Genomic DNA, 269,127 nt, shown 5'->3' with positions numbered 1-269,127 from the left:
CAAGCCCCTCCCGCTGCTCCTCTCCTTTGTTCAGTCTCCCGGGCAGAAGGTGTTAATTCTCCCCACCCCCGTTCCTGGCTCAGGTTACAGCTCAGGTAGCTTCCTTCAAGGGAAGTCCCACATCCCCACTGCAACCCCCCTGCAACATTCCCAGGTCAAATCTGCCCTGCTCCCTGCTCCGTCACAGAGGGCACGCTGGGCGTGTGCAGGGCTGGGAGCCCGAGGGCAGGGGCTGGAACAAGACCGGCAGATACAGCGACCGAGCAGCCAGATGATCCTGCCAGGCTGGGCGCCAGGTGGTACCGTGCCACAGGCAACTCTTTCGCCCTGCTCCAGCAGCACGCCAGGGCCCCGGGGACCTGCTGTCACCCTGGCCTTGGGCTGCAAAGGCCTCGGGCAGGCCCCCATGGGGTCCAGTTGTCTCAGTATCAGATCTGGGCAGCTCCAGGCAGGTTCCCAAAGTTCAGTGCAATGAGGGGGTCTCGTAGCCCTGCAAGGGGGCCGTGCCAGAGGGAAACTGAGGCATAGGGAGGTTGACACTTTGCTCAAGGTCACGTACGCAGGTGGATGCTGTGAAGGCCATAGGTGTGAGGCTGAGCGGCCCGACACCTGGACAATCACAGGCCCAGGCTGTGGTGCTGTCACAGACTCACAGATCGTGCCCACTCTTGGCCCCATGCGGTCCGTGGGGGGTGCCCCTTTTAGTGCGACAGCCCTTCTCGGGGGTCCACTCTCTCTCGGGGTCAGGCCCCTCCACCTCCTGGAGCCGCACCTCTCTGAGCCTCAGCACGTCTGTCTCTGCTGTGGGCCCCCTCAGGGAATCCCCTCGCTCTGGATCCCCTGGGCCTCCACCCCCGAAGGGGTTGATGCAACCCTGTTCTCTAGACCAGAGCGACTCTCAGCCAGCGTAACACAGGAGGTTTATTGAGAGTTGAACACAGCACAGGAAACTCTCAGGGCCTCAGGCCTGGCCTCCCTCAGCCCAGCACATCCCAGTCTCCCTGCATCCAGGTGGGCTCTGTCTGCTCCCCCTCTCCAGCCCAGAGCCCCCCTGCTCACAGCTGGGCATCTGATACCCCAGCCCCAGGCCCCGCCTCTGTTCATTGCCTTCTCTCCAGGTAAACAGGGTCGTAAACCGGGGCCTCCTCTCCTCGCTTCTGTCCTCTGGCTGGAACCGGCTTGTTAGGTCACCGGGTCCTCACTCTGCAGCCCATTGTCCTCCCACTGGCCAGAACCGGCTGCGTCTCCTCAGCTGGGCCTCCGGGTCACTGGTTGCTGGGGTGTCCATCCTCCAGGGCATTGGCTGGGGTCCCAAGTTCCCTCTTCGGTCCTCTGCAAAACACACTCCCTCTCCCCTCACCTCGTTAAACCAGTAACACCCAGGGAAACTGAGCCCCACCCCCTCCGCATGCAAACCATTGAAACTCCACAGAAAACAAGAAAATCCCCCACTTCGTCACAGATGCACACAGCTGGTCTGGGCATCTGGTCTCCCCGTACAACGGGGCAGAGACGGGCACCGAGTCCAGGATGCAGGGAGGTGTCTAGTGCCCCACACACGGGCACCGGTCAGCTGGAGCCGCTCTCGCCTGCTGGCCCAATGACCCCGCTCAAAGCCTCACCCCCCCCGAGCAGAGACGGGGGGTTGAACCTGGGACTCCCCCAGCACCTGCTCTAACTCCTGCCCTAGCATCACCCCCGCCTCCCGATCCCGCCTGGCCCTGCACCTGAGCCAGGGGGCCAAACACCATCTGTGGGGGGCCCGCGAGGCCTAGCACTGGGCACATGCTTGTGCTTCGCACCACTGCCCGCTCTCAGCTCCCGGTGCCCCACCCTCACCGTGCTGCCCCCCAGGCTTGTGCCCCGGCAGCGAGGGCAGCGAAGGGCTTTTCACACTCAGCACAGCCAACTGGCTCGCTGCCACCCCCCTCCACGGGCCCAGAGACTGGTGGGGAGGGTCCCACAGCCTCCGTCACAGCCTGGGTAACACCCCTTCCCCAGCACCCTTCTCCCCATCTGCAGCCCATCTCTCTGGCCCCAGCCCTTAGGACACACCGTCAGCCTCCTGGGACCCCCAGCCTGGCTCCGGTCAGCCGAACGCCCGTGTGCGCATGGGGCTGCAGCTCCCGTCACGTCAGGACCCAGGAGTGTCTGGCAGGGATCTGGGGGGGGGGGGGGGGGAGTGGGGCTGTCTCCAGAGAGGTGCCAGGCAGCAGCGGGGGCCCCAGAGTGGAGAGCAGGGAGGAACCAGCCCCTGGCATGCCCCAAACCCCAGGGAACCTGGGCTGGCCTGATGCAAAGGGCAGCAGCCCGACCCCCCGTGACAGGGGGCCCTGCATAGCCCTGCCACGCCGGCAAGGAGGGGGAGGGGGCCTGCCGGAGTGCGGTACTGGCCCCTGGGCGGGGGAGTCCAACCAGGGCTGCCAGAACCAGCCACTCACGCTGTGCCCCCGGCACTACATGGGCAGGGCCAGCTTGGGGTCCACGGCACACCAGGCATGCCAGCCCTGCCCACGCCAGCGCTGTGTGCCCCGGTCTCTGAGCAGGGCCCCTGGGGCTAATACCCCTCGTGATGGCAGCACGTGGCCGGGGCGGCGAAGGCACGTGCGTGCTCACCCTGTGATGCCACCTGCAGCACCCAAGGGCCCGCCTGTGGGGCCCCCCCAGCCCACTCGCCACTGGACAGATTTGACTGGGTGCCCGGCCCACAGCCTGGGGAGGCCCCGTCCCCCCCGCCCCTGAGCTGCAGCCATGGGCTCTCCAGCGCCTCCTGCAGGGGCTGCCCCAGGTACACCTGGTTTATAATGGCCTGGGCCAGGGCCAGTGGGGCCGCACTGCCCCCTGTGGCCCCCAGCCCCACCACTGTCCCCTCTTCCCCCAGGCCCAGCACCACGGGGCAGGCCCAGGAGAGCAGGCCAGGCCCCGCGGGCGCTCTCAGGTCACTCAGCAGGATGCCCGAGGCGGGCGCCAGGAATTTGGAGCCGAAGGAGCTGTTGAGAGAGGCCGAGAGCAGCAGCACGTTCCCCTGGCTGTCTGCCACTGCCAGGTGGCTGCCCACGGGCGAGGGGGCCCTGGCAGGGCGAGGGGGCCGGGGTGAGGGGCCCCCACCCAGGGCCCCCCCAAGTCCCCGGGAGTAGCCACGCCAGGCCGCACTCAGGGCCCTCAGGCAGGGATCAGGCGCGTCCCGGGGCTCGGCTGCCCGCACCTCCTTGAGGACGCTGGCCAGCAGGCTGCCGGCGGCGGGGGCCGGGGCTCCATACAGCCAGGTGTCGCCCAGCTGCATGGCCAGGGGGCTCTGCAGCTCCAGCCCCACGTCCCCCATGGCCTGCAGGAAGGGCTCCCGCTCGGCAGGGGGCAGGTCCGGGGCCAGGGCCTGGGGCAGGGCCTCGTCCCCTGACGCCACCGCCCGGAGCAGGGCCGCCAGCCGGGGGCGGGTGACCAGCGCGCCCTGGCCCTTCAGCTCGCCGGCCCCGTCGCAGAAGAGGCTGCAGAGGCCTGAGGCCTTTACCGCGCCCGCGCTCTCCTGCAGGGCCGCAGCCAGCTCCTGGTCCACGCGGACGCCTCTCTCCGCCAGCGCCGCCGGCCCCTCCAGCAGGCGCGGCCAGGCCAGGCGGCCGAAGTGCCGGTGCAGCAGGCGCAGGCCCGGCAGGGCCACGGGAAGCCCGTAGTGCGGGGAGAAGCCACGGCGCGGGACGGCGTTCAACGCCACGGTGCTGCCCGACGAGGCGTTGTGCAGCAGGGCTGAGAACACGCCGCCTGCAAGAGACAGACCCCGTCAGCGCCTCCGAGATACCCCCCACTGCACCCCCCCGCCAGCACCCCTACTGTACCCCCTGCCAGCACCCCGAGACACCCCCACTGCACCCCCGCCAGCACCTCCCACTGTACCCCCCGCCAGCGCCCCCTGAGACACCCCCCGCTGCACCCCGAGACACCCCCACTGCACCCCCTGCCAGCACCCACTACTGTACCCCCCGCCAGCGCCCCGAGACACCCCCCACTGCACCCCCCGCCAGCACCCCAAGACACCCTCACTGCACCCCCACCAGCACCTCCCACTGTACCCCCCCAGCACCCCGAGACACCCCCCACTGCACCCTTCATACACACCCCCCACTGCACCCCCTGCCAGTACCCCCTGAGACACCCCCACTGCACCCCCCGCCAGCACCCCCTGAGACACCCCCACTGCACCCCCCACTGCACCCTTCATTACACACCCCTACTGTACCCTGCCAGCACCCCCTGAGACACCCCCCCACCAGCGCCCCGACACCCCCCACTGTACCCTCCGCCAGCACCCCAAGACACCCCCCACTGCTCCCGTCAGCACCCCTGAGATACCCCCCCACTGCACCCCCTGCCAGCACCCCTCGATACACCCCCTTACTGTACCTCCCGCCAGCACTCCAAGACACCTCCCACTGCACACCTGAGACACCCCCTGAGACACCCCCCATTGCAGCCCCGCCAGCACCCCTCAATACACCCCCCTACTGTACTCCCTCACCAGCACCCCGACAGTCCTCCCCACTGTACCCCCGCCAGTGCCCCCAATACACCCTCCACTGTACCCCCGCCAGCGCCCCTGAGACACCCCACAGTGCAGCCCCTCAGCCCCTGCCAGGGTCCCGCTCTGAGAGCTCGCCCAGGCCATGCCCAGCCCCCGCACTCCCTGGCCTGACGACACATCCCGCAGCTCTGGCTACGGTGGGGTGAGGGGGACCCATGCGGGGAGCAGGAACCCTAGTTGCCCAGGCCGGGGGCAGCTCCACCCCTTCGCCCCGGCCCCGCACTCACCCAGCCCCCCGGCATGCGGGTGGACCAGCCCCAGACAGAGCGCAGCTGTGATCCCGGCATCCACCACGTTCCCGCCAGCCACCAGCAGGTCCTTGCCCAGGCGGGAGCAGGTCTCTGCAAGGCACCGACAGGCCCCGGCGTCAGGGACGGATGGGTGGCGCGGGCCCTGTGCAGAGCTTGTGCCGCCCCCAGCCCTGCACTCCCAGCATGGGGGCAGTGTGGGCCCATTGCCCCGGCTCCTCATGCCCCTCTGCAGCCCAGCCAGGAGCACAGGGCGCAGCGGTGACATTCTGTGCCCCAAAGCAACACCCTGGCACCCTGTCCTGTGGACGCTGCAGCCGGTGTCTGGATAATGGCTGCAGAGACTCACGGAAGCATGTGAGGGCAGCGGGATAGATCATGTGACACTGGACTCGTGCCTGGACCTTCCCACAAACTGTGCTGGGGGCTTATGTTTGGGACAAGGAAGTTCCCTCCACAGGGGAGAAGCTATAAAAGGGGGAAGTGATGTCATCACGTGGCCTCACTCCCCCACAACTCAACACCTGGAAACACGGCTCGAGGGAAACGCCTTGGGACGTGGGAGAGGGGCCCAGGCTGGAAAGGAGGATCTATGACAGGGGTCCCCAACATGATGCCCGTGGGCATCATGGCACCCACCGGGGCATCTATGTGCGCCCACCTACTGGCCACTGGACAAGCAGCTGCCGAAATGCCAGCGTGAAGCGGCAACGTCAAGAAGTGCTACCGCCGAATTTCGGTGGCATTTCAGCGGTGACACCTCTTGACATTGCTGCGTCACGGTGGCATTTCGGCGGCCGCCTGTCCGGCGGCCACGATCCTCGGCGGGCAGTCGTCCGGCGCCCGCCCCGTGGAAAAGGTAGGGGACCACTGCTCGAGGAAGTGCCTGTACCATCAGGGTGAGACCCTGCTGGAGTCAAAGCCTGTCTAGTGTATAGAACTCAGATTGCGATGTTGTTTTATTTCTTAGGTCACCAGCTCTGATCTGTTCGCTGTTACTAAGAATCTCTCTTGCTGTAATTCACAAATCTGTTTTATATTTTTTACCTAAGACAGTGAGTTGTTTGAAGTGCAAAGGGAAATCTGTTTAGGAACAGGGGCTGGTGCGTTGTCCTCTCCACACTGAGGGAGGGTAACTGGGTAACAACTTACACTGGTCAGGCTTCTGACCAGGGCAGGACGGGACAGCTCTGGGGTCCTAGGCTGGGGGGCTCGGGGGAACTGGCTGGAGCCTCTCTCTTGTTGGTTCATGAGTGGCTGGTGAAAGTATTCATGTAACTCAGCTGGTGTGTCCCTGTCTGTAAATAGCTGTGTGAGTGCAGGACCCGGAGGGGTCTGCAGCTTGTCACAGCATCCCAGTGCGAGCGGGAGCCCAGGTTTGGTAAGACAGAGGCTCAGTTGTACCCCAGTTCCAGGCTGTACCCCAGGGAGCCCATCACAGCGACCCGAGGGGTACCCAGCCTGAACACGGCAGGAGGAAGCGGTGCCCTCTGGGGGCCCGGGCTGGGGCTTGCACCCCATGCTGTGTGACGCTCACTTGAGCTGGTGATGAGGGTGGCATGATGGTAAACGCCCCGTGCATGCATGTGAGCCGCAGATGGGATGTCTCCAGGCTCCTCCTGCGCCCCCATCTGTCCGGCGCCACCGTCCTGCCTGGGAACCTGGGCGCCGCCCAGCCGCGAGGAGCCCCCGGAGGTCATCTGGTAAAAGGCCAAGGCCAAGGCCAGCGCCAGCAGCACCAGGGCCGAGGAGATGCGGGCGCAGGTCTCCCGGTGGTGCTGGTGAAGCAGCGCCTGCAGCGAGGATCTGCAGAGAGCCAGAGAGAACAGAGAGATCAGCCCACTGCAACCGCAGCCAGACAGGTGTCAGCCTCGGCTCCGGGTCGTGCCCGGGAGGGAGGCTCCCAGCAGACTGCGGGGGGCGCTGGGGAGCAGGAAGGGGGCAGCAGCAGAACTATGGGTGCACGGGCAGGAGTCCAGGGGTGAACAACCGGGGGGCTGTGGGTCGGGACTCAGGGGCATCAGCAGAGCTGTGGGGGGGAGCCCAGGGCTGGGATAGCAGGGTGGGGGTCAGGATGGAGGGGCACCAGCAGAGCTGGGGGGGGGGGGGGAGCCCAGGACTGGGATAGTGGGGGGGGGGGTCAGGGCACTGGCACAGCTGGGGGTATGGTCAGGCATAAGGTGCTGGCAGACTTCCTGGGGGCTACAGTACCCTCTGCCAGCCCCTCAGCCTGGGGCTCTGTCTGGGCACCGGAGCGACGTGGGTTGGCTCTGAGGCTCCGGGGTCTGTCGGAGTGAGGGTCCCGTCCCCGCTCGGCCCAAGCCAGGCCACGCGCCACGCCCCCAGGGCCCAGCGCTGGCCCCGCCTGAGCATGCTCTGCTCACGGTCATGTGCACGCAGCTGACCAGAGAAATGCCTTGGCTTGGCCTGGCAGGAGGCCTGTGTGACGAGCAGGGAGCAGGGCAGATTTGACCTGGGAATGTTGCAGGGGGGTTGCAGTGGGGATGTGGGACTTCCCTTGAAGGAAGCTACCTGAGCTGTAACCTGAGCCAGGAACGGGGGTGGGGAGAATTAACACCTTCTGCCCGGGAGACTGAACAAAGGAGAGGAGCAGCGGGAGGGGCTGGGAGTTTTAGTTTCAGTTGGGGCTGGGTGGTGCAACGCAGGGAACCCCAAGCTGGGGTCTAAGCTCCCTGAACCTCCCAGAGGGACCTAATTGAGGGGGTCTGGTCGTACCTACACGCTCTGCTTGAGACTGTGTTCCTGTCCTTAAATAAACCTTCTGCTATACTGGCTGGCTGAGAGTCGCAGTGAATCTCGGGAAGAGGGGTGCAGGGCCCTGACTCCCCCACAATCCGCAACAGCCTGCAGGTCCCCTCCCGACACGTCACTAGCGCTGGGGGACGCCCGTCCAGGGCACCGCAGCGGCCCCCAGCTCCCGAGGGCTCCCTGCAGCCAGCTCCAGACAGTAACCAGCCAAGCCGCCACTCGCCAGCCTGTTCCCCTGCCCCAGGAGGGCTGGAAGGAAGCGGGAGATCTGCTGCTGCCTAATGGGATTAGTGAGGCCCATTCAGCTCCTGTAATAGGATTACAGCCGAATTCACCAGCCCGCTGGGGTCTGGGCCCCCCGCCAGGAGCTGTGCGGCAGCCAAGGCCAGGGGCTTACAGAGCTCGCAGGGGCTGAGCGGGAGGGGGCTCCCGGTGCCAAGACGGGCAGGGAGGACGAGACAAGGGGTGGGGCAGGGGCTGGAGCAGGCCACTCGATCCGCACCCACGTAGGTGCCTCACGCCCGGTGCAGTCTGGGAAGGGGGGAGCTGGGCCTGGCAGCCACACGACCAGAATCCAGGCCCGGGGAGGGGCCAGCTGAGCCAATGTCCCCATGCCCCTCTGGCTAGGCCCCCCCGAGGCCAAGGGCCTGATCCTAATGGGGCCCGGGGTGTTGTGTGTTACACGTTCCCCTTCCCTGCCATTGGGCTGAGCGCTCCCACAGCACAGCCGGCACCTCGCTGGGGCAGACACAGGCCCTGGCCCAGGCCCTTCCCGCTGCAGCTCCCTCGGGCTGCCTGTCTGGTCCCTCCCAACAGTGCCCAGCGTCTGGCAAAGCCACGTAGCTTCCGGCAGGGCCAGCGCCCGTCTGGGACACGGGCCCGTCGGTGCCAGCTGCAAAGGGCTCGCTGTTCTTTACAAGCTCTCCGGCCTCAGGTCTGACACGCTCGCTGCAGCTCACACCCCACTGCCATGGTGCTTGTCACAAAGGGCAGCAGGCGAGGTGACGTGTCGACACTCGGGCCCTGGGAGACGTGCCCGCGGCGGGCGAGACTTAAGGGCTAAGGTAACTTTGTTGAGAATTATGCCCTTATGGTCTGGGAGCGAAAGCGAGATGCCAGGGAAACACGTGTCCTGGTGCTGTCACCCCTCCCCGGCTGGCCCGTGCTGTAACGTATTGCTCCATTGTCCACTGCTGCAACACCCCAGAAAGGTCTGGGATGTGGGATTTCTGGGGGACCTGGTGTGGGGCTGGATCCCACAGGGGACACTTTGCAGGGTCTTGGGGACTGGGTGGATCTGTGGGCAGCCTGCAGGGCAAAGGCAGGGCTGGTGCAGCCCAGAGAGAGGGCTGGAGGGCTGCCAGGCTGGGGGTGGCAGGGAACTGGCAGGACCCCCTCCCGCTGGAGGCAGGGGTAACAAGGTGACTGGGGTGCTCCGAGAAGCATCACACCGTCATCCAGCCTGGCACACGGCCCAAGCCCCCCAGCACCGTTCCCAGGCACTCCCCTGCAGGGCGACTGCCAGCCCTGCCTAGCTCGCCCCCTCCCGTACTCTGGGCAGCCCCCAGCCAGCCATGCTGATCCCCAGCGCTGTTGCTCGCAGTGCAGTGGGGTGACCCCTGTGCCCGGGCTCTGGGCCAAGTGGTTCCATTGCGGGTTCATGGCCCTGACCTGGCTCAGCCCATGGGCCGAGGGGCACCGGCGGGCAGAGCCAGCGCTGGCCGAGGGACGGGGTTTCAGACCTCTCCCCAGGCCAGGCCGGGGCTGCGCCGCACTCTCGCTGCCCCAGAGCTGCAGTCGGTGTCCGTGGCGCCAGGCCAGTCCCAGGCACTGACCTCTCCCTACCCCGGCCTCGTCTGTGTCGCCATCCCGAGGGAACAGCGCCCGTCCCTGGGCAGGGGGAGCTGGCCCCTTGGCCCCCAGCACTCAGGGGCGCAGCCCCTTCCCCTGCTGGCAGAGGAGCCCCCATGGGGCGCCAGCACAATCCTCGAGTGGGATTAATGTTTGATTAAAAACCCAGCTCGCTCCACTGAGCCAGGCGGCGTCTCCCAGGGCCCAGAGTCCGAGGCCAGCTCCTGGAGTCCACCCAGGTCTGACGCTCCCCACACGCCCGTGCTGCTGCGAGCGCCTCACCTGGGCGAAAGTCCCTGTGCTGGAGGGGAGCCCGACCCCGTGAGGGTCCTAGGAGCCTGTCGGCCCCTGGGGGCAATGCGGGCAAGCCGGGGCCGGGCATGGGGGATGGGCCGGGTGTGGGGGGCAGGGGGGATGGGCAGGGCATGGGGGGCAGGGCGGGATGGGTAGGGCATGGGGGGCAGGGCGGGATGGGCAGGGGGGACGGGCTAGGCGTGGGGGGCAGGGGGGACGGGCTGGGCAGGGGAGGCGGGGGGGATGGGCAGGGCATGGGGGGCAGGGCGGGCTGGGCAGGGGGGACGGGCTGGGTGTGGGGGGTATGGGAGATGGGCTGGGCAGGGGGGACAAGCCAGGGGCCGGGCATAGGGGGCCGGGGGGGATGGGCCGGGCATGGGGCATGGGGCGGGCGCAGGCTGTGCCCACTGGTGCCCCCGTCAGTGATTTGTCTTTGGCACCTGGTAACGGGCCGAGCACTGGGGTGGCAGCAGCCCCCCCCCCCGTAAGCCCCCCCCCTTGGCCAAGGGGGCCCGGACCCGGTCTCTGACAGGGGGACCCTGCCCCCCCAGCCGGTGTAGGGCGGCCGTAGGGCCGGGCAGGGCGCAGCCCCCCTGCAGCTGGCACGTGTGGGGCCGGGGGCGGCTCCGGGAACTGCGGGGCCCCGTGGGAGCAGGGGGCGGCTATGGGGCCAGGCGGGGGCTGGGGGGGGCAGGCGGGGGCGGCTATGGGGCCAGGCGGGGGCTGGGGGGGGCAGGAGGCACCTGCCGGGGACCTGCGGGCGGGGCTGATCTCTGCTCCGGTCCGGTCCGGTCCGCCCGCACTCACCGGTCCGGTCCGTCCCGCAGCTCCACCGCCTCCTCCCCGTCGCTGTCGCTGTCCCCCAGGCGCTGGTAGCGGACCTGGTACCGGGCCGGGGCCGCCTCCATGCCGGCCGGGCCCAGCACCTGCCGCGGCTTCCGGGTCCGCCCCGCCCGGCCTCCCCGCCCCCATCAGCCGCCCCGATGCCTCGGTGACGGGCGCAGCTGACACCCGGGCGGGCCGGGGCGTGGGGAGCCCGCGGGGAGCAGCAGCCGCCCCCCCAGGGCAGAGAGGGGATTTCCCGGGGGAGGGGTCAGGGTCGCAGCGCTGGGGGCTGGGGGGGCACAGCGGGGCTGGCAAAGGCCCCGTGGCTATTAGCCCAAAATCCTGCCTGCCGCCCTGCACTGGCCCTGCGGGCTCAGCGGGGCGCATGGGCCTGGAGGGGGCTGACACATCTTGGGGTACCGGGGTGTCCGGGTGAGTTGCTACCACCCGCTCAGGGCGGTGCCCACCAGGGAAACGCTGCCCAGAAGCCAGCGGCAGGCAGCACAGACGCGCTGCTCTCCGGGTCTGGGAGCCCTGCTAGGCTAGCGGTTTGCACACTCGTTTGTCACACCAGTGCCCCCTTGTATGTGTAGAACTTAGTCACAAAAGCACTGCTGTGGACACTGCAGGAAAACCCCTCTTTTCATGTCCCTTTTCCCAGTCAGCAGGCAGGATCCACTCAGACACGCTTTCCACCTTGTCATGAAGAGCTGTCAAAGAAGTGGGGTGCTACTGTCGCTCAGAATATGTCCCTGTCAGCAGTTAAGAGCAAGTCACCATTCTGGAAGCCACTGTGCTGTTTGACCCCGAGCACAAAGGTGTGGCCTCTACTGAGAACAATAAAGAAATTGTCTGAGTTAAAGAGAAATGGTCTGAGGTAAACAGGATGAAGTTTAACAAAGACAAATGCAAAGTGCTCCACTTAGGAAGGAACAATCAGTTTCACACATACAGAATGGGAAGAGACTGTCTAGGAAGGAGTACGGCAGAAAGGGATCTAGGGGTTATAGTGGACCACAAGCTAAATATGAGTCAACAGTGTGATGCTGTTGCAAAAAAAGCAAACGTGATTCTGGGATGTATTAACAGGTGTGTTGTGAGCAAGACACAAGAAGTCATTCTTCCGCTCTACTCTGCTCTGGTTAGGCCTCAGCTGGAGTATTGTGTCCAGTTCTGGGCACCACATTTCAAGAAAGATGTGGAGAAATAGGAGAGGGTCCAGAGAAGAGCAACAAGAATGATTAAAGGTCTTGAGTATCAGGTGGTAGCCGTATTAGTCTGTATCTACAAAAACAACAAGGAGTCTGGTGGCACCTTAAAGACTAACAGATTTATTTGGGCATAAGCTTTCGTGAGTAAAAACCTCACTTCTTCGGATGCATAGAGTGAAAGTTACAGATGCAGGCATTATATACTGACACATGTATAACTTTCACTGTAACTTTCACTCTATGCATCCGAAGAAGTGAGGTTTTTACTTGTTGCGGAGTGTGGGGGAGTCAGGGCCCTGCACCCCTCTTCCTGAGATTCACTGTGACTCTCAACCAGCCAGTAAAGCAGAAGGTTTATTTAAGGACAGGAACACAGTCTCAAGCAGAGCGTGTAGGTACGACCAGACCCCCTCAATTAGGTCCCTCTGGGAGGTTCAGGGAGCTTAGACCCCAGCTTGGGGTTCCCTGCGTTGCACCACCCAGCCCAAACTGAAACTAAACCAAAACTCCTCCTGCTGCTCCTCTCTTCCTCCTCCCCCCAGCTCCTCCTCTCCTTTGTTCAGTCTCCCGGGCAGAAGGTGTTAATTCTCCCCACCCCCGTTCCTGGCTCAGGTTACAGCTCAGGTAGCTTCCTTCAAGGGAAGTCCCACATCCCCACTGCAACCCCCCTGCAACATTCCCAGGTCAAATCTGCCCTGCTCCCTGCTCCGTCACATTACTCACGAAAGCTTATGCCCAAATAAATCTGTTAGTCTTTAAGGTGCCACCAGACTCCTAAAGGTCTTGAGAACATGACCTATGAAGGAAGGCTGAAAGAATTGGGTTTGTTTAGTTTGGAAAAGAGAAGACTGAGAGGGGACATGATAGCAGTTTTCAGGTATCTAAAAGGGTGTCATAAGGAGGAGGGAGAAAACTTGTTCACCTTAGCCTCTAAGGATAGAACAAGAAGCAATGGGCTTAAACTGCAGCAAGGGAGGTCTAGGTTGGACATTAGGAAAAAGTTCCTAACTGTCAGGGTGGTTAAACACTGGAACAAATTGCCTCGGGAGGTTGTGGAATCTCCGTCTCTGGAGATATTTAAGAGCAGGTTAGATAAATGTCTATCAGGGATGGTCTAGACAGTATTTGGTCCTGCCATGCGGGCAGGGGACTGGACTCGATGACCTCTCGAGGTCCCTTCCAGTCCTAGAGTCTATGAATCTATGAATAAGATTGTATTTTTGTGTAATTCCCCCTTTGTGGCTCCTGAGGAAGAAAGGGCTAACCTGGCAGGAAAAGTCCATGCGTACATGGCAATGGCTTCTCCAGACAACAGCGGCATCACCCCCTCTGGCTCGTGGAAATCCGCCGCACTGAGCTGTGCTGCTCGTCACATCCTCAGCGTCCCAGCCGGCGTGGAGAGAATATTTCCTAAATTCAGCGTCAGCCAAGACGGCTGGAGAACAAGCCTTGGAAGAACTGCTGTGAGCCTGTTAGCCGGACTTTCGGAATGTACCGTGAAGCCCCTCATACGAAGCGGAAGTCACCCACGGTCAACCGTTTATTACAAAGAAAAGAGTCATTGTTCACGGGGATTAGAGAGAATCGATTCACAAACCCAGAGGTTGGGCACAGTGTTCTGAGTTCAATTAACGTTTTACGTAAAATTCTGTTTGTTACAGGATCTGGGGCTCCACTAGGTGTGGGGACCATCTAGTGGTTCTACCTATTATGTAGCTAAATATGGTTCATGAAATAAACCACAGCATCCCACTGTTTTTACTTTCTCTTACTCTTCTCTATTTGTTGCTTTTTTCCCGTCCTCCCATCCCCCAATAGTAAGCCCAATATTTACCCAGCAATCTGTGATGTCCTCTTTTGTGCAGCGATTTCCCCCATTTAAATGTTTTTGTAATAAACACTCATGAATTTCTGGGAAATTTTAAACAAAATACAGACTGAGAACGAAGGGCCTCGTCTGTGTACCAATCCTTCAGGACAGGAGTTAAAACTACGGGGACGTTCACCCCCAGACAGGCAAGAAATGACCAGAGCAGGGGCATGGCCCACCCCTCAGTCACCCCGGGATGCCTTGTGCGAGAGCAGCAGGTGATGGAGCAGCTGTTCTACGGACGCTGCAGTTTGCCTTCATTTGGCTGGTTCTGCACCAGCGCTGCACATACCCAATGCTGCTTTTATTCCTCCACCGATGAACTTGGCACAAACATACTTGGAGACATTCGTCAAGTCTCCTGCACCAGCAATCTCACGATTCCAGGGACTTCAGAGCCAGTGTAAACACCCAATGCCAAGTCACGTGGCTATGTCGTTACCTGACACAGAAAGAGGCTGCCCTCCGGCACAAGCCCCATCTCCTCCCGGGAGCTGGGCCCAAGGCAGTGCCTGCACCCACCCTATTGGTTCCCCAATTAGCCTCCTCCCCCGCCCTGCTGAGCTGGGTGCAAACACCTGTGCTCTAAAAAAACAGCCGTTTAAAAATCCATTGCTCTAAGCCAGAGGTTCTCAAACTCCGGGGTGCACCTCCCTGGAGAGGTACAGGTATGTGTGCCTCGAGAGGTGCCCGTTGCCTGTCTTGGCTATCAGGTTTTTTTTTTTGCGGGGGAGGAGGGTTTAAAGAAAGATTTGGTGATACAAAAAAAAAAAAAAAAAGGCGGTTAGAACAATGTTGCCTAGTTCAAGGACTTTGCCGCTAGTGCAAATTTTTCAGCTTCCAGAGAACAATACAATTGTCAATATATCTCTCATGGGGAAAGCAGGTTCCGACTGCAAATAATTTTGTTTATCTTGCGTAGTGGTGTTAGCAACTGCTACATGTCAGACTTGCGCTTTCCCCTGAACAATCACACACATTATAAACTGCAAGAGAAAACGATCTGCAGTTCAGAACTGGAGCGCTCTGTGCCAAAGGGAGAGACCCAGACCCCGCCAGATGAAGTGATGCCAGCAGGGAAGATGCCAGTGAAACACAAGAGCCGACAATATGAAGTTTATTTAAACCTGGGATTTAAATGAAGTGGGCCCAGCGACGTGCCACAGCCTCAGTGTGTTGTATGTGAAGTTCTGGCAAATGACAGCCTGTGGCCCTGGCAGCATCTGGAAACAAGGCACCTGCTTTAGCACCTAAACCAGCGGTTTTCAACCTTTTGTCCTGGTGACCCATTTCGCACAGCAAGCCCCTGAGTGTGACCCCCCTTATACATTAAAAACATGTTTTTGTATTTAACCCCATTATAAATGCTGGTGGTGAAGTGGAGTCTGACAGCTCGAAACCCCACATAATAACCTTGCAACCCCCTTTATAATGGAGACATACCCATCTCATAGAACTGGAAGGGACCCTGAAGGGTCATCAAGTCCAGCCCCCTGCCTTCACTAACAGGACCAAGTACTGATTTTGCCCCAGATCCTTAAGTGACCCCCCTCAAGGATTGAACTCACAACCCTGGGTTTAGCAGGCCAAGGCTCAAACCACTGAGCTATCCCTCCCTCAGGCAGAACTCCTGACCAAAACCCACTGACTTTTTCCAGAGGAAGCCAAATGCGCTAACACAACAAGAGAGAAGAACAGGAGTACTTGTGGCACCTTAGAGACTAACAAATTTATTAGAGCATAAGCACACATACAGAGAGCATAAACAGGTGGGAGTTGTCTTACCAACTCTGAGAGGCCAATTAATTAAGAGAAAAAAAACTTTTGAAGTGATAATCAAGCTAGCCCAGTACAGACAGTTTGATGGGCTAGCTTGATTATCACTTCAAAAGTTTTTTTTCTCTTAATTAATTGGCCTCTCAGAGTTGGTAAGACAACTCCCACCTGTTCATGCTCTCTGTATGTGTGTATATATATCTCCTCAATATATGTTCCACTCTATATGCATCCAAAGAAGTGGGCTGTAGTCCACGAAAGCTTATGCTCTAATAAATTTGTTAGTCTCTAAGGTGCCACAAGTACTCCTGTTCTTTTTGCGGATACAGACTAACACGGCTGTTACTCTGAAACAACAAGAGAGATAATTTGGCAATTCCCTTGCGTCTCTGTGAATTGCCAAAGCTCATCAGGCACACAACGCAGGTGAGAAACGCCACCTGCCCCTGCACAGAACAGGTGAGCAGTGAGGCTAGGAGAGAAAGCAGCGGCCCAGCTAGATGCAATCCCGCTTTCTCAACACGGTTTCACACCGTACGGCTGACACAGCTACTAATATAAAAGAGCAACTCCTATATACTCATGTATAATAATGCCCGCAGCTGTCATTTTCACTCCATGCATCTGAAGAAAGTGAGGTTTTTACCCACGAAAGCTGATGCCCAAATAAATCTGTTAGTCTGTAAGGTGCCACCGGACTCCTCATTGTTTTTGTGGATACAGACTAACACGTCCACCCCCTGATACTCAACTCAGATCATGTGTTTGTCTGAGCCCATCCTATTCCATTCAGACTGACGAATACACCGATCTATTGGCTGTTGCACACCTAGTGGTGTATATTTGTTATGTTCCAGAGACACACTTGAAGGAAGAATTTCTGTTTTGCCATCCACTCCTGTAGAACTGATGAATGAAATTGTTTTTAATTGTTCACTTTATTAATGTAACTTCGTAAGTAAAGTTTTATGAATGAAACAATATTCATTCATAAAACCGGTTACCCCAATAACCGGCTAATTGACAATTAAGATGCTTGTTAAGAGCCATAGCTGTTCAGTCAGCTGCCTTTGTAAGTTTCAGCAAGCCCTTACAAAATGGAGTCAGCGTTTTAAAATGGGGTTTGAATTACAATATGGCAAACAGTGAACAGAAGTTACAATATAGACAAGTATAATGGATGGCAAACAGTGAACAGAAGTTACACTGTAGGCAAGTGTAATAAATGGTGAACAGAAGTTCCAGTACTGAAACAGGGCAAGTCTCAGTGATTTAAGCAGGAATTGGATTGATAGTGATACTTACAAAGGCAGCTGACTGACCAGCTATGGCTCTTAACAAGCATCTTGTCAATTAGCCGGTTATTGGGGTAACCGGTTTTATGAATGAATATTGTTTCATTCATAAAACTTTACTTATGAAGTTACATTAATAAAGTGAAGTTTCAGAGTAACAGCCGTGTTAGTCTGTATCCGCAAAAAGAAGAACAGGAGTACTTGTGGCACCTTAGAGACTAACAAATTTATTAGAGCATAAGCTTTCGTGGACTATAGCCCACTTCTAAAATTAATAAAGTGAACAATTAAAAACAATTTCATTCATCAGTTCTACACTCCCCAAGAGCTTTTTAAACTATTCCATCGTTTTGTCCAAGACACAGGCCTGGCCTGGGGACACTGTTTTGGAATTTGCAGCTACGGGATCAGTCTGAAATCATTGCATGATCCACAGAAAACACCAGAGTGGCTCAGCAATGAAAACGGTGAGCTTTATAAAGCTGCAGCCGGCTAATTCAAGGGGTTTCACCGTGTTATGCGAAGACCTGGGGGCACATTTTGCACAGCTGTTCTATGCCGAGGGTTCTTGCCGGTGCGGGGGAAGGTACGAATAAGGCTGTGAGCTGCACAGGGAAACCTGCTCGTAACGCGCCACTTGCACAGCATTTCAGTGACACTCGCTGGCTTGCCTTGTTGGCACATCTGGCTAACACGTTCCAGCAGCTGAATCTTCTCGGTGTGTCACTTCAGAGGTTTTCCTTGTTCACCACCGGACAGAAGCACCGATTAATACACTCAGGCTGTGCTCATCATGTGTGCAGCAGGGCTCTGGGTGCATGTTTTCAGCACTGGACGATGTAATAACTAAAGTCGCTTCTGCCCAGATTGAACATAACGTCTCCCTGGCCTGTAATCTCTCTCCTCAGGTTCAGGGCTGCACAGAGCTCTTTTCTTGGGGCCTGTGTTCCTGGGCTCTCCTAGAATCATAGAGCCATGGGGCTAGAGGAGACTGCAAGGATCATCTCGTCTAACGCCCTGACGAGGTGCAGGATTTGTTGTGTCTAAACCCTCCCAGACAAATGGCTCCAGCCTCCTTTTGAAAACCTCCAGTGAAGGGAAAAAAACGAGGAGTCCTTGTGGCACCTTACAGACCAACAAATTTATTTGGGCATAAGCTTTCGTGGGCTACAGCCCACTTCTTCGGATGCATGAAGTAAAAGATACAAGAGCAGGTATAAATACATGAAAGGATGGGGGTTGCTTTACCAAGTGTTAAGTCAGTATAACGAGATAGATCAATTAACAGCAGGATACCAAGCGGTAAGAGAGTGGCCCATTACAGACAGTTGACAAGAAGGTGTGAGTAACAGTAGGGAGAAATTAGTATTGGGGAAATTAAGTTTAGGTTTTGTAATGACCCAACCACTCCCAGTCTTTATTCAGGCCTAATCTGATGGTATCTAGTTTGCAAATTAATTCCAGTTCTGCAGCTTCACGTTGGAGTCTGGTTTTGAAGTTTTTTTGTTGAAGAATTGCCACTTTGGGGTTTGTTACTGAGTGGCCAGAGAGGCTGAAGTGTTCTCCTACTGGTTTTTGAATGCTAGGATTCCTGATGTCAGATTTCTGTCCATTTATTCTTTTGCAGAGAGACTGTCCAGTTTGGCCAATGTACATGGCAGAGGGGCATTGCTGGCACATATCACATGGGTAGATGTGCAGGTGAACGAGCCCCTGATGGCATGGCTGATGTGATTAGGTCCTATGATGGTGTCCCTTGAATAGATATGTGGACAGAGTCGGCATGGGGGTTTGTAGCAGGGTTTGGTTCCTGGGTTGGTGTTTTTGTTGTGTGTTGTGTGGTTGCTGGTGAGTTGGGGGGTTGTCTGTAAGCGAGGACTGGCCTGTCTGCCAAGGTCTGTGAGAGTGAGTGAAGGAGATTCCATGACTTCCCTAGGCAGTTTGTTCCATTGGCCTGCTGTTCTTACAGATAGGAGGTGTATCCTGTGATTTAATCTAAATTTGCTGTGCTGTAGTTTGAACCATTGCCTTTTGTCCTGCCCCCCATGGCAAGAGAGAACAACTTTTCTCCATCTTTCTTATGGCGGCCTTTCAAGTATTTGAAGATCCATATCATGTCCCTTCTTAATCCCCTCTTTTCCAAACTAAACATACCCAGTTCCTTCAGCCTTTGCTTGTATGGCTTGAATTCCATCCTGAAGATCATCCTTGTCACTCACCTCTCGATGCTTTCCAGTTTCTCTACATCCTTTCTATACAGTGATGACCAAAACTGGACACAGTACTCCAGCCTAGCAGCGCTGAATAGAGCGATACTGTCACTCCCTGTGACTTGCATGCTATGCCTCTGTTAATCCAATTGAAAACTGCATTTGCTTTTTTGCCGCAGCATCGCATTGCTGACTTGTGTGGAGGTTGTGATCCACCACAGCTCCCACATCCTTCTCCGCAGTGCTGCTGCCCAGCCAGTTGTCCCCCAGTCTGTATTTGCACACTTGGTTTCTCTTCCCTACATGAAGCACCTGTCACGGACTCAAAGATCGTGCCCACTCTTGGCCCCGGGAGGTCCATGGGGGGTGCCCCTTTTATTGAGACAGCCCTTCTCGGGGGTCCACTCTCTCTCGGGGTCAGGCCCCTCCACCTCCTGGATCCGCACCTCTCTGAGCCTTAGCACGTCTGTCTCTGCCGTGGGCCCCCTCAGGGAGTCCACTCGCTCTGGACCCCCGGGGCCTCCACCCCCAAAGGGGTTGATGCCAACCTGTTCTCTAGCCTGGAGTGACTCTCAGCCAGCATGAAACAGGAGGGTTTATTGAGAGCTGAACACAGCACAGGAAACTCTCTGACCCTCAGGTTTCAGGGTAGCAGCCGTGTTAGTCTGTATCCTCAAAAAGAACAGGAGTACTTGTGGCACCTTAGAGACTAACAAATTTATTAGAGCATAAGCTTTCGTGCACGAAAGCTTATGCTCTAATAAATTTGTTAGTCTCTAAGGTGCCACAAGTACTCCTGTTCTTTTCTCTGACCCTCAGGCCTGGCCTCCCTCAGCACAGCACATCCTAGTCTCCCTGCATCCAGATGGGCTCTGCCTGCTTCCCCTCTCCAGCCCAGAGCCCCCCTGCTCACAGCTGGGGATCTGAGATCACCGGCCCCAGGCCCCACCTCTGTCCATTGTCTTCTCTCCAGGTAAAGTGGGTCGTAAACCGGGGCCTCCTCTCCTGCTTCTGTCCTCTGGCTGGAACCGGCTGGTTAGGTCACTGGGTCCTCACTCTGCAGCCCACTGTCCGCCCACTGGCCAGAACCGGCTGAGTCTCCTCAGCTGGGCCTCCGGGTCGGGGTCTCAGGTCACCGGTCGCTGGGGTATCCATCCTCCCGGCCATCGGCTGGGTCCCCACGTCCTCTCTCCGGTCCTCTGCAAAACACACTCCCTCTCCCCTCACCTCGTTAAACCAGTAACACCCAGGGAAACTGAGTCCCACCCCCTCCGCATGCAAACCATTGAAACTCCACAGAAAACAAGAAAACCCCCCACTTCATCACATCACCTCACATTTGTCTTTATTGAGTTTCATTGTGTTGTCGATAGCCCATCTCCTCCCACAATTTCCCCAGCTGCTTCCACCAGGATCCCTTCCAGCAGCTCTCTGAGTAATTCTGTCCCTTACCTCCCTGGGCTGAGAGAGGCCCCCAGAGAGCAGCCCGTCCCCTGCTGCTATCTCCTGCCCTTAAGCCCAACAGGGAAACAGCTAATCAGGCAGAGGTGCACTGGACCCTGCTCCCCCTTACAAGGGCCAGTCGCCTGGTGACAGTGATGCTTCTGCACAAGTCAGAGCACCGACCTGCAGCGATGACCCCACGTGTCCAAGGCCAAGGCACGGGGAAATCCAGTGTACCAGCTCTTGGGAGCGTCCTGTGGCTGTGTGTCTAGCAGTTGAAGGTAAGAGCCACGATTTCGCTCACTCGGGACCAGATCACCCCCCGGCTCAGCTTAGCTGTGTTCAGCCCATTGTGCCTCCAGCCGCTTCGCCTGCACCATGGACTTCCCTGCCCCTGGGTGAAGCGGGAGAAACCCACGGGGTGGGGAAGGCAAAGCAGCTAGGTCCCAGGGGAGCACAGTGAACAGCTACATACCAATCCCGGCATCGAGGCCTGCCCACACAGACTCCACTTGTACCTTGGGCACTCACGGGTCAGATTCTCCGACCCACTATGGCACTTCCGGTTGCCCTGGTGGCACAAAAGTCTGTAAAACCAGTTTAACTGGCCGCCTGAGGATGCCGTTACTGTGGGGGTGGCATCCGTGGCACATGTGATGCAAGTGGCTCATCGGGCCTTCGGCACTGGCACGAAACACAATTATAAAATCACGTTGTTTGCGGCGTGCACAGAAGTCAAAACATCTAAGAATTGAAACAAAAATAATGAACAACCAACACGAGCAACTTTCAGTCAATAGGACCCGAGTGGGGTAAAACACAGGGGTGTCCCAGGTAGCCAGCTCTGCTGTTCCAGAAAGAAGACAAGGAGGGACAAGGAACAGCAGCAGAGCCCAGCCAGACCCTCACCCACCACACATTTTCTACTGACGCTGCAAGCTACTTCAGACGTGAATAAACTTTTTCAGAGTTGGTGTATTATCATCATCCATCATCATCAAAATGTCCTCGAGTAGGCCCAGCACATCAAAACAAAAATATGAAGATGATATCACAAAATTTAACATGAGGTGGGAAACCCAGTTGTTGTTTAGAGAAGAGAAAGATTTCAAACTGTCTGTTTGGCACATAATGCTAAAACCGGGTGGAAAAAGTTCAATTTAGAGCCGTATTTTACACAAACCCATGTCAAAATTAACCCAAAATATCCCGTCGGATCTGCTTTGCAATCTGATTTCATATTAAAAAGGAAGACCCCAGCACAGCAGTGGTTTTTAAGTAAACAAACCTGAGAAATTGAACTCCGTGGTAGAGGCGTCATATGAAATATCCCTAATATTAATTAGCTCAGAAGAAAAAGCCAGTAGAGAAGAAGAGTCCATCCGTTTTTGCTGCATGTAGCGGTGACCCAAACCACCAGACAACGGTTGATGGGACTCTGCGTTTTCACGTCAGACCATGGGTCGGCAACATGTCTGTACATGGACACAAAAGTCCAGGGTAAAAATGTTGAGGTCCGTGGTAATTTTCAAGAAACATTCATATTACAAGCTCTGTTGAAAAAAAAGTACATGATTTATCTATGTACATCTTACAATTACGGTGCGAATGGGCCAGATCTGGCATCTACTGCTCTCCGTAAAGTGACAGTGAAACCAAGATTCTATGGTCACTACAGTTACCGTAGAATCTTAATGACACTTCACAAAAGAGGCTTTGTTATCCAATCAGACAAAGCGTTAGCTACATTCAATGTTGTGTGCATTTCCCCCCTCATTCCAGGAGTGTGGGGGGAAAATGTGCACCACAAGGCGCTAAATTAAAAAAAAAAAAGATCGTTCAATCCAGCTTGGGAAAGAGAATATTTTATATTCAAAAGACCCACAGATTGTTTTATGGCGTGTGCAAGATGTGGCCAAGTAATGAAACAGCTCAAGTCAACTGTAGCTCACTACCATGCTGAGAAGTGGTGGAAAAAAATGTCCAAGACTTCTAACATGTCGAGTATAGAGAAGGACAAATTCATCAAGGAGGCCAAAGCAAAAAGAGGAAGCCAGGTAATGTCAATGACCGACTTTCTTAACCAGGATGTCAAAGATGCACAGAATGATCTTTGCCTTGCCTACAGTTTAGCAAAAGCCAAACTGCTATTTACAGCAGGTGTCGTCTTCAAAGAAATCACTGAAAAAATTGACCCAAAATCGCTGCTTCTTTTCAAAGACTGCACAGCAGTTCCAGAACTGTGGCAAGAAACACCGAGGATTCAGGTGACTATCTTTACAGTGAAACTGTAAAGCAGCAAAAACAATGAGGAGTCCTTGTGGCACCTTAGAGACTAACTCTGTTTGTTAACTTAATGTGTGACGAGAGGACTGACCGCAGTGACAAGAAACAGCTTATTGTTTACCATCGCTTTGTGAATGTTGACACAAGTGAAATTCATTCTGAGTGTTTGAGCTTAATTGAAATAGCTGAACGCTATAATGCTGAAAATCTGAATGCAGCTATCGTTGGTTGTTTGGAAAATGACCAGAACAACGACCCCGTGGAGAAAATTGTGGGATTTACTTCAGATGGGGCATCTGGTAATGCTAACCCAACATGAAAGCATTTCAGAGTGACTGAAAGATCGCTCGAGTGATTATTCATCCAGCACTGTATGACCCATTGTCAAGCCTTAATGGCTAGAGAGGCTGAATCAGTCCAATTTGACTTTGTGGAAGATAACGATCAAAGCAACACTTAGACATTTCAATGGGGCTGCAAGAAAAAAGGAGTTTAGACAAATCTGTGAGCTGAATGAAGAGGAATATTCAAATCTGGTTAGCTACAAAAAAATTCACTGGTTAAGTTTGGAAGCCTGCGTTGAGAGGTTCGAGCTACAGCTGGATTCTCTAGTGCAAAATCTTTGAGAGAGAGTCATTTGGGAATGGACCGCTAAATTATAGAACAAGTTGCCAGAATATCTATGACATGCTACAGTCTCCTAAATTCATTCTGTATCTCAGTTTCCTGAATTGGGTTTTGCCACTTCTCACAGCAATGAATTTGGCACTACACAATTTGATCGGTTTCTGTCACAACACTTGCAGCTGTATGGAAAAGTGGATAGCAGGCATGCTTTGTACTTCTCTAAAACTGTGTGCTAGGAATTTATTCAACTAATGAGTGATAAACTAACTACACAAATTCTGAATGAAGTTAAGTGTGCAAAATATTATGGAATAAGCATTGATTCGACTCCAGACATTTCACATGTGGACCAGTAATGTTCATAATAAGATATGTAAAAGAAGATGGCACAGCCATAGAACGATTTGTGGGCTTTATACCCAATGCAGAGCATAAATCTCAACAGCTCACAGAGACTGTACTGAATACTTTGGACAAATATGGCCTAGACATTAAGAACTGCTGTGGTCAGTCTTACGATAACGTAAGCAGTATGTCTGGTGCGTACTCAGGAGTACAAGCTAGAATAAGGGAAATGAATGGGTGGGCTCAGTACATCCCGTGTGCAGCTCATTCACTTCATCTCATGGGATCATATGCCGCCGAGTGGTGCAAGGAAACAATGTCTTATTTCTGTACTTTGCAATTACCGTATGACTTTTTCACTGCTTCCACCCATCGTTGGGACATATTAATGTCTTGTATCAAACCCAGTACATGTGTCGTTAAAAGCTTATCTCAAACACATTGGTCAGCGAGACAGGATGCATGTCGGCGGGCTCTTCAAGATGGTGGGACTGATATTATTAATGCCCTTAAACATATCTCAGCCAAATGCCACTGAAAAGGCAATGACACAAAATGAATCAAGGAATATTCTCGAGAAACTCGAAGGCCTGGAGGCTGCAATAATGACGAACGTCTGGGGAACCCTACTTCATCCATTCAAAGCAGTCAATGTAAAGCTGCAGTGTCCACATTGATTTGGGAACAATTGTTCAGCTGTACAGTTCTCTTTCCGAATTTGTGACAAGCATGAGAGACAATTTTGATCATTACGAACAACTCACTAAATCAGTATCCGGACTTAATGAATATGAGTATGACCATAAGCAGAAGAAGAAATATAACCCCAGGGCTTGATGATAACAAAGAAGACGAATTACTGAAAACAGGTTGAGACAACTATCGTATTAATACTTTGTCTGTAGTGATGGATAGACTACATGAAGAGTTGTGGTGACGAAGTGAGGCTTACAACATATTCTTTGAATGCTTCAGTTTTCTAGAAAAGTTAAAGACATTGATTATACCAGAAATCTCGACAGGTGTTGCTAATTTGTTAGCAGAGTTCAATTAGGACTTGGATGATTTGTTTACAGATGAATGCATCCACCTCAACAGGCAACTGAAGGAGACAGCCATCCCATTGACACAGTTGTGCAGTATGTCACGTGAGAAGGACTTGCAGGATACTTACCGAATGTTTACATTGCCCTTCGCATTTTTCTCCCAGCTCCAGCGACGACCTGTTCTGGGGAGCGATCCTTTTCCACTCAGAGAAGAGTTAAAAACTCCTCGACGGGATCTATGGTGCAAGAACGATTAAACACACTCTCCCTTCTAACTACCGAAGGAGAACTTTCAAAAGATATGGATGGCGAGGATCATTAGAGCGTTTACGGAGCAGAAGTCTAGTGGGAAACATGTGCACGTGCAGTAAAATAGCACCTACCTGATACTTATGTGATTGTTTTAATTACATGTATTTTTGTTATTGTATTGAATAAATATTTCAATTATTGTCTATATTTCTTTGCGTTTATTTTTTTATGGAAAACATGAAGGTGAGTGGTAGGTAGGGGGGCGCTGAAGGTGCTGTGCCTAGGGGCACGTAAGGTGTAAATCCAGCCCTGGGTGAGATCAAAGGGAAAGGCCCCCCAAAAGTTTTGGAAATTAACAGAACCAGGTGTTGACGTTTTTGGAAGATTGGACGTCAAGTTGATGATTGCAGGCTGCTAAAAGACAACGACTGGTTGAGCAACTGGCTTTCCTTACAAACCTTATGTTCCATCTCAATCTCAGCCTAGGGGCGCTGGAATGGGAGGGTGGGGGGTCAGGGGGCCACAGCCCCATCACTTTTAAAAGTGTGGGGAACAGGTGGTGCGGGAGCGGGACCTCGGGGGAAGGGGCAGTGTGACGGTGGGGGCTCAGGGGCGGCATGGGGGGCCAAGCCATGGTTCAGACACCAGCGGCCCCCATGCACACTTGTAGGGAGCTTCCACCGTTCCTGATCTCCAGTGGGAGGAATGCCTTTTTGCTACACTGTTTAATTGAGTTGCCTCTTTTATGTCAAAACTGAGATGCTTTCAAAACAGTTTGTCTCCGAATAGTTTGGAGAGAGGTGGCAGCTGTCAGATCGCAGGGCAGCATCACAGACAGTACTGGCGGCTGCCCCAAAGATGTGGACACTCGATAGCAGCACCTGCTGCCGTGTTTTGGGCCCTTTGGTGCCCCCCGTGGAGATGTCACGACATCAAGCTCTACAGAACCACAGTTATACCAACCCTCTTGTACGCAGTGAAACGCGGGTACTGCGGAAGGCTGAAGAGGAACAGATTGAGGTTTTAGATTCTCATTGTCTTCCTCAGCTGCTCCCTGTTAAGTGGCAGGTCAAATAAGTAATGACGATATTCGTAGCCAAACCCAGCAACTCCCCCCCATCAGCATGAGTTTGGCTTCAGAGGCTCTTTCGGTACGGACATATTGGGATGGAGGGCCACTGAATTACAAAGTGCATTTGCCAAGGAATGCCGCTACAAGGCCAGTGATCGCATGGTTGCCAAAAATTTACTGGCACAATAAAATTACCACTGACAGACCACCTTATGGACCAAGTATCAGAGGGGTAGCCGTGTTAGTCTGGATCTGTAAAAAGCAACAGAGTCCTGTTGCACCTTCAAGACTAACAGATGTATTGGAGCATAAGCTTTCGTGGGTGAATGCCCACTTCATCAGACACATGTGTCACCCACGAAAGCTTATGCTCCAATACATCTGTTAGTCTTGAAGGTGCCACAGGACTCTCTGTTGCTTCTTATGGACCTAGCTATAGATCAAGCCAGGGGCTGTTTGCTCTGCAAGGAGACAACATCTCTTTGGGATTTGCCATGATGATGTTGATTTATTTGCTACAGTTAAGAATTGATAATGATGAGGATATAAATGATGAGAAACACTGCCCTGCAGTTTCATCCCTATTAGACTCACGTTAGTTTAGATGGAAGATTTTAGAGCACTGTGGCTCTTTTACCAACCCTTCCCCTGTTACAGACACTGATGTTGACAATTACCCTCCGAATTCACAGTTACGAATTCTTGGACTAAAACATCATTCTGGACTCTAGAGTAAATTCACAGAAGTGCGTATCTCCAGTGAACCAGTGTCATGGATCCAGAGGATCAGTGCTACGCCCCCAGCTTTGAAACAGCCTCTTTGAGGAAATCGCTTTGAGCTGCCAGACCCCCAAGGCGTCTCTCTCTTCCTACAGGGCAGGCACGTGGCCTCAATGCCTCCTGAGACAGAACCTCTGGGGCTTCGGGTCTTCTCTTCACTGTTCAGCGAGTCCAACCGAGACGACTCTGGGTAGAGACTCATACGCTCTTCACAGGCACCTCACCAATATTTACAGTGACACTCACACAGCACTGCCAGAACAGTCGGTTTTATTAGTCATGGGGCACACAGCACAAGGAGCCCTTAGGGTAGCAGAGAGAACTGATGGTTAAAGCGTCGTCCATTCTGGTCAGCCCAGAGCCGAGCCAAGCTGCAGTGACTCCATTTTCAGTCTGACCTCCTTAGTTGGTTTCTAGGTGGCAGAGCAACCAGCATCCTCCAGAAACCAACGCTTACCCCCACCTCACACCTTCCAGCCTTTTGCTGCCAAGTGGGGGTCTCTGCTCCGCTTCCCCACGGAGAGCTGGTGAAATCCATGAGTCTGAGGGAAAGACAAGGGGGGACAGATTGTTAAGCATAAGGGGTTCACACAGGTTGTAGGAGACCACTTGAAAAGAGGGCAATTAAGGGTTAGCAGGCAGTGTTACAAATTGTTAATGAGCCATAAAACCGGTGTCTGTTTAGACCCTAGTTTTGTTGTGTCCAGCAGAGTTATGAATTTAAGTTCCCAGGCTCGTCTTTTGAAGCAGTTGTGCAGGTTTCCTTTGAGGATGAGGACTGAGTGGTCAGATATGGAGAGATCGCTGTGTGAAAAGTGTCCACCCACAGGTTATATAGTGTATTTGTCTTTTATCATTGCTCCATGTGAGTTCATTTGAGAGCATAGTGATTGTCTGGTTTCATCCACGTAGTTGTTGTTGGGGCATTTGGTGCACGGGATGAGGTACACCACGTGTTGTGACAGGCATGTGTAGGATCCATAAATCCGGTAAGTTGTGAGGTGGAGGGTGTTGATCACTGCAGCAGTGGAGGTACATTGGCAGATTTTGCATCTGTTGTTCTGGCCGGGTCTGCTGCTTCTTTGAGTTGGTGTGTCCACTTCATCCTCACCCGTAACTTCCCGATTTATAGTGAGTAAAGAATCAGGTGTCATTATCTTTTTAAGAGAGGCGAGGTCATATCTTTTATTGGACCACCGTCCGTTGATGGATGGGACAATCTTCTGATCATCTATTTATGATAGAGAATAAGCAGATAAGGCGGAACAAGTAGGGACCCAAGTTACCAAGCTCTGGGTACCGAGGAGCTCTCCTGCACTCCATGGTTGTCTCAGTCTCTGCTCCTTCAGTCTCGTTTCGTCAGTTTCTGAGCTGGTATTTCTCCGACTTGGGCCCTTATTCAGTTGGTTTCTTATACCTTTTCACATTACAAATTTATTAGCTTTCCTCCAATCAGCATTAAGTTTTGTATCTCATGTAACCTGTACAATACACACGTGCATGCGTCAATGTGCACAACTTTTGCTGACTACGCTATTTTCATGCCATTATGTCTTCATGTCACCTTATCCCTCCTTTTCCCAACATAGGGACTTTTAGCATAACATTTTGTGTATTTTATTATATTGATTAACTTCCCCCTATCTCAGTCCTCCCACGCAATAACAAAGTCACCTTTGTCCTGTGAGCTGTAAGCGTTATCTAAACAAGCCTACATAAAAGAAAGAGATCGGGGAGACAACACTCATAGAATCATCATAGAATCATAGAATATCAGAGTTGGAAGGGACCTCAGGAGGTATCTAGTCCAACCCCCTGCTCAAAGCAGGACCAATTCCCAGCTAAATCATCCCAGCCAGGGCTTTGTCAAGCCGGGCCTTAAAAACCTCCAAGGAAGGAGACTCCACCACCTCCCTAGGTAACGCATTCCAGTGTTTCACCACCCTCCTAGTGAAATAGTTTTTCCTGATATCCAACCTGGACCTCCCCCACTGCAACTTGAGACCATTGCTCCTTGTTCTGTCGTCTGCCACCACTGAGAACAGCCGAGCTCCATCCTCTTTGGAACCGCCCTTCAGGTAGTTGAAGGCTGCTATCAAATCCCCCCTCATTCTTCTCTTCTGGAGACTAAACAATCCCAGTTCCCTCAGCCTCTCCTCATAAGTCATGTGCTCCAGACCCCTAATCATTTTTGTTGCCCTCCGCTGGACTCTTTCCAATTTTTCCACATCCTTCTTGTAGTGTGGGGACCAAAACTGGACACAGTATTCCAGATGAGGCCTCACCAATGTCGAATAAAGGGGAACGATCATGTCCCTCGATCTGCTGGCAATGCCCCTACTTATACAGCCCAAAATGCCGTTAGCCTTCTTGGCAACAAGAGCACACTGTTGACTCATATCCAGCTTCTCGTCCACTGTGACCCCTAGGTCCTTTTCTGCAGAACTGCTACCTAGCCATTCGGTCCCTAGTCTGTAGCAGTGCATGGGATTCTTCCGTCCTAAGTGCAGGACTCTGCACTTGTCCTTGTTGAACCTCATCAGGTTTTTTTTGCCCAATCTTCTAATTTGTCTAGGTCCCTCTGTATCCGATCCCTACCCTCTAGTGTATCTACCACGCCTCCTAGTTTAGTGTCATCTGCAAACTTGCTGAGAGTGCAGTCCACACCATCCTCCAGATCATTAATAAAGATATTAAACAAAACCGGCCCCAGGACCGACCCTTGGGGCACTCCGCTTGAAACCGGCTGCCAACTAGACATGGAGCCATTGATCACTACCCGTTGAGCCCGACGATCTAGCCAGCTTTCTATCCACCTTACAGTCCATTCATCCAGCCCATACGTCTTTAACTTGGCGGCAAGAATACTGTGGGAGACCGTATCAAAAGCTTTGCTAAAGTCAAGGAATAACACATCCACTGCTTTCCCCTCATCCACAGAGCCAGTTATCTCATCATAGAAGGCAATTAGGTTAGTCAGGCACGACTTCCCCTTCGTGAATCATGTCAGGCAAAAGCTAGGCCAAGACGCTGGCATAAGTATTACCCCTGCCAAACTCATGCACTGTCCATAATTATAACCTAGTAAACTAACAAACCCTTATTTTTACCATTCAGCAATTTTTCATCCATTTAGTTCCATGTCGCAGTTCAGTATGTGTGTATCATGCACCAGCCTAAATGAGTCCGTAACCTTTCGGTTTTCTTGGAATAGAGAAGTTATGGGGTTCACTGGCCCCTTTAATAGAAACACTTCCTTATCTTTTCCAAACCTGGGTTGTCAGAGAACCTTTTTCTCCAAGTCCAGCATCATGTTTATAAATGATTAAAAGCCTTGGCCGTGGTTTTGACTCTGAAGTGCTTTTTAGTTTAGTTGAGGGTATTCAGTCATCCCCCAAGAGATACATAATCCCCTTCTCTGGCTGTTAACCTCAGCTGGCAGGCGTCTGCTCCTCTAAAAGACAGGTGGCCAGTGTCAGCAGTTTCAATGCTAATGTTTTAGGGCTTAGCAGTGTACAAGCTTCAGCTAGGCACATTTCTTAAATGTTTGCAAGCGCCGCGTGCGTACGGCTGCGTGAAAACGCCCACTCTAGCCTGCGCTGCCAGGCTTTTGTTCCCAGTTCGGGCTCTGGGGTGGATGGTGACGGGTGGTTGGCTCGGCTGGCAGGCGCAAGTCTCAGATCTGACCAAGTGTAGTGTCTTGAGAATCACAACCACCAGGTTTTACTACTCTTGGGGTGTCATTTGTAGTCCACAAAGTGCCGGGACATCACCCCTGATGCCTTCAAGCTACACAGACACTCTCACCAGATTGCTGCACTAAGGAGTCTCAACGCTCATGAAGAGAAAAATTTAAACTACTCTTACACCTGACAGGGTTCTAGATGAGCTGTATCGATCCAGGAACGAGATCTTGACGTCACTGTAGACCAGGGGTCGGCAACCTCTGGCACGCGGCTCACCAGGGTAAGCACCCTGGCGGGCCGGGCCAGTTTATTTACCTGCTGACGCGGCAGGTTCGGCTGATCGCGACCCCCACTAGCCACGGTTCACCGTCCCAGGCCAATGGGGGTGGCGGGAAGCCGCGGCCAGCACATCCCTCGGCCTGCGCCGCTTCCCGCCGCCCCCATTGGGCCGGGACAGCGAACCGTGGCCAGTGGGGGCTGCAATCGGCCGAACCTGCCACATCAGCACGTAAATAAACTGACCCAGCCCGCCAGGGTGCTTACCCTGGCGAGCCGCGTGACAGAGGTTGCCGACCCCTGCTGTAGACAGTTCAATGGAGACCTCTGCTCACTGCACGGCTGTGCTCAAAGCTAACATGATGTTAGGATGAATAAGGAATGAGATGGAGAACCATATCTAAAATACTCTAATGCTTTTATATAAATCAGTGGGGCAAACTCCCCTGGAAAACTGTGCAGCACACAGCACACCCCCTCCTCAAAAAGGATATTTCAGGACTGGAAGGGGGCTGAGAGACAAGCAACAAGAAAGATCAAAAGCCTGGAAAAACTCTCCGATGAACAGAGACTGAACGGACTGGGTTTATTACCTTAGGAACGAGGGGACACGATACAAATCTGTACCAGAGTTAACGGTGGTGTTCCCCTGTCTCATAGCACCAGTAAAAGGAAATACTTTTACACACATGTAGTGGAGCTGTGGAACTCATTGCCACAGGAAGCCGTTGAGGCCAAAAACTTAACAAGATTCAAAAAGGGATTAGCCATTTATAAAGCTATTATCAATATTCCAGAGTTGTTATAATTAATGTCAGTGAAGGATTTAAGCCAATCTCCATTAGAGCACAAGATGAGAGTTACGTAGGGAAGATTACACCATAATCTGCCTTCTGCGGGGCTCTTACACCATCTCATGCAGGCCACTGTCAGAGACAGGATGCTGGGCAGCTGTCTGACCCGCTATGGCAGTTCCCAGGTTAAATCCTCGGTGAGATACATACATATTCTACAACAGGGGAAACTGAGGCACAGAATGCTAATGATTCACCCAAGGTCATACCGTGAGTCATTACTAGAAACAGAATGGGAACCGAGGGCTCCACAGAACCCCGGCCTGTCATTCCTCCTTACCAGGCTATAGTGAAATAAAATCTTTGGCATCAGAGGCTTCTGTTCTCACACAGCTTCTCTCCCAGAAGGGCTCCCATTAGCGAGCACTGACAGCAGCTCAGTTCTGAAAGCTTTTTATTTTTGTCGCAATTAGAAGAAAGGGCTGGGTGGCAGGGGGAGGGGGCAGGGAGAAAGTCAATACCTCAGGCTCCTGCCAACTGAGAACAATATCCATGCCAGGAATTCACTGCGGGACAAGGAGAGACCGAGTCACGTGCAGTAACAGCCACCACAATGAACAGATACATCAACGATCCCACTATGCGCAGGCCAATACAGCAGCTGGAAGCCTGGACATTTCCCCCATTATGCCAGGCGCTATGGGCACGCAGGAAATTCATAGGCTATTGTAGCAGTAAGCAGGGTAGGTATCCGCGTCCCTGGCTCACTGGTGGGCTTCCTGTGCAATCTGGAACCTCTGGGGGCAATCAGTGCAAAGTCCCCCTGGGGGCCAGGCAGATACCCAGCCCCTTGAAGCGTCACCCCCTGGGGAAATGGCATCATGGTTTTACCTAGCTCAGGAGGCCTGGGAGACAACGGCCCCATAAACTGTATAAAGAGTCACCCTGATCTGACTCAGGGTCAGCCTCACCCTGGCACAAAGAACTGACAAGTCTGTGCACACACCTCCCAGGATGGATAGAACCTGGTCAGTCTGGCAGGGGTGCAGACGTACTGTCGTATTACCGGCTTTCTCTGTAAGGCTTGGGTTCTAAATCAATGCATTGTGCTCTGTGACAGCTGGCTGGTCACTGGCCCCAAGGGAGAGCAGAATTGCAGGTGCTGACCTAACCTTAGACCTGCTGGGATAAGCACAGTGCTTCGCAGGGGGCTGCAGCCCTACCCCTCTGGTCGGGAGGGAGAGGTTCCCACCCTGAGAGAGGTCACGGCCAAAGTCCTGAGAACAACTGTGGCACAGTGACAACACCCCCCAGAATTCAGGTGTAACCACCCGGGCTGACTGGTGTCGATTAGTTAATGTTCGAGTTAGTTTTATCAGTCATATAAAATAAGGAATCTATTTTTTAAAATATTATGAAGCAGGCAGCTGTTGTCCTTGCTCTCCCGGGGGGTGATTAGCAGTTTATACACCACTTTTTGCAGGCTAGGACGTTGATCTCAACGCATTCGCCCAGTACCTGTGTGTTCCTCCTCGGCTGTTCCAAGAAAGGAAGGGGGGAGAGCGAACATATCGCAGTCTGGAGGGTCTATGACAGAAATCTTCACTTTTGGCCTGGAGCGTCAGCCTGCATGAGGCTATAAAAGAGAAAGAACGCAAGAGCGGCATTAGGACAGCTGGGGCTACTGGCAAGTGACAAATGGACCCATTTCAGAAAGAGCAGGTGAAACCCGGCACAGAACGGCGGATAAGACTCTAAATCACCTCATCAAACGCCAGAGAGAACGGGGACCAAAGGAAGGAGGGAGGCAGCCATCTGTTACATAAGAAATTATAACCAGAGACGTATTGTTATCAGGGGAGCGCTTTGGGGACCCACACGCCTGCCTATAGACACCAACGACTGCTGCTGGCTTCCGTACACATCTCAAATGAGTGTGTGAGTATTTCTCCTCACTAACGAATGAAAGTCTCTCTTCTGCTGAAGGCAAACAGCATCCCCTGGGCTGGGATATCCTCTGCAGCCAGAGGGGCCTCTTGGGAGGAGCTGGGGGGATCCCCATGAGCTGGAACAAAGGCAGTGCCAGCATTTTCCAGCCTGTAGGTTGCAATCCCTGGGGGGGAGCATTGGAGGCCATGGGGGGGGCACAGAGGGGGGGGGACTGCCCAGAGGTAGGCAGAAAAGCTTCAAAGGGCCGTTATTTTACCACAGCAAACCTGCAAACACACCGACAGACCTTGCCTAGTGCAGCCTTCATGTTCTGACCTGGCCTTACCTTCCATTGCCATAGCCACCGTGTTTGCTATGGATAGCCCCTCCCCCACCTGCCCTTTGCAGCAAAGCTCGTGCACGTGGCACAGGTACGTGTCCGTGCAATGTCACCGAGCTTCGTGTCCCCGCGAAGACGCCGTGCTTTTCTTCAGCTTTGTTCAGTGACCCTGACGCTGCCAAAGGGATTTCATCACTGGAAACAGGGAACGGCTGCGCATGGTGCACACTTGTCGAATGCACTTTGCAGGCTAATTAAAAAGGAAGTAGGAGACACTCACTGAATATGCTTTTTGCCAGTGAAATGACAGTGAAAACCAGTGCAGCGTGCGGAGAGGAGATCTGACACAGAAAAACACTTGGAGACTCAGGGCCCGCCAAAGGAAAAGCCAGATGCTGTCCCACACCAGTGACCTGACGAAACGTGCACTTACTGCAAGGGGCCACCACCGTCACGGGGTGTCAGTGAGGCAGGTGTCACGGAGTATTGGGGGACTCAGGGCCCTGCACCCCCGGCTTCCTGCGATTCACCATGACTCTCAGCCAGCCAGTAAAGCAGAAGGTTTATTTGGATGACAGGAATACAGTCCAAGACAGGTCTTGCAGGCACAGACAACAGGGCCCCCCCTCAGTTAGGTCCATCTGGGGGTCCCAGGGCATCCCAGCCCCCCCTTGGGAGGTCAGAGCCATCTCTGCCTCCCAGCCATCTCACCACCCAGCTTCCAAAATACCCCCTTCAGCAACCCCTCCCACAGCCTTTGTTCAGTTTTCCGGGCTAAGGTGTCACCTGGCCTCCAACCCCTTCCTGGGTTCTCATGTTACACGCTCAGGTATTCTCCTCCGGGCAGTCTACCCTCCTCTAATGCAGACTATCCTAGCCACACTCCCCTGTCAGCATTCACAGACCACAGCAAGAACAGTCCCAGTTCGTCACAGCAGGTCAGACACACAGGTGCTGGGAGTCTGACCACCCCTTGCACTTTAACTGTGGGTACAACGGCGCTGAGACCTGAGTCACAGAGGCCCATCAATGCCGGCTGGCAAAGGGTTCACAACTCTTGTCAGCAACTCCTGGCAGGCCTGACAAACTCACCACCCCTAACATGCTGCTTTCGGGGTATTTGTCCATAAATAGTGTCTTGTAAGGTAACAACTGCAAGCCAGTGACACACTGGTCACCATCGGCACTGTGAGAAGTATGAACAGATGGTGGGTACGGAGTTATGGGAACCTGCAAAAAATGCTTTGAACTATGTAACCAGGCAGACAAAGCATGTCTATTCCCCTGTCCCTGATGCTAATTGTAAGCCAGACACGATGGGAGTGTGCTGGGGTGGGGAGACCCCGTCCAGTGCGGGATGAGTTCACCCAGTCCTTCAAGCTCCCTCTATCTTGAGGCCGTGAGACCTAAGGGCAGGAGTCCACAGAGGTGCCCTGATCCGCAGTACTTTAAGGCCCAATGGCCGGAGTCTATGGAATCGCTTTGCTCCACAGGGCAATAGGGTCACGTGACCCACATCTGGGGGGGTTGCCCTTCTCTGCTGGGCAGTAGGGCCTAGCGGCCAGAGTCTATGGGGTACCCCGGGGTTTGTAGGGCAGTAAGGCCCAACGGCCAAAGTCAATAGAGATACCCTGGATCTACAAGGCAGTAAGGCCTAGCGGTCAGAGTCATTAATGATGCTCTGGGTTTGCTGGTAGCGAGGTCTAGCGGCCAGTCGATGGAGATACCCCTCCGGGCGCTGCTGTATGGCCTAGTGGCTGAAGTCACTGAAGTCGCCCTCCGGGCAGGGCTATATGGCCTAGCGGCCAGACACAATAGGGTCACCTTCTAGGCGCGGTTGTATGGTCTAACAGCCAGAGTCAATAGGGTAGCCCTCTGGGTGGGGCTGTATGGCCTAGTGGCCGGAGTCACTAGAGTTGTCCTCCGAGCGGGGCTGTATAGTCAAGTGGCTGCTTGGGGAGGGGTACCACTTGGGGCGGGGAGGCAGCCAGGTTGGGGGACCTGGGCCCTCCCTGCTCCACTGGGTCCCAGCCCAGGGCCCTTGCAGTGGCAAGTCTGTCTGCCACTGGGTCAGTGCGGATCTGTCCGCAGCACACTGACCGGCCTCGGGACAATGGCTTGTGTCCCCTGGGGGCTACTTCCTACCTTGTCACTCCAGTCTGTGATCTGTGCGTCTGCGGGGTCTCTTGGTTCTTTGGCCGGTGCCACCCCCTGTAGCTCAGACCTTCCTGGGGGGTCCACAGGTAACTGCAGGGCTGTCCTTAGCCATAGGCAGAACAGGCAGCCGCCTAGGGCACCACGCTACCTGGGGGCACCGCTCTGCCCGGAGCCCGGACAGACGGGAAGCAGGGGAGCATTTAACAGCAGGGCTGCTGGGTCCTAGAGAGCCGAATATGCAGCACAGTCTGAGGGAGGGGATTGGCTGCTGGGGTCTCTGGGAAGGGAAGGGGAGGGGAGGGGTGGGGGAAGGAACTCACCTGGGAGTGTGACTCTTTCCCCCGGCGTGAGGTGAGGCAGGCTCGGCAGCTCTGGCACCAGTATCCTTTGTTGTCCCCAGGGCTGGCTCCAGTTTTCTGCCGCCCCAAGTGGCAAAAAAAAAAAAAAAAAAAAAAAAAAAAAAAAGCCGCGGCAGCACGATTGCGCCATTCCACTCTTCGGTGGCAATTGGGTGGCAGGTCCTTCGCTCCGAGAGGGACTGAGGGACCCACTACCGAATTACTGCGCTGCAGACCCAGACGTGCCGCCCCGATAGCGGCTGGAGTGCCGCCCTTTGGTATTGGCAGCCTCAAGGACCTGCTTCTTTAGCTGGTGCCTGGAGCCGGCCCTGTTTCCCACTTATTCTGTAGCTACATCTGTCATGCTTCCCCACTCCTTCACAATTCTGCAGTGCCATTTCCTTTGTTCCCCTTGCTTTTATCCATAATGGCTGTTCAGTAAAACCACTTTTCCCGGGCTGATGGAATTGATCTGCAAAGGGATTTATTAAATGCAGCATTTGTCAGAGCTGTTTTTTAAAAGATATTTAAACCCACTTGCTTTACTCAAAGGGAATATTTGTGCTTAGGCTTGTGCATCCAGTGTGCCTTCTTGGTGGCTAGTAAGAGGTAATAAGATCACAATTATTCCTTTGAGGTCATGGATTAGTCCAGGAAAGGAGAGACGAATTAGGTGGCCCATGCTAGGAGATTCCCTATGCATCTACCAGAGCGGGGGAAGAGAAGAGATGGAGGGCAGGGAATAAGTCAGTTCAGCCTGCTTATGGAGCTACAGCAATAACTGCAGTTGTGTATCCAGTTGTGTATCCCCACTCTATCACTGAATTGTTTTCTTCCTAACCAGGAGTCAGATTCTATTCTAGTCATGTTCTTAAAACAATGCCCCATCCCTGACTTATGTGAGCCCTGGGGCCTTGACAATTTGTCCCTTATATGGACTAACCTCATTCCTTGGATTTAAGCAAGTTATGTTAAATGATCACATTAATTTACATTTTGATAAAACAGCCAAAGTTTTATGGGTGGGGTAAAACATAGGAGTACTGTTAACTTTCTATAGCACTTTATGCTCTAAAAGAAGTTGGTGCCTAACTTCCCTTAGGCTACCACTTTTTCACAGAGGCTTACACATGCTTTATTTGGTTATGTTGACTGAATTGTAAAACCCAGCTCAGCCCTTTGCCCCCACACCAGTCAGCTGACTCCTGGGACAAGGGACCAGGCTGGATCAGAGGTGCTGGAACAATTTTTATAGTGGGGTGCTGAGAGTCAGTGACCCAATCTGTAAACATAGGATGGAAACCACTTCAAGCCAGGGGGTGCGCACTTCAGCCCCATGGGCTGGAATGGTGGTGGTGGAGGGTCTGGCTGGAGTCAGGGGACAAAGAGACTTGGCTGGGGCGGCGCATGACTACCATGATGGGGTGAGAGGCTGAAGATCCTCACTGGAGTGAGAGAAGATAGGAGCCCAAATGATTGGACAACAGTAATACGATTCACATCAAATAGAATAAAAAATAGAAAAAATAATACATTTATAAAAAGTGCAAAATAAATGTAAAATAGTAATAATGAATAAAATACAAAAATATTAACAGACTTAAAACAAGTAAAATAATAAAAACTGAAAAATAAAAGAATTGTAAAATACATAAAAACCATAAAAGGGGAAATAAAATTAAAAGAAACTTAATATATATATATAAACAACAAATAAAATCAAAAAGGAAATACAAGTAAAATATATTAAAAAGGTAAAAATATAACTATTAAGAAAAAACACACACACAAAAAGAAAGAAAAAAGAAGTACAATTGTAAAACCGAGGGCGAGAGTCCATGGGGCTTGTGCTCCTATATCATAGGTGAGGAGCTCTGATGTGTGCCCCCGTGTCCCCCTCTCTGTCCCCCGTGTGGACAGGGCTAGACAGCAGTCTCACTCCGGCCATGCGGCCACCCCAGCCTGGGAGTGAGGGGCGGCGCCCTCCTGGGCTTCCGGACCCACAGACAAAGCCCGGGGGGAACCAGTCCCAGTTATACTTGCTGGACACAAGGCTCTTGCTCGTGTTGTACAGGAGGCTAAGTGACCCCCCTGTTATACACTGAGCAATGAGGGCTCCCTTCGTGTGGGGCAGAGGGAGACCTGCGCTCCAGGGACGAGGTAGCTGGTGGACAGACCCCGCCGGAGCGGGGAATGTCGGCAGGCGCCACTCTGCCTTGGACGGAGTCATCTCCACTTGAGCAAGCGAGACTCCCCGCAACCTCCAGGCACCTCTTCTGTCAGTGGACGGTGACCCTGACTCTGAGAGAGACCCCCGGGACAGCGAGAGATAGACGGGGTGTCCCTCGGCTGGGCCCCCTGGGGCGAGATTCAGCCCAGCCGCAGCGGGGTACACAAGGTAGTAGGTGGAGAGGGGAAGGAGAGAGAGAGCCAGGCTGGAGGCCTCCGGGCTCTGTTCCCCTCTCTGCACCAGCCTGAGTGGGGGGCCTCAGGGCTTTTCCCAGCATGTACCCAGCTCACATAACCTTGTGTCATGGGTCCGGGCCAAGCCTTCGGAATGAGGGGAGAGAAAAGGGCAACGCTGCCTCTGCCCAGGCTGTGCAGAGAATCACCCCGCCCTTCTGGAACTCTCTCTGGGGACCCAGCTGGGATTGTAGCTCATTGAGACTTCCAGAGCCTGGCCCCATTGCAGTCACTCCATGAGGTAGAACAGAAACACCTGCCTTTCAAATTCAACTGTATCTAGGGTGACCCCACCTGTATTTCAAGTTCCGTAATAGAGGACACTGCTGCGGGGGGAGGAGGGGAGCTCGAGGGGGTATTTTGGGGTGCTGGAGGGGGGTGTGGGTACTGGGAGATGGTATTTGGGAGGTGCTGGACAGAGTATTTGGGGTGTGTAAGAGCAGGGGTGCCTCTCGGGACCAGGGGACCTCCCGCAGGCATGCTGCCGAAGGCAGCCTGACTGCCGCCCTCAGGGCGACCGGCGACAGCACCCCAGGCAGGCGCTTGGTGCGCTGGGGCCTGGTTGTCCCCCATAACGTCCATTCTTCTCCCCCCCACACCCCACGGAGCACTCCCCTTTTCCCCCCCCCAAGGAGCACCCTTCTCTCTCTCTCCCCTCCCCTCCGGCAGGGCTGGGTTGGGTGAGGGGTTGGGGGGGGGGGAGGCTGGCTGCCTGCTGAGGAATGAAAGTGAAAGTAACTCACTTCCTGGGCAGCCCAGCCAGGATTGGAGGGGTCACGCGTGGCTGGGCTGGGGATAGCCAGATAGCATGTGTGAAAAATCAGGACGGAGGGTTGGGATAGGGTGAGCAGATGTCCCACTTTTATAGGGACAGTCCCGATTTTTGGGTCTTTTTCTTATATAGGCTCCTATTACCCCCCACCCCCCCGCCCCCCGTCCTGATTTTTCACACTCGCTGTCTGGTCACCCTAGGTGTGGGTAATTGGTGCCTATATAAGACAAAGCCCCAAATATCGAGACTGGCCCTATAAAATCAGGACATCTGGATCTGGTCACCCTCGCTGGGGAGCGCGTCTCTCCCCCGGACTGGCAGCGATCCATCCCATCCGGGGGGAGCTGCACAGGGCAGGATGGGCTGCTGTGGCTCCAGGGGTGCCACGTCCCTGAGATCAGATGCTGGGCTAACTTCACCATGGTCCGTGGGACTGGCGGTGGGTAGAGTTACCATTCGTCCGGATTTACCCGGACATGTCCTCCTTTTTGTGTTAAAAATAGCGTCCGGGGGGGAATTTGTAAATCACTAAAAATGTCCGGGATTTCCCCCCCATGCAGAGCGAGGCGCGGCTGGGAGGGCTGCAGGAAATTCATCCGCTCGCATGGGCCCTTCCCCCGCAGCTTGCCGGGCTGGACTCCGGAGCAGCTGTAGAGCCCCCACCCCCATTCTGAGCCGGCCGGCCTGCCGGGCCGTTTGCATCGGCCTCGGCAGCTCCTCCTCCCCTGCAGCCCAGCGCCCCGGTCCGGCAGCACTGTGTGGGGGCAGGGACCGGGTTTTGTGTTGCACTGGGGAGCGCAGCCACGTGTCCGGCTCCGCACAGAGCCCAACACCGTGTTCTGAGCGGTGGGGTAAGGGGGCCAGGGGGCAGGAGAAGGGGCAGGGAGATTTTGGAGGGGGCAGTCAAGAGACGGGGGGGTCGGGAGTTCGGGGGGGGGCTTTTTGGGGCGGTGGAGAAGGTTTTGGGCAGTCAGGGTACAGGTAGCGGGTACGGTCCTGGGGGGCAGTTGGGGGGGTCTTAGGAGGGGGCAGTTAGGGGACAAGGAACAGGGAGGCTTAGGTAGGGGGTGGGGTTCTGGAGAGCAGTTAGGAGCAGGGGTCCCAGGAGGGGACAGTCAGGGGACAAGGAGCGAGGGGGGGTTGGGAGTTCTGGGGTGGGGCTGTCGGGGGGCAGGGGTGGGGAGAGGGATCGGAGCAGTCAGGGGACAGGGAGCAGAGGGGTTTAGATGGGTCAGGAGTTCTGCAGGGGGCTGTCAGGGGGTGGAGAGTGCTTGGATGGGGCGTGGGAGTCCCAGGGGTCTGTCTGGGGGTGGGGGTGTGGATAAGGGTTGGGGCAGTCAGGAGACAGGGAGCAGAGGGGTTTAGATGAGTCAGGAGTTCGGGGGGGGGGCTGTCAGGGGGTGGGGGTGTGGATAAGGGTTGGGGCAGTCAGGGGACAGGTAGGGGGTAGGGTCCTAGGGGGCCAGTTAGGATGGGGGGAGGGTCTCAGGAGGGGGCAGTCAGGGGACAAGAGGCAGGGAGGCTTAGGTAGGGGGTGGAGTCCTGGGGGGCAGTTAGGGGCAGGGGTCCCAGGAGGGGGCAGTCAGGGGACAAGGAACGGGGGGAGGGTTGGGGGTTCTGAGGGGGCGGGAAGTGGGAGGGGCGGGGCTAGGGCGGGGCTCCTCCCATCCTCTTTTTTGCTTGCTGAAATATGGTAACCCTAGCGGTGGTGCCCATTGGCGTGTGATCGGACCTGAGGGTTTGCTGCTGCTGTTGCCACTCTGCACCCCAAGAGGTGGATTTTGAGGTCCTGCAGTTTTCCACCGATCTCCTCCTGTACTGCAGCTGTTGGACCAGCAGGCTGGGGGTGAGCCAAGCATGAAAGCAGTACTGTGTTGCCATTTAGATTGTCATTTAACAACTTTGTTTGCCAAGAATGCTGGCTAACAATCCCTGAATTCAATTTCAATATATTTTTTTAAATCAATCTCTTAGCCAAAACCAGAAAATGAAGTTGTTGACAATTATTTGTGACAAGTTTGGTTGGGGCAGGGAGTGGGCCAGTTTTCATCAGAGAAACAAAAAATGTTGACTGACTTTCCCATAGCCCTGTTACTGCTAAATAGAGCCCTCCAACAACTGTAATATGTTCATCCCCTTACTAGTGTGTAGAGCAGGGGTCGGCAACCTACGGCACACGTGCCAAAGGTGGCACACAAGCTGATTTTTGATGGCACGCCGCGGCGGGCTGAGCAGCTCAGCCCACCGCCGCTCTGGGGTTCCGGCTGCTGCCCCATTGCCAGCCAGGGTCCCAGCCGCCGGCCCCACTCAGCGCCTGCTGCTGGCCTGGGGACCCCCAAGGAACCCCAGGCTGGCAACGGGCTGAGCAGGCCGGCGGCTGAGACCCCATCTGAGCCACTCAACCCGCTGCCGGCCTGGGGTTCCATTCACTCAGCCGGCAGCGGACTGAGCGGGGCCGGTGGGGGGCTGAGCGGGGCCGGCGGCTGGGACCCCGACTGGCAAGGGGCCGGCAGCCGGAACCCCAGAGCAGCAGCAGGCTGAGTGCTGCCAACACCCCAGACTGGCAACGGACTGAGCCACTCAGCCCCCCCGCCGGTCCCGCTCAGCCTGCAGCCGGCTGAGTGAATGGAATCCCAGACCGGCAGTGGGTTGAGTAGGGCTGGTGGCTGGAACCCCAGTCAAGGATCCCAGGCAAGGATCACACTAAATTGATAAGATCTGCATTTTAATTTGATTTTAAATGAAGCTTCTTAAATATTTTAAAAACCTTCTTTACTTTAAATACAACAATAGTTTATTTATATAATATAGACATAGAGAGAGACCTTCTACAAATGTTAAAATGTATTACTGGCATGGGAAACCTTAAATGACAGTGAACTTGGCATACCACTTCTGAAAGATTGCCGACCCCTGGTATAGAGTGACCATATGTTGTACTAAGATTCTCTTGCTTTTTTCCCAGTGAGTCAGTATAGCTTTTGCCAGCCCAGAGGTTGGGCAGCCAATGTCTTACGTTTTCACAATGTTTTGTCCAACTTTCATAAAGTAAATACATGGTTAATACGAGTGAAAAAGGCCAGGGACACTTCCTTGTGAAGAATCTGTGCAGCAGATCATGCTAGAGCTGTGAAAATGTCAGGTTTTGATGGAACTTTAGAGACAGTGATTTATCCTGTATTTCTGGCAGTGCCCAAAATGTGCTGCTATTGCTAATGTCTTTCCAAACAAAAATGAGGCACAATAGGACTTCTGTAACATTTCTGTGCTATCTTAATCTAGATGAGATGATTCTGTGCTGACTTCATTTTGGTCACTTTGTGCTTTACCTAGGAGTAAAACTAGGGTTATATTTTCCCACTGCTTGGAAACCCAGCTTATTAAACTGGATAATGCCATTGATCTATTTACAGTAGAAGGTTGATCTAGAGTTGTAACTAACATTAAGACTGATGCCCACTATACATTTAAAACTAAAAAGTGGCTTTGTAAAAATGACCTGGGTTTCCAACTCTACTGTGTCTCAGTCAGGGCGGAGCGCCTTGTGAGGTGTCTTCACACTAGCTCAAGGTCACAGCACAAGAACCTAGAGAGCCTCCTGAAGCACGGTGATAGTTTTGATTTAAATGGACTTGAACTGGACGAAGAATTGAGGACACTGTCACCAATGTTGCCACATGCAAAATCGGTGATGGACATTGTACAGTTTATTCATACCAGCAAACGTGTTGACATATATCCTAATGTGCACATTGCCCCTCGTATTCTACCGACAATTCCTGTAACAGTCGCATCAGGAGAACGGAGTTTCTCAGAACTAAAGCTCATTAAAAACGATCTCCGTTCTACAATGAGTCAGGAATGCTTGACTGGTCTTGCTATTCCTGCAATCGAACAAGACATCACTTTGTCTTTGTCACACAATGACATTATTACTGCTTTTGCAGCCAAAAAAACCCCAGAAAGATTGCTTTTAATCAAAAACAAATCCTTGTTTCAATACCTCTTCAGATAAATTTCCAATCAAATGTTGACAAATTAAAAAAATTATATGATTTGCATCATTCTGTCAAATCAGAATTTTTTCTATAGCGCTACTTCTTTAGTGCTAGTCCATCAGCATTACAGTGTGCTTAATTCAGTTAAACTGGGTTTAATAACACGCATGTGGCAAGTTTTCCAATACTGTAAACTTATGTTTGTGTTGTTAAGAGCAAGTCAGGCACAGGGGCACCAGTTTAATAATCCCACCTAGGGCATCATAAATCCTAAGGACGGCCCTGGGTAGCTGGGTGTCCATGTGGGTCTCGGCGCCTCTGGCTTCTGTGCTCCAGGGCTCCAATGGTTCCAGGGCAGGAGCCCAGACTGAGCCAGACTGCTCCCTCTTATACTGCTGCTACACCTGGAGCATGCCCAGTTGGGATGTGGGATGTGGCTTCCTCTGCCTACAGTGAAGAGTTAACCCTTCCCTGTCCAGTGCGGGGTGTGTTCACCCCCGTCACAGGGAGCTACATTTGTATTCCAAGTCAACATGAGGATGGGAAGGCACTGGAGACTAAAACCACAGGGGGTTATTCTGTTTTTGGGGTGTAAACTCAATGAAGTGCAGGGGATAAGAATGTTAGTATCCAAAACACTGAGACAGAAAGGTACACAATGGGAGCAGACAAACGATAAAAAGCTGACTGATAAATTTTAGTCTTAGGTGACATGCAGAATGCTTTTAGCTCTGATATCAATATAGGTAGTTTGGAGGTTGTATTTCAGAGTGCGCCTGGGTAAGGTGAACTGTGTGCTGTGAGAAACAGCTTCCCAAAGAGAGTGGTATGCACACCTTCTTTTCCTATTGTACTGTTTTGTCTTAAGACAATACATTGGCTATGTTTGGTTATTTGGTCTCCTGAACATTTTTGATATAGAATGCAGTGTAGTCAGAATCAATCGGCTGTACTTCTAGCAACAATTTCAACCTCCTGTTTCAAGAGTGCAACATCAATGTGAAAGACATAGGTGGTAAATGAGAAAAGACAGTTACCTCTTCCATAACTGGTGTTCTTCGAGATGTTACTCATGTCCATTCCACAGTAGGTGTGCGTGCCCGCCACGTGCACCGGTGCTGGAAGTTTTCCCCCTAGCAGTACCCGTAGGGGAGCGCCCCATGCAACCTCTGGAGTGGTGCCTCTATGGCGCAATATAAGGGGCACTGTACGCTTCCCCCACCCTCAGTTCCTTCTTGCCAGACAACTCCAACGGAGGGGAAGGAGGGCGGGATGTGGAATAGACATGAGCAACACATCTCGAAGAACACCAGTTACAGAAAAGGTAACTGTCTTTTCTTCTTCGAGTGATTGCTCATGTGCATTCCACAGTAGGTGATTCCAAGCTATACCTGTTGGAGGTGGATAGGAGTTCACAGACACCCAGGATGGAGCACAGCCCTGCTGAACCCGGTGTCCTCCTTGGTCTGGGAGACGATCGCATAGTGCGAGGTGAACGTGTGAACCGATGACCATGTGGCAGCCCTACAAATGTCCTGGATGGGGACATGGGCCAGAAAGGCAGCCAAGGCTTGTGCCCTAGTCAGGTGCGCCCTCACAATCGGCAGCGGGGGGATTCCCGCCAGGTTGTAGCAGGTACGGATACATGAGGTGATCCAGTTGGAGAGCTGCTGAGTGGAGACCGGCCAGCCTCTCATGCGTTTGGCTGAGGACTTCCTGAATGGTTTTGTATGTTCCGGGTAAAAAGCCAGAGCCCGTCTCACATCCAGCATGTGGAGGCGGTGCTCCTCACTGGATGCGTGGGGTTTGGGACAGAGCACCGGCAGGAAAATGTCCTGACCCATATGGTAGGCAGAGACCACCTTAGGAAGGAACAAAGGATGTGGTCGGAGTTGGACCTTATCCTTATGGAACATCATGTACGGGGGTTTGGAGGTCAGGGCCTGGAGTTCCGAGACCCGTCTAACGGATGTGATCGCCACCAGGAAGGCCACCTTCCACGAGAGATGCGACCAGGAGCCTGTAGCTAGTGGTTCAAATGGAGGACAAGTTAACCTTGCCAGCACCAGGTTCAGGTCCCACTGCGGGACTGGGGGCCTAACATAGGGGAGGAGGTGAACCAAACCCTTAAGGAATTGCCAGTCATAGCATGGGAGAACATTGTGTGGCCCTGCACTGGTGGGTGGAAGGCCGATATGGCCGCCAAGTGCACCTTGACGGACAAGGGTGCTAGGCTCTGGGCTCTAAGGTGAAGGAGATAGTCTAATATAAGTTGAATCGGAACAGCCACAGGTGAAACGCCCCAATCAGCGGCCCAGCGGGAAAACCAAGACCATTTCGCCAGGTAGGCCTGACGTGTGGAGGGCCGTCTGCTTTCCAGGGCGACGCGCTGAACCCCTTCCAAGCACGTCCTCTCCTCCTGGCCTAACCATTGAGCGGCCACACCATGAGCTGGAGCGCCGGTAGGTTGGGATGGAGGAGGTGGCTCTAGTCCTGGGAGAACAGGTCCGGGCGGGATGGCAACGGCCATGGCGGGGCGACTGCCAGGCTCGTGAGAGACCCATACCAATGTTGTCTGGGCCATGCCAGGGCAATCAGGAAGACCCGGGCCCTGTTCGTTTTTATCTTTTCCAAGACCTTGCCGATCAGCGGAATCGGGAGAAAGGCATAGAAAAATTGGCCCGACCAGGACAGAAGGAAAGTGTTAGAGATGGTGCCCATGCCCAACTCCCCCCATCCCACCCCCAGAGCAGAAGCAGGGACACCGGCGGTTCTGCCGTGTTGCGAACAGGTCCACTTGGGGAGCCCCATGTTTGGAAAATCCTGCACACCACCAATGGGTGCAGTGACCACTCGTACTGAGAGGAGAAGTCTCGGCTCAGGGATCCACCCAAGAATTCTGAGTGCCCAGTAAGTGGTGGGCTTCTAGGTAAATATCATGGGTTATGCAGAAGTCCCACAGCCTGAGGGCTTCCTGGCAGAGGGCTGAGGAACAGGCCCCACCTTGCCTGTTGATGTAGAACATCGAGGCCCTGTTGTCCGTGAGAACCCTGACCACTCTGCCCTCCAGATGTGAGCGGAAGGCCACACATGCCAGACAGACCGCCCTGAGCTCCTTGACGTTTATATGAAGGGCAAGGTCCGGCGCGGACCACAGACCTTGGGTCAGGACGTTTCCCACATGGGCTCCCCACCCCAGGTCTGATGCATTGGACACCAACTCCACAGACGGGGATTGGCCCCTGAACGGGACCCCTTGGAGCATGTTCCCCGGGGAGGACCACCATCGCAGAGAAGCAATCACTGATTTGGGCACAGTGAGGACTTTGTTCATCCTGTCTCTGGACTGGGAGAATACCGAGGCTAACCAGAGTTGGAGGGGCCGCATCCTGAGTCTGGCATGACGAACCGTGTACGTGCATGCTGACGTGATCCAGGAGCTGGAGGCACGCTCTGGCTGTGGTCACGGGGAACCTTGTGACTGTGCTGATGAGCTCCCTTAGGGTTTCAACTAATAAACCTTCCATTTTACACGCTGGCTGAGTCATGTCTGACTGCAGAGTTGGGGTGCAGGGTCATCTGGCTGCCCCAGGAGCCCCACCCAGGTGGACTCGCTGTGGGAAGTGAACAGTGAAAACAGGGGTGGTGAATGCTCTGAGGTCAGACCCAGGAAGGCCATAGCGGAGGAGGAATTTTGCCCTGGATTGTGTGCCCTGAGGGGAGCGACACTGCCCCAGAGTCCTGGCTGGATTCATACAGAGCAGTCCCAGAGCATCTGGTCATGACTCCGTGACATCCTGGCAAGATTATTAACGTTAACAGTGACTCAGGAGCTGATGTCACAGTGCTCTCATAGGGGACTTACAATCACCTTCAACCTTCCCAGAGCTGATGTCCCCTGGCCCAGCTCTGACTCGCCCTGGAGGTTTATGGAGGTTGCAGAAGGTTTCTGGGAAGAGCTGCCTTATTTCTTCCACCACGGTAGGACACTTTCCCACATCACTCTAGTATTAACTCTGCTGGCATCATTGCAGCACAAGGACCAGGTCTGTACCCAGATGCCTGCAGCATCTCCTCCCTTGCCACCTCTGTTACCCTCAGGAGAGTGATATCGCCTAGGGCGTGTTTTTCAAATGCGGCCACCAGGGGCTTTTCTTGCGGTCACAGCCTCCTGGGTGGTAATTTGGGGGGAGGAGAGGCAAAGCAGCGGCCCCTCCTCTGGGGCTGCCAGGAGGGGTTGGGCCTTACCCCCTTTGGAGCCACAAACACCGGAGGAGCAGACAGCTGGTGTGAGTTCCCCACTTTCCCGGGGCAATGCGTCTCAGGCTTCTAGCTTCAGCCCTGGTGTGGTGAGCGGCAGGCTCCGGCTGTGTGGCAGCGGGCTCCTGCCACGGGCTCTGACCGCGGGGCTTTGGACTCCAGGCTTTGTCTACTCAGCAATGGACTCCATCCCTTGGCTGCACGACTCCATCCCCAGGTTCACCACCCCCCTCATCACTCCTGCTGCCTCCCTACCCACCTCCCCATCCAAGTCTTACTGTGTTCCCTGGCTTGCCAGCGCTGAGTGAGTCTGCTGTGAAAAGTGATATTGGTATATTTGTTAATATCACCTTTCACTGCCTCTCAGTCAGGGCCGGCTCCAGGCACCAGCTTAACAAGCAGGTGCTTGGGGCGGCCAAGGGAGAGGGGCGGCACCTGCGGCAATTCGGGGGCGGCAGGTCCCTCGCTCCCTCTAGGAGCGAAGGACCTGCCGCTGAACTGCCACCGCCAATCGTGGCTTTTTTTTTTTTTTTTGCTTGGGGCGGCAGAAATGCTGGAGCCGGCCCTGCTCTCAGTTAGCTTACAGTCTGCTGCTGTGAAAAGTGCTATTAACAAACCTACAAATATCACTTTTCACAGACGCAGACTTACTGGCTAGCAAGTCTAAAACTGCAACCAAAACAGCAAAAGAACAACAACAAAAAGACAAGAACATACAAAGCACCTTCTTTGTGTTTCTGCTCTGTTTCCATCCAGTAAAGAATAGAGACAACTGAACATTACTAGGATTTGGACATATACAGATGCATATTTATTTGTTTTTCCTAAAGTTAATTAAGTATTTTAGGAAAAGTTGAGCAGCCACCAGCAAGCATTGGTAGACGCACTCTGAGGCCACACACAAAATTGTGAGAACCCCTGACCTAGGGAAACGGGAAGAGTTTTCAATGCTAGCCCTTGCACTGCAAACAATTGAACAAGTCCTCCGCCCCCCTTTGGTGAAATCTGGGCCACACAACCACGCTTTCCCTGATGTGCCGTGGCTGTGGTTGGAAGGGATCACCAGGTAGTGCGACCCGGTGCCGCTTTTGTAAACCACAAGCTATTTGGGGGGTTTACACTGTCCTCAAGCACCATCCAGGCTGCTAGGGGAAAAGGGGCATTTCTCAAGTGCCAAACTGTGCTCCCAAGGATGCTGTCACAAAAGCAGCAGCACAAGACCTCTCGCCCATACCTCATGGCCTTACTCACCATGGCTGGAGCAGCAAACCGACTCTTGCAGTAGCCAGCAGTTGTGATTTCGTTGTGGCTTGCAGGGAAGTGCATTGAGGGGCGTTTTTTTTTAATAAAAAAAATCAGCCTTGCACCAGAAACAACGTATGCACTGTCGATGGTACCCTTGTGCTTTGCATTCCTTGCAGTTGTCCGTTGCTGCATCTTCCACACCAGGACAGAGACTTTCCCAGATTAGATGGCGGAAAAAAAAGACTCGGGAGGACATGTTCAATGAGTTAATGTGCACCTCCAAAAATGAAAAGACGGAGCTCAGAGCATGGAGAACCTGGACATGGGCAGGGAGGACAGGAGAGCATGCAGGGAACAAGAGCATGTCACGCAGGAAGAGATGCTGCAGATTATGAAGGAGCAATTAGACATGTTGAGGCATCTGGTTGAGCTTCAAGAAAGGCAGCTGGACGCTGGAATCCCTCTGCAGCCTATGCTGAACCTGCTGCCATCATCTCCCAGCTCTCAATCCTCCTCCCCCAAGCATCCTATAAGGTGGGGGGAGGGGGGGGGTTGGTATCCCTTGCACTCAGCACGAGGAGAGGGTACAAGGAACAGAATCATAGAATTATAGACTTTAATGTCAGAAGGGACCATTATGATCATCTAGTCTGACCCCTGCACAACACAGGCCACAGAATCTCGCCCACCCACTCCTGTAACAAACCTGTGTCTGAGCCATTGAAGTCCTCAAATCATGGTTTAAAGACTTCAAGGTGCAGAGAATCTTCCAGCAAGTGACCCGTGCCCCACGCTGCAGAGGAAGGTGAAAAACCCCCAGGGCCTCTGCCAATCTGCCCTGGAGGAAAATTCCTTCCCGACCCCAAATATGGCGATCAGCTAAACCCTGAGCACGTGGGCAAGACTCACCAGCCAGACACCCAGGAAAGAATTCTCTGTAGTAACAGATCCCATCACAAGCCATTGGGCATATTTACCGATAATAGTCAAAGATCAATTAATTGCCAAAATTAGGCTATCCCATCATACCATCCCCTCCATAAACTTATCAAGCTTAGTCTTGAAGCCAGATATGTCTTTTGCCCCCACTGCTCCCCTTGGAAGGCTGTTCCAGAACTTCACTCCTCTGATGGTTAGAAACCTTCATCTAATTTCAAGTCTAAACTTCCTGATGGCCAGTTTATATCCATCTGTTCTTGTGTCCACATTGGTACTGAGCTTAAATAATTCCTCTCCCTCCCTGGTATTTATTCCTCTGATATATTTATAGAGAACAATCATATCTCCCCTCAGCCTTCTTTTGGTTAGGCTAAAAAAGCCAAGCTCCTTGAGTCTCCTTTCTGTGTCAAATTTACAGCATATTAGGATGTGATATTGAAGTCATCCTACATGATATAGAAACAGAAGACATATATGCAGAGTATAAAATATATGATTACATTGAGCCAATCCATATTGGAGCAGACTTGGAAGCTATTAAAAGGCTTCTCCACCATAAGCAACTAACCTATTATATTAACAATTTACAAACAGAGGGTTTAAAAACTCTAATCATGGTTCATCATGCAGTTGCTAATATAAAGCGGGTGTTAAAGAAAATCAAGGACGAAACAACTCCTATGCACTGATGGGAAGATATATTTAGCTCCAGTACAGGGGATATGCGAGCCGCATGAGTTATAATGCTTCCCTTCATTGTGGTGGTTTTGATTATCCAACCAGTAATTATTATATATGTGGTTATTTTATCTGTGTGTGTATTTAGGCTCAAGAAATCAAAAAAGAGATCAAGTAATACAATGTTTACATTATCTGATTTAAATTCTATAGTATGACCTGTTAATATGTGGCTGCTATTATGGTTCTTATTTTAGTTGTAACATGTTTGCACTTCGCGTGTTCAAAGTACAATACATTATATATGGTAACTGTGCTGTTAACACTGTGCACAGTTACCAAGGAGGGGATTATGTTGGTATAATTGAAATAAGAAATACAAAATGGAGTCTGTGACATGTGACTTCAGAACTCCATCCTTGTTTACCTCAGGGGCACTGACTCTAAACCACCCCCAACTGGTCAGGACTGGATTTTCCCGCCTTTGGGCTCCGGACATTCCATCTGTTTTCCCGCCCAAATCTCTGAAGGTTCTATCACCTCAGACTTGCTTGGCGTTGCTATTTGGAACAGTCCAATTTTTCCCGCCTTAACATCTATAAAAGACTAACCCCTTTGCGGGTGCGGGGCTGTCCATCTGAGCGGCAGCCTGTGCGCGGTGCGGTGCGGTGCGGGTCTCATCGTGGTCCCGACCATATCGATGAGAGGGACACCTACCCGAAGACACCGGAGACAACCTTCAACACCTACCGTATCCTGCTGTGCCATCTCCGGAGGGTGTCTCTTCCACAGAGAAAGAACAGGAGTACTTGTGGCACCTTAGAGACTAACAGATTTATTAGAGCATAAGCTTTCGTGGACTACAGCCCACTTCTTCAGATGCATCGTCCACGAAGGCTTATGCTCTAATAAATTTGTTAGTCTCTAAGGTGCCACAAGTACTCCTGTTCTTTTTGCAGATACAGACTAACTCGGCTGCTACTCTGAAATCTTCCACGGAGATCACCATCCCTCCGCTGGGCTCCTCAGAGTTCATCCTTGACGGCTTTCCACTGGCCCGAGAGTTGAGGTCCTGAGTACCAGCACCGCACACAACCCAGCACCTGGGTGAGGGAGGAAGAAATCAATCTCTGTTATAGGATTGGATATTAGGAAACACTATTTCACTAGGAGGGTGGTGAAGCACTGGAATGGGTTACCTAGGGAGGTGGTGGAATCTCCTTCCTTAGAGGTTTTTAAGGTCAGGCTTGACAAAGCCCTGGCTGGGATGATTTAGTTGGGAATTGGTCCTGCTTTGAGAAGGGGGTTGGACTAGATAACCTCTTGAGATCCCTTCCAACCCTGATATTCTATGATTCTATGACCTAATCCCAACTAAATCATCCCAGCCAGGGCTTTGTCAAGCCTGACCTTAAAAACCTCTAAGGAAGGAGATTCCACCACGTCCCTAGGTAACCCATTCCAGTGCTTCACCACCCTCCTAGTGAAAAAGTTTTTCCTAATATCCAACCTAAACCTCCCCCACTGCAACTTGAGACCATTACTCCTTGTTCTGTCATCTGGTACCACTGAGAACAGTCTAAATCCATCCTCTTTGGAACCCCCTTTCAGGTAGTTGAAAGCAGCTATCAAATCCCCCCTCATTCTTCTCTTCTGCAGACTAAACAATCCCAGTTCCCTCAGCCTCTCCTCATAACTCATGTGCTCCAGCCCCCTAATCATTTTTGTTGCCCTCCGCTGGACTCTTTCCAATTTTTCCACATCCTTCTTGTAGTGTGGGGCCCAAAACTGGACACAGTACTCCAGGTGAGGCCTCACCAATGTCGAATAGAGGGGAACGATCACGTCCCTCGATCTGCTGGCAATGCCCCTACTTATACAGCCCAAAATGCCGTTCGCCTTCTTGGCAACAAGGGCACACTGTCGACTCATATCCAGCTTCTCGTCCACCGTAACCCCTAGGTCCTTTTCTGCGGAACTGCTACCTAGCTATTCGGTCCCTAGTCTGTAGCAGTGCATGGGATTCTTCCATCCTAAGTGCAGGACTCTGCACTTGTCCTTGTTGAACCTCATCAGGTTTCTTTTGGCCCAATCCTCTAATTTGTCTAGGTCCCTCTAAATCCTATCCCTACCGACCAGAGTATCTACCACTCCTCCCAGTTTAGTGTCATCTGCAAACTTGCTGAGAGCGCAGTCCACGCCATCCTCCAGATCATTAATGAAGATATTGAACAAAATCAGCCCCAGGACCGACCCTTGGGACACTCTGCTTGAAACCGGCTACCAACTAGACATGGAGCCGTTGATCACTACTCGTTGAGTCTGACAATCCAGCCAGCTTTCTATCCACCTTACAGTCCATTCATCCAGCCCATACTTCTTTAACTTGGCGGCAAGAATACTGTGGGAGACCGTATCAAAAGCTTTGCTAAAGTCAAGGAATAACACATCCACTGCTTTCCCCTCATCCACAGACCCAGTTATCTCCTCATAGAAGGCAATTAGGTTAGTCAGGCATGACTTGCCCTTGGTGAATCCATGCTGAGAGTAGGTTCTTTCCAGAGCTGTGGCTTGGAAAGAGATCCGACACCAGTTATCTGCCTAGATAACAGCTCAACTCTAGTTGTGTGGGAAAGGATCTGGTTTATTGTTTGAAGGGAAGCATATCTCCATCCATGGGGTTTCCACCTCCAGTGGCTAGGGATCTTACTCACAGACAGGACCTCGCAAAAGGGGTTAGGGTGGGAAATTAGTTAGGCCTCTTACCTGCTTCCTCACCCTCATTCTCCGGTATGGTAGTCCTGTCCTGTTCCAGCGGTGATCGTGGTCCGGTGAGTCATTCATTGAATCCTGGTCTCGGCAGTAGCGTCTGGATATGGTATAGAGCAGCCATCATTTACCCTTTTGTAATCCCTGTGTGAAAGAGTGCAGGGTTATAAAATCTGTTCAGTATTATTAATCCTCCCTCCCTCCCCATTCCCTTCTTGCCTATCCTAGTCCTAATTCCCTAGTTAATAAAGAATCGATTGTTTAAGTCGTGGTCTCTGTGATTAGTTCGGATAAGCTCTGGTAGATGGTCTGTACTGACAGAATCTTGGAAGACTTCTGTTAGCTCCCCGCAGTCTTCCGAAAGAAGGGTCCTGAAATCCTGAAATAATAAAGACTAATAACAGTACTGGTGACTGCGGCAGGACCCTCAGGTTAATAATTAATTAAGCCATGATAAGGTTTCCCTCCCCTTCTACTATTTAAGTTACCCTTTTATGGTTGCGTTATACTGAACAGTAAATCCCAGCGGATTAGAGTGAGTGGCGTGTGTCTGCAGTGCGTCAACCCCAGACTGCATGTGCGGGTTTCGACCGTTGGTGGAGACGGTAGGCAGCTGGCAATCAGACATCAGTGGTTCCACCAGAGCAAGCCAAGGCAGCCGGCAGTCAGAGAAACAGGCTTGTAGGGATGAGTTACCAGAAGGAGTTTTGGAGCTGATCAGCCTAGGGAAGCAGCCTGGGTTGTTGAGACCTCATGGGGCAGTCTGCCGAGGGTTGTCGCTGGAACGACTCCAGGATAGCTCTGGTGCAAGGCGCCATTTAGGGAACTGTCAGTGTCTCATACTCTCAGCTGGACTCAGGCCCAGGAGGGGAGGGCCGATTAGGGAGGCAACTGGCGGATTAGCTGCCCGCGGTTGAACACTCTAAGACGGCCTGTCTCGTAGTGAGACCTCGGGGATAAGAGTCCGAGTATAGGGAACCTGGGAAGGGTTTCTCTGGGGCCAAAGCTCAGGGTCTGAGGGAAGCTTGTGCCTGACAGGGCTTGGTGCCATTTTGTGTACCATGAAGGGGCCAGTAGGTGGCGCTCCAGGGCAGCGTTCGGCGCAGCTTGAGGAAGTGGGCACTCCCCACTCTGTAAAGCAGAACCAGAGGCCAGTGTGCTGGGGAACCACTCACACTCCCATAGCTCCAATGGGAGCGGCCTGAAGCCTGCTGGTGGGACAACTCGAGTCCCGATTATCCTCAGCGGCGGTAACCCCACATTGTGATTCGCCGTAGTTCTATTACAATCGGTGCGCGTGGGCGAATTGTAGATCACAGAGGGAGATGCAAGGGTTGCTTATGGAGGTTGCGATCCAGAAAATGGCCAAAGGTGACAATCCGTGGAAGGAGGAAACATGGGAGGGAGGATTGGACAATTTTCCAATCTAAATGGTCTGGTTTCATCGGTGGGCGGCCAAAGCCCTCAAACAGAAGCCAGAAAAGAGCCATGCTGTATGGCAGAGGTGGGCAAACTACGGCCCACGGGACCATCCTGCCTGGCCCCTGAGCTCCCGGCTGGGGAGCCTAGCCCTCAGCCCCTCCCCTGCTGTCCCTCCTTCCCTGCAGCCTCAGCACGCCATGCCTCCAGTGCTCTGTCCTGCCGCTCCTGCCAGGCAGTGCGGGCGGCGGGGCTGCGAGCTCCTGCTGCTCTGAGCAGCATGGTAAGGGGGTGGCGGGGGAGGGCGTGTTGGATAAGGGGCAGGGGGTTCCGTGGGGCAGTCAGGACAGGGAGCGGTTGGATAGGTGTGGGAATCCCGGGGGTGGGGGGGTGGTCAGAGGTGTGGATAGCGGTCGGGGCAGTCAGGGGACAGGGAGTAGGGTGTGTGTGTAGGTTGTGGGGTCTCGGGGGGTGGATAGGGGCGTGGGTCCCGGGAGGGGGCAGGTCAGGGGACAAAGAGCAGGGGGGTTTGGATGGGTTGGTGGCTCTAAGGGGGGCATGCAGGGGGCAGATAGGGGGTAGGGGCCCAGCTGTTTGGGGAGGCACAGCCTTCCCTACCCAGCCCTCCATACAGTTTCGCAACACCGATGTGGCCCTTGGGCCAAAAAGTTTGCCCACCCCTGCTGTATGGTTTCCTGTTGGTTACCGAGGAGTTAATCAAGGTAGTTGCTGAAAAGGACACCATAATAGCAGAGGCCAAAACCCAGACATCAGCCACATCAGCCAAAGAAGCTGAGATTGGAAAATTACAGTCCAAGATAGACTCTCTACAGGAGCAAAGTGTAACATGCTCTACGCAGGTGCGGAGGCTAACGGTGCGGGAACAAGATCTGACCGGTCTTCTAGCCGACAGAGAGGAGGAAATTAAAACCCTAACCATCCAACGTGAGGAAGTGCAAGCAGCCTTGCAGCAGCTTATGAAACCAATGCAAGCAGGTGCTGGGGGAGCAGTTGAACATGTGACATGCCAATGAAGGGAGGCTTGGCAAAGATTTAAGTTAATGAGCAAGAGGGGAGTAGTGGCAGCCATTAGATCGGACCCACTCCCCAATGACAATAGTAACTCTGAAGGGAGCTCTGAGGAAGAATGTGAAAGGAAGAGGGGGACTGAATCATATAAGCAACATCATCAGGAAGAAATAATACCATCAGCCCCCCACTTGACAGAGGAGCCTAGCCCTCTAGCACCCATAACCACCGCTGTGGTGACTAGAGAGGATCACACTGGGAAAAGTAGTGAGGCCCGTAAAGAAAGCAAGGTGTTCTCAGAGGATTATCTGGGCCTTCCCATGGAAACTCAGGCCGTGAGCGTAACCGAACCCGTTGAGATCTATAGTGAGTTGTATAAAAATTTTTCCCCTGAAGCAGCATCATTGGGAGATTTTACTCAGAATGGCAGATGTCTGAAGAACACCCTGAAAGTTGTATCAGCCGCAAAAAGATTTTGTACCTAACAGTGGGTGCTCGTAGCTGGAAAACAGGGGAATGTAAAGAGTCGGTGATTCAGGGTTTGAATCCCGCAATTAGAATAGCAGTCGGACCTTTAGATCCCCAGTCTCTTTCTGTGAAGGAATTGGAGCTCCTACTTCGAAATGGGTATGAATTGCAAAGTGGTGCATTCACCGGCAACTCCAAAGGCAAAAAAGGTTGTGGTAATCTCATTCCATAAGATACAGGGGGGTAATAGTCCTAAACAAAGGTCTAAAACCAGTAGCCCTTCATTCCAGTGTAAAACGGGCACGTTTTCTAGAGAACAGTTTAGAAAACAGCAACAATATGGTCCACCTAAGCCAGAGAATGACCATAAGGCATTTAGGAGACTAGTGTGGAACCAATTGTTATCTTTTGAAAATAAAGCAATATTGATGGATTACCCACTCCAGAGTTATCCAGGAAATTGGTGGCCCATCAACAAAAGGTGGCCCACGGAGGAGAAGGTTCTCCTCCCAACTTACTGTGACTAAGCCTGGATAAGATGGCTACCTCTACTATTGTAAATATTGGTCAAGATCAGTGGGGTAGACTACTACCATAATGTCTGTATCCAGAGTGTTTGGGAAAATCTGCCAAATGGTGCTCATAGACACAGGAAGAGTCGTAGTCGTTAATTTGTGTTGCTAAGTGTTCGGTTGTTACCTTTGTACCTGTAGACTTTCGGCAGATACTTGAGGACTATGAGGGCAAAGGTGGGAGAGTGGTCAAGGTCACACCACCCTAAAGGTGCAGTATAGGATCACTGGCTGTAATGACATCAGTGAGCCTGCATCATTTAGATGGAACAGGCATACTAGGGAGTAACATCTTACGCAAACTCCAGGTCATCAGTGACTTACCAAATAAAAGGCTGATTCAAGTCTCAGATCCTGCATCAAACAGGGTGGCAGCAATTAAGGCATTAGAGGAATATCAACAGCTCCTCAGGATCCAGATGTGCAAGAAGTTATCCAGAAATACCACAGGCTTTTGCTCGACACAAACTGCAATGTGGGCCGATCAAAGAAGCAGTTAGCATCCTAGGGCCTGATCCTTGTCTGATTAAACAATACCGGTTCCCAGAGGAGGCAGTACCCAGGATTCGTCAGGCCATTCAATCGTTAAAGGAGCAAGGGGTATTGAAGTCCACTAGAAACCCTTGCAATTCACCGATCTGTCTGGTATGGAAGTCTGACGGAAAGTCATGGCGCTTAACTGTAGATTTTAGAGAGGTAAACAGGGTGATGCCTGAACTCACTCCTGTGGTTGCAAAATATCAGGAGTTGATGGCCACTGTAGGTGGAGGGTGTGATGGGTTGCATCACAGAAATTCCCTTGGGGCTGCCAACTGATGTGCCAAGACTATTTCTGCCCCTGCTTTCCCTGCCAGCTCGGGACTCCAGCACCCTGTCTTGCTGAGCCAGACACACCAGTTTGCTCCAACACAGACCCAGGGTCTGAACCATGACCCCTAACAGCTGTAGGCTTAAACTGAAAGCAGCTAACAGAAGTGTCCCTGTCTTTAACACTCAGATGCCCAACTCCCAATGGGGTCCAAACCCCAAATAAATCCGTTTTACCCTGTATAAGTTTTATGCAAACTTATACAGGTTAAACTCATAAATTGTTCGCCCTCTATAACACTGATAGAGAGATATGCACAGCTGTTTGCCCCCCCTGCCCCCTGGTATTAATACATACTCTGGGTTAATTGATAAGTAAAAAGTGATTTTATTAAATACAAAAAGTAGGATTTAAGTGATTCCAAGTAGTAACAGATAGAACAAAGTGAATTACCAAGCAAAATAAAATAAAATACGCAAGTCTAAGCCTAGTACAGCAATAAAACTGAATACAGATAAAATCTCATCTTCAGAGATATTTCAATAAGTTTCTTTCACAGACTGGACACCTTCCTAGTCTGGGCACAATCCTTTCCCCTGGTACAGCCCTTGTTCCAGCTCAGGTGGTAGCTAGGGGATTTCTCATGATGGCCCTCCCTTTGTTCTGTTCCACCCACTTATATATCTTTTGCATAAGGCGGTAATCCTTTGTCCCTCTGGGTTCCCACCCCTCCTTCTGAATGGAAAAGCACCAGGTTAAAGATGGATTCCAGTTCAGGTGACATGATCACATGTCACTGTAAGACCCCAAGCCTTCATTCCTCCCAGCCTGACTCACAGGAAGGCCTGCCTGCAAATAGAGCCATCCAGTCAATTGTCCTGGTTGATGGAAGCCTTCAAGATTCCAAACCACCATTAATGGCCTACACTTTGCGTAAGTACAATAGGCCCTCAGAGTTATATTTCATATTTCTAGTTTCAGATACAACAGTGATACATTTATACAAATAGGATGACCACACGCAATAAGCTTTGTAATGATACCTTACAAGAGACCTTTTGCATGAAGCATATTTTAGTTACATTAAATTCAGTCATCAGAATACTTTCATAAAATCATATAGAATGCAATGTCATAGAGGGGTTCAATGGTTTAGTGTTACTGATTTAGCAAATGCTTTCTTCAGCGTTCCCATCCATGAGGAAGATCAGCACAAGTTTGCTTTAACATTCGATGATGAACAGCTAACTTTCACAAGAACTCCACAAGGACTGCATAACAGCCCGACCATTTTTCATAGAAAGATATCTGCCATGTGTAAAGCACTAAACCATCGTAATCAGATTCTGTGCTATGTAGACGACATCTTAGTGGCAACCAGCACTCAGGAAGAGAATCTACACATTTTAGAAGAACTCATCCAGGCCATTCAGACCACCGGTTTCTTAATCAACCCATAAAAAGTCCAGCTAGTGAAGCAGCAAGTCTCATACTTAGGAATCACTCTGGGCCAAAAAGGAAAAACTCCGGCTAAACAGCGGGTGTAGCTAATCACAAAGCTACCCATTCCTTAAGATGTCACTGCACTGAGGTCATTCCTAGGACTTACCCGTTTTTCAAGGGAGTTCATCGAAAATTATGCAGGCATAGCAAAGCCTTTATACCAGCTGCTACGAAAAGGAGTGCCGTGGAAATGGGAAGCTGAGGAACAACAAGCCTTTTCACCTTGAAGCAAGCACTAACATTAGCGCCAGCATTAGCCTACCCTCAAGCAGGAGTTCCATATTATTTACAGCTGGCTACACCACCTACCAGCATTGGAGCAGTGTTACTACAACATTAAGAAGGTAATCTATGTCCTATTGCCTATGCATCCAAAACATTGAGTGAGGTAGAAGGAAGATTTACCTTCTGTGAGTGAGAAGTATTGGCGTTAGTTTGGGCACTAGACACTGGGAATATCTGACAGGAATGTCACCGGTGGTTGTTAGAACTTGCCACACCCTTGTCAGATTTGTCATCTTGGGAAAAATAAATGAAGGACGCATCTCTTCTCCCAGGCCCGCGGGTTGGACGTTAAGTTTAATAAATTGAGATATAAGCACTGAGAAGATTTCACATACTGAGGTACAACCTTATGCCTTGATTTCTGAAGGTACTGAACACGAGTGTCCACTGCCATCAGAGCAACCATTGTTACAATCACCTTTTTCTGTACTGACATCATGGGAAGAAGTAAATCAGAACCAACTCACTGTATGGGCGGTGGATGGCAGCGCCTATTATCTGGATGGATGCCCGGTGGCAGGGTATGCTGTGATCTAGGAAGGGACCAGAAGAATGCTGCAAGGAACAGTAAAACCCCCATCAGCACAGGCTGAAGAACTAGTAGCTATTCTAGCTGTGCTTGCAGCAGAAGAGTCTGATGATCTGTGCAACGTCAGGATCAAACATTAAAGTCTTTCTTGCAGGAAGGAACCTGTGAGGGTTATAACATCCATCAAAATTCAGCAGGATTGATCGTGGCTACAAAGGCTTCATCTGAAAAGGAGTTACCTGTCCTAGTGATGCCAGGAAGTCTGAGACGAGAGTTAATTGCACTAGCACATCAACAGGGACATTTTAATAGCATCAAGATGTTAGAACTAATTCTCAAAGTAGCCTGGTGGCCACACATAAAAGATGAAGTCTTTGACTTTGTAAGATCCTGTTTGCGTTGCGCCGAGAACAATTGTGGACACATGGCCGCTGAAGCATCCTCCGTTACAGCACCTAGCCAAGGGCCCTTGGAGGAGACTTCTAATAGATTTTTTTGGACCACTCCCAAAATCGAGACAGGTGTATTGTCTGGTCGTCATCGATGTGTTCACACGTTGGATAGAGGCGTATCCGACTAGGAATGCAACAGCGACTACAACCGTGAGGGTTTTACTGGAACAGACCTTTTCCAGATTTGGTTTACCCACAGAGATAGACTCTGATAGAGGGCCCCATTTAGTAGGCAAACTGACTCAAACATTATGTATTGCCCTCAATATCAAAAAGCGATTATGCATTGCAGCCCATCCGCAGAGCTCAAGGACTGTTGAACGAGCTAATCGTACCCTTAAGACTGTTTTGCAGAAGCTCATTGAGGTGCATGGGAAAGATTGGGACATGAAGTTGCCATATGTCCTTATGGCAATGGGGTCAACAAAAACCGTCCATGGCTATTCACCCCATGAAGTCTTAACGGGTCAGGCAATGACCACAGCATGGGGAGGAGGTGACCAGCTCTCTGTGGAGAAAGAAGTGGTTCAGGACTATTTAGAAAAGCTGGACAAGCACAAGTCCATGGGGCCAGATGCGCTGCATCCAAGGGTGCTAAAGGAGTTGGTGGATATGATTGCAGAGCCATTGGACATTATCTTTGAAAACTCATGGTGATTGGGGGAGGTCCCGGATGACTGGAAAAAGGCTAATGTAGTGCCCATCTTTAAAAAAGGGAAGGAGGAGGATTCAGGGAAGTACAGGCCAGTCAGCCTCACCTCAGTCCCTGGAAAAATCATTGAGCAGGTCCTCAAGGAATCAATTCTGAAGCACTTAGAGGAGAGGAAAGTAATCAGGAACAGTCAGCATGGATTCACCAAGGGCAAATCATGCCTGACTAACCTAATTGCCTTCTATGACGAGATAACTGGCTCTGTGGATGAGGAAATAGCAGTGGACGTGTTATACCTTGACTTTAGCAAAGCTTTTGAGACGGTCTCCCACGGTATTCTTGCCAGCAAGTTAAAGAAGTATGGGCTGGATGAATGGACTATAAGGTGGATAGAAAGCTGGCTAGATCGTCGGGCTCAACGAGTAGTGATCAACGGCTCCATGTCTAGTTGGGAGCCAGTATCAAGCGGAGTGCCCAAGGGTCGGTCCTGGGGCCGGTTTTGTTCAATCTTCATTAATGATCTGGAGGATGGCGTGGACTGCACTCTCAGCAAGTTTGCAGATGACACTAAACTGGGAGGAGTGGTAGATACATTGGAGGGTAGGGATAGGTTACAGAGAGGCCTAGACAAATTAGAGGATTGGGCCAAAAGAAACCTGATGAGGTTCAACAAGGACAAGTGCAGAGTCCTGCACTTAGGATGGAAGAATCCCATTCACTGTTACAGACTAGGGACCGACTGGCTAAGCAGCAGTTCTGTAGAAAAGGACTTAGGGGTTAGGTGGACGAGAAGCTGGAAGTCAACAGTGTGCTCTTGTTGCCAAGAAGGCTAACGGCATTTTGGGCTGTATAAGTAGGGGCATTGCCAGCAGATCGAGGGATGTGATCATTCCCCTCTATTTTACATTGGTGAGGCCTCACCCAGTGATGAGCTGCCAAAATATTATCAACAGGTTCCCTCTTCCTCACCCCACGAGGGGGTCGTGCCCCCCCGGGGACTCCTGCCCCTTCTCTGTCGCCTGACTGCCCCCTGCTGCCCCATCCAACCCCTCCTCTCATTCCTGATGTCCCCCCGGGACCCCTGCCCCATCCAACCACCCCTTCTCTCTGTCCCTGACTTCCCCTTGAACTCCTGCTCCTGACTGCCCCCCACTGCCCCATCCAACCCCTGCTCTTTCCTGACTGCCCGCAAGGGTCTTGCCTCCATTCAATCCCCCTGTTCCCTGCCCTCTGACCGCCTCGACCCCTATCCGTCCCCCTCAACTCCCCTGCCCTCTTCCAACAAGCCCTCCCTGCTCCCTTACCCCGCTGCCTGGAGCCAATCGGCCGGGACCAGGTCCGCTCAGCCGGGACCAGGACCAGCGCCGCAGGGCCCAAGCCGGGCCGGAGCCGCTGGGGCCAGAGTCGCGGGTCTGGATCCGGGGGTGCTCGGCCGGTGCCGCAGGGCCGGTGCGGGTCCTGGCTGGCGCCGCTGGCGCTCAGCCGGGGCCAGACTGGGCAGCGCCACGCCTCCCTGGAGCCCTCCTCACGCCCCCCCCCGCCTCAGCTTACCTGCCTGCTGCTTGTTGCAGGCTTCCCGTGAACATCTGATTCGTGGGAGGCAGGGGAGGGGCAGATGGGGGGCGGAGCGTTCAGGGGAGGAGGGGGAAGTGAGCTGGGGCTGGGGCCGGGGTGGACAGCTGCTGAAGCTTTTGTTAAATTTAAAAGCCCTTTTAGAACCGGTTGTCCTGGAACAACCGGTTCTAAAAGGGCTTCTAAGTTTAACAACCGGTTCCTGCGAATTGGTGGGAACCAGCTCCAGCTCACCACTGGGCCTCACCTGGAGTCCTGTGTCCAGTTTTGGGCCCCACACTACAAAAGGATGTGTAAACATTGGAAAGAGTCCAGCGGAGGGCAACAAAAATGATTAGGGGGCTGGAGCACATGACTTATGAGGAGAGGCTGAGGGAACTGGGATTGTTTAGTCTGCAGAAGAGAAGAATGAGGGGGGATTTGATAGCTGCTTTCAATTACCTGAAAGGGGGTTCCAAAGAGGATGGATCTAGACTGTTCTCAGTGGTACCTGAAGAGAGAACAAGGAGTAATGGTCTCAAGTTGCAGTGCGGGAGGTTTAGGTTGGATATTTCACTAGGAGGGTGGTGAAGCACTGGAATGGGTTACCTAGGGAGGTGGTGGAATCTCCTTCCTTAGAGGTTTTTAAGGTCAGGTTTGACAAAGCCCTGGCTGGGATGATGTAGTTGGGATTGGTCCTGCTTTGAGCAGCGGGTTGGACTAGATACCTCCTGAGGTCCCTTCCAACCCTGAGATTCTATGATTCTTCCCTCTTCTCAGCTTACTTTGCTTAAGAGCTTTTGCTGAGGGACCTCATCTCAGGCTTTCTGAAAATCTAAGTACATGATATCCCCTGGATCCCACTTCTTGGCATCGCTAGACATAGTTACCAGATAACTTGGGGGGGTGGAAGGCCATAAGTCCTGATGAAACCTCCCTGCTCTGGGTCTAAGTGAGCCACAGTAACTCCATCTTGTGAACTTTAACCAGCCCCCATGCTAACAGCCTAAACGATGAAGCAGAATATGTAACGGTCAGCTTTTTTAGCAGACAGCTGCAGTTTCGCTCACACTAGCAGAAGCAGTAGTGATAAGAAGGGGGAGGGAGAAGCCTGCTACGTCTCAGCTTGCAAGGCCAAAGATAAACATCCAGACGAGAACTTTTCTAACACGCCACAATGTACTGCCTGCTGTAACCACTGTTGGGAAGGGAGGGGAGGGGGGAACAGAACAAAGGCTTGCACACAAACAGCTTGGACTATAAAATGGGAAACTAGCTTGTATGTGCTGTGCTTCTGATTTGAGACAGGCTGGTCCCCTGAGTGCCTTTTCGAGATCTCGACTAAACGTGGTTGGCGTCCCCACCCTGGTGTGTCTATTGGTGCGACGCACACCGGGCAATGAACCCTGGTGCCCCCTCGGGCCCGGCAACACCCTTGTGCAGTGCTTGTTGGCACTCACAGAACTCCAGCAGCTGGGGGGCGGATTTCCCTTCACAAGCCGGAGCAGCAGGGGGTCTGAGGCAGGCGCGTGCCTGCCCCTGGGGCGCCCTGCCAGCCTTGGGGGGGTGCTGGGGTGAGTGGGGGGTACCCCCCGACAGGCCCCTGGCTGGACTGGGGCAGACCCCACTCGGGTTCATATGGTCCCCCCGCTCTCCTCAGCCCTCGCCCACCCGCCCCTAACGTCTGGGGCGGGTCCGCCCCGCCCCCTCAGCCCCAGCGCGCGCCCAACGGCCGCTCAACCGCCCTCTCGGCTTCCCGCCCAAAACGCGCCACAACAACCGGCCCGCTCTCTGATTGGCCACGGGCGCGGCAATAGTGAAGCTCCGCCCCCCTCGGACCTTCATTAGTCTGAAGCGCGCGGGCCCGCTTCAGACTAATCTGATCCACCCTTCTTCAGGCCCCGCCCACTTCCCAGGACCCCACCTCCTCCCTGGATTGGCCCGGGACACTCTAACCCCGCCCCAGTCCCGTGGAGCCACCTCGGATTGGTCAATGCTCCCACGTCCCGCCCCTTCTCCTCGGACTCTCCTTGGATTGGTCCAGAGTCACGGAGACCACGCCCTATCCAGCCCGCTCCTCCTCGGTCTCCCTCGGGCTCCGCCCATCCCGGGCCCGCCGAGCCCCCATTGGCTGTCGTCCAGCGCTGTCAGTCACTCGAGCGGGAGCAAAGGTTGGTCGGGGAGCGTGTCCCGTAAGTAACGCGGGGGCCGAGTGACCCCCCCCCCGCCCGCCCCGGGACAGCTCCGCGAGCCTGCGGCCGGGCCGGGGGGGGCGGGGGGGGCTAGGGGTGCTGCAAAGAGCCAAGCAGGGGCTGGGGGGGTGCTGGGGCGGAGGGGGGAGCAGGAGGGCTGGGGGGGAGGACAAAGAAGAGGTTGGGGGAGCAGGGGTGCTGGGAAGGGCCAAGCAGGCTCTGGGGGGGGGGTGCTGGGGCCGAGGGGGGAGCAGGGGGCTGGGGGGGAGGACTAAGAAGAGGGTGGGGGAGCAGGGGTGCTGCAAAGAGCCAAGCAGGGGCTGGGGCGGAGGGGGGAGCAGGGGGGCTGGGGGGGAGGACTAAGAAGAGGTTGGGGGAGCAGGGGTGCTGCAAAGAGCCAAGCAGGGGCTGGGGGGGTGCTGGGGCGGAGGGGGGAGCAGGAGGGCTCGGGGGGAGGACTAAGAAGAGGTTGGGGGGAGCAGGGGTGCTGCAAAGAGCCAAGCAGGGGCTGGGGCCAAGGGGGGAACAGGGGGGCTGGGGGGGAGGACTAAGAAGAGGGTGGGGGGAGCAGGGGTGCTGCAAAGAGCCAAGCAGGGGCTGGGGCGGAGGGGGGAGCAGGAGGGCTCGGGGGGAGGACTAAGAAGAGGTTGGGGGAGCAGGGGTGCTGCAAAGAGCCAAGCAGGGGCTGGGCTGGGGGCAGCGGTGCTGGGGATACTCCTCCCTTGCACCCAGCCTGTGACAGTCTCGCCAGGCCCAGGGCCTGAGGCAGCAGCCCCAGTGGTTAGCCGCAGGGCAGGGCCGGGAGGGCTCCTGGCAGGGACTCTGTTGCGGCCCCCCAACAGACAGGTGCTGGGGCGCAGCGCTGAGCCCAGAGGGGGGCACGGGGCGAGTCTGGGGGGGCCTCACCTGTAAAGCCATTTCCTGTAACACCCGTGATGCGGAGGAGAGTGAACAGGTGAGTGGGAGGGAGGGCGGGCAGGCAGGGGAGTCAGGGCTCCGGAGAGCCATCCAGGGGAAGATAATCCCAGCAACTCGGCAGGGGGTGGGAGAAGCCTGGGCCACTGGAATGGCTGAGAGACCCCGGCAGTGAGAGGTGGTAGGAAATGAGACAGGTGTTCCCCATCTGATGTGACTGCCCCGAATCTCTGGGCCACTAAGGCATCCCCATAGAACTGATGCTGCCTCTGAATGTGGCTCTCACATGACCACCCATGAACTGTTGCTTTCCACTTTGCCCACCTTATACCAGAGAAATTCTTCCCTCTGGGGAGCTCAGAGAAGAGCAACAGAACCGCTCAGTGGGTGGGAGAGCCCCAGTGTTGGAGCAGGACCCCCGGTGCTAGGCACTGTAGAGACAGAGCAAAAAGAAGGTCCATGCCCCAAAGAGCTTACAGTCTAAGGAATACGACAAGCGACAAGAGATGAATGCAGGCAGAGACGGGCGCATAACGAAACAGATGGTACTGGTGAGCATGACAGGCTGTGGGCTCTCTACAGCAGTAGCCTAATCATTGCCAAGCATCTCCCTGGCAAAGGGGCATTTGCAGGAGGCAATGAGGTGGTTTTGTGCATGTTTACTGCAAACAGCTCCCCGGTGTAAGGGACAATATGGGAGACCTGCATGCAGGTGCTATTTGGAAGGGCAGGAGCCCAGACAGCAATCAGGCCAGACCTCCCAACACATGTGGTTGCACTGTCCCACCCAAACAGCCATGCTGGAGGGGGAGGAGGGAGAACCCATTGTGGCTTTGGCAAGACAGCGCCTGGAGCTGGAATGGTTCCTTCCCTTCCCATGTGACTGAGCTCAGGATCCCTTTCTCATAAAACAACTGGACTCCACATTCCTGGTCTTGACCTTTTCTGACATCCTCCCACAATGGGCCTCATGCACCATTTGCAAGTGACAAGCCCCTTGTTTGGGCTGGTGACTAAAGCTCGGGACTGGGAGACAGCCACTTTCTATTCCCTGTTCTTGAAAGCACAGAAACGGCTAATGGAACAGATTCCCTGTGTGAGCTCAGGTCAGTCCTGGCCTCACTCAGTGCCTCAGTTTCCCCATGTGTAAAGTCAGAGTGACGATCCTGTCCCTCGTACCAAAGGAACATGATGGTTAGTGTTAGTAAAGTGCTTTGAGCTCCTCAGACAGGCGGGAATGGGTGATTATTTGTTTATTACTACAGTTACCCAAAGAACTCTGAGAAGAGCTGTGGTGAGGGGGAAGAGAACACATAGGATCCCTTGGAGCGTCTCTGGCTGAATTCTCCCACTTCTGATCTCACTCTGGCTAGGGCAGGAGAATCTCTCGTCCATTATAGTATCTGGGGCCTGTGGTAACTATTGGCCTGAAGATGCAGGCTCTTCTGCTTGGGAACGCAAGGTCTCCAAACTCAGGAGTTTGATTTCTTCCCTCTCTCTCAGGAAGCAAAGCCAGAGTGCAGTGGGACAAAGCCCAGAACAAGACACTGCAAGGAGTAACTGGAGCTCCTGAGATTCTTCCAGGACCTGCAGCATTTCAAAGCCCCCTAGTCCCAGCCCAGGGGGAGACCATCAGCAGCACTCCATATAGCATTCATTTGACTTGCACTGAATCCGCTCAGAACTATTCATGGCCCAAGAATTACAGTGGGGGCTGGGTTTGGATGCTTCTGTTAGATCGGGCTCTGCAGCCCAGCATGAAAGTAGCCCGTACTCACTGAACAGCAATGATCCAGATTTGGTGTGAGCTGTGTGTCCTGCCCTCCAGTAGTAGCCGGGTCACAGTGTCCTTTCTGGCTGCTTTGCCCATGCATGTTCCAGATGACCTTTCCACCACACCTACCCTCCAGTGCAGCACATGCATGAAACGGCCAGTGACCCTGCTAAGTAAAGCCTCTTCCATGTGCTTCCCTGGCTCTCCTGCGCAGGCTCGCCGTCCGTGTCCTGCAGCTGACAGGCAGTGGGGCAGGAGGGATGCATGGTGCTGAGGAATTCCCTCCCTGCCTTGTCTTCTCTCCCTAGCCAGGCAGGGTTGGTATAATTGTTGGAGCTGTCGTGCTTACAATGCCTGTTGTTTCCTTCTCCCATGGCACTGATGCATCCGTGGGGCTTAAAAGGGCTGATCTGTGTCAGCGGCCTTCTCTCACTCATCCTGCTCTGGTGCCTGCTGGTCATGACAGCTGATGTCCAGAAGAGATGGCAGCTTTCCAGTCGCTTCCCCAGCTTCCGAGGGAAGCTGCCCCGAAGGCCTCGCTTTGGGGCCATCGAATCTGCCCAGAGGGGCGTGGACTTTCCATCTCTGTTCACCAGCTCTCACACGCATCCTCGCTGTGAGCCTGGGCAGCTGCTCCTGATCCTCGTGACTTCAGCCCCAGGGAATTCAGAGCCCAGGCAAGTGATCAGGAGAACCTGGGCTGCCCACGAGGGACAGACAGCAAACCAATGGCAGTCCGTGTTCTTAGTCGGCCAGTCCGCAGACGTTGGGGTAGCCCACGGCATCCAGAGAGAGCAGCAGGAGTTTGGGGACATCCTGATTGGGAATTATCAGGACACCTATCGGAACCTCACCCTGAAGGTCATGCATGGGTTTAAGTGGGTGGCCGAGCGGTGCCGGCCCAGCTACATTCTAAAGACGGATGACGACTGCTTCGTCAACACAGACCGGCTGCCAGAGTTCCTGCTGGAGCACAACACTATTAAGACGGGCCTGTATGCAGGATCCCTCTTCTCCCGGGAAAAGCGGCAGGTCATCAGAGAGCCTTCCAGCAAATGGTACGTCTCCAGGCAAGACTACCGCCCAGATGAATACCCGCCATACGCCAGCGGCATCGGCTACATCCTGTCTCTGGATGCCGTTGAGCGGATCCTGTGGGCAGCAGAACATGTCCACCCCATCCCAGTGGAAGATGCCTATGTGGGCATCTTGGCTGAGAAGGCTGGGATCCGGGTGAAATCCAGTGCGCGCTTTGCCAAGCACAACGTGAGGTGGCGGGTGTGTAACTACCGCTACCTGATGGTGATTCATCACCTGAGCCCACAGGAGCAGGAGGTGGCCAAGGGGAACATGTTGCAGGCTCGGAGTGCCTGCCATGAGAGCCTGGAGGTCACCAGGTGGAAGTGAGCCACTGTCTGCCAGGAGGGCTGGTGAGGGACCTGGCAACCTTACGCCTGTAGCACAGTCTGAAGGGGGTTATACAACCGGTGCTCAGTGGTGCGGGAGGGCCCAAACATCATTAATACGGAGGGACTCCAGGTCTCGGTATGTCATGCCCAGCTGAGGCTCCTGCCTAGCGTGGCACGCTAAGACCTGTAGCCCCACAGGTGGGCTGCAGTCCGCTTCAGTTTGTGGCCAGTTGCTGACAGCCCTGAGCTGAGCTGAGTTGGAAGGTCCAAGGTCACCAGGACTTTGCTGCCTCTAACACGACAGTGCCTTGGGGCGCAGGGCACAGTGAGCCACGGAGCTGAGAGGGGAGGACACCAGCCATGACAGAGGGGAGTGGGGCTGGCCTCTGCCTCCAGAGGAGGACTCTCTCCTCACGCCTGGAGTCTCCAGCTCTCGCCCAGCTGAGGCTCTCCCTGGCTGCCTTATGAAGGGGGGTTGCTGGATGTGACCTTCCAACCCAGCAGCATTACTAGCCTCCCTGCATTCTGGGGAGGCTGGAAAACACCAGGGTAGCCCAGAACCCCTGCAGGGAGTGACGCTGATTTCCCCCATCTCTATCACCTTCCCATGGTGGGGGGATGGGGCGGGACTTACCTGGGCTTGGTGCAATGGCACAAGCAAAACTAACTACACCTTCTCATGCTGCATCTTTCTGACGGAGGGCCCAGGGTGGCCTGACTTCACCAGCACCTGGGCATGCAGCTGGTTCAGGCTCCCTGGGGGCTAGTGACGTCTGGCAGGTATAAATGGTACTCGCTTTCCTGAGCAGTGCATGCTGGGACCCGGGTACCTGTTCTCATGAGCCTGGATCACTTTCCAGACTGAAAGGACGCTAGGAAAGGGTTAATCTATGCAGATGCTACTACTACAAAACTGTATTAAGTAAAGGCTGGGGCTCAGAGTGAGGGCTGGGCTCTGTTCCTTACCCTCGGCAAGTCACTTCTCTGCTCTCTGCCTCAGTTTCCCACCTGTAAAATGGGGCCAGTGACACTGACCTCCCTCCCAGGCAGGGGGTGAAGCCAAACTCCCACTGATCTCACGTATCAAGGTCTCTCCTCCAACTCACCCTGTGCAGGGTGCTACTGGGATGGGAATAGCTGCTTTTACAAACCAACACTAACCAGGCCCACCTCCTTCAGCACTGCCCTGCCAGAGCTCCCCTGGAGAGCCAGCGGGGGAGAGGAAGTTAGACGTGGGCCTGGGCTCCTGCCCCTAGGGCACAGGGAGGCTACGGCGAGTTAGCCTGTAGCGTGAGATATCCCGTGAGGCCTGATCCCTGCCCCACAGTGCCTAGAAAGGCTCCCCCTGGTCCATCAAGGATAACGCCCTGCTCTCGTGCCCAGCATCAATCAGTGTTCCTGACATGCCAGCAACAGGTGCCAAACCCACACCAGCGCAGCCTGCCCTGTGGTTCCCAACCCTACGACTGCCCAGAGCGTTACCTCATGCTTTGCCACTATTGCCAGGGGGATGGGATGGGACCCCCCCAATTCCGCCTCCCAGCCTTACTGATGAACTCGGGGCCCCAGAGCACACGATGCTGGACGGTTGCTCAGGTAGGGCAGGCCCGTGGCATCTGTGGAATCCCTGCTCACAGCAAGACTCGCTGCCGGGGAGGCTGCACGTCACTGGCCTGGAAAAGAACTAGAGCCCCTGCAGGACACTTCTGCAGCGGGTCTCTGTGGGGCGGTGCCTGCCCTCGTGCAGCGGGTCTCTGCGTGGGCAGGGCCCTTGGCTTGGGGAAGGGGTTAGGATACTACCAGAGCTATGTAAATAATCAGCATCAGTGACGCTAGAGGAAGCTGATGCCCAACTCAGTAAGATGTAGGGGAAAAAGGGGAAGGGAAACAAGATTCAAACCTGGTGCTTTGCCAGCCGGGGGTGCTGCTCCCACCTCGGCTGCAGTCTGCTCAGAGCCAGATCCTAAGGCCTAGAGATCTTGCATTACTGTAGCCCCTTGGTCATGGCCCAGGACCCAGAGCGTGAGGTGCTGTACAAACAACCCATTTCCCCCTCTGCCAGGAAGTCGGGTGCAGCTGCTCCTGGCGGGTTACTCTCCAGGGCCTTCTCCGCTTGGTTTCATACATTCCTAGCCACACGGTTTCCCTCGGGGTGGGCCTGGCCACTCAGCCTAGAGGGGCCGTCCTGTGTCTGCGGCCGTCCAGGCAGCAGGAGGGCCGCAGCCAGTGCTAGGTGCTGTTTTCTCTGAACGGTCGGACGGGACAGAGCTGTTGGGGGAGGGAGATGGTAGCTAACAGCTGCCTTTCACTGGGCTTTGTCCTGCAATAAAGGTTACCAAGAGCTGCCAAGGGGAGAGGTGCTTTTTGGGGGGGCTGGGGTCGTTCTTGCCTGACTGAAATGCCACCCCTCGGATCTCTGGCCTGGCTTTCCCTGCCCGGCCCCACGCTCCTCTGCAGGAGTGTAGGGGGCTCCCTGGGTCCCAGCACAAAGACAAGCAGGGGCTGAGGCAAGGCTGGGGGTTGGGGGCAGCGTGAGGACAGAGCCCACAGCGAGGGCTCCTGGGCAGCTGCAGGCCTCCGCCAAGGAGCTGCCATGCCAGGGACGCCCCAGCTACAAGGGTGCTTTCCCTTTGCCAGCCCCGGGGCCGCTCCCCTCACCGGCCCTGCCCTTGGCAGGCTAGTCTAGCGTCCAATCCATTCCTGCTCCTCTGGCCTGAAGGAGAGTCCAAGGCCCAGGCCAGTCCTTCAGCCAGCCTCTCCAGAGCTGCAGGTCCCTGTCCCCAGGGCCACACAGCCCCGTGCTGGGCTGCCCTCCGTGCGCTGCTTGGGCTGGGACCTCCCCCTTGCCAGCCTGGCCTGGCTCCTCTCCTTCGGGACTGGAGAAGGCTCCCTCAGTGGTCTGGCTCAGGGGGTTCCCTCCCGAGGGAGAAAGGGCAGAGGGTCCCACAGGGCGGGGCGTGCCGGGGGGGTGGTAATTATTTTACTAGTTTAAAAAAAACCCTTTATTAAAAAAATTAAAAATGTCCAAAATATCTGGGGGTCTTTGCTAGAAAGCTCTGTAAAATCCTCCAGCGCTGTACATGTTTACAAAGGGGGCAGTGGCCCCCCAGCACCTGCGGTGTGCACCGAGTCTCTGCAGGGGCTCTCACGGGGGGGCCAGCCGGTGGGGGCGGAATCCGGAGGCGGATGACCCCACCGGCTCCGCTTTGTGGTAGGGGGAATTGGGCGAGCGGGGCCCCCTGGGCAGGAGGGGGGGCGTGTGGCTGAGCGGGGTGGGCAGGCTGGCGGAGCGGGCGTGAGCCTGGAGCAGCAGCTCGTGCAGGGTCTCACCCACCTGCACCAGGCTGTCGGAGATGAGGTGGAGGTGGGCGATGGTGTCGCTGGCCAGGCTCTCCAGCAGCACCTGCTGCTGCTGCGAGGTGCGGAGGATCTGCACCAGGAGGTGATGCATGGTCTGGAGCAGGCTCACCACGCTGGGGCCTGCAATGAGACAGCGCCAGGGTGAGCGAGCAGCCCCCCGCATCCCTGCCCCCCAGCGCCACGGGGCAGCCCCCCCGCATCCCTGCCCCCCAGCGCCATGCGGCAGCCCCCCCCGCATCCCTGCCCCCCCAGCGCCACGGGGCAGCCCCCCCGCATCCCTGCCCCCCAGCGCCATGGGGCAGCCCCCCCCGCATCCCTGCCCCCCAGCGCCACAGGGCAGTCCCCCCGCATCCCTGCCCCCCAGCGCCACGGGGCAGCCCCCCCCGCATCTCTGCCCCCCTGCGACATGGGGCAGCCCCCCGCATCCCTGCCCCCCAGTGCCATGAGGCAGCCCCCCGCATCCCTGCCCCCCAGCGCCATGGGGCAGCCCCCCCCGCATCCCTGCCCCCCCAGCGCCATGGGGCAGCCTCGCCCCGCATCCCTGCCCCCCAGCACCACGGGGCAGCCCCCCCGCATCCCTGCCCCCCCAGCGCCACGGGGCAGCCCCCCCCCGCATCCCTGCCCCCCCAGCGCCACGGGGCAGCCCCCTGCATCCCTGCCCCCCAGCGCCACGGGGCAGCCCCCCCGCATCCCTGCCCCCCAGCGCCACGCGGCAGCCCCCCCCCCGCATCCCTGCCCCCCCAGCGCCACGGGGCAGCCCCCCCGCATCCCTGCCCCCCAGCGCCATGGGGCAGCCCCCCCCCCGCATCCCTGCCCCCCCAGTGCCACGAGGCAGCCCCCCGCATCCCTGCCCCCCAGTGCCACGGGGCAGCCCCCCCCGCATCCCTGCCCCCCCAGCGCCATGGGGCAGCCCCCCCGCATCCCTGCCCCCCAGCGCCATGGGGCAGCCCCCCGCATCCCTGCCCCCCAGCGCCATGGGGCAGCCCCCCCGCATCGTTGCCCCCCCAGCGCCATGGGGAAGCCTCGCCCCACATCCCTGCCCCCCCAGCGCCATGGGTCAGTCCCCCGCATCCCTGCCCCCCAGTGCCACGGGGCAGCCCCCCCCGCATCCCTGCCCCCCCAGCGCCACGAGGCAGCCCCCCTGCATCCCTGCCCCCCCAGCACCACGAGGCAGCCCCCCCCGCATCCCTGCCCCCCAGCGCCACGGGGCAGCTCCCCGCATCCCTGCCCCCCCAGCGCCACGGGGCAGCCCCCCCCCTGCATCCCTTCCCCCCAGCGCCATGGGGCAGCCCCCCCGCATCCCTGCCCCACCTGCGCCATGGGGCAGCCTCCCCCCGCATCCCTCCCCCACCAGTGCCATGGGGCAGGAGGTGACATGCAGATTGCTGCGCCTCTCCCTGACAACACAGGGGCAGCATGCACAACCCCCCCCCGCATCTCCCTCCCCCTGCCACCAGCATCAAGGGTCCCTTCCATCCAGATCCCGGGAGAAGGAGCGGCCCGGCGCGGCCCTGCTCCTGCGAGAGGCGTGGGGGGAGCTAGCGGGAGAAGTGCCCTGGGGGCAGGGCGGGGCTAGAGCCCGGTCTCGGTGGCCTCTCCGGTTTGTGCCGGGGCAGTCAGCGCTCACTGCAATACTGGGTCTGTACTAGACTGAGCCCCAGCCAACTCGTTGCACACTGGGGATGGCCCTGGATGGTACCAAGGTGGCCAATCAGGAGCAAAGGGCCAGAGATGTCCGCCGGGGTGGGCACAGCCCAGAGAGTGGCTCCTAATTGCACGGCTCAGGGCTGAGATGAACCAGTGCGGGGCGCCCACGGGGCTTGGCCGGCTCAGGGCTGGGGTGGGGGCCAGTGGGACGGGTGTGATGGGGGAACTGTACCTTGCAGGTCTGTAGCTGAGGCCTGGTCACCCAGCAGGGGGTGCTCACCGCCAGGTGTTGTCTCAGGTGAGCCTTGGTCTCCGACGGTGACTGGCAGCGCCCGCTCCCCTGCTCCCTGCCCCGCGGGCACCTGGCACTCCACAGGAGAATCTGTGCAGTTCGCAGAGGGAGTCAATCACCATTCCACATGGGGAGAGAGCAAGTCTCCCTTAGTCAGGCCCCCGAACCCCCTGCTCAACAAGCCCCCCTCCATCCCCACTGACCCCAAGGCCACGTACCCACTAGCCAACCACCACGGCGCCACAGTAACCTCAGCGTCTCACACAGTCACCAGCCGTGTGACCAGCCAGCCACGTGGCACCAAGTGAGCCAAAGGACCACCAAGTTCTGGCAGGGCAGAGCCCAGCCGCTCACACAGCTCCAGGGCGCTCAGCACTCATTAGCTGGGTCTGGCAGCCCCAAACCCCAGCTGAGCCACCCCCAGCAAGTGGCCCCGGGCTCGACACCTAACCCCATCCTGGGCAGGACACAGGCGCCCGCCCCAGCAGCCTGCCCCGCCGGAGCACATGGGGAGAAGCAGCGAGGTCTCTTACCAGCCTCCCGTTCCGCACTCTCCTGCTTCAGTGGCGGGAAGGCAGCGAGGGCCGGGTGGAAGTCTGCAAGGAGAGTAGAGGCTGCGTGTAAGAGGTGGCGCTGTCCCAGTCCCAGGGGGGTGAGCAAAGGATTGTGGAGCAGGCAGTGGTGTACTTACCAAGGGTGGGGAGGGGAGCGAACGGGGGCCCGGTGTCTGCAATGAGAACTAGAACAGAATGAAGGTCATCAGAACCCTCTACTCACAGGGCTGGGAGTTTGCTGGGCGAAGGAGTGTAAAGAAAGTCTTACTTGGCACAGGAGAGGGAGCTGTCTGCCCCTGGGATGCCGCGTCCATGTGAGCTGCTGGGAGAGATCAGAGAGAAGAGAGGCCCAGCCTGACGGGGGCTGCAGAGAGAACACAACCAGCGCGGGGTCTGGAACGCCCTAGTCACAGCTCCACAGACCCCTGCAGGGTCTCAAGCATTTTACAAGCTATATACAAAAGCAGGAGTCACTCACCCACCACTGTAATGCAGCCACCTCTGGGGTGGAACGTAGCAGCTGTTTAACAGCGCACAGCAACACTACACAACAGTTTAGGACAGGAAGTGAAGGAGAATCCCACATCCACTTGAAACTGCAGGGGGAATTTAGGGAGACAGAAGGTAATTATCCAATATGGAATCTAGCCGGGACAGCAGGGTTCACACCCTGACTTGTGAGAAGTGTGGTGGGATCTTTAACGGCCAAGACCTCTATGTTATGTCTCTTGCAAGGACTGTCTGTTGCTCCAAGAGCACAGTGCCCCCTGATGGAGCATTGGGTCAGTACAAGCGATGGACATGTCACCACCCAGCCACAGACAGCTGGTCCTGGTGCCTCTGACGCGGGCGACCCACTGCTCACATTCTAGGGGGCAGCTGCATGGTCTTCTTGTGAAATGGACTCACCCTCCCCCAGCTGATGTTATTACTGGGTTACTTACTACCCACCTAGGGCCAGATCAAGCCAGCGCCCCTTAAAGTGCAATGGCCCCATATCCCGTTCCACACACCCCAGAGTCAGCCCCCCGCGGGGCGGCCTGGAGCCAGAGTCTGAGCCAGGCAGGCCCCAAGGTTTCCCTTCCCTGTTGTCACACCCCAGACGGCCTGGCTCCGTTTCCCAGGAGCCTGGCGGGCCGAGCGGTACTTACGGCTCACCGGCTCGCTCTTGGTGCACAGCCCCAGTGCAGACGGTGGCCTGCCCGGGATTTCCGTGTGGAGGATGTGCCCTGCACATGGGAAAGGAAAGGGCATCACAGTGCAGTGGGAGCAGGCTGGGGGGAAAGACCCATGTGGCGTGACACACTCATCTTCCAGGAGCAGCTGCGGGCTCCCAGGCAGCGACCTGCCCGCTGGATCAGCACCACCTCTGAACACAAGAGCCAGCGTCACCAGCCAAACGCACCTAGGGGCACCATTCGGGGGGCGGGCCCCAGCCACAGGACCGTACAGCCACACAGAGCAGCATGCTTGGCTCTGGGCCCGCACTAGCCAAACGAGCTAGAGCAAAGGGCCAGCACCGCAGGAGTGTGGGGCAGAGCACAGCTGGGGGGCTGGCAGAACAGGTGGGGGGTGCAGGAGCCAAGAACATGCTTGGGGCTGGGGCGGGAATGGCAGAGAGGGAACACTCCGCAGGGAGGGGAGGAACAAGAGCGCGTCCCCCCTCCATCTGGGGACAGCAACGCACTCCAGTCCCACAGGACCCTCGCAGCCCTGTCCCCGGCCCCTCAGGCGCTAGCGCTGCTCCAGGGCTGGGGCAGGACGCAGTCCCTGCTGCCCCATGGCATCCCTATGCCCCACGGGTACCTGGTGAGGATGGAGGCTGGGCCTCGAGCCGTGGCCTCCGCTTCCCGGGAGGTAACTTCACCAGGTCTGGAAAGGAAAGGCAGCTCGGCCCAGGGCAGGGAATGACTGAGCCAGCAAAGCCACCTGGCAATGGGAACCGCAGCCGCCCGTCTGTGCCAGCGTCAGCCTCCATTCTCAGCCTGTGCACGACAGCCCCAGGACACCCCCTGCCCCAGGACAGGAGAGGCCACAGCCCAGCACCTCGGAGACGCGGAGGGGCCGTTCCTGCAGCAGGGAGCAGGGACCGTGGCTGCCGAGTGCAGCTGGGCCAACACCAGGAGTGGCAGAAGGTGTTTAAGGCCCGGCTTGACAAAGCCCTGGCTGGGGTGATTGGGGATTGAATCATAGAAGATCAGGGTTGGAAGGGACCTCAGGAGGTATCTAGTCCAACCCCCTGCTCAGAGCAGGACCAATTCCCAACTAAATCATCCCAGCCAGGGCTTTGTCAAGCCGGGCCTTAAAAACCTCCAAGGAAGGATTGGTCCTGCTTTGAGCAGGGGGTTGGACTAGATACCTCCTGAGGTCCCTCCCAACCCGGATATTCTATGATTCTAAGGTCCCTAAAAGTGGGGGAGGCCACGGGCACCTGAACCAGGGCCGGTGCAACCAATTAGGTGACCTAGGTGGTCGCCTAGGGCACTAGCATTTGGGGGGCGCCATTTTCTTTGGCAGCGACCGCGGCGGCCGGATCTTCGGCCACCCCGGTCGCTGCCGGCATTTAGGCAGAGGGAGCTGGGGCAGTGGAGCGTGGGGAGGGCCGTCGCTTGCCCAGGGCCCCGGGGCCCCTTACCTGGGAGGCGCCGCTCCCCGAAGACGGGCCGTCCTGCCGCCTTCCAGATCTTTTCCATGGCCTTGTAGTGCGGGGGCACGCGTGGCGAGTGGCCGCCAGCCTGCTGGCAGGTCTCCCACTCCGAGTAGAAGGCCTGCTTGAGCGCCTTCCACTTGGAGCGGCACTGCGGCACGTTGCGGCTGTAGCCAGCGGCTGCCAGCCCCTGGGAGATCGCCCGCCACAGGGCCTCGTTGGGCCGGGACGTGGAGGCCATCAGGAGCGTCACCTCCCCGGAGCCCTTGATGAGAGCCAGGAGGCAGCTGATCTCTTGCTGGGTCCAGGCTCGTCCCCTAGGCATCGTTCACGGGCCGGGGTCTGGGTGCCGGCCCCTGTGCCGCCCGGGGGTCCTCGGGAAGGGCACCTGCCGAGACCAGAGACGCCCTTCAGGCAGCTGGTGGGGAGAGCGCAAGCCCTGCCCCAACCCCATCGCAGGGACCCCCCCACTGGACCCCCAGGCTGGGCCTCCCCATCGCAGGGACCCCCCACTGGATCCCCAGGCTGGCTGGGCCGCCCCATCGCAGGGACCCCCCACTGGACCCCCAGGCTGGGCCGCCCCATCGCAGGCCCCCCCCTCCCACTGGATCCCCAGGCTGGCTGGGCCGCCCCATCGCAGGGACCCCCCACTGGATCCCCAGGCTGGGCCACCCCATCGCAGGGACCCCCCCCCCACTGGACCCCCAGGCTGGGCCGCCCCATCGCAGGGCCCCCCCACTGGGACACCCCATTGCCCCCTCGCACCCTTTGCCCCTGTCCACGGGTGGCTGGGATGCCCTAAGATGGGACCCGACCCCCCTGAACTGACCCCTGGGCTGCCCCATCGCTGAGACCCGGCTGCCCCCGAACCCGACCCCCACCCCCGGGCTGCCCCATCGCTGGGACCCGGCTCCCCCCGAACCCGACCCCCACCCCCGGGCTGCCCCATCGCTGGGACCCGGCTCCCCCCGGACCCGACCCCCACCCCCGGGCTGCCCCATCGCAGGGACCCGCTCCCCCCGGACCCGACCCCCACCCCCGGGCTGCCCCATCGCAGGGACCCGCTCCCCCCGGACCCGACCCCCACCCCCGGGCTGCCCCATCGCAGGGACCCGCCCCGCTCCCAGCCCCGCACCCGAGCGCCGCCCGCAGCCCCGGCTGCAGCCGCCGGCCGGTCCCGGAGCCCGGAGCCCGGAGCACCACCCACCTCCCGGCCGGTCCCGCTCCGGCTCCGCCCGCCGCCCGCTGCCCCGGGCTCCGAGCATGTGCGGCCCGGCCCGGCCCGAGCGCGGGGCGCTGGGAAACGTAGTCCCGGGGCGGCCCCCAGCCTTGTCCGCCCCCGCCCCACACAGCCAGGCGGAGAGAGCTGGGCTCGGGACGGGGGGAGAGAGAGATTTGGGGATGGACAGACAGCTGGACGGGGACAGAGGGATATGGGGGCGGAGGGATGGATAGATACGGGGACAGATAGATTTGGGGATGGACGGACAGCTGGACGGGGACAGATAGATTTGGGGATGGACGGACAGCTGGACGGCGACAGATGGATATGGGGGCGGAGGGATGGATAGATACGGGGACAGATAGATATAGGGGCGGAGGGATGGATAGATACGGGGACAGATAGATATGGGGATGGATGGACAGCTGGACGGGGACAGATAGATATGGGGGCGGAGGGATGGATAGATACGGGGACAGATAGATTTGGGGATGGACGGAAAGCTGGACGGGGACAGATGGATATGGGGGCGGTGGGATGGATAGATACGGGGACAGATAGATATGGGGGCAGACGGATGGATAGATACGGGGACAGATAGATATGGGGGCAGACGGATGGATAGATACGAGGACAGATAGATTTGGGGATGGACGGACAGTTGGACGGGGACAGATGGATATGGGGGCGGAGAGATGGATATATACGGGGACAGATAGATTTGAGGATGGACAGACAGCTGGACGGGGACAGATAGATATGGGGGTGGAGGGATGGATAGATACGGGAACAGATAGATTTGGGGATGGACGGACAGCTGGACGGGGACAGATGGATATGGGGATGGACGGACAGCTGGATGGGGACAGATGGATATGGGGGTGGAGGGATGGATAGATACGGGGACAGATAGATTTGGGGATGGACAGACAGCTGGACGGGGACAGATGGATATGGGGGCGGAGGGATGGATAGATACGGGGACAGATAGATATGGGGGCGGAGGGATGGATAGATACGGGGACAGATAGATTTGGGGATGGACGGACAGCTGGACGGGGACAGATAGATTTGGGGATGGACGGACAGTTGGACGGGGACAGATGGATATGGGGGCGGAGGGATGGATAGATACGGGGACAGATAGATATGGGGGCGGAGGGATGGATAGATATGGGGACAGATAGATATGGGGATGGACGGACAGATGGACGGGGACAGATAGATATGGGGGCGGAGGGATGGATAGATATGGGGACAGATAGATTTGGGGATGGACGGAAAGCTGGACGGGGACAGATAGATTTGGGGATGGACAGACAGCTGGACGGGGACAGATGGATATGGGGGCGGTGGGATGGATAGATACGGGGACATATAGATATGGGGGCAGACGGATGGATAGATACGGGGACAGATAGATATGGGGGCAGACGGATGGATAGATACGGGGACAGATAGGTTTCAGAGTAACAGCCGTGTTAGTCTGTATCCGCAAAAAGAAGAACAGGAGTACTTGTGGCACCTTAGAGACTAACAAATTTATTAGAGCATAAGCTTTCGTGGACTACAGCCCACTTCTTCGGATGCATATAGAATGGAACATATAATGAGGAGATATATATACACACATACAGAGAGCATAAACAGGTGGGAGTTGTCTTACTAACTCTGAGAGGCCAATTAATTAAGAGAAAAAAAAAAAAAAAACTTTTGAAGTGATAATCAAGCTAGCCGAGTACAGACAGTGTGATAAGAAGTGTGAGAGTACTTACAAGGGGAGATAGTCAACGTTTGTAATGGCTCAGCCATTCCCAGTCCTTATTCAAACCGGAGTTGATTGTGTCTAGTTTGCATATCAATTCTAGCTCTGCAGTCTCTCTTTGGAGTCTGTTTTTGAAGTTTTTCTGTTGTAATATAGCCACCCGCAGGTCAAACGTTGACTATCTCCCCTTGTAAGTACTCTCACACTTCTTATCACACTGTCTGTACTCGGCTAGCTTGAATATCACTTCAAAAGTTTTTTTTTTTTTTTTTTTTTTTTCTCTTAATTAATTGGCCTCTCAGAGTTAGTAAGACAACTCCCACCTGTTCATGCTCTCTGTATGTGTGTATATATATCTCCTCATTATATGTTCCATTCTATATGCATCCGAAGAAGTGGGCTGTAGTCCACGAAAGCTTATGCTCTAATAAATTTGTTAGTCTCTAAGGTGCCACAAGTACTCCTGTTCTTCTTTTTGGGGACAGATAGATATGGGGGCAGACAGATGGATAGATACGGGGACAGATAGATTTGGGGATGGACAGACAGCTGGACGGGGACAGATAGATATGGGGGTGGAGGGATGGATAGATACGGGGACAGATAGATTTGGGGATGGACAGACAGCTGGACGGGGACAGATGGATATGGGGATGGACGGACAGCTGGACAGGGACAGATGGATATGGGGGCGGTGGGATGGATAGATACGGGGACAGATAGATATGGGGGCAGACAGATGGATAGATACGGGGACAGATAGATTTGGGGATGGACGGACAGCTGGACGGGGACAGATAGATTTGGGGATGGACGGACAGTTGGACGGGGACAGATGGATATGGGGGCGGAGGGATGGATAGATACGGGGACAGATAGATTTGGGGATGGACGGACAGCTGGACGGGGACAGATGGATATGGGGGCGGAGGGATGGATAGATACGGGGACAGATAGATATGGGGGCAGACGGATGGATAGATACGGGGACAGATAGATATGGGGGCAGACGGATGGATAGATACGGGGACAGATAGATTTGGGGATGGACGGACAGCTGGACGGGGACAGATGGATATGGGGGCGGAGGGTGTTGCGGAGTGTGGGGGAGTTAGGGCCCTGCACCCCTCTTCCCGAGATTTACTGCGACTTTCAACCAGCCAGTAAAGCAGAAGGTTTATTTAAGGACAGGAACACAGTCTCAAGCAGAGCGTGTAGGTACGACCAGACCCCCTCAATTAGGTCCCTCTGGGAGGTTCAGGGAGCTTAGACCCCAGCTTGGGGTTCCCTGCGTTGCACCACCCAGCCCCAACCGAAACTAAACTCAAAACCCCTCCCGCTGCTCCTCTCCTTTGTTCAGTCTCCCGGGCAGAAGGTGTTAATTCTCCCCACCCCCGTTCCTGGCTCAGGTTACAGCTCAGGTAGCTTCCTTTAAGGGAAGTCCCACATCCCCACTGCAACCCCCCTGCAACATTCCCAGGTTAAATTTGCCCTGCTCCCTGCTCCGTCACATCTCTCCCCCCTTTGAGACTGAACTGAGCGGGGTCACTCTGACCAGTGACCTGGGGAAGTTTAGGGCTCCCTCTCCGGGACAATGCGTCCGCTATTAGGTTGTTACGTTCCTTCACATGGACCACGTCCATGTCATAATCCTGCAGGAGCAGGCTCCATCTCAGGAGCTTGGCGTTGGCTCCTTTCATCTGGTGCAGCCAGGTTAGGGAAGAGTGGTCGGTGTGCACGGTGAAGTGACGCCCAAAGAGATATGGCTCTAGTTTTTTGAGGGCCCACACCATGGCCAGGCATTTCTTTTTGATGGCCGCGTAGTTCTGCTCCCGGGGTAGCAACTTCTTGCTCAGGTACACGATGGGGTGTCTTTTTTTCTTTTTATTCTTCTGCATTAACACCGCCCCCAGTCCTGTGTTTGAGGCGTCGGTGAACACCATAAAGGGCTTGTTAAAGTCTGGGTTTGCCAGAACTGGGCCACTGACCAGAGCCTCCTTTAGCGCCCGGAGAGCCTTCTGGCACTTCTTGGTCCAGACCACTTTGTCTGGCTTTCCCTTTTTGCACAGCTCAGTGATGGGGGCGGCTATGGAGCTAAAGTGGGGCACGAACCTCCGATAGTACCCTGCCATCCCAATAAAGGCTTGGACCTGCTTTTTGGTTTGAGGAGCGGGCCAGTCTCTGATCACCTCCACTTTGGCTGGTTCCGGCTTTAGGCAGCCGCTTCCCACCCGGTGGCCTAGGTAGGATACCTCAGCCATCCCCACCTTGCACTTCTCCGGTTTTACGGTTAGCCCAGCCTTCTGGAGTCGGTCCAGCACTTGTCTAACCTGGGATATGTGGTCCTCCCAGGTCTGGCTAAAGACACAGATGTCATCGATATACGCCCCGGCAAAACTCTCCATCCCCCTCAGTAGCTGATCCACCAGGCGCTGGAAGGTGGCCGGCGCTCCCTTGAGGCCGAAGGGCAGGGTCAGGAACTCATAGAGCCCCAGAGGGGTGGTAAAGGCCGATTTCAGCCTGGCATCTGCATCCAGCGGCACTTGCCAATAGCCCTTTGTAAGATCCATGGTGGTAAGGTACCGAGCACCTCCCAGCTTGTCTAGGAGCTTGTCCGGCCTGGGCATGGGGTAGGCATCGGCTACAGTGATGGCATTGAGCTTTCGATAGTTCACACAGAACCGGATCGACCCGTCCTTTTTGGGGACCAGCACCACCGGCGAGGCCCAAGGGCTGGAAGACGGCTGGATTACCCCCAAAGCCAGCATGTTATTGACCTTTCTTTCCAGGTTCTGAGCAGTTTTTCCTGTGGCTCGGAAGGGGGAGCATTTTATAGGCGGGTGCGATCCTGTCTGCACCCGGTGGACAGTTAGATTAGTGCGTCCAGGCTGGTTGGAAAACAGCTGCTGGTACAGATGCAGCACCCCTCCGATCTCAGCTTGCTGGGCAGGGGTTAGCCGATTAGAGAGGGGAATTGCTTCCAGGGGGAAGCCAACTTTTGTTTCAGGGAATAGATCTACTAAAGGGTCATCTCCCTGCCCCTCCCACTGTCCACACACGGCCAACACCATATTCCCCCTGTTATAATATGGCTTCATTATATTCACATGGTACACCCGGTGGTGGTGTGCCCGGTTCGACAGCTCCACCACATAGTTTACCTCGTTTAGTTGCTTGACAACCTTGAAGGGCCCTTCCCAGGCGGCCTGGAGTTTGTTTTTCCTCACGGGGATGAGGACCATCACCTGATCCCCAGTGGCGAAGGCGCGGGCCCGTGCTGTGCGGTCATACCAGACCTTCTGCTTTCTCTGGGCTCTGGCCAGATTTTCCCTGGCCAGGCCCATGAGCTCGGCAAGTCGTTCCCGGAAGGTCAGGACATACTCCACCATCGACTCTCCGTCAGGAGTAGCCTTTCCCTCCCATTCGTCTCTTATTAGGTTCAGGGGCCCCCTTACCCGCCTTCCATATAGCAGTTTGAAAGGCGAAAACCCGGTAGACTCCTGGGGTACCTCCCTGTACGCAAACAGCAGGTGAGGTAAGTACTTGTTCCAGTCCTGCGGGTGCTGATTTATAAATGTTTTCAGCATCATTTTTAGCGTCCCATTGAACCTTTTCACCAGCCCGTTGGATTGGGGGTGATATGCTGAGGCCCAGTTGTGCTGGACCCCACATTTCTCCCACAAGCACCGGTGTAGGGCCGACATGAAGTTGGACCCTTGGTCCGTCAAGACTTTCTTGGGGAACCCCACTCGGCTGAAAATGGTCAGCAGCGCATCCGCCACAGTGTCTGCTTTAATGGACGATAAGGGCACTGCCTCGGGGTAGCGGGTGGCGAAATCTACCACCACCAGGATGTATTTCTTCCCAGACCGGGTCATCTTGCTGAGAGGTTTCACTATGTCCATGGCCACCTTCTGGAAAGGCTCCTTTATGATGGGCAAAGGTCTCAATGCTGCCTTCCCCTTGTCCCGGGCCTTCCCCACCCTCTGGCACGGGTCACAGGATCGGCAGTACTGCCGGACGTTGGTGAAGACCCCGGGCCAGTAAAAGTTCTGTAGCAGCCTCTGCCTGGTGCGCCGGATTCCCTGGTGCCCTGTGAGAAGGATGTTATGGGCCAGGTACAGTAGCTTGTGGCGAAACTTCTGGGGAACCACCAGCTGCCTCCTGATCCCCCACGACTCCACTTCCCCCGGGGGAGCCCACTCTCGGTACAGGAACCCCTTCTCCCACAGGAACCTCTCCTTGCATCCTCTCCTCATGGTCTGTACCACACTGAGGTCAGCCAGGCCCCTTAGCTTCCGCAGGGAGGGGTCCTTCTGCAACTCGGCCTGGAACTCGGCGGCTGGGGAAGGGATGGGGACCTGCTCCCTTTTGTCGGCTGGGTCGGAAGCCCCAGCCACCCCGCGGACTGTCCTTGGGTGTTCCCTCCCCACCCGGGAAGGGTTCGGTGCCTCTGGTGGGACATCCTTCCCAAGGTCAGGGCGTAGTGCCCCTCGCCAGCTCTGGCTACGGGTCACGACTAAGGCGGTTTGGGGGCTGCTTGGCCAGTCCTCTAGGTCCCCCCCCATCAACACCTCAGTGGGCAAATGGTGGTGCACTCCCACGTCCTTGGGGCCCTCCTTGGCCCCCCATTTCAGGTGTACCCTCGCTACGGGAACCTTGAATGGGGTTCCGCCCACCCCGGTCAGGATTAGGAAGGTGTTGGGCACCACCCGATCTGGGGCCACCACCTCGGGCCGGGCCAGTGTCACCTCTGCGCCCGTGTCCCAGTAACCATAAACTTTCTTCCCATCCACCTCCAGGGGAACAAGGCACTCGCTCCGCAGGGACAGCCCCGCGCCAACCCTGTAAACGGAGAACTCTGAATTTGGAGCATCTGGCCCCCCAGAGAAGCTGGCCGGGGGCCCTTCTCTTTCTTGAGCAGTTGATAAGCTGCCAGCCCCTCTTGCGTGGGAAGCCTGCCCCTCGTCCGTCTGGGCCTCTACCAAGTTAACCCGGTGCGGGTTCGGTCTGCTTAGTCTGTTCTTGAGCTTGGGGCACTGGGCCCGAACGTGGCCTTTTCGGCCGCAGTAATAGCAGCTCAGGTCCCGTGGGTCCCCTCGAGCCGGTCGGTTGTCCCTGATGCTGGGCATTCCCCGTGGGAGGGGATTCCCCATTGTCACGGAGTATTGGGGGACTCAGGGCCCTGCACCCCCGGCTTCCTGCGATTCACCATGACTCTCAGCCAGCCAGTAAAGCAGAAGGTTTATTTGGATGACAGGAATACAGTCCAAGACAGGTCTTGCAGGCACAGACAACAGGGACCCCCTCAGTTAGGTCCATCTTGGGGTCCCCGGGCATCCAAGCCCAGCCCCCCTTGGGAGGTCAGAGCCATCTATGCCCCCCAGCCCTCTCTCCCTGCCTGCTTCCAGCACTCTGCTTTCAGCGACCCCTCCCACAGCCTTTGTTCAGTTTCCCGGGCTAAGGAGTCACCTCCCCTTCAACCCCTTCCTGGGTTCTCATGTTACACACTCAGGTATGCGCCCTCGGGCGCCCTCGGGCAGATCACATCCTGCAATGCAGACTATCCCAGAACACTCCCCTGTCAGCATTCACAGACCACCATGAGAACAGGCCCAGTTCGTCACATCTCTCCCCCCTTCGAGACCGAACTGAGCAGGGTCACTTTAGCCAGTGACCCGGGGAAGTTCGAACCTACCCCCGTTCCCATGGATGCCCCCGCATCCCTTCCATTCCTTGGTGAGAATTACACCAGGCCCCTCCAGTTTCACGCCCCCCCTTAGGTCGGGGGTGCTTGATGGCACTCGCAGTTCGCATGTGGGAAGGTTTATGCGGCCTGTGCCCTTTTCCCACCCCCATACCTCTGGGGTTCCAACTGGGCTGTGGTCTTCTCCCAGCGCTCCAGTCTGGAGGTCTGTGCTTTGGGCTCTCTTGGTTCAGAGCCGCCCTTTTAACCTTGGCCACCCTCTGGAAAGGATCCTTTATGCTGGGCAAGGGTCCTAAAGCTGTTTTCCCCTTGTCCCAGGCCTTCCTCCCCCTCTGACAGGGGTCACAGGATCCGCAGTACTGTCGGACAGTAACAAAGACCCCAGGCCAGTAAAAGCTCCGTAGCAGCCTCTGCTGGGTACGCCAGGTTCCCTGGTGCCCTGCGAGGGGAATGTCATGGGCCCGGCACAGCAGCTGGCTGCGATACTTCTGGGGTACCACCAGCTGCCTCCTGATCCCCCCTGACTCCATTTTCCCTGGGGGAGCCCATTCTCGGTACAGGAACCCCTTCTCCCACAGGAACCTTTTCCGGCCACCTCGTCCCATGGTCTGTACCGCATTGAGGTCGGCTAGGTCCCTTATCTTCCGCAAGGAGGGATCTCTCTGTAACTCGGCCTGGAACTCAGCAGCTGGGACAGGGATGGCCACCTGCTCTTTCTCGCCCGCTGGGTCCGAAGCTGCAGCCTCCCTGAGCCGCGTCCCTGGGCGTTCCCTCCCCACCAGCTTAGGGTCCCGCGCCTCAGGCAAAGCACCCCCCCCAAGGCCAGGGGGCAGTGCCCCTTGCCGGCTCTGACCGCGGGTCACAACTAAGGCGGTCTGGGGGCTGCTTGGCCAGTCCTCTAGGTCCCCCCCCATCAACACCTCAGTGGGCAAATGGTGGTGCACTCCCACGTCCTTGGGGCCCTCCTTGGCCCCCCATTTCAGGTGTACCCTCGCTACGGGAACCTTGAATGGGGTCCCGCCCACCCCGGTCAGGGTCAGAAGGTGTTGGGCACCACCCGATCTGGGGCCACCACCTCGGGCCGGGCCAGTGTCACCTCTGCGCCCGTGTCCCAGTAACCATAAACTTTCTTCCCCTCCACCTCCAGGGGAACAAGGCACTCGCTCCGCAGGGACAGCCCCGCGCCAACCCTGTAAACGGAGAACTTTGAATCCGGAGCATCTGGCCCCCCAGAGAAGCTAGCCTGGGGCTCTCCTCCCTCCTTAGCAGGTGGTACTCTGCCAGCCCCCCTTCCCTGGGAATGCTGCCTCTCGCCGGGCTGGGTCTCTACCCAGTCAACCCTCTGTGGGTTCGGCCTGCTCAGTCTGTCCCTGAGCCTGGGGCACTGGGCCCGTATGTGGCCCTTTTGGCCACAGTGGTAGCAGCCCATGTCCCGTGGGTCCCCTTGAGTGGGTCGGATGGTCCTGATGCCGGATGTTCCCCTCTGATGGGGTTTTTCTGTATTTTCCCACGGGGAGGTCCCATGGTGACTCTCTCTCTGCGTTGTGGTGGGATTGCTCCTTTGGGACTCCTCCCTTTTATCTCCTGACCGGCTCTTTACGAACTCATCGGCCAGCCGGCCTGCCTGTCGCGGGTTCTCTGGCTTTCTGTCCACCAACCACAGCCTCAGGTCGGATGGGCACCGCTCATACAGTTGCTCCAGTACCAGCAGTTTGACCAGGTCCTCCTTCGTCTGGGCCCCATCAGCCCACTTGCTGGCGTATCCTTCCATGCGGGCGGCTAGTTGTAGATATGAGATCTCAGGGGTTTTATCCTGACTCCGGAACCTTTCCCGGTACATCTCAGGAGTCAGCCCAAACTCCCGTAGCAGGGCCTTTTTGAATAGTTCGTAGTCCCCTTTCTCTGCCTCTCCCAGTTGGCGGTACAATGCCACGGCTTTGGGGTCCAGTAAGGGGGTAAGGACCCGGAGTCTGTCCGCGGGATCAACCTGGTGCAGCTCGCAGGCCATCTCAAAGGCCTCCAGGAAGTCATCCATGTCCTCCCCCTCCTTGTATGGGGCCAGGATGCACTTATCAAAGCTCCGTGCAGTCCTGGGTCCCCCCTCACTCACCGCAGCCGGGGGTTCGCTGCCCTTCAATCTCGCCAGTTCCAGGTCATGCTGACGCTGTCGCTCATTCTCCTGTCTCTGTCTCTCTTCATGCTGACGCTGTCTCTCATTCTCCTCCCGTTCACGCTGATGCTGTCTCTCTTTCTCCTCCCATTCATGCTGACGCTGTCTCTCTTCACGCTGATGCTGTCTCTCTTTCTCCTCCCGTTCACGCTGATGCTGTCTCTCTTTCTCCTCCCGTTCATGCTGACGCTGTCGCTCTTCATGCTGTCTCTGTTGTTCACGATCCTCCAGCTCTCTCAGTTTTAGCTCTTTCTCCCATTCCAGCCAATTCCGCTCCCCGGATGCCGAGCTTCGCCGGGGGGACCCCCTGCTGGCCGGGGGGTTCACGGCGCCCTCGGTATTTGCTGGGCTCCTCCCCACCCTTCCCCTAGGCATAGGAAGGAGGGGTCTCGGGAAGCTCTCAGCAGCCGGCTGACCACTCCCAGCTGGGACAGACACTGGTGCCTGCGCTGCATTTGCCAGGCTGCTTCCCTGAGACACAGGGATCAGTTCATTCGCGCGATCTTCTGCCTCCAGCTGGGCAATGAGCTGTTCTTTGGTGAGCCTCCCAATGCGCAGTCGCCTCTGCTTGCACAGCTCCACCAGGTCGCTCTTAAGCCGCTTGGCATACATCTTCCTGCTGGCCACTCACCGGCCTGTGTGCTCACAGCTCCCCACAGTTCCCAGGGGGCCCCCCTAGTGTGCCAGCCCTTCTCGAGGTCACCGCCTCTCTGCCAGGGTCGAGCTGCAGACTCCTCCGCCCCTGGGACCACTCGCTGCGATCCCCCCGGGGGACCCTGTTACTGCAAAAGTCCTTCTCGCTGGTCACACACTCCCAGGGGTAATAACCGTCTCTCTCTCACTCTTCAGCACGCCTGGTCCCCGTCAATCCCCCTTCGTTTTACTGCTCCCCAGTCACTTACTGCAGGAAGCGCCGTCCACGGGGTGCAGTAGATCCCGCCGCTGCCACCAGTTGTCACGGAGTATTGGGGGACTCAGGGCCCTGCACCCCCGGCTTCCTGCGATTCACCATGACTCTCAGCCAGCCAGTAAAGCAGAAGGTTTATTTGGATGACAGGAATACAGTCCAAGACAGGTCTTGCAGGCACAGACAACAGGGACCCCCTCAGTTAGGTCCATCTTGGGGTCCCCGGGCATCCAAGCCCAGCCCCCCTTGGGAGGTCAGAGCCATCTATGCCCCCCAGCCCTCTCTCCCTGCCTGCTTCCAGCACTCTGCTTTCAGCGACCCCTCCCACAGCCTTTGTTCAGTTTCCCGGGCTAAGGAGTCGCCTCCCCTTCAACCCCTTCCTGGGTTCTCATGTTACACACTCAGGTATGCGCCCTCGGGCGCCCTCGGGCAGATCCCATCCTGCAATGCAGACTATCCCAGAACACTCCCCTGTCAGCATTCACAGACCACCATGAGAACAGGCCCAGTTCGTCACACCCATATTCCCCCTTTGGGAGGTCCCAGGGTGACTTTCTCTTTGCATCGCGGCGGGCCTGTTCCTTTGGGGCTCCTTCCTGCCACCCCCTGACCAGCTCTTTACAAACTCATCAGCCAGCTGCCCGGCGTGTCGCGGGTTCTTTGGCTTTTTGTCCACCAACCACAGCCTCAGATCGGATGGGCACCGCTCATACAGTTGCTTCAGTACCAGCAGTTTAATCAGGTTCTCCTTCGTCTGGGCCCCACCAGCCCACTTGCTGGCGTATCTTTCCATGCGGACGGCTAGTTGCAGATATGAGATCTTAGGGGTTTTATCTTGACTCCGGAACCTTTCCCGGTACATCTTAGGAGTTAGCCCAAACTCACGTAGCAGGGCCTTTTTGAATAGTTTGTAGTCCCCTTTCTCTGCCTCTTCCAGTTGGCGGTACAATGCCACGGCTTTGGGGTCCAGTAAGGGGGTAAGGACCCGGAGTCTGTTCGCGGGATCAACCCGGTGCAGCTTGCAGGCCGTTTTAAAGGCCTCCAGGAAGTCATCCATGTCCTCCCCGTCCTTGTATGGGGCCATGATGCACTTATTAAAGCTCCGTGCAGTCCTGGGTCCCCCCTCACTCACCGCAGCCGGGGGTTCGCTGCCCTTTAATTTCGCCAGTTTCAGGTCATGCTGACGCTGTTTCTTTTCATGCTGTTTCTGTTTCTTATTCTTCTGTTTCTGTCTCTCTTTCTTCTCCCGTTCATGCTGTCTCTGTTGTTCATGATCCTCCAGCTTTCTTAGTTTTAGCTTTTTCTTCCATTTCAGCCAATTTCGCTCCACGGATGCCGAACGTCGCCGGGAGGATTCTTTGCTGGCCGGCGAGCTTCGCCGGGAGGGTCCCCTGCTGGCCGGGGGGGGCCACGGCGCCTTCGGTATTTGCTGGGCTCCTCCCCACCCTTCCCCTAGGCATAGGAAGGAGGGGTCTCGGGAAGCCCTCAGCAGCCGGCTGACCACTCCCAGCTGGGACAGACACTGGTGCCTGCGCTGCATTTGCCAGGCTGCTTCCCCCAGAGACAGGGATCAGTTCATTCGCGCGATTTTCCACCTCCAGCTGGGCAATGAGCTGTTCTTTGGTGAGCCTCCCAATGCGCAGCCGCCTCTGCTTGCACAGCTCCACCAGGTCGCTCTTAAGCCGCTTGGCATACATCTTCCTGCTGGCCACTCACCGGCCTGTGTGCTCACAGCTCCCCACAGTTCCTAGGGGGACCCCTAGTGTGCCAGCCCTTCTCGAGGTCACCGCCTCTCTGCCAGGGTCGAACTGCAGACTCCTCCGCCCCTGGGACCACTCGCTGCGATCCCCCCGGGGGACCCTGTTACTGCAAAAGTCCTTCTCGCTGGTCACACACTCCCAGGGGTAATGACCGTCTCTCTCCCACTCTTCAGCAGGCCTGGTCCCTGTCAATCCCCCTTCGTTTTACTGCTCCCCAGTCACTTACTGCAGGAAGCGCCGTCCACGGGGTGCAGTAGATCCCACCTCTGCCACCAGTTGTTGCGGAGTGTGGGGGAGTTAGGGCCCTGCACCCCTCTTCCCGAGATTCACTGCGACTCTCAACCAGCCAGTAAAGCAGAAGGTTTATTTAAGGACAGGAACACAGTCTCAAGCAGAGCGTGTAGGTACGACCAGACCCCCTCAATTAGGTCCCTCTGGGAGGTTCAGGGAGCTTAGACCCCAGCTTGGGGTTCCCTGCGTTGCACCACCCAGCCCCAACCGAAACTAAACTCAGAACCCCTCCCGCTGCTCCTCTCCTTTGTTCAGTCTCCCGGGCAGAAGGTGTTAATTCTCCCCACCCCCGTTCCTGGCTCAGGTTACAGCTCAGGTAGCTTCCTTTAAGGGAAGTCCCACATCCCCACTGCAACCCCCCTGCAACATTCCCAGGTTAAATTTGCCCTGCTTCCTGCTCCGTCACAGAGGGATGGATAGATACGGGGACAGATAGATATGGGGGCGGACGGATGGATAGATACGGGGACAGATAGATTTGGGGATGGACGGACAGCTGGACGGGGACAGATAGATTTGGGGATGGACGGACAGTTGGACGGGGACAGATGGATATGGGGGCGGTGGGATGGATAGATACGGGGACAGATAGATATGGGGGCAGACGGATGGATAGATACGGGGACAGATAGATTTGGGGATGGACGGACAGCTGGACGGGGACAGATAGATTTGGGGATGGACGGACAGTTGGACGGGGACAGATGGATATGGGGGCGGAGGGATGGATAGATACGGGGACAGATAGATTTGGGGATGGACAGACAGCTGGACGGGGACAGATAGATATGGGGGCGGAGGGATGGATAGATACAGGGACAGATAGATTTGGGGATGGACGGACAGCTGGACGGGGACAGATAGATATGGGGGCGGAGGGATGGATAGATACGGGGACAGATAGATTTGGGGATGGACAGACAGCTGGACGGGGACAGATGGATATGGGGGCGGAGGGATGGATAGATACGGGGACAGATAGATATGGGGGCAGACGGATGGATAGATACGGGGACAGATAGATTTGGGGATGGACAGACAGCTGGACGGGGACAGATAGATTTGGGGATGGACGGACAGCTGGACGGGGACAGATGGATATGGGGGCGGAGGGATGGATAGATACGGGGACAGATAGATATGGGGGCGGACGGACGGATAGATACGGGGACAGATAGATTTGGGCATGGACAGACAGTTGGACGGGGACAGATAGATACGGGGGCGGACGGATGGATAGATATGGGGACAGATAGATTTGGGGATGGACGGACAGATGGACAAGGGACAAATAGATATGGGGGTGTGACTGGGGACCTAGTGGAGAGCCAGCTGTGGTCACTCAATTAAGGTGAACTGCAAAGAATGGGGCAGACAGTCCCCAAAAAGCTGGTGGATATTCCAATACTTATATTCACCAAACCAGCACAAAACAGCTTCTTTATTATCTTACTGGTTACTCAGAACTCCAAACAACACAGTTCCGTTAGGTACCCATGTTGAATATCATGAAAATTTCTGTAAATCTTATTTCATCATATAAAAGAACAGGTTCTACCAATCCCAAAGGATCGGACACATCACCTCCCAGGTTAATGAATGTTTCAGATCTTGCCCAAATACACGCTACAGCCAATTCTTATTAACTAAACTAAAATATATTAAACAACAAAAGAGTCTGGTTAAAAGAACAATGTACAGACAGACATGAGTTCAATCCATTGAGGTTCAGATTCACAGCAGAGATGGGGAGCTGTGTAGTTGCAAAGAGTTCCTTTAGAACTCAGTTCATCGGTCATAGTTCAATGTCCAAATCTCACATTCGGGGCGGACCAGCATAACTGGGACCTCAGTCTTGTGACTAAAACTTCCCCTGATGAAGCCTAAGCAGATCTGAGATGACAGAATCAGGACCCAAGGATCTTTTTTTATACAATGTCATGTCCTCTTTGACACGTTGGAATTTCCTCGGGGAGCAAAAGGTGATTAGGCTGACTTTGAAGGAGGTCCATCACTGGTACTTAGCTATACGAATTAACATAAGGCCATTTGCTTTTTCCTCCACCATTCACAGTACATTTCAAAGAGCGATGAATACCGAGAGAGCCTGTGTTTACAATTCATTTAAATGCTAGGATCTTCTTTTGACCTCTGAATGATCAGAATACAGCAGAGACAGGGACTGTTGGTTACATTGTCGACCCCACTCATACATATGTAAATACACAAAAACACAAACATTATCTCCCCACATGCCTTCTGTGGGTTATTTATTTTGCAGGATGTTTAACCCTTTCTAGCCGTGCGCCACACCCCCAACGTGAGACGGGTGTGGAAGGGTGAAATTAGAGCTCCTGGATACACCTTAAGGACCTTCCAACATTGCTATGAGCTGTGTTTACATTGAATTTTTTGTAAGGCCAAATTATTGAGGCATGCTTTGGCCCCAGCCAAAAACTTAGTCCATACTTTGTGAAACCCTTTAGTGATTCCAGGGTTTGGTCTGAGTGTTAACTTAACATAGCCATTAATGTTCTTCAAAGAGCACTCACTCTGGCATTCAGCCATGAAGGCTGTGAGCTGTTGTACCTCAGTTTCCCTTTGTGCCCAGCAGTTCAAGCTTGTAGTGGTTTTTCTGCTGTGGAAAGTTTTAGAAATGTGTCTATGCATTAGCTGTGAAACCTTAACATTATTAGGCTTTTTAACACAAAGTGTGTTTTTGTTGAACCAAACAGCATAATCACAAGGGTTTCTATTATGCACCACTCAACATGTTTCAGGGTTTTTTCGAGAGACCATGCACATTGTACATTTTTACAGTTCTTAGTATCAGCACCACAGTCACAAAAGTTAACATTAGCATGAACATTAACATCAAATGTATTACAAGTGTACATTCACAATCATGTTTGTTATGCCACGCCTTTGCCTCAATACCATTTGGGTTTTGGCATTTTAGGGTTAACCTGTGGCTTTCATTAGCATAATAAACTTTTTCCCTTTCTCCCTGTTCCGGAGGGTCAAAATCGGAGCTCTTTTGCTTCACTGAATCCATTGGCCGGCTGGGTGTGTCCTTTTTGCTAACAGCTACAGGCAAGCGTGACAAAGCAGCCTTTTGCGGGACACTACTGAGAGTATCAATTGAAGACAAATCGCTTAGAGCAGGGCAGTGACAGCCCAAGGCTGGGGTCCTTTATTACTAAGGCACCAAACCAGCCAAACAGAGAGGACTTCGGTTTTACCCCACTGGCTAACCAGAAGTCACACAAGCAATTCCCTCAGCTACTCCAGTATCAGGGGGTAGCCATGTTAGTCTGTATCCACAAAAACAACAAGGAGTCTGGTGGCACCTTAAAGACTAACAGATTTATTTGGGCATAAGCTTTCGTGGGTAAAAACCTCACTTCTTCAGATGCATAGAGTGAAAGTTACAGATGCAGGCATTATATACTGACACATGGAGAGCAGGGAGTTACTTCGCAAGTGGAGAACCAGTGTTGACAGGGCCAATTCAATCAGGGTGGATGTAGTCCACTCCCAATAATAGATGAGGAGGTGTCAATTCCAGGAGAGGAAAAGCTGCTTTTGTAATGAGCCAGCCACTCCCAGTCCCTATTCAAGCCCAGATTTATGGTGTTAAATTTGCAAATAAATCTTAGTTCTGATGTTTCTCTTTGAAGTCTGTTTCTGAAGTTTTTTTGTCCAAGAATAGTTACTTTTAAATCTGTTATAGAATGTCCAGGGAGATTGAAGTGTTCACCTACCGGCGTTTGTATGTTACCATTCCTGATGTCCGATTTGTGTCCATTAATTCTTTTGCGGAGGGACTGTCCGGTTTGGCCAATGTACATGGCCAAGGGGCATTGCTGGCACATGATGGCTTATATCACATTAGTGGATGTGCAGGTGAATGAGCCCTTGATGGTTTGGCTGATGTGGTTGGGTCCTCTGATGGTGTCGCTAGAGAAGATATGGGGACAGAGAAGGCAACGAGGTTTGCTACAGGGATTGGTTCCTCGGTTAGTGTTTCTGTGGTGTGGTGTGTAGTTGCTGGTGAGTATTTGCTTCAGGTTGGGGCGTTGTCTGTAAGCGAGGACTGGCCTGCCTCTCAAGGTCTGTAGCCGTGATGGAATAAACTGCAGGTTCAAATCAAGTCTCTGGAACATCCCCAGCTGGGATGGGTCATTCAGTCCTTTGTTCAGAGCTTCAGTTTGTAGCAAGTTTTCTCCAGAAGTAAGAAGCAGGATTGAAGACAAAATGGAGATGAGGCAGCTGCCTTTTCTCTTCCAGATGGTAGGACACCTCTTTGTTCTTACTGTGGAAAATTACAGCAAGATGGAGTTTGGAGTGACATCCTGTTTGCTTTTTTGACTGCAGCTGCACACTGCGTGGACGTCTTCAGAGAACTATCCATGATGACTCCAAGATCTTTTTCCTGATTAGTTGTAGCTAAATTAGCCCCCATCATATTGTATGGCTAGTTGGGGTTATTTTTTCCAATGTGCATTACTTTACGTTTATCCACATTAAATTTCATTTGCCATTTTGTTGCCCAATCACTTAGTTTTGTGAGATCTTTTTGGAGTTCTTCACAGTCTGCTTTGGTCTTAACTATCTTGAGCAGTTTAGTATCATCTGCAAACTTTGCCACCTCACTGTTTACCCCTTTCTCCAGATCATTTATGAATAAGTTGAATAGGATTGGTCCTAGGACTGACCCTTGGGGAACACCACTAGTTACCCCTCTCCATTCTGAAAATTTACCATTTATTCCTACCCTTTGTTCCCTGACTTTTAACCAATTCTCAGTCCATGAAAGGATCTTCCCTTTTATCCCATGGCAGCTTAATTTACGTAAGAGCCTTTGGTGAGGGACCTTGTCAAAGGCCTTTGGAAATCTAAGTACACTATGTCCACTGGATCCCCTTTGTCCACATGTTTGTTGACCCCTTCAAAGAACTCTAATAGATTAGTAAGATGTGATTTCCCTTTAGAGAAACCATGTTGACTTTTGCCCAACGATTTATGTTCTTCTATGTGTCTGACAATTTTATTCTTTACTATTGTTTCAATTAATTTGCCTGGTACTGATGTTAGACTTACCGGTCTGTAATTGCCGGGATCACCTCTAGGGCCCTTTTTAAATATTGGCGTTACATTAGCTAACTTCCAGTCATTGGGTACAGAAGCCGATTTAAAGGACAGGTTACAAACCCTAGTTAATAGTTCCGCAATTTCACATTTGAGTTAGTTTCAGAACTCTTGGGTGAATGCTATCTGGTCCCGGTGACTTGTTAATGTTAAGTTTATCAATTAATTCCAAAACCTCCTCTAGTGTCACTTCAATCTGTGACAGTTCCTCAGATTTGTCACCTACAAAGGATGGCTCAGGTTTGGAAATCTCCCTAAAATCAGCCGTGAAGACTGAAGCAAGGAATTCATTTAGTTTCTCTGCAATGACTTTATCATCTTTAAGCGCTCCTTTTGTATCTCGATCATCAAGGGGCCCCACTGGTTGTTTAGCAGGCTTCCTGCTTCTGATGTACTTAAAAAATGTTTTGTTATTACCTTTGGAGTTTTTGGCTAGCCGTTCTTCAAACTCCTCTTTGGCTTTTCTTATTATATTTTTACATTTAATTTGGCAGTTTTTATTCTCCTTTCTATTTGCCTCACTAGGATCTGACTTCCACTTTTTAAAAGATGCCTCTTTATCTCACTGCTTCTTTTACGTGGTTGTTAAGCCACGGTGGCTCTTTTTTAGTTCTTTTACTGTGTTTCTTAATTTGGGGTATACATTGAAGTTGGGCCTCTATTATGGTGTCTTTAAAAAGCACCCACGCAGCTTGCAGGGATTTCACTCTAGTCACTGTACCTTTTAACTTCTGTTTAACTAACCCCCTCATTTTTGCATAGTTCCCCCTTTCTGAAATTAAATGCCACAGTCTTGGGCTGTTGAGATGGTCTTCCCACCACAGGGATGTTGAATGCTATTGTATTCTGGTCACTATTTCCAAGCGGTCCTGGTATAGTTACCTCTTGGACCAGCTCCTGTGCTCCACTCAGGACTAAATCTAGAGTTGCTTCTCCCCTTGTGGGTTCCCGTACCAGCTGCTCCATGAAGCAGTCATTTAAAGTATCGAGAAATTTTGTCTCTGCATTTCGTCCTGAGGTGACATGTTCCCAGTCAATATGGGGATAATTGAAATCCCCCACTATTATTGGGTTCTTAATTTTGATAGCCTCTCTAATCTCCCTGAGCATTTCATCATCACTATCACTGTCCTGGTCAGGTGATTGATAATAGATCCCTAATGTTATATTCTTATTAGAGCATGAAATTTCTATCCATAGAGATTCTATGGAACATGTGGATTCACTTAAGATTTTTACTTCATTTGATTCTACATTTTCTTTCACATATCGTGCCACTCCCCCCCGCACGACCTGTTCTGTCCTTCCGATATATTTTGTATATATTGTGTCCCATTGATTGTCCCATTGATTGTCCTCACTCCACCAGGTTTCTGTGATGCCAATTATACCAATATCCTCCTTTATCACAAGGCACTCTAGTTCACCCATCTTATTATTTAGACTTCTAGCATTTATGTACGAGCACTTTAAAAACTTGTCACTGTTTATTTGTCTGCCCTTTTCTGATGTGTTGGATTATTTTTTATGTGAATGTTTCTTGTCTGATCTGGCCCCTACTTTATCCTCGTCCATCCTCTGCTCCTGACTAGGACCTGGAGATTCTCTATCATTAGACTCTCCCCTAAGAGAAGTCTCTGCCCGATCCCCGTGCTCGTCTGCAGCAGTCGGCTTTCCCCCATCTCCTAGTTTAAAAACTGCTCTACAACCTTTGTAATGTTTAGTGCCAGCAGTCTGGTTCCACTTTGGTTTAGGTGGAGCCCATCTCTCCTGTATAGGCTCCCCCGATCCCAAAAGTTTCCCCAGTTCCTAATGAATGTAAACCCCTCCTCTCTACACCATCGTCTCATCCACGCATTGAGACTCTGAAGCTCTGCCTGCCTACCTGGCCCTGCGCGTGGAACTGGGAGCATTTCTGAGAATGCCACCATAGAGGTCCTGGATTTCAGTCTCTTTCTTTGCCAAACTGTCTGGGGTGTCACTCAGAAGCACAGCACAAGTTTGAAATACAGACAGTATAGAGCCAATACTTATCACTTTAAATACAAAAATGATACATGCATCCAGACAGCATAATCATAACCAGCAAATCATAACCTCCTCATAGACACCGTACTTGACTTTCTTTGTACAATATTTGGTGCCACTATAGGACCTTGTTTGCAATGATGATCTATACAGTCTCAGTTCATGTCAATAATGTCACAGCAAGTCTTTCTCCCCCCAGTCAGTCAGGTAATTTGCATCAACACAGACACTAGCCTGTTTACCAGTTTTCAGATCCTCAACCTTTTCCAATTCCAAGGCTGGACTCTGTCTTAAAGAGATACCATCTGTCACGGAGTCCCCGGGCGATGCTCTGGTACTGCTCCCCACAAAGCCAGTCAGGACTTTGGGGAGCCTCCTCTCCCTCGGAGCAGACTGTCTTCAGGGCAAGAAGTTCACACGGCTTCACCTCCTGGGTCTGACCTCGAAGCATTCAGCATCCCCTTTTCACACCGTGCGCTTCCCGCAGCGAGTCCACATAGGCGGGGTCCTGGGAAAGCCAGAGGGCCCTGCCCCCCAACTCCACAGTCAGACGTGACTCTCAGCCAGCCAGTAAAACAGAGGTTTAGTAGACAACAGGAACACAGCGCAAAACAGAGCTTGTAGATACAGAGAACAAGACCCCTCAGTCAGGTCCATCTTGGGGTGTAGGGAGCCCAGACCCCGGTTCTGGGCCTCTCCCCATTTCCCCAGCCAGCTCTAAACTGAGACCCCCTTCAGCCCCTCCTCTGGGCTTTGTCTCTTTCCCGGGCCAGGAGGCCACCTGATCTCTTTGTTCTCCAACACCTTCAGTTGGCACCTTTGCAGGGGAAGGGCCCAGGCTTTACCTGGGTCAGGCTGACTTCCCCAAGCTTTACTAGCCAACAATGCATCACTCACCAAGCCTGTCCCCTGCCTTCCTCAGTCAGGGCTTTAACCTGATCACCAACTTTAATTTGCTCTAGAGCAGGCCTGCACAACATGCGGCCCGCGTGGGCCCTGACAGTCAGAAGCGCGGCTGCGGGTTCGCCCCCTGCTGGGGCAGGGGGGCCCGACCTCCCCCACCCCTGGGCAGGGGGCGAACCCGTCAGCCGCGCTTCTGACTGTCAGGGCGGTCAGAGCATGGCGCACGGGGCTGAGAGGTCGCCTTCCCCCCGCACACGCGTCTCTGTCTCCCGCTCCTCCTGCCTGGCGTCCAGCGTCCCTTCCGGGGCTGCTGAGGCGGGAAGCGCTGGGCACGAGGCAGAGCCGGTAAATCCAAGCGAGGGGAGAGGCACCCGGCCTGGGCTCGAGCCGCAGCTCATAGGGGCTGGGGTCAGGGGGATGTCCAGCTCAGAGGGGCTGGGCTCGGAGCTGGGGGTCACGGCTGCTGGGGGATGGGGTCTGGGGGTGCTTAGCTCAGAGGGGCTGGGCTCGGAGCTAGGGGTCAGGGCTGGGGGGGCTGGGGTCAGGGGGTGTCAGGCTCAGAGGGGCTGGCGGTCGGGGGGTGTCCGGCTCAGAGGGGCTGAGCTCGGAGCTGGGGGTCACGGCTGCTGGGGGATTGGGTCGGGGGGTGCTTAGCTCAGAGGGGCTGGGCTCGGAGCTAGGGGTCAGGGCTAGGGAGAGCTGGGGGGGAAGGGGTTCGGCGGGGCTGGGTGGTGCTGGGGGGGGGAAGGGGGGCCTGTTTCAGCACAGCCGGGGGGTTTCGACCCTCAGCTATTTTCTTTGGAGTAATATGGCCCTCGCCGCTTTATGAGCTGTGCAGGCCTGATCTAGAGAAACATTTCCCTGAGCCCTATCTAATGCCCGATTCACTTCTGAGATCCCAGACACACACTCGGAAATTTCTTCCACATATGCACTGCTTCTTTGCACAGACAAACAGCCATCTTCCTCAGACAGACATTTGGAGAAACCCTCCATAGGCAAATCCTTGCCCCTGGTAGACACAGGTTCAGGATTATTTCTTTCCTGTGACTGACTTATGTCAACCGGACTGAACAAAGCTTTAATCTCCTCCCCAATGAAAGGATCCGTAGGCAATAGCTTCCTTACCCCAGCTATAACTTCATGCTGAGCACCGTTCCATTCACGATGGAGTCTGGCTAAAGGCACACGGACAGTAAACTCATAGAGCAGGGGTTGGCAATCTACAGCACTCAGCCGCTCTAGGGTTCCGGCTGCTGCCCCGTTGCCAGCTGGGATCCCGGCCGCCTGCCCCACTCAGCGCCCGCTGCCGGCCTGGGGACCCCCCAAGGAACCCCAGGCTGGCAGCGGGCTGAGCAGGCCGGCAGCTGAGACCCCGGCTGGCAGGAGCCAGTGGCCGGCCCCTTGCCAGTCGGGGTCCCAGCCACCGGCCCCGCTCAGCCTCCTGCAGACCTGGGTGAGCAGAACCCCAGGCTGGTAGCGGGGCCGGCGGCCAGGATCCCAGCTGGCAGGAGCTGGCGGCCAGAACCCAGACCGGTAGCGGGCTGAATGGCTCAGCCCACTGCTGGTCTGGGGTCCCAGCCACTGGCCCCGCTCAGCCCGCTCAGCCCAGACTGGCAGTGGGCTGAGCAGGGTCTGGGATCCTTGTCTGGGGTTCCAGCCACCAGCCCTGCTCAGCCCACTGCCGGTCAGGGGTTCCATTCACTCAGCCGGTAGCGGGCTGAGCGGGGCCAGTGGCTGGGACCCCAGACAAGGATCCCAGGCAAGGATCACACTAAATTGATAAGATCTGCATTTTAATTTGATTTTAAATGAAGCTTCTTAAATATTTTAAAAACCTTATTTACTTTAAATACAACAATAGTTTATTTATATAATATAGACATAGAGAGAGACCTTCTACAAAAGTTAAAATGTATTACTGGCGCAGGAAACCTTAAATGACAGTGAACTTGGCACACCACTTCTGAAAGGTTGCCGACCCCTGTCATGGAAGATTACAACATTCACACTCTGATTTGGTAAATAATCTTCCTCTTTGACAAGATCTGCTTTAACCAGAGTGATGTTAGAAGCTGTAATTTCCCCTAAACCGCTTTTGCCATTGACTTTTACATTCTCTGCGCAAGTTATGGGGTTACCTTCACCCGAGCTCACAGCAGAAGCATTTACATAAAAGGTGGCAGTGTTGGGGTAAACTTGGTTACACACAGACAACTGCTTAGAGTCAGACACCAACATGGTTACAAACTGGATAGATTCTATCCCCATCTTTGCTGTTGAGAGGAGCTGGTTTTTCAGGATGATACGGTTCCTGTTCCTTTATTCCAGGGGTCGGCAGCCTTTGGCACCCAGCCCGTCAGGGTAAAGCCACTAGCGGGCTGGGCCAGTTTGTTTATCTGGAGCATCCGCAGGAAGGGAGCCCCGCAGCTCCCACTGGCCGCAGTTCGCCGTTCCCGGCCAATGGGAGCTGCGGGAAGCGGAGCAGGCCGAGGGACATGCTAGCCACTGCTTCCCACAGCTCCCATTGTCCAGGAACGGCAAACCACGGCCAGTGGGAGCTGCGGGGCTCCGTGCCGATGGATGCTCCAGATAAACAAACCGGCCCGCCAGCGGCTACACCCTGACGGGCTGGATGCGAAAGGTTGCCGACCCCTGCTTTATTCTCTTGAGTTGGAGCTTAAGTCTGTCCACGTTTGCCTTCGCTTCTAGTTCCTGCAGTCGAATATCGGCCATTGGTTCACGTTCCAAACACAGGCGCTCTCAGCAGCTTCTCCTTCCGCATCAGCTGGTTTTTGCTTTTGTTCCAGTTCTAGGTGCTGGTTTCTCACTGCGAGCATTCGCTGGGTCTGCTTCCTTATCACTGGCTATTAACAGATTTTTCAGTTCCTGCTCTGGAGTCTTTTGCTTAAGACAACCCTGTGTGTGAGCACAATTCTTCTAGGCTTTTTCTGTCAGGATCTTAATCATGGGTCACTCACAGTAACTGATTTTTAACCCTTAAACTCTCCAATATCAAAATGAAATGTTGACAAGTGTGTGGTTCTGATCCCAAAACCCAATTCACCTGTGATAATGTGCATCCAAGCACGACTGTGCCACTGTGACAAGGGTCCTAGTGGGGAGACAGCTATGGTCACTCAATTAAGGTGAACTGCAAAGAATGGGGCAGACAGTCCCCAAAACTGGTGGATATTCCAATACTTAGATTCACCAACCAGCACAAAACAGCTTCTTTATTATCTTACTGGTTACTCAGAACTCCAAACAACACAGTTCCCTTAAAGTGATCCAGCCTCAGGCCCCCATCCAGGTACCCACGTGGAATATCATGAAAATTTCTGTAAATCTTATTTCATCATATAAAAGAACAGGTTCTACCAATCCCAAAGGATCGGACACATCACCTCCCAGGTTAATGAATGGTTCAGATCTTGCCCAAATACACGCTTCAGCCAATTCTTATTAACTAAACTAAATGTATTAAAAAACAAAAGAGAGAGTCTGGTTAAAAGATCTATACACCTACAGACATGAGTTCAATCCATTGAGGTGCAGGTTCACAGCAGAGATGGGGAGCTGTGTAGTTGCAAAGAGTTCCTTTAGAACTCAGTTCATAGGTCATAGTTCAATGTCCGAATCTCACACTCAGGGCGGACCAGCATCACTGGGACCTCAGTCTTGTGACTCAAACTTCCCCTGATGAAGCCTAAGCAGATCTGAGATGACAGAATTTTATACAGTTTCATGTCCTCTTTGACATGTTGGGATTTCCTCGGGGAGCAAAAGGTCATTAGGATGACTTTGAAGGAGGTCCATCGCCGGTACTTAGCTATACAAATTAACATACGGCCATTTGCTTTTTCCTCCACCATTCACAGTACATTTCAAAGAGAGATGAATACTGAGAAAGCCTGTGTTTACAATTCATTTAAATGCTAGGATCTTCTTTTGACCTCTCAATGATCAGAATACAGCAGAGACAGGGACTGTTGGTTACATTGTCGACCCCACTCATACATATGTAAATACACAAAAACACAAACATTATCTCCCACATGCCTTCTGTGGGTTATTTATTTTGCAGGATGTTTAATCCTTTCTAGCCATGTGTCACAGACTGACGGATAGGGGGACAGATAGATTTGGGGACAAACGAACAAACGGATGGATACAGGAACAGATAGATATGGGAATGGACAGATGGTGGAGAGTGAGGGAGAGATGGATGGATATATATGGGGATGGCACAATGGATTGATAGCTAGATACCTGGGAGGTTGGATAGATCTGGGGATGAATGGGTGGTTGGATAGGAGATAAACAGATAGGGGGTGGATGGATAGAAATGGGGATTGGCAGCTGGTGGAGCAAGAGCTGGATGGAAATGGGGGGATGGATAGCTGTGGGGATGGGTGAATGAACCGATAGCTGTATCTGGGGGGGATGGATAGCTGTGGGGATGGGTGAATGAACCGATAGCTGTATCTGGGGGGATGGATAGCTGGGGGGATGGGTGAATGAACCGATAGCTGTATCTGGGGGGATGGATAGCTGTGGGGATGGGTGAATGAACCGATAGCTGTATCTGGGGGGGATGGATAGCTGGGGGGATGGGTGAATGAACCGATAGCTGTATCTGGGGGGGATGGATAGCTGTGGGGATGGGTGAATGAACCGATAGCTGTATCTGGGGGGATGGATAGCTGGGGGGATGGAGAGGTGGCTGGCTAGATTGATTGATAGATGTACGCGGGGAAATGGATGGATGTAGGGATGGCTGGGTGGAGAGGGAGGTGGGTGTATATGGGGATGGATGATAAAGTGGAGAGAGAGGAGGGATCAGGCGGTCTCTAGGGCTACAACCATTTCCCTTCTCCGAAGCAAGCTCTGGGTTGAGTGATGGAAGGCAGTGGGTCTCTGCAATACGTTCCTGGCCCACCGCAGAGGGGGCTCAGAGAAGGGGGCAGGAGGGACTTGGGTACAAGGAAGGCAGAATGAGCCAAGCCTGTCCTGCCTGGCGAAAGGGCATGCACAGGTTGGGACAAGGATTCCCCAGGGCAGGGGGGATTGAGTGTAATCCCTGGGGGGGACAGGGAGCTAGCGGGCTTTTTCTGCTGATCCAGCACCTAACACTGGGGGACGGTGGTCCATGATGGGTCCTCTATACAGATAATAATAGATGGGGAGCGGGTGGGAGATTGGGAACGGAGACACAAGGTAACTGTCCGACCAGTGAGATGGACACAGCCGGGATTGTCCCCAGGGGGTGGGTGGGAGCCAAATCACCGGGGAATTCGAAAGCAGACTGCCCCAAGCTCTAGGAAGGGCACAGTCAGACCCGGCAAAGGGACAGACGAACCAGACAAGCGCTCAGAGGGGTTGTGTGTATTATTCTAGGCAGGGGGCTCGGTGCCACTGCAGGCCCTGGGGAGGCTGGCGACACGGGGCATCTGTCGCCCTCGGCCAAGTGGCCCGACAGGCCCTTTCTGAACAGAGCATCCTGGGGGGCGGAGGGCAGGGCTGTAGCTGGGCCCCGCACCGGCCCAGTGCGGGAACTGGCCCCTCCCTCAGGCCAGAAGCTCCCCCGCCAGGCCCAGGGCTGTAGCTGAAGGGTGGCCATATTTCCCAAAGGGAAAACAGGACACTGCACAGGGCTGTCTCGAGCCGGTCACCCAAGCCCTATCCCCCCTCGCCCCCACACGGGGTCACTGCTCACCCGAGCCCTGCCCGCCCCCTGCCCAAGCCCTGTCCCCCCTCCTGCGTGGGGCTGGCATTGCCACTCGCCCCCCTGTACATTCCTCTGCACCCCCCTTTTTTAACAAAAGGGGGCATTTGTCCCCTTTGCTCTTGCCAACTGATCAAATACCCACTTCTGCCAAAACATTTGGGACGGCCAGGACAGGGCTTAAAAAAGAGACTGTCCCGGCCAAAACGGGATGTATGATCACCCTCTGTAGCTGGCCCCCCACAGGCCCGGCGTGGGGGGGAGGGGTCATGACTGGAGCTGGCCCCACATAGGCTTGAGGGGGGTCAGGGCTGTAGCTGGGGCCTGGGGGCAGGGGGGTCAGGGCTGTAGCTGGGCCCCACACAGGACGGGGGCGGGGGGGTTGTTTACACAGCGTTTCCCTGGGGGTGGCAGTTGCAGTCACGCTCCCTCTGCGCTGGGCCCCGGTGTCTAGTTCCCGGCACCTCAGACACGACAGCCTCAGCCATTGTTCCAGCCACAGGTCACGGGCCACCGAGCAGCAGAGAGACGCTGGACCACAGAGAGACAGCTGGGCTGGGCCCTTTGGGACCTGCCTGTGGGGGCAGGGCCGAGCCGGGGCTGGTTCGCCAGGGCTGAGCCGGGCACAGGGCCCCGATGGGCAGGGCGGCAGCCAGCTCGCTGCTCACGTTCTCCTGCCCTGCCCCGGTTCCCCTCAGTCCCAGGCACGTCGAGGGGCCCCTGATCATGAGGCCTGTGGCAGTGGTGGCCGGGGGCAGGAAGGCCGCCCACGACACATCTGTCTGTCCTCGCAGGGCCGCTGTCATGTGCTCCATGCATGAGCCACCAGCCATGACAGGGGGAAGCCAGGGCCCGGCGGGCGTGTACTGCATCACAGAGCAGCCAGGCACCGGCAAGGGGGGCTCTGGAGCCTTCGGGGCAGCTCTGTGTGGGGCTGGACCCATGGCCGTGCCCGGGCAGAGCAGCTGGAGCCCGGCCTGGCCAGCCTAGCCGGTACCTGGTGCCCTGTGCCCGGGCTCTGCTGGGTGTCCCTGTCTCCCCGCTGGGCAGGCCTCAGCAGGGACTGCCCCCCGGGAGAGCTGCTAGGGCTGTGCCGAGCCGGCTGCCGCCCCCGCGCGCACTCGCCCGCCCAGCTGGCGTCTCTGGGGACGGAAACGGGCAGTGACACTTTCCATTTCACGCCACACCAGGCTGCGCGGGGGCGGGGGTGTTGCCGTCCCAGTAGCAGGGAGCATGGCTGGAGCCCAAGGGATGGCAGAGGGGGTCGTGTACGCCGACATCTACTTCCCCCCACCAGCCCCGACCGCAGGTAACGGACCCCCCCACAGGGCTAGGCCTGCGAGAAAGGTGCTAGCGGCTTGGGGAGGGGACAGGGCGGAACTGGGGGCATCATTAAAGCTGGGGTCACAGCTAAGGGACCCTCACTCCAGAGACACAAGGACACATGCCCGGACACGCACACACAGCCCCCCTGCCTGTGAGACCTGCTGCTCTCAGGACGTCCCGGAGCAGGGGACAAGGCGCTGGGGATCCGACATCTATTCCCAGCTCTGTGGCCCCGGGCGAGCTCCGGCCCCTCTCCCCGTGCTGCAGTGGGGGGGATGCTGAAGTGCTTCTCCCAGGGCCGGGGCGCTGATGTCTGTGATGCTGTGAGCCCCTGGCTGGGCAGCCAGAGACAGGGAACGGGCAGAACACCTTATATCAGAGACTCAACCAACGGGGACTCCCTGACAGGGCAGGCTGAGCTGGCAACCCTCCCCCAGCCTGACCCCGCCACACTGAGCCCCCTAGAGAGCCCCCCCCTCCCCCAGCAATCTGTGTGCTGGGACCCAGGGGGACCCCACCATGCTGAGTCCCCCCCCCCAGGGATCTCCCCCCCAGCAATCTGTGTGCTGGGACCCAGGGGGACCCCACCATGCTGAGTGTCCCCCCCCAGGGATCTCCCCCCTCAGCAATCCGTGTGCTGGGACCCAGGGGGACCCCACCATGCTGAGTGTCCCCCCCCAGGGATCTCCCCCCCAGCAATCCGTGTGCTGGGACCCAGGGGGACCCCACCATGCTGAGTGTCCCCCACAGGGATCTCCCCCCCAGCAATCTGTGTGCTGGGACCCAGGGGGACCCCACCATGCTGAGTGTCCCCCCCCAGGGATCTCCCTCCCCCAGCAATCTGTGTGCTGGGACCCAGGGGGACCCCACCATGCTGAGTCCCCCCCCCCCAGGGATCTCCCCCCCAGCAATCTGTGTGCTGGGACCCAGGGGGACCCCACCATGTTGAGGCCTCCCGAAAGCGCCTCTAGCTGTTACTGGGGGACCCTGCTGTGCTGAGCCTCCCCCAGCGCTGACCCACACGGACTCTCTCTCCGTCAGCCCTGCAGCGGCTCCCCTCGGCATCCTGGCGGCAGGTGGCTCTCGGCCTGGCTCTCCTGTGCATCCCGCTCCTGGCCGCGCTGCTCGGCCTGGGCCTGCACCGTGAGTATGGGCAGCGGCCGGTCACTGCAGCACCCGGGGGGGCAGGATCCTGCCCGGAGCTGGGTGCTGGGGTGGGAGCTGTGCAAAGGTTCCCAGAGGACGAGCCCGGGGCACGTAGCCACAAAGCAGCTGCATGGCATAGCCAGCTTCTGGCCTCCTCCCTCAGCCCCTCGAGAGGGGGAGCGGCAGCCTCCCCTCTTGCCCCCGCCCCCCCAGCACGTCTAGGGGGCGCGCTCACCAGCTGCTGCCTGGGCTGCAGGGTGGCAGATGAAATTCAATACGACAAATGCAAAGTCTTGCCCAGAGAAAGGAGTCACTCGAACCCCTCCGCCAATCCTGCTCAGCGCACCGCGGCGCCTGCAAAACATCCGGCTGCGAAAGGCCCCGGCTGGAGAACAGACTAGAGAATTCTCCAGTGCCATCGTACAGCTCACTGGGCCGCCCGCGAGCCCCTGGGATGCTGGGCACGGCGCGGTCAGAGACTAGCAATAAAGACCAGTCATCACCTGGCGAGATTGCCCTGAGAAGAGGCTGAAAGGCTGAGCCGGTGCGGGTTAGGGAGGAGAGGCCTGAGAGGGACAAAGGGGCCCAGAATAACCCACCGGGTAGGGACGGGACACTGGGATCTTCTCTTCTGCCTGGCTTATAACACAGGGACAAGGGCCCAGCCGGGGAGTCAGAGGCAACAAACCTGAAACAGAGACAAGGAACCACCTTGGACGTGCTCCTGGGGAACTCTCTGCCCCATGACACACTGAGCCCAAAAGCTCAGAAGGAACCAAATGAGGATTAAACATTGCGTGGCTAACGAGGGCATCCAGCGCTCCAGCAGAGAGGAGACAAGAGCTTTGAGATGGGATGTAATCCCTGTGACCTCAGGGCCTGAGCCAAGCCCCTAACTGGCAGGGTGGGGGAATTTCCCCCATGGGCTGGTTATTCCACAGCTGGCCATGCAGCGGTTCCCTGTCCTGTCCTCTGATGCAGCTGGCACTGGGCAGTGCCAGAGCCAGGAGGCCAGGCTAGAGGGGCCCCTGGGCTGAGCCAGGCTGGCAGTTCCTGTGTTCATAGTCTGCAACTTTAGGGCAAGTGGGGAGCTGTGCCCCGAAGCTGAAGAGCATGGAGGAGAGCCTCGAACACAGGCTGCAGCAGCAGGAGAGGTTCCTGGCAGGTACGTGAGTGGGGCAGGGTCCTGGGAAAGGCTTGGGGAGGGTCTCGCTGCCCCCCAGAGTCAGCCCGGCTCCCAGCCCTGTAGGACTGAGCAGCCCAGAGTCCTTCCCCATGGGCTGTTGGCACCCACAATCTAGGCCTCGTGTCTAGCACTCCAGCACACTCCCCCCCAGCTCTGCCCTGACTGCCCATCACCTCCTGGGCTGGAAGCAGCACCAAGCCCTCAACAGCCTGGGAGCCAGAGCGCTGGGAGACCCCCCTGGCTCATCCCAGGACCCCCGATCCGCTGTGGGATCCTGGGGTGGGCCCCGCCATGGCCGAGGCAGAGCAGTACGCACCCCAGGGCTGGGGCAGAGACACAGGTCTGGAGCTGCCTCCTGCTCTGACTGGCCCTGCCGTAGCGTGGGCTGGGCTCCCTGGTTTTCTCAGCTGCCCTCTCTCCGTACAGGGCGGTGCCAGTTCTGCCCATCCGGCTGGCTCGGGGACACGGGGAAGTGCTATTACTTTTCTTCAGCCAAGAGGGACTGGGCCAAGAGCAAAGAGGATTGCTGCTCCCGTGGTGCCCAGCTCGTCACCATCAGAGCCAACGCCACGCTGGTGAGTGCTCGGCGCGAGGGCCAGGACAGCTGCACCGTAGGGCCATGGACTGGGGCGCTGCCCAAACCTGCTCCTGGCCCTGCACCCAGCCACCCTCCCCTCCCCGGCCATGGTGCTGAATGCCTGGAGGCGCTGGCAAAGGGAGTACAGCCCCTGCCCCACACTTTCCGGGGCAAGGCCTAGTGCAGGGAGGAGGGATCTGGCACTGGGCTGGTGGGTTCTTGGCAGTTTTCATTGGTCACCCCGGCACAGAGGATTTTGCCATTGCCAGTGCAATTCCAGCAGGTAGACAGAGGGGGCGTCCTTCCCGCGCGGGGTGATGGGAGATCTCCAGGGAACAGAGATCAGAGCTGTCTCAGCAGGAGGCGCTCTCCCTGCACAGTCAGGGCTGGCCCCAGTGCAGTGTTAGGGGTGCTGCGCTGCAGGGAGCAGCGGGGCTCAGCAGGAGGCGCTCTCCCTGCACAGTCAGGGCTGCGCTGGGGGTGCTGCGCTGCAGGGAGCGTGGGGGGTGGGCAGGCACTCACACGTTCCCAGAATACGGGACATTCCCGTACTTCTGGGGATGGCGTGACCCCGCCCCTGCCGGTGTGACCTCCTCTGCATGGTGCGTGCGGGATCACGCCACACGGTGACCCCATTTTCAAGAGCGTGCTGCCCCCACTCCCGCTGGCCTGACCTCGCACACAGTGTGTATGCAAGATCACGTCAGTGGGGGCGAAGCGCCGCACTGTTCAAAACGGCACCTCCTCCCCCTCCCCCTCCATCTGATACTGGGCAAACCCACGTCCGGTTCTGTCCCAGCCCTGGCCAGGAGACAGCGCAGCCCAAAAGAGGCATGTCGGTATAAACCGGGCGAGTGGGCTCCCTGCGTGGGGCGCTCCGAGGAGGGTGCTGGCCCGTGGGAGTCACTGCTGGCCCAGCAAAGCGCCAGGGCGCGGTGCTGCTAGAGGTGCCGTTCAGACATACAGTCGAGGCACCGACGGCTGGGCCCGGTGCAGGCGGCGTGAGACGCACAGAGTGGCGCTGGGTATTTGCCCAAACCCCATTGTTGCCAGTAGCTTAGTAACAATGGTGGCTCCTGGCAGCAGGGCCGGTGTCCTTCCCTGCAGACAGAGCCCTGCTGGGTTTGGGCCCAAGACCCACGACCACGGCTGCTCGGCCCACACCTCGCGCCAGTGAGAGCGAGCTGCCCCTGGGACTGCGCTTGTCTGCTCGTCCACACTGCTCTGCCCACAGCTGCTTGGGCTGCTTAGTGCAGCGTGTGCGCACACATGTGTGAGTATGTGCACGCGTGTGACACGGAGCTAGGGCTCACACTCACCGGCTCCTTGTGCGGCAGGCCTTCCTGCAGCGCGTGTCCAAGAGCAACACGTTCCACATTGGGCTGAAGAAGGAACATGCCGGGCGTGACTGGAAGTGGGTGGACGGCTCCGCACTGAACGGGTAAGCCCCCCGCCTTGGCCCCTGGGCTCTCCTCTACCAGGGCTGCCGAGAACTGCCCACTGGGCTGCTGGGACGCTCTCACGTGGTCCTGCGGCTCCGGAGAGCTGAAGACAATACAGGCAGAGGAGCTGCCCACAGCCAGCTCTCCCCAGCTCCCCCACCCTCCCTGCCTGTTACACAGGCTGCACAGAGATCTCCCCCACACACCCCCTCCGTGCTCAGGGAGGGGCCCCAAGCACGGGTTCCAACAGGCTGTAGCTGATCCCTGGGGGCTCCCCTCACATCCTGTCCTGCCTGAACTGCGCTAACATGGTGGATTTGATTGCACCCCCACATGCCCCCAACCTACAGCTGGCACCAGGAGCGGCAGTGCCTGCCTTGCCCATGGCCTCAGCCAGGCAGCGGCAGAGCCAGGAGACCAGACTAGATGGGCCCTTGGGCTCAGGGGTCTCATGACCAAGCGTGCTCCCAGGGAGAATCCCCTCGAATACGCTGCTGGTTCCTGGGGGCCCTGAGCTGCAGTTTGCACCTGGTTTCTGGGGCCCCAGCCCGGCTCTGTCAGAGCCCCTGTGGGGTGGAGGGTTGGGTGTTGCCCCCAGGGATCTCCATGAAGGAGGCCCCAGGACACGTCCTGACGGAGCAGTCGCTGACGCTGCCTGTTGTGTTCTCTCTGCCCAGGCTCTTCCCAGTGACGCGCTCCACCGCCTCCTACCTGGCTTGTGGGAGGGTGTCGGGCCGTGGGCTGTCGGACGGGTCGTGCACAGACCCCTGCCGCTGGATCTGTGAGCAGAGTGCCCTCACCTTGCAGTGGGGCCACGGCTCTGCCCCTCCCACTTTCCTGTGGGGGAACACGACCTACACCTGCATCGATCCCCAGTGAGAGCGGCCGAGGAACCAGCCCCGGGACCCTGCACCTGGTGACCTGCTCCCCTCTACTCCCAGTCCTCCTCCTCCCCTCCCAGGACCCCGGTGACCCATACACCCTGTGACGGTGCTGCCCGTGGGAGCCAGCTGAGGTCACTCAATCAGGGTGAACTGCAAACAAAACGGGGCAGACAAACCCCAAACACTGGTGGATATTCCAATACTTAGATTTACCAACCAGCACAAAACAGCCTCTGTGTTACCTCACTGGTTACTCAGACGTCCAAACAAGGCAATTCCCTTAAAGTGCCCAGCCTCAAGCCTCCGTCCAGACACACCTGTCAGATATGATGATGATTACTGAAAATCTTCTCTCATCATATAAAAGAAAAGGTTCTTCCGATCCCAAAGGATCAGCCACACACCCAGGTTCAATTATAACTTAGATCTTACCCAAAATACACGCTATAGCCAATTCTTATTAACTAAGCTAAAATTTATTAAAAAAAGAAAAGAGAGAGAGTGTTGGTTAAAAGATCAATATATAGACAGACTTGAATTCAATTCTTGAGGTTCAGATGCATAGCAGAGGTGAGCTTGTAGTTTTCATAGATTCTAAGACTGGAAGGGACATCGAGAGGTCATCGAGTCCAGTCCCCTGCCCGCATGGCAGGACCAAATACTGTCTAGACCATCCCTGATAGACATTTATCTAACCTACTCTTAAATATCTCCAGAGACGGAGATTCCACAACCTCCCTAGGCAATTTATTCCAGTGTTTAACCACCCTGACAGTTAGGAACTTTTTCCTAATGTCCAATCTAGACCTCCCTTGCTGCAGTTTAAACCCATTGCTTCTGGTTCTAGCCTTAGAGGCTAAGGTGAACAAGTTTTCTCCCTCCTCATGACACCCTTTTAGATACCCGAAAACTGCTATCATGTCCCCTCTCAGTCTTCTCTTTTCCAAACTAAACAAACCCAGTTCTTTCAGCCTTCCTTCATAGGTCATGTTCTCTAGACCTTTAATCATTCTTGTTGCTCTTCTCTGGACCCTCTCCAATTTCCTCCATATCTTTTTTAAAATGCGGTGCCCAGAACTGGACACAATACTCCAGCTGAGGCCTAACCAGTGCAGAGTAGAGCGGAAGAATGACTTCTTGTGTCTTGCTCACAACACACCTGTTAATACATCCCAGAATCATGTTTGCTTTTTTTGCAACAGCATCACACTGTTGACTCATATTTAGCTTGTGGTCCACTATAACCCCTAGATCCCTTTCTGCCGTACTCCTTCCTAGACAGTCTCTTCCCATTCTGTATGTGTGAAACTGATTTTTTCTTCCTAAGTGGAGCACTTTGCATTTGTCTTTGTTAAACTTCATCCTGTTTAACTCAGACCATTTCTCCAATTTGTCCAGATCATTTTGAATTATGACCCTGTCCTCCAAAGCAGTTGCAATCCCTCCCAGTTTGGTATCATCCGCAAACTTAATAAGCGTACTTTCTATGCCAATATCTAAGTCGTTGATGAAGATATTGAACAGAGCCGGTCCCAAAACAGACCCCTGCGGAACCCCACTCGTTACGCCTTTCCAGCAGGATTGGGAACCATTAATAACAACTCTCTGAGTACGGTTATCCAGCCAGTTATGCACCCACCTTATAGTAGCCCCATCTAAATTGTATTTGCCTAGTTTATCGATAAGAATATCATGCGAGACCGTTGGCAAAAGTCCTTTTAGAAATAGTCCATAGGTTATAGTCCAACGTCCATATTCAGGGTGACTCCAGTCAGTGACACACGCCCCACCACCCCCTCAGGAGCCTGCTGCACTGTCTCCCCTCCCCAGACTGCCCCCCACCAGGAAGCCTGACCCCCCTAAACTCCTGCCTCCCCAAGTCCCCAGCTGCCCAGGACATGCCCTGCAGCGTGCACTGTGCCGCACACAGCCCATGCCAGTGCTGGCTGTGTGTGATCCCGGGCTGGAGCGCAGGGCAAGGCCGGGCACGGCGCGGCATCGACACACGAACAGCAGCAGCGCCTGGCACATCCCGGCCTTCGCCCAGTTGTGCAGAAGCTGCCCAGGCTCCAGCTGGCCCAGACAGCAGCTGCCGCCCGCCCCGGGGTCTGGGCTCCCATGAGCCCGTCAGGCCCATGCTCCACTCCACCCTGCGGCCCCAGGAACGGCCCAGGCCCTAACCGTCAGAGCAATTACCGGGTCAACCCCCCGCTCCGTCAGAGCCAGAGTGTCGCTCTCTGGCCCCCGACAGCTGCACTCCTCGGGGGCAATGCAGACCGCAGAGTCCAGGGCGCAGCGCATGAGCTGGGACCCAGCGTGCCCGGGCGAGGGCACCGGCTGCGGCATGAGCTTCCGGAGTCAGAGCCTCTCTAGGGAACTCTGCACCACCTTCCTCTTCGACAAGGCTTTCCCCATACGAGAAACCCTCACAGTCTGAGCCCCCCCCCGCCCCCACTGCATCCCCCAACCCCTGCCCCAAGCACAGATTTTATCCCCAAAGGGGAAGAGTGCCAGAGGTTCCATGAAGCCCCCTAGGGGCCGCGCTGTTGCTCTAGATTTGATGGAGAAGGCACCCAGATGCAATGGTGATGGGCAGCAGCAGCCTGGGGGGGGGAGGGGAGAAGGACTCTTTCCCCCACCTCTGTACAGCTCACCAATAAACCCTTAAAATGTTCCCATCACCTTCTCTGGGGAGCCGGTGTGTCGGAGGAGGGGGGACCCCGCATCGATTCCATTGAGCGTATCCATGCACGTCGCTCACCAGCACCCAGGGACGCTATCCCCCACCCAGCCACTGGGGCTCACAGCCCAGCCACACAAGGCCTGGGGTAGCCCCGCATGGAGCATCAGTCCTGCACCCACCTCTCAGCAGCGGGTGAGCGACAGGCCCCGGCCGGGGGCTCCTCCCAGGACAGCCCAGAGCCGGGCAGTAGCTGACCCCCTGTCCCAGGCCTTTTCTGGGGTCAGGCCCCTGCTGGCCGGGGCTGCTGGGCTCACTGGACTCGCCCCGCGCTGCCGGGATGGGCAGGAGCCTGCACCAGAGAGGCTCCTGGGTAGCAGACGAGGGGGCCCCGCCTCACTCATGCAAGGGACGTTCCATTGCCCGTGCGCCGGCAGAGGCTGGAGAGCAGCGGCTGGGGGCGCTGGGCTGGTGCTGGGCAGGGCGAGGCGCTGGTGGGTGACTCTGGCTGTGGGTGTCTGCGTCCGGCTGACTTGCAGTCCCACCCAGAGACAGCTGCAAACGGCAGCAACTGAGGCAGAGCAGAGCCAGGCTGCACTGCAGCATCCCTGTGTCAGAGTGTGACGGTGCTGCCCGTAGGAGCCAGCTGAGGTCACTCAATCAGGGTGAACTGCAAACAGAACAGGGCAGACAAACCCCAAACGCTGGTGGATATTCTAATACTTAGATTTACCAACCAGCCCAAAACAGCCTCTGTATTACCTCACTGGTTACTCAGACGTCCAAACAAGGCAATTCCCTTAAAGTGCCCAGCCTCAGGCCTCCGTCCAGACACACCTGTCAGATATGATGATGATTACTGAAAATCTTCTCTCATCATATAAAAGAAAAGGTTCTTCCAATCCCAAAGGATCAGCCACACACCCAGGTCCAATTATAACTTAGATCTTACCCCAAATACACCCTATAGTCAATTCTTATTAACTAAGCTAAAATTTGTTAAAAAAGAAAAGCGAGAGAGTGTTGGTTAAAAGATCAATATACAGACAGACTTGAATTCAATTCTTGAGGTTCAGATAAATAGCAGAGATGAGCTTGTAGATGCCAAAAGTCCTTTTAGAAATAGTCCAGAGTTATAGTCCAATGTCCATATTCAGGGTCACTCCAGTCAGTGACTGGGGATCTCAATCCTTGCGGTTTTAAGGTTTCCCCCTCTTGAAACCCAAAGCAGATCTGAGATGAAGCAGGATCGTGTCCCAGGGTTTTTATACATTTCCAGCAGCCTTTCGGCCTGAGAAAATAATAGGCTTAACTCTCCTTCTCCCAAACATCCTGGCAATTAGCACAGGGTAATTTATCCATTAAACAGTTCAGATCCAGGTTACCACAACCTTCAAAGAGACATAGAGACAATAATACTATTTCACTCAAGTGTCTTCCTAAATGTTAATATTCCTTTTTTGATCTTTGAATCAAAGCTATAGCAATAGACAAGACTTGTTTGCTTACATCACAAGACCTGAGCAAACATCTCCCCTTCTACCTCTAACAATGCCGGCTGCATTTCCCAGTTCTGTTCATTTACAGATCTCCCTAACCAGTCTCTAAAGTTCAGCCATGGGTCAGGTCAGTCTGGGAGGTAATTAACTCTTTCTGGCCCTGTCACCTTTCAGTGAGATATTATATTACACTCAATGTCACATAGCCCCCAGTCTCCGCCACCGGTGCCATGGCCGGAGCTGCCGGCAGAGCCAGGCGGAGAGCTGTACCTGTAGTGCCGGGGGGAGCCAGGGATGCAGCCCTGGTGAATCCCGGATGAGCACCCGGAAGCCACGTGGCTGGGGATTGAGGCTGCCCTGGCCAGGAGAAAGGCCAATGTGAAGTGGGAGCAATGGAGAAAACTGAGGGTCCTGGTGTCCCTGGGAGAAATGTGCCCCTGCAAGGCAGACGCAGGCTAGAGCCCCAGGCAGACAGGGACAATTGAGGGGTTTGGCCTGGACAGGTGCAAACACTGTGACGCCTCTCAGGGCACCCAGGGCTGAGAGTCGCCTTGTTATCCCTGCCGCTGCCAGCCCGCTGCCACCCCCAGCCTGGCAGCCCTCCAGCCCTCTCCGCCGGGCTGCACCAGCCCTGCCTTTGCCTTGCCGGCAGCCCACAGATCCACCCAGCCCCCACGGCCCTGCAGTGTCGCCTCTGCTCTGTGATCCAGCCCCAATCGCTGCATCCCCCGAGAAATCCAAGATCCCCTGTGCCCAGAGGAGCACTGTGTGACGGTACCTCCTATAAGGCTTTATGGGAATATGACATAACTGGAATATGTTTTGTGCTGCCTGTGCCACGTAACATCTCTCTGTAAAGGTTCTGGTCTATTATATCTATTCATCCTATTGGTACACATTTTGTACTTCAGGTTAAGAATATGGGCTGTGTACTGGCTTGATTTCTAAGTAAGCTTTGGGAGGCATTTGGTCAGCTTCTCTAGGAATCAGAGGGGGAGCCGTGTTAGTCTGGATCTGTAAAAAGCAACAAAGAGTCCTGTGGCACCTTATAGACTAACAGATATTGGAGCATAAGCTTTGGTGGGTGAATACCCAATTCGTCCTTTAGGAAGGAATTCGCCAGGTTAAGTACCCGATCAGGAAACACTTGGGGGAACAATGCATCTTGGAATGCTCCAATCCACATGAGAAGTCTTCCTGGAGACATGCAAGATACCATGTGGACAATGGCGTCGGCCTGTAAAGACTGAGTCATGCAGGGACATGTGACTTGCCCAGGTGACTCCAGAACTCCATCTTGGAGCTGGACTTTGCATAGGAGGGAGGAGGGGGGTCTCCACCCACAAGAGAAAGTCTGCTTAAACCCATGGAGACCCTTCCATTTTGTCTTCAGCTGGCCAAAGATGGAGCCTCCCCACCCCCCAGGATACTTGGAAGAAACTGGAACAAAGGGGTGTGAGTGATTGCTGGACCCAGGCTATAAGGAGATTAGTCTGTAAAAGGGAGCACTCTGGAACAAGTGAGGATCTTATCTGTATTCAGTGTTTGATTAGACATAGTTTTGTGCATTTTATTTTATTTTGCTTGGTGACTTTTACTTTGTTCTGTCTGTTACTACTTGGAACCACTTCAATCCTACTTTCTGTATTTAATAAAATCACTTTTTACTTATTAATTAACTCAGAGTATGTATTAATACCTGGGGGAGCAAACAACTGTGCATATCTCTCTATCAGTGTTCTAGAGGGTGAACAATTTATGAGTTTACCCTGCATAAGCTTTATGCAGGGTAAAACGGATTTATTTGGGTTTAGACCACATTGGGAGTTGGGCATCTGAGTGCTATAGACAAGCACACTTCTGTGAGCTGTTTTCAGACAAACTTGCAGCTTTGGGGCAAGTAATTCAGACCCTGGGTCTGTGTTGGAGCAGACGGGAGTGTCTGGCTCAGCAAGACAGGGTGCTGGAGTCCTGAGCTGGCAGGGAAAACAGGGATAGAAGTAGTCTTGGCACATCAAGTGGCAGCTCCCAAGAGGGTTTCTGTGATCCAGCCGGTCACAGTGTATCCCAGCTTTGCCTTCGCTCCCCCACCCCCACCCCTGTACCACACACAGCGCTGAATTCAGTTACACAAAAAGGGAAAGTATTTAAGAGAACAGCGATTCAAATAGAAACCAGCGGGAGAGATGGGAGCAAACGGTTCCGTACACAACATCAGAAGACGTGTTCTCATGGACCGAACTACCATGAAGAAAATCTGCTGTCAGATCACTGCCTAGGTGAAGGGTGCTGGGATGTCTGCACCTCCAAATGCACCAGACCTGTGCTGTTCACCTAGGGTCCCCACCCCCACCCCGCTATTTACCTCTTCCGGTTAGTGTCTTTCTGCAGTCTCTGCCAGCTCGTCTTTAGCATCTGACTTTGAATGCTAACAGACCCCTATTGTAGGACGTGCAATGCACAATGGTCCACCCTGGAGGTGACTCCCACCCAGTCTGGACTGAAGAACTGTCTCAAGCCATGCGGTCCCAGGCCCACAGGAACGGTCCTACACCCCCAGCCTTGGACCGGTCTCTAGGAGGAGCCCGTCACTGGGACAGACCCCCCGTGGGGGTCTCACTCTTCCTCCAGAGTCAGCTACGTGGTCTCACCACCTCCTAGACTGAGTCTCTGGGGCTCCAGCCCCCCTGCTTCACGCTGTGAGCTCTGCCCAGCGAGTCCAACTGAGACAGACCCCGGGAGAGACGTGTCCACTCTTTAGTGACTGACGCACCCAGCCAGTGTCTGCAGTGAGACTGACAAAGTGGGAATAGTTTGTAATATTTGTATGAAGCCTGTGCGAGCCTCAGTTTCCCCATCTGCTGCATTGTTACCTGGTGTGTGGAAGGGGACTGTTTGCTCTCAGGGCAGGTGAACAGACATAGGTTTGGAACTAGCTGTCTGGGCCTTAATCCCCACATTAGTGGAGCATCTGAGAAGACACGGGCAGATCCAATCGCCAAGACATTGGCGCCTAGCCCCCAACGACCCAGGGGATATGGACTGTCCCACCTCTCCTTAGGGAAACTGAACAATCCCCAGCTGGAGGACAAAGGACTGGGGAGGTATGAGGTGGGGATCAGAGCTGGCAGCTGGGAGGCGCCGGGACTCTCACCTGGAATCTGACAAAAGAGATCAAAGAACATGGGTTCCCTACAGCCTGGCTGGGCGCTGGGCTGATCAGACTGGACGATGCTCCAACCGTCAGTTCTCTGGGCTACCCTAAGGGCTCCCTGTGCTGTGTCCAGGTGACGGACAGACCCGACTGTTCTGGCAGCGCTGGGTGAGGGTCACTGCAGATGCTGGGTGAGGTGCATTAATCCCTGAGGAGTGGACAGGTCTCCATTGGGGTCCGTCTCAGTGGGACTCACTGAGCAGAGCTCACGGGGTGACGCTGAGGGGCTGCAGGCCCAGAGGCCCAGTCTCAGGAGGCGGTGGAGGAAGAGTGAGGGATTTGGCCACTGGCAGGTTCCTCCTAGAGACCGTTCCAAAGCTGAGGCTGTAGCACCGACCCTGTGGATCTGTGACACTCACCCAGCGCTGCCAGAACAGTCGGGTCTGTCAGTCACCTGGACACAGCACAGGGAGCCCTTAGGGGAGCCCAGAGAACTGACGGTTGGAGCGTCGTCCAGTCTGATCAGCCCAGCGCCTGCCAGGCTGTAGTGACTCCATGTTCAGGCTCTGCCTCTCTCTCCATCTGACCTCCTCAGTGAGTTCCCAGAGCCCCCAGTTTCCTCCAAAGGCCACCAGTTATCCCCCCGCACCTCCCACCTTCCCACTCCTCTCTTCTGAGCTGGGGTCTGAGCTCCGCTTCCCCACGGAGAGGGGAGAAATCCTCACCAGCTAACCCTGCTCGTGAGATGCCGCTGAGCTGACCAGAGGGTGCGTCTGGCAGCGTACCTTACACCAGTGCCCTGGAGGCAACACGCTGTCCTGGCTACAGCCCCTTGACCCGGGATAACCACATCCATGCTGGGGCTTTGCCGGCTGTCACCGAGTCCCCGGGCGATGCTCTGGAGCTGCTCCCTACGAAGCCAGTCAGGACTTCGGGGAGCCTCCTCTCCCTCGGAGCAGACTGTCTTCAGGGCAAGCAGCTCACACGGCTTCACCTCCTGGGTCTCTCCTGGAAGCATTCAGCATATGCCCCTCCGTGTGCTTCCCACAGCGAGTCCACCCAGGTGGGGTCCTGGGGAAGCCAGAGGGTCCTGCACCCCCACTCCACAATCAGACGTGACTCTTAGCCAGCCAGTAAAACAGAGGTTTATTAGATGACAGGAACATGGTCTAAAACAGAGCTTGTAGGTACAGAGAACAGGACCCCTTAGGATATCTCCATTAATTTAAAATGGACCTAGCTATCTCCTAGAACTGGAAGGGACCCTGAAAGGTCATCAAGTCCAGCCCCCTGCCTTCACTAACAGGACCAAGTACTGATTTTGCCCCAGATCCCTAAGTGGCCCTCTTAAGGATTGAGCTCATAACCCTGGGTTTAGTAGGCCAATGCTCAAACCACTGAGCTATGCTAGACAATGACCTCTGCACTTCACTCCATGTCCCCAGCCAGCCCCAAACTGACTCACCCTCCAGCCCCTCCTCCTCTGGGCTTTGTTGCTTTCCAGGGCCAGGAGATCACCTGGACTTTGTTCTCCAACACCTTTAGCATCCCCTTGCAGGGGGGGAGAAGGGCCTGGCCATTAGTTGCCAGGAGACAGAGTGTCGGCCATTTATGTGCACTGGCCTTTATCCCACCACCTAGAGACTTAAGAAATGCATAGGGGAAACTGAGGCACCCCTACAGTATTCAGAGGAAACATTAAGAACAGTCCCACTTCGTCACACCAGCACAGCAACATCGGTCGGGGTGACATCCTTGTGCTCTGAGCCGACAGAGCCAGGCTGGCAGAACGGTCAGCGTCGGCCCCAGCCCTCCAGGGCAGTGACTCACAAAGTCTCCAGCTTCAACCACAGACCAAGCCAGAAGCTTCTCTTCCCAGCGCCCTGCCCTCTGCATGGAGCCGGTGCCGGGGCGTAGCTCCCAGGGCAGGGACAGCATTTCCGTCCCTGTCTGAGCAGCACCTTGCACGTGGCCAGGGGGGGCAAATCAATGCTGCAGCTCTTGCCAGACAAGCTGCTCTGCTCTCCCCAGAGTCACCCAGCCAGAGGTCCCTCCCCAGTAACCCCGGTGGGGTCTGGAGCGACTCTGCCTCCGCCAGGCTGGGCATCTCCGTACAGAGCGTGGGGTGAATCGCTCCAGCCCCCCAGCCTGCTCCTGGCCTGGGCCAGGGGCCTTCCCTGTAAGTTCATTAGATCCAGGGGAGGGGTCCGGACTTTCTCTGCTTGGAGCCAGTAAAAGGGAAGTTGGCTCCTGGCGAGAGCCCGTCTGCGCTTGGCCGGCCCCAGCTGCTCAGAGCCCTATGCAAACTTCTGCTTCCTGCGATCCGAGAGATCACTTTTCTTCTGCCACAGAGCGAGTGAGCTAGCACCTCTGCCAGCGCCGCGGGCACAGCCGGTCCCTCCCCAGCCAGCGCCGACTGGGCACAGCCGGTCCCTCCACAGCCAGCGCCGACTGGGCACAGCCGGTCCCTCCACAGCCAGCGCCGCACGGGCACAGCCGGTCCCTCCACAGCCAGCGCTGACTGGGCACAGCCGGTCCCTCCACAGCCAGCGCCGCGGGCACAGCCGGTCCCTCCACAGCCAGCGCCGACTGGGCACAGCCGGTCCCTCCCCAGCCAGCGCCGACTGGGCACAGCCGGTCCCTCCCCAGCCAGCGCCGACTGGGCACAGCCGGTCCCTCCCCAGCCAGCGCCGACTGGGCACAGCCGGTCCCTCCACAGCCAGCGCCGACTGGGCACAGCCGGTCCCTCCACAGCCAGCGCCGACTGGGCACAGCCGGTCCCTCCACAGCCAGCGCCGACTGGGCACAGCCGGTCCCTCCCCAGCCAGCGCCGACTGGGCACAGCCGGTCCCTCCCCAGCCAGCGCCGACTGGGCACAGCCGGTCCCTCCCCAGCCAGCGCCGACTGGGCACAGCCGGTCCCTCCCCAGCCAGCGCCGACTGGGCACAGCCGGTCCCTCCACAGCCAGCGCCGCACGGGCACAGCCGGTCCCTCCACAGCCAGCGCCGACTGGGCACAGCCGGTCCCTCCACAGCCAGCGCCGACTGGGCACAGCCGTCCCCTCCACAGCCAGCGCCGACTGGGCACAGCCGGTCCCTACACAGCCAGCGCCAACTGGGCACAGCCGATCCCTCCCCAGCCAGCGCCGCACGGGCACAGCCGGTCCCTACACAGCCAGCGCCAACTGGGCACAGCCGGTCCCTCCACAGCCAGCGCCGCGGGCACAGCCGGTCCCTCCACAGCCAGCGCCGACTGGGCACAGCCGGTCCCTCCACAGCCAGCGCCGACTGGGCACAGCCGGTCCCTCCCCAGCCAGCGCCGACTGGGCACAGCCGGTCCCTCTCCAGCCAGCGCCGCACGGGCACAGCCGGTCCCTACACAGCCAGCGCCAACTGGGCACAGCCGGTCCCTCCACAGCCAGCGCCGCGGGCACAGCCGGTCCCTCCACAGCCAGCGCCGACTGGGCACAGCCGGTCCCTCCACAGCCAGCGCCGACTGGGCACAGCCGGTCCCTCCCCAGCCAGCGCCGACTGGGCACAGCCGTCCCCTCCACAGCCAGCGCCGACTGGGCACAGCCGGTCCCTACACAGCCAGCGCCAACTGGGCACAGCCGATCCCTCCCCAGCCAGCGCCGCACGGGCACAGCCGGTCCCTACACAGCCAGCGCCAACTGGGCACAGCCGGTCCCTCCACAGCCAGCGCTGACTGGGCACAGCCGGTCCCTCCACAGCCAGCGCCGCACGGGCACAGCCGGTCCCTCCACAGCCAGCGCCGACTGGGCACAGCCGGTCCCTCCACAGCCAGCGCCGACTGGGCACAGCCGGTCCCTCCCCAGCCAGCGCCGACTGGGCACAGCCGTCCCCTCCACAGCCAGCGCCGACTGGGCACAGCCGGTCCCTACACAGCCAGCGCCAACTGGGCACAGCCGATCCCTCCCCAGCCAGCGCCGCACGGGCACAGCCGGTCCCTACACAGCCAGCGCCAACTGGGCACAGCCGGTCCCTCCACAGCCAGCGCCGCACGGGCACAGCCGGTCCCTCCACAGCCAGCGCCGACTGGGCACAGCCGGTCCCTCCACAGCCAGCGCCGACTGGGCACAGCCGGTCCCTCCCCAGCCAGCGCCGACTGGGCACAGCCGGTCCCTCCACAGCCAGCGCCGACTGGGCACAGCCGGTCCCTCCCCAGCCAGCGCCGACTGGGCACAGCCGGTCCCTCCCCAGCCAGCGCCGACTGGGCACAGCCGGTCCCTACACAGCCAGCGCCGACTGGGCACAGCCGGTCCCTCCACAGCCAGCGCCGACTGGGCACAGCTGGTTTCTCCCCATCCAGCGCCGCACAGGCACTGCCGGCCCCTCCCCAGTGAGCCCTGTGGGCGCAGCCGGCTCCCAGATGGCCCAGAGCGTCGTTTATGCCGACCTGAGGTTCGTGAAGGCCCCTCGGGGGAACAGCACGTGCTCCAGGTCTCAGGAGGCAGGTAAGAGCTGACGTGCCCCCTGCGTGGTGCCAACCCCTGCCCTGAGCCAGGCCTGCCCACTAACCAGCGCCCCCTCCTGTCTGCCCCTCTCTGCAGCGCTCGCAGAGGAGGACGATGCGGAGCTCACCTACGAGAACATCCGGCTGGCCCAGACTGGGGAGGTGAAGCAGGGGCAAGGGGCGGAGCAGAGCAAAGGTCAGTGTGTGGCTGTTCCCCCCACCCCCAGCCCAGGGGTCCTGGGGGGAGCAAGCCGGGCAGGTACCCAGGGCCTCCCGCTCCCTTTGCGGGGACCCTGCCGCGTCCCCAGGCCTGGCACACAGAGCGAGCGGGATCGCTTGGTAAGCTGGGCCCAGGCAAACAGCGGCAGAGCCCTCCCCTTGGGGAGCAGGACCGCAGCCGGCGGGCAGAGCGGGGCTGTGTCCGGGGAGCAGCGACTCGGGAGGGGAGTTGGGGGTCACAGTGGATGGACGGAAGACGAGTGCCCAGCGTGATGCTGAGGCACAAGGGGCTAACGCGACCCTGGGGTGCACAGACAGGGGAGCAGGTTGGGGGGTAACCTCTGTACATGGCGTTGGTGAGGCCGACCCGGGATCTTGCGCCCAGCTCTGGGGGCTGCGTTCGATAGAAAGCTGGCTAGATTGTCGGGCTCAACGGGTAGTGATCAACAGCTCCATGTCTAGTTGGCAGCCGGTTTCAAGCGAAGTGCCCCAAGGGTTGGTCCTGGGGCCGGTTTTGTTCAATATCTTCATTAATGATCTGGAGGATGGCATGGACTGCACTCTCAGCAAGTTTGCAGATGACACTAAACTGGGAGGAGTGGTAGATACGCTGGAGGGCAGGGATAGGATACAGAGGGACCTAGACAAATTAGAGGATTGGGCCAAAAGAAACCTGATGAGGTTCAACAAGGACAAGTGCAGAGTCCTGCACTTAGGACGGAAGAATCCCATGCACTGCTACAGACTAGAGACCGAGTGGCTAGGCAGCAATTCTGCAGAAAAGGACCTGGGGATTACAGTGGATGAGAAGCTGGATAGGAGTGAGCAGTGTGCCCTTGTTGCCAAGAAGGATAACGGCATATTGGGCTGCATCAGTAGGAGCATTGCCAGCAGATCGAGGGACGTGATTATTCCCCTCTATTCGGCATTGGTGAGGCCACATCTGGAATCCAGTTTTGAGCCCCACACTACAAGAAGGATGTGGAAAAATTGGAAGAGTCCAGCGGAGGGCAACAAAAATGATCAGGGGGCTGGAGCACATGACTTACGAGGGGAGGCTGAGGGAACTGGGGTTAGAGGATGCTGGGGGCCGGGAAGCATCACAGCAATGACTGGAGGGCTGGAGGAAACTCCAGGGAGCGAGCGAGACCCCGTCCGGCAGCAGCTGGCCAGGTGATGTTCTCAGGGTCTGACACCGGCCCAGCCAGAGTCCCGGTGCTGAAGGGCTCCTCGGTCTAGCCGGGACAGACAGGACAAGAGCCCAGGGCTGGCAGCTGGAGTCAGACAAATGCCAGTTCGGAACCATCCCACGTTTAAGGCTGAGGGTCGTTGACCCTTGGCACAGCCAGCCAGGGGCTGTGGGGGGTTCACCGTCTTCTGGTGGCATCAGCCCCAGCCTGGCGACCGTCTGGAGCATGCGTTAGTCAGACCCGTCCCTGGGCTCAGTCCAGGGAGCTGGGTGCGAGCCCATGACCTGAGCTCTAACTCTAGGACCCCCCTGCTGTGCTGGCTCACCCCCCCCCCCCGCTCCTGAGGGGACCTTACCCAGGTGGCTGTGCCCTGAGGGGCCCCCCCTTAGCATGACCCCCAAGCCTTCAGCCGAGCTCTGCAGGGCTTGGGTCCCGGGGGCTCTGGGGAGGAGAGCCGCTCGCCATCACACCCTGCAGCAGTGCCTATGGGAACTGATCCCTGCCAGGAAAGCGCTGAACCACCATGGCCGACTAGGGGTCTGGCCCCAGGCACAGGTTTGCACAGCCTGCCCCACTCCCCGCCGCTGGGGCACTTTATTCACAAAAGGAAAAAGATAGAGATGAGAGCTAGAATTGGTTAAATGGAATCAATTACATACAGTAATGGCAAAGTTCTTGGTTCAGGCTTGTAGCAGCGATGGAATAAACTGCAGGTTCAAATCAAGTCTCTGGAACATCCCCAGCTGGGATGGGTCATTCAGTCCTTTGTTCAGAGTTTCCGTTTGTAGCAAAGTCCCTCCAGAGGTCAGAAGCAGGATTGAAGACAAGATGGAGGAGTTTCTAGGGCCTTTTATATCCTCTGCCCATGGAAGGACACCCCTTTGTTCTGTTAGCATGGGGGCTGGTTAAAGTTCACAAGATGGAGTTACTGTGGCTCACTTAGACCCAGAGCAGGGAGGTTTCATCGGCACTTATGGCCTTCCACGCCCCCAAGTTATCTGGTAACTATGTCTAGTGATGCCAAGAAGGGGGATCCAGGGGATATCATGTACTTAGATTTTCAGAAAGCCTGTGATGAGGTCCCTCAGCAAAGGCTCTTAAGCAAAGTAAGATGAGAAGAGGGAAGAATCATAGAATATCAGGTACCACTGAGAACAGTCTAGATCCATCCTCTTTGGAACCCCCTTTCAGGTAGTTGAAAGCTGCTATCAAATCCCTCCTCATTCTGCTCTTCTGCAGACTAAACAATCCCAGTTCCCTCAGCCTCTCCTCATAAGTCATGTGCTCCAGCCCCCTAATCAGTTTTGTTGCCCTCTGCTAGACTCTTCCAATTTTTCCACATCCTTTTGTAGTGTGGGGCCCAAAACTGGACACAGTACTCCAGATGAGGCCTCACCAATGTCGAATAGAGGGGAATGATCACGTCCCTCCATCTGCTGGCAATGCCCCTACTTATACTGCCCAAAATGCCGTTAGCCTTCTTGGCAACAAGGGCACACTGTTGACTCATATCCAGCATCTCGTCCACTGTGACCCCTAGGTCCTTTTCTACAGAACTGCTGCTTAGCCACTCGGTCCCTAGTCTGTAGCAGTGCATGGGATTCTTCCGTCCTAAGTGCAGGACTCTGCACTTGTCCTTGTTGAACCTCATCAGGTTTCTTTTGGCCCAATCCTCTAATTTGTCTCGGTCCCTCTGTATCCTATCCCTACCCTCCAGCGTATCTACCACTCCTCCCAGTTTAGTGTCATCTGCAAACTTGCTGAGAGTGCAGTCCACACCATCCTCCAGATCATTAATGAAGATATTGAACAAAACCGGCCCCAGGACCGACCCTTGGGGCACTCTGCTTGAAACCGGGTGCCGACTAGACATGGAGTCATTGATCACTACCTGTTGAGCCCGACGATCTAGCCAGCTTTCTATCCACCTTACAGTCCATTCATCCAGCCCATACTTCTTTAACTTGCCGGCAAGAATACTGTGGGAGACTGTATCAAAAGCTTTACTAAAGTCAAGGAATAACACATCCACTGCTTTCCCCTCATCCACAGAGCCAGTTATCTCCTCATAGAAGGCAATTAGGTTAGTCAGGCATGACTTGCCCTTGGTGAATCCATGCTGACTGTTCCTGATCACTTTCCTCTCCTCTCCTCTAAGTGCTTCAGAATTGATTCCTTCAGGACCTGCTCCATGATTAATCATAACCAGCAAATCATAACCTTCCCATAGGGTTATCCTGTGGCTTTCTTTTGTAAAATTAAGTTCTCTCTTTCCCCTGAAGGAGCAAACCCTGATTTCTCTTGCTTAACAGAATTCACTGGCTGATGGGGTGGGCTCCCTTTGCTAACAGCTATTGGCAAGTCTTTCTTCTCCTGTCAGCCAGGTAATTTGCATCAACACAGACAGGAGCCTGTTCACCAGTTTCAGATTCTTAACTGCTACATGGAATCAGATGTTAATTCCACTGAGAGCCTACAAGTCAGATCCCAGGTGTCCAGAGATGAGTTTACCCGCCCTCCCCTGCATTCTCCAGAGATTAACTGCCCAGCTGTTCTGCTCTGCAGACCCAGCTGCCCAGTCTTCCCTCTGAACCAGAGACACAGACTGTTCACTCACAGAATCTGCCTGGAGACATTTCTGTCCCCACAACATTGTCTTCCCAACAAGCTGGGCAAGCACAGCCACTTGGTCATAGGGCTGTTCAACTTTCTTAACAATTTTCATTCCATCTGAGACCTTCTCAAAGCTACCCACACTGGATCTTTTAAAAGGGAAGTCAGTGGATCCATTCACCACAGACAATTTCTGGCTGTTAGGAACTGAAACTTTCTTGACTGAATCACTTTCACACCCTTCAGTTGCAGGGAACTGCTTGCACCGATTACTACGAGGATTTCTTTCCCCAGGAGCTTTTCTAAGTAACAATTCACCCCTTTCAGAAATTCTGCCCTTACCCTCTTCACCTAGGGCTTGCTCTAAAGAAACACTTTCCTGAGCCACGACAGACTCTTCCTGGGTGTCACTTACATCCAGGATCACCTTTGGCCCATCAGGCGGATTCCTACACAATCCCCTTTTAGGCAAATGCATAGACTTCCTAGATAAAAGGTTAGAGGTACTCTCCTTCCCTCTGCAACTTTCCTCACAGTCACTGGCAGCATGCAGGTTACCAGGCTCAGCACACACAGGCTTAGGAATCATTTCCTCCTTGTTGCAAGTCTCCAAACTGTTAATGGGTAACACAATCCGCTCACCATTCTGCTCTCCCTATGCCCTGGCTAGGGTATCACCCTGATTAGGCAGAGTTGCTACATCCTTTCCCAGCAACACACTAGCAACAGGCAAAGAAACGGTACCAGGAATCATTTGATTCCTGGGATTTTGCTAAGACACTAACTGGATGCAACCTAGTTCCAGTGCCATTCTCCCCAGCAGATGCAAACTTAGGACCATTCCCTTCCTGGGCTTTAGTTGAATCCAGAACCAACTCTGAGACAACCATCACAGGCTGAAAGGCCCCTTCTGTCTGCTCCACAGACAAAGAAGAGCTGGAGAAACCTTCCCCTTTACCAGACACACAGTTTGGGACCTCATTTTCCATGTCCTAGCACATGGCTGTTCGCAGACAACTGCTTGGAGACTGGGGTAGCTCCCCCAAGGGCCAAGTCAATACCCTTGACAGACACAGGCACTTTTCCTTCACTGTCCCCAATTCTCCACACAGGAAACAGGTAAGGGATAGGGACACTCATCTTCCACTCTCCTGGCCTTCCCAAACTGCTGACTAGATAAAGCCATTGGCTCCCAAGGCTGCCTAGGCTCCTCCAAACCTTCCTTACCAGGCACACGGCCACTCCCCACAGATACACTGCTCTTCTCACTACACTGAGCTACTGCCAGCAAATCACAGTGACCCTTTCCAGGTTCACTTTTACAAGCTGTACTTGCCAACAATCCATCACCCATCCAAAATCTCCCCTTTCCTTCCTCAGTTACGGCTTCAACCTGATCCTCCACTTTAATCTGCTTGTAGGGAGACGACGACTCACCGGTGCGGCGCCTCCTGCTGGTTGTCTCGGGAATTAGCTCTTCCAGCCCGGAGCGCCCTCTGCAGGCCAGTGTCTCGCCTGCCACTGGCCCCATGTCCCTCCCAGACCCCAGTGCCCCTTTCATAGAATCATAGAATATCAGGGTTGGAAGGGACCTCAGGAGGTATCTAGTCCAACCCCCTGCTCAAAGCAGGACCAATTCCCAACTAAATCATCCCAGCCAGGGCTTTGTCAAGCCGGGCCTTAAAAATCTCTAAGGAAGGAGATTCCACCACCTCCCTAGGTAACCCATTCCAGTGCTTCACCACCCTCCTAGTGAAATAGTGTTTCCTAATATCCAACCTAAACCTCCCCCCATGGACTTGTGCTTGTCCAGCTTTTCTAAATAGTCCTGAACCACTTCTTTCTCCACAGAGGGCTGGTCACCTCCTCCCCATGCTGTGCTGCCCAGTGCAGCAGTCTGGGAGCTGACCTTGTGTGACGATGCGGGACCCAACTTAGAGTGCCAATTCAGGACAAATTGCTAAAACAGGGCAGTCACAGCCCAAGGCTGGGGTTTTTCCACCTCTAAGGCAAACCAAACCAGCCAGACAAAGAGGACTTCAGTCTCACCCCACTGGCTAACCACAAGTCACACAAGCAATTCCCTTAGACACTCCAGTTTCCCAGTATTACCACCAGTGCCACTCGTTATGGGGACAAATGGTTATGAAAACCAATAACCCAGTAAAAGAAAAAAGGTTCTCTCGATCCCAAAGGACCAAGCCCCAGACCCAGGTCAATATACAAATCAGATCTTGCCCACAAATCACGCTGTTGCCAATCCTTTAGAATCTAAAATCTAAAGGTTTATTCATAAAAGGAAAAAGATATAGATGAGAGTTAGAATTGGTTAAATGGAATCAATTACATACAGTAATGGCAAAGTTCTTGGTTCAGGCATGTAGTCGTGATAGAATAAACTGCAGGTTCAAATTAAGTCTCTGGAACATCCCCAGCTGGGATGGGTCATTCAGTCCTTTGTTCAGAGCTTCAGTTTGTAGCAAAGTCTCTCCAGAGGTAAGAAGCAGGATTGAAGACAAAATGGAGATGAGGCATCAGCCTTATATAGTCTTTTCCAGGTGTAAGAACCTCTTTGTTCTTACTGTGGAAAATTACAGCAAAATGGAGTCTGCAGTCACATGGGCCAGTTCCTGCATACTTTGCTGAGTCACAAGGCATATTTGCCTTCTCTCAATGGGTTCATTGTTTAGCTGATGGTCCTTAATGGGCTATCAAGCAGGCTAGGCCGAGCTGACACCAACTTGTCTGGGATGTCACCCAGCAGCATAGCATCAGTTTGCCATACAGACAGTATAGAGCCAATATTCATAACTTCAACTACAAAATTGATACACACATATAGACAGCATAATCATAACCAGTAAACCATAACCTTGTCTTAGACACCTCATTTGACCCCCTTTATACAAGATTTGGGTGGCACTACAGGACCTTGGTTGCAACAATGATCTATATGATCCCTGATTATATCAATAACATCACACCTTGTCTGTGAAGATAGGGGCAAAAAAAGCATTGAGTACATTAGCTTTTTCCACATCCTCTGTCACTAGGTTGTCTCCCTCATTCACTAAGGGACCCACACTTTCCTTGACTTTCTTCTTGTTGCTAACATACCTGAAGAAACCCTTCTTGTTACTCTTAACATCTCTTGCTAGTTGCAACACCAAGTGTGATTTGGCCTTCCTGATTTCACTCCTGCATGCCTGAGCAATATTTTTATACTCCTCCCTGGTCATTTGTCCAATCTTCCACTTCTTGTAAGCTTCTTTTTTGTGTTTAAGATCAGCAAGGATTTCACTGTTTAGCCAAGCTGGTCGCCTGCCATATTTACTATTCTTTCTACACATCGGGAGGGTTTGTTCCTGCAACCGCAATAAGGATTCTTTAAAATACAGCCAGCCCTCCTGGACTCCTTTCCCCGTCATGTTATTCTCCCAGGGGATCCTGCCCATCTGTTCCCTGAGGGAGTCAAAGTCTGCTTTTCTGAAGTCCAGGGTCTGTATTCTGCTGCTCTCCTTTCTTCCTTGTGTCAGGATCCTGAACTCGACCATCTCATGGTCACTGCCTCCCAGGTTCCCAACCACTTTTGCTTCCCCTACTAATTCTTCCCGGTTTGTGACCAGCAGGTCAAGAAGAGCTCTGTCCCTAGCTGGTTCCTCCAGCACTTGCACCAGGAAATTGTCCCCTACACTTTCCAAAAACTTCCTGGATTGTCTGTGCACCGCTGTATTGCTGTCCCAGCAGATATCAGGGTGATTAAAACAACAAGGAGTCTGGTGGCACCTTAAAGACTAACAGATTTATTTGGGCATAAGCTTTCGTGAGTAAAAACCTCACTTCTTCGGATGCATAGAGTGAAAGTTCCAGATGCAGGCATTATATACTGACACTTGGAGAGCAGGGAGTTACTTCACAAGTGGAGAACCAGTGTTGACAGGGCCAATTCAATCAGGGTGGATGTAGTCCACTCCCAATAATAGATGAGGAGGTGTCAATTCCAGGAGAGGAAAAGCTGCTTCTGTAATGAGCCAGCCACTCCCAGTCCCTATTCAAGCCCAAATTAATGGTGTTGAATTTGCAAATGAATTTTAGTTCTGCTGTTTCTCTTTGAAGTCTGTTTCTGAAGTTTTTTTGTTCAATGATAGTGACTTTTAAATCTGTAATAGAATGACCAGGGAGATTGAAGTGTTCACTTACTGGCTTATGTATGTTACCATTCCTGATGTCCGATTTGTGTCCATTTATTCTTTTGCGGAGGGACTGTCCGGTTTGGCCAATGTACAAGGCAGAGGGGTATTGCTGGCACATGATGGCATATATAACATTAGTGGATGTGCAGGTGAATGAGCCCTTGATGGTGTGGCTGATGTGGTTGGGTCCTCTGATGCTGTTGCCAGAGTAGATATGGGGACAGAGTAGGCAACGAGGTTTGCTACAGGGATTGGTTCCTGGGTTGGTGTTTCTGTGGTGTGGTGTGTAGTTGCTGGTGAGTATTTGCTTCAGGTTGGGGGCTGTCTGTAAGCGAGGACTGGCCTGCCTCCCAAGGTCTGTGAGAGTGAGGGATCATTTTCCAGGATAGGTTGTAGATCGTGGATAATGCGCTGGAGAGGTTTTAGCTGGGGGCTGTATGTGATGGCCAGTGGTGTTCTGTTATTGTCCTTGTTGGGCCTGTCCTGTAGTAGGTGATTTCTGGGTTTTTGTAGATACAGACTAACATGGCTACCCCCTGATACTTGACAGGGTGATTAAAGTCTCCCATGAGAACCAGGGCCTGTGATCTAGTAACTTCTGTTAGTTGTCGAAAGAAAACCTCGTCCACCTCATCCCCCTGGTCTGGTGGTCTATAGCAGACTCCAACCACGACATCACCCTTGTTAAAAATAAATAAAAATAAATAAATATAAAGTAAATTAATGGAGATATCCCATCTCCTAGAACTGGAAGGGACCTTGAAAGGTCCCTCCGCTGGACTCTTTCCAATGTTTCCACATCCTTCTTGTAGTGTGGGGCCCAGAACTGGACACAGTATTCCAGATGAGGCCTCACCAATGTCGAATAAAGGGGAACGATCACGTTCCTCGATCTACAGCCCTTTTATAAGGCGAGCTGTGGCCTGACTGGGGTGTGGCCCCAGCTGTGGCCGCTTCCCCAGTCAGCCCAGCCTTTTTCAGGAGCAGGGCAACTACCCTGCTACACTACTCCTGAGAAACATTTTCCCGACCAATGAGATCTTTCTGCGCTTGAGCTAATTCCAGATTCACGTCTGAGACATTAGACAGACATTCAGACACTTCGTTCACAGACAAACAGCTATTTCCCCACCGGTTAGAACCCCCCTCCACCTGGTCATAGCATAATGGGTTAATACAGAAATAAAGAAAACTGCTCAGAGCAGCATTTCCCAAACTTTTTTGGCCACAGAACACTTTTTAGCCTTTTTACGGAACACTTATAATATTATTTTGTAGTCGTTTGGTTTTCAAATAAAAAATTGCATTATTTATGCTCAAATATATTTTATTTTATAAAACAAAGCAAAAAATACAAATTTAAAATAACTTGAACTAACAATTTCTAACTGGAAAGCGCGTATAAAGTCGTACAAAAATCAAGTGCAAGAGTCAAAATTAAAAACAGTGTTCTACTTTAAAAAAACTGTTTTTATATATACACAAACACCTAACAGATTAGATTTTTACTAGGAAAAATCTATTTTTATGAACAGAAATACAAATTTGGATTTATTGGGATTGGTGTTTCTGCGTTTTTCTATCACAAATTCGCTTAATATTAGGAATAATGCTGGAAAGTTGAATCCTCATGTCAGGCGCAGCATCAGGTCTATTCCTATATTTGGTTTTTGTTAGAACATAAGAACATAAGAACGGCCGTACTGGGTCAGACCAAAGGTCCATCTAGCCCAGTATCCTGTCTACCGACAGTGGCCAGTGCCACGTGCCCCAGAGGGAGTGAACCTAACAGGTAATGATCAAGTGATCTCTCTCCTGCCATCCATCTCCACCCTCTGACAAACAGAGGCTAGGGACACCATTCCTTACCCAGCCTGGCTAATAGCCATTAATGGACTTAACCTCCATGAATTATCCAGTTCTCTTTTAAACGCTGTTATAGTCCTAGCCTTCACAACCTCCTCAGGCAAGGAGTTCCACAAGTTGACTGTGCGCTGTGTGAAGAACTTCCTTTTATTTGTTTTAAACCTGCTGCCCATTAATTTCATTTGGTGGCCCCTAGTTCTTGTATTATGGGAACAAGTATTTACTTATTTACTTTCTCTATATCACTCATGATTTTATATACCTCTATCATAGCCCCCCTTAGTTGCCACTTTTCCAAGCTGAAAAGTCCTAGCCTCTTTAATATCTCCTCATGTGGGACCCGTTCCAAACCCCTAATCATTTTAGTTGCCCTTCTCGGAACTTTTTCTAATGCCAGTATATCTTTTTTGAGATGAGGAGACCACATCTGTACGCAGTATTCGAGATGGGGCGTACCATGGATTTATATAAGGGCAATAATATATTCTCCGTCTTATTCTCTATCCCCTTTTTAATAATATATGCATCCGAAGAAGTGGGCTGTAGTCCACGAAAGCTTATGCTCTAATAAATTTGTTAGTCTCTAAGGTGCCACAAGTACTCCTGTTCTTCTTTTTGCGGATACAGACTAACACGGCTGTTACTCTGAAACCCCTTTTTAATGATTCCTAACATCCTGTTTGCTTTTTTGACTGCCGCTGCACACTGCGTGGACATCTTCAGAGAACTATCCATAGATTCATAGATTATAGGACTGGAAGGGACCTCGAGAGGTCATCGAGTCCAGTCCCCTGCCTGCATGGCAGGACCAAATACTGCCTAGACCATCCCTAATAGACATTTATCTAACCTACTCTTAAATATCTCCAGAGACGGAGATTCCACAACCTCCCTAGGCAATTTGTTCCAGTGTTTAACCACCCTGACAGTTAGGAACTTTTTCCTAATGTCCAACCTAGACCTCCCTTGCTGCAGTTTAAACCCATTGTTTCTGGTTCTATCCTTAGAGGCGAAGGTGAACAAGTTCTCTCCCTCCTCCTTATGACACCCTTTTAGATACCTGAAAACTGCTATCATGTCCCCTCTCAGTCTTCTCTTTTCCAAACTAAACAAACCCAGTTCTTTCAGCCTTCCTTCATAGGTCATGTTCTCAAGACCTTTAATCATTCTTGTTGCTCTTCTTTGGACCCTTTCCAATTTCTCTACATCTTTTTTAAAATGCGGCGCCCAGAACTGGACACAATACTCCAGCTGAGGCCTAACCAGAGCAGAGTAGAGCGGAAGAATGACTTCTCGTGTCTTGCTCACAACACACCTGTTAATGCATCCCAGAATCATGTTTGCTTTTTTTGCAACAGCATCACACTGTTGACTCATATTTAGCTTGTGGTCCACTATAACCCCTAGATCCCTTTCTGCCGTACTCCTTCCTAGACAGTCTTTTCCCATTCTGTATGTGTGAAATTGATTTTTCCTTCCTAAGTGGAGCACTTTGCATTTGTCTTTGTTAAACTTCATCCTGTTTAACTCAGACCATTTCTCCAATTTGTCCAGATCATTTTGAATTATGACCCTGTCCTCCAAAGTAGTTGCAATCCCTCCCAGTTTGGTATCATCCGCAAACTTAATAAGCGTACTTTCTATGCCAATATCTAAGTCGTTGATGAAGATATTGAACAGAGCCGGTCCCAAAACAGACCCCTGCGGTACCCCACTCGTTACGCCTTTCCAGCAGGATTGGGAACCATTAATAACAACTCTCTGAGTACGGTTATCCAGCCAGTTATGCACCCACCTTATAGTAGCCCCATCTAATTTGTATTTGCCTAGTTTATCGATAAGAATATCATGCGAGACTGTATCAAATGCCTTACTAAAGTCTAGGTATACCACATCCACCGCTTCACCCTTATCCACAAGGCTCGTTATCCTATCAAAGAAAGCTATCAGATTGGTTTGACATGATTTGTTCTTCACAAATCCATGCTGGCTATTCCCTATCACCTTACCACCTTCCAAGTGTTGGCAGATGATTTCCTTAATTACTTGCTCCATTATCTTCCCTGGCACAGAAGTTAAACTAACTGGTCTGTAGTTACCTGGGTTGTTTTTATTTCCCTTTTTTATAGATGGGCACTATATTTGCCCTTTTCCAGTCTTCTGGAATCTCTCCCGTCTCCCATGACTTTCCAAAGATAATAGCTAGAGGCTCAGATACCTCCTCTATTAGCTCCTTGAGTATTCTAGGATACATTTCATCAGGCCCGGGTGACTTGCAGGCATCTAACTTTTCTAAGTGATTTTTAACTTGTTCTTTTTTTATTTTATCCGCTAAACCTACCCCCTTCCCATTAGTATTCACTATGTTAGGCATTCCTTCAGACTTCTCGGTGAAGACCGAAACAAAGAAGTCATTAAGCATCTCTGCCATTTCCAAGTTTCCTGTTACTGTTTCTCCCTCTTCACTAAGCAGTGGGCCTACCCTGTCTTTGGTCTTCCTCTTGCTTCTTATGTATTGATAAAAAGTCTTCTTGTTTCCTTTTATTCCCGTAGCTAGTTTGAGCTCATTTTGTGCCTTTGCCTTTCTAATCTTGCCCCTGCATTCCTGTGTTGTTTGCCTATATTCATCCTTTGTAATCTGTCCTAGTTTCCATTTTTTATAGGACTCCTTTTTATTTTTTAGATCGTGCAAGATCTCATGGTTAAGCCAAGGTGGTCTTTTGCCACATTTTCTATCTTTCCTAACCAGCGGAATAGCTTGCTTTTGGGCCCTTAATAGTGTCCCTTTGAAAAACTGCCAACTCTCCTCAGTTGTTTTTCCCCTCAGTCTTGATTCCCATGGGACCTTACCTATCAGCTCTCTGAGCTTCCCAAAATCTGCCTTCCTGAAATCCATTGTCTCTATTTTGCTGTTCTCCCTTCTACCCTTCCTTAGAATTGCAAACTCTATGATTTCATGATCACTTTCACCCAGGCTGCCTTCTACTTTCACATTCTCAACAAGTTCCTCCCTATTTGTTAAAATCAAGTCTAGAACAGCTTCCCCCCTAGTAGCTTTTTCAACCTTCTGAAATAAAAAGTTGTCTCCAATGCAGTCCAAGAATTTGTTGGATAGTCTGTTCCCTGCTGTGTTATTTTCCCAACATATATCCGGATAGTTGAAGTCCCCCATCACCACCAAATCTTGGGCTTTGGATGATTTTGTTAGTTGCTTGAAAAAAGCCTCATCCACCTCTTCCACCTGGTTAGGTGGCCTGTAGTAGACGCCTAGCATGACATCTCCCTTGTTTTTTACCCCTTTAAGCCTAACCATGTAATCCATGATGACTCCAAGATCTTTTTCCTGATTTGTTGTAGCTAAATTAGCCCCCCATCATATTGTATGTATAGTTGGGGTTATTTTTTCCAATGTGCATTACTTTACATTTATCCACATTACATTTCATTTGCCATTTTGTTGCCCAATCACTTCGTTTTGTGAGATCTTTTTGAAGTTCTTCACAGTCTGCTTTGGTCTTAATTATCTTGAGCAGTTTAGTATCATCTGCAAATTTTGCCACCTCACTTTTTACCCCTTTCTCCAGATCATTTATGAGTAAGTTGAATAGGACTGGTCTTAGGACTGACCCTTGGGGAACACCACTAGTTACCCCTCTCCATTCTGAGAATTTACCATTAATTCCTACCCTTTGTTCCCTGTCTTTTAACCAGTTCTCATTCCATGAAAGGACCTTCCCTTTTATCCCATGACAACTTAATTTACGTAAGAGCCTTTGGTGAGGGACCTTGTCAAAGGCTTTCTGGAAATCTAAGTACACTATGTCCATTGGATCCCCCTTGTCCACATGTTTGTTGACCCCTTCAAAGAACTCTAATAGGTTAGTAAGACATGATTTCCCTTTAGAGAAACCATGTTGACTTTTGCCCAACAGTTTATGTTCTTCTATGTGTCTGACAATTTTATTCTTTACTATTGTTTCGACTAATTTGCCTGGTACAGACGTTAGACTTACTGGTCTGTAATTGCCGGGATCACCTCTAGAACCCTTTTAAAATATTGGCGTTACATTAGCTAACTTCCAGTCATTGGGTACAGAAGCCGATTTAAAGGACAGGTTACAAATCTTAGTTAATAGTTCCGCAATTTCACATTTGAGTTCTTTCAGAACTCTTGGGTGAATGCCATCTGGTCCCGGTGACTTGTTAATGTTAAGTTTATCAATTAACTCCAAAACCTCCTCTAGTGACACTTCAATCTGTGACAGTTCCTCAGATTTGTCACCTACAAAAGCCGGCTCGGGTTTGAGAATCTCCCTAACATCCTCAGCCGTGAAGACTGAAGCAAAGAATCCATTTAGTTTCTCTGCAATGACTTTATCGTCTTTAAGCGCTCCTTTTGTATCTCGATCATCAAGGGGCCCCACTGTTTAACAGGCTTCCTGCTTCTGATGTACTTAAAAAACATTTTGTTATTACCTTTGGAGTTTTTGGCTAGCCGTTCTTCAAACTCCTCTTTGGCTTTTCTTATTACATTCTTGCACTTAATTTGGCAGTTTTTATTCTCCTTTCTATTTACCTCACTAGGATTTGACTTCCACTTTTTTAAAGATGCCTTTTTATCTCACTGCTTCTTTTACATGGTTGTTAAGCCACAGTGGCTCTTTTTTAGTTCTTTTACTGTGTTTTTTAATTTGGGTATACATTGAAGTTGGGCCTCTATTATGGTGTCTTTGAAAAGTGTCCATGCAGCTTGCAGGGATTTCACTCTAGTCACTGTACCTTTTAACTTCTGTTTAACTAACCCCCTCATTTTTGCATAGTTCCCCTTTCTGAAGTTAAATACCACAGTGTTGGGCTGTTGAGATGGTCTTCCCACCACAGTGATGTTGAATGCTATTGTATTATGGTCACTATTTTCAAGCGGTCCTGTTATTATTACCTCTTGGACCAGCTCCTGCGCTCCACTCAGGACTAAATCTAGAGTTGCCTCTCCCCTTGTGGGTTCCCGTACCAGCTGCTCCATGAAGCAGTCATTTAAAGTATCGAGAAATTTTTTCTCTGCATTTTGTCCTGAGGTGACATGTTCCCAGTCAATATGGGGATAATTGAAATTCCCCACTATTATTGAGTTCTTTATTTTGATAGCCTCTCTAATCTCCCTTAGCATTTCATCATCACTATCACTGTCCTGGTCAGGTGGTCTATAATAGATCCCTAATGTTATATTATTATTAGAGCATGAAATTTCTATCCATAGAGATTCTATCGAGCATGTGGATTCACTTAAGATTTTTACTTCATTTGATTCTACATTTTCTTTCACATATAGTGCCACTCCCCCCCTGCACGACCTGTTCTGTCCTGTTGCAGTATAATACAAATATCCTGTCTCACACAAATAAGTTGTAGCAAAAGGAAGGAGCACTCAAACTGTATGTTTAGGCACATTAGGGTACTCTTCTATTTAGCTGCTCCAAAAATTATTCAGCGGAAGATCCTTAAACTTTTGTTTCAAATCAGAGTCAGAAATTAAGTCAATTAGGCTTTCATAATCGCGCGCAGTAAAGCCGACTGGTTTGGCTGTAATTACAAACGGATTTCGAACCCAAGCATTATCATCAGTAGTTGTAGGAAAATATTCTAATAAAGAGGCCTGCAAGTCACGTAAGTGCTGTAAAATGGTGCTGGAAACTTCTTCATGGACTGCAGAATTTATTTCAGTCAGAAATTCATGTACTGTAGGGAAGCAGTCGAAGTTATTCAGTTCTACAGAAGATTCCCAGAATTCCAGTTTCTTTTTTAATGACGAAATGTTATCTATTGTAGTCAAAATGGTCACATTCTTTCCTTGCAGCGACAGATTAATTTCATTTAATTTTGCAAAAATATCTGCAAGATACGCAAGTCTCATTAGCCACAAGGAATCTGTCAGACAGTCATTAAATTTTCGTTCTGAATTATCTGAAGTGAAGAATACCAGAAATTCACTACGAAGCTCAAAAAGCCTCACAAGCACTTTTCCTCTGGATAGCCACCTCCCTTCCGTATGTAAAAGAAGCATTTTGTGCTGACTGCCCATTTCCTCGCAAAAAAATTTAAACAACCTGGATAGAAGTGGTCAAGATTTGACAAAATTGATAATTTGTACTGTTTCATTGAGCACAATTTTCAGAGATGCTGGTATTTTTTTAACTGCAAGTGGTTGTGTAGAACACAAAGGCTCTTAGTGCTTTCTGGTGCCACACTTATGATTCGCATTACAGCTCCCTTCATCTTCCCGATCATGGCCCGAGCACCATCAGTACATACATCAATACATTTTCCCCAACTAATTTCATCCTTTCTGATAAAATTGTTAATGCAGTTGAATATTTCTTCTCCAATCATGTTGCTTTGCAGAGATTCACATAAGAGCAGGTTCAAATCAAATCTCTGGAACATCCCCAGCTGGGATGGGTCATTCAGTCCTTTGTTCAGAGTTTCCGTTTGTAGCAAAGTCCCTCCAGAGGTCAGAAGCAGGATTGAAGACAAGATGGAGGAGATGCAGCTGCCTTTCATAGTCTCTTGCCATGTGGCCTCTGCTTCCTTTGTTCCAACTACAAGCTGCCCAGCACATGGCCTGGAAAAACCTGAGTTCTGTCCATAGGCCTGTCCCTGCCTTGCTGAGTCACAAGGTGTATCTGCCGTCTCTCAATGGGTCACTTGTATTAGCTGATGGTCCTTAGTGGGCAGGGCCGGCTCTGGCTTTTTGGCTGCCCCAAGCAAAAAACAAAAAAAAACGGGGTAGCCAGAATGGCAAAGCAAAAAAAAAAACCTGCGGCACGGCCGGAGCGTGGGTGCAGGGGGACCGGCTGGGGGGCGGGGAAGGGGGAGGGAGTGGGCCAGGGGCTACAGCAGGGGCGCTGCCACGCGGCCCCTCCCGCTGCGCCGCCTCCTGCCGCAAGGGCTCCGCTCCGGTCGGCGGGGCGGGAAGGAAGAGGACTGCCCTGCAGGGCGCTCTGGTTCTCCACGCCGCCGCCCCCTACAGGGCGGCCGGAGCAGAACAACAACAACAAAAAGCGGCCGTGCTGCCCTAGGATTGGGCAGAATGCCGCCTCGAACAATCTGCCGCCCCAAGCACCAGTTTGCTCAGCTGGTGCCTGGAGCCGGCCCTGTTAGTGGGCCATCAAGCAGGCCAGGCAGAGCTGACGCCAAATTGTCTGGGGTGTCACTCAGAAGCAGAGCACAAGTTTGAAATACAGACAGTATAGAGCCAATACTTATAACTTTAAATACAAAAATGATACAGGCATCCAGATAGCAAAGGAGGGAGAGCTCAGTGGTTTGAGCATTAGCCTGCTAAACCGAGGATTGTGAGTTCAATCCTTGAGGGGGCCACTTAGGGATCGGGAGCAAAAATCAGTACTTGGTCCTGCAAGTAAAGGCAGGGGACTTATGAAGGACATAAATCCACATGATGTAGAGGCCAAGTATAGGAGTTTATTACACACAGGGCTGGCGGAGTGTCACCTGGCTTATTAGGCTCAGAGACACTGTCAATCAATTGATTACAATGGAATATATAGATTTTCCATGGGCAGGGGAAAGTGACGAGGTAGGCAGTTCCACACCCCGGGATAGGTTTTGCAGCAAGACAAGATAGCACAATAGCCAATGGTTAAAAGGTTACATAATGTCTCCGTCCAGGGTCTCAAGTTAGCAAGTTAACATTTAATTAATACTTTGATAAAATGTTATTAGTATAAAATATATATGTTGAATTCTGATTTGGGGTCCATAGGAATGGAGCAACTTCTTTGATTGTCCAACAGGTACATTCCTAGGGGTTAAAGCAAAGAAACAGTGAAAGTACATGACAATACAGATTGTCTTCTTTATGTCTTAAGGCAGGGCATTGGTCCCTGGGAAGGGAGGTGGAAGAATGCCATATCTTTATACTGACATATGCCAACTTTTCATAAACTCAAGGTTGGATCTGTGGGAAGACTGTTTCCCTACAGGAGAAACACAATAGGAACAGGGATCCTTTGTTCAATTTGAATCATTGGATGAAACATAATTATTCAGTTATTGCTTCAACATCTGGCATTTCTACTGAGCAAGCATATCTTAGCAAAGGCAATGTTATCTTGTTTACCCCAGCTTTCTCTTAGCTAATCACTATTGCTAGGCCTCTGGTCTCCAGACCAAACTCTGGACTTTGGGTCTGGAAAAGAGCTGGCACAATCCATATACCAGGTTGTTATATAAAATGCACATGGATTTTAACCCTTCAGCTGGACTTGATGACCTTTCAGGATCCTTTCCAGTTCTATGAGATAGGTATATCTCCATATATGAATAATCATAACCAGCAAATGATAACCTTGTCTTAGACACCTCACATGACAACCTTTGTACGATAGAATCATAGACTTCAAGGTCAGAAGGGACCATTATGATCATCTAGTCTGACCCCCTGCACAATGCAGGCCACAGAATCTCACCCACCCACTCCTGTAACTAACCTATGTCTGAGCCATTGAAGTCCTCAAATCATGGTTTCAAGACTTCAAGCTGCAGAGAATCCTCCAGCAAGTGACCCGTGCCCCACGCTGCAGAGGAAGGCGAAAACCCTCCAGGGCTTCTGCCAATCTGCCCCGGGGGAAAATTCCTTCCTGACCCCAAATATGGCAATCGGCTAAACTCTGAGCATGTGGGCAAGACTCACCAGCCAGCACCTAGGAAAGAATTATCTGTAGTAACAGATCCCATCGAGCATATTTACCGCTAATAGTCAAAGATCAATTAATTGCCAAAATTAAGCTATCCCATCATACCATCCCCTCCATAAACTTATCAAGCTTAGTCTTGAAGCCAGATATGTCTTTTGCCCCCACTGCTCCCCTTGGAAGGCTGTTCCAGAACTTCACTCCTCTGATGGTTAGAAACCTTCATCTAATTTCAAGTCTAAACTTCCTGATGGGCAGTTTATATCCATTTGTTCTTGTGTCCACATTGGTCCTGAGCTTAAATAATTCCTCTCCCTCCCTGGTATTTATCCCTATGATATATTTATAGAGAACAATCATATCTCCCCTCAGCCTTCTTTTGGTTAGGCTAAACAAGCCAAGCTCTTGAGTCTCCTCCCATAAGGAAGGTTTTCCATTCCTCGGATCATCCTAGTGGCCCTTCTCTGTACCTATTCCGGTATGAATTCATCCTTCTTAAACATGGGAGACCAGATATTTGCTGCAAATATATAGCAGTGGTTGCAACAGTGATCTATACGGTTACAGATTATGTTAACGTCATACTGTTACTATAGTCAGCGGTAATGCGAGGAGCCTGAGGGCCCATCTCCTGTAAGACATTAGCTTCAGCAGTGAGCGTATAGCTTGAGGCCTATGAACTTTGAAGAGATAAACGGCCCAACGTAACCCCCAACTACTGGGGAGCTGAAAATAGAGGGTTTAAAGGGAAATTCTGACCACAGAGACAACCAACCCCCAGAGTGTCATGGCAATGACGTCTATAACAGGGACATGAGCTACATCTGCAGACACCTAAACACAAGCAGCCATGGTAGCGAATTGCCGTATACAATAAGGGCTGTGTCCTGTGTCCCCGCTGGCTGCAGAGCCCCCGTGTAACTGCCCTGGGGCGTGGAGCCCTACAGAGCTGCTGCGGCCAACGCTCGCTGGAGCCTCCTTTGGTGGGGGCCCGGCTGGAACTGCCTCCCCCTGCCGCTCGGAGGGGCCCTGCCGCTCGCCCGGCTCTGAGTGGAGCTGCGAGCACCCAGCGTAGCCGGCCAGGGACCTCGTCTGGCCCCAGAGACGGGCTTGGGGGGCTGCTGGGGCTTTGCTGTCTGCGGGGTCCACTCCCGGCTGGCTCAGGGATCAGGTCGGAATGACCCAGCACCTGGGATTAGCCCAGACCTGCCCACGGGGTGTACCTGCACTCCAGCAGCTGGGCTGGCCATGCCATGTCAAGCCTGACCTTGAAAACCTCTAAGGAAGGAGATTCCACCACCTCCCTAGGGAACCCATTCCAGTGCTTCACCACCCTCCTAGTGAAATAGTGTTTCCTAATATCCAACCTAGACCTCCCCCACTGCAACTTGAGACCATTACTCCTTGTTCTGTCATCTGGTACCACTGAGAACAGCCGAGCTCCATCCTCTTTGGAACCCCCTTCAGGTAGTTGAAAGCTGCTATCAAATCCCCCCTCGTTCTTACCAGGCTGCCAGCCACGCACTGTGGGGAACCGGAGCTGGTAGCCTAAGCCCTGGTCATGTCCCTGCGGGCCCCATGCACTGGGAGCTCTCCCGTGGCTCCCACTGCCCTCCTGGGGGGCTGAGCCCCATTGCCTGGGTAGCTTGAGGGGGGAGCTGGCCATGGAGTTGGGTTCCCAGGCACGTTGCCCTCTCGGGGGGTGGGGGGAAAGATGGTGCCCAGTGCTCCCCTCGTTAACGCAGCCGGTTCTCTCCCGCAGAGCCCAGGTGGAGCACGTGGTACCTGCCCCTCGGCCTGCTGGGGGCCTGCCTCTTCCTCCTGGCCACCACCATTGGCCTGGGGGTTCGCTGTGAGTAGGGGACCCGGGCTGTGGGCACCAGCCAATGGGGGGATGTGGGGAGGAAACACCCGGCCAGGGGAGAGGGAAGGGGCTGCATGTGGGGAGTGATGATGTGGGGGGCCGGGGACCCCAGGGAGAGTGAGGGGGGCTCAGGGCGCAGTGTGTGGGTGAACCCGAGCAAAGGAGAGTTCAGGCTGCAGCTCAGGAAACCTCCCCAGCAGCAACACGGATCAGCTGGGGAGCCATGGGGGGCCCTGTCCCGGGCAGGCGGGGGGGGAGGGGCCCTGTTACCAGGGAGATGTGGGGGGCCCTGTCCCGGGCAGGCGGGGGCCCTGTTACCAGAGAGATGTGGGGGGCCCTGTCCCGGGGCAGGTGGGGGCCCTGTTACCAGGGAGATGTGGGGGGCCCTGTCCCGGGGCAGGTGGGGGCCCTGTTACCAGGGAGATGTGGGGGGCCCTGTCCCGGGCAGGCGGGGGGGGGGGGGGTCCTGTTACCAGGGAGATGTGGGGGGCCTGTCCCGGGCAGGTGGGGGCCCTGTTTCCAGAGAGATGTGGGGGGCCCTGTCCCGGGGCAGGTGGGGGCCCTGTTACCAGGGAGATGTGGGGGGCCTGTCCCGGGGCAGGCGGGGGCCCTGTTACCAGGGAGATGTGGGGGGCCTGTCCCGGGGCAGGTGGGGGCCCTGTTACCAGGGAGATGTGGGGGGCCCTGTCCCGGGCAGGCAGGGGCTCTGTTACCAGGGAGATGTGGGGGCCCTGTCCCGGGCAGGCGGGGGGGGGAGGCCCTGTTACCAGGGAGATGTGGGGGGCCCTGTCCCGGGGCAGGCGGGGGCCCTGTTACCAGGAAGATGTGGGGGGCCCTGTCCCAGGGCAGGCAGGGGGGCCCTGTCACTAGGGAGCCATGGGGGGCCCTGTCAGGGAATCCTCTCTTGGAGGGGCCCAGGTGGGGAGGGGTGGGGCCCTGTTACTTGGGACCCCTACCCGCCGCCCGCCTGGCACCCGCCCACCAGCACAGACGTTGCTGGGGCCAGGCAGCGCACTGGGGGGTTTCCTGGCTCTGCTGGCCAAAGGGCTGTATGGCCCAGGCTCACCCTGTCTGTCCCCTGCAGACTGGCAGGTTTCCCAGCATCTGCAGCAGGCGTCCCGAGCGCACGAGGCAGAGAGCAGCCGCCTCTCCCAGCAAGTCAGCACCAAGGGGGCCACCCTGGAGCAGACGGCGAGGGAGCTGGAGCAGGCCAGGCAGGAGCTGGAGCAGGCGAGGCAGGAGCTGGAGCAGATGTGGCTGAAGGAGAACAGCACACAGGAGCAGCTGCGACTGCTGGAGGCCGCGTTAGAGGGATCGAAGGAGGAGCTGGCGAGGGTACAGGAGGAGAAGACAGAAATTAAAGAGAAGCTGAACCAGACGGAGAACGCCCTGTCCAGCATCCGCCCCTGCGAGCAGACAGGTACTGCCTTCCCGGGGTGGGGGTCACTGGGGTGCCCCACCCCCTGGCAGGGACAGCCGAGCCCTGGTGGGGAGGAGGGGGAGCACCCAGCGCCAGGGCCATACCGCAGCAAGCGGCTCTGGTCATTCAGGAGGGGCAGCTTTTCCCCCAGGCCGCGCTGGCCCCCAGGTCTGCATGGTGCAGGGGAGTGTGTGTGTGTTGGGGGGGACCGGGGGGGGGGAGGGGAACTGCTGGAGACGAGACAGGAAACCCCGGGTGGTGGGCACTGGCCGGTTCCATGGAATAAGAATTGGGATGTGAACCTGCTGTCCTAGCCCAGTTCCCACTGGCTCCCCTAAATCCCTCTGCTGTTTCAGCTGTTAAACACGCTGCATCCCACCCCAGAGGTGGCTGCATTTCAGGGGTCCATGAAGCAAGGCCTACACGTGGCTGGTCTAACGGTTTATGTGTAGAACCAAGCTAGGGCCTTGGAGAAAAGGTGCTGGCTAAATACGAACTATGAACATGATCATTAGTCAGCCGAGATCCCACGATCCAGTCTGGCTAAGAGCTAACAGAGTGCTGCTCCTCCACCACTGAGCTCTGCTTGCACCCCCCTGCTCTCCCTGCCCCCTGCCCCGATCTGCTGGTGCTCCTCAGACCCACCTGCAGCCCCACAATGCAGGTCCAGGCCTCTCCCCCACGTGTTCAGAACTGGGCGACGCGTGTAAACAGCCCATGGGGCCCAGCACACAACGGGCCCCTTGGCCTTTGGGATTTTTCGCAGCAGACGCTCACACGCAGGGCAGGTTGAGTCACAGTTTGTGCCCGTGACGCTCTCGGTGCTTCGCCCACCCCAGGCAAATAAACTATCCCAGGCCTTAAAAAATGAGATCAGCTTCCCCGAGGGTGGCACTGCCCCTGCCAGTCCTGCCCCGGCTCCCTGGCAGGCGAGCTGGCAACTCTCCAGCCGGGGCCCTGCCCCCTCGCCAAGGGCAGAATCCCAGCCCCGAGGACGACGCACCATCGCAGAAAGCCTGGGGCCTCCCAACTGGGCAGAGACGGGCACGGGGAGGAGGTGGTGCCAGGTGACAAGGGCAGCGAGTCGCTGTCTGCTCACACTGAACAAGGAGCTCTGTCAGAATGAGGGAAACGGCTCAGTCTGTCTGCGCATCACTGCCCAGCCTGTGCCTGCTGCCTGCCCAGCCCTCCGGCCAGAGCTGTAACGGAGCAGTGCCCACATCCTCCCGGTGGCTGAACCCCTGGGGCTGGCAGAGCGAAAGGCCAGGGAGATGGGGCTCGTTTACCCCACATGTGAAATGCTTCCCACAGAGCCACAGCGGAGTCGGCTGGAGCTGATGGTCGTGGTACTGGAGGGTTCACACCTTTGGAAGGGCGAATCAGGGGCTGTAGGACATATCGGGAAGGCTGGGGGCTCCCGTGAACCCCATGGACAGTTACATTTGTATCTGAATCCTGAACTCAGCTCCCAGCTTGCCCCAAACCCTCGAGAACCTCCCTCCCGCCCCCCTGCTCGAAGCAGCTCCTGGGGCAGCCGTGAGTCTGCGGGAGTGTGAGCCCCTGGGAGGGACCAGGCATTCTTTGTACAGCTGTCATAAATATAGGTGGAAGGGTAGCAACCTTTATGTATGCAGTAGCATAAAATCCCTCCTTGGCACCTGTACTGGATTGCTTTACCTGTAAGGGATTAAACAGTTCGAATAACCTAGTTGACACCTGACCAGAAGGACCAGTGGAGAAAGAAGATACTTCCCCCCCAGATTTGAAAGTATGTGTTGTTGCTCTCTTCTTTTGTTCCCTCTCTGGACGGGAAGAAAAGCCAAGCAGGTACAACATCTCCTGAAAATATACCTGGAATAATCCATCTGAAATCTCAGAAATTGTAAGTGGGCAAAGAAAGGCGTTAGGTTATGTTTTGTTTTAGCTTGCAAATTTTCCAGTGCTACAGAGGTAGTTTTATTCCTGTTTTGTAACTGTGAAGCTGAGCCAGAGGGGAATCCTCTGTGTTTTAAATCTTTTTATTTACCCTGTAAAGTTACCTTCCAACCTGATTTTGCAATCCTATTCAATTTATTCATAAATGATCTGGAGAAAGGGGTAAACAGTGAGGTGGCAAAGTTTGCAGACAATACTAAACTGCTCAAGATAGTTAAGACCAAAGCAGACTGTGATGAACTTCAAAAAGATCTCACAAAACTAAGTGATTGGGCAACAAAATGGCAAATGAAATTTAATGTGGATAAATATAAAGTAATGCACATTGGAAAAAATAACCCCAACTACACATACAATATGATGGGGGCTAATTTAGCTACATCAAGTCAGGAAAAAGATCTTGGAGTCATCGTGGATAGTTCTCTGAAGACGTCCACGTAGTGTGCAGCGGTGGTCAAAAAAGCAAACAGGATGTTAGGAATCATTAAAAAAGGGATAGAGAATAAGACGGAGAATAGCTTATTGCCCTTATATAAATCCATGGTACGCCCCATCTCGAATACTGCGTGCAGATGTGGTCTCATCTCAAAAAAGATACACTGGCATTAGAAAAAGTTCAGAGAAGGGCAACTAAAATAATGAGGGGTTTGGAATGGGTCCCATATGAGGAGAGATTAAAGAGGCTAGGACTTTTCAGCTTGGAAAAGTGGCGACTAAGGGGGGCTATGATAGAGGTCTATAAAATCATGAGTGATATAGAGAAAGTAAATAAGTAAATACTCGTTCCCATAATACAAGAACTAGGGGCCACCAAATGAAATTAATGGGCAGCAGGTTTAAAACAAATAAAAGGAAGTTCTTCACACAGCGCACAGTCAACTTGCCTGAGGAGTTTGTGAAGGCTAGGACTATATAACAGGGTTTAAAAGAGAACTGGATAAATTCATGGTGGTTAAGTCCATTAATGGCTATTAGCCAGGATGGGTAAGGAATGGTGTCTCTAGCCTCTGTCTGTCAGAGGGTGGAGATGGATGACAGGGGATGGATCACTTGATCATTACCTGTTCTGTTCACTCTCTCTGGGGCACCTGGCATTGGCCACTGTTGGTAGACAGGATACTGGGCTAGATGGACCTTTGGTCTGACCCAGTCTGGCCGTTCTTATGTGTGATTCTTTTATTTTTATTTTTTTCCTTATAAATAAAGTTCTTCTTTAAGAATCTGATTGATTTTCTGTCTCCTGAAGACAAAGGGTCTGGTCTGTGCCCTCATTGCTAAGGCAATTGATTGGTATATTATTATTCTCAAGCCTCCCCAGGAAAGGGGGTGAAGGGTTTTGGGGGGATAGAGATTCCAAGTGACCCTTCCCTGAATTTTTGTGTAAATCACTCAAGGGTGGCAGCAATATTGTCCAAGTTTAAGGAAAGGAATTTGTGCCTTGGGGAAGTTTTAACCTAAGCTGGTAGAATATAAGCTTAGGGGGTCTTTCATGCGGGTCCCCACAGCTGTACGCCAGAGTTCAGAGTGTGGGGGGGAACCCTGAAATGGGCCTTAGCAATGTAAGCACAGACCAGACTTTGTCTTCAGGACACTGAAAATCAATCAGTTTCTTAAAAGACCAACAACAAATCCTTCCCCCCACCCCTCTCTGATTTGAAAGTATCTTCTTTCTCCACTGGTCCTTCTGGTCAGGTGTCAACTAGGTTATTCGAACTGTTTAATCCCTTACAGGTAAAGCAATCCAGTACAGGTGCCAAGGAGGGATTTTATGCTACTGCATACATAAAGGTTGCTACCCTTCCACCTATATTTATATTTATGACAACAGCCCTGGGCACGAGCCCATTATTTGCACTCAGGGCCAGGACAGCATCTGAGCTTCTCACCCCCTCTTCCCTCCAGACTGCTGCCCGGCAGACTGGGTGTTGTACAGAGGAAAGTGCTTGTTCGTCTCAAAGGAGAAGAAGAGTTGGCAGAAAAGTAAAGAAGACTGTGACCGGAAATCTGCTGGGCTTCTTATTGCCAAATCCTGGACCTGGTGGACAACGCCGGTACGGTACATGCACGGCCGGTGTGACCGCAGCTGGAACACGGTGTAAAGAGGGGGTGTCGGGGGGATGGGGCCTTGGCAAATAGGTGGGGGCTCAGAGAAGAGCAATGACAATGATCCAGGGGCTGGAGGGATCAATTCATGGGGTGGGGGCTAAAAGAGCTGAATTGATCTAGCTGGGCTCTGAGACCACTGTGGGTGGGGGAGGTTTATGGGAACAGGGGCAAATATTTATAGAGCCCAAAGCAGGAGAGGAACTATACAGAGAGTGAGAAAGGGGGTAAAACTCGGAGAAATTAGGAAAGGAATAATGGGAGCCCTGCCATTCAGCCCTTTCATACCATTTCCACTTTCACTGTCCATGGAATCTAGACTAGTATTTATTAGCTTGCTTTACAGCAGCCGGGCACTTTGTAGCACGCACAGAAAGACATGGCCCCTGCTCTAAACAGCTTCCAGTCTAAAGCCCCAGTCTTGCAAGAAGTTGCACTAGCACAGCCCCTTGTACCTGCATGGAATTCTATTACAATGCATGCCCAGAAGCCGCAGAGCCTGAGCGTGGTGAGGGGGGGTACACGGGGGCAGCTGCCCACATGCATCTGCTACAGCCTGCGGGAGCCCCCGGGAGGGGGGGGGGGCCACCGGGCCGCAGCCTGGGCAGGAGGGCGGCTGTTCCCCGCTACCAGTGCCGAAACCTTTGCAGGGCTGCTGCCACCCTGCCGATGCTCTGGCTCTCCGGTGCCTCCGGAAGGTGGCTCCTCCCTGCCGAGCTGCTGCAGTGGCCCAAGCCCGGCAAAGCCAGTGAGTGGACTCGGGACGGGGGCCGCTGAGGTGGGATGGGAGGGCTCACAGGGGGGCTGTGCACCCTCCAGGGGAGTTCAGGCGGTGGGGAGGGGGAACCTGGTCTGGGGAGCAGCCCCTGGGCATGGCTGGCCCCTGGGGTCTATAAAGGCTCGTTGGGATTTGCCCCTCAATGAACAGATGTGCAAGGGGGGGAGGGTGGAAGGTGGAAGTTTTGTCTAGGGCGCAAAATATCCTTGCACCATCCCTGCCTCCCTGGTCACAGGCTCACAGCCATGTTACAACATGTACAGTCTTGGCCGCCTGCCCAGACTCTTATTAGACAGAAGGCAAATGGAGAAGGATGGGGAGGGAAGAAATAAGGTGGGGAAGGAAAGGGACACCCAAGGGCGATGGGGAGTTGAAGTCTCACATCCCAAGTGGTGTTCAGGACTCAGCCAGAGCTGGTGTGATCTGCATCCCTCTCTCTGTTCTGGTCAGGCCAGGACATCTCTCAGGATCCGGACGACGGTCCCAGGAGACGGGGTGGAGGGCAGCCAGGACGGTGAAGCTGGCTCTAGTAGGCAATTTGTCTCCCAAAGTCTCTTTCTTTAAGGATGCCGAAGGGAGCAGTGGGTGGAACAGCCCCTCCCCTCCTTGTTTTGTCCACCAATTAGGCCTATTATCTGACACACCAATTCCGACTCCTTGACTTCAGTCCCACACGTCTCTTGTTCACCAGGGAAGGCCTTAACACAATCTTAGAGTTATATCTAGGGCCCTACCAAATGCACAGTCCATTTGGTCAATTTCATGGTCATAGAATTTAAAAAATTTCAGCTATTTAAATCTGAAATTTCACAGTGTTGTAATTGTAGGGGTTCTGACCCAAAAAAGGAGTTGTGTGGGGGAGGGTCACAAGATTATTGTGTGTGTGGGTGGGGGGAGGGGGTTGCAGGACTGCTACCCTTAGTTCTGCGCTGCTGCTGGCGGTGGCGCTGCCTTAAGAGCTGGGCGGCTGGAGAACAGCAGTTGCTGGCCGTGAGCCCAGCTCTGAAGGCAGCGCTGCTGCTAGCAGCAGCGCAGAAGTAAGGATGGCAGGTATGGTATTGCCACCCTTACTTCTGTGCTTCAGACTGCAGAGCTGGGCCCTCAGTCAGCAGCTGCTACGCTCCAGCCACCCAGCTCTGAAGGCAGCGCAGAAGTAAGGGTGGCATCACTGTGACCCCCTGTGATGATGCTGCCTGTGGGAGCCAGCCGAGGTCACTCAATCAGGGTGAACTGCAAACAAAACGGGGCAGACAAACCCCAAACACTGGTGGATATTCCAATACTTAGATTTACCAACCAGCCCAAAACAGCTTCTGTAGTACCTCACTGGTTACTCAGAAGTCCAAACAATGCAGTTCCCTTAAAGTGCCCAGCCTCAGGCCTCCGTCCAGACACACATGTCAAACATATGATATTAATTCTGAAATTCTGATTTCATCATATAAAAGAAAAGGTTCTTCCAATCCCAAAGAACCAGCCACATACCGAGGTCCAGTTATAACTTAGATCTTACCCAAAACACGCGCTTATAGCCAATTCTTGTCAACTAAACTAAAATTTATTTAAAAAGAAAAAAAGAGAGAAAGTGTTGGTTAAAAGTTCAATATACAGACAGACTTGAATTCAATTCTTGAGGTTCAGATACATAGTAGAGATGAACTTGTAGTTGCCAAAAGTCCTTTTTGAAATAGTCCAGAGGTTATAGTCCAATGTCCATATTCAGGGTAGCTCCAGTCAGTGACTGGGGATCTCAATCCTTGTGGCTTAAGGTTTCCCCCTCTTGAAACCCAAAGCAGATCTGAGATGAAGTAGGATCGTGTCCCAAGGTTCTTATACATTTCCAGCAGCCTTTCGGCCTGAGAAAACAATAGGCCTAACTCTCCTTCTCTCAAACATCCTGGCAATTAGCACAGGGTAATTTATCCATTCAACAGTTCAGATCCAGGTTACCACATCCTTCAAAGAGACATAGAGACAATAATACTATTTCCCTCAAGTGTCATCATAAATGTTAATATTCCTTTTTTGACCTTTGAATTAAAGCTATAGCAATAGACAAGACTTGTTTGCTTACATCACAAGACCTGAGCAAACATCTCCCCTTCTATCTCTAACAATGCCGGCTGCATTTCAAAGCTCTAGTCATTTACAGATCTTCCTAACCAGTCTCTAAAGTTCAGTCAGGAGTCAGGTCAGTCTGTGAAGTAATTAACTCTTTCTGGCCCTGTCACCTTTCAATGAAATATTATATTACACTCGTAACCTCACACCCCCTGTGGCAAAGTGCCTTCTCCTCAGCACGCTCAGTCCTTTTTAGTGTTGGAGACCCAGGCTTGGGCAAAGCAAATCCTCGTAGGTAGTACAGGGTCTGGCTATTCCTTCCCTCAGTCAGTCCCTTGTGCTTGTTTTCTCCCCTTCTGGGGAGGGAGTGCAGCCTTCCTTGCTGGAAGGTGACCCTGCCAGCAGGTAGGGAATCTTGGGGGACAACTACTGCACTGGTGGGGTGCAAAATAAACTTTATTAAGAAAATGCAAAAACAGGGAAAATTCAATAGTGAGGGGTATGGGGTTTGTTAAGGTAGACAATTGGGGAGGGGTTTCTTTTAGTAAATAGGATAGGGGGTTTCAATAGTGGGGTACAATACAGTTGGTAACCAATTAACACTGAAGTATAAATGTAACAGGTAGCTAACAATTTCTATGTAAAGAGTGTGTCACAGCAGCATATAACCAATTAACAGTATAGGTAAAATGTGTTAACTAACCAACAACTTTAGATAAAAATGTGTCACAGTGCTGTAAATGTAAAATGTGAGGTGTGTTAGAGAGAAAAGGGGTAACCAATGGGGTTTTATGCTAGACTTCAGTAATACAATTGAGGTTTGGCAGCAGTAGGAGCAGGGTGAGCACATGGGGGAAGGGATTAAAAGAGAGAGAGAGAGGAAGAAAGTGGTAGAGGAGTGAGGTCGGGGGATGGGGAAGAGGAGCACGTGGTGTAGCAGAGAGCAGACAGGCTGCAAGTTTAAACAGCAGAGAGACAATTATACAGAACACAGTAAAATCTTATCTATGATTTAACTTAACCAAGACTACACAAATTAGCAAGTAACAAAACACAATGCAACAATTCTTTAAACCTAACTTACAGAGTACAATGCAAGCAATTTTCTAAACCTAACCACAACTATGCAAAATGAAATTACAATTTATCTAGACTAAAGGCTAAACCTAACCTAATGGGTGCACCTTATACTAGGGGTAGTTCCAGAGGGCAGAGTGGTGTGTGTCCAGGATACAGCTTCAAGAGGGGGGGTGTTTAACTAGTGGTGGCTGCAAGCAGGCTTATTTCTAGCAGCAAAGGCACTGCAGAGCTAGAAGCAGATTACAGATACAAACCAAGGAGTTAGCTTGGGTCTGCCTGAGAAAGCCAGCAGCTAGAACAAGGGGAGTGTGCAAGAGGCTTTTCCTTACCAATCCCCAAAGCAGCAGCAGGAACAGCAGTTTCAGCATCAGAGGACTCAGAGAGGACTCGATTCGCTTACAATAATCAGGAGATCTCCAGGCACAAATTCGTTGTTCGTGGGAGGGGAGTTTAAAAATGGGGGTACACTCAAAAACAAACGAGAGTGGGGAGAGGGCCCCCCAAAGACCCCTAGCTGATCAGACTAGGTGGCAAAGCAAGGACCTTCTCTGGGGGTCTGATCAGAAAATGTCTGGCTTTAAGGGCAAACTCAGGCAGTTTCCCACCAGTAACTTTGATTGGCTCCTCTTGATACAGGGGAGGAGAGATGGCAGGGAAAGGTTGCAGGTAGGCACAGGACATGTCTGGGCAAGTTCTGAGTCACAGGTATGACTCATATGCTCAGCTATGTGGCCACTTTAGGTCTCGCATACCTGGGCGGAGCACCCTACACCGAGCCGGGTCCGAACAAAGAAGCTAGACAAAGGAGCGAAAAAGCCCCCACCTCCCTGAGCAGAGCAATGGCTCCCGTCAGTCTGCACAAGCCATTTCCATGAACAGGGCCGGGCTGTGACTTTGGTCAGTTCCATGGCCGGGGGGGCAGCCACTCAGCACAAGCAGAGCAGCAGGGGGACAGCTGTAACAGACAGAAGGGTTCAGCTACACCCAGCTTACTGGCAGCTTCCCTGCTTCTCTCACTCTCTCACCTTCCACGCCGGGGAGGGTTTAAAAAGGTCTCAAACAGTTGAAGCCAGCTGAACCTAATTAGTTCCCTAGTAACCCCTTTTCCAGCTGAACCTTATTTCCCCCGGTTATCTCTCCTCAGTGGATTGGGAGAGGCCTTTTAACCCCCTGGGACTAATTACTACCCCCCCCCCCATAGCCATTTGTCCTGGGTTTGCCACACCCCCTACAATAATCTTGTGACCCCCCTGTGACGGGTTGGATCACAGAAACTCCCTGGGGGCTGCCAACTGATGTGCTAAGACTACTTCTGCCCCTGCTTTCCCTGCCAGCTCGGGACTCCAGCACCCTGTCTTGTTGAGCCAGACACGCCAGTCTGCTCCAACACAGACCCAGGGTCTGAATTATTTGCCCCAAAGCTGCAGACTTGACTGAAAACAGCTCAGAGAAGTGTTCCTGTCTTTAACACTCAGATGCCCAACTCCTAATGGGGTCCAAACCTCAAATAAATCCGTTTAATCATAAATTGTTCACCCTCTATAACACTGATAGAGAGAGATGCACAGCTGTTTCTCCCCCCCCCCCCCAGGTATTAATACATACTCTGGGTTAATTAATAAGTAAAAAGTGATTTTATTAAATACAGAAAGTAGGATTTAAGTGGTTCCAAGTAGTAACAGACAGAACAAAGTGAATTACCAAGTAAAATAAAATAAAACACACAAATCTAAGCCTAATAAAGTAATAAAACTGAATACAGATAAAATCTCATCCTCAGAGATGTTTCAAGAAGTTTCTTTCACAGACTGGACACCTTCCTAGTCTGGGCACAATCCTTTCCCCTGGTACAGCCCTTGTTCCAGTTCAGATGGTAGCTAAGGGATTTCTCTTATAGTGATTTCATCTAGCCTGCCCTTCCCTACTTTGCTGATGAGACTGTCAGGTGGGAGTGTGTTGAAAATCTCACTGCATCTCCAATGAGTGGAAAAAGACAAATATAGAGGCCATGTTTTAAAAAGGGAAGAAAGAGAACCTGGGGAACTACAGGCCAGTCAGCCTCACCTCAGTCCCTGGAAAAATCATGGAGCGGGTCCTCAAGGAATCCATTTTGAAGCACTTGGAGGAGAGGAAGGTGATCAGGAACAGTAAACATGGATTCACCAAGGGCAAGTCATGCCTGACCAACCTGACTGCCTTCTATGATGAGATAACTGGCTCTGTGGATATGGGGAAAGCGGTGGATGTGATATACCTTGACTTTAGCAAAGCTCTTGATATGGTCTCCCACAGTATTCTTGCCGGCAAGTTAAAGAAGTATGGGCTGGATGAATGGACTATAAGGTGGATAGAAAGCTGGCTAGATTGTCGGGCTCAATAGGTAGTGATCAACGGCGCGATGTCTAGTTGGCAGCCGGTATCAAGCGGAGTGTCCCAGGGGTCAGTCCTGGGGCCAGTTATGTTCAATATCTTGATGGGATTAATTGTTTTGTTCAATATCTTGATGGGATTAATTGCACCCTCAACAAGTTTGCAGATGACACTAAGCTGGGGGGAGAGGTAGATACGCTGGATGGTAGAGATAGGGTCCAGAGTGACCTAGACAAATTGGAGGATTGGGCCAAAAGAAACCTGATGAGGTTCAACGAGGACAAGTGCAGAGTCCTGCACTTAGGACGGAAGAATCCCATGCACTGCTACAGACTAGGGCTAAGCAGCAGTTCTGCAGAAAAGGACCTGGGGATTACAGTGGACAAGAAGCTGGATATGAGTCAACAGTGTGCCCTTGTTGCCAAGAAGGCCAATGGCATATTGGGCTGTTTTAGTAGGAGCATTGCCAGCAGATCGAGGGAAGTGATTATTCCTCTTTGTTCGACACTGGTGAGGCCACACCTGGAGTATTGTGTCCAGTTTTGGTCTCCCCACTACAGAAGCGATGTGGACAAATTGGAGGGAGTCCAGCGGAGGGCAACAAAAATGATTAGGGGGCTGGGGCTCATGACTTACGAGGAGAGGCTGAGGGAACTGGGATTGTTTAGTCTGCAGAAAAGAAGAGTGACGGGGGATTTGATAGCAGCTTTCAACTACCTGAAGGGGAGTTCCAAAGAGGATGGAGCTCGGCTGTTCTCAGTGGTAGCAAATGACAGAACAAGGAGTAATGGTCTCAAGTTGCAGTAGGGGAGGTCTAGGTTGGATTTTAGGAAACACTATTTCACCAGGAAGGCAGTGAAGCACTGGAATGGGTTCCCTAGGGAGGTGGTGGAATCTCCTTCCTTAGAGGTTTTTAAGGTCAGGCTTGACCAAGCCCTGGCTGGGATGATTTAGTTGGTGTTGGTCCTGCTTTGAGCAGGGGGTGGGACTAGATGACCTCCTGAGATCTTTTTCAACCCTAATCTTCTATGATTCTATGGGAGGATGCTGTTAGCTGCCCCACACCTGGCTAGCTGGGTAACCCCACTTCTGGAGCAATGTGATGGTGCTCATGGGAACATCCTTTTCTCCACCAGCTAATCCTTTCCCTGCAGTTCTCTGCTTCTTCACAGCTGTCACTTGAATGCAGGGGTGTCATTACGTAACTCTTTTCTTCCTAGAATTTTCTGAAAAATACTGATGTGCAGTATTGGATTGGACTCAAGAAAGATGTGAATAAGGAACCGCAGTGGATTGATAATTCACCCTTTGAAAAGTAAGTATAATATTTATTTCTTAAGAGAGATGCTCCATTTGCTAACCAATGGCACCATCCAAAAGAAACAGGCACGTTAGTAACTGTAGCTAAAGCCACTGACTAAAGTGCTGGAAGGGTTAGAAGTGGCTTCCCCATAATGGAACCAACCGGCCGGCAGTTCCTCATGTCGACCCTTTGCCAGAGGGGAATATTTAAAGCAACACCATGTACTCGAAAGCTGCCAAATAACGAGTTTCAAGCAGTTCCAAGTCCTCTGAGTAAATTCTTTACCTGTAGTGCCCAAGAGTAAGTCAGATGATTTACTGGGAGGCCAAGGGGCAAAACCACAGAACAAATGAGTGTAAAACACGATCCAGATATCAGGACCATACTGAGCGGCGCTGGCAGGGACGTGAAGAGGAGACATTTCTTAATTATCTCTGACCCAATGCTGGGAATCTGGGTAATAAGCCAGAGGAATTGGAAATTCTCATTAATGAGAAGAAATTCAGTATAATTGTCATCACCAAGGCCTGGCAGGATGAGTCGCAGGACGGGGATGTTAAACTCACTGGTTACAGCCTCTTTAGGAAGGTTTGGGGGGGCACTCTGCATTACAGGCAGCATCACCTGTTTTAGAGGTATTACTAACTCAGAAGTGCAGGATCATGCCTATGGATGAACGTGCTAACAAAGCCCAGCGGGTGTACTGGTGGGTCTGTTACAGACACCAAATCAAACCAGAGAACAGAATGGGATATTCACTAACCTCTTGTCTGTGACATGGGAAGAAAAACTGTGTTATGGGGGACTTCAGTCTGGGAGTGGTGCAGGAGGTCTCCTGCAGTCAGTCGTAAAACTTCACTTAAGTTTCTACACTTTAGTGATAATATTCTAACACCCGGGGTGTTTAATAAGCAGCAGGTTAAAAACAAACAAAAGGAAGTATTTTTTCACACAACACTCAGCCAACCCGTGGAATTCCTTGCCGGAGGATGTTGTGAAGGCCAAGACTATAACAGGGTTCAAAAAAGAACTAGATAAATTCATGGAGGTGTAACGATGCTGCCTCTGGCGGGACACAACTGAGAGTATCAATTCAGGATAAATTCCTTAGAGCAGGGCAGTCACAGCCCAAAGCTGGGTGTCCTTTACTATTAAGACACCCAAGTCAGCCAGACTAAGAGGACTTTGGTCTCACCCCACGGGCTAACCACAAGTCACACAAGTAATTCCCTCAGACACTCCAGTTTCCCAGTATCACCACCACTCGTTATGGGGATGAATGGTTATGAAAACCAATACCCCAATAATAGAAATAAGGTTCTCTCGATCCCAAAGGACCATGCCCCAGACCCAGGTCATTATACCAGTCAGATCTTACCCACAAATCACGCTGTTGCCAATCCTTTAGAATCTAAAAGTTTATTCATAAAAAGAAAGAAATATAGATGAGAGTTAGAATTGGTTAAATGGGATCAGTTACATACAGTAATGGCAAAGTTCTTGGTTCAGGCTTGTAGCAGTGATAGAATAAACTGCAGGTTCAAATCAAGTCTCTGGAACATCCCCAGCTGGGATGGGTCATTCAGTCCTTTGTTCAGAGCTTCAGTTTGTAGCAAAGTTCCTCCAGAGGTCTGAAGCAGGATTGAAGACAAGATGGAGGGGTTTCCAGGGACTTTTATATCCTCTGCCATGTGGAAGGACACCCCTTTGTTCTTACTGTGGAAAATCACAGCAGCAAGATGGAGTTTGGAGTCACATGTCCATCCATGACTCAGTTCTTTACAGGCCGACGCCATTGTTTACATGTTAGTTTGAACATTTCCAGGAAAGCTCAGATGTGGATTGGCATCTCCCAAAGTCCATTGTCAGCTAAGTATCAGGGGGTAGCCATGTTAGTCTGTATCCACAAAAAACAACAAGGAGTCCGGTGGCACCTTAAAGACTAACAGATTTATTTGGGCATAAGCTTTTGTGGGTAAAAAACCCACTTCTTCAGATGCATGAAGTGAAAATTACAAATGCAGGCATAAATATACTGACAGCCCAATGGGGGCTGCGGGAAGCGGCGACCAGCATATCCCTCGGCCCACACTGCTTCCCACACCCCTATTGTCCTGGAATGGCGAACCGCGGCCAGTGGGAGCTGCGATTGGCTGAACCTGTGGACGCTGCAGATAAACAAACCATCCTGGCCCCCCAGCGGATTTCCCTGACAGGCTGTGTGCCAAAGGTTGCCGATCCCTGATCAATACGGTCACAGTTCATGTCAATAACATCACACCCCCAATGCAAAATTGATGCAGGAAGGGATGACACAAACATCACTGACTGCATCCCAAGAGCTCCCCTTCCTGGGTTCTGTCTCACTACAGCTAGTATTGGGCTAGAAGCCGTATCAATGTATAACAGAAATGGTTTATCAAAATCATGTTCAACCACATGATTGAACCTCTTTACAAATTCAAGGTAAAACTTGGTTAGAACAGTAGTGGATTGGATCTGGTCTTGCAGCATGGTTCCTGTATGTCTCATGTGATCTTGCCAAGAGCTAAAGAACATAGCTACTTTATCCATACAAGCTCTGTCAAATGTTTGGAACCCAATTAACATCAAGACAATGTAGATATTAATGTTGTTCATAGTCCAGGAATCTTGGCATTTAGCCGTGAAAGCAATATGGTAGTGTGCCTCAGTTTCCCTCTTCATACAGCACATTAGGTCTGGAATGTTTTTTCCCCTGTGAAAAGTTCCAAGACTGTTTACAGGCATCAACTGTGCAGCATCAGTATCACAGGGTCTTTTAACACAAAGTGCGTTCTTATGTATCACTCTTAGAATGTTCAATGGATTTTCCAAAAGATTAGGCACATTGTACATTTTTACAGTTCTTGGTAATAGCAACACATTAGTTACCAAAATTACCATTATCAATAACAACAAATCCATTGCAAGTGTCCATCTACAATCATGTTTGTCATGCCACACCTTTGGCTCAATACCATTGGAGTTTGGGCATTTTAGGGTTAACCTGTGGCTTCCCTTTGCAAAATTCAGTTTTCTCTTTCCTCCTTGTCCGGAAGGCTCAAACCCTGATTTCTCTTGCTTAACAGAATTCACTGGCTGATGGGGTGGGCGGTCTGTGCTAACAGCTATTAGCAAGTCTTTCTCCTCCTTGTCAGCCAGGTAATTTGCATCAACACAGACAGGAGCCTGTTCACCATTTTTCAGACTCTTAACTACTACCAATTCCAAGGCAGGACTCTGTCTTAAAGAGATACCATCTATCTTCACTAGCAAGTTAGACTCAAAGTTCTGTTGTCCTTCCATTACCAACCTCTGCTTCCTCATGGAATCAGATGTTAAGTCCCCTGAGAGACTACAACTCATATCCAAAGTTTCTAGAGATGAGAGTTTACTTGCGCTCCCCTGCATTCTCAAGAGATTAACTACACAACTATCCTGCTCCAGGGCCATTTATATACTCTGCCATGTGGAAGGACACCCCTTTGTTCTTACTGTGGAAAATCACAGCAGCAAGATGGAGTTTGGAGTCACATGGGCAAGTCACATGTCCATGCATGACTCAAAAAGAACAGGAGTACTTGTGGCACCTTAGAGACTAACAAATTTATTAGAGCATAAGCTTTCGTGGACTACAGCCCACTTCTTCGGATGCATATAGAGTGAAACATATATTGAGGAGATATATATACACACATACAGAGAGCATGAACAGGTGGGAGTTGTCTTACCAACTCTGAGAGGCCAATTAAGTAAGAGAAAAAAACTTTTGAAGTGATAATCAAGCTAGCCCAGTACAGACAGTTTGATAAGAAGCAAGTGTGAGAATACTTAACAAGGGGAGATAGAGTCAATGTTTGTAATGGCTCAGCCATTCCCAGTCCTTATTCAATCCTGAGGTGATTGTATCTAGTTTCAGAGTAGCAGCCGTGTTAGTCTGTATCTGTAAAAAGAACAGGAGTACTTGTGGCACCTTAGAGACTAACAAATTTATTAGAGCAGAAGCTTTCGTGGACTACAGCCCACTTCTTCGGATGCGGATTGTAGTCCACGAAAGCTTATGCTCTAATAAATTTGTTAGTCTCTAAGGTGCCACAAGTACTCCTGTATCTAGTTTGCATATCAATTCCAGCTCAGCAGTCTCTCGTTGGAGTCTGTTTTTGAAGTTTTTCTGTTGTAAGATAGCCACCCGCAGGTCTGTCATTGAATGGCCAGACAGGTTAAAGTGTTCTCCCACTAGTTTTTGAGTATTATGATTCCTGATGTCAGATTTGTGTCCATTAATTCTTTTGCGTACTGTCCGGTTTGGCCAATGTACATGGCAGAGGGGCATTGCTGGCACATGATGGCATATATCACATTGGTAGATGTGCAGGTGAACGAGCCCCTGATGGTATGGCTGATGTGATTAGGTCCTCTGATGATGTCACTTGAATAGATATGTGGACAGAGTTGGCATCGGGCTTTGTTACAAGGATAGGTTCCTGGGTCAGTGGTTTTGTTCAGTGATGTGTGGTTGCTGGTGAGTATTTGCTTTAGGTTGGGGGGTTGTCTGTAAGCGAGGACAGGTCTGTCTCCCAAGATCTGTGAGAGTAAAGGACTCAGTTCTTTACAGGCTGATGCCATTGTTTACAGGATAGTTTGAACGTTCCCAGGAAAGCTCAGATGTGGATTGGCATCTCCCAAAGTCCATTGTCAGTTAAATGTTTCTTGGTTGGGCACTTACTGAGAATAGTCCCTTCTAAAGAAGCTGACCAAATGCTTCACTGAGTCTACTTAGAATCAAACATCTTGAGATACAAGTACATAGCCAATATTCATAACTTCAACTACAAAAATGATAGGTTTCAGAGTAGCAGCCGTGTTAGTCTGTATCCGCAAAAAGAAGAACAGGAGTACTTGTGGCACCTTAGAGACTAACAAATTTATTAGAGCATAAGCTTTCGTGGACTACAGCCCACTTCTTCGGATGCATATAGAGTGGAACATATATTGAGGAGATATATATACACACGTACAGAGAGCATAAACAGGTGGGAGTTGTCTTACCAACTCTGAGAGGCCAATTAATTAAGAGAAAACCAGACAGGTTAGGTCTGTCATTCAGTGACAGACCTGCGGGTGGCTATATTACAACAGAAAAACTTCAAAAACAGACTCCAACGAGAAACTGCTGAGCTAGAATTGATATGCAAACTAGACATAATCAACTCCGGTTTGAATAAGGACTGGGAATGGCTGAGCCATTACAAACATTGAATCTATCTCCCCTTGTAAGTATTCTCACACTTCTTAACTGTCTGTACTGGGCTAGCTTGATTATCACTTCAAAAGTTTTTTTTCTCTTAATTAATTGGCCTCTCAGAGTTGGTAAGACAACTCCCACCTGTTTATGCTCTCTGTATGTGTGTATATATATCTCCTCAATATATGTGCCACTCTATATGCATCCGAAGAAGTGGGCTGTAGCCCACGAAAGCTTATGCTCTAATAAATTTGTTAGTCTCTAAGGTGCCACAAGTACTCCTGTTCTTCTTTTTACAAAAATGATACACACATACAGACAGCATAATTATAGCATAATTATAATCAGCAAACTACAACCTTTTCATAGACACCTCACTCGACAACGTTAGTACAATATTTGCTGCAAATATATAACAGTGGATGCAACGATGATCTATACTATCACAGTTCATGTTAATAACATCACAGGAGGATAGGTCCATCAATGGCTGTTAGCCAGGCTGGGCAGGGAGGGTGTCCCTAGCCTCTGTTTGCCAGATGCTGGGAATGGGTGACAGGGGATGGATGACTTGATGATTACCTGCTCTGTTCATTCCCTCTGGGGCACCTGGCATTGGCCACTGTCAGTAGACAGGATATTGGGCTAGATGGACCTTTGGTCTGACCCAGTAGGGCCGTTCTGATGTTCTTACCCCCAACACCAGGTAGCAATTTTGTCCCTCATTCTGATGGATACAGATGAATTCATCACTAGACTGGAAGCTGGTGGTTGTCTAGGACCAGTGATCATGACCTGATCACATTCAGTGTGGGCACACAGAGGACAGGCCCAACCAGTAATTTATTCACAGACCAGCAGGGACCACGATGTTCATCTAGCCTGACGTCTGTCACACACAGGCCAGAGCACTGCTGCCTGAAGATGCACTAAAACGTATCTTCTAGAAAGCGATCTGACCTCGATTTAATGACTCCAAACCATGGAGACACCACCACCTCCCATGGTGAGCTGTCCTAGTGGTTAATCACCCTCACAGCTAGGAAACGGCATCTTATTTCAAGGCTGAATTTTTCCAGCTCTAACTTCCAGCCATTGGACCTTGTTATGGCTTTGTCTGCTAGCCTGAAAAGCCCCTTGGTGTCAGCTCTTTTCCATGTGTCAGAACCTAGACACCGAGATGACGTCACCTCTCAACCTTGTCTTTGATAAGGGGATTAGATTGGGCTCCTGAAACCTCACATCAGACATCTTGTTTTCCATCCTCTGGATCATTTTTGTGACCTTCTCTGGTATTTCCACATCCTTCTTGAGGTGCGGACATCGGGACAGCAGCTGGGGCACGGAAACCTTTACAGCGACAGTTTCGTTGCTGAGTGACTTTGGGCTCCTGCAGGTCTCGGCGGCAGCCGAGGGGATTTTCTGGATCGCCGGGTGCCTAAGCCTGGGGCTTGTGTGTCTTTGTGATCTGGGCCCACGCACCTACGTCCAGAGCAGATTTCTGAGAGCAGGCGGCTCCTCAGTCTAGCTGCAGACGAAAGCAGAACAAGCCCCACTGGCTGGAAGATGAAGTGAGACAAAAACCGGATTGGAAATAAGGCACTTAAAAAAAAAGAAAGAGACTCGGGAGGGGAGTTAAGCCATGGAGCAGCTCACCCAGGCACGCGGTGCCGTCTCCATCCCAGGGGGTTTCAGGGCCGAGTGGGGGCAAAGCTCCAGTCCAGCTGAAGCAGAAGCTCCTGGTGGGCTGCAGGTGCCACTGGGTGAAGTGACTCTGGCCTTGAAATCGACGGGGAGCTGGCATTAGTGCACCCACTGGAACGCCAGGGGGGCAGAGCTGACAGCCAGTGCAGTGTGGGACGTGCCGGCTCAGTAATGCCCCTTTTCTTTCCAGAGATTGGTCCTATCAGAATTACTACTATGAGAGGTGTGGAGCAATAAAAAGTGGCATCATAAACAGTGACACATGCTACTATGAAAAGCCATGGATCTGTGAGAAGGCAGCCAGCCAACCCAGCCCAGCCAGACCGTGGTTTCCTTAGAGTCCCTGAAGAGACAATCAGTGAGAGCCCTACAGGACACTCCTGTAAGTCTGGACACCATCCCCATACTGGGGACATCCTGGGTGAGGTCCAGGTTTGCAGGGTGCTGCTGGGGAAGCAGGGCACACAGGGGCAGGGGAGTGGTGGGTTTGCAGGGGGTGCTGGGCACACAAGGGGGCAGGACAGTGGTGGGTTTGCGGGGCGGGGCTGGGGGAACTGGGCACACGGGGCAGGAGAGTGGGACAGTTGCAGGGCAGTGCTGTCAGACCCCTGTGGGGTGGAGGGTTGGGTGTTGCCCCCAGGGATCTCCATGAAGGAGGCCCCAGGACACGTCCTGACGGAGCAGTTGCTGACGCTGCCTGTTGTGTTCTCTCTGCCCAGGCTCTTCCCAGTGACGCGCTCCACCGCCTCCTACCTGGCTTGTGGGAGGGTGTCGGGCCGTGGGCTGTCGGACGGGTCGTGCACAGACCCCTGCCGCTGGATCTGTGAGCAGAGTGCCCTCACCTTGCAGTGGGGCCACGGCTCTGCCCCTCCCACTACACGACCTACACCTGCATTGATCCCCAGTGAGAGTGGCCGAGGGCCCAGCCCTGGGACCCTGCACCTGGTGACCTGCTCCCCTCTACTCCCAGTCCTCCTCCTCCCCTCCCAGGACCCCGGTGACCCATACACCCCCACCCCCCAGCAGCCTGCTGCACTGTCTCCCCTCCCCAGACTGCCCCCCACCAGGAAGCCTGACCCCCCTAAACTCCTGCCTCCCCAGGTCCCCAGCTGCCCAGGACATGCCCTGCAGCGTGTGCTGTGCCGCACACAGCCCATGCCAGCGCTGGCTGTGTGTGATCCCGGGCTGGAGCGCAGGGCAAGGCCGGGCACGGCGCGGCATCGACACACGAACAGCAGCAGCTCCTGGCACATCCCGGCCTTCGCCCAGTTGTGCAGAAGCTGCCCAGGCTCCAGCTGGCCCAGACTGCAGCTGCCGCCCTGTGACGTTATTGACATAAACTGGGACCATATAGATCATTGTTGCAACCAAGGTCCTGTAGTGGCACCCAAATCTTGTATAAAGGGGGTCAAATGGGGTGTCTAGGACAAGGTTATGGTTTACTGGTTATGATTATGCTGTCTATATGTATGTATCAGTTTTGTAGTCGAAGTTATGAATATTGGCTCTATACTGTCTGTATGGCAAACTTATGCTATGCTTCTGGGGGACATCCCAGACAAGCTGAGATTAGCTCTGCCTAGCCTGCTTGATGGACCATTAAGGACCATCAGCTATACAATGGACCCATTGAGAGAAGGCAGATACGCCTTGTACCTCAGCAAAGTATGCAGGGACTGGCCCATGTGACTCCAGACTCGATTTTGCTGTAACTTTCCACAGTAAGAACAAAGAGGTGACCTTACACCTGGAAGAGACTATATAAGGCTGATGCCTGATCTCCATCTTGTCTTCAATCCTGCTTCTTACCTCTGGAGGGACTTTGCTACAAACTGAAGCTCTGAACAAAGGACTGAATGACCCATCCCAGCTGGGGATGTATTCCAGAGACTTGATTTGAACCTGCAGTTTATTCCATCGCTGCTGCAAGCCTGAACCAAGAACTGTGCCATTACTGTATGTAATTGATTCCATTTAACCAATTCTAACTCTCATCTCTATCTTTTTCCTTTTATGAATAAACCTTTAGATTTTAGATTCTAAAGGATTGGCAGTAGCGTGATTTGTGGGTAAGGTCTAACTTATATATTGACCTGGGTCTGGGGCTTGGTCCTTTGGGATCAGGAGAACCTTTTTCTTTTACTGGGGTATTGGTTTTATAACCATTTGTCCCCATAACGTGTGGCACTGGTGGTAATACTGGGAAACTGGAGTGTCTTAGGAGATTGCTTGTGAGACTTGCGGTTAGCCAGTGGGGTGAGACCGAAGTCTTAGTCTGGCTGGTTTGGTTTGCCTTAGAGGTGGAAAAACCCCGGCCTTGGGGCTGTAGCTGCCCTATTTGAGCAATTTGTCCTGAGTTGGCACTCTCAGTTGGGTTCCGCCAGAACCGCATTGTCACACGCCCGCCCCGGGGTCTGGGCTCCCATGAGCCCGTCAGGCCCATGCTCCACTCCGTCCTGCGGCCCCAGGAACGGCCCAGGCCCTAACCGTCAGAGCAATTACCGGGTCAACCCCCCGCTCCGTCAGAGCCAGAGTGTCGCTCTCTGGCCCCCGACAGCTGCACTCCTCGGGGGCAATGCAGACCGCAGAGTCCAGGGCGCAGCGCGTCAGCTGGGACCCAGCGTGCCCGGGCGAGGGCACCGGCTGCGGCATGAGCTTCCGGAGTCAGAGCGTCTCTAGGGAACTCTGCACCACCTTCCTCTTCGACAAGGCTTTCCCCATACGAGAAACCCTCACAGTCTGAGCCCCTCCCCGACCCCACTGCATCCCCCAACCCCTGCCCCTGCCCCAAGCACAGATTTTATCCCCAAAGGGGAAGAGTGCCAGAGGCTCCATGAAGCCCCCTAGGGGCTGTTGCTCTAGATTTGATGGAGAAGGCACCCAGATGCAATGGTGATGGGCAGCAGCAGCCTGGGGGGTGGGAGAGGGAGGAAGGACTCTTTCCCCCACCTCTGTACAGCTCACCAATAAACCCTTAAAATGTTCCCGTCACCTTCTCTGGGGAGCCCGTGTGTCAGGGAGGGGGGACCCCTCCATCGATTCCATTGAGCGTATCCATGCACATCCCCCACCCAGCCACTGGGGCTCACAGCCCAGCCACACAAGGCCTGGGGTAGCCCCGCATGGAGCATCAGTCCCGCACCCACCTCTCAGCAGTGGGTGAGCGACAGGCCCCGGCCGGGGGCTCCTCCCAGGACAGCCCAGAGCCGGGCAGTAGCTGACCCCCTGTCCCAGGCCTTTTCTGGGGTCAGGCCCCTGCTGGCCGGGGCGGCTGGGCTCACTGGACTCGCCCCGCGCTGCCGGGATGGGCAGGAGCCTGCACCAGAGAGGCTCCTGGGTAGCAGACGAGGGGGCCCCGCCTCACTCATGCAAGGGACGTTCCATTGCCCGTGCGCCGGCAGAGGCTGGGTAGCAGCGGCTGGGGGCGCTGGGCTGGTGCTGGGCAGGGCGAGGCGCTGGCGGGTGGCTGTGGCTGTGGGTGTCTGCGTCCGGCTGACTTGCAGTCCCACCCAGAGACAGCTGCCAGCCAGGGCGGAGAGCTGTGCCTGCAGCGCCGGGGGAGCCAGGGCGGAGAGCTGTGCCTGCAGTGCCGGGGGAGCCAGGGCGGAGAGCCGTGCCTGCAGTGCCGGGGGGAGCCAGGGCGGAGAGCTGTGCCTGCAGTGCCGGGGGAGCCAGGGCGGAGAGCTGTGCCTGCAGTGCCGGGGGAGCCAGGGCGGAGAGCTGTGCCTGCAGTGCCGGGGGAGCCAGGGCGGAGAGCTGTGCCTGCAGTGCCGGGGGAGCCAGGGATGCAGCCCTGGTGAATCCCGGATGAGCACCCGGAAGCCACGTGGCTGGGGATTGAGGCTGCCCTGGCCAGGAGAAAGGCCAATGTGAAGTGGGAGCAATGGAGAAAACTGAGGGTCCTGGTGTCCCTGGGAGGAAGGCCCCCCTGCAAGGCAGACGCAGGCTAGAGCCCCAGGCAGACAGGGACAATTGAGGGGTTCGGCCTGGACAGGTGCAAACACTGTGACGCCTCTCAGGGCACCCAGGGCTGAGAGTCGCCTTGTTATCCCTGCCGCTGCCAGCCCGCTGCCACCCCCAGCCTGGCAGCCCTCCAGCCCTCTCCCTGGGCTGCACCAGCCCTGCCTTTGCCTTGCCGGCAGCCCACAGATCCACCCAGCCCCCACGGCCCTGCAGTGTCGCCTCTGCTCTGTGATCCAGCCCCAATCGCTGCATCCCCCGAGAAATCCAAGATCCCCGGTGCCCAGAGGAGCTTTACCTTCGCTCCCCCCCACCCCCCAGTACCACACACAGCGCTGAGTTCAGTTACACAAAAGGGAAAGTATTTAAGAGAACAGCGATTCAAATAGAAACCAGCGGGAGAGATGGGAGCAAACGGTTCCGTACACAACATCAGAAGACGTGTTCTCATGAACCGAACTACCAAGTTCTCCTCCTGTCTAATGAAGTTTCTAACCCAAAGGTCGCCTGGGTGGCCTGCCTCTAAATCCACCCTGGTCTTTCCAACCAAGCCTGCCTGAAGTCCCTTTTTCATGAAGAAAAGGATTTCACTGCCTAGGTGAAGGGTGCCGGGGTGTCTGCACCCACAAATGCACCAGACCTGTGCTGTTCACCTAGGGTCCCCACCCCGCTATTTACCTCTTCCGGTTAGTGTCCTTCTGCAGTCTCTGCCAGCTCCTCAGTAGCATCTGACTTCGAATGCTAACAGACCCCTATTGTAGGACGTGCAATGCACAATGGTCCACCCTGGAGGTGTCTCCCACCCAGTCTGGACTGGAGAACTGTCTCAAGCCATGCGGTCCCAGGCCCACAGGAACGGTGCTACACCCCTAGCCTTGGATTGGTCCCTAGGAGGAGCCGGTCAGTGGGCCAGACCCCCTGGGGGTCTCACTCTTCCTCCAGAGTAAGCCACATGGTCTCACCACCTCCTAGACTGAGTCTCTGGGGCTGCAGCCCCCCTGCTTTGCGCTGTGAGCTCTGCCCAGCGAGTCCAACTGAGACAGACCCCGGGAGAGACGTGTCCACTCTTTAGTGAGTGACGCACCCAGCCAGTGTCTGCAGTGAGACTGTGACAAATTGGGAATCGCTTGTAATATTTGTATGAAGCATATGCGTGCCTCAGTTTCCCCTATCTGCTGCATTGTTACCTGGTGCGTGGAAGGGGACTGTTTGCTCTCAGGGCAGGTGAACAGACATAGGTTTGGAACTAGCTGTCTGGGCCTTAATCCCCACATTAGTGGAGCATCTGAGAAGACACAGGCAGATCCAATCGCCAAGACATTGACCCCTAGCACCCAACGACCCAGGGGATATGGACTGTCCCACCTCTCCTTAGGGAAACGGAACCATCCCCAGCTCGAGATCAAAGGACTGGGAGGTGTGAAATGGAGGATCAGAGCTGGCAGCTGGGAGGAGTCGGGCTCTGTCACGGAGTCCCCGGGCGATGCTCTGGAACTGCTCCCCACAAAGCCAGTCAGGACTCTGGGGAGTCTCCTCTCCCTCAGAGCAGACTGTCTTCAGGGCAAGAAGCTCACACGGCTTCACCTCCTGGGTCTGACCTTGGAGCATTCAGCATATGCCCCTCCGTGCGCTTCCCACAGCGAGTCCACCCAGGCGGGGTCCTGGGGAAGCCAGAGGGTCCTGCACCCCCACTTCGCAGTCAGACGTGACTCTCAGCCAGTCAGTAAAACAGAGGTTTATTAGATGACAGGAACACGGTCTAAAACAGAGTTTGTTGGTCCAGCGAACGGGACCCCTCATCTGGGTCCATCCTGGGGTACCATGAGCGAGACACCCCCGTCTGCCCTCACTCCTCGTCCCCAGCTAGCTCCAAACTGAAACCCCCTCCAGCCCCTCCTCCTCTGGGGTTTGTCCCTTTCCCGGGCCAGGAGGTCACCTGATCTCTTTGTTCACCTTTAGCTATTTCCTTGCAGGGGGGCAGGGCCCTGGCCATTTGTTGCCAGGGAGACAGAGTGTCAGTGATTTATGCACACTGGTCTTTATCCTACCACCTAGAGACTTAAGAAATGCATAGGGGAAACTGAGGCACCCATACAGTATTCAGAGGAAACATTAAGAACAGTCCCACTTCATCACAGGCTCTCACCTGGAGTCTGACCTACAAGATCAGACAGAGACAGACAGAGCTTGACTCAAGGGTTCCCTACAGCGTGGCTGGGCGCTGGGCTGACCAGACTGGACGATGCTCTAACCGTCAGTTCTCTGGGCTCCCCTAAGGGCTCCCTGTGCTGTGTCCAGGTGACGGACAGACCCGACTGTTCTGGCAGCGCTGGGTGAGGGTCACTGCAAATGCTGGGCGAGGTGCATTAATCCCTGAGGAGTGGACAGGTCTCCATCAGGGTCCGTCTCAGTGGGACTCGCTGGGCAGAGCTCACGGGGTGAAGCAGGGGGGCTGCAGGCCCAGAGGCTCAGTCTGGGGAGGCGGTGGAGGAAGAGTGAGGGGTCCGGCCCACTGGCAGGTTCCTCCTAGAGACCGTTCCAAACTGGGGCTGTAGCAGCGACCCTGTGGATCTGTGACACTCACCCAGCGCTGACAGAACAGTCGGGTCTGTCAGTCACCTGGACACAGCACAGGGAGCCCTTAGGGGAGCCCAGAGAACTGACGGTTGGAGCATCGTCCAGTCTGATCAGCCCAGAGCCCAGCCACGCTGTAGTGACTCCATGTTCAGGCTCTGCCTCTCTCCCCATCTGGCCTCCTCAGTCAGTTCCCAGAGCCCCCAGTTTCCTCCAAAGGCCACCAGTTATCCCCCCGCACCTCCCACCTTCCCACTCCTCTCTTCTGAGCTGGGGTCTGAGCTCCGCTTCCCCACGGAGAGAGGGGAAATCCCCCCCCCGGGTCCTGGGGGGCAGCCAGGTGTCACTGCCCTGGTGACTGGGTTCTCCACTGTCTGCTGGGATCCTCCACTGATATGGGGCAGCCTGGGCTAGTCCTTTTAAATGACCTATTTAGGCTCAGCCAGGGAAGTGCCCCCCCCCCATGTCTCTTAGCCTGTCCTGAGAGCAAACAGTTCTTTCCTCCACCCCCGGCAGCCATGCAAAATATAGGGGAAACCGAGGCACACATAGGCTTCATGAAACTGTTACAGAACATTCCCACTTAGTCACTGTCACAGAGTCCCCAGGCGATGCTCTGGAACTGCTCCCTACGAAGCCAGTCAGGACTCTGGGGGAGTCTCCAGGGCAAGAAGCTTCCACAGCTTCCACCTTCCTGGGTCTCTCCTGGGAGCATTCAGCATCCCCTGCCCCTCCGTGCGCTTCCCACAGCGAGTCCACCCAGGCGGGGTCCTGGGGAAGCCAGAGGGTCCTGCACCCCCACTTCGCAGTCAGACGCGACTCTCAGCCAGCCGGGAAAACAGGTTTATTAGATGACAGGAACACGGTCTAAAACAGAGCGGCACCAGCCGAGCAAGCTGGTGCTTGGGGCGGCAGCTTGGAGGAGGTGGCATTCTGCCCAATCCTAGGGCGGCTCGGCCGCTTTTTGTTGTTGTTGTTGTTGTTGTTCCGCTCTGGCCACCCTGTAGGGGGCGGTAGCGCGGAGGACGGGAGCGCCCTGCAGCAAACCCGGCAGGGCAGCCCACGTCCTTCGCTCCCCGCCGACCGGAGCGGTGCGGAGCCCTCCTGGCAGGGGGCACAGCGGTTGGGACCACGTGGCAGCGCTCCGCTGAAGCTCTGGCCGCTCCCCTTCTCTCTCTCCCCCCCGCTCCCTCCCCCTCCCCCCGCTAGCCGGGGCACATCTGCAGGGCAGGGAGTCCCCCTGCACCCTGGCTCCGGCCGCGCCACAGGGTTTTTTGTATTTTTGTTTTTTGCTTGGGGTGGCCAGAAAGACAGAGCCGGCCCTGTTTATCAGCTGTCTATCAGTTGCATCTGCCAGGCAGCAGTGTGACGTGCAATGGAAGCAGGCTGCCGAGGAGCCCCAGACCGGCACTGCAGGGCAGACATGGGCAGGACGCATCTGTGCAGAGCCCAGAGGAGGGCGACCAGGCCGGGGGTCCCGGGGGTCCCTGGGCCTGTGGGGTGTGTGCTGTATCCCCATGGACATGCTGTACCACCGCCCGCCTGCAGGCTGAGGGCGTACTCAGCCCCGAATGGGGCATCTGTGCAGGCCGAGCCCGTAGCTGAGGCACAGGGATCATCGCCTGTGTGCCCAGACCCGGCACTGCCTTCCCGCCACCCTCCGCCTGGAACTGAACCCCCTCGTCCTCATTGTAAGGGCCCCCAAACCGCTCTGCCCTCAGCCCCTTCTCTGTCCCCCTCATTCCCTGCCAAAGGCACATGCTGCCCCGCGTGCCCCTTGGGGCCGGGTGCGGAGAGCAAGGCGGCCCAGGCGGGTCGCCCCCCACCCCCGTAGGTTCAGCCAGGCTGCGATCAGTCGAACAGCAGCCCCCTTTCCGAGGCACCGGTTTCATTAACAGACAATTCCCAGGAACATGAGAAAGACCTTTCCCCAGACACCTCCGGCTGAGTCCAGCAGCGTCACACCCCGGCCGCACCCTCAAGACACGACACCCCCCGTGATCCCGTCCCTGGAGCTGAGGCCTTCCTGCCAGCTGCAGCCCTTCTCCCGCAGCCCACGGCTCCTCACAGCCTGTGCCTCCCGCAGCTCCCGCCCCACCTCCCTTCCCACAGCGTCTCTCTACGAGCAGCTCGACCAGCTGAGCTCCGGTAGCCTAGTACGGGCCCAGTGGCTCGTTAGCCAGGTAACTGCCAGCCAGCAGCCGGTTAATTGTTCACTGGTGGGCTGGGATGGGCTGGTTCTCCTGAAAGAAGCCTGTTGCAGGTAGACAAGGGGCCGGCTGCCCCATGCTATTGACTAGGGTTACCATACATCCGGTTTTTCCCGGACATGTCCGGCTTTTCGGCAATCAAACCCCCGTCCGGGGAGAATTGCCAAAAAGCCGAACATGTCCGGGAAAATGCCGGCCAGGCACTTCCCCTCCCGCGGCGGCTCTGCTCCTCCCCGGACTCTTTGGCTCTGTTTAAGAGCTGGGCTGCCCGAGTGCTACCGACTTCGGGCAGCCCCCGTGCCTCCGGACCCTGCGCCGCCGGAGCCCGGGAGGGGAAGTGCCCGGCCGGGGGCGCAGGGTCCGGAGGCATGGGGGCTGCCCGAAGCCCAAGCGCTACCGGCTTCATGGTTTGCCGGGCAGCCTCCAGACCCTGCGCCCCCGGCCGGGCGCTTCCCCTCCTGGGCTCCAGCTGTGCTGGGGAAGCGCTGGACGGGGGTGCAGGGTCTGGGGGCTGCCCGGCAAATCGTGAAGCTGGTAGCGCTCGGGCAGCCCTTTCCGCGTGGCTGGGAGTGGGAGGGGGCGGAGTTAGGGCGGGAGGGGGCGGAGTTGGGGCGGGGCTGGAGTGGGAAATGGGCGGGGCCAGGACCCTGTGGAGGGTCCTCTTTTTTTATTTGTTAAGTATGGTAACCCTATATTGCCCCAAAGTCAAACATCTCACCGCCTGCTCCAAGCCTGCATGCGCCCTGTGCCTGGCACCAAACCCCCACTCGGCCCTGCCTGCCGCTCCTCCTCCACTGGCCCCGGAGCCCTTGTCTGCCCTGGGAGGCCCTGCCAGACCAGACACTCACACTCGTGGGCTGACCAGAGGGTGCAGCTCCCGGCGTAGCTTAGACCAGTGCCCTGGAGGGAACACACTGTCCTGGCTACGGCCCCTTGAGCCGGGATAACCACATCCACACTGGGGCTTTGCCGGCACGGCGACGTCGGTCGGGGTGACGTCCTCACGCTCTGAGCCGACAGAGCCAGGCTGGCAGAACGGTCAGCGTCGGCCCCAGCCCTCCAGGGCAGCGACTCACAAAGTCTCCAGCTTCAACCACAGACCAAGCCAGAAGCTTCTCTTCCCAGCGCCCTGCCCTCTGCATGGAGCCGGTGCCGGGGCGTAGCTCCCAGGGCAGGGACAGCGTCTCCGTCCCTGTCTGAGCAGCACCTTGCACATGGCCAGGGGGGGAAATCAATGCTGCAGCTCTTGCCAGACAAGCTGCTCTGCTCTCCCCAGAGTCACCCGGCCAGAGGTCCCTCCCCAGTAACCCCGGTGGGGTCTGGAGCGACTCTGCCTCCGCCAGGCTGGGCATCTCCGTACAGAGCGTGGGGTGAATCGCTCCAGCCCCCCAGTCTGCTCCTGGCCTGGGCCAGGGGCCTTCCCTGTAAGTTCATTAGATCCAGGGGAGGGGTCCGGACTTTCTCTGCTTGGAGCCAGTAAAAGGGAAGTTGGCTGCTGGCGAGAGCCCGTCTGCGCTTGGCCGGCCCCAGCTGCTCAGAGCCCTATGCAAACTTCTGCTTCCTGCGATCCGAGAGATCACTTTTCTTCTGCCACAGAGCGAGTGAGCTAGCGCCTCTGCCAGCGCCGCGGGCACAGCCGGTCCCTCCCCAGCCAGCGCCGCACGGGCACAGCCGGTCCCTCCCCAGCCAGCGCCGACTGGGCACAGCCGGTCCCTCCACAGCCAGCGCCGACTGGGCACAGCCGGTCCCTCCCCAGCCAGCGCCGCACGGGCACAGCCGGTCCCTCCCCAGCCAGCGCCGCGGGCACAGCCGGTCCCTCCCCAGCCAGCGCCGCGGGCACAGCCGGTCCCTCCACAGCCAGCGCCGCGGGCACAGCCGGTCCCTCCACAGCCAGCGCCGACTGGGCACAGCCGGTCCCTCCACAGCCAGCGCCGACTGGGCACAGCCGGTCCCTCCACAGCCAGCGCCGACTGGGCACAGCCGGTCCCTCCACAGCCAGCGCCGACTGGGCACAGCCGGTCCCTCCACAGCCAGCGCCGACTGGGCACAGCCGGTCCCTCTCCAGCCAGCGCCGACTGGGCACAGCCGGTCCCTACACAGCCAGCGCCAACTGGGCACAGCCGGTCCCTCCACAGCCAGCGCCGCGGGCACAGCCGGTCCCTCTCCAGCCAGCGCCGCGGGCACAGCCGGTCCCTCCACAGCCAGCGCCGACTGGGCACAACCGGTCCTTCCATAGCCAGCGCCGACTGGGCACAGCCGGTCCCTCTCCAGCCAGCGCCGACTGGGCACAACCGGTCCTTCCATAGCCAGCGCCGCACGGGCACAGCCGGTCCCTCCACAGCCAGCGCCGACTGGGCACAGCCGGTCCCTCCACAGCCAGCGCCGCACGGGCACAGCCGGTCCCTCCACAGCCAGCGCCGACTGGGCACAGCCGGTCCCTCCCCAGCCAGTGCCGCACGGGCACAGCCGGTCCCTACACAGCCAGCGCCAACTGGGCACAGCCGGTCCCTCCACAGCCAGCGCTGACTGGGCACAGCCGGTCCCTCCACAGCCAGCGCTGACTGGGCACAGCCGGTCCCTCCACAGCCAGCGCCGACTGGGCACAGCCGGTCCCTCCACAGCCAGTGCCGACTGGGCACAGCCGGTCCCTCCACAGCCAGCGCTGACTGGGCACAGCCGGTCCCTCCACAGCCAGCGCCGCACGGGCACAGCCGGTCCCTCCACAGCCAGCGCCGACTGGGCACAGCCGGTCCCTCCACAGCCAGCGCCGACTGGGCACTGCCGGCCCCTCCCCAGTGAGCCGCACGGGTAGAGCCGGCTCCCAGATGGCCCAGAGCGTCGTTTATGCCGACCTGAGGTTCGTGAAGGCCCCTCGGGGGAACAGCACGTGCTCCAGGTCTCAGGAGGCAGGTAAGAGCTGACGTGCCCCCTGCGTGGTGCCAACCCCTGCCCTGAGCCAGGCCTGCCCACTAACCAGCGCCCCCTCCTGTCTGCCCCTCTCTGCAGCGCTCGCAGAGGAGGACGATGCGGAGCTCACCTACGAGAACATCCGGCTGGCCCAGACTGGGGAGGTGCAGCGGGGGCAAGGGGCGGAGCAGAGCAAAGGTGAGTGTGTGACTGTTCCCCCCACCCCCAGCCCAGGGGTCCTGGGGGGAGCAAGCCGGGCAGGTACCCAGGGCCTCCCGCTCCCTTTGCGGGGACCCTGCCCCGTCCCCAGGCCTGGCACACAGAGCGAGCGGGATCGCTTGGTAAGCTGGGCCCAGGCAAACAGCGGCAGAGCCCTCCCCTTGGGGAGCAGGACCGCAGCCGGCGGGCAGAGCGGGGCTGTGTCCGGGGAGCAGCGACTCGGGAGGGGAGTTGGGGGTCACAGTGGATGGACGGAAGACGAGTGCCCAGCGTGATGCTGAGGCACAAGGGGCTAACGCGACCCTGGGGTGCACAAACAGGGGAGTAGCCGAGGGGAGGGGTAACCTCTGTACACGGCGTCGGTGAGGCCGACCCGGGATCCTGCGCCCAGCTCTGGGGGCTGCGTTCTATAGAGGATATTGGGGGCTGGGAAGCGTCACAGCAATGACTGGAGGGCTGGAGGAAACGCTGGGGAGCGAGCGAAAGCCCGTCCGGCAGCACTGGCCAGGTGACGTGCTCAGCGTCTGACACCGGCCCAGCCAGAGTCCCGGCGCTGAAGGGCTCCTCGGTCTAGCCGGGACAGACAGGACAAGAGCCCAGGGCTGGCAGCTGGAGTCAGACAAATGCCAGTTTGGAACCATCCCACGTTTAAGGCTGAGGGTCGTTGACCCTTGGCACAGCCAGCCAGGGGCTGTGGGGGGTTCACCGTCTTCTGGTGGCATCAGCCCCAGCCTGGCAACCGTCTGGAGCATGCGTTAGTCAGACTCGTCCCTGGGCTCAGTCCAGGGGGCTGTGTGCGAGCCCATGACCTGGGCTCTAACTCTAGGACCTCCCTGCTGTGCTGGCTCACCCCCCCCCCCGAGGGGACCTTATCCAGGTGGCTGTGCCCTGAGGGGCCCCCCCCCCAGCATGACCCCCAAGCCGTCAACCGAGCTCTGCAGAGTTTGGGCCCCGGGGGCTCTGGGGAGGAGAGCCGCTCACCCTCACACCCTGCAGCGGTGCCTATGGGAACTGATCCCTGCTAGGAAGTGCTGGAGCCATGGCCCACTAGGGGTCTGCCCCTAGGCACAGGTTTGCACAGCCTGCCCCACTCCCCGCCCCACTGCAGCAGCCCCACTGCCGGAGGGCTGGAGGAGAGGTGCAGGACAAGGGGGAGCCGATCTGTGGGGCTGAGGGGACAGTTTGCGGGAATCCCCACGAAGGGTTCAGCTTGGCCCTGGGGGTGTCTCCTTGCCTGGGCTGGGAGTGTAGCCCATAGGGGCAGCTTGCTTTTTCCTTCCTTCCCTTCATGATATTTACCTGCTGTTATTATAGTCAGCGGTACCGCGAGGAGCCTGCAGGCCTGTCTCCTGGAAGACATTGGCTTCAGCAGGTCGCATACAGCCTGAGGTCTATGAACAGCCCAACGGAAACCCCAAGTATTGGGGAGCTGAAAATAGAGTATAAGGGGAATTTCTGACCACAGGGACAAGCAACCACCAGAGTGTCATGGCAATGAACTGATGTAAGCAGAGTCAGAACGGGCTCTCCCCTGACATCTGGTGGTGAGCTGTGGAAAAGGACTTCAGGGGCTGTTCTCATTTGCATGGGCCCACCCACCCTACCTAGCATGATGGGACTGCATCCCCAAATGGTCACTTTGGCTGCTGTGGGATCCTCAGTCTCTGTGTTATTGGGGCAGGAGTAATAAAGCGTTGTTATGCTGGTTATGTGAATTCAGGACAGTAGAACTGTGCTTGGCATTTTATGACGGAGGGACTCGCCCTCAACTTAGTAGCACTTGGTAGGCAAGGCACATGGGCACAGCCTAGGAAAGGGGGAGTAAATCTTTCTGCATAGCAGTATGGAGGTGTTCATGGTATATTGAAAAAAGAAGAACAGGAGTACTTGTGGCATCTTAGAGACTAACAAATTTATTAGAGCATGAGCTTTCGTGGACTAATAAATCTGTTAGTCTCTAAGGTGCCACAAGTACTCCTGTTCTTCTTTTTACGGATACAGACTAACACGGCTGTTACTCTGAAACATGGTATATTGAGTGTGTTCCTAAAGTCAAGTAATAGAGCCAATTTAAACGCTAATAAGAGTGTTGTTATATACTGCAAAAGCAATATCACAGGTGCCTGAGTTTAAGCATTAGACCTACTCTGGGCTGGTGGTTCTGATACAAAAAAATCTGTTTAAGTGCACTAGGGGTGAAGCTCCCCTACTAACAGCTGAGAGCTGTGTTAAGTATGGGGGGGGGGGGCCTGAAGACATATTGGTGCATGACTGGCAGAGAGGCCTGGGGGCTGGTGAGAGGGATGGCTCGTGGAGAGGTGCAGCTGGCGGAAGAGGACTGGAGCAGAACCCCACAGAGCAGTGTGGGTATGGTACCTCCATGCCTTCCACTCAGGCTGGGAGGTGAACTCTGCAGATGAACTTCTGAACTCTGGGGCTGCACTGACCAAGGACAGAAGCTGGGGGGAGGAGAGGGGGTGACTGTTGGGTTGCTGGACTTAAGACCCTGAGGGGAAGAGGACACTGCCCAACTTACTTGGGGGTGGGTCTTTTGCTCATGGCTGGTGTTATGAATCCTGTTTGTGGTGTTTCCCTAAAATAATGCCGCATTGTTTCCCTCCTTTATTAAAATGATTCTGCTACACTCAGACTCCGTGCTTGCGAGAGGGGAAGTGTTGCCTCTTAGAGGCACCTGGGGGTGGGGTGTGATTGTCCAAGGTCACTGGGTGGGGGCTCGAGCCGGTTTTGCATTGCGTTATTGAAATGGAACCCCTAGATACTGAACCCGGCCCTTGTTGCTGCCAACTCAGACGGGCAGAAGGGTAACACATCTAACAGGGACATGAGCTACATCTGCAGACACCTAAACACAAGCGGCCATGGTAGCGAATTGCCGTATACAATAAGGGCTGTGTCCTGTGTCCCCGCTGGCTGCAGAGCCCCTGTGTAACAGCCCTGGGGCGTGGAGCCCTACAGAGCTGCTGCGGCCAACGCTCGCTGGAGCCTCCTTTGGTGGGGGCCCGGCTGGAACTGCCTCCCCCTGCCGCTCGGAGGGGCCCTGCCGCTCGCCCGGCTCTGAGTGGAGCTGCGAGCGTCCAGCGTAGCCGGCCAGGGACCAGGCCCCAGGCCCCAGGCCCCAGGCCCAGTGCCTGCAGCAGGCTGGCCTGGCCACAGAGAGGAAATCCAGCGGCTGGTGGGGCGTGCGTGGGGAGAGCCCGCACGAGGAGCATGGAGCCATTCACAGGGGCTCAGACCCCCACGCAGGCCCCTCCAACACGGCCCCCATCAGGCTCCGAGCGAGGGAGAACAGACCTCTTGGGCAGGGATGGGCGCTAGAGCGAACTGGCCAGTGTGTCCCCAGGAGGCTGGGCCAGGCCCCAGGTGGGGGGTGTGACGAACTGGGACTGTTCTTACTGTGGTCTGTGAATGCTGACAGGGGAGCGTGGCTAGGATAGTCTGCATTGGGGGATGGGAGACTGACCAACGGAGAATACCTGAGCGTGTAACATGAGAACCCAGGAAGGGGTTGGAGGCCAGGTGACACCTTGGCCCGGGAAACTGAACAAAGGCTGTGGGAGGGGTCGCTGAAGGGAGAGTCTTGGAAGCTGGGTGGTGAGATGGCTGGGAGGCAGAGATTGCTCTGACCTCCCAAGGGGGGGCTGGGATGCCCTGGGACCCCCAGATGGACCTAACTGAGGGGGGCCCTGTTGTCTGTGCCTGCAAGACCTGTCTTGGACTGTATTCCTGTCATCCAAATAAACCTTCTGCTTTACTGGCTGGCTGAGAGTCATGGTGAATCGCAGGAAGCCGGGGGTGCAGGGCCCTGAGTCCCCTAATACTCCGTGACAACTGGTGGCAGCGGCGGGATCTACTGCAGCCCGTGGACGGCGCTTCCTGCAGTAAGTGACTGGGAAGCAGTAAAACGAAGGGGGATTGACGGGGACCAGGCGTGCTGAAGAGTGAGAGAGAGACGGTTATTACCCCTGGGAGTGTGTGACCAGCGAGAAGGACTTTTGCGGTAACAGGGTCCCCCGGGGGGATCGCAGCAAGTGGTCCCAGGGGCGGAGGAGTCTGCAGCTCGACCCTGGCAGAGAGGTGGTGACCTCGAGAAGGGCTGGCACACTAGGGGTCTCCCTGGGAACTGTGGGGAGCTGTGAGCACACAGGCCGGTGAGTGGCCAGCAGGAAGATGTATGCCAAGCGGCTTAAGAGCGACCTGGTGGAGCTGTGCAAGCAGAGGGGGCTGCGCATTGGGAGGCTCACTAAAGAACAGCTCATTGCCCGGCTGGAGGCGGAAGATCGCGCGAATGAACTGATCCCTGTGTCTCAGGGAAGCGGCCTGGCAAATGCAGCGCAGGCACCAGTGTCTGTCCCAGCTGGGAGTGGTCAGCCGGCTGCTGAGGGCTTCCCGAGACCCCTCCTTCCTATGCCTAGGGGAAGGGTGGGGAGGAGCCCAGCAAATACCGAAGGCGCCATGGCCCCCCCGGCCAGCAGGGGATCCTCCCGGCGAAGCTCGCCGGCCAGCAAAGGATCCTCCCGGCGACGTTCGGCATCCGTGGAGCGGAATTGGCTGGAATGGGAGAAAGAGCTAAAACTGAGAGAGCTGGAGGATCGTGAACAACAGAGACAGCGTCAGCATGAACGGGAGGAGAAAGAGAGACAGAGACAGCATGAAGAGAGACAGAGACAGCATGAAGAGAGACAGCGTCAGCATGAACTGGAACTGGCGAGATTGAAGGGCAGCGAACCCCCGGCTGCGGTGAGTGAGGGGGGACCCAGGACTGCACGGAGCTTTGATAAGTGCATCCTGGCCCCACGTAAGGAGGGGGAGGACATGGATGACTTCCTGGAGGCCTTTGAGACGGCCTGCGAGCTGCACCGGGTTGATCCCGCGGACAGACTCCGGGTCCTTACCCCCTTACTGGACCCCAAAGCCGTGGCATTGTACCGCCAACTGGAAGAGGCAGAGAAAGGGGACTACGAACTATTCAAAAAGGCCCTGCTACGTGAGTTTGGGCTGACTCCTGAGATGTACCGGGAAAGGTTCCGGAGTCAGGATAAAACCCCTGAGATCTCATATCTGCAACTAGCCGTCCGCATGGAAAGATACGCCAGCAAGTGGGCTGATGGGGCCCAGACGAAGGAGGACCTGGTCAAACTGCTGGTACTGGAGCAACTGTATGAGCGGTGCCCATCCAACCTGAGGCTGTGGTTGGTGGACAGAAAGCCAGAGAACCCGCGACATGCAGGCCGGCTGGCCGATGAGTTTGTAAAGAGCCGGTCAGGAGATAAAAGGGAGGAGTCCCAAAGGAACAGTCCCACCACAGCGCAGAGAGAGAGTCACCATGGGACCTCCCCGTGGGAAAATACAGAAAAACCCCATCAGAGGGGAACATCCGGCGTCAGGACCATCCGACCCACTCAAGGGGACCCATGGGACATGGGCTGCTACCACTGTGGCCAAAAAGGCCACATACGGGCCCAGTGCCCCAGGCTCAGGGACAGACTGAGCAGACCGAACCCACAGAGGGTTGACTGGGTAGAGACCCAGCCCGGCGAAAGGCAGCATTCCCAGGGAAGGGGGGCTGGCAGAGTACCACCTGCTAAGGAGGGAGGAGAGCTCCAGGCCAGCTCCTCTAGGGGGCTGGATGCTCCAGACTCAGGGTTTTTGGTTTATACGGTAGGCGCGGGGCTGTCCCTCCGGAGAGAGTACCTTGTTCCCCTGGAGGTGGATGGGAGGAAGGTCAGTGGATACTGGGATACGGGCGCAGAGGTGACGCTGGCCCGGCCCGAGGTGGTGGCCCCAGATCAGGTGGTGCCCAACACCTACCTGACCCTGACGGGGGTGGGCGGATGTGACAATGCGGTTCTGGCGGAACCCAACTGAGAGTGCCAACTCAGGACAAATTGCTAAAACAGGGCAGTTACAGCCCAAGGCCGGGGTTTTTCCACCTCTAAGGCAAACCAAACCAGCCAGACTAAGACTTCGGTCTCACCCCACTGGCTAACCGCAAGTCTCACAAGCAATCTCCTTAGACGCTCCAGTTTCCCAGTATTACCACCAGTGCCACACGTTATGGGGACAAATGGTTATAAAAACCAATACCCCAGTAAAAGAAAAAGGTTCTCCTGATCCCAAAGGACCAAGCCCCAGACCCAGGTCAATATACAAATCAGACCTTACCCACAAATCACGCTACTGCCAATCCTTTAGAATCTAAAATCTAAAGGTTTATTCATAAAAGGAAAAAGATAGAGATGAGAGTTAGAATTGGTTAAATGGAATCAATTACATACAGTAATGGCAAAGTTCTTGGTTCAGGCTTGCAGCAGCGATGGAATAAACTGCAGGTTCAAATCAAGTCTCTGGAATACATCCCACGCTGGGATGGGTCCTCAGTCCTTTGTTCAGAGCTTCAGCTTGTAGCAAAGTCCCTCCAGAGGTAAGAAGCAGGATTGAAGACCAGATGGAGATGAGGCATCAGCCTTATATAGTCTTTTCCAGGTGTAAGAACACCTTTGTTCTTACTGTGGAAAATTACAGCAAGATGGAGTCTGGAGTCACATGGGCCAGTCCCTGCATACTTTGCTGAGGTACAAGGCGTATCTGCCTTCTCTCAATGGGTCCATTGTATAGCTGATGGTCCTTAATGGGCCATCAAGCAGGCTAGGCAGAGCTAATCTCAGCTTGTCTGGGATGTCACCCAGAAGCATAGCATAAGTTTGCCATACAGACAGTATAGAGCCAATATTCATAACTTCAACTACAAAACTGATACATACATATAGACAGCATAATCATAACCAGTAAACCATAACCTTGTCCTAGACACCCCATTTGACCCCCTTTATACAAGATTTGGGTGCCACTACCGGACCTTGGTTGCAACGATGATCTATATGGTCCCAGTTTATGTCAATAACGTCACAGCGGAACACCAGTCAAAGTGCCCGTGGCAAGGGTACACCTGAAGTGGGGGGCCAAGGAGGGCCCCAAGGATGTGGGGGTACACCCGTATTTGCCCACTGAGGTATTGATGGGGGGGGGGACCTGGAGAACTGGCCAAGCAACCCCCAAAGGGCACTGGTTGTGACCCGCAGTCAGAGCCGGCGAGGGGCACTGCGCCCTGGCCTTGGGGGGGGTGTGCCTTGCCTGAGGCGCAGGACCCTAACCTGGTGGGGAGGGAACGCCCAGGGACACGGCTCAGGGAGGCTGCAGCTTCAGACCCAGCGGGCGAGAAAGAGCAGGTGGCCATCCCTGTCCCAGCTGCCGAGTTCCAGGCTGAGTTGCAGAGAGATCCCTCCTTGCGGAAGATAAGGGACCTGGCCGACCTCAATGCGGTACAGACCATGGGACGAGGTGGCCGGAAAAGGTTCCTGTGGGAGAAGGGGTTCCTGTACCGAGAATGGGCTCCCCCAGGGAAAATGGAGTCAAGGGGGATCAGGAGGCAGCTGGTAGTACCCCAGAAGTATCGCCGCCAGCTGCTGTGCCGGGCCCATGACATTCCCCTCTCAGGGCACCAGGGAACCTGGCATACCCAGCAGAGGCTGCTACGGAGCTTTTACTGGCCTGGGGTCTTTGTTACTGTCCGATAGTACTGCGGATCCTGTGACCCCTGTCAGAGGGGGAGGAAGGCCTGGGACAAGGGGAAAACAGCTTTAGGACCCTTGCCCAGCATAAAGGATCCTTTCCGGAGGGTGGCCAAGGTTAAAAGGGCGGCTCTGAACCAAGAGAGCCCAAAGCACAGACCTCCAGACTGGAGCGCTGGGAGAAGACCACGGCCCAGTTGGAACCCCAGAGGTATGGGGGTGGGAAAAGGGCACAGGCCGCATAAACCTTCCCACATGCGAACTGCGAGGGCAATCAAGCACCCCCGACCTAAGGGGGGGAGTGAAGCTGGAGGGGCCTGGTGTAATTCTCACCAAGGAATGGGAGGGATGCGGGGGCATCCCTGGGAACGGGGGTAGGTTCGAACTTCCCCGGGTCACTGGCTAAAGTGACCCTGCTCAGTTCGGTCTCGAAGGGGGGAGATGTGACGAACTGGGACTGTTCTTACTGTTGTCTGTGAATGCTGACAGGGGAGCGTGGCTAGGATAGTCTGCATTGGGGGATGGGAGACTGACCAATGGAGAATATCTGAGCGTGTAACATGAGAACCCAGGAAGGGGTTGGAGGCCAGGTGACACCTTGGCCCGGGAAACTGAACAAAGGCTGTGGGAGGGGTCGCTGAAGGGAGAGTCTTGGAAGCTGGGTGGTGAGTTGGCTGGGAGGCAGAGATTGCTCTGACCTCCCAAGGGGGGGCTGGGATGCCCTGGGACCCCCAGATGGACCTAACTGAGGGGGGCCCTGTTGTCTGTGCCTGCAAGACCTGTCTTGGACTGTATTCCTGTCATCCAAATAAACCTTCTTCTTTACTGGCTGGCTGAGAGTCATGGTGAATTGCAGGAAGCCGGGGGTGCAGGGCCCTGAGTCCCCTAATACTCCGTGACAGGGGGCGATACGTCACTTGGCCCCAGAGACAGGCTTGGGGGGCTGCTGGGGCTTTGCTGTCTGCGGGGTCCACGCCCGGCTGGCTCAGGGATCAGGTCGGAATGACCCAGCGCCTGGGATTAGCCCAGACCTGCCCACGGGGCGTCCCCTGCACTGGGCCAGGCCCCAGGTGGGGGGCGATACGTCACCTGGCCCCGGGGATGGGCTTGGGGGGCTGCTGGGACTCTGCTGTCATGGAATCATAGACTATCAGGGTTGGAAGGGACCTCAGGAGGTATCTAGTCCAACACCCTGCTCAAAGCAGGACCAATTCCCAACTAAATCATCCCAGCCAGGGCTTTATCAAGCCTGACCTTAAAAACCCCTAAGGAAGGAGACCCCACCCCCTCCCTAGGTAACCCATTCCAGTGCTTCACCCCCCTCCTAGTGAAACAGTTTTTCCTAATATCCAACCTAGACCTCCCCCACTGCAACTTGAGACCATTGCTCCTTGTTCTGTCATCTGGTACCACTGAGAACAGCCGAGCTCCATCCTCTTTGGAACCCCCTTTCAGGTAGTTGAAGGCTGCTATCAAATCCCCCCTCGTTCTTACCAGGCTGCCAGCCACGCACTGTGGGGAACTGGAGCCAGTAGCCTAAGCCCTGGTCATGTCCCTGCAGGCCCCATGCACTGGGAGCTCTCCCGTGGCTCCCACTGCCCTCCTGGGGGGCTGAGCCTCATTGCCTGGGAAGCCTGAGGGGGGAGCTGGGCCGTGGGGTTGGGTTCCCAGGCATCTTGCCCTCTCGGGCTCCCCTCGTTAACACAGCTGGTTCTCTCCCGCAGAGCCCAGGTGGAGCACGTGGTACCTGCCCCTCGGCCTGCTGGGGGCCTGCCTCTTCCTCCTGGCCACCACCATTGGCCTGGGGGTTCGCTGTGAGTAGGGGACCCGGGCTGTGGGCACCAGCCAATGGGGGGATGTGGGGAGGAAACACCCGGCCAGGGGAGAGGGAAGGGGCTGCATGTGGGGAGTGATGATGTGGGGGTCCGGGGACCCCAGGGAGAGTGAGGGGGGCTCAGGGCGCAGTGGGGGGGTGAACCCGAGCAAAGGAGAGTTCAGGCTGCAGCTCAGGAAACCTCCCCAGCAGCAACATGGAACAGCTGGGGAGCCACGGGGGGCCCCGTCCTGGGCAGGCGGGGGGGGGGGGCCCTGTTAACAGGGAGATGTGGGGGGCCCTGTCCCGGGGCAGGCAGGGGCCCTGTCCCCAGGGAGACGTGGGGGGCCCTGTCCCGGGGCAGGCGGGGGGGCCCTGTTACCAGGGAGATGTGGGGGGCCCTGTCCCGGGGCATGCGGGGGCCCTGTTACCAGAGAGATGTGCGCGGCCTGTCCCGGGCAGGCGGGGGGGGGCCTGTTACCAGGGAGATGTGGGGGCCCTGTCCCGGGGCAGGCAGGGGCCCAGTTACCAGGGAGCCATAGGGGGGGCCGTGTCCCGGGGCAGGCGGGGGCCCTGTTACCAGGGAGATGTGGGGGACCCTGTCCCAGGGCAGGCAGGGGCCCTGTTACCAGGGAGATGTGGGGGGCCGTGTCCTGGGGCAGGCGGGGGGGTCCTGTTACCAGGGAGATGTGGGGGGCCCTGTCCCGGGGCAGTCGGGGGGGGGGGGCTGTCACTAGGGAGCCATGGGGGGCCCTGTCAGGGAATCCTCTCTGGGGAGGGGCCCATGGGGGGAGGGGTGGGGCCCTGTTACTTGGGCCCCCTACCACTGCCCACTAGGCACCCGCCCACCGGCACAGAGGTTGCTGGGGCCAGGCAGCGCACTGGGGGTGGGGGGTCCCGGCTCTGCTGGCCAAAGGGCTGTACGGCACGGCCGGCTCCCTGGCAGGGCCAGGAAAGGCTGCTGGGGCTGGCCCTGGCCTGGCTGCCTGCAGGGCGCTGTGCCCGGCCCCTCGCGGTGGGTTTGGAGGCTGCCCGCTGGCTGTAGCACCCACTCGCCTCCCAGCTGTTTGAACAGCCCCGGCCCAGCGTTCCTGAGTCTCCGTCCCGCTGCTGGAGGCTCTGGCGTTACGGGGCTTTTCTCCACGGTCGGGAGGGTCCCCGTCCCCCTGGGGCCCTGCTGGGGTGGATGAGTGAGCCCAGTTCTCGAGTGGCCCTCCCGGCCCCGCCTCCCCTGCTGGCACCTGCCCGTTGGCCTGTGCCGGAGCTCGTGCGTCCCTGCGTCCGGCCCAGGCTCACGCTGTCTGTCCCCTGCAGACTGGCAGGTTTCCCAGCATCTGCAGCAGGCGTCCCGAGCGCACGAGGCAGAGAGCAGCCGCCTCTCCCAGCAAGTCAGCACCAAGGGGGCCACCCTGGAGCAGACGGCGAGGGAGCTGGAGCAGGCCAGGCAGGAGCTGGAGCAGGTGAGGCAGGAGCTGGAGCAGGCCAGGGGGGAGCTGGAGCAGACCAGGCGGGATTTGGAGCAGGCAAGGCGGGACATGGAGCAGACCAGGCAGGAGCTTGAGCAGGCGAGGCGGGAGCTGGAGAAGATGGGGCTGGAGGAGAAGAACACACAGGAGCAGCTGCGACAGCAGGAGGCCACGTTACAGGGAACGAAGGAGGAGCTGGCGAGAGTACAGAAGGAGAAGACAGAAATGAAAGAGAAGCTGAACAAAATGGAGAGCGCCCTGTCCAGCATCTGCCCCTGCAAGCAGACAGGTACTGCCTTCCCGGGGTGAGGGTCACTGGGGTGCCCCACCCCCTGGCAGGGACAGCCGAGCCCTGGTGGGGAGGAGGGGGAGCACCCAGCGCCAGGGCCATACTGCAGCAAGCGGCTCTGGTCATTCAGGAGGGGCATCTCTTACCCCAGGCCGCGCTGGCCCCCAGGTCTGCATGGTGCAGGGGAGTGTGTGTGTGTTGGGAGGTTGGGGGGCACTGCTGGAGACGAGACAGGAAACCCCGGGTGGTGGGCACTGGCCGGTTCCCTGGAATAAGAATTGGGATGTGAACTCGCTGTCCTGGCCCAGTTCCAACCGGCTCCCCTAAATCCCTCTGCTGTTTCAGCTGTTAAACACTCTGCATCCCACCCCAGAGGTGGCTGCATTTCAGGGGTGCGTGAAGCAAGGCCTACATGTGGCTGGTCTAACGGTTTATGTGTAGAACCAAGCTAGGGCCTTGGAGAAAAGGTGCTGGCTAAATACGAACTATGAACATGATCATTAGTCAGCCGAGATCCCACGATCCAGTCTGGCTAAGAGCTAACAGAGTGCTGCTCCTCCACCATTGAGCTCCGCTTGCACCCCCCCCGCTCTCCCTGCCCCCTGCCCCGATCTGCTGGTGCTCCTCAGACCCGACCTGCAGCCCCACAATGCAGGTCCAGGCCTCTCCCCCACATGTTCAGAATCGGGCGACGCGTGTAAAGAGCCCATGGGGCCCAGCACACAACGGGCCCCTTGGCCTTTGGGATTTTTCGCAGCAGACGCTCACACGCAGGGCAGGTTGAGTCACAGTTTGTGCCCGTGACGCTCTCGGTGCTTCGCCCACTCCAGGCAAATGAACTATCCCAGGCCTTAAAAACTGAGATCAGCTTCCCCGAGGGTGGCACTGCCGCTGCCAGTCGTGTCCCGGCTCCCTGGCAGGCGAGCTGGGTGATTCTCCAGCCGGGGCCCTGCCCCCTCGCCAAGGGCAGAATCCCAGCCCCGAGGACGACGCGCCATCGCAGACAGCCTGGGGCCTCCCAACCGGGCAGAGACGGGCACAGGGAGGAGGTGGTGCCAGGTGACAAGGGCAGCGAGTCGCTGTCTGCTCACACTGAACAAGGAGCTCTGTCAGAATGAGGGAAACGGCTCAGTCTGTCTGCGCATCACTGCCCAGCCTGTGCCTGCTGCCTGCCCAGCCCTCCGGCCAGAGCTGTAACGGAGCAGTGCCCACGTCCTCCCGGTGGCTGAACCCCTGGGGCTGGCAGAGCGAAAGGCCAGGGAGATGGGGCTCGTTTACCCCACATGTGAAATGCTTCCCACAGAGCCACAGCGGAGTCGGCTGGAGCTGATGGTCGTGGTACTGGAGGGTTCACACCTTTGGAAGGGCGAATCAGGGGCTGTAGGACATATCGGGAAGGCTGGGGGCTCCCGTGAACCCCATGGACAGTTACACTTGTATCTGAGCCCTGGACTGAGCTCCCAGCCTGCCCCAAACCCTCGAGAGCCCCCGCCCCCCCCCCCCCACAGCTCGGAGCAGCTCCTCGGGCAGCTGTGGGTCTGGGGGAGTGGGAGCCCCTGGGGAGGGACCAGGCATTCTTTATACAGCCCACGGCATGAGCCCGTTAGCTGCACTCAGGGCCAGGACAGTGTCTGAGCTTCTCACCCCCTCTTCCCTCCAGACTGCTGCCCGGCAGACTGGGTGTTGTACAGAGGAAAGTGCTTGTTCATCTCGAAGTGGAAGAAGACTTGGGAAGAAAGCAAAGAAGACTGTGAATGGAAATCTGCTCGGCTTCTTATTGCCAAATCCTGGGACTCGGAGACAACGCCGGTACGGTACATGCACGGCCGGTGTGACCGCAGCCGGAACACTGCGGAAAGGGGGGGTTGTCACGAAGTATTGGGGGACTCAGGGCCCTGCACCCCCGGCTTCCTGCGATTCACCATGACTCTCAGCCAGCCAGTAAAGCAGAAGGTTTATTTGGATGACAGGAATACAGTCCAAGACAGGTCTTGCAGGCACAGACAACAGGGCCCCCCTCAGTTAGGTCCAGCTTGGGGTCCCAGGGCATGCCAGCCCACCCCCCTTTGGGGGGTCAGAGCCATCTCTGCCTCCCAGCCATCTCTCCAGCCTCCCTCCAGCACTCTGCTTTCAGCGACCCCTCCCACAGCCTTTGTTCAGTTTCCCGGGCCCCGGAGTCACCTGACCTCCAACCCCCTCCTGGGTTCTCATGTTACAAGCTCAGGTATGTTCCCTCGGGCCGACTCCCATCCTCCGATGCAGACCATCCTAGTCACACTCCCCTGTCAGCATTCCCACACCCCAGCAAGAACAGTCCCAGTTCGTCACATCTCTCCCCCTTCGAGACCGAACTGAGCGGGATCACTTTAGCCAGTGACCTGGGGAAGTTCGAACCTACCCCCGTTCCCATGGATGCCCCCGCATCCCTCCAGTTCCTTGGTGGGAATTACACCAGGCCCCTTCAGTTTCACGCCCCCCCCTTAGGTCGGGGTGCTTGATGGCACTCGCAGTTCGCATGTGGGAAGGTTTATGCGGCCTGTGCCCTTTTCCCACCCCCATACCTCTGGGGTTCCAACTGGGCTGTGGTCTTCTCCCAGCGCTCCAGTCTGGAGGTCTGTGCTTTGGGCTCTCTTGGTTTAGAGCCGCCCTTTTAACCTTGGCCACCCTCTGGAAAGGATCCTTTATGCTGGGCAAGGGTCCTAAAGCTGTTTTCCCCTTGTCCCAGGCCTTCCTCCCCCTCTGACAGGGGTCACAGGATCCGCAGTACTGTCGGACAGTAACAAAGACCCCAGGCCAGTAAAAGCTCCGTAGCAGCCTCTGCTGGGTACGCCAGGTTCCCTGGTGCCCTGAGAGAGGAGTGTCATGGGCCCGGCACAGCAGCTGGCGGCGATACTTCTGGGGTAGTTGTCCCGGAGTATTGGGGGACTCAGGGCCCTGCACCCCCGGCTCCCTGCGATTCACCATGACTCTCAGCCAGCCAGTAAAGCAGAAGGTTTATTTGGATGACAGGAATACAGTCCAAGACAGGTCTTGCAGGCACAGACAACAGGGCCCCCCTCAGTTAGGTCCAGCTTGGGGTCCCAGGGCATGCCAGCCCACCCCCCTTGGGGGGTCAGAGCCATCTCTGCCTCCCAGCCATCTCTCCAGCCTGCTTCCAGCACTCTGCTTTCAGCGACCCCTCCCACAGCCTTTGTTCAGTTTCCCGGGCCCCGGAGTCACCTGACCTCCAACCCCCTCCTGGGTTCTCATGTTACAAGCTCAGGTATGTTCCCTCGGGCAGACTCCCATCCTCCGATGCAGACCATCCTAGTCACACTCCCCTGTCAGCATTCCCACACCCCAGCAAGAACAGTCCCAGTTCGTCACATCTCTCCCGCCTTCGAGACCGAACTGAGCGGGGTCACTTTAGCCAGTGACCTGGGGAAGTTCGAACCTACCCCCGTTCCCATGGATGCCCCCGCATCCCTCCAGTTCCTTGGTGGGAATTACACCAGGCCCCTTCAGTTTCACGCCCCCCCTTAGGTCGGGGTGCTTGATGGCACTCGCAGTTCGCATGTGGGAAGGTTTATGCGGCCTGTGCCCTTTTCCCACCCCCATACCTCTGGGGTTCCAACTGGGCTGTGGTCTTCTCCCAGCGCTCCAGTCTGGAGGTCTGTGCTTTGGGCTCTCTTGGTTTAGAGCCGCCCTTTTAACCTTGGCCACCCTCTGGAAAGGATCCTTTATGCTGGGCAAGGGTCCTAAAGCTGTTTTCCCCTTGTCCCAGGCCTTCCTCCCCCTCTGACAGGGGTCACAGGATCCGCAGTACTGTCGGACAGTAACAAAGACCCCAGGCCAGTAAAAGCTCCGTAGCAGCCTCTGCTGGGTACGCCAGGTTCCCTGGTGCCCTGAGAGGGGAATGTCATGGGCCCGGCACAGCAGCTGGCGGCGATACTTCTGGGGTACCACCAGCTGCCTCCTGATCCCCCCTGACTCCATTTTCCCTGGGGGAGCCCATTCTCGGTACAGGAACCCCTTCTCCCACAGGAACCTTTTCCGGCCACCTCGTCCCATGGTCTGTACCGCATTGAGGTCGGCCAGGTCCCTTATCTTCCGCAAGGAGGGATCTCTCTGCAACTCGGCCTGGAACTCAGCAGCTGGGACAGGGATGGCCACCTGCTCTTTCTCGCCCGCTGGGTCTGAAGCTGCAGCCTCCCTGAGCCGTGTCCCTGGGCGTTCCCTCCCCACCAAGTTAGGGTCCTGCGCCTCAGGCAAGGCACCCCCCCCAAGGCCAGGGCGCAGTGCCCCTCGCCGGCTCTGACTGCGGGTCACAACCAGTGCCCTTTGGGGGCTGCTTGGCCAGTTCTCCAGGTCCCCCCCCATCAATACCTCAGTGGGCAAATACGGGTGTACCCCCACATCCTTGGGGCCCTCCTTGGCCCCCCACTTCAGGTGTACCCTTGCCACGGGCACTTTGACTGGTGTTCCCGTCAGGGTCAGGTAGGAGTTGGGCACCACCTGATCTGGGGCCACCACCTCGGGCCGGGCCAGCGTCACCTCTGCGCCCATATCCCAGTATCCATTGACCTTCCTCCCATCCACCTCCAGGGGAACAAGGTACTCTCTCCGGAGGGACAGCCCCGCGCCCACCGTATAAACCAAAAACCCTGAGTCTGGGGCATCCAGCCCCCTAGAGGAGCTGGCCGGGGGCCCTTCTCTCTCTTGAGCAGTTGATAAGCTGCCAGCCCCTCTTGCGTGAGAAGCCTGCCCCTCGTCCGTCTGGGCCTCTACCAAGTTAACCCTATGCGGGTTCGGTCTGCTCAGTCTGTCCTTGAGCTTGGGGCACTGGGCCCGAACGTGGCCTCTTCGGCCGCAGTAATAGCAGCTCATGTCCTGTGGGTCCCCTCGAGCCGGTCGGTTGTCCCTGACGCTGGGCATTCCCCGTGGGAGGGGATTCCCCATATTCCCCCTTTGGGAGGTCCCAGGGTGACTCTCTCTCTGCATCGCGGCGGGCCTGTTCCTTTGGGGCTCCTCCCTGCCACCCCCTGACCGGCTCTTTACAAACTCATCGGCCAGCTGCCCGGCGTCTCGCGGGTTCTCTGGCTTTCTGTCCACCAACCACAGCCTCAGGTCGGATGGGCACCGCTCATACAGTTGCTCCAGTACCAGCAGTTTAATCAGGTCCTCCTTCGTCTGGGCCCCACCAGCCCACTTGCTGGCGTATCTTTCCATGCGGACGGCTAGTTGCAGATATGAGATCTCAGGGGTTTTATCTTGACTCCGGAACCTTTCCCGGTACATCTCAGGAGTCAGCCCAAACTCACGTAGCAGGGCCTTTTTGAATAGTTCGTAGTCCCCTTTCTCTGCCTCTCCCAGTTGGCGGTACAATGCCACGGCTTTGGGGTCCAGTAAGGGGGTAAGGACCCGGAGTCTGTCCGCGGGATCAACCCGGTGCAGCTCGCAGGCCGTCTCAAAGGCCTCCAGGAAGTCATCCATGTCCTCCCCCTCCTTGTATGGGGCCATAATGCACTTATCAAAGCTCCGTGCAGTCCTGGGTCCCCCCTCACTCACCGCAGCCGGGGGTTCGCTGCCCTTCAATCTCGCCAGTTCCAGGTCATGCTGACGCTGTCTCTCATTCTCCTGTCTCTGTCTCTCTTCATGCTGTCTCTGTCTCTCATTCTCCTCCCGTTCATGCTGATGCTGTCTCTCTTTCTCCTCCCGTTCATGCTGACGCTGTCTCTCTTCATGCTGTCTCTGTCGTTCACGATCCTCCAGCTCTCTCAGTTTTAGCTCTTTCTCCCATTCCAGCCAATTCCGCTCCACGGATGCCGAACGTCGCCGGGAGGATCCTCTGCTGGCCGGCGAGCTTCGCCGGGGGGATCCCCTGCTGGCCGGGGGGGTCACGGCGCCTTCGGTATTTGCTGGGCTCCTCCCCACCCTTCCCCTAGGCATAGGAAGGAGGGGTCTCGGGAAGCCCTCAGCAGCCGGCTGACCACTCCCAGCTGGGACAGACACTGGGGCCTGCGCTGCATTTGCCAGGCCGCTTCCCTGAGACACAGGGATCAGTTCATTCGCGCGATCTTCCGCCTCCAGCTGGGCAATGAGCTGTTCTTTGGTGAGCCTCCCAATGCGCAGCCGCCTCTGCTTGCACAGCTCCACCAGGTCGCTCTTAAGCCACTTGGCATACATCTTCCTGCTGGCCACTCACCGGCCTGTGTGCTCACAGCTCCCCACAGTTCCCAGGGAGACCCCTAGTGTGCCAGCCCTTCTCGAGGTCACCACCTCTCTGCCAGGGTCGAGGTGCAGACTCCTCCGCCCCTGGGACCACTCGCTGCGATCCCCTCGGGGGACCCTGTTACTGCAAAAGTCCTTCTCGCTGGTCACACACTCCCAGGGGTAATAACCGTCTCTCTCCCACTCTTCAGCAGGCCTGGTCCCCGTCAATCCCCCTTCGTTTTACTGCTCCCCAGTCACTTACTGCAGGAAGCGCCGTCCACGGGGTGCAGTAGATCCCGCCGCTGCCACCAGTTGTCACGGAGTATTGGGGGACTCAGGGCCCTGCACCCCCGGCTTCCTGCGATTCACCATGACTCTCAGCCAGCCAGTAAAGCAGAAGGTTTATTTGGATGACAGGAATACAGTCCAAGACAGGTCTTGCAGGCACAGACAACAGGGCCCCCCTCAGTTAGGTCCAGCTTGGGGTCCCAGGGCATGCCAGCCCACCCCCCTTTGGGGGGTCAGAGCCATCTCTGCCTCCCAGCCATCTCTCCAGCCTCCTTCCAGCCTGCTTCCAGCACTCTGCTTTCAGCGACCCCCCCCCCCACAGACTTTGTTCAGTTTCCCGGGCCCCGGAGTCACCTGACCTCCAACCCCCTCCTGGGTTCTCATGTTACAAGCTCAGGTATGTTCCCTTGGGCCGACTCCCATCCTCCGATGCAGACCATCCTAGTCACACTCCCCTGTCAGCATTCCCACACCCCAGCAAGAACAGTCCCAGTTCGTCACAGGGGTGTCTCCAGGCTGCGGGGGGTGGAGGGGGCTTGGCAAATAGGCGGGGGCTCAGAGCAGAGCAACGGCATTGATCCAGGGGCTGGAGGAGCGTTACCAGCTCACCTTCTCCACTGTCCGTGATTGTTCCGTTTGGTCTGACAGATTTGAAGAACCCCCTTCCTGCAGCCTCTAACATTCCTCGCCCGCTGCACCGCGTTCCTTGCCTTGGCTTTCCTGATTTTATCCCTACATGCTCGCACTATTCCCCTGTGTACTCCCTTGGCGGGGTGAAAGTGAGTCCAGTGACTTACCGGTACGCTGGGGCCAGCTCTGGCCTCTGGAAGGGGCGGAGCCTAGGGCAGAAGGGGCGTGGCTGAGGGAGTCAGAGCCAACCCCAGCCCACCCTGTAAGGTAAGTGCCCCCCCCACTGGGGTAGCAGCTGCAGCCCGGGCTCCGGGGGTTATTTACAGGGCCCAGGGCTCCCCTGCTTCTACCGACCCGGCCCTGTAAATAGCTGCGGGAGCCCTGGGGAAGCAGCGGTGGGGCTCCAGAGGCTATTTAAAGGGCCCAGGGCAGTAGAGGTAGCGGGAGCCCCGGCCCTTTAAATAACTCGCGGAGCCCCGCAGCCCTACCCCAGGGCTCCAGCAGTGGGGCTCTGGTGGCAATTTAAAGGGCCTGGGGCTCCAGCCCCTGCTGGGAGCCCCAGGCCCTTTAAATTGCCCCTTCGGGAAGCCGGGCTGCCCAGGTACGGTGCACCAGCTCTTGTCAGTACGCCGTACCGGGGCGTACCGGCTTACTTTCACCTCTGTCCCTTGGTGCCATGCCCTGCCCTCCAGTCCCTGTATTTGTCCCTATGGGGTTTTAGAGAGCTAAAAAGCTCCTTGTGCAGCCACATTGGCCTCCTGCGGCTCCTCTTATCTCTCCTTTGCGTGGGAATAACCTCTTGTCACGGAGTCCCCGGGCGATGCTCTGGAACTGCTCCCCACAAAGCCAGTCAGGACTTTGGGGAGTCTCCTCTCTGTGAGCAGGCTGTCTTCTGGGCAAGAAGCTCACACGGCTTCACCTCCTGGGTCTCTCCTTGGAGCATTCAGCATATGCTCCTCCGTGCGCTTCCCACAGCGAGTCCCCCCAGGCGGGGTCCTGGGGAAGCCAGAGGGTTCTGCACGCACCGCCACTTCACAGTCAGACGTGACTCTCAGCCAGCCAGTAACACAGAGGTTTATTAGATGACAGGAACATGGTCTAAAACAGAGCTTGTCAGTCCAGCAAACGGGACCCCTCGGTCGGGTCCATTCTGGGGTCCTGTGAGCGAGACACCCCCGTCTGCCCTCACTCCTCGTCCCCAGCCAGCTCCAAACTAAAACCCCCTCCAGCCCCTCCTCCTCTGGGCTTTGTCTCTTTCCCGGGCCAGGAGGTCACCTGATCCCTTTGTTTTCCAACACCTTTAGCATCCCCTTCAGGGGGGAAGGGCCCGGCCATTAGTTGTCAGGAGACAGAGTGCCGGCCATTTATGCACACTGGCCCTTTGCTCTGGAACAATCTCACCCCCTAGAGACTTAAGAAATGCATAGGGGAAACTGAGGCACCCACACAGTATTCAGAGGAAATATTAAGAACAGTCTTAGGCTACATCTACACTACAGGGGGGGGTCGATTTAAGATACGCAAATTCAGCTACGTGAATAGCGTAGCTGAATTCGACGTATCGCAGCCGACTTACCCCGCTGTAGGGACGGCGGCAAAATCGACCTCTGCGGCTTCCCGTCGACGGCGCTTACTCCCACCTCCGCTGGTGGAGTAAGAGCGTCGATTCGGGGATCGATTGTCGAGTCCCGACGGGACGCGATAAATCGATCCCTGAGAGGTCGATTTCTACCCGCCGATTCAGGCGGGTAGTGTAGACCCAGCCCCACTTTGTCACACCCCCTAGTTGTTTGCTCAACTCTTCCTGAATCAGAAAGCTGTCCCCTACACCTGCTAAGAACATGTTATGTTTTGCTGTAATAATCTGAACAGATACTAGAGAAGTTAAAATCCCCCATTCATACTAGCTCATGTGTGTAAGCTAATCCTGTTACCTGCTTGTAGAATGACTCGTCCATTTCCCCCTCCTGATGTGGTGTCTCTAACAGACGACCCCATCCATAACATCGCTGCTGTTCTTTTCCCTTGTTATCCTCACCCCGGGACTCAGTAGCTCTGCCGCGCACTTCACCTCACAGCAAGTGTGCACGTTCCTGACGTACAGCAAACACCTCCTCCTCTGTCCCCATCCCTGTTCTTCCGGAACAAGCTGTAGCCCGCAACGCTGGTACTGCAGTCATGGGAGTTGGCCCACTAAGTTGCTGTAATGCCAATTAAGTCATAATTTTCTTCATATACCATGACTTCTAGTCAGGGCTGGATTAACTCTCCTGTGGGCCCAGGGCTATTAGATTTTGTGTGCCCCTGTATACAAGTCTCTTTCCTGGGAGTGAGTTTGGTGCAGGAGGGGGCTGGGGCAGGGGATTGGGGTGCAGGAGGAGGTGCGGGGTCTGGGAGGAAGTTTGGGGCACGAGGGGGTGTGGGGTCTTGGAGGGAGTTTGGGTGCAGGAGGCGGTGCGGGGTCTGGGAGGAAGTTTGGGGGCAGGAGGGGGTTGGGGCAGGGACTTGGGGTGCAGGAGAGGGTGCGGGGGCTGGGAGGGAGTTTGCATCAGGAAGGGTATTCTGATCTGGGGCAGGGGGTTGGGGTGGAGGAGAGGGTGCGGGGGCTGGGAGGGAGTTTGGGATCAGGAAGGGTATTCTGATCTGGGGCAGGGGGTTGGGGTGCAGGAGAGGGTGCGGGGGCTGGGAGGGAGTTTGCATCAGGAGGGGGATTCTGATCTGGGGCAGGGGGTTGGGGTGGAGGAGGGGGTGTGAGGTGCAGGCTCCGGCCAGCAGGCGCTTACCAAAGGTGGCTCCCGTCCAGCGGCGCAGCAGGGCTCAGGCAGGCTGCCTGCATGTGGTGGCCCCACGGCGCTCCCGGAAGTGGCCAGCTGCTAGCACGTCTCTGAGGCCCCTGTGGGGAGGGGACAGCGTGTCTCCGTGCACTGCCCGCGCCCACAAGCACTGCCCCTGTAGCTCCCATTGGTCAGTTCCTGGCCACTGGGAGCTGCGGGGTCGGTGCTGGGGGCAGAGCACGGAGCCGCCTCCCCCACCCCTGCTGGGGACTGCAGAGACGTGCTAGCAGCCAGCCACTTCCGGGAGCGGTGTGGGGCTATGGCAGGCAGCCTGAGCCCCGCTGCACCGTGGGACTTTTAGCAGCCCGGAGTCGGAGATCCCGGCCTGTGATTTATTTTTGCAGCCCCCCCCCTTGAGCAGGGCCCTGGGCTGCAGCCCCTCAAGCCCCTGCCTTAATCCAGCCCTGCCTCTAGGTCCTCCTGCTTGTCCCCAGACTCGGGCAGGCTGCCCTACTGCTTTTCTTCTTGCCTTGTAATGCAGTTGTGATTTCTAGTCCCTTCCCCCGGCTTCATTACTAGGCCTAGATGGACGCTGGCTGGAGTTTTGTCACCATTCCCCATGAGTCCGAGGTCAAAGCTCTCCTTTACGAGTGTAACCCTTCTGCCCATCTGAGTTGGCAGCAACAAGGGCCAAGTTCTGTATCTAGGGGTTCCGTTTCAATAACGCAATGTAAAACCGGCTCGAGCCCCCACCCAGTGACCTGGGACAATTACATACCACCCCTGGGCGCCTCTAAGAGGCAATACTTCCCCTCTCGCAAGCACGGAGTCTGAGTGTAACAGAAAATGTTTAATAACATGAGGTAAATGACATCAGCATTAAATTGGAAAAACACCACAAACAGGATTCATAACACAAACCATGAGCAAAAAACCCACCCCAGCAAATTGGGCTGTGTCCTTTCCCTTTGGTTCTTGAATCCAGCAACCCCAAAATCACCCAGATTCCCAAAGTCCAACACCCCCAAAGTCTCTTGGGTCCAGCAACCACCAAAAGTCCCACAAGTCCAACAACCCCCAAAGTCTCTGTGCCTGGTCAGTGCAGCCCCAGAGTAAAAGGGGGGGGCATGCAGGGTGTTAAGGGGCACCTTACGTGATCTGAGGCTGGCCGTCTCTCCCTCCGTGGGGTTCCGCTGCAGCCTTCACCACGAGCCAGCCCACTTCCTGCCGTCCCACGAACCACTCCACTCTACGAGCCACTCCAGCCATCCCCACAAACAGCTCCACTCGCCACTCCTTGGGCCACTCCCACCGGCCCTGCAAGGCTGCGCACCCCTTGCTGCGCCTCCATTCATCCCCACAAATTGCTCCACCAGCTGCTTAGCAATATAGCTTCAGGTTCCCCCACTAGTTAACACAGCACTTTATAACTTTAACTCCTGTGTGATTTCAGCCCAGTGTGGTGCACCATTAGCCCAAAATGAATTCAGCTCAGCAGCCTGTAACTAGACTCCTCATGGAATCAAAGTTAGTTCTGACATGCCACAGTGGAAAGAAGAGGTGGGGCAGTTGGTGTTTTAAGCCCTCAGACAGGACTCATACCACCAAGTACAAAGTCCTCTCCCCATCCTCTCATCCTTCACTGGGTTTTGTAACCCATGCCCCTTGTCAAGCAAGTGCTACTTAGGTAATGGTGAAGGACTCACTCTGTCCTTCTGTCATACAACAGTTCCACTGGCCTTGAGTCACAGAATCAGGGTAACAAAACTTTATTCTTCCTGCCCCAATAACAGAGAAACTGGGGATCCCACACCAGCCAAAGTAACCACTTTGAGTTGCTGTGGTTTCATGCCAGGCGAGTGGGTGTGCCTATGCAAACCAGATCAGCCCCTGGAGTTCTTTTCCACACTCGCCATAATTCACCACCAGATGTCAGGGTAGAGCTCACCCTGACTCTGCTTACACGAGTACGATGCCCAGTGGTGGATGCAAAGTCAAAGGGTGCTGCCTTACTTCGCCCCCGGCGTGTATGCGTTATGATCCAGCATTTGTTCATATGGCCACAGACCGTTGTTCCCCCAGGATCCCTACCATAGGTGTGCGCACGGGGTATGGCGGGTGTGCCCAGGCACACCCTAATGCAGGGGTGGGCAAATGGCCCCCCTCTCCCGGCGTGGCAAGCCGCGGGGTCCGCGCTTCCGGGCCGGAGCGCCCGACCGAACGCAGCAAGCCGCCAGCCCCTCCCCCGCCTTCCCCTCTCCCCATGAGCCATGCTGCCGCGCGCAGCGCTCTGGGGGCAGGAGCTGCGCGCTCCCGCGGGGCAGTGTTTGGCTCCACGGGGAGGCTAGGAGCCTCATCTCATGGTAAGGGGTCTGGGGCCAGGGGGTTCGATAAGGGGTGGGGGCAATCAGGGGACAGGGTGGGTTGGATAGGGGGTGGAATCCCGGGGGGGGGGTTAGGGGTGGGGGAGTCTCTGGAGGGGACAGTCAGGGAGCAGGGGGGATTGGATGGGGCATGGGAGTCCTGGGGTCTGTCAGGGGATGGGGGGTGGATAGGGGTCAGGGCAGTCAGGGGACAGGGAGCAAGGAGGGTCCTGGGGGGGCAGTTAGGGTGGGGGGGTCTCTGGAGAGGGTGGTCAGGGGACAAGGAGCTGGGGGGGCTGTCAGGAGGCAGGGGTGTGGAGAGGGGTTGGGGGAGGCAGGGAGTGGGGGGGTTGTATGGGTCGGGAGTTCTGGGGGTCCTGGCAGGGGGCGGGGAGCGGTTGGATAGGCGTGGGAGTCCTGGGTGCCTGTCTGGGGGCGGGGGTGTGGGCAGGGCCGGTGCTACCATTAAGACAAACTAGGCAGTTGCCTAGGGTGCCAAGATTTGGGGGCGCCAAAAAGCGGTGTCCCCAATTTTTTTTTAAAGTGTTCCTCCCCGAGCCCGCGGTTGCTGCTCCACTTCTCCCGCCTCCCAGGCTTGCGGTGCCAATCAGCTGTTTGGCGCCACAAGCCTGGGAGGAGAATTAGCGCGGGGGCGGCGTGCTTGGGGAGGAGGCGGAGCAGAGGTGAGCTGGGGTGGGGAGCTGCTCCCCGGGGGGCGGGAGCTGCCACGGGGGGGGGGTCCTCAGGGCAGGGGGGGAAGGGGAGCTGCTGCAGGGCGCGGGGTGGGCGCCTAGGGCACGAAACTTCCTTGCACCGGCCCTGGGTGTGGATAATGGTTGGGGCAGTCAGGGGACAGGTAGGGGGTAGAGTCCTAGGGGGGCAGTTAGGGGACAAGGAACAGGGAGGCTTAGCTAGGGGGTGGGTCCTGGGGGGCAGTTAGGGGCAGGGGTCCCAGGAGGGGGTAGTCAGGGGACAAGGAGCAGGGGGGTGGTGGGGGTTCTGAGGGGGGCAGTCAGGGGGTGGGAAGTAGGAGGGAGTGGATGGGGACGGGACTAGGGCAGGGGCGGGGCTAGGGCAGGGCTCCCTGGGTGCACACCCTAATGAAATAGGCTGTGCATGCCTGTGATCCCTGCAGGATCATTCAGGGCACCACATGGACCCACTCTGGGGACGTGTCTTTTATCCCCCTCATTCAGGGTGTGGCCCCGGCCTTATTCACTGCACACTACTCAGACCCGGCTCTGAACACGAATTATTGCTTTCCCCCTGCGCTTCCCCATGAGATAATCAGGAGTTCAGTGGAGGGAGAGGAGGAGGGGGCTGAGCCTTGGGGGACCTGCCAGAGCCCTTGGCTGATGGTGCATCAGGGCTGACGAGCAGGGAGAAAGGGCTCATTACCTTGGGGAGAAGCAGCCCCTCCCCGGGCAGCAGGGTATGTACACTCTGACGGGGGCAGCTCGGGCCAGGCAGGGTAAATGCAGCTCTCCCGACTTCTGCAGCAGCAAACTCCTCTGCTGTAGCGCTGGGCTGCTCTGGGCCTGCAGGTCTGTTGTATTAATTTAGAGGGAATGTAGCAGCCCAAAGAGTCAAAGGTGTTAACACGACTCTGTCACTGTCCAGCACTGAAGAGTTTGAAACAATGTTCGGGGTTTGGTCTACAGAGACCTCGGCCTGCTGAGTGCCACGGCAAACACACCATTCACCAGCCCCTTAACCTTTCATTAAACATACAGAAAAGAAGGAAAAACAGTTACTTTGGAATGTAAAGTATTAAGGAAGGCTTGCATTTGACCAACATCCCTTGTTCCCTTTCCCTTCAGCTGGAGAGTTTTTAAAAAGAACCTTCCCCCTTTTGACAGTCTCTTAGATGAGCGGCTCTCAGCCTTCCCAGACTGCTGTACCCCATTCAGGAGTCTGATTTGTCTTGGGTACCCCCAAGTTACACCTCACTTAAAATCTACTTGGTTACAAAATCAGACATAAAAATACACGTGTGTCACAGCACACTGCTACTGACAAATGGCTGACTTTCTCATTTTACCATATCATTATAAAATAAATCAACTGGAATATAAATATTGTACTTACATTTCAGTGTGTCGTTTATAGAGCAGTACAAACAAGTCATTGTCTGTGTGAAATTTGTGCTGACCTCACTAGTGGTTTTTATGTAGTCCGTTGTAAAACTAGGCAAATATCTAGAGGAGTTGATGTACCCCCTGCAAGAGCTCTGGGTACCCACAGGGGTACATGTATCCCTGCTTGAGAACCACTGTCCTAGATTGTATCAAAGACGGTGATAACTGTCCTGGGGAGAGGAGAAGACGTTAGCTGAGATGGGCTAGTGCTGCTGTTATCGTCTGATCCTGTTTCCTAAAAGGCAAAACAAGACAAACACCCACAAGGGGAGAGAAGAGAACAGCAAAGAGGAAATGCAGCTTCTGTCTCTGGTGCTGACTCTCACTTGCAGCCTCACTGCTGGAGAGACTCAGACCCAGCACAAGGTCCGATCGGCCACTCTGAGACCTGACAAACTCGTACCAGCATTGGGCTGGTTATGGCCTTGCATTCCCCCGCCTCCCTGGTCACAGGCTCACAGCTGTGTTGGAACATGTACAGTCTTGGCCGGCTGCCCAGACTCTTATTAGACAGAAGGTAAATGGAGAAGTATGGGGAGGGAAGAAATAAGGTGGGGAAGGAAAGGGACACCCAAGGGCAATGGGGAGATGAAGTCTCACATCCCAAGTGGTGTTCAGGACTCAGCCAGAGCTGGTGTGATCTGGGTCCTTCTCTCTGGCCCGGTCTGGTCAGGCCAGGACATCTCTCAGGGTCTGGACGACGGTCCCAGGAGACGGGGTGGGGGGCAGCCAGGACAATGAAGCTGGCTCCAGTAGGCAATTAATCTCCCAAAGTCTCTTTCTTTAAGGATGCCGAAGGGAGCAGTGGATGGAACAGCCCCTCCCCCCCTCCTTGTTTTGTCTACCAATTAGGCCTAATTTCTGACACACCAATTCTGGCTCTTTGACTTTGGTACCACACGTCTCTTGTTTCTCAGTCAAGACCTTAACACAGTCCTTGAGTTACACCAGGGGCCTTTTTGTTTGAACTAATTCAGTCTGTCTCCTTTCTGCACCGTTTCCATCACATTGGTTGTCCTGGGGGTTTTGTGACAGCTTAGGAACCGTCGCTCACTTTTCACAGCTGAGCTCACACTTCGGGGAAAGTCGTGGGCCCAGTTATCACAGCAGGTCCCAGCAGGGCCTCTCATTTCTGGTGGGCTGGGCTGAGTGGGATCCAGCACGATGGATAACCAATAGCAGGGTGCGCTGGGGGGATGCTGTTCGCTGCCCCACACCTGGCTAGCTGGGTAACCCCACTTCTGGAGCAATGTGATGGTGCTCATGGGAACATCCTTTTCTCCACCAGCTAATCCTTTCCCTGCAGTTCAGTGCCCGGTCTTCACACGCACATGCAATGCACACTCTGCTTCTTCACAGCTCTCACTTGAATGCAGGGGTGTCCCCATTACGTAACTCTTTTCTTCCTAGAATTTTCTGAAAAATACTAATGTGCAGTATTGGATTGGACTCAAGAGAGAATGGAGTACGGGATCACAGTGGCAGTGGAAGTGGGTTGATGAGTCGCTCTTTGAAAAGTAAGTACAATATTTATTTCTTAAGAGAGATGCTCCATTTGCTAACCAGTGGCACCATCCAAAAGAAACAAGCACGTTAGTAATTGTAGCTAAACCCACTGACTAAAGTGCTGGAAGGGTTAGAAGTGGCTTCCCCGTAATGGAACCAACTGGCCGGCAGTTCCTCATGTGGACCCTTTGCCAGAGGGGATATTTAAAGCAACACCGTGTACTCGAAAGCTGTCAGATAACGAGTTTCAAGCAGGTTCAAGTCCTCTGAGTAAATTCTTTACCCGTTGTGACGAACTGGGACTGTTATTAATGTGGCCTTTGAATGCTGAGTGGGGAGTGTTGGCTGGGAAGACAGGGGAGTGTGGCTAGGATGGTCTGCATTGGGGGATGGGAGACTGGCTGTGAGGGAAGATACCTGAGCATGTAACATGAGAACCCAGGAAGGGGTTAGAGGCCAGGTGACACCTTTGCCCGGGAAACTGAACAAAGGCTGTGGGAGGGTCGCTGAAGGCAGAGTTTCAGGAGCTGGCTGGTGGAATGGCTGGGAGGCAGACAGGGCTCTGACCTCCCAAGGGGGGCTGGGATGCCCGGAGACCCCAAGATGGACCTAACTGAGGGGGTCCTGTTGTCTGTGCCTGCAAGACCTGTCTTGGACTGTGTTCCTGTCGTCTAAATAAACCTTCTGCTTTACTGGCTGGCTGAGAGTCATGGTGAATCGCAGGAAGCCGGGGTTGCAGGGCCTTGTGTCCCCCCACACTCCGTGACACCCGTAGTGCCCAAGAGTAAGTCAGGTGATTTACTGGGAGGCCGAGAGGAAAACCACAGAACAAATGAGTGTAAAATACAGATCCAGATGTCAGGACTGGACTGAGCGGCGCTGGCAGGGACATGAAGAGGAGACATTTCTTAATCATCTCTGACCCAATGCTGGGAATCTGGGTAATAAGCCAGAGGAATTGGAAATTCTCATTAATGAGAAGAAATTCGGTATAATTGTCATCACTGAGGCCTAGCGGGATGAGTTGCAGGACCGGGATGTTAAACTCACTGGTTACAGCCTCTTTAGGAAGGTTTGGGGGGCACTCTGCATTACAGGCAGCATCACCTGTTTTAGAGGTATTGCTAACTCAGAAGTGCAGGATCATGCTGTCACGGAGTCCCCGTGCGATGCTCTGGAACTGCTCCCCACAAAGCCAGTCAGGACTCTGGGGAGCCTCCTCTCCCTTGGAGCAGACTGTCTTCAGGGCAAGAAGCTCACACGGCTTCACCTCCTGGGTCTCTTTTGGGAGCATTCAGCATATGCCCCTCCGTGCGCTTCCCACAGCGAGTCCGCCCCGGCGGGGTCCTGGGGAAGCCAGAGGGCCCTGCACCCCCACTTCGCAGTCAGACGTGACTCTCAGCCAGCCAGTAAAACAGAGGTTTATTAGATGACAGGAACACGGTCTAAAACAGAGCTTGTAGGTACAGCGAACAGGATCCCTCAGCCAGGTCCATTCTGGGGCCCAGCGAGCCAGACAACCCTGTCTGCCCTCACTCCCCGTCCCCAGCCAGCCCCAAACTGAAAATCCTGCCAGCCCCTCCTTTCTGGCCTTTGTCTTTTTCCCGGGCCAGGAGGTCACCTGATCTCTTTGTTCACCTTTAGCTATCCCCTTGCAAAGGGCCCTGGCAATTTGTTGCTAGGATTCAGAGTGTCAGCCATGTATGCACACTGGAGACTTAAGACATGCATAGGGGAAACTGAGGCACCCACACAGTATTCGGAGGAAACATTAAGAACAGTCCCACTTCGTCACACATGCGTATGGATGAACGTGCTACCAAAGCCCAGCTGGTGTACTGGTGGGTCTGTTACAGACACCAAATCAAACCAGAGAACAGAATGGGATACTCACTAACCACGTGTCTGTGATGTGGGAAGAAAAACTGTGTTATGGGGGACTTCAGTCTGGGAGTGGTGCAGGAGGTCTCCAGCAGCCAGTAGTAGAACCTCATTTAAGTTTCTAAACCTTAGTGATAATATTCTAACACACGGGGTGTTTAATAAGCAGCAGGTTTAATACAAACAAAAGGAAGTATTTTTTCACACAAGACACAGTCAACCTGTGGAACTTCTTGCCAGAGGATGTTGTGAAGGCCAAGACTATAACAGGATTCAAAAAAGAACTAGATAAGTTCATGGAGGATCGATCCATCAATGGCTATTAGCCAGGATGGGCAGGGATGGTGTCCGTAGCCTGTTTGCCAGAAGCTGGGAATGGGCAACAGGGGATGGATCACTTGATGATTCCCTGTTCTGTTCGTTCCCTCTGGGGCACCTGGCATTGGCCACTGTCGGAAGACACGATACTGGGCTAGACGGACCTTTGGTCTGACCCAGTACGGCAGTTCTTATGTTCTTACCTCCAACACAAGGTGTGACGATGCTGCCCGTGGGAGCCAGCTGAGGTCACTCAATTAGGGTGAACTGCAAACAGAACGGGGCAGACAAACCCCAAACGCTGGTGGATATTCCAATACTTAGATTTACCAACCAGCACAAAACAGCTTCTGTAGTACCGCACTGGTTACTCAGACGTCCAAACAACGCAGTTCCCTTAAAGTGCCCAGCCTCAGGCCTCCGTCCAGACACACCTGTCAGATATGATGATGATTACTGAAAATCTTATCTCATATAAAAGAAAAGGTTCTTCCAACCCCAAAGGATCAGCCACACCCCCAGGTCCTATTATAACTTAGATCTTACCCAGAATACATGCTTATAGCCAATTCTTATTAACTAAACTAAAATTTATTAAAAGAGAAAAGATAGAGAGTGTTGGTTGAAAGCTCAATATACAGACAGACTTGAATTCAATTATTGAAGTTCAGATACATAGCAGAGATAAGTTTGTAGTTGCCAAAAGTCCTTTTAGAAATAGTCCAGAGGTTATAGTCCAATGTCCATATTCAGGGTGACTCCAGTCAGTGACTGGGGATCTCAATCCTTGTGGCTTAAGGTTTCCCCCTCTTGAAACCCAAAGCAGATCTGAGATGAAGAAGGATCGTGTCCCAGGGTTCTTTTGGCCTAAGAAAACGACAATAGGCTTAACTCTCCTTCTCCCAAACATCCTGGCAATTAGCACAGGGTAATTTATCCATTAAACAGTTCAGATACAGGTTACCACAACCTTCAAAGAGACATAGAGACAATAATACTATTTCACTCAAGTGTCTCCTAAATGTTAATATTCCTTTTTTGATCTTTGAATCAAAGCTATAGCAATAGACAAGACTTGTTTGCTTACATCACAAGCCCTGAGCAAACATCTCCCCTTGAGATCTCTAACAATGCAGACTTGCATTTCAAAGCTCTAGTCATTTACAGATCTTGCTAACCAGTCTCTAAAGTTCGGCCATGGGTCAGGTCAGTCTGTGAGTTAATTAACTCTTTCTGGCCCTGTCACCTTCCAATGAGATGTTATATCACACTCATAACGTCACACCCCCAACGCAAAATTGATGCAGGAAGGGATGACACAGACATCGCTGACTGCATCCCAAGAGCTCCCCATCCTGGGTTCTGTCTCACTACAGCTTATACTGGGTTAGCGGCTGTATCAGTGTATAACAGAAATGGTTGATCAAAGTCCTGGTCCATAACATGATTGAATCTCTTTACAAACTCAAGGTAAATCTTGGTTAGAACAATAGTGGATTGGATCTGCTCTTGCAGCATGGTTCCTGTATGTCTCGTGATCTCGCCAAGAGCTAAAGAAAATAGGGGCAGGGCTGTTGACAGAGGGGGGTCGAGCACCCACCGGCGGGAGCAGAAGTCGGCGCCTATGCTCATGTCCTGTAGAAATAACCTGTGTTCTTGGTTCCCAGAAGCACTGCCATGCAATATATCACGTTCTGTTGGATTGTGACCATTTAACCAGACAATACGGACAACTGTGACAGTCTCCTGTCTTCCTCATTACTCACCACCCCACGAATCTTTGTGTCACCGGCATATTTACCAGCCAAGATTTTATATCATGATCTAGATCAGGCCTGCACAACTCGTAAAGCGGCGAGGGCCATATTACTCCAAAGAAAATAGCTGAGGGCCGAAACCCCCCGGCTGTGCTGAAACAGGCGCCCCCTCCCCCCCCAGCGCCACCCAGCCCCGCCGAACCCCGTCCCCCTCCCCAGCCCCCCCAGCTCTGACCCCTAGCTCCAAGCCCAGCCCCTCTGAGCTAAGCACCCCCCGACCCCATCCCCCAGCAGCCCTGACCCCCAGCTCCGATCCCAAACCCTCTGAGCCAGACACCCCCCTGACCCCATCCCCGCCCCCAGCCCTGACCTCAGCTTCGAGCCCAGCCCCTTTGAGCTGGACATCCCTGTCACGGAATATTGGGGGACTCAGGGCCCTGCACCCCCGGCTTCCTGCGATTCACCATGACTCTCAGCCAGCCAGTAAAGCAGGAGGTTTATTTGGATGACAGGAATACAGTCCAAGACAGGTCTTGCAGGCACAGACAGCAGGACCCCCTCAGTTAAGTCCAGCTTGGGGTCCCAGGGCATGCCAGCCCACCCCCCTTGGGGGGTCAGAGCCATCCCTGCCTCCCAGCCATCTCTCCAGCTCGCTTCCAGCACACTCCCTCCAGCGACCCCTCCCACAGCCTTTGTTCAGTTTCCCGGGCCCCGGAGTCACCTGACCTCCAACCCCCTCCTGGATTCTCATGTTACAAGCTCAGGTATGTTCCCTCGGGCAGACTCCCATCCTCCGATGCAGACCATCCTAGTCACACTCCCCTGTCAGCATTCACACACCCCAGCAAGAACAGTCCCAGTTCGTCACATCTCTCCCCCCTTCGAGACCGAACTGAGCGGGGTCACTTTAGCCAGTGACCTGGGGAAGTTCGAACCTACCCCCGTTCCCATGGATGCCCCCGCATCCCTCCAGTTCCTTGGTGGGAATTACACCAGGCCCCTTCAATTTCACACCCCCCTCTTAGGTCGGGGTGCTTGATGGCACTCGCAGTTCGCATGTGGGAAGGTTTATGCGGCCTGTGCCCTTTTCCCACCCCCATACCTCTGGGGTTCCAACTGGGCTGTGGTCTTCTCCCAGCGCTCCAGTCTGGAGGTCTGTGCTTTGGGCTCTCTTGGTTTAGAGCCGCCCTTTTAACCTTGGCCACCCTCTGGAAAGGATCCTTATTGCTGGGCAAGGGTCCTAAAGCTGTTTTCCCCTTGTCCCAGGCCTTCCTCCCCCTCTGACAGGGGTCACAGGATCCGCAGTACTGTCGGACAGTAACAAAGACCCCAGGCCAGTAAAAGCTCCGTAGCAGCCTCTGCTGGGTACGCCAGGTTCCCTGGTGCCCTGAGAGGGGAATGTCATGGGCCCGGCACAGCAGCTGGCGGTGATACTTCTGGGGTACCACCAGCTGCCTCCTGATCCCCCCTGACTCCATTTTCCCTGGGGGAGCCCATTCTCGGTACAGGAACCCCTTCTCCCACAGGAACCTTTTCCGGCCACCTCGTCCCATGGTCTGTACCGCATTGAGGTCAGCAAGGTCCCTTATCTTCCGCAAGGAGGGATCTCTCTGCAACTCGGCCTGGAACTCAGCAGCTGGGACAGGGATGGCCACCTGCTCTTTCTCGCCCGCTGGGTCTGAAGCTGCAGCCTCCCTGAGCCGTGTCCCTGGGCGTTCCCTCCCCACCAGGTTAGGGTCCTGCGCCTCAGGCAAGGCACCCCCCCCAAGGCCAGGGCGCAGTGCCCCTCGCCGGCTCTGACTGCGGGTCACAACCAGTGCCCTTTCGGGGCTGCTTGGCCAGTTCTCCAGGTCCCCCCCCATCAATACCTCAGTGGGCAAATACGGGTGTACCCCCACATCCTTGGGGCCCTCCTTGGCCCCCCACTTCAGGTGTACCCTTGCCACGGGCACTTTGACTGGTGTTCCGCCCACCCCCGTCAGGGTCAGGTAGGTGTTGGGCACCACCTGATCTGGGGCCACCACCTCGGGCCGGGCTAGCGTCACCTCTGCGCCCGTATCCCAGTATCCATCGACCTTCCTCCCATCCACCTCCAGGGGAACAAGGTACTCTCTCCGGAGGGACAGCCCCGCGCCCACCGTATAAACCAAAAACCCTGAGTCTGGGGCATCCAGCCCCCTAGAGGAGCTGGCCGGGGGCCCTTCTCTCTCTTGAGCAGTTGATAAGCTGCCAGCCCCTCTTGCGTGAGAAGCCTGCCCCTCGTCCGTCTGGGCCTCTACCAAGTTAACCCTGTGCGGGTTCGGTCTGCTCAGTCTGTCCCTGAGCCTGGGGCACTGGGCCCGTATGTGGCCTTTTTGGCCACAGTGGTAGCAGCCCATGTCCCATGGGTCCCCCCGGGTGGGTCGGATGGTCCTGACGCCGGATGTTCCCTTCTGATGGGGTTTTTCTGTATTTTCCCACGGGGATGTCCCATGGTGACTCTCTCTCTGCGTTGTGGTGGGACTGTTCCTTTGGGACTCCTCCCTTCTATCTCCTGACCGGCTCTTTACAAACTCATCGGCCAGCCGGCCTGCATGTCGTGGGTTCTCTGGCTTTCTGTCCACCAACCACAGCCTCAGGTCGGATGGGCACCGCTCATACAGTTGCTCCAGTACCAGCAGTTTGACCAGGTCCTCCTTCGTCTGGGCCCCATCAGCCCACTTGCTGGCAAATCCTTCCATGCGGACGGCTAGTTGCAGATATGAGATCTCAGGGGTTTTATCCTGACTCCGGAACCTTTCCCGGTACATCTCAGGAGTCAGCCCAAACTCACGTAGCAGGGCCTTTTTGAATAGTCCGTAGTCCCCTTTCTCTGCCTCTTCCAGTTGGCGGTACAATGCCACGGCTTTGGGGTCCAGTAAGGGGGTAAGGACCCGGAGTCTGTCCGCGGGATCAACCCGGTGCAGCTCGCAGGCCGTCTCAAAGGCCTCCAGGAAGTCATCCATGTCCTCCCCCTCCTTGTATGGGGCCATGATGCACTTATCAAAGCTCCGTGCAGTCCTGGGTCCCCCCTCACTCACCGCAGCCGGGGGTTCGCTGCCCTTCAATCTCGCCAGTTCCAGGTCATGCTGACGCTGTCTCTCATTCTCCTGTCTCTGTCTCTCTTCATGCTGACGCTGTCTCTCATTCTCCTGTCTCTGTCTGTCTTTCTCCTCCCGTTCATGCTGACGCTGTCTCTCTTCACGCTGATGCTGTCTCTCTTTCTCCTCCCGTTCATGCTGTCTCTGTTGTTCACGATCCTCCAGCTCTCTCAGTTTTAGCTCTTTCTCCCATTCCAGCCAATTCCGCTCCACGGATGCCGAACGTCGCCGGGAGGATCCTCTGCTGGCCGGCGAGCTTCGCCGGGAGGGTTCCCTGCTGGCTGGGGGGGCCACGGCGCCTTCGGTATTTGCTGGGCTCCTCCCCACCCTTCCCCTAGGCATAGGAAGGAGGGGTCTCGGGAAGCCCTCAGCAGCCGGCTGACCACTCCCAGCTGGGACAGACACTGGTGCCTGCGCTGCATTTGCCAGGCTGCTTCCCTGAGACACAGGGATCAGTTCATTCGCGCGATCTTCCGCCTCTAGCTGGGCAATGAGCTGTTCTTTGGTGAGCCTCCCAATGCGCAGCCACCTCTGCTTGCACAGCTCCACCAGGTCGCTCTTAAGCCGCTTGGCATACATCTTCCTGCTGGCCACTCACCGGCCTGTGTGCTCACAGCTCCCCACAGTTCCCAGGGGGCCCCCTAGTGTGCCAGCCCTTCTCGAGGTCACCGCCTCTCTGCCAGGGTCGAGCTGCAGACTCCTCCGCCCCTGGGACCACTCGCTGCGATCCCCCCGGGGGACCCTGTTACTGCAAAAGTCCTTCTCGCTGGTCACACACTCCCAGGGGTAATAACCGTCTCTCTCCCACTCTTCAGCAGGCCTGGTCCCCGTCAATCCCCCTTCGTTTTACTGCTCCCCAGTCACTTACTGCAGGAAGCGCCGTCCACGGGGTGCAGTAGATCCCACCTCTGCCACCAGTTGTCACGGAGTATTGGGGGACTCAGGGCCCTGCACCCCCGGCTTCCTGCGATTCACCATGACTCTCAGCCAGCCAGTAAAGCAGGAGGTTTATTTGGATGACAGGAATACAGTCCAAGACAGGTCTTGCAGGCACAGACAGCAGGACCCCCTCAGTTAAGTCCAGCTTGGGGTCCCAGGGCATCCCAGCCCACCCCCCTTTGGGGGGGTCAGAGCCATCTCTGCCTCCCAGCCATCTCTCCAGCTCGCTTCCAGCACACTCCCTCCAGCGACCCCTCCCACAGCCTTTGTTCAGTTTCCTGGGCCCCGGAGTCACCTGACCTCCAACCCCCTCCTGGGTTCTCATGTTACAAGCTCAGGTATGTTCCCTCGGGCCGACTCCCATCCTCCGATGCAGACCATCCTAGTCACACTCCCCTGTCAGCATTCACACACCCCAGCAAGAATAGTCCCAGTTCGTCACAATCCCCCTGACCCCAGCCCCCATGAGCTGCGGCTCGAGCCCAGGCCGGGTGCCTCTCCCCTCACTCGGACTTACCGGCTCTGCCTCGTGCCCAGCGCTTCCTGCCTCAGCAGCCCCGGAAGTGACGCTGGACGCCAGGCAGGAGGAGTAGGAGACGGAGACGCGTGTGCGGGAGCGGGGGGGGGGCGACTTCACAGCCCCGTGCGCCGCGCTCTGACCGCCCTGACAGTCAGAAGCGCGGCTGCCAGGTTCGCCCCCTGCCAGGGCAGGGGGATCCGACCTCCCCCACCCCTGGGCAGGGGGAGAACCCGGCAGCCGCGCTTCTGACTTTCAGGGCAATCAGAGCACGGCGCGTGGGGCTGTGAGGTCGGGCCCCCCGGGCAGGGGGTGAACCCGGAAACCGCCCCCAACCGCTTGCCCGTGGGCCGGGCCGCATGCGGCCCGCCTGATCTAGATTGTTGATAACATTGAAGTGTTGGACCAGGAACGGCTCTTTGGGCGACCCCACTAGAAATGGCCGCGCTCATTGTGAGCAAAGACATTTCACAACCTCCTAGTGAGCCAGTTTTAATCCATCTAACATGTGCCCTGTTAGTTCCATGTGTAACCCTCCCGCCAGGTGCAGCTGGCAGCAACCAGGGCCGGGTTCAGTATCTGGGGGTCCCTTTCCATCGATCCAACACAGAGCCGGCTCCAGCCCCCACCCAGTGACCCGGGACAATTACACCCCACCCCTGGGCGCCTCTGAGAGGCCAAACTTCCCCTCTCGCAAGCATAGAGTGTAGAAAGAAACTTGTAAAGAAAGGAGGGAAGTCACCCTGCGTTAATTAGGGAAAATGCCACAAGCAGGATTCATAATCAAACTGTGAGCAGGACGCCCACCCAGAGTGCGTGGGGCAGAGCTTCCGCCTCGTGTTCTTCCGTTCTACAACCGACCGTTCCTTTTCTGTGCCCCCCTCTGCTCCCTCACCGCACCCCACTCGCAGGGGGTGTCCTGGGTCAGTGAGGACCCAGGGCTCAGAGGTGCAGCTGGGTGAGTTCCCCTCCCACCCGGGGGAGAAGGCACCTGCAGGACCGGCTCCAGGCACCAGCCTGGCAAGCAGGTGCTTGGGGCGGCCACTCCGGAGAGGGGCGGCAGGTCCAGCTATTCGGTGGCAATTCGGTGGACGGTCCCTCACTCCCGCTCGGAGCGAAGGATCTTCTGCCGAATTGCCGCCGCAGATCGCGATTGCGGCTTTTTTTTTTTTTTTTTTTTTTTTTTTTTTTGACTGCCTGGGGCGGCCAAAACCCTGGAGCCGGCCCTGGGCACCTGGCTTGCTCCGGCCTCTGAGCACTTGCCCTGCCGGCCGCCCTGCCAGCCGCTGTTCCGCAGGCCAATCCGCTCGCTGCTCTGCCAGCCACTCGCTGCTCCACTGCAGTGTCATCTGCCGCTGCCACCTGCCTCTCTGCTGTGACCTCTGTGGGTCGGTCTCTGGAGGTTCCCCCAGCTCTCAGTGACTGTCAGCTCTTAGCGGGGGAACTGCCTTGCTGAACCAGGCTGGGCAGAAACGCTGCCCCCAAGTGATGTCAGCGCTAGGGAGCGCTTAACAAAAGACTCCTCACGGAGCTGCACTTAGCTCTATCTGTGGACAGTGGGGAGGAGCAGGTTAAACTGTGCTTGGGACCCTTAAGTATAGGCCACCACTCTTACTTTCACAGGGGAGGGGCTGGCATTCAAGCCCCCGGCTTAGCAGGCTCCTTTCAGTTGAGGGCGACCCCCTCAATCAAGACAGGCTCAGCAGTTCGGCTGCCCTTTATTCATACAATAAAGGTAACATGGATAACATTTCACCCCCCTGCAGTCAGTACTAAAGTGATTTGTATCCCAACACCAGCCAACGTTGATCACTTTGGGCAGCACCGCTCTGTCTGCTGGATGCCGACGCAGAGCGTGTGTGTTCATGTAAATACAGTCTGGTCCTGAAGCCTCCCCCCTCCCTGCTAGCTGTCAGGGGAGGGCTCCTTCAGCCCTGCTTACACCTGTCCTGCATGTTTTTAAATCAAAATATCATGTGGTGCTAAGGCAAACGCCTTGGAGAAATCCAAGTATTCTGTACCTTTATCACACTGTACCTTTAGCAACCAGACCTGTAGTCCTGTAAAAACGGCTTGAGACGCCCTACCTTCCATGAAACCATGCCGACTGACTGGCATTCATCATATTTTAGCCTCTATCAAAAAGGAAGTAGAGTTCCAAATGAACCATTCCATTATTCTGCCCAGGATCGACACAAGGTGAACGGGTCTGTAGTTCCCTGGGGCGTTCCTTTTACCCCTTTTAAATATTGGAGCTACACTGGGAGGCCTCCAGTCCTTTGGAATTGAAGTTTTCCAAGACTTGTTAAAATTTAGCCTTAGTGGTTCTGAGAGCTCCTTGGCCAGTTTCTTTGAGACCCTGGTGCGTAAGCTATGGATTTGAACGTGTACGTGTTAGTTTGAATGTAGAGGGGTTTACTCACCACTGGTGCCCCCTTCACAGCTGGGCAGGGAGTGCCAGGCTCGCTGCTTCTCACACCCCTGTCACTACTGTGGCCCTGTGGTGGTGTCTTTCTTCCCATGACTCAGCCCTGTGGCCGGGTCACATTTAGCCCCACCTCTTCCAGGGTAACAAAGTCCCACAGAAACAAATATACACTCCCTCCATCCAGTCTGTTGCCCTCTGTTCTGGGCCCACTGGCCCATAGATCCTTTCCCCAGGGCTTCAAGTCGTCCACCCCCCGTCTCAGGGACCTTCAGGCCCCCTTCCCCATGGCTGGTGGCGGAGCCCAGGCCTGCCCCCTACACTTGGCTCCAGCCCAGGGACCTAGGCCGGGCAGTCAGGGGTCACCCCACCAGACTCCTTGCTGCCACCTCCCTGCACTTCCTCCTCGCCCTGCAAGAGCCTGGCTGTTCCCCCAGGTCTCCTCACTCCCTGCTCCCCGGCGAGGGACTGCAGAGCTCCCCCGGCAGCCCTCCCGCTGCAGACACCCTCTGTGTCTAGCACCCCCCGCTGGGTTCCTCACTACCTGGCCATGGCCCATCCTCCCGGTGTACCCAGGGGGGTTAACTGGCCTTTCAGGCCCACGTCAGCCTGTGGGGTAGGCACCTCATCACACGTCCCCCGACTTCCACTGGGTTTTTAAACATGTTTTGTTGTTGCTGTCACAGCTCCATTTAAGCAGGATGGTTTTTTGACCAGAGTAACTTCCTGTTTGTGAAATCGTGGCGTTTGGGGCATCCGGTGGGATGACCTTGAACAATTCCAGTTCTTGTAACGCTACTGTGGTGGGGCAAGTCCATCCCGTCACAGCTACCCAACTGGAAACACATGTGCCCAGTCAGCCATGCTGACAATTGCTTTAAGCTTTGGGAAATTGGTCCTTTAACTAGACAGTGACTGTTGAGTTTCAGTAACTCTGGGAACACTGGGGAAGTCCCAGAAGGAAGCCAATGGTGCTGGGACAGTGTGTCCAGTTCTGCTGTCCACAGTTCAAAAAGGACGTTGATAATTGGAGGGGGTTCAGAGAGGAGCCACGAGATTGAGTAAGCGATTGGAAAACCTGCCTCGCAGTGAGAGACGCAAAGAGCTCCATCTAGTTAACCTAACAAGGAGGAGGTTACGGGGTGACTTGATCAGTCTATTAGCACCTGCATGGGGAACACGTGTTTAATACTGGGCTCTTCAGAGGAAGATCTAACACGATCCATTGGGTGGAAGTTGAAGCTAGACACATTCAGACTGGAAATAAGGTGTCCTTTTTTGATAGTGAGAGTCATTAACCATTGGAGCAAGTTACCAAGGGCCGCGGTGGATTCTCCATCACTGACCATGTTTAAATCAAGGTGGGATCTTTTCTAAGAGATCTGCCAAGAATTATTTGAGGGCAGGTCCCTAGCCTGTGCAGTGCAGGGGTCGGACTGGTCCTGGGGCATGTGCCGTGCAGGGTGGTCGGACCGGTCCTGGGCCCTGGGCCGTGCAGGGGTCGGACCGGTCCTGGGGCCCGTGCCGGGCAGGGGGTCGGACCGGTCCTGGGGCCAGTGCCGTGCAGGGGGTTGGACCGGTCCTGGGCCCTGTGCCGTGCAGGGGGTCGGACCGGTCCTGGGGCCTGTGCTGGGCAGGGGGTTGGACTGGTCCTGAGGCCTGTGCTGGGCAGGGGGTCGGACTGGTCCTGAGGCCTGTGCTGGGCAGGGGGTCGGACCGGTCCTGGGCTCTGTGCCGTGCAGGGGGTCGGACGGGTCCTGGGGCCTGTGCTGGGCAGGGGGTCGGACTAGGTGATCACACTGGTCCCTTCTGGCCCTGGACTCCGTGAAGCTGAGTGTGGAGCGGCAGAGCCGGGAGCCGAAGCAGCGTGCCTGGAACAGGGTGCACAGGGAGACGAGCCCCGTGAGGGGGCTGAGGGGCAGGAGCGGCTGAAGGGAGCCTGGCAGGAGCGGCAGGGCAGGAGGAGGTGTGAATGCCGGGGGGGGGGGGGGGGGGGAGAGGGGGGCGGGCGGATTCCAAGGCAGAAGCTCAGCTGTGACAACAGCAGCCGGGGCGGGGCGGGGGGGGGGGGGGAGGTGGAAACCTTTACAGCCACAGCTTGGGTGCTGAGTGAGTTTAGGCTCCTGCAGGACTCAGCGGCAGCCGAGGGGATTTTCTGGATCGCCGGGTGCCTAAGCCTGGGGCTTGCGTGGCTTTGTGATCTGGGCCCGCGCACCTACATCCAGAGCAGATTTCTGAGAGCAGGCGGCTCCTCAGTCTAGCTGCAGACGAAAGCAGAACAAGCCCCAGTGGCTGGAAGATGAAGTGAGACAAAAACCAGACTGGAAACAAGGCACTTTAAAAAAAAGGGAGAGACCCGGGAGTGGAGTTAAGCCATGGAACAGCTCACCCAGGCACGCGGTGCCGTCTCCATCCCAGGGGGTTTCAGTGCCGAGTGGGGGGTCGCTTTGCAAAGCTCCAGTCCAGCTGAAGCAGAAGCTCCTGGTGGGCTGCAGGTGTCACTGGGTGAAGTGACTCTGGCCTTGAAATCGACGGGGAGCTGGCATTAGTGCGCCCGCTGGAACGCCGGGGGGGCACAGCTGACAGCCAGTGCAGTGTGGGACGTGCCGCCTCAGTAATGCCCCTTTGCTTTCCAGAGAGTGGCCCTATCAGAGTTACAACATTGAGAGGTGTGGAACAATAAAAGGTGGTGTCATAAGCAGTGACAGATGCTATTATTCTCAAAAGAAGCCATGGATCTGTGAGAAGGCAGCCAGCCAACCCAGCTCACACGGACCGTGGTTTCCTTAGAGTCCCTGAAGAGACAATCAGTGAGAGCCCTGCAGGACACTCCTGTAAGTGTGGACACCATCCCCGTACTGGGGACATCCCGGGCGAGGTCCAGGTTTGCAGGGCGGTGCTGGGGGGCAGGGCACATGGGGATCGGGGAGTGGTGGGTTTGCAGGGCAGAGCTCGGGGGCAGGGCACATGGGGGGAGGGGAGTGGTGGGTTTGCAGGGCGGTGCTGGGGGGCAGGGCACATGGGGGGAGGGGAGTGGTGGGTTTGCAGGGCAGAGCTGGGGGGCAGGGTGTCGCAGAGTGTGGGGGAGTCAGGGCCCTGCACCCCTCTTCCCGAGATTCACTGCGACTCTCAACCAGCCAGTAAAGCAGAAGGTTTATTTAAGGACAGGAACACAGTCTCAAGCAGAGCGTGTAGGTCCGACCAGACCCCCTCAATTAGGTCCCTCTGGGAGGTTCAGGGAGCTTAGACCCCAGCTTGGGGTTCCCTGCGTTGCACCACCCAGCCCCAACCGAAACTAAACTCAAAACCCCTCCCGCTGCTCCTCTCCTTTGTTCAGTCTCCCGGGCAGAAGGTGTCACTTCTCCCACCCCCATTCCTGGCTCAGGTTACAGCTCAGGTAGCTTCCTTCAAGGGAAGTCCCACATCCCCACTGCAACCCCCCTGCAACATTCCCAGGTCAAATCTGCCCCGCTCCCTGCTCCATCACATCGGGCACATGGGGGGAGGGGAGTGGTGGGTTTGCAGGGCGGTGCTGGGGGGCACGGCCCATGGGGAGGAGCGGTGGGTTTGCAAGGTGATGCTGGAGGGGTGTCACGGAGTCCCTGGGCAATGGTCTGGAACTGCTCCCCACAAAGCCCGTCAGGACTTTGGGGAGCCTCCTCTCCCTCGGAGCAGACTGTCTCCAGGGCAAGAAGCTCACACGGCTTCACCTCCTGGGTCTGACCTTGGAGCATTCAGCATATGCCCCTCCATGCGCTTCCCACAGCGAGTCCGCCCCGGCGGGGTCCTGGGGAAGCCAGAGGGTCTTGCACCCCCCACTTCGCAGTCAGACGTGACTCTCAGCCAGCCAGTAACACAGAGGTTTATTAGATGACAGGAACACGGTCTAAAACAGAGCTTGTAGGTACAGAGAACAGGACCCCTCAGCCGGGTCCATTCTGGGGCCTTGCAAGCCAGACACCCCCATCTGCACTCACTCCTCGTCCCCAGCCAGCTCCAGACTGAAACCCCCTCCAGCCCCTCCTCCTCTGGGCTTTGTCTCCGGCCCAGCTCACCCTGTTTGTTCCCTTACAGCTCCCGCTGCTCCAGGCTCGGCTCCTGCGCCGCGTTCGTGCCCTGCTCCCACTGCCGAGGATGCAGCACCTGAGGGCCGGCCCCACCAGCACCGCCCGCTCCACACTCAGCCTCGCCCCCTGCTCCAGCCTGGAGCCCGGCCTCCCCTGGCAAGTGCCAGCTCGTGTGCTGGGCAGGGCAATCGCAGAGAAGGGTTGGGGGCATCATGCCCAGGAAAAGAGCCGCCCAACCTCAGCTGACAGCCAGCCCCCTTCCCGCACCTGGGGCTGGGTTCCATGGGGGCGAGCGGCCCTGCCGAGTGTGGGCTCCCTGGCAGCTCCGCCCGCCCTGCTGCACTAAATGCCCACACAACACATCCCCCCCCCTGCTCTCCCAGGCTTCAGCATCGCAACACGCCCCCCACCCCCGCTGCACTTCAGAGACACAACACGCCCCCCCACTGGGCTTCAGAGACACAACCCTCCCCCCACTGGGCAGTGCAGGGGCCGAGCGGCCGGAGGCTGGCAGCGAGCAGTGGGCATGAGAGGAGGCCGGTGCTGAGGCAGGGGGGCAGAGCAGGCCCAGGTGTGTGGAGGTTTATGACCAAGGAGGGTCACTGAGCGGCGATCCCGGGGGGGTGGGAGCCGGCCGCGTGCCTGGGGCCAGGCTGGAGTGGGAGCGGCGCTGCAGTGGGGCTGGGCTGAGCAGAGGGGGCAGCGCAGGGCCAAGGGGCAGACAGGGCAGTGCCCAAGCCCCACCCCGAGGTGCTGGTGCCGGGCTGGAGGCAGGGTGGCCCCAGCGTGCTCCCAGCACAGGACCGGCTCCATCCCTCCCACCAGTGGATCTCCCAGGCCCCAGTGGGAGGGCGGCAAGGACCAGCCCCCTCCACAGCGACCCCTCCCTTCGCACCAGTGGCTGCTGAGCCATACCTGCCCCACTGCCTGCCCCCCGCCACCCCCTCCGCCCCGCGCTGCAACCAGGGGCCCCATGGGGCTGGAACAGCCTTCAGTGCTGCTGAAACGCTCCCCACCCCCAGAGCCCTGCGCAGTCCTGAGGGCACAGATGGGGAAACCGAGGCATGGCACCGAGGGGCCTCGCATGAGGTGGGCTCTCCTGACTCGCGCTCCCAGGCCCGGCTGTGTCCCTGTCCAGCAACCAGCCAGCTCAGCCTCCCCCCCGCCCCTCCCATCGTGCGGCACACACACGGGAAGCTGGGAACGTCACTTTTATTGGAACACCTTAAATAAGCGCATATATTACTAGCAATTATTAATCATAATAAAAAACAAGAGTTTGCATTCACCAGTGCATCGTATACGTTGGGGGGGGAGCCTGGGTGCTGCCCCCGGGGCCCGGGCAGGGGCTGGGCAGCTTGGGGACACAGCTCGGGGGGGGCACGCCCCAGCCACCATATTGCAAAGACCCGCCCCACTGGCCACTTCACAGCCCCCACGGAGGGGGCAGGGCCTGAACCAGGAAGTGATGATGTGTGTGTGGGGGGGTGTATTTATCCCCACTTGCCAGTGACTGGCATCCAGTCTGCTCCGTGCCCCCCACCACGGACAGGCGGGTTCCATGGGGGAGGGTTTCACGCTGTCACCCCGGCTCAGCGCCCGGCTCACCCGTTACCCGGCCCCTTACCCGTGTGTGATGGACAGAGGGGAGCCCCCCCATGCACAATGCCCCCCCCCCCCGGCTTGTGCTCCCATCGCCTCTGAGCGCGGGGGCCGGGGAGCGGATGCGCAGGGACAGGCGGCCAGGGAGGAGCCCCAGGCCCCGGAGTGACCCCCTGACTGCGCCTGCTCGGGGGTCAGCCCCGCTCCTCTCCCCACAGCCGCAGACAGGGAGGGCGGGATGGAGGGCCAGCCCAGCCCATCTGCCCCCGCGTGCCTTCCCAGAGACTCCCAGGTGGCACCGCGCCCCACTGGTCCATCAGGGCCGCACCTCAGTGGCTGGTCACCAGAGCCCCCAGCATTGAGTGGGGTGCAGAGCCCCTCCACCCAGCCCCATCCCCACGGTGGGGCATGAACCAGCACCGTTCCCCCTCCTAGGGGAAGTGCCGGCCCCGACGCGGCCGTGCGCATGAGGCAGCCATGTTATTGCACGTCAGCCCAGCGCGACTCGCCCGCCCCTGGTGCCACTGCAGGGAGCCAGCCCCGCTCAGAGCCGGCCCCACCTCGCCGCTGGGTCCGTGCCCAGCCTGGAGCTCCCTACACGAGCCCCCCCGGTCACACTGGGCCAGCCAGGACCTGAGCCCAGGTTGTGCGTGGCCTGGGCAATGGGTGATGGTCTCACCAGCATGGCGAGCGGCCCTAGGGGCAGCCAGGTCACCAGGGCAGAACCGGGTCCCGGCACGGGCGAGGTGTGGGGATTTCGGGGCTCCTGGCCCTGCCCAGCGCAGGCCGTGGGGAGAGCCGGAGCCGCGCAGGGGCCGTGTCCATCGTCCCGTCTGCCCAGCACTAGGACTGCGCCTCGGGCAGCTTCAGGCTGGGCTCGGGCGGGCGCTTGTCCTGGCAGAGGAGGCTCTTGGCCTCGCAGGTGAGGGGCTGGTAGCGGGGCGGGCTGGGCGCGGGCCGATGGCAGACGGAGGCGAAGCTGAAGCTGAAAGGGCCCAAGCAGCAGCCGGGGCAGGCCAGCACCTCGTCCTGCTCCCGCCCGGCGCTGGAGGCGTGCCGGGGCAGCGCGCTCGAGTGCTCCGTCCGCTCCACGGCCCCCGTGCGGGGGATGCTGAGCTCCGAGGAGCCGCGCTCCAGGCCGTGGCCCCAGCCGGGCGGGGCGCTCACCACCACGCTGTTGTTGTTGAGGGGCAGGCCGTTGGGGGGCCCCGGCGGCCAGGGCTGGGCGCCCGACGCCGACGTGCTGATGAAGGTGCTGTTGGTGAGCGGCGGGGCAGGCGCCGGCTCCGGCTCGGGGCTGTCGGGGCTGCAGTCCATCTGCTCCACCGCGGGAGGGCTGGGGAGGGGCGAGCGCCCTGCCACCTCCCCCGCCGCCCCCCAGCTCCAAGTGGGGAAGGGGCTGTGAGGCTGGGGGCCCTCCTGGCAGCAGGCGTGGGCCGGCTCCCCCCCCAGCACCAGGTTCCCGTGGCGGGCCGGCTCGGGGGACGCGGGCAGCGAGCGGCACTTGCGTGTCAGCACCAGGGGGGCGGAGAAGTCGCACTGCGCCTCCACCACGGGTTCGGGCGTGATGGGCGTGCCCAGCTGGTAGGGGGTGGGCGGCGGCAGGGCGAAGGTCAGCGAGATGACCGACTTGCTGGGCGTGTCGAAGAGCTTGATCTTCCCGCCCTTCAGGTCCTCGCGCTGGGAGAAGGGGTTGAGGCGCGGCAGCTGCTCCTTGGGGCGGGCACCCGCGGCGGGCTCCTGGGGCGGCAGCAGGGCCGGGGACCTGGGCGGGAACATGTCCGAGCGGCTGCGGGCGAGGCGGAGGTCGGGCTGGAGGTGCGGCCAGCTCAGATCACGCGGCGGTGGCTGCTCAGGGAGCGCGGGCTCGCTCGCTGCCTCGCCTGGCACAACACAGACAGCGGGTTAGCAGCCCCCCAGGCTGGGCCGGGCCCATGGCCTCCGGCCCCTCCTGCCCGTGGCCAGGGGCTCTGGGCACCGGGCGGGAGAACCCCCTGGGCACCCTGCTGCCCTATCACAGCAGGCCTCTGTCCCGCCAGCCCCATCACCCCCCCTCGCGCCCCGCAGAGTGGGGCTGCCATTTCCGCCTGATCCCACCCCAGGGCTGTGGGGCCTCCCCATTAGTTCAGTGGGGTGAGAGACGGGTCACGTACCCCTCCCGCCGGGGGAACAGCCAGCAGGCTGCCCGCGGACCCCTTTGCTGCAGCGCTGACCAGCAAGCGTCCAGGGGACAGCCTCAGCGGCCGCAGCGCCCAGCTCTGGCCACATGGGGGCAGCACATGCCCTATGGGTCCCTTCAACACCTGCAGAGCCCAGCCCAGTGCCAAGTGGGTGGGTCGGGGGGGCACAGCAGGACGGACAGGCCCGGGGGAGGGGCAGTCACGGTACCGTTCAGCGTGGCCGGGGTCCCGGGCAAGGGCACATTCTCCCCATCGCTCTGCCGGTCGGCGCCGGTGCCCCCCACTCCCAGCTGGTGCTCCAGGATGCCCTGCAGGCGCTGCGTGATCTCCACGAAGGCGGGTCGGGCCGTCGGCTCCATCTGGGTGGGGGAGTCGCCTCGTCACCAACTCTCACCCGCCTGCCCGGCTTCACCGGGGCCCCTACCCCCGGGACTTGGGAGGGGTTGCTGGGCGGGTGCCGGGGCAGCGTCCCCCCGGAGCAGGGGGAGCTCGGTTGCTGGGGGTGAGGGAGGGGAGAACAGGCCGGATCCTGGTGGCTCTGTGGTGCCAGGACCCCCCATTCGGGGACAGGCTGGCGGGGGGCAGGGCCTAGGCCCCAGGAATCAGAATTTCAGATGAGGGTCCCTGTTTGAGGCAATCACCCGGGGTATGCGGTGTGGGGGGCGGGGCAGGGACCTGCCCGGGGGCAGGGAAGGGAAGAGGGGGACACGTACCCTGCAGCAGTGGAAGGCCAGCTGGAGGAAGGCCCTGCCCGTGTCTTGGTGTGCGGTGTGGGGGGCAGGCCAGGGACCCAGCCCAGGGACAGGGAAGGGAAGAGGGGGACACGTACCCTGCAGCAGTGGAAGGCCAGCTGGAGGAAGGCCGCAGGGCAGTCGTCCCCCACCATGTTGCAGAAAGCGGCGACGTCCAGCCCAAAATCCTGCTTGGGGAAACGACGGGAGGTCAGCGACCGAGCCTGAATCACGGGGCCCAGGCCAGGCGTCTTGCCCCCCTCCCCGGAGCCCCAGCGCCCCTCTGCATTGAGCTCCTGCACCAGACCGCGCCCCAGGGGGATCCCCCAGACCGCGCCCCAGGGGGATCCCAGCCACAGGTGTCGCCGACCACTGGGGGCAGGAAGTGCCCCAAAGTCCTGCCCCACACAGGAGTCGTCCCTGGAGCCGGGGAACAGGGCCCCGTGTCTCTGGCTGGGGGGGGGGATGAGGGGGGTTTCACAGGCCTCTGTACCCCCGCCACGTGCACCCCGCCACGCTCTGGCTCGCCCCTGCCCCACACCTAACCCTGAGGACAGGCCCTCGTCGGCCCAGCCGAGCGTTACCTCGGTGCGGGGCAGGTAGTCCGGATCGGCGGGGACCCGCGCGATGCTCTCGCACAGGATGATGCCGTAGGCAAAGACGTCGGCCTGCGGAGAGGAGCGGGAGCGGGAGGGTTTAGCAGCGGCACTGAGGGGAACCCGACGGCCCTTCCACCGGGCACCCACGAGCCAGGATATCCCCACGGCTCCCGCCAGGCCCACGGTCCAGCCGGACAGCGCGGCACATCACAGCTTCTGCAACCCCGGCCTCTCCCAGCAGGGGGCATGTGGGAGCGGGGTGGGGCGCTGGCTGGGGGGGCGGGGGGGCTCCCAACTACCCCAGGCCCAGTCTCTCCAAGCGGGGGGGGAGAGGGGGGGAGAGCTCTGGTCGGGGGAGTGACAGGTTCAGGATGCTCTCCAGGAAACGCTGGAAGGACAGTGTCTGACTACACGGCCCCCTCACACACACACCCCCCCGCCCTGATGCCCCTCAGCACCTCCCATGCCCCCCACCGCACCTTGACGGCCCCCTCCCCCCCCACTCACCTTGACGGCCCCCTCATCCCCCCACGCCCTGCTGCCCCCCAGCACCTCCCATGACCCCCTGCCCCCCCCACCGACTCCCTCAGCCCCCGCCTGCTGCCGCCCATCTCCTCCCACACACCCTGCCAGCCCCTTCACACACCCCACCCCGCTGCCTCCCAGCACCTCCCCCCGCCGACCCCCAGGACCCACCATCACACACACATCCCCCCGCTCCACTGGGGCCCTGCCGGCTGCCAGGCTGGCACTGCCCCGGAAATGGCCACGCCCAGGCGTGGCAAAGGCAATCAGCCCCCGGTGCCCGGTGCCCGGCGCCCAGCGCAGCGAGGGGACGGCCCCAGGCGCAGGCAGCGAGTTACCTTCTCGTTGTACAGCTCCCCACGCAGCACCTCCGGGGCCATCCAGTACGGCGAGCCCACCACGGCCAGCGGCTCCTTCTGAGCGTCCTCGCTGGGGGGCAGAGCCACAGGGTTAGCCTGGCACCTTGCCCAGCCGGGCAACCCCAGCTCCCGTGGGTCTCCTCCCGCAGCTGGGGCAACCCTCAGCTCCCCCCCATCTCCTCCCCCAGCCAGGGCAACCCCCAATCCCATGGGTCCCTGCCCCAAGCCAGGGGCAGCTCACACCCCTCCAAAGCCCTTCCCCAAGCCCTCCCCATCCCCCCTCCAGACAGGGGCAACCCACAGCTCACCCAACTACCCCCGATCTCCCTCCCCCGCTGGCTCTGATCTCCAGGAGGGGGTGGGTGCTGCCCTGCGTTGGGTGTGGGAAGGGTCCAGAGGGAACGGCTGGCCCCTCTGCCTAGGCCTGTTGGGTGACGTGCCCCACTCTGGGGTGGGGGCAGCTCCCCACTCACCTGTAGGTGGGAATCTTCTCCGCCAGGCCGAAGTCGCCCACCACGGCCGTGTAGCCGTTGTCCTCGCTCTTCACCAGGCAGTTCTGCGAGCCAGAGGAGAGGAGACATCACGCCGCCCGCCCCGCCTGGCACCTGCCCCATGGCGCACTGCCCCCCACAGGCAATCAAGAGGGCCACGGGCAGGGGCATTCCCACCCTGCTGTCCCGGGGGAGGGCAGCGAGCGTCTGAGGGAGCACAGGGGATCCAGCCAGGCCCTCTCCACATGTGACGAAGTTGGGGATTTTTGTAGTGTTTTACATGAATAGTGTGTGCGTGCCTCAGTTTCCCTGTGTGGGAGAGGGTTTGCTGTTGCAGAGGGGACCAGGTGTGACCTCGCCTGACAGCCAGGACCCCCGGACAACGGCCTGGAGATGGGGAACCCTAACAACTGGTGACCGGGTGACTAAGAGGCCCAGCCCAGCTTGGCCGTCAGCCGGTTCTGGCCAGTGGGAGGACAACGGGCTGCGGGGAGAGGACCCCAGTGACCTGACCAGCCGGTTCCAGCCAGAGGGGCCAGAGGACAGGAGAGGGGAGAGGAGGCCTAGGCCACCCTGTTTACCTGGGACAGAGACAAAGGACAGAGGCGAGACTTGGGGACCAGTGATATTGGATGCCCAGCTGGAGTGGGGGCGGGGTGTCTCTGGGCTGGGAGGGGAAAGCGCCGGAGCTGGACAGACCTAGATATACTGGGCTGAGGGAGGCCAGGCCTGAGGCCTGGAGAGTTTCCTGTGCTGGGTTCAGACGCTCAGTAAACCCTCCTGTGTTACGCTGGCTGAGAGTCGCTCCGGGCTAGAGAACGGAGGGGGGGCATTATTCCCTCGGGGTGGAGGCCCCGGGGGTCCAGAGCGAGGGGACTCCCTGAGGGGGCCCATGGCTGAGACAGACGTTCTAAGGCTCAGAGAGGAGCGGCTCCAGGAGGTGGAAGGGCCTGACCCCGAGAGGGAGCGGACCCCCGAGAAGGGCTGTCGCACTGGGGGGTCCCCCCAGGGACCGTAGGGGTCTGGGAGCCCGTGACAACGAGCCCTTCACGCCGTCCCGTCAGGGCAGCCCCCAGACGGCAGAGCGAGGCTCGGGTTCAGCACCTTGCCAGCCCCGGCTCGTCCCAGGGCCCTGCGGCATGCACGGGCCGGGCAATGGTGGGGCTGGCTCCCCCGAGACCCTGCGCCGTGGGCGAGCGAGCGCTCCGGGGGGCCGGGGAGCGCAGGGGAGGGGCACTGCCCACCTTGGAGGTGAGGTCGCGGTGGAAGATGCCCTTGGAGTGCAGGTAGCGCAGGCCGCGGGCGATGTCCAGGGCCAGCCGGACGCGCACGGCCCAGGAGAGCGGCACTGGGCTGTCCAGCAGCTGCTCCAGGTTCCCGCCGTTGATGTACTGCCGGGGAGAGGGGATGGGCAGCGTGCTGTCAGCTCCCCACACCCCCATGGGGCCGGTCCCCCGCCTTGCCCTGCCCTGCCCTGCCTGCCTCCCCACCGCCTCCCCCATGGGGCCCGTCCCCCCCATCCTCCTCCTGCCCTGTCCGCCTCCCCACTGCCTCCCCCATCCTCCTGCCCTGTCTGCCTCCCTCATGGGACCTGTCCCCTCACCCTCCTGCCCTGTCTGCCCCCTCACCGCCTCCCCCATGGGGCCCGTCCCCCATCCTTTTGCCTTGCCTGCCTCTCCACCGCCTCCCCCATGGAGCCCATCCCCCCTGCCCTGCCTGTCTCCTCCATGGGGCCCATCCCCTCCCCTCCCCAGTCCTGCCTTGCCCTGCCTGCCTCCCTGCCAGCCCAGTGCCCACCAGCCCCAGCCCATGTGCCCCTGCCAGGGCAGGCACAGCTGCATGGGCCCCAGCGCAGCACCCCTGGGCGACCCCTCTTACCTCCGTGAGTGCGTGCAGCTGCCCCTGGTGCACACAGACTCCCATGAACCTGAGACACAGAGGGGAGTGGGTTAGACCAGCAGCACCGGGGACCTGACCCCTGGATGGGCCAGATCCCCCCGCGGAGAAGAGAGAGAATCCAGGCGGAGAAGGGACCGGCACCCTCTGTCCAGCACATGCCAATCCGGGAGAGGGAGCTCACCCCCCAGCCGGAGCCGGCTTCCCCACGCCCTGGGCAGAGGCACACGGGCAGAGCTGGGCCGGGCTGGGCTGGGCCAGGAGGGGCCCCGCTCAGCTGGGAGCAGGGGTCGCAGAAGCCGGCTGCCCCCCTCCGCGGAGGACAGGGGCCGCCCGGTGACAGGGGCGTCTCACCGGAGGATGTTGGGGTGCGAGAGGCGGTTCATGAGCTGCACCTCCCGCAGCATGTTCCCCCGGTTACTCATCAGCTTGTTCATCTTCAGCACCATGATCTGGCCGGACTGGCGGTGCCGCACCTGGGGAGCAGAGAACAAGGAGCAATGGGCTCACGTTGCAGTGGGGGAGGTCCAGGTTGGATATTAGGAAACACTATGTCACTAGGAGGGTGGTGAAGCACTGGAATGGGTTCCCTAGGGAGGTAGTGGAATCTCCTTCTGTCACGGAGTGTGGGGGGACACAAGGCCCTGCACCCCCGGATTCCTGCGATTCACCATGACTCTCAGCCAGCCAGTAAAGCAGAAGGTTTATTTAGACGACAGGAACACAGTCCAAGACAGGTCTTGCAGGCACAGACAACAGGATCCCCCTCAGTTAGGTCCATCTGGGGGTCCCAGGGCCCCACAGCCCCATTGGGGGGTCAGAGCCCCGTCTGGGCTCCCTCCATTACCACCCAGCTCCTGACCAACCTCAACTCCCTCCAGCGTCTCTCACCCTCCCCCCCGGCTCCTCCCCCAGCCTTTGTCCAGTTTCCCGGGCAAAGGTGTCACCTGGCCCCAGCCCCCTCCTGGGTTCTCATGTTACATACTCAGGTATCTTCCCTCGGCCAGTCTCCCATCCCCCAATGCAGACCGTCCTAGCCACACTCCCCTGCAACCTTCCCCGGCCAACTCCCCACTCAGCATTCAAAGACCACATTAAGAACAGTCCCAGTTCGTCACACCTTCCTTAGAGGTTTTTAAGGCCCGGCTTGACAAAGCCCTGGCTGGGATGATTTAGTTGGGGATTGGTCCTGCTTTGAGCAGGGGATTGGACTAGATACCTCCTGAGGTCCCTTCCACCCCTGAGATTCTATGATCGTAAGGGAGGGACCCGGCATGGCCTAGCGGGCAGAGCACAAGACTGAGAGCCAGGACCCCGAGTGCTGAGATGGACCTGCTGGGTCCCACCCTGCCAGGGGCCTCAGTTTCCCCATGTGAAGAGGAGAGGAAGGGCTGCAGGCACACTGCGGATGGCCGGCTCTGGGCACGTCAGCGCCGTTGTATTAACAAGGCCCCTGAGCAGAGGGTGAACGGCCCCTGGAGCCCGGCAAGGCCCCCGGGGGCTAGGGAAGGAGCCGGGAGCTCAGCACTCGGCCACTGACCAGAACCACTGTCCCAAAGCACAGCGTCGGCCCCGAGCCGGCAGGCTCGGCACCAGGCCCCGGCGGAGCCGGGAGCCCTGCCTGGGGGAGCAGCAGGCAGCAGGGTGCAGGGACTCGGCGCCCAGCCCTGCCAGCTGCAGCAGTGCGGTATATTTAGCCTGCTCCGAGCGGAGGCCACCACGTGATCCACATTACTGGGGCTGCTCCAGGGAATGCCAGAGGGGAGGTGGCTGCCGGGGTCCGTCCTCCCCGCACACACGGAGCCCCCGTCTCTCGCACACAGACCCCGCTGCACGCACACACGGTTGGCACACGAACACACATGGATCCCGCCGCACACACACACGGCTGGCACACAAACACACACAGACCCCGCCGTGCACACACACGGCTGGCACACAAACACACACAGATCCCGCTGCACACACAAATGGCTGGCACACGAACACACACGGATCCCGCCGCACACACACACAGCTGGCACACAAACACACATGGATCCCGCCGCACACACACACGGCTGGCACACGCATGCAAATGGAGCCGCCATCTCTCACACACAGACCCCGCTGCACGCACACATGGCTGGCACACGAACACACATGGATCCCGCCACATGCACACACGGTTGGCACACGAACACACACGGATCCCACCGCACACACACACACACGGCTGGCACACGCATGCACACGGAGCCGCCATCTCTCGCACACAGACCCCGCCGTGCACACACACGGCTGGCACACGAACACACACGGATCCTGCCGCACACACACACGGCTGGCACACACATGCACACGGAGCCACCATCTCTCGCACACAGACCTCGCCGCGCGCACACACGGCTGGCAAACACACACACACACACGGGGCCCCCGTCTCTCACACACAGACCCCGCCGCACGCACACATGGCTGGCACACGCATGCACACAGAACCCCCATCTCTCGCACAGAGACCTCGCCCCATGCACACACACGGAACCCACCACATGCACACATGGCTGGCACATGCACGCACACAGAGCCCCCACCGCCATGCACACGGAACCCCTGTCTCTCGCACACAGACCCTGCTGCATGCACACACAGCTGACACATGCACACGGAACCCCCACCGCCACACACACACAGATCACACATGCACACACAGACCCCCACTGCCCCACAAACACAGCTGACACACACATGCACATGGAGTCCCCCCCTGCCACACACACACACACACACACACACACACACACACGCACAGAGCCCCTCCGCCACACAGGCTCAGACTCTGCCCCGGGGGTTCCAATTCCCTGGGGGGTCCCTGGGCTCTGGGGGGGGGGTGCTGGGGAGAACAAGGGGCCTTGCCCCATTTCCGGAGAGCAGTGCAGAGCCCCCCCCCCAGCCGCCTGCCACCGGGGCCCCAGCTGACGGGAGAGCCCCTGCCCCCGGGGAGCCCCAGCGGCTCAGACATTCCTCAGCGCTGCTGTCAGCTCCCCGCGCCTGCCCTTTTTAGTCAATGCTGCTCGGAGTCGCTGGACTGTGCCAGGCCCCGGCCCGGCCCATCCCACGCGAGGGGCTCTGCTGGGCTCTCGGCAGAGTCTGCCTCCCCCAGTCAGTACCGCAGGGCCGGGAACTGGCTGGGGGCAGATGCAGACAGGCCCTGGGCAGTTCCCAAGGGAGGGGCAGGAGGGGGGCAGACCCCTCGTAGCACACGGTTGCTGTCCTGAGCAGTTGTGCGGTGTTGCTGTGAGCTGTTAGAGAGCTGCCAGGCCTGCCCCAGAGGTGGCTGCATGCCAGTGCCCCGCATACTGGGTGTGCAGCACTTTGGGTGAATGGGGCCAAGGAAATGATAGTTACACCGTGAACCTGCCTCCTTCCGCAGCTTGCCCCCTCCCTCCCCATCCCACAGCACAGGACCCGGCTGGGGGGGACTGGGAGTTGTTGTGCCTGGCCCAGGTGGGGCACAGGGAGGCGCTGGGCCCAGCCAGACTAGACGCCCCTTCCCCACCGTCGCCGAGCAGGACAGACATCCGTGGCCATGCTCATGGTGCACGGGGCCTAGGGGAGATGCACCCTCCCCACGGCTGGGGGGGAGGGGGCAGATTCAGGCTACAGTCAGAGCACACACACCCCCAGGCTGGCGCCCTGCGTCCCAAGTCCTGGTGTCTCCCATGGGCCCCCAATGGTCTTGCCTGCCTCTCCATTTGTCCCTCCCCCAGGCCCTGCATCATTCACCCCTCGGCGTGGGCGCTCGCGTTTCACCGGTGCGGCCTTCCCAGCCAGCTCCTGGCACCAGTGCCACCGAGGGGCCCGGGCGCTAAGGGCAGTGACCCCCTAGGGCGATGCCCCCGCCGCAGCTCCCTGCTTAGCGCCCACTCGCCCACGCTCCGCTGGAGCCCCCTGGCCCAAGGGGAGCGGCCAGACAGGGACCCAGGCCTGGCCCCAGGGGATCTCGCCAGCTCCGAGCACCAGGCCTGGCCCCTCCCAGGGCTCTGTGTGCACCAGAGCTCCCGCGCGGAGCCCCTACTGCTGAGCCTCGCAGCCGGCGTGGTCTCTCCGGAGCCCTAGTCTGGGTCGCTTCCAGCCGGTTCCGTAAGGACCCAATTCATTGCACCCCGACAGCAGGCGACCCCCCCCCCGTGTCCCCTGTGCTGGGCCAGGGGCAGCGTTAACCCCTTTGTGCCCACCAAGTAACAATACAACGTAGAGAGGGAAACTGAGGCACGCATCAGCTTCATAAAAATACTAAAGAAAATTTTCACTTCATCACGTCTCTTCCCCCAGCACGACCCTGGACCACAGACCCTGGGTGCACCCCCCTCCCCCCCCCACAGTCACACCATGCCGTGAGGTCACAAAGGGATCTCACTCAACTGTGCGACTGCACAACAAAATGGCAGGTGAAATTCAATGTGGATAAATGCAAAGTAATGCACATCGGAAACATAATCCCAACTCTACATATAAAATGATGGGGTCTAAATTAGCTGTTACCACTTTAGAAATATCTTGGAGTCATTGTGGAGAGTTCTCGGAAAACATCCACTCAATGTGCAGCGGCAGTCAAAAAAGCGAACAGAATGTTGGGAATCATTAAGAAAGGGAGAGATAATGAGAAAAATATCATATTGCCTCTATGTAAATCCATGGTACACCCACACCTTGAATACTGCGTGCAGATGTGGTCGCCCCATCTCAAAAAAGATATATTGGAATTGGAAAAGGTTCAGAAAAGGGCAAGAAAAGGATTAGGGGTAAAGAACGGCTTCCATATGAGGAGAGATTAATAAGACTGGGACTTTTCAGCTTGGAAAAGAGATGACTAAGGGGGATATGCTAAAGGTCTATAAAATCATGAGTGGTGTGGAGAAAGTGAATAAGAAAGTGTTATTTACTCCTTCTCATAACACAAGAACTAGGGATCAACAAATGAAATTAATAGTGTCACGGAGTATTGGGGGACTCAGGGCCCTGCACCCCCGGCTTCCTGCGATTCACCATGACTCTCAGCCAGCCAGTAAAGCAGAAGGTTTATTTGGATGACAGGAATACAGTCCAAGACAGGTCTTGCAGGCACAGACAACAGGGCCCCCCTCAGTTAGGTCCAGCTTGGGGTCCCAGGGCATCCCAGCCCACCCCCCTTTGGGGGGTCAGAGCCATCTCTGCCTCCCAGCCACCTCTCTAGCCCACTTCCAGCACTCTGCCTTCAGCGACCCCTCCCACAGCCTTTGTTCAGTTTCCCGGGCCAAGGTGTCACCTGGCCTCCAACCCCTTCCTGGGTTCTCAAGTTACACGCCCTTGGGCAGACTCCCATCCCCCGATGCAGACCATCCCAGCCACACTCCCCTGTCAGCATTCACACACCACAGCAAGAACAGTCCCAGTTCATCACAAATAGGCAGCAGGTTTAAAACAAACAACAGGAAGTATTTCTTCACACAACACACAGTCAACCCGTGGAACTCCTTGCCAGGGGATGTTGTGAAGGCCAAAATATAACTCAAAGTATAAGTATAATTTTGACCTTGGCCACCCTCTAGGTTGTCTCACTGTCCCAGACTCTCCACCCCAACAATGTCTCCCCATTAACCACCCCCTTCCGCTCCCACTGGGGGTCAGATGTGCCTGAGCCCAGGAGAGTCCAACAGGGCGTGTGGGAGCCCGTCTGCCGCCCCCTGTGCCCCCAAGGAGCTGGCTGGGTGGTTGCTTCCCTCCAAACACTCAGTCGCATCTGTCACCCTCTGAGCCTGGGCTACAGGGTGCCTTGGCTGGACAGCGGATGAGTTAGCCCCTCCATGGCCATCTGATCTCCTTATCAGACTCCCAGGTGTCCCTCGACTGCTTTCCGCAGCCCACACTTCACCTCACCTCACACCCCCAGCTGGGAAAATGCCGCCCAGAGCCCTGTGGAGAGGCGGGAAGTCCATATCCTTCCAAGGCGTTCATCGCTAGGGGATTTGCTGTGTCTTCTCAGCTGCCCCACTGATGTGGGGATTAAGGCACAGACAGCTCGGTAACACTCGCACCTGTGTCTCAGCCTGCCCTGGGAGCACACAGACCTTTCCTCCCCCTGGGGAACAGTGCAGCACATAGGGGAAACTGAGGCACAATGTCACACCCCGGGGCTTTTACACACCCCAAAACCTTTTCCTACGAGCCTCAGATGGGAGTTCAAACTTCAGCAGCAGCTTTTCAGACTGTTCATCGTCCCTAGTATCAACTCCGTCCTACCCGCCTCGATAGCTCTGGGGCCAAGCAAGGGGTGAGACATGGAGCCGGCCCGCAGGGCCGACCAGGGTCAGATCACAGGCCTTCCCACAGGCAGCGAGGTAGGAATCGATATCCTCTTCCTTTCAACTGAGGCAACAATTTGGGATCTAGGCTCCCTGCAGAACTGGCATCTGCAGGGCCTTTCCCCACGTACCCTGCTGCTCCTGCACGTCTCCATCTCCAGGTCATGCTTCCGCTGCTTCCCATGGGCTGCTAGTCTCTGTTGCTCTAACTGAAGCTCCTTCGCTTTCAGCTCCAGCTCCCAGCGCTTCAGATCTATCGATGGGATCCCAGCAAACCCTGCTGGATGGGAACCGGGGCTTGAGGATGGCCGGCTGCTGCCTCCATCGCTCTCAGACCCTCTTGGAACCCATGTGCGTCTGGACCCTGCTCCTTGCACCGATCACCCTTCTCCAGCTGTGCACTCCGCGGCACCCGTCGAACGTCCCAATGTTTAACCATCGCACAGGTTCGCGAGGTGCTTCTTCGGGAGGTGGTTACACGCCATTTTCTTGCTGGTGCCTTTGACTAGCCTTGTTACTAGTGTTGCATGCCACTTACTGCAAAATATTACAGGTGCATTCAGCATCCCACTTCTGCCACCACCTATCCCGGACCCACAGGATCGGTGCTAAACTCCCAGCTCTGGAACCGTCTCTAGGAGAAACCCTTCAGTGTGTCAGATCCCTTAAAGATCTCACTCCTCAGGGTCAGCCACGTGGCCTCACCACCTCCTGAGACTGAGCCTCTGGGCCTGCAGCTCCCCGGCTCCACCCCGTGAGCTCTGGTTAGCGAGTCCCACTGAGACAGACCCCAGTGGAGACCTGTCCACTCCTCAGGGATTGATGCACCTCACCCAGCATCTGCAGTGACCCTCACCCAGCGCTGCCAGAACAGTCGGGTCTGTCCATCACCTGGACACAGCACAGGGAGCCCTTAGGGTAGCCCAGAGAACTGACGGTTGGAGCATCGTCCAGTCTGGTCAGCCCAGCGCCCAGCCACACTGTAGTGACTCCATGTTCAGGCTGTGACGAACTGGGACTGGTCTTACTGTGGTCTTTTAATGCTGAGTGGGGAGTGTTGGCTGAGAAGGGAGGGGAGTGTGGCTAGGATGGTCTGCATTGGGGGATGGGAGACTGACGGACAATACCTGAGCATGTAACATGAGAACCCAGGAAAGGGTTAGAGGCCAGGTGACACCTTTGCCCGGGAAACTGAACAAAGGCTGAGGGAGGGGTCGCTGAAGGCACAGTTTCAGGAGCTGGCTGGTGGAAAGGCTGGGGGGCAGACGGGGCTCTGACCTCCCAAGGGGGCTGTGGTGCCCTGGGACCCCAAGATGGACCCAACTGAGGTGGGGGGTCCTGTTGTCTGTGCCTGCAAGACCTGTCTTGGACTGTATTCCTGTCGTCTAAATAAACCTTCTGCTTTACTGGCTGGCTGAGAGTCATGGTGAATCGCAGGAAGCCGGGGGTGCCGGGCCTTGTGTCCCCACACACTCCGTGACACAGGCTCCGGGTCTCTCGCCACCTGATCCCCTTGGCCAGTTCCCAGGTGAGAGCCCAGATTCCCCCATCCCCCACCTCAAACCTCGGTGCTTTGCTCTCTAGCTGGGGTCTGAGCTCCGCTTCCCCGCGGAGAGAGGGGAAATCCCCCCCCCCGGGTCCTGGGGGGCCGGTGTCACTGCCCTAGTGACTGGGTTCTCCACTGGCTGTGGGCTCCTCAATTGGTGCGGGGAGCCTCGGCCAGGCCTTTTTCATGGCCCCTCCAGCTCAGACACTGGGCGACAGTCAGCGTGTGTCTTGGAGCCTGGCTCGTCGGTCTGGCCCAGTAGGGCCGTTCCCGTGTTCGTTTGAAGGCCGGGATCAGGGCCTGTTGCACCAACAGGGACTAGGACGTCCGGCTCCGTGTACTTATCTGGGATCTTGATTTGTTGGCGAAGGTGGTTTAATCCCCTCAGGGTCCGTTAACGATTCTGGACCCGCCGACCTGGCCGCGGGAGAGGCCTGGACGTGGCGGGGCAGAAAGACCCCTGGGGCTGCGGGCACAGACGCTTTACACAGGAGAGTGACAGAGGGCGGGGACGGGGCTATGGCCCAGCGGCCCCCTTCCCAGCATCCAGGGCACGGCAGCTGGAGGGAGCCCGTGGGCACAGCCTGGCACCCTGCCGAGTCTGGGCAGTCAGGCCGGGGCTGGAAGTACCAGCCTGCTGGGTTCCCATCAAGCAGCGGGCGCAGTCCCCCCCATCACTCCTGGCAGAGGGGCCACCGGCGCTGCCCCGCAGGGAGGGGACGACCCGCGCCGGGCAGGCGCAGCAGAGAGGCACAAGCACAACTGCCCTGGCACACACGCGCCAGCTAAAGCCCATCGGCACGAGAGGCAGGAGCAGATTCTGCTGCCATCCCCCAGCACAGGGCGCGGCAGCGCTCCCAGGCCCAGTCAGCACCGGGCACCGTTGTGCTGGGAGCTGCACGCACACGCACGCACAAACCTGTATACACACGCACGCACAAACCCATATATGCACACACACACACACACGTATACACACACACACAAACCCATACGCACACACACGCACAAACACGTATACACATGCATGCACACGCATGAACAAATCCGTATACACACACAGGCACGCGCCCTGGCCCGCTGTTCACAACACTGCACTCTGGGGGTGTGCAGGCCCCTCGCCATCGGGCTGGGGACTGGGATGCACGCCCAGGTGCCAGGCCTGCGAGAGCCCTGCTCACCGGCAGGGGACGTCCCAGCCCCCCTGCACCCCACCAGGAGCAGCAAGGCCCCCGTAGTGCGCAGCCAGCCGAGGTGCCAGCAGGCGAGAGCGGGCAGTGCAGACGGGCCCAGGCGCCCCGATGCCCAGGGGAACCCGGCAGCCGGGGCAGGGAGTGGGATCCCACCTGGATCGGGAAGGGCCCAGGGACAAGCGGGCAGCCTCCTGCCATGGGGGAGGGGTGAGCTCCTCCGGCTCTGCTGGCTGGGAAGCCCCCGGCCTCATTCCCTCTAAGACGCCTCCTCCCACGGTAACTGGCCAGGAGAGATGGAGACTAAACCCCTTGTACAGGGGCAGGGAGAGGGGATGTGGCCCCCAAGCGCTGCAGGACTGGGGGAGGGTGGAGGCTTTCATGCGATAGGGCCCCCCAGGAGGAGCTGTCTGAAAAGGCGGGGGGCAGATGAGACACTCCCTTTGCATTGGGGGCAGGACCCCTGGGATCCCTGCATATCTCTGGGCCCAGCCAGCCCAGGGCAGCAGGACAGAGCAGGCATGTGGGTCCATCTCCAAGGGGTCAGCCAGCCGGGCACAGACCCCTCCCTGCCCCAAATTCCTCCCATGGGCTGGCCCAGGCCTGCCCCATCTCCTGCCAAGGTCACTCACCCCCAGGCCTGCCCCCTAAACCTTCCCAAACACCCCCCTCCGCACCCTGGGAGCCCATGGGGTGGGGAACAGGCAGGGGAGATCCCAGCTCTGTGTCAGTCCCTGCCCCCCCACTCCTCCCACGTCACTGGATCCCCGTAACAGGATCCCACAGCGGGGGGGGGGGGGGAAGAGGGGGCACAGCGGGGGGCGGAGGACACAGCTGCCATGCTCTGATGGCCAGGAGCCAGCCCCGGTGGCCTAGGCAGCGCCTGGATTCCCACTGATTGGACAGGGGGCTGCAAGGGACAGACAGAGCCTGCACCCCCCACCCCACTCCGCTGCCAGAGGGCTGGGCGAGCCCAGCACCCCAGAGCCAAGGCACCCCCAGCCTGCTGAGAGCAGTTTCACCCTGCCTCCTGGGCCCTCTCCCCAACCGCCTCCCTGCAGCACGCACCCCAACGCAGCCCTCCTTGTAAGCCAATATTTAAGGAATAATTCGCTCCCTGCCAACCAATCATAAATTCCCACCGGTGATCTGGTAACCCTCATGGAATGGTGTAATAAAAACCCTAGCCAAACCTTAAAACCCTTACAAAATACCAATGTGTACACCTGGGAAGGGGAACACCACAGAAATCCCAAACCACTGGGAAATAGGGGTTAAAATAAAGGGTCCCTATGAAAATACCACCTGAAGCTCCAGCTCCCCGCAATTACCATATCAATAAAATAAGCCTGTTAAACCAGAGATGACACTAACCGTTATTGTGGGGTACTGCCCAATACCCCGTAGTGAACTGAACCTCGCGTTCCCGAACACATGCACCAAAAAATAAACCGAAAACTCTGCATTCAAAAAAGGTACCGCAATTAAAATAAAAACCCAAAGTTCTTTGTAACTCGAAGTGATCCAGGAAAAGTCTTGTTAAATCCACTATTAATAGATATAAAAATTAGTATAAATTAAACTCAGTTAAATGTGTCTAAATTGTTCCCCCTCCTCCCTTCCTATTGTAACGACCTAAATAAAACACATTAACACTCCAATGGCCGAGCAAAACAAAATGTAGTAAACACCATAGTAAAAAAAGTTAAATTTAAAGCAAAAATTAGAAATACTGTAAATCTAAAGGTAATTAAAACTAAGTTACGTTTCTTGACACAGCTGCAGGATCGTCTCATTCACAAGCAGGCAAATACTACTATGAATTTGGTACAAATAGGTCTAAAAAACCTAAAAGCCACATAAAATCTGTGGCGGTGGCTAAACACCTCCTCTTAGCTGCTGTATAACCAACAGATGAAATTAGGAAATAAAACTGCCTTGGGCCTAGAAGGTACTAAAATGGGACAGCGACTCCCCCCGGGACAGAGACGGCCCCGTGCCCTGCCCAGCCCTCCCAGGCCAGGGGAGTAGGGCCCGCTGGACCCCCTGCAGACCCACCGCGACAGCTCCCCCAGCATGGAGAGGTACCAGCTGGGCCCCTATACGACGCCCCCCCCCCCCACAGTGCATTGTTCCCTGGCCCTTCCCTCTGCTGGAACCTCCACCATGGCAACCCCCAGGAGAAGGCCCCCCCAGGCACCCCGTGAACCCACTGAGAGGAGGCAGCTCCTGCCCCTCCCCCACTACAACACAGGAGACCCCCGCACCCGTCCACACAGCACCCCACGTCGAGCGCTGCTTCCCAGCCGGCTGCCTGAGGGGCTGCCCGAGCCCTACCCTGGGGAGACCAGCTCCCCCGCATCCCTGCTCCCCCCCCGGCACCCAGCAACCAGCCCGGCCCCCCAGAAACCCCTCTCCATGCAGCTCCCGCGCGCCCAGGAGGCCTGAGCCTGGATCAGCACATCACTACCATTCCCTGCCCAGCGCCCCCAGCATGACCCCTACCCCCAGCCTGCGGGCGCCCCGGGCCAGTGGTGAAGGGGTTAAGGCTGCCTACGTGCAGCCAGCCTCCCACACACGGCTGCAGTCGGCGGCTGGCGCCCTGCTCGGCTGTGCCGGGAGCGTGGGGCGCGGCCACGGCACCCCCGGCCTGGGCTCGGCTCCAGGGAACAGCCAGGGTTCGGGTGCCCCGGGGGCCCCTAGTGGGGCTGCCTGACCCCCATTCCCTGCACCTCCTTTGCCTGGCACGCCACCCCAGTTACAACTCCAGCTGGGCCCAACACCTGCTGGGCCCCCGAGCCGCTGCTCCCCAGGACCGTGGGGGCACCTCACCCGCCAGGGCCCACCCCAGCATGGCAGGAAACCCCAGGGCCATCTGTGGGTCCTGCAACTCCAGCTCCCTCCCCCACTTCCCCATGGGGGTGTGTGGCCATGTGCAGAAACAAAGTTCCCCCAGCTGCGTGTTCACTCCCCAGCAGGTTCTGCCAGCCCCCGCCAGGCACGACCAGGGTCTAATGCACCTCAGCCATGGGACAGCCTCCCGCAGGGGCAGCCCCGCAAGATGGGAGCCGCGGGCAGAGCCCTTGTAGGCAGGCCGCCTGGTCCCCTGCAGCCCAGAGCACGGGGGGAGCAGAGAGAAGCCACGCCACCCGCCCTCGCCTCCCCGTGCGCTGGCACCGTGCCCTGGAATCCCGGCACATTCCCCAGAGCTGAGCTCAGCCGGGCAGCCACACGCGGCCCTGCTCTGGGTGACGGGCAGGCGGCCTGCTCCTACCCACCACCCACAGGGCTGGACGGGCCCTTCTGCCCCTCCCTATGTGACACCCGCCTGGCACCCAGTGCCCTTGGCCTGGCACCCCGCGACTCCCCCCACGCCCTGCCCACAGCACTGGCCGCCTGCTCTCGTTAATCCAGCACTGAGACCCCAGCACCGGGCCCCTGGCACACGCTAGCTCCGAGATCCATCCCCCGCCACGCCACCCGGGACCCCGGCCCGGGCACCAGGGAGCTGAGCTTAGAAATGATTAACGAGCACGTTAATGAGAGCAAGCAGACGGCACAGCCCCACGGGCCACAGCCTGCCCCCCCCCCCGACAGAGCCCAGCAAGGTGCCATCCCAGCAGGGTTCGACAGCTGAGGCATGAGCCTGGGGGCCAGGCTCTGCCTCCCGCACTGTGCCCTGGGCCTGTCCCTGCCTCAGCCCCTCCTCCTGCAAGACGGGGACAGTCCTGCCCGCGCGGCGCCAGGAGACCTGCTCCAGCAGCCGGCGATTCCAGGGAACCCGCCCACTCGCCATGGACACTCGCAGGCGCTCCCAGGCGCAGGGGGCAGGTCTGGGGGCCTGGCTCTACACCCCAGGCTGATCCCGCCTGCTAGGACCGAGTCTGAGAGTGGGATCCCCCACAGCCTGCCCCTCCCTCACCAGCCTTCTTCGCTCACACATCTCTGTGCCTCGGCTCACCACTGCCCGGAGCTCGTCGGTGCCCTCCCATCCCCATGGGTACCAGCCGCGTGCCATGATCCAGGTTAGCCTCTCTGGGCTCTGGCATTCAGCTCCTCCTCTGGGCACGGCCAGGCTCTGGGGACCGGAACTCCCCCAGCTGCGCTGTGCCCTCCGGCCCTCGCTGGGTCCCGGAGCACGGCCCATGGGGTTCTGCAACGTGGCAGGTAGCGGTTAGCTGCAGCATGGATCTGTGGCTGCACAACCACACGTCCCAGCAGGCAGAGCTCCTGACCCTAATGGCCAGTGTGACCAAGTGGGGGATTTTTTTGTTTTCTGTGGGTTTCAATGGTTTGCATGCGGAGGGGGTGGGACTCAGTTTCCCCGGGGGTTACTGGTTTAACGAGGTGAGGGGAGAGGGAGTTTGTTGTTGCCGAGGACCGGAGAGGCACATGCTAAATAGCTTAAGGACTGGCTAACTGATGGATCTCAAGCAGTGGTCACTGATGGGGAATCGCTGAATGAGGGTGTTTCCAGTGGGATTGGTTCTACGCCTGACACGAGTCACTGTCAGAGGTGGCCTGGCCAAGTGGCTAGAAGCCTGGAATAGTGCGTTGGGCTGGGTCTCAGGAAACCTGGGTTCTATCCTGAGCTGGGCCCCTGGCCTGCTGGGTGACCTGGGACAAGTCGCTTCCCTGCCCTGTGCCTCAGTTTCTCCACCTGTAAAACTGGAGACTGATCCTGCCTCCTTTGTGCAGCGCTTTGAGAGCTACTGAGGAAAACGTCAGGGATGATTTTTGTCATCAGCAATCTCGGGGTATCTGTGGAGAGCAGCAGACGGGCGGTGCAGCCAGTAATGAGGACAGGGTGCCACCCGGAGCGATCTGGCTCACTCGCTAAGCTGGGCCCATTCAAACAACACCGGATTCAAAACAGCCAAATGCAAACAGCGACTCGGAAAAGGATCCGGGGCTCACGCTGGGCAAGTAACCGACCAAGCGCTCCCAGCGTGATGCTGTGCTGCAAAGGGCTAATGTGACCGGGGGGGGGGGGGGGTGTGGTGTGTATAAACAGGGGAGCAGGCGCAGGGGGGGGTTTACTTCTGTACACAGCGCTGGTGAGACCAGTGCTGGATCCCGCTTCCAGCTCTGCTGGCCACAGTATTAAAAAGATGTTGAAAACTTGGAGAGGTGCAGAGAAGAGACAAAAATTATTCCAGGCCTGGTGAAAGCGACGAGCGGGAGACAAAGAGCTGGAAAGGAGGCCAAAGAAATGCACCTTAGAAACAAGACCCAAATGTGTGCCAGGGAGGTGGTTCCCGCTGGCAGCCTGCCAAGGGACTCTCCGGCTCGTGCCGCCGATCCACACGGAGCCCTTCTGGTGCGGGCTTTGGTGAAAGCAGGGACTGGGCTCAGCACAGGGGTAATGGGCTGTGCTAAGCAGGATGGCAGGTCCCCTCTGGACAGTGCCCCCGGATCCCACTGACACCTGCCCGGCCCTGGCTGGATCCCTCGACTGGCCCAGGTATGCAGCCCACACACGCCTGTGCCTGGGGGGCTCTGGCAGGGAGAGGTGCCCCCCCGCACACAGCAGAGGGCCCAGCCAGGCCACGGGGGAGCACGCGGCTCACGCACCCAGGCCCGCGACCAAAGGCAGGGGCTGGAGCAGCCTCCCCACCGCACAATGAACGGCGACCGGCCGCCCTTCCCCCGCCGCCCCAAACAGCGCCCTTCCCCCACCGATACCAACCCCAACCCCATGCCCTTCCCCCGCCGATGCCCACCCTAACCCCCTGCCCTTCCCCCGCCACCCCAACCCCAACTGTGCCCTTCCCCCACCGATACCAACCCCAACCCCCTGCCCTTCCCCCGCCACCCCAACCCCAACTGTGCCCTTCCCCTGCCACCCCAACTGTGCCCTTCCCCCGCTGATGCCCACCCTAACCCCCTGCCCTTCCCCCGCCACCCCAACCCCAACTGTGCTCTTCCCCCGCCACCCCAACCCCAACTGTGCCCTTCCCCCGCCGATACCAACCCCAACCCCCTGCCCTTCCCCCACCGCCCCAACCCCAACTGTGCCCTTCCCGGCTGATGCCCACCCTAACCCCCTGCCCTTCCCCCGCCACCGCAACCCCAACTGTGCCCTTCCCCCGCCGCTGCCAACCTAACCCCCTGCTCTTCCCCCACGCCCCAACTGTGCCCTTCCCCCGCCGCTGCCCACCCTAACCCCCTGCCCTTCCCCGCTGCCCCACCACACCCTTCCCCCGCCACTGCAAACAGCGCCCTTCCCCCGCCACCCCAACCCCAACTGTGCCCTTCCCCCGCCACTGCCAACTTAACCCCTGCTGTTCCCCCGCCACTGCCCACCATAACCCCCTGCCCTTCCCCCACCGCTGCCCACGCTAACCCCAACTGTGCCCTTCCCCCACCGCCCCAACCCCAACTGTGCCCTTCCCTGCTGATGCCCACCCCAACCCCCTGCCCTTCCCCCGCCGCCCCAACCCCAACTGTGCCCTTCCCCCGCCGCTGCCAACCTAACCCCCTGTCCTTCCCCCACGCCCCAACCACACCCTTCCCCCGCCACTGCCAACCTAACCCCCTGCCCTTCCCCGCTGCCCCACCACACCCTTCCCCCGCCACTGCAAACAGCGCCCTTCCCCCGCCGCCCCAACCCCAACTGTGCCCTTCCTCCGCCGCTGCCCACCCCAACCCCCTGCCCTTCCCCCACCGCCCCAATCCCAACTGTGCCCTTCCCCCGCTGCTGCCCACCCTAACCCCCTGCCCTTCCCCCGCCACCCCAACCCCAACTGTGCCTTTCTCCCACTGCTGCCCTCCCCAACCCCCTGCCCTTCCCCCACGCCCCAACTGTGCCCTTCCCTCGCCGCTGCCCACCCTAACCCCCTGCCCTTCCCCCGCCACCCCAACCCCAACTGTGCCCTTCCCACGCTGCTGCCAACCTAACCCCCTGCCGTTCCCCACTGCCCCACCACACCCTTCCCCCGCCACTGCAAACAGCGCCCTTCCCCCGCCGCCCAACCCCAACTGTGCCCTTCCCACGCTGCTGCCAACCTAACCCCCTGCCCTTCCCCCGCCGCCCCAACCATGCCCTTCCCCCGCCACTGCCAACCTAACCCCTGCTGTTCCCCCGCCGCTGCCTACCGTAACCCCCTGCCCTTCCTCCGCCGCCCCAACCCCAACTGTGCCCTTCCCCCGCCGATGCCCACCCCAACCCCCTGCCCTTCCCCCACGCCCCAACTGCGCCCTTCCCTCGCTGCTGCCCATCCCAACACGCCGCTTTTCCCCTTCCTCCGCCACCCCACCCCCACTCCGCTCTTCCCCTGCCACTACCCACCCTGACCCCATTCCAGTGCCCGCTCCCGCCATGTCCCCGTGTGGGAAAATCACTAGCGGGGACAAACTCAGCCATGCAAATGGCTCCCCCGCGAGCTGGGGGCAGCACCAGCAAGGTGGGAGAGGCACCTGGTCTGGCCGAGCAGATGGGGGTGCAGGGGGCGCAGGGCGCCTGGATCCCGCCGGCTGGGGGGCGCAGGGATCCCACCGGCAGGGGGCACAGGGCGCCTGGATCCTGCCAGCTGGGGGTGCAGGGATCCTGTCGGCTGGGGGCGCAGGGCACCTGGATCCCACCAGCTGGGGGCACAGAGGGCGGGAATCCTGCTGGCTGGGGTCGCAGGGCTTGGTGATCCCGCCAGCTGGGGGTGCAGGGATCCCGCCGACTGGGGGTGCAGGGATCCGGCCGGCTGGGGGTGCAGGGCACGGGGATCCTGCTGGCTGGCAGGAGAGTCGTTATTAGATGGAGCCGTATTCCCTGAGCGGCCAACCGCCCGCCTGGCTGTTATAAATGCCACGCTCAGCCTGCCTGGGCCAGCCTCTCGCAGGGACGGCCAGCGTCACCAAGACAGCTGCTCCCAAGGCAGCCAGCCCTCCTGCTGGGCCCAAGGAGAGGGGCAGGGCCCCAGCGCTTCCACCTCTGACAGCACCTCCCGGCAGGAGGGTGGGGGGGGTTGCAGGCCAGACCCAGATCCCTGCAAACCAGGCCCAAGTGCCAAGGCCACGGCAGGAGGCCGGGGCAGGGGGAACCTCAAAGGAGCTCTTCCAGGCATGGAGCTAGCGAGCTCCATGGGACCCAGGCTGACCCTGCGCCCCCCAGGAGTGCTGCCAATGGGGGGTGGAGCTCGCGCTGTCATGCTGGGCAGCACCCACAAGCACCCTGGGGAGCCCCTCTCAGCTCTGCTCCCCCCAGAAGGACCCCGGGGATGAAGCCGCATGGGGCCAGGCATGGGGGGGTGGAGGGTGTTACCCGCCCATGGCCTGTGGACGCCTCCAAGACCTCGTGCCTTACGCTGCCCAAACAGCCCGGGCGCCCGGGCACGCTCGCACTTGCATGCACCTCTGCCGAGGGAGGGGCAGAGAAGGAGCCTCCCCCGCCCAGCGGCCCCTCCCCACACCACAACAGCCGCTGTGAAAACAAGCAGCGCCCTGTGGCGGTGAGACAGGCTGTGCTGAGAGCGCAGGCCGGACCCCGCCGCTCCCTCCTCCAGAAACACCTTCGCTGGCAACGAACCGGTGCCACAACCCGGCTGCCTGCAGCCCACGAACCCCGCGGCAGGCACGACCCCGGCCCCACAGCCCCTGGCGCGATGGGCTCTGGAACCACGAGGCAGGGCCCGACTCCCTGTGAGACACCCCTGCAGGCCCCGGCGCAGACCCATCACCAGAGCCGGCGTCACGTCAGGGCACCCTGGCATCCTGTTCACCAGCCTTCCCCTGTACCCCAGGCAAGCAGATGGAAAAGCCAGCCCCCTGCACGCAACTGGCCCCACCACCGCGCTCAACAGCGGGTGGGACCCAGGTCCTGGATGGGCCCAGCACCCCCATCCCGCTCTGCCCAACGCCACCCGGGCCCACAGCTGCCATACAGAGGTGCAAAGACGTCGCTCTTCCCTGACCTGCCCCACAGCGTTACAAGGGACCCCCTGTGCCTCCCTTGGCCCCATAGGCTCCGCTCACACCCAGAGCTCCCTGTCCTGCCGTGGCTTCCCACTGTCCCTACAGCTCCCAGCCTGTAAACAGCCTACACGCCCCCCGCCCGCGACACACAATCCTGTGCTCCGGCCCCAGCTGCCAGCCCTCTGCCCTGGGAGTCCCAACACCCACGCGCACACACTCCCTGTGCCCTGGGAGCCCACGGCAGGGGTCCCCACAGCTCAGCCCACTGCAGCCCCCGCCCCTGGGGCTGGGCAGACACACACACTGCCCCTCTGCCCTGGGAGTCCCGACACCCACGCACACCCATGCGCACACTCAGGAGCTCAGCAAAGGAGGGGTTCTGAAGCACCTGAGACCCAAGGGGACGGGACACCCCAGCTAACAAAGCCCCCTCTTCGTGCCCAGGCCCTGTGGTGAGGCCCAGCACCGGCTTTACAAAGAGCGTGAGGTGTCCGGCGTGTCCCAGAGCCCCGAGGTGAGGTTACCCTGGGTTCGCAGAGGGGACGGGCTGCCCACAGCGGAGCTGCCTGATCCGGGTCCATGTGCTCCCGAGTTTGGGTGGGGGAGGGGGAAGCCACAATCCTGGAGACGAGGTGCAGGGTTCAGGGTTCCCCTGACCACGCTGACCTGCCTTGCTGAGCTCCGCACCTGGCCGAATGCCAGGGCCAAGGCCCAAAGACCGGGGGCAAGCAGGAGCCTGGGGGAAGCTGTGTCAGGGCCCTGGGAGAGGCAGTAGGGTGTCCCCACAATAGCCCAATGGCCGGCGCCCCCGGGCACCTAGCCCCGACGGCCAGCGCCCATTGGTACCCACCCTCCCATCTTCTAGGCCCTGGCCTGCAGCCCAGCCCACGCACCCATGGCCCAAAGGAACTGGAGGAACGGCTCTGACAGGTCGCTGAGCAGGCCCTCTCCATCCCCAGCCAGAGGCCTTGAGCCAGGGGCATAGGACAAGGAAGAGGCAACTGCCACAGGGCAACCATGGTACCCGCCCCGTGTGCGGTCCCCACACTGCCCAGTCTCCCACCCCTCCAAGGCACCATCCCCATGGTCTCTCCCATCCCCACGCACCTGCCCCTTTGAAACGCAAGTCCCCACAGAGCCCTATGCACATGCCCATCGCCATGGCACCCAGTCCCACCTTGCCCCTCCAAGGCACCCAACCCACACATCTGTCCGGTCCCTGAAGTACCTGTCCCCATCCCATGCTGCCTGTCCCCACATGCCCATCTTGTGCTGCCTGTCCCCAGGTGCCCATCCCCGCTTGTCCGTCCTTGTCCTGCCCTGACTGTCCCCAAGTGCCCATCCCCACGTGCCCGTCCCTGTCCTGCCCTGACTGTTCCCAGGTGCCTGTCCCCGTCCCACGCTGCCCATCCCCACGTGCCTGTCCCCGTCCCACACTGCCTATCCCCACATGTCCATCCTGCCCTACCCTGTCCTCAGGTGCCCATCTCTGTCCTGCCCTGCCCGTCCCCAGGTGCCTGTCCCCATCGAGTACTGCCCGTCCCCACATGCCTGTCTTGCCCATCCCCAGGTGCCCATTCCCGTCCCGCACTGCCCGTCCCCAGGTACTCGTCCCCATCCCGCACTGCCCGTCCCCGTCCCACCCTGCCTGTCCCCAGGTACCTGTCCCCATCCCGCACTGCCCGTCCCCAGGTACCCGTCCCCATCCTGCCCTGCCCGTCTCCAGGTACCCATCCCCATCCCGCACTGCCCGTCCCCAGGTGCCCATGCCCGTACCTTGAAGACCTCGGAGAAGAAGCCGGCTCCGATCTTCTCGCAGTAGAAGTCGTCGATGCGGGCCAGGGTGGAGACAGCGCTGCGCAGAGCCCGGTACGAGGAGGGCCGGAGGCGCCCACAGCCCTGCCAGGTGGCCGGAGGCTCCCCGTCACCCTCGTCCAGCCGGTCCACCCGCAGGGAGAGCCCGGGCCGCCGGCTCAGCTTCTCCCAGGCCATGTCGGGCGCGCTGAGCACCCCCAGCGCCATTCACATAATGTCCGCTCGGCCCCCTGCCCAGACACAGGCCCCCTCACCCCCAGCTGGGAGCCCAGTGTCCTGCCCGGGTGCGGGCACAGCCAGGGCGCAGGGGCCTTCAGGGGCCCCAGGGCCGGGGGGGCTCCAGGGCCAGGGGGGCTCCAGGGGAGCTTGGCACCAGGCTCAGGGGCAGCCCCAGGGGAGGGGGTGGGGATGGGGGGGTCATGCCCTGGGGTGGGGCCGGGGGGTGCAGCAGGCCCGGGGCAATGGCCGGAATGGGGCGGGGAGCGGCCGGGGCGGGGGATCGGGAGCAGGGCGCGCCGGCGATGGCAGCACCGGGGCGCAGCGGGGCTCGGGCTCGCCAGGGGCCCGGCCGGGCTCGGCTCCGCCGCTCCGTGTCTCCGCTTCTCTGCGGCTCCGAGCGCGGCCCTGAGAGCGGAGCGGACCGGAGAGGCGGAGCCGGGGCGGGGCGAGCCCTTAACTCCTTGGGTACCAGCCTCCCCGGCCGCGCCTGCCGCGCTCCCCGGCTCCCTCCCGGCCCCTGCCCCGTCCCCCCGCCGCGCTCCCCGGCTCCCTCCCGGCCCCTGCTCCGCTCCCCGGTTCCTGCCCCGGCCCCTGCCCCGCTCCCCCGGCCCCTGCTCCAGCCTCCGCTCCGGTCCAGCCTCTGACCGGACCAGCCGCACAGGCTGCAAAGGGCCACACGGACCGGGCAGGGCACAGGCAATATCCCAGCGCCTGCCCGGGCCGGGGCTCCCCGGGCGTGTGGGGCCCTGCCCCGCAGTACACCTAGCGCCTGCCCGGGCAGGGTCCCGTGTGTTTAATGTTTAGCTATTAAGACAGAAAATGCCATCAAGCCCCGTATAAACCCCGGTTCCCCACCCCGTGCACACTGCGGCAGGCCTGGCCGCCCCAGCCCCCCCGTGTTACATTGAATTGAAAAGGTTCAGAGAAGGGCGACAGAAATGGCCCGTCGGCGTGGGGGTGTCTCCACTACAGGCCTGGACGGGTCTTAGACCCGCCCTCAGGTCCCAGCCCCCGGAACCCGGCCACCAGCCCCTGCCACGTCCCATCGGCCTTGCTCCATCACCCAGGACTCTGCTCTGCTTCCGCGCCGGCCTCAGCGGCCTCCCACGCACGGCTCCAGCCATTTACAAATGGCCCTGGAGCCCATGGGCTAAGCAGACCCGGAGCCAGGAGGGCGACTGGACTCGGTGCTTTGGGAACGCCAGCCCAGTGACCCCCGGCCCAGCCGGCACCGCTGCCATGTCCTCCCGCAAGGCCGCGTGCTCCAGCCAGGGCCATGTGCGGCGGGAGTTGAGGCTGGCGCACACGAGAGGCTGCCGGGCCATGGTGTTGCCAAGGCAGAGATTCTCCCAGCACCGCGCTGGCAGCTTGCTCTGGGGAGGCGAGGGACGGGGCCCAGATCCCCTCACAATGAACCCACTGTGACGAAGGGGGATGGTCTGTACATAAGAACATAAGAACAGCCAGACTGGGTCAGACCAAAGGTCCATCTAGCCCAGTATCCTGTCTACCGACAGTGGCCAATACCCGGTGCCCCAGAGGGAGTGAACCTAACAGGCAATGATCAAGTGATCTCTCTCCTGCCGTCCATCTCCATCCTCTGACAGACAGAGGCTAGGGACACCATTCCTTACCCTTCCTGGCTAATAGCCATTAATGGACTTAACCACCATGAATTTATCCAGTTCTCTTTTAAACACTGTAATGGTCTGTAATGTCTGTATGACTCCCAGGTGTGCCTCAGTTTCCACTGCACTTTGCGTTGTTACTCAGTGGGGGGGGGGGTTGTCCGCTCCCGGGGCCGCGCAGAACAGGAGGGGGGTGTCCCGGGGCTGTCGGGGTCACAGTGCAGAGGGTTGTTAAGGAGCTGGCTGTACCCCATGGTGATGCTGGATCCCAGCGAGGCCGAGGGGACCCCCAGTGCCCAGCACATGGACACCCAGGGACCCCTGGCCAAGGGGCAGGAGGTGCCCCCAGCTCTCAGCAGGGAAGCTGGGCAGATCCCCGCTCGAGGACAAAGGGCTGAGACCAGCCAGGCAGGGGACAGGCACAAGCCACAGGACGGAGCTGCTGTTATTTGCCCGTGAAGGGGCCAGGCAGGGGGTACAGAGCGGGCTCCTGGAGGGAGCTGGCTGCTGGCTCCTGCGACTGACCTGCCGAGGGATCCAGAGGGGGCCAGCGCCTGAGCTGGGGACCCCCCAGCCTGGCTGGGGAGCGGCTCTGCTCGGCCAGGGGGACGATGCTTCAGCCTGCAGGTCTCTGGGCTGAGCTCAGGGCTGCCCATGGGGGCTCCAGGTGCCGCAGACCCCGGCTGGGGGCGTCGGTCCCTGCGGAGGGGCCACGTCTCGCCCAGGGGCTGGCTGGGTGGGACTCGCTGGGCAGGGCCTGGGGTGGAGCAGGAGGGAGGGAGCCCAGGGGCTCAGACTCGGAGGCGATGGGGCTGCGGGGCTGGGGGAAGGAAGAACATAAGAACGGCCAGACTGGGTCAGAAGAAAGGTCCATCTAGCCCAGTATCCTGTCTGCTGACTGTGACCAATGCCAGGTGCCCCAGAGGGAATGAACAGAACAGGGAATCATCAAGTGATCCATCCCCTGTCACCCATTCCCAGAGCGGGGCCCTGGGGGGGCCTGGCCCACTGAAGGGATCCTCCAAGGGGCTGTTTACAAGCGGGGGCTCAGCACACATCTTGGGGATCCATGACACCTAGATAGAGCGGGGAGGGGACAGGACTCCTGGGCTCTATCCCCAGCTCTGGGAGGGGAGTGGGGCCTAGTGGTTAGAGCAGGGACGTGGGAGCCAGGACTCCTGGGTTCTCTCCCCGGCTCTGCCACCGACTCAGCATGTGATCTTCGGCAGGTCACGTCCCTTCTCTGAGGCTCGGTTTTCCCGTCTAGTGACAGCGCCCCCTCCTGGGGAGTGGGTGAGGTGTACCGAAGGGCGAACTCTTGTTCTTTGCCAGGGAAGCTGTGAACTGGGCAAACCGGGCATGTGCCTGGGCGGCCCTGCCCATGCCCATCCCACAGGGGCTGCCTGGCCCCTTCACGAGCAAATAACAGCAGCTCCGTCCTGTGGCTCCTGGCTCGGAGCCACCGGTGCCTGAGCCTGGCTGGGAGACTGATGGCAGGTGCCAGGGGAAGGGGCTGCCATGGGCCTGGCTTACCCAGGCAGGCTGGGCGCTCAGCCACCTTTCCCTGCCACCCGAGCCCCGTGTTCTCCGTCCTGCTGCCACAGTGTGTGTGTGTGTGGGGGGGGCATAGACAGAGGCAGCTCCGCAGGGCTCGGTGCCTTCACCACCCTGGACACTCGAGTGGGGCAGCTCTGCCCTTCCACTCAGGGGGCAGAGGGTCCTTCTCCTCCTGCCCGGGATCAGCCCCAGGGTAATAGGAGCCTATATAAGAAAAAGACCCCAAAATAGAGACTGTCCCTATAAAATCAGGACATCTGGGCACCCTAAGCCTGCCCCATCCAGAGGGAGGGAGCGCCTCTGCTGTGGGTGGGGAAAGGTGCTGTGGGAGTGGATGCCCTTGCGGGTGGGCAGCATGGGTAGGAGGATAGGAGCAAACACTGTCCCAGCCCAGGGAGGGGCATTCCTGCCCTTCAACCCCTTCTCATGGTGCCCCCTGGACACGCCAACCGCTGGCCTCCTGCAGATTCATGCATGCTCCGAAACGTGGCCCCACGCACTCTGTCTAGGCGCTACCCAGCCCTGTCCCATAGCATCGGAGCACCTAGCAGCCCACGCAGGTCCCAGCCGCGCTGCCTCTCCCAGCAGCCAGCGCCCGCTGCCCGGCTGTGTCGCCAGGATGGGAGAGCCGGGAGCATGCGGCTCACCTCGGCGCTGCCCGCTCCGGCTCCTGCCCACCAAAGTGCTACCCTGGCTCTGCCAGTGACTCACCACGTGGCTCTGGGCAAGTCCCTCCCCTGCCTCACTTTCCCCTCTGCGAATGGGGTGACAGCCCTGCGCCCTGTGCTCTGAGACCGGGGCATGAGAAGGGCTAGGTGCTAATTACTGATGGGTGTCTCCCCGCCACGCCCTGCTGCTCCCACTAGCTACATCCTGTGTGCTGGGGCGAGGGCTCTGTAACAACCCTGGGGGTGTGGGGCCATGAGTGGGGGTCTCGTTGCCAGAGGGCACGGAGCTCTGTACTGGCTGGCAGGGCTGCGAGCGGAGCAGCAGGGGAACTGTGGGGATCCCAGCGCTCATGGGAACGGCAGCCCAGCACACACCTGTATCCCGCACCGTTCCCTGCTCCGGCTCCGTGCAACCCTGGCGGGGGTCGACCGCCAGTAACGCCTCGCTGTCTGCCTGCTCACACTGCCCCGCGCCCCAGCGTCTGTGCTGAATAGCACAGGGAAAGCCAGGACCAAGCAGGCTGCGCCCCACCCTCTCTGCAGCCAACCATGGGGGCGGGAGGGGGGGGACACACCCTGGGACGGGGCCTCTGCCCTGCACAGGCACAAAGAAAACTCACCTCTGCCCTGTGCCCAGCTGGTTGTTGGATTTGTGCTTGCGCCCCCGGCCTGCGCTAAACCCGCTCGGCCTCCAGCCAGCCCTTCGGGGGTGCCCCTTTCACATGACCCCAGCGGACTCAGCACTGGCCCTATGCCCCAATCCACCTGCCACGCACGGGGGTGGGGGGGCACCAGGGGGAGCCCCCCCTGCCACTGCCTGGCCTGCCTGTGCTCCGGGCTTGCAGCCTGGCACATCAGCACCTTGCCTGCTTCCTGGGGCAGCAAAACGGCGGACATGACTGGCCCTGAGGCCCTGGACCTTTCTCCTCTGCCGCTGGCTCCACCAGCCCCATGGTGTCAGGCCAGGCGAATGGCTCGCAGAGGGGCTGTTTGGGAAGAGGCCGCGGCTGCGAATACCTGTGAGCCCCCTTTCCATGGAGGGGGCAGGGCAGGTCCTTAGGGACCCTCTGCCGCAGTGGGCAGTGAGGGGGGGGCTGGAGCCCTTTGCCCAGGTGAGAACAGACTGCTGGGAGCAGCCCCCCAGGCCAGGGGGATGGGCCAGATCGCCTGATGGGGTGTCCCCCGACTTCAGCGACTCTGATCGGTCAACCATGGAGGTGGGGTGGTCGTAGCTGTGGCCAGCTGGTCCTGGCTCTCTCAGCGCCGCCTTGGCACGCTGGCCTGGCTGCAGGGATGCCCTCGGACCAAGGCCTGTCCTGAGAGCCTGAGGTGCTGCTGGGCCAGGCCTCTCATCGGGGCTCAGGGTTAGGGCCAGCCCGGGTTCTCATGGTGCCCCTTGCATCGCTCGCCGGCGCAGAGGATGTGCAGGGGGCAATCGCTCCGAATCCACCTGGTCCGGCACGGGTCCCTGGCTGCTCCCAGCACCGCTCGGAGCCCAGAGGCAGCCCTGCCCGGGGGGTGCAGGGACTGGCACCGCATGCGATAGCAGGCGATAAGAGCGGATCAACGTGCAGGAGGCTCATTAACCATGCGTGTGTCAGCAGCCTGCTGGCCAGATGGCACAGATCAGCCGAGCACGGCGATGCCCGAGTGACTGATAACGAACCCTGGGCTGATAACGAAGGCCCTGGAGCTCCCAGCCACTCCCTGTCTGCCTGGCCTGGCAGCTGGAGCGCTGCAGGGAGCCGCTCGCTGGCACGGGGCGAGGCTGAGCCGGGAACCGAACCTTTGCAGAAGCTCCCAGCTAGCTGTGCAGGGTGAGACTGCAGATCCCAGCATGCAGCGGGGCCAGGCGGCTCAGAGCTGGCGGAGGCTTTGCATGCCGGGGCCTGTAGTCTCCATGGGTCCCCGTCCCAGAGCAGCCTTGGGCCCCTGCTTCAGCTGGAGTTTAGTGAAGCTGGGACCTTCTCCCTAGCCAGGGCCCCTCACGCCGCTCCGGCTTCTGGTCCCTTGCCTGGCACGTACGGCAGCAGAGGTGCTCAGATGGGAAGAACTGTGCCAGGGACAAACCTCCAAATACAGCAGGAGACCAGACACCACAATGTGGGGGATGCCAAGGGGAAGTTGGGAGGGGGCCCTGGAGGCTGCTGGGGAAATAGGGGGCCCTGGGGTGGGGTGGGATTTGGGGGCTGCCGGGGAGATGGAGTCCCTGGGGTGGGGTGGGATCTGGGGGCTGCCAGGGAGATAGGGGTCCCTGAGGTGGGATCTGGGAGCTGCTGGGGAAATAGGGGTCCCTGGGGTGGGATCTGGGGGTTGCCGGGGAGATAGTGGTCCCTGGGGTGGGATCTGGGAGCTGCTGGGGAAATAGGGGTCCCTGGGGTGGGATCTGGGGGTTGCCGGGGAGATGGGGTCCCTGGGGTGGGGTGGGAACCGGGGGTTGCCAGGGAGATGGCGTCCCTGGAGTGGGATCTGGGGACTGCTGGGGAGATAGGGGTCCCTGAGGTGGGATCTGGGGGCTGCCGAGGAGATAGGGGTCCCTGAGGTGGGGTGGGATCTGGGGGCTGCTGGGGGGGGTGAGCTCTCTTAGGGGTGGGCCTGGGTGCTGCTCACATTCTGGTGAATTTCAGGTTGTTTTCTTCTGAGGCAGGTGAGAGAAAACAGTCCAGACCAACCCCCCTCTCCCTCTGGGGGGCCCTACCCTGGGGGTAAGTGAGAAACCCCCTTGTGTGCCCAGGGGGGGCCCGCCTGGAGTGTCCGTGTGACCCCAGAGCCTGGCAGTGCCTAGCTGGATAGGGCATTGCTCCCCCGTGGGCGAAGAGGGGGCTGGGTCAGCGCTCGCCTGCATCTCCCCTGCCCTAAACACCGCACGGGGCTGGGTCAGGGATCTCAGTTGTTCCCAGTGAGGCAAGTGACAGGTCTCACCTCTGCCCGCATTCACCAGGTGTCACGGAGTGTGGGGGAGTCAGGGCCCTGTACCTCTCTTCCTGCGATTCACCGTGACTCTCAGCCAGCCAGTAAAGCAGAAGGTTTATTGGATAACAGGAACACAGTCTACAGCAGAGCTTGTAGATACAACCAGGACCCCTCAATCAAGTCCTTTTGGGGAGTGCAGGGAGCTTAGACCCCAGCTTGGGGTTCCCTGCGTTGCACCTCCCAGCCCAAAACTGAAAACTCCCAAATCCCTCCAGCAGCTCTCTCCCCTCCCCTCTGCTCCTCCTCTCCTTTGTTCCGTCTCCCGGGCAGAAGGTGTCACTTCCCCCACCCCCCTCCTGGCTCAGGTTACAGCTCAGGTATCTCAGTGTAACTCCCAGGCTCCATTCCCAGGTCAAATCCCCCCTGCTCCGTCATACCAGGTCACAGAGCTCTGCAGATGTTCGCCGTGCTAGGATCCCGCAGTGACCAGGAACCAGCTAGTTCTGAGCTCTGGGCAGACCCCCTCCCCGGCCCCCCCATAGCAGATGTGATGCACCAGCCAGGGCCTGTCGGCGTGGCAGGTACCCAGGTGCTGAGTCCAGGAGCAGCCCGGATGGGAGGGGGGGCCAAGGAGCGAGCTCTGGGGCGAGACAAGGCACCGGGCATGCAGAGGGGGCTGCTCTGGGAGTAGGGGCTGTCACGGAGTGTGGGGGGACACAAGGCCCTGCACCCCCCTTCCTGCGATTCACCATGACTCTCAGCCAGTCAGTAAAGCAGAAAATTTATTTAGACGACAGGAACACAGTCCAAGACAGGTCTTGCAGGAACAGACAACAGGACCCCCCACCCAGTTAGGTCCATCTTGGGGTCCAAGGGGCACCGCAGCCCCATTGGGGGGTCAGAGCCCCACCTGGGCTCCCTCCATTACCAGCCAGCTCCTGACCAACCTCAACTCCCTCCAGCGTCTCTCACCCCTCCTCCCCCGGCTCCTCCCACAGCCTTTGTCCAGTTTCCCAGGCCAAGGTGTCACCTGGCCCCAGCCCCCTCCTGGGGTCTCACGTTACATGCTCAGGTATTCTCCCTCGGCCAGTCTCCCATCCCCCAATGCAGACCGTCCTAGCCACACTCCCCTGCCTTCCCAGCCAACACTCCCCACTCAGCATTCAAAGACCACAGTAAGAACAGTCCCAGTTCGTCACAGGGGCCCCGGGGAGTTGGTGCCAGCTGGGCTCAGGGGCAGAGTGAAGGTGAGTGGCACCGACTGCAGGAGCCGAGAGCAGGGCAGGGCTGAGTGAAGCACAGGCTCAGGGACGGGAGGTCACAGCAGGAGAGGAAGCTGATCTCACCCGTTTGCCCTTCACTAGCCAGGCAGTCCCAGGCTCAGACGAGGGCGGGAGCTGGGGCAGCCTGGCTGCGGGGGGATCCTTTCCGTGGGTCTGTGCTGAGCCCCCACGAGCTGCCAGCTTCTTGGACCCTCTCCCCCGCCCCAGAGAAAGCCCCTAGGAAATGGTGCATTTCACCTCATTACTCCTAGCTCCGTCCCCCCCCCCACTCGGCTGAGGGTGTTAACCCAGCACCGCGGGGCCTGGGGGGGCACGGAGAGCGGTGCCTCACCCCCTCCTGTGGGGCAGAGGTGGTGTCATGTGGGCAGGGCACTTTGGGGGATGTTGCTAAGCTCCCCAAGAGCACCCCACTGATCATCACACAGCCCCGAAGGTCGGGCCTATCCCGCTCAGACGCTGCAGGGCTGAGTGGGGGACGGGCTGGACGGGGGCACGGCGCGGGAGGCCACTGGCTCTGTCGCTGCTCACAGCCAATGCTGGCACTGCCCTTTATTGCTTCTCCCGGCCTGGCAAATCCCATTTAGAGCTTAATACGTGACAGCGCGGCTTGCTGACATTTCTCACCCTCTTCTGCTGCTCCGAGCGCCAAGGCAGCCCCCAGCTGCCGGAGGACCAGAACTAGCCTGCCCGGGAGAGCCTTTGCTGCAATGGCCGAGCCCCAGGCTGGCTGCTAGGACATCCCTTCCCCTCCACCTGGCCGGGTGTGCCTGGGTCCCACAGCCTGGGCAGACAGGGAGACCCTCTGGGGGATGGGGAGGACGCTGGTCTCTCCGGGGTCTCTCTGACACTGAGGCCAGAGAGCCGCTCGCTGCTCGGAGCAGGCAGGCTATAAATGGGGAAGGAAAGGGGTTCAAACAGCAGCCGTGTTCCCAGCTCCCCAGGAAGGCGTGGGCCGTGTGGGGTGCTGGGTGAGAGAACAGCCTGGTGCCACCAGCCCTGCGGCACAGTCGCTGCGTCTGGGCTAGCACAGGGGGCCCCTAGTGTAGACAGGACGCCAGCGCTCTCCCAGCTGTGCTGCCTCTCGCTGCCCAGTAGTGGGGCCTGTCTCCCTGCATCTGTGCAGCGCCTGGCGCAACAGGGCCCTGCTCCCAGCTGGGCCTCCAGGGCCTCCCTGACATGAATAAATAACCAGACTAGCCGTGGCCTAGTTTCTCTCCTGTCCTATTTCAGGGTGTCAGTTACCCCGCCCTGCTGATCCCTGGCTCCTGGACGGGCGGGTTCCACTGGCTCTGGACAAACAGGTCTCCCACGTCTCCCAGAGGAAATTAGCAGCCAAGCAAGCCAGGGGCTTTTACACGTGTGTGTGCGAGCCAGTACTCATGGTGAGCCATGGTGAGCCAAGTGTGTCACTGGCTGCAGGGCCGGGGAGCGGCCCGTGACAGATACCCAGGCAAAGGGGTGCTGGGGACCCTGGCAGGGCAGGATTGTTACCTCTGCCTTTCAGCAGCACCCCCAGGCCCTGAGGACCGAGGCCCTGCTCTATGGGCGCCTTGGCACCAGCCCCAGCTTTGGAAGGGTCTGTAGGAGGAGCCCGTCAGTGGGCCGGACCCCCTATGGGCTTTGCGCTTCCTCCAGGGTCAGCCATGCGGCCTCTTCGCCTGCTGAGACTGGGCCTGCAGCCCCCCTGCGTCACCCCGTGAGCTCTGCTCAGTGAGTCCCACTGAGACTGACCCCAATGGAGATCTGTCCACTCCTCAGGGATTGATGCACCTCGCCCAGCATCTGCAGTGACCCTCACCCAGCGCTGCCAGAACAGTCGGGTCTGTCAGTCCCCTGGACACAGCACAGGGAGCCCTTAGGGTAGCCCAGAGAACTGACGGTTGGAGCATCGTCCAGTCTGGCCAGCCCAGAGCCCAGCCGCGCTGTAGGGAACCCCTTGGGTCAAGCTCTGTCTGATCTCGTAGATCAGACTCCAGGTGAGAGCCTGACCCCTCCCAGCTACCATCATAGAATCATAGCAGATCCGGGTTGGAAGGGACCTCAGGAGGTATCTAATCCAACCCCCTGCTCAAAGCAGGACCAACCCAGACAGATTTTTACCCCAGTTCCCTAAATGGCCCCCTCAAGGATTGAACTCACAACCCTGGGTTTAGCAGGGCAATGCTCAAACCACTGAGCTATCCCTCCCCCACCTCATACCTCCCCAGTCCTTTGATCTCAAGCTGGGGCTTGTTCAGTTTCCCTAAGGAGAGGGGGGACAGTCCATATCCCCTGAGTCGTTGGGTGCTAGGCGCCAATGTCCTGTTGATTGGAGTTGCCGTCTCTTCTCAGATCCTCCACTGATGTGGCGACTAAGGCCCAGACAGCTCGGGGACACCCACACCTATGTGTGTCAGCCTGCCCTGAGAACAAGCAGTCCCCTTCCACCCACCTGGTAACAATGCAGCATATGGGGAAACTGAGGCACAACAAGCCTGTAGCAGGGTGGTTACCCGCTCCTGCCCTGAGGGGTTTAAAAGAGCCCAGGAGAGGGCGGTGTCTGGAGCAAGCAGTTCCCAGGCTGATGGGGGAAACAGCTACAGCTGTGGCTACGCCCCAGTCAGGGCCCAGCTGGCCCTATCAGAGGGCAGTGGGCCAGGAGCAGACAGTCTCTCTCTGTCTCTAAAAAGAGCTGGGAACATGGGTGCTGTTCTCTGATCCCTGCCCACTAGGGTGACCAGACAGCAAGTGAAAAATCAGGATAGGGGGTGGGGGGTAATAGGAGCCTATATAAGAAAAAGATCCAAAAATCGGGACTGTCCCTATAAAATCGGGACATCTGGTCACCCTGCCTGCCCACTGAAAGTGGGTGAGGGTGGGGGAGAGTGAGGGAGGGGGAATGTAGTGAGCAGGGGGTGGGACCTCAGGGAAGGGGCGGGGCTAGGGTGTTCGGTTTAGTGTGATTAGGAAGTTGGGAGCCCTCCCCCTCTCCGACACTCAGGGACCCTGGGTAGGACTGGCGCTGTCGCTGGGTGGCCCAGGGAGGGGTGGCTGCCAGCAGGCAGGGCCTTGGCATCAGCGCAGTGGCAGAGGCCTGATTTCTCCCCTCTTTGCCATCCTGCCCCCGGGCTCGCCATGTGGACGCAGGCCCGGCTGTGCGAGGAACGCAGGGCACTGTGGGGCTGCGCTGTAGGACAGCAGAGCCCACTCACCACGGGGGGTGAAGGTGATTGACAGCTGGCATTTGGCCCGGATGCCTGGGTTCATGCCCTGGCTCTGACGACGAGTGCCCCAGGGCCTGTAATGCCCCGAGTGCTCCCGCTCCCGCCTTGAGGCCCAGTCCCAGAGACCCCTGTGTGAGCGAGGGGGGGTCAGTGCTCTAACCTGGCCTGGCAGGGGGATGACAGACCTGCCCGGAGGGTGCTGAGCGCAGCGGGCACGTGTGTGTCAGTGCCAGGCAGCGCTGGTCTGGCTGCTGCTGGCCGTGCCGTGCCGTGCGGCCCCCCAGCTCTGCTGCCCCCCCCCTCCAGCCCGCTTGGGAAGCAGCTGCTTGGCTTTTCCTTCCCTATTTGATCCAGACTCTTCCGGGCATCGGGTATTTTGGGCACTTCCCTGTTCCCACTTACCATGGCTGGCGACTGGGCACCTGTTCATTACTGGGAGCTTGGCCAGGCTGAGATGCGAAAAGGGGAAACGCCAGGCGGGGAGAGAGGACTCACCCCCAGCCCTGTCTTGTTGCAGCAGCCCGGTGCAGGGGGAGAGTCCAGGCCCCCGTGGCTGTGCACCTGCCTGGCCCGGGATAGACTGATGCGCGGCCCTGCAGTTTAGAGGGAACTTAGGCAGGCACCACCCTGCCAACCCCCCTGCTCAGGGCAATTGATACCCCAACTCTTCACTGACCCCCCCACCCCCCATATAGCAGAGGGCAGCAGCAATGACCCCCAGGCCCACCATCTGGCACAGATCCAGCACCCTGCCCCCCCCTCCTCGAGCCAGCACCCTCTGGCACCCACTGCTCCCAGGGCTTGGCGCCTGGCTTGGGGCGGGAGAGGCGCCAGACTCGGGCTATTCCAGGCCAAGGGCCAGAGCTCACACCAAAGGCGGGGAGCCCCCAGAGCCTTCCCCGCATATGCCCAGGGTCTGGAGTGACTGCATGCCCCGTGGATTGGGGGCACCCCTGGGCACAGGTCCGTGGGAAACGCGGCGTAGGCAGCCATGGCAGCGGGGCTCAGCTGGACGTGGGGAGAGATGGAGCCAGAGAGTGAACCAGGGCAAGGCGCAGGGCTCCCGTCCCGAGGCTGCAGGCAGAGGTCCACCCTGACGGTCACTCGCCCAGGGTATGGGAGCTGGACAAGCAGCTGCCCCCACTCCAGAGCTTGTCCCCCAGGTGCCGGAGGAGTTGGGACCCGTATGTCACGTCCACGCTGCCCCCTCCCCAAAGCTGTCAGACCCGCTGCAGGCCCTGGGATGTGGTGCTGGGCAGGCTAGGGTTGCCAGTTATGGTCGGACATATTCCTGGAGGTTTCATCACATGACATAGCCTTTAATTCAACGTTAATCTTTAATTCCTGGAGATTCAGGACAATCCTGGAGGGTTGGCAACCCTGTGGGCAGCAGGCAGATGGGGGAGGGGGTCCCCAGGCCTCAGAGCTGGGTTCACCCTGGCCCTTGGGGGAGGGCGGAGCTGGGCCAGGCCAGGGCCACGCTCAGTGTTAGACCAGGCAAGCCAGACTGGGGGCTGGGGGAGTCAGTGCCGGCTGCCCAGGGTGAGGGTCACAGCCTGGGAGAAAAACCATTCGCCCCCCAGCCCCGCAGAGGCTGGCACTGGCTGGGGTCCCTGCTGGGCGGGGGAGGGGAGACACACGCCGAGGCCTCTTGTGCCCCTTGTGTCGCGGGCAGGGACCCGTCCATAGTAGAGACTGTTCCCGCGGCTGGAACCAAAGCCGGGCGCGGCTCTAGCCGGTGAGCCAAACGGGAGGGAGTTGGCGCTGTGCCAAACGGGTCACGGCTGGGAGCCCCTGCCCCTCGGCCCAGCCAGGAACCCCCTGTGCCTGGCCGGGCCGTGCTGAGCCGGGCTGGGCTGGGCTGGGAGCCGCCACAGATCTCACAGCTCCACCCTCCCGGGCCTAGCTGCGGTCACGTGTCCGAGAGCAGAGTGCGATGTGCAGCCTGCGCTGGGAACTAGCGTGCGAACTGCTCACAGGCCAGTCGGAAATCCCATTCTGCAGCCCCGGCTTCCCCAAACCCAGCACGGGGCGAGCTTCCCCTTGCGTCCCCAGTGTCCAGCTAGTGCTGGAAACTTCCCCTTTCTCACTCTCAGTTTTGTTACAACCGATTTCTGTTAAATCTTGTGCCGCAGGGGCTGGTGAGAGGGTGTGTGCTGGGGGGCTCCAGTGCAAGGGGTGGGGGGCGCAGCCAGGGTGGGTAGGGCTTCGGCACAAGGGGACATAGGGTGGGCCACTGCGGGTGCCCAGGGTGGCCGAAGGCTGCAGCCGTGCGAACCAGGAGCGGGCTCTGAATAACCAGCTGCCATCCTGGCCCCAGGACAGGGCCTGTCACTGCCCCAGGCCGGACATAGAACAACCTTGCACAAAGCAAAGGGGGGGCACAGCTGAAAACAGCTTCGCGGCTCAGCCCCAGCGGTGGGGCCAGCAGTGCGGCCGGCTCTCCCTGCCGGGCCCCCGCACACAGCCAGAGATCGGCCACGAGGCTTTTCCAGAGTAAAAGTCAAGATGTTCAGAACATGGAGCATGTACAATCCCCTGGGTGACCCTGGCCCCAGAGCCCTGGGATGGAGACACCGGCTCTCCAGACAACATGGCACCACCAAGCGCCGGGGAGGGGGGTCCTTGTCCCCCACAGGACACAGCGCCACAGGGAGGGTTGGCGGGTCCGTGGCTGTTGGTGCCCAGCGCTCTGCCAGAGCCCCGTGGGTGCCAGCAGCAGCCCCAGGCCTGGCCGCCTTTGCTCCCTGCATAGCCCGTGGCAGGAGACAGCCGCCCGGGGAGGGGACGTGGCCCGTGGCTCTGGAGAGACACCTGGTGGGCGATGAGGAGATGACATGCTATGACCGTGCCCCCCCCCCGGCTCTACCCCTTTACACGGGGCCTGGCCCTGCACCGGCCCCCGGGCAGCCTGCGGGAAAGGTTCACCCACCAGAGACCGGTGCTGCCCCTGGGGAAGGGCGGGGGGAGATGTCCGGGGCCCCCAGTGGCAATAATGAACTGTGGAGCTCCCTTAAGCCAGCCCTGCTCTCGGGGCCAGAGGGGCGACCCCGCCGAGAGGGACATGCCAGGCGGGGCCTGTCGGTGTTCAGAGGCTCAGAGCCGGGCAGGAGGAGGAAGAGGAGGGCAGCACCGCAGCAGATGGGGCCGAGCGAGGCCCTCTCAGGGAGGTCTGGCTCCCGCACACACAGAGCCCGGCTGCTTCCCCAGCTCCTGGGCCAGCTCTGCTCACCTCCCAGGCCAGCAAAGATTGGTCGGTGGCTCTGTTATAGGGCAGCCCCCATTGGAGCATCCTCCTGGCACAGGCAGATGGCACAACTGGCCTGCCTCAGTTAAGAACATAAGAACGGCCAGACTGGGTCAGACCAAGAGTACATCTAGCCCAGTACCATGTCTTCCAACAGTGGCCAGGTGCCCCAGAGGGAATGAACAGAACAGGGAATCGTCAAGTGATCCATCCCCTGTCGCCCATTCCCAGCTCCTGGCAAACAGAGGCTCGGGACACCATCCCTGCCCATCTTGGCTAATAGCCATTGATGGACCTTTCCTCCATGAACTTATCTAGTTCTTTTTTGAATCCGGTTATAGACTTGGCCTTCACAACATCCTTTGGCAAAGAGTTCCACAGGTTGACTGTGCGTTGTGTGAAGAAATACTTTATTTTGTTTGTTTTAAACCTGCTGCCTATTAGAACATAAGAACGGCTGTACCGAGTCAGACCAAAGGTCCATCTAGCCCAGTATCCTGTTTACCGACCATGGCCAATGCCAGGTGCCCCAGAGGGAGTGAACCTAACAGGCAATGATCAAGTGATCTCTCTCCTGCCGTCCATCTCCATCCTCTGACAGACAGAGGCTAGGGACACCATTCCTTACCCATCCTGGCTAATAGCCATTAATGGACTTAACCACCATGAATTTATCCAGTTCTCTTTTAAACTCTGTTATAGTCCTAGCCTTCACAACCTCCTCAGGTAAGGAGTTCCACAAGTTGACTGTGCGCTGCGTGAAGAAGAACTTCCTTTTATTTGTTTTAAACCTGCTGCCTACTAATTTCATTTGGTGACCCCTAGTTCTTGTATTATGGGAATAAGTAAATAACTTTTCCTTATTCACTTTCTTCACACCACTCATGATTCGATAAACCTCTATCATATCCCCCCTTAGTCTCCTCTTTTCCAAGCTGAAAAGTCCTAGCCTCTTTAATCTCTACTCATATGAGACCCATTGCAAACCCCTAATCATTTTAGTTGCCCTTTTCTGAACCTTTTCTAGTGCCAGTGTATCTTTTTTGAGATGAGGAGACCACATCTGTACACAGTATTCGAGATGTGGGCGTACCATCGATTTATATAAGGGCAATAATATATTCTCCGTCTTATTCTCTATCGCCTTTTAAATGATTCCTAACATCCTGTTTGCTTTTTTGACCGCCTCTGCACACTGCATGAACATCTTCAGAGAACTATCCACGATGACTCCAAGATCTTTTTCCTGACTTGTTGTAGCTAAATTAGCCCCCATCATATTGTATGTATAGTTGGGGTTATTTTTTCCAATGTGCATTACTTTACATTTATCCACATTAAATTTCATTTGCCATTTTGTTACCCAATCACTTAGTTTTGTGAGATCTTTTTGAAGTTCATCACAGTCTGCTTTGGTCTTAACTATCTTGAGCAGTTTAGTATCATCTGCAAAGTTTGCCACCTCACTGTTTACCCCTTTCTCCAGATCATTTATGAATAAGTTGAATAGGATCGGTCCGAGGACTGACCCTTGGGGAACACCACTAGTTACCCTTCTCCATTCTGAGAATTTACCATTAATTCCTACCCTTTGTTCCCTGTCTTTTAACCGGTTCTCACTCCATGAAAGGACCTTCCCTTTTATCCCATGGCAGCTTAATTTACATAAGAGCCTTTGGTGAGGGACCTTGTCAAAGGCTTTCTGGAAATCTAAGTACACTATGTCCACTGGATCCCCCTTGTCCACATGTTTGTTGACCCCTTCAAAGAATTCTAATAGATTAGTAAGACACGATTTCCCTTTACAGAAACCATGTTGACTATTGCTCAACAGTTCATGTTTTTCTATGTGTCGGACAATTTTATTCTTAACTATTGTTTCGATTAATTTGCCCGGTACCGATGTTAGACTTACCGGTCGGTAATTGCCGGGATCACCTCTAGAGCCCTTTTTAAATATTGGCGTTACATTAGCTAACTTCCAGTCATTGGGTACAGAAGCTGATTTAAAGGACAGGTTACAAATCTTAGTTAATAGTTCCGCAACTTCACATTTGAGTTCTTTCAGAACTCTTGGGTGAATGCCATCTGGTCCCGGTGACTTGTTCCTGTTAAGTTTATCAATTAATTCCAAAACCTCCTCTAGTGACACTTCAATCTGTGACCGTTCCTTGGATTTGTCACCTACAAAAGCCGGCTCAGGTTTGGGAATCTCCCTAACATCCTCAACCGTGAAGACTGAAGCAAAGAATCCATTTAGTTTCTCTGCAATGACTTTATCGTCTTTAAGCGCCCCTTTTGTATCTCGATCGTCAAGGGGCCCCACTGGCTGTTTAGCAGGCTTCCTGCTTCTGATGTACTTAAAAAACATTTTGACAGGTTTAGTGGGCTGTAGTCCACGAAAGCTTCGGCTCTAATAAATTTGTTAGTCTCTAAGGTGCCACAAGTACTCCTGTTCTTCTTTTTTTAAAAAACATTTTGTTATTACCTTTGGAGTTTTTGGCTAGCCGTTCTTCAAACTCCTCTTTGGCTTTTCTTATTACATTCTTGCACTTAATTTGGCAGCATTTATGCTCCTTTCTATTTGCCTCACTAGGATTTGATTTCCACTTTTTAAAGGAAGTCTTTTTATCTCTCACTGCTTCTTTTACATGGTTGTTAAGCCACGGTGGCTCTTTTTTAGTTCTTTTACTGTGTTTATTAATTTGGGTATACATTGAAGTTGGGCCTCTATTATGGTGTCTTTAAAAAGCGCCCATGCAGCTTGCAGGGATTTCACTTTAGTCACTGTACTTTTTAACTTCTGTTTAACTAACCCCCTCATTTTTGCATAGTTCCCCCTTTTGAAATTAAATGCCACAGCGTTGGGCTGTTGAGATGGTCTTCCCACCACAGGGATGTTGAACGCTATTGTATTATGCTCCTGCGCTCCACTAAATCTAGAGTTGCCTCTCCCCTTGTGGTTTCCCGTACCAGCTGCTCCATGAAGCAGTCATTTAAAGTATCGAGAAATTTTATCTCTGCATTTCATCCTGAGGTGAAATGTTCCCAGTCAATATGGGGATAATTGAAATCCCCCACTATTATTGGGTTCTTAATTTTGATAGCCTCTCTAATCTCCCTTAGCATTTCATCATCACTATCACTGTCCTGGTCAGGTGGTCGATAATAGATCCCTAATGTTATATTCTTATTAGAGCATGAAATTTCTATCCATAGAGATTCTATGGAACATGTGGATTCATTTAAGATTTTTACTTCATTTGATTCTACATTTTCTTTCACATATAGTGCCACTCCCCCCCCTGCATGACCTGTTCTGTCCTTCCGATATATTTTGTACCCCGGAATGATTGTGTCCCATTGATTGCTCTCAGTCCACCAGGTTTCTGTGATGCCTATTATATCAATATCCTCCTTTATCACAAGGCACTCTAGTTCACCCATCTTATTATTTAGACTTCTAGCATTTATGTACGAGCACTTTAAAAACTTGTCACTGTTTATGTGTCTGCCCTTTTCTGATGTATCAGATTCTTTTTTATGTGAATGTTTCTCATCTGATCTGGCCCCTACTTTATCCTCTTCCATCCTCTGCTCCTGACTATAACCTGGAGATTCTCTATCATTAGACTCTCCCCTAAGAGAAGTCTCTGTCCGATCCACATGCTCGTCTGCAGCAGTCGGCTTTCCCCCGTCTCCTAGTTTAAAAACTGCTCCACAACCTTCTTAATGTTTAGTGCCAGTAGTCTGGTTCCACTTCGGTTTAGGTGGAGCCCATCTCTCCTGTATAGGCTCCCCCCATCCCAAAAGTTTCCCCAGTTCCTTATGAATGTAAACCCCTCCTCTCTACACCATCATCTCATCCACGCATTGAGACTCTGAAGCTCTGCCTGCCTACCTGGCCCTGCGCGTGGAACTGGGAGCATTTCTGAGAATGCCACCATAGAGGTCCTGGATTTCAGTCTCTTCCCTAGCAGCCTAAACTTGGTCTCCAGGACGTCTCTCCTACCCTTCCCTATGTCCTTGGTACCTACATGTACCACGACCACCGGTTCCTCCCCAGCACTACACATAAGTCTGTCTAGATGCCTCGAGAGATCCGCAACCTTCGCACCAGGCAGGCAAGTCACCATACGGTTCTCCCGGTCATCACAAACCCAGCTATCTATGTTTCTAATGATCGAATCTCCCATTACTAACACCTGCCTTTTCCTAGCAACTGGAGTTCCCTCCCCCGGAGAGGCAACCTCAGTGCGAGAGGCAACCCCAGCACCGTCTGGAAGGAGGGTCCCAACTATGGGAAGGTTTCCCTCTGCTCCCGTTGACTGCTCTGCTTCCCTGGGCCTTTCGTCCTCCTCAACAGCGCAGGGGCTGTCTGACCGGAGGTGGGACAATTCTACAGTGTCCCGGAAAGCCTCATCAGCATACCTCTCTGCCTCCCTTAGCTCCTCCAGTTCCGCCTCCCTGGCCTCCAGAGTCCGTACGTGGTCTCTGAGGGCCGGGAGCTCCTTGCACCGAATGTACACATACGCCACCCGCCCACGGGGCAGGTAATCATACATGCTGCACTCAGTGCAATAAACTGGATAGCCCCCACTCTGCCGCTGGGCTTCTGCCTGCATTGTCTCCTAGTTAATGAAAGGGTTGTTTAAGCAAAAGGTTTTGAACGTAGTTTGGTTTATAGGTTAAGGGGAATAAAGGGAAACAGACAGAACCGGCAAGGGACCTTTGCTCCCTTCCCAAAGTCCCTTGCGAAACTCCCTGTTAGCAGCCCCTGGTCGCTTGCGCGCTGCTTTATAAAGCCCTGGTCTGTGTGAATGCCCCGCCCACTAATTAAGGCTCAGCCAATTAATTTCATTGGGTGACCCCTAGTTTGTGCGTCATGAAGATGAGTAAATAACACTTATTTACTTTCTCCACACCAGTCATGATTTTATAGACCTCAATCATATCCCCCCTTAGTCGTCTCTTTTCCAAGCTGAAAAGTCCCAGTCTTATTAATCTCTCCTCAGATGGCAGCTGTTCCATGTCCCTAATCCTTTTTTGTTGCCCTTCTGTGAACCGTTTCCAATTCAAATATATCTTTTCTGAGATGCCAGATCCACAAGCAGTGTTCAAGCCGTGGGCGTACCATGGATTTATATAGCGGCAATATGATATTTTTTGTCTTGTTGTTTATCGCTTTCCTAGTGGTTCCTAACAGCTTCCCCAGAGCCCTCCTCTAACCTCCTGACTCACCCTGGCCTCTCCCTCACCGGCTCTCCTGGACCTTTCATCGCCCCCAGTGCTGCCCTGCCCTCTTACCTGGGCACAGGGGAGCAGCTGCTCTGCACAGAGAGCTGGACCGGCTCCATTTTCTGGGGCCGCCCGCCTGTGACTGCTGCATCCCTGTCGGGAGCTGGAGGATGTTCCGTGTGCAGGGATCTCTGCGTAGGACACAGGACTGGCAGGGACCCTGCTGGGTCATCGAGTCCAGCCCCTGCTATCGCAGGCCAGCCCCTCACATAAACCCCAGGCAGAAGCTTACCTACAACTCATTAGGTGGTTTGCCAGGGGGAGGCTGGTCCACACCCTCCCTCTGCTGACGGTTAGAAACCTTCCTCTGATTTCCAGCCTCAGGTTACCCAGGGCCAGTTTATCCCCCTAGTTCTCATGCCAGCGTTGTCCTTCCGCTTCAACTGCTCTGGCCTCCTGAGGGGGGGGGGGGGAGTGTGTGTGTGTGTGTGTGTGTGTGTGTGTGTAAGGTCTGACAGCGATCCCGGCAAAGTACTGGGCTGGCTGATCTGGGACTCGATTCATAAAGCTGTAACCCTTCTGCCCATCTAAGTTGGCAGCAACAAGGGCCGGGTTCTGTATCTAGGGGTTCCGTTTCAATAACGCAATGTAAAACCGGCTCGAGCCCCCACCCAGTGACCTGGGACAATTACATACCACCCCCCGGGCGCCTCTAAGAGGCAATACTTCCCCTCTCGCAAGCACGGAGTCTGAGTGTGACAGAAAATGTTTAATAACGTGAGGTAAACGACATCAGCATTAAATTGGAAAAACACCACAAACAGGCTTCATGAGCAAAAAACCCACCCCAGCAAATTGGGCTGTGTCCTTTCCCTTTGGTTCTTGAAACCAGCAACCCAAGAATCACCAAAGTCCCAAAAGTCCAACAACCCCCCAAAGTCTCTGTCCCTGGTCAGTGCAGCCCCAGAGTTCAAGCGGGGGGGGGGGGGCGGGGGGAGGCACACAGGGTGTTAAGGGGCACCTTACATGATCCGAGGCCGACCAGCTGCCTCTCTGTGGAGTTCCGCCACAGCCTTCACCACGAGCCGCTCCACTCCACCAGCTGTCCCGTGAGCCGTCCACGAACTGCTCTGGTAGCTGCTCCGCTCCGCTCACCGACCTGTGAGTCGCTCAGCTCCGCTCCGCTCCAACCGTCCCCATGAGGCTCCACTCTGCTAGCTGCTCTGCCAGCCGCTTAGCAATATAGCTTCAGGCTCCCCCACTAGTTAACACAGTCTCAGTGACCTCAGCTCTTAATAACTTTAGCTCTTTTGTGATTTCAGCTCTTAGCAATTTTAGCTCATAGTAGGGGAGCCCCAGTGCTAGTGCACCATTGGCCCAAAGTGAATTCAGCTCAGCAGCCTGTAACTAGACTCAAAGTTAACTCTGACATTCAACAGTGGAGAGAGGAGGTAGTGCAATTGGTGTTTCAAAGCCTCAGAGAGGACCCACTTCACTGGGTTGTGGAACCCATGTCCCTTGTCTAGCGAGTGCTACTTAGGTGATGGTGAGACACTCTGTTATAAAACAGTTTCATTGTCCTTGATTCACAGAATCAGGGTAACAAAACTTTATTCCTCCTGCCCCAAAAACAGAGAAACTGGGGATAGCTCAGATTATCTTGATTATCACTTCAAAAGTTTTTTTCTCTTATTTAATTGGCCTCTCAGAGTTGGTAAAACAACTCCCACCTGTTCATGCTCTCTGTATGTGTGTATAAATATCTCCTCAATATATGTTCCACTCTATATGCATCCGAAGAAGTGGGCTGTAGCCCACGAAAGCTTATGCTCTAATAAATTTGTTAGTCTCTAAGGTGCCACAAGTACTCCTTTTTTTTGGAGAGTACAAATAATTCAGCTCCCATGAGGAGTAACCTTGATAAACTGATGATGTTTGGGTGTCATGTAGTGTCCATGTGGTGGGTACTGGAGCCATGGTTTCTCCCAGGGGTGGTGTTCTGTGCATTGTAGAGTAGTTGTAGTTGGTTCCACTTTTTGTTGTTGTTGTTGTATGGCTGTCACCAGGGTTTTTTTGATAGTTCGTTTGGATTTCTTATATGATTTCCAGGTAACTTTCCTGGTTTTTTCCTCCAGTGTGTGAGAGCATGAGATAATTTCTTGTTTGAGGTGGTCCCTTTGGGAAGGTGTGAGGTGCAGTGAGTGCTTCCTCCATTTCTCTGAAGTTCAGCAGATCTGGATTTGTAGGTAGTGGTCAGAGAGTTATAGATGGTGAAACCTCTGAGGGGGTGTGACAATGCGGTTCTGGCGGAACCCAACTGAGAGTGCCAACTCAGGACAAATTGCTAAAACAGGGCAGTTACAGACCAAGGCTGGGGTTTTTTCCACCTCTAAGGCAAACCAAACCAGCCAGACTAAGAGGACTTCGGTTTCACCCCACTGGCTAACCGCAAGTCTCACAAGCAATCTCCTTAGACACTCCAGTTTCCCAGTATTACCACCAGTGCCACTCGTTATGGGGACAAATGGTTATGAAAACCAATACCCCAGTAAAAGAAAAAGGTTCTTCTGATCCCAAAGGACCAAGCCCCAGACCCAGGTCAATATACAAATCAGATTCTACCCACAAATCACGCTGTTGCCAATCCTTTAGAATCTAAAATCTAAAGGTTTATTCATAAAAGGAAAAAGATAGAGATGAGAGTTAGAATTGGTTAAATGGAATCAATTACATACAGTAATGGCAAAGTTCTTGGTTCAGGCTTGCAGCAGCGATGGAATAAACTGCAGGTTTAAATCAAGTCTCTGGGATACATCCCCCGCTGGGATGGGTCCTCAGTCCTTTGTCCAAAGCTTCAGCTTGTAGCAAAGTTCCTCCAGAGGTAAGAAGCAGGAATGAAGACAAGATGGAGAT

General features: G+C 56.3%; 7 protein-coding genes and 2 long non-coding RNA genes across 15 annotated transcripts; 5 read left to right on the top strand and 4 right to left on the bottom strand.

Moving 5' to 3' along the window:
- Positions 1-903: 903 nt before the first annotated feature.
- Positions 904-10,767, bottom strand: GGT6 (gamma-glutamyltransferase 6). Of its 3 annotated transcripts, none has more exons than XM_054032189.1 (4): positions 10,543-10,767; positions 6,359-6,627; positions 4,801-4,914; positions 904-3,756 (listed from the first exon to the last, which is right to left on the bottom strand). In XM_054032189.1, exons 1-4 carry the CDS (start codon positions 10,641-10,643, stop codon positions 2,558-2,560), a joined length of 1,683 nt encoding a protein of 560 aa, XP_053888164.1. In that variant the 5' UTR covers positions 10,644-10,767; the 3' UTR covers positions 904-2,557. The 3 variants fall into 3 exon arrangements, with proteins under 3 accessions (XP_053888164.1, XP_053888163.1, XP_053888165.1); XM_054032188.1 differs by lacking the exon at positions 10,543-10,767 and adding an exon at positions 9,426-9,591; XM_054032190.1 differs by lacking the exon at positions 10,543-10,767 and adding an exon at positions 7,033-7,115.
- LOC128839308 (uncharacterized) lies at positions 9,602-13,542 on the top strand. Of its 3 annotated transcripts, none has more exons than XR_008445400.1 (3): positions 9,602-9,680; positions 11,222-11,378; positions 13,022-13,542. It is a non-coding gene; the product is annotated as an uncharacterized LOC128839308 (long non-coding RNA). The 3 variants fall into 3 exon arrangements; XR_008445399.1 differs by having other exon boundaries at positions 11,222-11,437; XR_008445401.1 differs by lacking the exon at positions 9,602-9,680 and adding an exon at positions 9,684-9,762.
- Positions 13,543-14,806: 1,264 nt separating this feature from the next.
- On the bottom strand, positions 14,807-25,036 carry LOC128839470 (uncharacterized). Of its 2 annotated transcripts, none has more exons than XR_008445438.1 (3): positions 24,798-25,036; positions 19,872-21,840; positions 14,807-14,864 (listed from the first exon to the last, which is right to left on the bottom strand). It is a non-coding gene; the product is annotated as an uncharacterized LOC128839470 (long non-coding RNA). The 2 variants fall into 2 exon arrangements; XR_008445437.1 differs by lacking the exon at positions 24,798-25,036 and adding an exon at positions 22,321-22,716.
- A 39,737-nt stretch (positions 25,037-64,773) lies between these two features.
- On the top strand, positions 64,774-69,056 carry LOC128839665 (beta-1,3-galactosyltransferase 5-like). 2 transcript variants are annotated; one of them, XM_054032859.1, is made up of 2 exons: positions 64,774-64,877; positions 67,296-69,056. In XM_054032859.1, the coding sequence occupies exon 2, from the start codon at positions 67,939-67,941 to the stop codon at positions 68,971-68,973; it is 1,035 nt and encodes a 344-aa protein (XP_053888834.1). In that variant the 5' UTR covers positions 64,774-64,877; positions 67,296-67,938; the 3' UTR covers positions 68,974-69,056. The 2 variants fall into 2 exon arrangements, with proteins under 2 accessions (XP_053888834.1, XP_053888835.1); XM_054032860.1 differs by lacking the exon at positions 64,774-64,877 and adding an exon at positions 65,585-65,832.
- Positions 69,057-71,972: 2,916 nt separating this feature from the next.
- Positions 71,973-78,669, bottom strand: LOC128839664 (uncharacterized). Its single transcript, XM_054032858.1, has 8 exons — positions 78,611-78,669; positions 77,464-77,863; positions 75,980-76,057; positions 75,097-75,150; positions 74,966-75,013; positions 74,808-74,870; positions 74,215-74,364; positions 71,973-72,455 (listed from the first exon to the last, which is right to left on the bottom strand). The coding sequence occupies exons 2-8, from the start codon at positions 77,798-77,800 to the stop codon at positions 72,121-72,123; spliced, it is 1,065 nt and encodes a 354-aa protein (XP_053888833.1). The 5' UTR covers positions 77,801-77,863; positions 78,611-78,669; the 3' UTR covers positions 71,973-72,120.
- Positions 78,670-106,340: 27,671 nt separating this feature from the next.
- Positions 106,341-111,789, top strand: LOC128839004 (killer cell lectin-like receptor subfamily G member 1). Its single transcript, XM_054031606.1, has 6 exons — positions 106,341-106,416; positions 107,475-107,576; positions 108,658-108,744; positions 109,192-109,340; positions 110,680-110,783; positions 111,462-111,789. The coding sequence occupies exons 1-6, from the start codon at positions 106,341-106,343 to the stop codon at positions 111,661-111,663; spliced, it is 720 nt and encodes a 239-aa protein (XP_053887581.1). The 3' UTR covers positions 111,664-111,789.
- An 11,601-nt stretch (positions 111,790-123,390) lies between these two features.
- Positions 123,391-164,488, top strand: LOC128839749 (B-cell differentiation antigen CD72-like). The gene is made up of 7 exons (XM_054032997.1): positions 123,391-123,475; positions 123,572-123,670; positions 144,029-144,118; positions 145,215-145,550; positions 149,388-149,536; positions 157,098-157,192; positions 164,341-164,488. Exons 1-7 carry the CDS (start codon positions 123,391-123,393, stop codon positions 164,486-164,488), a joined length of 1,002 nt encoding a protein of 333 aa, XP_053888972.1.
- Positions 164,489-175,719: 11,231 nt separating this feature from the next.
- LOC128838918 (B-cell differentiation antigen CD72-like) lies at positions 175,720-218,179 on the top strand. Its single transcript, XM_054031415.1, has 8 exons — positions 175,720-175,804; positions 175,901-175,999; positions 185,334-185,423; positions 186,737-187,177; positions 188,838-188,986; positions 202,973-203,079; positions 216,661-216,858; positions 218,099-218,179. Exons 1-7 carry the CDS (start codon positions 175,720-175,722, stop codon positions 216,812-216,814), a joined length of 1,125 nt encoding a protein of 374 aa, XP_053887390.1. The 3' UTR covers positions 216,815-216,858; positions 218,099-218,179.
- A 2,270-nt stretch (positions 218,180-220,449) lies between these two features.
- Positions 220,450-246,892, bottom strand: TESK1 (testis associated actin remodelling kinase 1). The gene is made up of 10 exons (XM_054032894.1): positions 246,220-246,892; positions 226,829-226,950; positions 226,457-226,505; positions 225,823-225,969; positions 224,561-224,643; positions 224,067-224,157; positions 223,189-223,272; positions 222,703-222,792; positions 222,082-222,232; positions 220,450-221,576 (listed from the first exon to the last, which is right to left on the bottom strand). Exons 1-10 carry the CDS (start codon positions 246,463-246,465, stop codon positions 220,537-220,539), a joined length of 2,103 nt encoding a protein of 700 aa, XP_053888869.1. The 5' UTR covers positions 246,466-246,892; the 3' UTR covers positions 220,450-220,536.
- Between the last annotated feature and the right edge of the window lie 22,235 nt (positions 246,893-269,127).

This window comes from Malaclemys terrapin, chromosome 6, assembly GCF_027887155.1.
Source record: "Malaclemys terrapin pileata isolate rMalTer1 chromosome 6, rMalTer1.hap1, whole genome shotgun sequence".
In the NCBI taxonomy this organism is placed as follows: Eukaryota; Metazoa; Chordata; order Testudines; family Emydidae; genus Malaclemys; species Malaclemys terrapin.
Note: the sequence above shows the minus strand (reverse complement) of the source record. Positions and strands in the feature narration are given on the sequence as shown.

Excerpts from the sequence above, each read along its gene's own strand:
- LOC128839664 (XM_054032858.1), bottom strand. The coding sequence starts at position 77,800 with ATGCCTAGGGGACGAGCCTGGACCCAGCAAGAGATCAGCTGCCTCCTG. Across the intron at positions 76,058-77,463 it reads CGGGGAGCGGCGCCTCCCAG|GGCACATCCTCCACACGGAA; the intron begins GTAAGGGGCCCC and ends TCCCATGTGCAG. Across the intron at positions 75,151-75,979 it reads CAAGAGCGAGCCGGTGAGCC|CAGCTCACATGGACGCGGCA; the intron begins GTAAGTACCGCT and ends GATCTCTCCCAG.
- LOC128838918 (XM_054031415.1), top strand. The coding sequence starts at position 175,720 with ATGGCCCAGAGCGTCGTTTATGCCGACCTGAGGTTCGTGAAGGCCCCT. Across the intron at positions 175,805-175,900 it reads CTCCAGGTCTCAGGAGGCAG|CGCTCGCAGAGGAGGACGAT; the intron begins GTAAGAGCTGAC and ends CCCTCTCTGCAG. Across the intron at positions 203,080-216,660 it reads GATGAGTCGCTCTTTGAAAA|AGAGTGGCCCTATCAGAGTT; the intron begins GTAAGTACAATA and ends TTTGCTTTCCAG.
- LOC128839665 (XM_054032859.1), top strand. The coding sequence starts at position 67,939 with ATGGCACTGATGCATCCGTGGGGCTTAAAAGGGCTGATCTGTGTCAGC.
- LOC128839749 (XM_054032997.1), top strand. The coding sequence starts at position 123,391 with ATGGCCCAGAGCGTCGTTTATGCCGACCTGAGGTTCGTGAAGGCCCCT. Across the intron at positions 123,671-144,028 it reads AGGGGCGGAGCAGAGCAAAG|AGCCCAGGTGGAGCACGTGG; the intron begins GTCAGTGTGTGG and ends TCTCTCCCGCAG. Across the intron at positions 157,193-164,340 it reads GATAATTCACCCTTTGAAAA|AGATTGGTCCTATCAGAATT; the intron begins GTAAGTATAATA and ends TTTTCTTTCCAG.
- TESK1 (XM_054032894.1), bottom strand. The coding sequence starts at position 246,465 with ATGGCGCTGGGGGTGCTCAGCGCGCCCGACATGGCCTGGGAGAAGCTG. Across the intron at positions 224,644-225,822 it reads ACCGCGACCTCACCTCCAAG|AACTGCCTGGTGAAGAGCGA; the intron begins GTGGGCAGTGCC and ends TCTGGCTCGCAG. Across the intron at positions 222,233-222,702 it reads TGGCCTTCCACTGCTGCAGG|ATGGAGCCGACGGCCCGACC; the intron begins GTACGTGTCCCC and ends TCCCCCACCCAG.
- LOC128839004 (XM_054031606.1), top strand. The coding sequence starts at position 106,341 with ATGGCTGGAGCCCAAGGGATGGCAGAGGGGGTCGTGTACGCCGACATC. Across the intron at positions 106,417-107,474 it reads CCCACCAGCCCCGACCGCAG|CCCTGCAGCGGCTCCCCTCG; the intron begins GTAACGGACCCC and ends TCTCTCCGTCAG. Across the intron at positions 108,745-109,191 it reads GCAGGAGAGGTTCCTGGCAG|GGCGGTGCCAGTTCTGCCCA; the intron begins GTACGTGAGTGG and ends CTCTCCGTACAG.
- GGT6 (XM_054032188.1), bottom strand. The coding sequence starts at position 9,559 with ATGGGGGCTCCTCTGCCAGCAGGGGAAGGGGCTGCGCCCCTGAGTGCT. Across the intron at positions 4,915-6,358 it reads CACCCTCATCACCAGCTCAA|AGACCTGCTCCCGCCTGGGC; the intron begins GTGAGCGTCACA and ends GGTGCCTTGCAG. Across the intron at positions 3,757-4,800 it reads CCCGCATGCCGGGGGGCTGG|GCGGCGTGTTCTCAGCCCTG; the intron begins GTGAGTGCGGGG and ends TGTCTCTTGCAG.